At 39.6% G+C, this 248734-nt stretch overlaps 5 protein-coding genes and 1 long non-coding RNA gene across 24 annotated transcripts; 3 read left to right on the forward strand and 3 right to left on the reverse strand.

Annotated features, from left to right (window-relative positions):
* Nucleotides 1–2358: 2358 nt before the first annotated feature.
* Nucleotides 2359–20521, forward strand: LOC117664612 (uncharacterized). 4 transcript variants are annotated; one of them, XM_087892135.1, is made up of 8 exons: nt 5059–8621; nt 11662–12678; nt 14700–14863; nt 17126–17325; nt 17862–18090; nt 18797–19107; nt 20029–20078; nt 20352–20521. In XM_087892135.1, the coding sequence occupies exons 3-8, from the start codon at nt 14711–14713 to the stop codon at nt 20450–20452; spliced, it is 1044 nt and encodes a 347-aa protein (XP_087748261.1). In that variant the 5' UTR covers nt 5059–8621; nt 11662–12678; nt 14700–14710; the 3' UTR covers nt 20453–20521. The 4 variants fall into 4 exon arrangements, with proteins under 4 accessions (XP_034271606.1, XP_087748261.1, XP_034271603.1 ...); XM_034415715.3 differs by lacking the exons at nt 5059–8621; nt 11662–12678 and adding an exon at nt 2359–2525; XM_034415712.3 differs by lacking the exons at nt 5059–8621; nt 11662–12678 and adding an exon at nt 12788–12868.
* Nucleotides 20522–27235: 6714 nt separating this feature from the next.
* Nucleotides 27236–50616, forward strand: RDM1 (RAD52 motif containing 1). The gene is made up of 7 exons (XM_034415717.3): nt 27236–27463; nt 30137–30316; nt 35390–35512; nt 41250–41415; nt 41984–42073; nt 43303–43391; nt 49398–50616. The coding sequence occupies exons 1-7, from the start codon at nt 27374–27376 to the stop codon at nt 49476–49478; spliced, it is 819 nt and encodes a 272-aa protein (XP_034271608.2). The 5' UTR covers nt 27236–27373; the 3' UTR covers nt 49479–50616.
* Nucleotides 50617–51016: 400 nt separating this feature from the next.
* Nucleotides 51017–83499, forward strand: LOC117664614 (uncharacterized). Its single transcript, XM_034415718.3, has 12 exons — nt 51017–51450; nt 54690–54761; nt 54964–55035; nt 57924–57995; nt 58764–58844; nt 60702–60773; nt 63001–63075; nt 70468–70586; nt 72351–73546; nt 75594–75701; nt 79606–79652; nt 83357–83499. The coding sequence occupies exons 1-12, from the start codon at nt 51137–51139 to the stop codon at nt 83412–83414; spliced, it is 2286 nt and encodes a 761-aa protein (XP_034271609.2). The 5' UTR covers nt 51017–51136; the 3' UTR covers nt 83415–83499.
* A 5793-nt stretch (nt 83500–89292) lies between these two features.
* LOC117664615 (trafficking kinesin-binding protein 1-like) lies at nt 89293–171750 on the reverse strand. 7 transcript variants are annotated; one of them, XM_087892136.1, is made up of 18 exons: nt 171646–171738; nt 157098–157304; nt 135887–136081; nt 118698–118774; nt 118246–118362; nt 116986–117086; nt 115129–115237; nt 113915–113993; nt 112917–113047; nt 109038–109112; nt 108087–108221; nt 104238–104308; nt 103617–103838; nt 102050–102339; nt 95851–96069; nt 95034–95136; nt 91705–91746; nt 89293–90877 (listed from the first exon to the last, which is right to left on the reverse strand). In XM_087892136.1, exons 1-18 carry the CDS (start codon nt 171701–171703, stop codon nt 90382–90384), a joined length of 2727 nt encoding a protein of 908 aa, XP_087748262.1. In that variant the 5' UTR covers nt 171704–171738; the 3' UTR covers nt 89293–90381. The 7 variants fall into 7 exon arrangements, with proteins under 7 accessions (XP_087748262.1, XP_087748263.1, XP_034271611.2 ...); XM_087892137.1 differs by lacking the exon at nt 91705–91746 and having other exon boundaries at nt 171646–171750; XM_034415720.3 differs by lacking the exon at nt 157098–157304 and having other exon boundaries at nt 171646–171744.
* Nucleotides 171751–178560: 6810 nt separating this feature from the next.
* LOC148114088 (uncharacterized) lies at nt 178561–184029 on the reverse strand. The gene is made up of 2 exons (XR_015733817.1): nt 183912–184029; nt 178561–183033 (listed from the first exon to the last, which is right to left on the reverse strand). It is a non-coding gene; the product is annotated as an uncharacterized LOC148114088 (long non-coding RNA).
* Nucleotides 184030–189884: 5855 nt separating this feature from the next.
* JUP (junction plakoglobin) lies at nt 189885–243527 on the reverse strand. Of its 10 annotated transcripts, none has more exons than XM_087892146.1 (15): nt 243462–243527; nt 207581–207804; nt 205341–205594; nt 204042–204280; nt 199661–199862; nt 199172–199316; nt 198357–198460; nt 197686–198024; nt 196606–196761; nt 196028–196147; nt 195049–195199; nt 194141–194262; nt 192672–192711; nt 191921–192099; nt 189885–190915 (listed from the first exon to the last, which is right to left on the reverse strand). In XM_087892146.1, exons 2-14 carry the CDS (start codon nt 207795–207797, stop codon nt 191954–191956), a joined length of 2235 nt encoding a protein of 744 aa, XP_087748272.1. In that variant the 5' UTR covers nt 207798–207804; nt 243462–243527; the 3' UTR covers nt 189885–190915; nt 191921–191953. The 10 variants fall into 10 exon arrangements, with proteins under 10 accessions (XP_087748272.1, XP_087748274.1, XP_034271616.1 ...); XM_087892148.1 differs by having other exon boundaries at nt 189885–190918; XM_034415725.3 differs by lacking the exon at nt 243462–243527 and adding an exon at nt 243230–243302.
* Between the last annotated feature and the right edge of the window lie 5207 nt (nt 243528–248734).

The following is a 248734-nucleotide window of genomic DNA, read 5'->3' on the forward strand; positions in this document are numbered from 1 at the left end:
CACACAAACACAAGTGCACACAGTATGCTTCCCCCACCACAACCCACATGTAAATCATATTATAATCTTTAAAAATTGTGTGGGAGAGGAGTTCTGATCTTAAACAACATTTGCACCACTGTTCCTTGCTTACCACTATGAAAATTGTACTGTTAGAAACTTGTTTTCCTTGTTGTTAGGTCAGTTTTCCTGACTGTTTCCCTTTTTTTCATTCCCAGCCTGTTTCTCCTCCCCATTTCCTTACCCCCTACCTTACTCATTTCTCTAAATCTTTGCTTCAGCACAATTGATACGAGAAAAATGAACAAAATGGGACATTGAGTTACAACGACCTTTGTATCTGAACATTTCTATAGTGTTGATCATAATTTACATGCAAATGTATGAAAGGAAATGTTGATTCCTTTTAAATGAAAAGCAGATTAGGAATGCTGTGATTAGCCTTAGATGGATGCATAATTATTTTTTGCTATGTAGGGTAATTATTTCAACTCATAAGGCCAGGGTAAAAACTAGCACATTTCAGTTTGAGCATATCTATACAATGAATTATACACCTACCAGAGCAGCGTCCCCTCCTCTCTAAAACATATCAGAAATGCATCAATCCAACCTTTTCATAGCTCTGTCTTTTGATTAAGGTGGAGAAAAGAAAACTCAGAATGCTCTTACGCATTATACCCATTATTTATTGCCCATTAAATTCTGGTCCAGAAGCTTTCATTTTGCAACTATAATATTGTATTATTATCTAAAATGGAAAGAGAAAAGAAAAACTAAAGGAAAGAAACAAATTGTGACAGAGTTGCAGGCAATTAAAGATCCAGACAAGAAGAGGGCAATCTGCCCTATAAACATGATATCAAATATGTATCAACTGTAACCATTTGAATTATGCCAAGTAACCAAGCAATTACAATGAGGATGCTGAGATTTATCTTTCTTTCTGTCTGTCTGTCCATTGTTCATCCACCCACTTACCCACCCACCCATCATATTTCTTTCTCTCTCAAGAGCAAAGAAATGACTGTTATACCTTGGGTAAATATTGCCCAATAATAGACTTAAGCTAAAAGTGCCTTGGAAAAAACAATTTAAAAAGTCATATGATTGTGTTAAAAATCTTGTTACAGTTTTTAAAGACTGTGTTTCTGTTCACTACTAACTAGTTGCATGACAAGGAAAACTGGAAAAATGTGAGGTACAGCTTTTTCCAATAAAAATTACTGTCCCACTAATAAAAAATACAGATTATCAATCAAGAGAGTGTCAACCATTTAACTTAAACCTAAGCATAGCTATTTTTAAAATAATTGGAATTAAATCTCTTGAGAAGCTAGCCCTAGGATTTCTAGTATCAGATATCCATGTTCACAGAGATATTAGCCATGTAATCATGACAGACATTTTGCAAATAAATAGCCCCTCTGCTTATCAAAGCTTCAGGATATACAATACGCTTTCAACAGTATTCTTATGAGTGACCCCAATCCTTCAGGAGCTGCTGAGTCATCCATCTGCCAGCTTGTGCCTTGAGACGGGTCTTTCCCAGAACTTTCACATTATGGGTACATGCACATAGCACCCTGGGTCCTCATTTTACCTACCTTTGAAAGGATGGAAGGCTGAGTCAACCTTGAGCCTGATGAGATTTGAACTTGCAGTAATTGCAAGCAGCAGATGTTAATAACAGTGTTTTAGTCCACTGTACTACAGGCTCTTTTTTTCCCCACAGCATACCAATTTTAGTGTTCAGTTTGTTAAACTGAGTTAGCTGATACAAACACAACTTATTTGTTTAGCTTGTAGCTGTGTTTTTCAAACCTGACAACTTTTAAGATTTGTGAACTTCAGCTCCCAGCCAGCATTCTGGAAGCTGAAGTCCACACGTCTTAAAGTTGCCAAGTTTGAAAAACACTTCTTTATACCTTAATGCAGTGGTGGTCCCCAACCTTTCCAGCTCTGCGGACTGACAGTGGTAGTTGTGGTGGTGGGAGAGGGGATGGTTTCATGTGCATGCCCACTGCAGACTGGGGGTTGGGGACTCCTGGCTTAGTGCATTACAGAAAGCCAGAACACAGAGAAGTTAAGTAGCTGAGCATGTTGAGGCAAGGCAGGAAGGAGAATCAAGAGACTGGCTTCCTGACATGCCGTTCTTTTGTTCAAACCCCCATCTGAAAATCCTGTGTAGACAAATCAATCAGGCCTGTTGTATCTTAGGACCGCCCTATGCCTGAAACAACCAAAACCTTGAGCCCCGTGTTTTCTTCACTTCGGCACCATCATCATTAACATCCTCAGGAGGGTGCAGGGAACAGGAACATTCGACCGGCCTGATGGAGTTTTCCACTAAGCAGTGGACCTGCTAATTACTGTACCTGAGACAGGATGGAGACCAGGGCTTCTGAATGCTGGCAAGCTGCGACATCCTTTCTCTGAGGAGATTGCTCCTCTGAAACACTGGGAAAAGGGCCAGGCAGGTGTGGCAGAAAACAGGGGCTCGTTTTTTAGATACTGTGAGGCAGGTAAGCAATATCTGTCTGAATGGAATCGGCAAACGTAGCTGGAATTAAGGCTGGGGTATTGACGCTGTTACTGATGATTCCTAAGGTGGTTTGAGGTAGTCCTCGACTTATGACCATAATTGAGCCCAAAATTCCTGTGGTTAAGTGAAACATTTGTTAAGTGAATTTTGCCCCATTTTATGACTTTTCTTGCCTCAATTGTTGAAATGAATCACTGCAGTTGATAAATTAGTAATCCGGTTGTGAAGTGAATTTGGCTTCTCCATTGACTTTGCTTGTCAGAAGGTTGCAAAAGGGAATCACATGATGTTGGGACACAGTAACGGTAATAATTATGAACCAGTTGTCAAGCATATGAATTTTGATCACATGGCCATGGGGAAGCTGGAAAGGTCATAACTATGAAAAATGGTCATAAGTCACTTTTTTCAGTGCCATTGTAACTCTGAACAGTCACTAAATGAACTCTTGTAAGTTGAGGACTACCTGTACTTTCTTTTTAAATCAAACTTAGAGAAAAACATTATGCATGTGCCAGCCCTTCAAGGTAGATGAGGTCAAGAAGCAGGCACAACAGGGATTCCAGAAATATTCTTTATTGTCGTAAGGGAGAAACATTCCAGGTTTCTCTTGGTGTGCTCTTTTATTAAATAAATCAAGGTAGGGTTATTTTACTTGATTTTTATCCTGTTTTTTATTATTGTTTATTAAAAAAAAACACAATGCAGGGAACATAACTAATACTTCTTCCCCTTCCTATTTTCTCCACCACCACAACACTGTGAGGTGGATTGGGCTGAGAGTTAGAATCTGGCCCAAAGTCACCCAGCTGGCTTTCAGGTATGATTAGAACGCAAGTCTCCTGGCATATAAATTGGTGTCTTAATCACTAGACCACATAGGGTTTTTGAAAGTAATTTTAAGGTTTTCTTTCCTCATGCCATCTTCCTCTGTCTCAGGAGAGTGTCATCTTCCCTTAATGACTTACTCATTCTTTCCCTGAAGTCAGTTGTAAATGCCTCTACAATATGTAACCTCACTTTCAAGCAGTGAAAAGATTCAGGGATATCAGTCTTAAATTCAGCATCCTTGGGAAGTGGCTGATGGAGACCTCTTGATGAGGTATAATATAAGGCTTCTTAACAAGGGATTCCCTCTCTCATTCCAGCTGACTAAGCCCTTTCTTGGAGGAACATTTGAAGAAACGGTACATTATTATTAAAGTAAATCATCTCAGCCTATCAATAGCCCCTGAACACAACTCACGTTCTAGCTCCAATTCAACTGTCCTCACAGAATGATGATTAATCTTAGATGGGATCTCATCAGTGGTGAAATCCAAATTTTTTTACTACTGGTTCTGTGGGCATGGCTTAGTGGGCATGGCAGGGGAAGGATACTACAAGATCTCCATTCCCACCCTATTCCAGGGAACGGATACTGCAAAATCTCTATTCCCACCCCACTCCAGGGGAAGGATACTGCAAAATCTCCATTCCCACCCCACTCTGGGGCCAGCCAAATATGGTATTTGCCGGTTCTCCGAACTACTCAAAATTTCCACTACCGGTTCTCCGAACTATTAAAATTTCCACTACCGGTTCTCCGAACTGCTCAAAATTTCTGCTACCGGTTCTCTAGAACCTGTCAGAACCTGCTGGATTTCACCCCTGGATCTTATGATTTAAAGAATGCTTTGCCACACATGGCGGTGGGAAGATTCCACGTGAGACCCACATTTCAAATCCCATGTAGCTACCTTTAATGTAGTGATCTGATTAAGTTTGCAATGAAAATGAAAATGCACTTTAGGGACAGATTCCAGTGGACAAAAGTTATTCTCTGTGTGAACAAATATGCTACACACAGTGAGTCCCCTATGGCTAACTGGGATCCCTCACATAGAGAGTAATCAAAGGGAGGACTGTTAGTCATATTATGGAATACACAATTCCAAGTCAATTAAATCCAGAGAGATTGGAAGAAAAATCTTGATTAAAGATTTAGCAATGAATCTTTACAGCCCTCTGTTGGTTAGATCAAGCAATTGCATCTATTCAGTCTCCTTCCTCTTATCTATTCTACCAGTGGAGAGATAATGAAACTATATAGCCCTTATTGTCTAATCAACCTCCCCAGATGTGGCATTTTCTAGACAGGTTGGACTAAAATATCAAAATCACCTTGATCAGAATAAAAAATGTATATGGAAGAAGTCTGTGGAGACTCCCAGTCATCTAGGTCATAGTTGTCTCAAAGGTGTTTTTTTTTTTTCCCAAACAGCAGCTGGACAGATTTTTCCTTGTCGAAGAAGAAGAAAACATTTCGCTTCTCATCCAAGAAGCTTTATCTGTTCTGATGGCCTTGGGATGTAAGGATAGTACTGACAGTTGAGGTTGATGGTGAGAGAATGGAAGGATAGTTCTGATAGGATGGTGGGGGAGGGAAGGTGAAAAGATTGCAATTTTTTTGCAGTCATCTGGTCATTAGCATTCTCTAAGAAGCCATTTTGGGGGTGGGGGTTTGTGCCCTCAGGATCACCTGAGACAGAGTGCTACTGGTTGTGGAAAGTTCTTGGGACTACTGCAAGGGCTGCATTGTAAACTGGAGATAGGCAGTGCCTTATTCCTTTCCCTCTTTTGAGGGAGGGGTGTTCAGTTCTAACATAGGTGGATCAGAGAGTGCTAAAGACCAGATCACTGCAACGAAATACGATCCTTCCATCCCCCACTACCACCATCCAATCAGAACCTACCTTTCCATCCCCCCACACACACTATCCAGTCCCAACTGCCATTACCTATCCTTCCATTCCCCTCCCCCCATCATCAAAAGTGATGAAGCTTCTTGGATGAGAAGGGAAATGTTTTTCTTCCTCAAAGAAAAAAATGTCCAGTTGCCTTTTGAAGAGAAAGGCACCTTTGAGACATACATGGAAGAAGTTATATATTTTATCTCCATATTATGCTCTTTCCCACTACAGAAGGGGTTTCCAACATTCATTTGAATTCCCAAAGTCTGAAGTGTCCAGGATATGAGGCTGTGATCAACATATTTGCTTCTTATCTTATCTCTCTATGATCACTCCTCCTACCTGCAAATTTCAAAGCTACTTGTACCAAAATAGGACACCACAGTTTACTACTCATCTTATGCCATAATTCGTTTAACAATAATTTGTCAGCATGATTCAGAATGTAAGGGTTTTTTTTGATGTAGCTCAGAATCTGATAAATCCCAATGAGACTCTGAATACAAGGCCACTGATATTCAGCTTTATTTTCTTTTAATCTCCTGCCTTAAACAGAGCAGGCAGAGAGAGAAAAAGGAAAAGCCGCACAAGAAAACTTTTTCTCAAACTTCTTATAGTTTACACAGCTTGCACAGATCGTCATAGTGTTAAAAATATAATTTCATATCCATTAGTTTATGCAAACCTCACAATTTTCTCAGCACTCTGAAACAAAGGACCTCAGAAAGGGGAAAGGAATACATTTTCTGGCATATAGTCCAGAGCTTTGTTAGGAGGGGCTGTCTCACATTAGGTTGTTGAGAATACACATTTTAAGTTACAAGCAAGGCTATTTGGCAATTAGCCTGGAGGCTTTATCTTTGCAGTTGGTACATTAGGTTACAATGGAGCTCAGCTCAGCAGCAAGGAATATCAAAAGTTGAGGTAGGTGCACTCTGTACATGCTCTAATCCTTTCAAGAACAATATTGACCTGTAATAAACTGTATGTCAGGGTTCCAAGTAACACCCCCAATGAAAAAAGACTCCGAGGCTTGAAGTTCGTCAAAGCTCCATTTTATTAGAGATATCATATCAGCACATCTGGGAAAACCCAGATCTGAAAGTTTCCAGGTTTCCCCCACCCAAAGGAAAGTCCAAGTCCCTGTCCAGCATCCACATGTCCATCACATGGTCCAACCAAAGCACTGTCCCAACTAGAGATGCCTCCCATTTCCAGCCCTCCAGGTGCAGGGCAAGGTGTCCTTGACTCTCTGAGAAAGAAATGTTATTATGACTATATATCACCCTTGCTCCATACAATCTCCCTACTCCCAGTTTCCCATAGTAGTAAATGTGGCAGGCCTGAAGATTTAATACAAAAGATGGTGTCAGTTTTGGAAGACAATTTTCTTTTTTGCTTCTTAACTGCCATATATTTTAGCTGGGGAAGTTGGGAAGGGATTGTTGCTGGAGCGGTAGAAAGTTAGTCATAACAACATTCCGTTCATAACCGTTCATAACAACATTCAAGGACTTTTGCCTGCATCTGATGGAGACTGTCTGAAGATTGTATCCAGTTGAGTGTGAAGAATTGATTGGACAAGGTGATGAACTTGTGGGTGTGGGGCAGGGCTGTGAACTGTCAGCTGGGTGTGGAAAACCTGGAAGCTTTCAGATTTCGCTCTTCCCAGATGTGCCAACATGACATCTCTAATAAATTAGAACTTTGAGGAACCTCAAGCCTCAGAACTTTATTTCGTTGGGGGTTTTCCTTAGAACCCTGACAGATGGCTTCCAGGCCTGACCCTATAATTTATAAGTAACAATGAGTGGTTTTAGCACTAAGTTAAATTAAATAAACTAAGCTATATTAATGGGTGAGGTACATGATCTAGCTCAGCTTTCTCAACAGATGAAGTGTGTACATGTTTGAATGTGTATATGTAGGCAAAAACACAGAAGCCTGGTCAGGGAAACAGCATCATCATTTAATGTTGCCAAGTCACAGGAGGAGAACTGTAAATGTGGAAAAGTGCAAACTGGCCCTCGGAGAAGGAATGCAAATGACATTTTGTGAAGCACACATATACAAGCATGCAAGGAGTACAGAACTAGATAGGTCCAGGAGGGATGAGGTTGGCTTTTTAATCTAACATTCATAAATGGAAAAATGTAGGCATTCTTTTCAAGAGAAGAAAGAAAAGCATAACACATGTGGAAGCCATTCCAAACTTGGCTTAACTCTGAAAAGAATGAGAATAGTCATTCAGGAAGAATTGGGAGGAACAAGACCTATTCCTGTTTTGGTTTGGATAAAACATAAATATGGATCCAGCTTATACAGTAGATTGGAAGGAGAAACAAAGTGCTGGAATTTTTTTTAAGAAAAAAGGAAATTCTACATTCACAAATGAAATTCTCAGGCACCAAAGAGAAAGCAACAGCCGCTTCGTTTTGGAAGTATAATACAACCACAACCAAAGCCTGATGAACTTTCATTAATATTTTTTATAATAAAGTATGATTAGGTCTTTAAGAGGGAAAATCTCTGCAGGCTTCATCAAGACGAAGACCCAGACACCATGTTACCGTTAACAAAGGTCAAGGATACCAGCATTGGTAGTAAAAGAGGATGAAGGAATGTCTCAATCAACTCCTCACAATAAAATAAAACTTCCCACCAAAATTTCTATTTAGCCTGCCATCCCTGTAGAAACTGAGAAATAGAAAAAGGGCAGAGACAGGTGAAAACAAACCCAAATACAAAAACAATGAGCTAAGACGATGTAGAAAAGCTACTGCTAATCTTTGCTTCTCATCCCGGACAACAATCTACTGTAGCAGCTGCTTCCAATGCTTAGTCTGTCCATTGCCATTTCTAGCTGGGAAGTTCAAGAATTTTCTCCCTCCTTTTGCCCCAAGCCTCCTAACCCAGAAGGCTCTGTGACTTGTGCAATTCTAGTAGAAGCAGATTGACAACAAAAGGCAGAAGAAATGGGCTTGGGATCGGGGATACGACCAGATACCAGTCTGAAAATTGTAATTTGATAGAAATGTTCCATCAGCAGTGGGAGGAGAGAAGGAGGGAAAAAGAAATTGAAGAATGAAGATGCAATGTACCCCTGTAATAGACATGCCAACAACAGTGATTCACAAGTAGTGAAGAAAACAGTGCTTTAAGCAGAATTTAAGTGCTCCTCAACATCCAGTATTCTAGCTGTACAACCAAGTTTTGTCCAGCTTTCCTAAAGCAGCAGGACACATAAACACCCCCTTCGTTTTTATTGAGGCTCCACTGGATCTTGCTGGTTTCTAAATCCAGAGCTACATTTCTTTCCCTGGTGAAGTTCCTGCTGATGTAAGGTAGGTATGATGCTTCCCCTGTAGCCAACACCTTATCGAGGCCCAGTTGCTGCAGTTTCTCTACTAGGTTCAAGCTGAAGATGCTATTCATTTTATTTATTTTATTTGTCAAGCATATATAAGATAACAGGTAAAAGTATAAACATAATTTGAATACATGAAAAGAGTAAGAGTAAAAAGGAACATTAGGGACGGTAGGCACGTTGGTGCACTTATGCACGCCCCTTACAGACCTCTTAGGAATGGGGTGAGATCAATAGTAGACAGTTTAAGGTTAAAGTTTTTGGGAAGAAACCACAGAATCCGGTAGTGCACTCCAGGCATTGATCACTTTGTTACTGAAGTCATATTTTCTGCAATCGAATTTTACCTTGAGTTTGTATCTATTATTTGCTCGTGAATTGTTGTGGTTGAAGCAGTAGCAGTCATTGACAGGTAGGACATTCTCAGGCTCGGACTCTTGTCAGGCTTTTTGTGTTGCAGTGCTTGCAGTCCTGAAGTCCAATCAGCATAGCTATCCAAGTGCTAGTGACACAGTGAAACCAAAGAAGAAGAAAAGCAAGAGGAGGAGATTGGATCCCTAATAACAGAGGGCAGGGACACGAGCGTCAGTCCTTGGCTCTGTGCAGAAATGCCTTGTTTTGCCAGTAAAGTCACCAGTCCAAGCTCCTTCTCTTTCTTCTCCTGCCTGCATTGTTCCTTAAGGTTGGACTGAGGAGGGGAAGACAGGCTCAGCCCCGTGCAGGGCCCACAAGACGGCACAACTGTATTATAAAGACTAAGGAAGAGGAGAAAGGAAAAAAAAAAACACAAAGGCTTTAATATGTTTGGGTTAGGTGCTTAATTGCAAACATACATCCCAACCCACCTTGATTTGTTCTCCAATAGCCTCTCAATCTGTGCGGGCTGGGAATTCTGGCAACTGGGAAGTTTCTTTCACAGAAACTCTTTAGAACAATATCTAAATTACATGGTATTTTCTCCACTAGGTGCAGATTTTCTCCCATGATTAGCTGGGCCCTGAAAATACTAATTTTCTATATAAAATAAGAAAGGAGCACATAATGGAACAAACCGAATGGAGAAAAGGGCTTACTCCACCCTCTTCCGTTTAGTCTGCAATGTAAAGGAAAGCTTTGCAGGATGTGGGCTTGTGCTCCATTTCGACAAATTGCTCCTGCTTGTGAATAGGAAAAGTGAATTGCCCTAATATTTTGGGGGCTTGATTGAGTACCCTCTTTCCGAATTATAACAACATTTTATAAAAGGTACTTTTTGGTTCCCTTTGAGGTAATTGAGACAGGCTCCTGGCAATTCATATGGGCCTCTGGGTGTGCCCGAGGCTGGTTACAGACTCTGACCCTTTAAGGCCCAATTCACCACAATTATCTTTTTAATTGGGTTTTCTACAAAACAAAAGAAGGGTCGGAACTAGCACAGCATGTGAATTCTGTGTCAGCCGTAACACACTCTTTTTAGCACTCTCCTGAGCTACAGGAGGGCCACCTTCTCTAACTGCTCCCCTTCAAGTGTGGGGGGGGGACTATATTTCCCAAAATTCCTCAGCCATGTCATGAGTGCAGCAGCACCTGCTTTCTAATATCAAGTACCTGATCTTGGTGTCCAGGAGGAAGATATTTCCAAAAGATGGTGGAGACAGAAAAGCTCTGATCCATTTATTAATCCTATAGTGGCTCCTAACATTACTACCAATTACGGGGGGAGGAGGGTGTCACTGAGGCCACAGGTAGGCAACAATTGGTTTTTCAGCCCCTTTCTTTCCATTTTTTCAGTGACTAATATATATTTTTACAAACATATTCACACATATTTACATTTTAACATGTTTTAATTATTTTTCTATTTGTTTTATAGCCTATAAGCCACCCAGAGAGCCCTAATAGGACAGATGGTTGTCATAAAAATTTAATAAATAAATAATAAAACATATTGTGATTGGCCTATGAGGCTGGACTTCTGGTTCACCCTGTATATCTTAGCCATGAAAACCAGCTGCATTATTTTGGGCCACTCAATCTCTCTCCATCCGACCCACCTCAGAGGATTGTTGTTCTGGGAAGTAAAGGAGAAGGAAGGTCTGTTGGATATGCTCTCTGCCTTGAGTTATTTGTCAAAACAATAAAGGCAGGATGCAAGTAAATAAATAAATAAACTGTAAGTTCCAATTGTTTGATTTTTTTTCTTTTTGTTTTGCATAACAATAGCATAGGACTTAGACTTATATACTGCTTCACAGTGCTTTATAGCCCTCTCTAAGCAGTTTACAATGTCAGCATATTGCCCCCAACAACCTGGGTCTTCATTTTACCTCAGAAGGACAGAAAGTTCTGAAATATGCTTTGTGTACAGAAATACTTGAAGCTTAAAGATGTTCCAGGCTGAGATTTAACACCACCACTGACATCATTTTGCACAGTGGAATGGTTCCTTGCCACCCTTCTCCAAATATTAATGATTGTCCATTTCTGATTTAGAAAACTGTCTCAACAGCATTAGTTTTGTTAGCTTTCCATTTTCATCTTTCTGAGGACAGGATCATCTGAGGCCTCAGCATTGAAAATCAGCATCACATTTCAGTTAGTTTGCAGAAAAGCAAGAGAGGTTGGCAGTGAAGTCTGCAAAAAAATAGTGGGTTAAAATCTTACTTTCCTAGAGAGGCTGAATCTAGCTGCCCATATCAACCGCCAAGGATGGCTCCTGGGTTTGCAAACTGCTATAGATTAGGCTACAGTGAGTTTGAGTAGCATATGGCTCAGCAAACAATGGAAGCCCTATTGTTTATTAATTACATTATAATATGGTGATCTGAACACAGCAGTTGGATTTTGTTGACCTGGGTTGAAAGTTTAAGCTTGTCATATACAATCAGTCTCAATGTTGTGTATAAATTCATAAGTCTCCATCTAACCCAGAATCATAAGAGCTGTAGTCCAATGTTTCCTGGTGAATGACAGAAAAACTGACTTAAATAAACCCCTTCCTTCCTTCCTTTGTTCTTTTCTTACAATGAGATGTTTAGGAGAAAGAAAACCCATATGCTTTGCTTATCACCCAAATCTTCATCAATCCATTATCCTTCAGCAAAACCTTCTGAACATTAACCGAGCAAAGACAAAGGTCTCCAGAACAGGGGAAGACTGCTCATTTGATGCTTCTGAATTAAGAACCTTTGACTCCTTTAAATTGGCAACTGAATGGGAAGATAAAGGGAGAGAAGAGGCTCAGAGCAACTAAAAGCCTCTGAAGAAGTATTTGAGCAACTGCATCCAACATTAATGTTGACCGAGGGCAGGTGCCTGTGTTTTATTATCCCACAATGACTTTTTATGGGCTGCCCAGCAGGTGAGTTCTTAGCCAGGGCTTCATCTGGGCTGAGTCTCAGCTTTAACCATCTGACAGTTAAGTAAGATATCCCCAAGCATATGCAGTTTATCATGCCAGTTTTCTGGACAGGCTTGATCACCAGAAATCATTTTAAATCAACCCCAGCACTAAGGAGTTATAACTTCCTCCTCCCAGTTCTATGAACTTCCATTCTCTATTTCCTGCTCTATGAACTTCCATTCTCTATTTCCTGCTCCTCTCTGCAACCATTATCCAATGGGAGGAGATGAATCAAGAAGGGAAGATCTTCTGCTGGATGGAGAGGAAGGAAGCAGCAAGCAAGGATGTCTTACTTCAGGACTCCCATCCATGTACCCTGAAGTGGAGGGGAAAGCTTCTATGAACAATAGGCATTATATTTTATCCAATTTGTCAGCAATGATTCATATCCTCCAGCTGGAAAAGATGTGGGGAGCTTGTGGTTTCTAAGATTTTACTTAACTCCCAGCATCCCTACTATGGCTAAGATTGGCTGAAGCTGCTGGTAATGATTGTCTGCAAAAGTAGAGCAGTGTTTCTAGATCTCAGCAACTTTAAGATACATGGACGTCAATTCCCAGAATTAAAAAGCAAGCATCTTCTTCAGGAAAAACAAGGAAGCTTCTTAATGTGGGATGAAGAAACTTCATTATATCTTGAACTTAGCTGATAGGTGAGTAGAGACTTGCTCCCACCAACCCTTTCCTATTTACCCTCCCACACACCCTTGGGCTGAAAAGGTCATAGAGACAATGATGACATCACAAAATTGCCCCCAAGGCAAAAGAGAGGAAGTATAAATCCAGCAGCTCTGGGCAGTAAGCACTGAAGAACATACATTACAAGCTCCATAAAGACAATCAGTGAGTCCTAGATTTTGGGGTGGGGAATAGGGGTTCTGGCTAGCTGAAGTCATCTTAAATGATCATCTAAAACTGTATCTGGTAAAAGAACCAGTAATGGCAAGGAAACCTTAAAGAAAAAAGAGCAAAAGTTAAGCAGCTTTTCTCCCATGCCCCAAGTCTATCAACAGTCCTTCAAAATGTTCTCTTCTGCTCTTTTGACCTGGGCACCTAAAAGCTATTTTGAGGAAGCCCTTCCTTGTCAAACAGTCCTTCATACATATGCATAAACACCAATTAATTATTAAGCATCATATATGAATAAGATCTGATTATGAGAACTAATTCAGTTTAATAAATTTGAATCTGCTGTGATGCAAGCTAGTTAAAAAAAATAATATTAAATCATTCACTTCTATGGCTGACTTTCCTGTCAATACACGGTAATTGTGCACAGGGGAATCATTCATAGATATATCACTCCTTTCAGCCATCTAAATGGGAAATGCCTGATAATTGCAGTTACTTTTGTATTTAATCAGGGAAACTTTGCAATCAATATCCCTTATCTCTGGAACTTCCTGCCAAGAAATATAATTTGACTATTAATTGGGCATTGAATCACATTTATTATAAGCTGCTTTTAATTAAGATGCTGGGCTGAATTTTTTAAATATTGAATATGCTGCTGTTTTTAAAACTGTAGTTTTAAATTAAGAATATTAGAGTTTTGGGACAACCAAAATCTGAATTGTACATATGTTTTTCCCTCTTGATGATCTGCTAGACATTTTAGGAAAGCACAGATATGGAATATCCAGAATAAACCAATAGTTAGTTAGTTGGATAAATTAATTCAGTTACTAGTTTAAAGTACTTCCAAATAAGCCTGTGTGCCAGATTTCTCCTTCCTAGTCTTCTACAGAAATGTTGACATCTACAACTTCTATCACCTCAAACTAGTATTCTCTTTGGGAATAATGGATGTTACATTCTGAGACCTCCTCAAGTTTGACAAGGTCAAAAAATAACATCATGGTCAATATGTTCCACCTTCATGTACCATTTATTTATTGAATTGGTGCCCAGCACCAATCTTCAACTAAGAAATGACATTTTATGCAAAGTGTGATAAAACATATGCATAATTTATATGTGCGTGCATGTCTTGCACGCACATATAAATTATGCACATGTTTTATCACACTGACAGAGATAAAATGCATTTTACTTATTAAAGTTATACTTATTAAAGTTATACCTGCCTCACTACCCAAATTTAAAACCTCATTAAACATGCTTAAAAACAACTGAAGAGTTTGGCCAGGATAAAAATATTTTGTCTATTTCAGAAAAATAGAAAAAGAGGTAACCTTATTTCCTTATTTTCTTTGGCAATAAGTTTAAATACCTGGAGAGCAACTCTTAGGAAGGCTGCTTTTTCCATTCTTTCTAAACATCTTGAGAGTAGTAAGTTCAACAGAAGAGTCTTTTTTTGGAAAAAAATTATATTGGAGCAGGCTCAAAAGAAAGAACATTGCCTTTCAAAAATGTCATCTATAATAACAGAGCACTGTATAATTCTTAGCCAAGATTTTGAATTTTGCTTAAAAACAGGCAGTTAGACAATATGAGCTATTTTAACAAGGGAGTTTTATGAAGCTTTTAACAGTTTCCTGCAAGAGTCAAGCTGCAAATTTCTGGACAGCTGTTCCCAAATATTTAGGATTTTCTGATTAGCTATGGAAATTGAACTTGCTGTTATGTAGCCATCCAACCGTTCAACTCTGCAGGGCTATTAAGTCACAGAAAGTTCTGCTCTCACATTTTTCTATGTGCAATGCTGGTTTAGGATGAAGAAAGATGCTACGGTCCCGGCTGCCCAGTGTCTCAGCAGGAGGAATCTATGGCAAAGGACTTTTTGGCAGGGAAATGGGACCTTTGCAAGACCAGCTTCGCCATGGAGAATACGACTTACTCAAGTTTGCTCCCATGTTGGAAAGTGACTTTGTGCAGGTATGTCTAAAAATGATTTGTGATTGCCAGATGTTTGTTAGTTTTATCACTTGCCGCCAACCTTCCCTATAGAAAACATGCTTTTTAAAATTAAGTTTCTGATAGCAGAACAAAGAAACCTATAGCAAATTTGATATGTTCCAACAATGGAAGCAGAAAGAGCTTCTGAGTAGATGAGGAGCATTCCCCAGATGGGACCTTCCAAACTATCCATTCATTTCCAATTCCCCCCATTTACTCAGGTGTCTTTTCACTGGTTTTTGCAGTGGAAAAACCCTGGGATTACATTTCCAATCTATCATTTCATTTAAAAATGTATAAATTGCGGGAGTTTGCTCTAGGATACTCAGCAGAACTGGATCATAAAAACAAGCCACAGGGGAAACCAGATTCTTCTGTTACTGGTCTTTTTATTATAGATGTTCAACCTACATTAATAAGTATTTGCAAAAAAAATATAAGGGAAATAAGGAATGACAATTTTGCCATATAATACAGAGATTACGTTGATTATATTCCTGGGAGTTATCAAAATAGACCACTGGCCATGCACATGTTTGTGTTTTATTGGAAGGAAAAAAAGGGGAATCTAAACAGTAGTACAAGCAAAGGGGGGGAAAAACAGATAATTTTCTACTTTTTTCTCCTACCTGCGGAAGGAGGTAAATAAAACACTAATTTTTTTTTTTCCTAAGGAAAGAAGATTTTAGGTTGGTATTTTACAATATAGAACTCTTCTTGATAAAGGAACTATCCAAAATATGTAGGAAATAATCCAAGATATCCAGTACAACTGCTGTTTTTGTGTTTTATCAGTTCATTCATGGCACATAGAAATTTAGCAGATGAAAGTTGTCATTGTTGGCCCCAGAATACGGTGATAAGAGCTGGAACTGATTTATTTCCTGCTTGCCAGGCTGCAATTCAAGTGCAAAGAAAAGTAAGAGGAAAATAGATGGTGGCTGTAGGATCACCCTTTTCCCCACAGAAATGAAAATGAGAAATTTTGAGCCTTCATGGTGCCTTAAATGGATCCAATGGTCTTAATCAGCCAAGAGCAACCTTCACAGCTGAAATGTAATGATTTTTCTTGATCCTAGAATCAGTTTTCTCCAACCAGTTGGCAGCATTTAGGAAGTCTCCAGTCCTTTCTTAAATGATGCTCCAACCCTTACACCACAGCCCCTGGAGACGTGGACGTTCAACAAATCATGCCTATGTCTCTCTTTCCCCTTACTGCTTCACATTCCAGAAAAAACTGCATTTGTGGAATTTCTGCCATCATGGGAGCAAATAATGAACTCTGCCAAATGGCAGTAAAAACAGTGAAAGCAGCTTTTCCGCCTCTAAGAGCAGCCTTGATTTTAATAAATTAGCAAGTGAAGCTATAATGATTTGGCTATAATAAGTGTTACTATCTGATAATAACCGAGAAAACAAGTAGCTAATAAAGGATAAGTAAGAGGGCCTGCTTAAAATTGTAATCCTAATCATGAAGAGTCAAAGAGTCTTCCTGCTCGTTCTCAAATCAATTTGAAGAGAAAAGACCGAGTTAGATAAGGTGCTAGGTAACAAGGATTCAAATATTTAAAATTTGATTCAGTTTGTTTAATAGAATAGGGTGAAACTGAGTGATGGACTAGAAGAGGGTAAACTGTACCATAATCACAGAGGCTGCCCAGATGCTTGCTCTTCAAATACATTGGAACTAGAAATCCCATCCTCCATGTCAGCAAAGCCACTGGAGGCTGAAAGTGATTTGAGTTTGGTTCCCTGTGGAAGAGGCAGAGGTGGTATTCAGCCGGTTCGGACCAGTTCAGGCAAACTGGTAGTGGTAATCGCGGATGGGCCGGCCCATCCTCTATGCCGTCCTATTTAGGCACTGTTTTTTAGGCCGGGCACATGCAAGGAAGGTGCACGCAGGAGCAAAGCGCATGCACCCGCTCACATTTGCGAACTGGTAGGGAAAGTAAGTGAATACCACCCCTGGGAAGTCATTAGAGACTTTTGTCCTTTCACCTCATCTGTAAAGGAAGCTTGGATGGATGCACAGAGCTTAAACTTCTGCATAGGAAGTTCCATTGTTCCTATCTGATTCACCTGGAACCAAGAAATATTTACAAAATTAAAAGCCTCAGCAATGTTAAATCCTATTGAGGGTTATTTCGTCAGGGAACTTGAAATTCTGGAGGGAAGAATCACCTGCTTACTTGCCTTCACAAAAGGGCTGCCTCTGCATTAATCCTGATTTGTTCTCTGCAGATTAGCAAGCGAGGAGAAGTGATTGATGTGCACAATCAAATTCAGACGGTGACTGTTGCAGTAGCCTGCACAAGCCCCAGTCTGCTGGTCCCCAATGTATTACTTCTGGCTCGTCCCCTCTTTCCCCCTGAAGAGCCTCCTACAAAGCTTAAATCCTTCTTTCATCCACGCCACCCAGCTAAGAGATATGAGCTCACCAGGTGGGTTTAGTTTTTTTCTCTAAGACAGAGGCTGAAATATAGCCTCATCTTTCTCAGATCTTCTACTATAGATTGGCCCCTCTTTTTATGGACTGGGATTACCTACTTTCTGTAGAGGTAAGAATCAAATAGATCAAGACTGTATGATTAGTCACACAGCAAATGATGAGACCCTGGTCTAAGTCCAGCTTTATACCTAGACATGACTAAATAACTTTCGACCTGTCACTCTTTCTCCCATGGCATGCTAGTGCCATTTTATATGGTCTTAATAAACTTAGTGCCAATTGTACTTTTTGAACATTTTTTTTTCTCATTCAGTAGGAGATGATTTAATTATTTCATTGCATTAACTCAGACAGAGATTGCAGAATATTGTATTAAAAGATGGTTAAATTGCTTTAATTTAATGAAGCGTACCGAATGAAGCAACAGCTTTCAAATAGTAAAAATATTCACCGATGTTCTAATAGCTGTACATACGAAAGAGTTGTCAACTATATTCCATGCCCCTTGTCTTCCTCCCCGTCTTTTAGGCTTTTTCCTCTGTGTCTGGTTAGGATCTCAATCCACAATCCAGAGAAGAAGCAGCTACGATTCAAGCTGGCAAGTGGCCGTACCTTTTACCTGCAGCTCTGTCCCCAGCCTAGCACTCAGGAAGATATCTTTGGCCTGTGGATCAAGGTTGTCAATATGCTGCGACCACCTTCAGACTTGAGCATAAAATCTCACCGCAAGACCAAACATGAAACCTCCAAGTCAAAGGTGTACTGTCTTTCTTTTGCTAACTTCTATTTGTTTTTATATCATTAATGGAATTGCATGTTATGGAATAATGTATGCAAAGGGGATCATTCCAAGACATTTGCAGTTCAAGTATTGACAGTGGAAAGGGAAGGAACATAGGTACCTGCTTTATTCAAAGCCAGACTATTTGTCCAATTAGGCCAGTACTATTGACATTATCTAGGGAAGTGGTGGCTCAGTAGCTAAGATGCTGAGTTTGTAGATCGAAAGGTTGACAGTTCAGTGATTCAAATCCCTAGTGCCGCATAAAAGGATGAGCTCCCATTACTTGCCCCAGTTTTTGCCAACCTAGCAGTTCCAAAACACGTAAAAAATGCAAGTAGAAAAATATGGATCACCTTTGATGGGAAGGTAACAGCGTTCTGTGCACCTTTGGCGTTTAGTCATGCCACATGACCATGGAGACATCTTTGGACAGCGCTGGCTCTTTGCGTTTGAAACGGAGATGAGCACCGCACCCTAGAGTTGGGAATGACTAGCACATATGTGAGAGGGGAACCTTTACCTTTACCTATTGACATTGACTGGCAGACTTTCCTGGGGATTTCAGAGAGGAGTCTTTCCCACACCAACTTAGGGTTATTGTACGGCTTGGAAAGCATTCCAAAAATGATGAACAAGTAAGATTTATTGTTCAGACCTTTCTGGTTCTTGTTTGTTTTAGAGTCCAGCAGGATCCTTAAATGTAGAAGAAAAAGTGAGTGAACAGAGTGTATACTTAGCATCTGAAACTCCCAGCCTTATCCATGAAGAGGTTACAAGCAGACAAAGTCTGATAATGTCCATGGAGAGCCTGCCAAGCTCCCAAGGGCCCAGCTGGTCTCCCATTGCCAGTGAAGAAAAGATATTTGACTTTGACGGCTACCCACTGGCAGAGGGAAGGAGGTCACCACCACAGCCTTTTGAAAGACCTCCCAGTCGCAAGAGCCGAGGCAGTAGGAAGGAGAGGGCTGGAAGCACTGCTTCTTCAAACAGGTATCCAGTTTTTTTATGACCATATTTTTTTGCCACCTTAATCAGAAAAGGACTTGGATTTCAGATGGGGAGGTCAAGAGAACGTGCTGCTTTTTGGTAGGGTTTTAGCCCTAAGCCACTGAATAATCTATAGCTGAAGTAATAGGTGCATGGGGGCAGCTGCTGAAGCAAGTGAGATATCCCGATTAGTTGTGAAACCTAGGTCTTTCAGATGCTGCTCAGCGAGAGCTCCCAGCATTCAACCAGCATAGCCAAGACTGGGAGATGTTTCATGTTGATATTCAGCAGCATCTGGAAGGTTTGTAATTTTTCTCTCTTGATAACTAGAACTGGAAAGATTTCACTTCACATTTCTATTCAGCTATGAAGTCTTCCGGTGATATGATATCCTCTAGATGTGTTCATCCACAGCTTCCATCATTTCTAAAAAGCAATCAGAGATGTAACCTAATACTCTGGAGGGCAACAGCTGGGAAAGCTTACAGTAAAAAAAAGGAAATACACTATATTTGTGTATTTGTGTATAAATCTGATTTATCTGCAGTTTGAACCAAGTATAGACCCTGATCAGATATTTTTAAAATTCTATTTCCATCACAAAGACCAAGCATAGCCATCAGCCTTACAAAATTGTACATCTCTGGCCCAGATGATGCAAGACAGGCTTGAAGATTATTGGGTGGGACTTCTAGCACAATTATTTTGCGGTTCTGCTTTCTATGAGTAGCCACTTGGGGATTCAAATATCACAATCCAGCACACAACTGGAAAGCAAAGACTGGGCAGGTCTGCATGAAATAGGGGTTTGGGTTCTTCAGCCCAAAACAAGCATTTTAATGTAACTAAAGGAGCGAAGTTTCAAGGGTTTCCCTTGGAGAGTTTGAGGAGATTGAAAGAGTTTGTTGGGGATTGTTCTTTCAGGAAAACCAGTAAGAGCGGCAGAGCGAACAGGAAGAAATCAGCCCGGAAAGGTAAAACAGGCTGTCATCCAAACATCCCTGCCCCTATGGCAACTTATTCTTGAGATGTGCTCCAGATGATAGCCAGCATCATGCTTGCATCATTCATCCCCCTAACAGTTGGCATTCCCGGGGGTGGCTCTTTTATGTTATTCCCCTACCATGTGATCCTGGGAAAGCTAATTTTTTAAAAATAATCCAACTGCCAGCCACCGAAGGGGGGAGGCCCTTGCCCTCAACACCTCATGGGAAGATGAAGAAGCATTTTTTTTTGTTTCTCTGCAGACTCATCCCGGAAATCCAGCAAGATCCTCTCCCTTATCAGTTTCTGCTCCTGGGGGAACCGGCGGAGAAGCAAATCCCGAGGCAAAGGAAAGAAACGCTGATCAAAGGCAGACCTTCAGCGGAGGAGTCTCTTCTCCACTTCACTGTAATAAAAAAGAACTGATTTTCAATTGAGGTTGTTTTGCCAAGCAAAGGATAGTAGTGATATTGATTGTGGGAAGGGAATTAAGACAAAAAGAGGCATGTTTGATAAAAGAGGCATTTCTCTTAAATTAGTTCCCTATGATGAGATTTCACTTCATGTACTTGGAAATTTTACAGATCTCTAAGTTCAACATCTCGGGGTTTGTTTGTTTGTTTGTTTTTGGTTTTTTTTTTCTTATCTCATTAAGTCTGAATTCTGATAGCCATTGATGAACTTCGGACTTGTGAGGGATGAGGGAGGCCTACTCAGTGAGGAAAGTAATCCACTCAACTAGGGACAGGGTTGTAGTGAGAAAGCAACACTCATTTGCTCCTGTATCCCACCTACAATATCCTTATTCTTCTCATATCTACCCCTTCAACCCAATGTCTCTTCATGAATCCTAGTCTGCCCAATCAACATTTGGGAGTTTATGAAAAATAATCTGACTCCTGAAAAAGCTTTGTGTTTTAATTCTGTGTTTCATTTTTTGTTAGTCAAACATCCTTCTTTCTGCATCTCCTTAATTCCTGCATTTTCTTTCCATTTGTCTAAACACATATAAATTGGAAAGAAAAGCACACAAACATTCTCTCTCTCTGACACACAAACACAAATGCCCAGTGGTGGGATTCAAGTAATTTAACAACCAGTTCTCTGCCCTAATGATTTCTTCCAACAACCAGTTTGCAAAACTGCTCAGAAAGTTAACAACCGGTTCTCCTGAAGTGGTGCGAACTGGCTGAATCCCACCACTGCAAATGCCCACAGTATTCTTCCCCCACCGTAAGTCATATTATAATCCTTAAAAGTTGTGTGGGAGAGGAATTCTGAAGCTACATCTTAAAGAACATTGGCACCACTTTTGCCATTATTTTATTTTTTTGCACCTCAGATATGTTTGTTCTCAGTTGTATTGGTGTTTGTGTTTCCTCTTAATAGCATCCAATAGCCATAAGCAGTGTAAATCTGTGATGCTTCACTACCCATTCATCAGAAGTAGTCAACATGAATAACAGTGGGTACGATTCGAAAGATGCTTATTGACTTGTCCAGGATGATTCAGAAATGCCTCTCTCTCTAGCCCTGTCCAGTTCCTCTGCTGATATTCTGCCATTGTTCCCCCTTAACAAATTTGATCCAACAGCACTTGGCAGTGGTCTATCATGACCATGCCAAACTCCTTACCCAACGGTATATTGTAGCAGTGATGGGAGTGATGGGACCAACTCTTCCCATCATCCACCATTTCCAGGCAGAGCACAGAGGTATCTGGAAGTTTCTAATATAAAAAAAGGTGTGGTAAGGGAGAAGAATGCTAAGCAAAAGTTTTATTTACTCCCCTTTGTGACTCCAATCTTCTTTATTCAGCTTGGACAAGCAGCACAAAAAAGGAACCTAGTGATACAATAGTTCTGAAATAATATCTATCCTCATCTTGCTGCTATGATACGGGTACCTCATTGCTTCAGAGAAGCTGGGGGGGTCAGGCTGACATCACAGCCCCATACCTTTTCTATGTTCCTTGTGATGTCACACACATGTCCCAAAGGAGGAACTTGTAAGGCAATCCCTTGTTTCCCCAAAAATAAGACATCCCCCGATAATAAATCCAATCAGGCTTTTGAGCGCATGGCAATAAGGCCAAGTGCTTATTTCAGGGTTCAAAAAAGTATAAGACAGGGTCTTATTTTCAGGGAAACACAGTAGTATAAATCTGCTGCACAATTAGTACGTGTTTTTCCAATCAGTAGTGATATGAAGAAGAGAGGCACCAAAGCCGGAAGACTAAACTACCATCCTTTTGCTTTCATGAGCTAAATTCATAATCGGAATAAGACTATTAGGCAATGAATAAAAATGAGGATCAGCACTGAAGACAACAAATTTTCTTCAGACATACTTTTCTGTCAATGCAGAGATCCACAAACAGCATTTTAATTCACTGAGAAAGACCAAAAGCTAAGGTCACTTACTACACTAAATCGAAGTCATGCTTTAAAATCACAAGTCTGAATTCATACAGCACACTGTTAAAACCAAACAAAGATTATGGTTTTGTATAATGAACTCAGTCATATTATGCCAATCCACAACAGAGCATGCTACTCTCCAAATGGTATTTCTGCAAATTTTCTCCTTATTGCTTCTTTCATTTAACCAATTTCATATTAAGTTAAGCAATAATGTTCTTTGCTTTTGCCTTAATTAAATGCCACTGTGGCTTAAAAACAATTAGTACCTCTATTGAGAAACTTCTACATTAAGGCAAAAAGAAATCAGATCCTATTATGAATTAGTTTTATGTGCTCATGGGACAAGAGAGACATTTTACGGTAGCAATAGGTAGCTAAAAGCCATCCAGGAAGATACTTCTGCCCAGTGATGAAATCCTCTACGGGTTGCCACTGGTTTGCTGCCCATGCATGTGCGCTACGCACCAAACGCATGCGCAGTGCACACCAAATGCGTGCTTCATGTGGAAAAAGCAGCCGTTTGAAGGTAAATAGAACAGTGAGGGCGGGGGACAGCTCTGCCGTGTGATTTAGATTCGCTAGAAAGCAGGATTTCCTGCTTTCTAGCGAATATAAATCATGCAGCATAGCTGATTGTCAGAAATACCAGTTCAGATGAACTGGTAGCTTTTTTTTACTACCCATTCACCTGAACTGGTAGTTTTTATTACTACTGGTTCACCCAAACTGGTACAAACCAGTAGCATTTCACCCCTGCTTGTGCCCCAGATTCAATGTTCCAATGGTTGCTCCCTCCATGATCACATGATTTTGGGCTCTTGGCAAATAGCCCTCAAATGGCCTGGTGGCTCAGCAGAATGATAGCATTGTGATTAACACCTGCTGTCTGCAATTACTGTAAGTTCGAATCTCACCAGGCTCAAGGTTGACTCAGCCTTCCATCCTTTCTAAGGTAAGTAAATTGAGGACCCAGTTTGTGGGGGCAATTAGCTGACTTTGTATAAATATACAAAAGTATGAAGGCTATTGCTTAACGCATTGTAAGCCGCCCTGAGTCTCCGGAGAAGGGCGGCATATAAATCAAATTAAAAAAAAATATTAAATCTTGCAGCAATATTGCTACGTCACAGTAATTTATGATATTTCTTGCTGGAAATTGGCATTTACTTCCAGTTTCCAGCAAACAACAATATTCCCCCTCCCATTGTGTACAATGGCTTGCTTTTTGGTTTGGTTAAATAATATTTTTTTAAAAAGTAAAATCAGGTTGATCACATGATGACCCACTTAATAATCAGCATCTTAGAATCACAATAATAGGCTCAATTACAGTCATAAATTGAAGATTACCTGTATAAAATAGTAACATGAATGGGGCTATTGATAAAGGATAAAGAAAATTACCTAATATTGAGGTTGCAATGGATTCAAGGTATATTGTAAGATTAAAAAAAAAATAAACCCCAAAAAGAATTCACAAGCACTTGTGATGTCCCTCAATACTCCTTTACATTTGTGCAAAAAATAAGTGCAATTTTACCGTTGAAGAATTAGTGCTGCAAGCTCTCTGACTCCATTAGATCTGTCTCTTAAATGATAAAGGACACAACCTTAAAGCCATTGATCTTATTTTACACAGGATCACAAAGTTGCTGTCAAAATAGCCATTCTGCTCAAAACAAGATATCTCTACACCTATTTATAAATGTAATTTTCTTTCACTTAAAGTCCTATAAAATTAAGATAAACAAATCCAAAAGAAGACTACATGAAGAAGCCCCTAAACGACGCCCACTCAAATAAGCTTATGAACTTGCAGTTTAATTTTTTTTTCATACTAGTATGTTCTCCATAATATGAGGACAAAGCGTTTTAAAATCACCTTTTCCTTTTTTTCATTGAAAAAATTGTACAAAAACATCCAAATAATTTTGTCTTTCACTACAAAGCCTTTCTCATATTCTAGAATGCAACTTTCATCTTATTCAGGAATTTTTCCCCAAAACTATCAGAATTTAGGCTCTATCTTGGCTGTATAGCTGGCTTTTTCAGCCTTGTAAATATATTTTAACAGGAGAAAAGTGTTGACTCAATCCCAGTTTGTAATGAAGGCAATTTTCTTTCCACTTATGCTGATTTAACTTAAGGCAACAAAATTATTTTAGTGAGACTCAGTAAAAACTTAACATTTTTTCACATCGAAGTCTGCTTACTCCTATCACCTTATAACTTATTCTGCAAAGACTTTTTGTTCACTTAAATGCCATTGTGGTCAAGTGAAACTTCTAAATGCAGAAATAATATAAGGGGACAAGTAACAGGCTTGTGATAATACGTAAGATATTTGCTTGCAGTTAGGTCAGAGAATATGGACAAGGCCTAAATATTTCCATCATCAAATTTTATTTCATACTGCCCCTCATACTGCAAAATATTCCCCAGAACATATTTTTGCATGGTAAAAAGTGATCAGGTCCAATTTATATCTGTAATTGTAAGCTCAGGTGCATATTCATATATACCCCACCTTTATTATTTTTACAAATGACTCAAGGCAGTATCCAACATATCTCCCTCTCCCTATTTTCTCCACAACAAAAACCCTGAGAGTGGGTTGGGTTGAGAGAAAGTGAATGACCCAAAGTCACCCTGTTTGCTTTCATGGCTAAGGGAGGATTTGGACTCACTGTTTCCTGGTTTCTAGCTGGGTGTCTTAACCACTAGACCAAACTGGATCTGTTTGAAACAAAACAAAATTAAAACATTTAAAGCAAAATTAAATTAAAACATTTGAATTATTAAAACATTTAAAACAAAAATCCATAAGATGTACTGTGACAATGAAGCAAAACTATATTTATACCAGAAAAGTCACTTTAGCTATAGTACTTACTCAGTCAAATGTAAATTTCATTTCTTGAATAAATCACAACTAGGTAGCTTTAGACTGCATGTTGTGTGAATTCAGTCCTGTCATTTGTAATCCGCAGGACGGATGAAACCAGTCAATCATGGCTTATTCCATAAAAAGCTAAGCACAGTTCAGCATAGTGTAAGGTCCCAAAATATACTTGAGTCACCAGAATGTCAAAGAGAGAGCTCAAGAGAAGGCTTGCAAAAAGAAGCAGATTTTATTTATGGCCAAAAACAAAATACTGGGTGGGACTATATCCAAAACATATAGATACAATACATGTGAGGAGATAGCCACACCTTCGGGAAGATATGGCTTCCTTTTTATTTCCTCAGAGAAATTAGCTTAGTACCCAATTCTGGCCTCCTAGTTTAGGTTTGTGTATTCTTTGTTGCCCTGCAAAGGAATAGAAGCCTCCCAATTAGCATTATCTCTTCCTTGAGCATTCCTTTGTTCTCCCAATTGCTCATTTGGCCCCCTGGGCTGCAGGGAACAGATCAAAAGTGTAAATTAGGGCTGAAGTGTAAATTATCATCCGGATGATGTCTGCAGTTCCAACTGAGATAGTACCATGCTCTTCGATGGAACGAGAAAAATAAGGAAGATTGATATGGGTTCAGATCAAATGGCAGGGACATATGTTTGACAAACACCAGATACATTACAGAGGCCTAATAACAGAATATGTTTGTTACAGGAGATACAAATAAAGGCATAATATATGTGATACAAATACAAAGGCATATTTGTGTTACAGATATAAAGGTACAATATATATGTGTTATACAAATACAAAGGCTATATATGTATTACAGGAACCTAATGGTTAAAGAATAACAAGTTTCTACTAATTCTAGTATACCAGTTCATTATATTCTAGTATTATTATATTCTTATTACTGTTTCCCTTTAGTAGTGTAAACTCCTTGGGTCTTTTGATTAAATTCATGAGTTGCCCTAAACTGTGTTACTAAACTGATATTAATACAGTATTAGTTTGAGTAAAAGATCTACGACTTACAACCACAATGACTTGATTCAACCAACAGATGAATAGCTGAGCATTTTATAATAATTTCAGGGCTGATGTATAGTGTATAGGTAGTCCTTCTTTACTACCATTTGTCTAGTGATTGTTTGAAGTTATGAGGATACTGAAAAAAGTGACTTGTGAACAGTCTTTCACATTTATGACCATTGAAGTAACCCCACGATCACCAACATTCAGATGCTTGGCAACAGGTTCATATTTATGATTGTTGCAGTATCCTGGGATCATGTAATCATCTTTTGCAAACGTCTGACGAACAAAATTAAAAGGCAAGCTAGGTTCACTTAAGTATGTTAATTCATTTATTAACAGCAGTGATTCACTTGACTGTGGCAAAAAAGAACAAAAAAACAAGGCAAAACTCAGTCTCCCCTCAGCAACAGAAATTTAGGGCTCAATTGTGATTGAGGATTATTTTATAGAAAGTGAAGACAAATAAGAGAACAGCATCCGAGAAGAAAAACGGATCGCCTTTCTTACGCAAGAGTAAAACAAGCCCAGGGATTTCGTAGCGTTTGTATATGCGTTCCCGATTTCAACTCTAGGAAAGAAAAACCAGGGCCTTGGGAAATATCGTCCTTTACATGGGAGTTCTTTTCCTCCCTCGCCCTTGCTTTGCTTGCCTTCGCTTCCAAATTATTGGAGAAAACACATTCCAAAGCCAACTGTTAAGACCAAGTTTATTCGCTCTGACACTTAAAAGTCTCGCTTCTTTTAATGGGACGTCTCTTCCTGCATCACGTGGCTTCATTTTCTCCCACCAATCTCCGAGCTGAATCCGGACGAGCTGCAGAAGTGCTGAAGTTCGTGACATCCATTCCCCTCCTTTAGGCGGAAAGGGAAGGATTGTCTTCCCAACTCTGAGTTTACTCCTTTCCCCCCCGCCGACGGTCGTGCATGACAATGGCTGAGATTCTGGAGTTCCGCGTCCCCCCGGGGAACGGCCGGACTCTTCTAGTCTTGGGGTTGGAGTCGGAGGAGTCGGAGGCAAGTATCGAAAAAGCAAGGCTGGGTTTTGCTCCAACCATTTCTCACCCCGGGTGTTGACATCTTTTCAAAGTTTCCGGGACGCTTTTTTTCAATGCATTTGTGTAAGCCAGCAAAAGCAGTTGTTGCTACCTCTCCGTCCGCTGCTTCTTTGTTAGAATATTTATTGGCAAGGAAGTTCTTCGAGCTTGTGGGAACCGTGTTTGAAAAACGCCTTCTTCCCGCCTTAAGCGTTGGGGCTGTTACAGCAACCCCCGCCTTCTCAACGTGGGAACGCTGGGTCTAGCGGCATTTTGGTGCCGTTGCCCCTTCGAGGACGGCGGGAGTGAAGGCGAGTGTGTATATTCTCAGTAAAACTACACACTACGCTTTGCGCAAGCAATTCGTCCTTTTTTTCAGGCTTCAATTCATTGAATTTATGATACTCGCCTTATAGCATATTTAAGGTACCTAAAATTTGCCGAAGCTAGTTTTCAAATTGTGCCTCGGTCGAGTGAGCTTCCATCTAAAACTTCCTTTCTAAAAACCGGTCTATATAGGCCTGGCTGTTTATTTGGCACACGGCTGACCCATATTTTGTGCCTTAAGTTTCCAAATCATATTCTATTGAAAGATGAAAAATAAATTCATAAAGTAAAATGCAACAGAAGTTAGCTGTTGTCTAAAAACATGGACTTCCATTCTTTTACAAGGCTTGATTTTTGTTGCCTCAGACTGACTAATTTTACCTTATTTTTAAACAAAGTTTGTAATGAAGTATATTCTTGTTATAAACAAGAAAACTCTTGAAAAAACGTCCTTAAGGAAATAGATAGGGCTTGGAAAAAATTCTCGATGTCTGATTTATGGCAGGGATTTGCACATATAGGTAGTCCTCAACGTACAACCATGATTGACCCCAAAATTTCTGTTAAGTGAGACATTCGTTAAATGAGTTTTGCCCCATTTTACAATCTTTCTGCCACAGTTGTTAAGTGAGTCACTGCAGTTGATAAATTAATAATCCAGATGTTAAGTGAATCTGGCTTCCCCATTGACTTTGCTTGTAAGAAGGTCACAAAAGGTGATTACATGACCCTTGGGATACAGCAAAGGTCATAAATATGAGCCAGTTGCCAAACATCTGAATTTTGATCACATGATCATGGGAATACTGCAAAGGTCATAACTATGAAAAACTGTCATATTTTTAGTTCCATCATAACTTTGAACAGTCACTAAATGAACTGTAAGTCTACGACTATCTGTATAGTACACTAAGCACCCCTAGTTCCACCTTCTTTGAGAATTTGGTGGTGCAGTATATAGCTAAGTAGGGTCAATGACAGTTTTATCTGTTTCTATAAATGATATGGTTAAAAAAAATACATTTTCCCATGACAGCTTAAAACACAATTTTAATACACATTTAAAAGTTAAAATTAAAAGTGACAACCAACCAACAAACAATGTCTAATTACCCACTCCACATCAAAAAAGAAACAAGACCGAAACTAATTAAGATGTCCCACTAGCATAACTGAATTGTTGAAATATTAAAAAGTGAAACATAGTTTTTTTTAATTGCATAGGCCCGTGATGGCGAGCCTATGGCAAGTGTGCCACAGGTGGCATGCAGCGCCCTCTCTGGCCACACAAGCCATTGCCCCAGTTCAGTTCCACTGCGGATGCGTGCACGCCTCCCTCCAGCCAGCTGGTTGTCGGGTCTCTGGCGCACGCACGTTGCATTTTGGGAGTTTGGCTGCGCATGCATGCTTTGGGCACTCGGTCCAGAAAAGGTTACCCATCATTGGTATAGACACTATTGGGGAGGAATCTCTAAGCTAGGAAATTGAGAATTCACCATTGAAAAGGTTGTTCTGAGTTCATAGATAAGCAATTTCCATCCAATTTTTTAGATTTAGGCTTATTTTATCAATGCTATTGGTAGCTTCTTTACTACTTCTCTTTGCATCCAACAAAATCTTTCTTTTTGAAAAAGTTGATGGGCTCACAACTAAAAACATTAAACTTTACTGACCTACATACCTCTAAAGATACAGGTAGTCCTTGACTTACAATAGTTTGTTTAGTAACCATTCAAAGTTACAACAGCATTGAAAAAGGTGACTTATGACTGTTTTTCACTCTTATGAATGTTGCAGCATCCCTATGGTGACGTGATCAAAATGCTGTGCTTGGCAACTGGCTTCTGTTTGTGACAGGGTCATATAATCCCTTTCTGTGACTTTTTGACAAGCAGAGTCAATGGAGAAGCCAGATTCACTTAACAACCATGTTACTAATTTAATAATTATAGTGAATCGCTTAACAACTGTGGTAAGAAGGTTGTAAAATGGGGCAAAATTCACTTAACATCTGTCTCACTTAGCAACAAACATTTTGGGCTGGCTCAATTGTGGTTGTAAATTGAAGACTACCTGTACTCTATAGATTACAGGTATGCATATTGGAAGTCATCAACCAGCATGAAACTGAATCACTATTCAAGGTTTGCCCAACAAAGCATGAATGAGCAGTCTTCAATTTGCCTTCTGTCCAAGCCTAATCAACTTTCTGGAAAATTGTGACTCTTAGTTGCTCACAACCCGTGATCTGACCCTCTTTAGCTTTTTCACAAATACTGTCTTTTCTAATAGATTCCTTTATGTGTTTGCCTTTTTTCCCCTCCAGCATGCTCTCCATTTTATATTCTCTACCTTTGGACTGCTCTACTCTGTAAAACTCTGCAGAAATGCTTCAGTAGCTGGGCCTGGTTATCATGCCTTTATTAGGTTCTACTCTGCCCGAGATGCCAGCAAGGCACAACAGGCTTGCAATGGGAGGTCATTGTTTCAGAAAACTGCTCTGAAGGTATGTCACTGCATCATCTAAGATCATGGAGTCCACAGCTCATATTAGACTGTGATTTGCTTAATGGTGTTTTACGCAATGAAATATACCTGAACTTTACAGACCTCTGTGGTTATGTTCATTGTTGTTGTTGTTAGTTGCGAAGTCGTGTCCGACCCATCATGACCCCATGGACCAGTGGTCACATCCGGTGGTCCGGGAGAAAATTTTGGTGGTCCACGGCACACCCGGGTGGAGGAGCTGCTCCGGGATGAGCAATGGCCAGTCCTGTGACTAGAGCTCTGGAATATGGACTCTGGACTGGCCAGACAGCTCATGGTGGGCTGTAAATCTCTGCCATAGAGGGAGGTTCGTGCAACTTGCAGTTTTGCAGCGCAGCCCTCGCCAGCCGGAATGAGGTAATGGTGCAAGGGGGGAGGTGCAGGCGGGAGGAAGCAACAGGTGGCGGCAACCCCGGGCTGTTTCTTCCCCTGCTATAGTTTCCTGTTGGCTGAACCCACCAGTGGCTGTCCCCACCTCTCACCCTCCCTTCCCAGTCACTCCTCGCCTGGCCTGAGAAGGGAAGGGCAGGACATGGAGATTCGCTCCATATTCTAGAGCAGGAAAAAAGCTTAGTCTCTTGCTGGATCTCGTGGGCGTTTCTTCCCGCCCTTGTTGGTGCTCCGTGCACCTTGGTCTCTCGGAGAGATGCTTGACTTCCTCTCAGCCCTAAGACACTGGCTGGCCCATGAGATGGGAGAGAGAAAGAGAATGAGAATGAGAGAGAGAATGTGTCAGCTTTGGAAGCCATATTAGGCCGGAAGCTTCAATGCTGCCACCTCCTCATGTGTGGGAAAGTAGGAGGGGGGATTTAGGAGAGGGGGTTAGAAGATATAATAGCATTCTTCCTGTTGATCAAGGTCAGGGTGATCCAGCATCTGGAGAAGGAGTGGTCAGGGGGCTGGGTCAAGATGGAACAGACGTTGATTGGAGCATGTGATCGATTGGGGAGAAAGGGGATGGTTTTGGGAGCTTTGACTCACTGAAGTCAAAACCCGAGCTTTTCAGATTCGGGATTTCCCAGATGTGCCAGGTTACCTATTCTAGTAAAGAGAACTTTGGAAAATGCTTGCTTCCGTGTCTTTATTTGGAGTTGGGGTTTCCCTGGAATGCTGACAGAATGAAAGAGAGAATGAGAGACAGAGAGAAAAAGAAAGAAATAGAGAGAGAGAGAATGAATGAATGAAAGAGAGAGAATGAGAAAGTGGGAGAGAGGGGAGAGAGATAGAAAATGAAAGAGAATGAGAGAAAGTGGGAGAGAACCAGAATCAGAGAGAATGAGAGAGAGACAGAATGAAAGAGAGAGAGAAAGAAAGAGACAGAGAATGAGAATGAGAAAGAGAGAATGAGAGAGAATCAGAATCAGAGAGAGGGGGGGGGAGAGAAAAAGAGATGAGAGAGAATGTGTGGGGGAGAGAAAGAGAGGAGGGAGAGTTCCTGAACAGATTAACAGAGTTGGAAGGGACCTTGTAGATCATCAAGTCCAACCCCCCGCTCAAGCAGGAGACCCTATACAATTTCTGACAAATGGTAGTCCAATCTTTTCTTGAAAGTGTCAAGTGATGAAGCTCCCACAACTTCCGAAGGCAACTTCTGTTCCATTGGTTGATTGTTCTCACTGTCAGAAAGTTCTTCCTCATTTCTAGGTTGAATCTCTCCCTGGTCAGTTTCCATTATTCCCCGTCCAGCCTTCTGGTGCCCCGGAAAATAACTTGACCCCCTCCTCTCTGTGGCAGCCCCTCAAATATTGGAAGACTGCTATCATGTCTCCCCTGGTCCTTCTCTTCACTAGACTAGCCATGCCCAGTTCCTGCAACCGTTCTTCATATGTTTTAGTCTCCAGTCCCCTAATCATCCTGGTTGCTCTTCTCCGCACTTTTTCTAGAGTCTCAACATCTTTTTTATAGCGTGGTGACCAAACTGGATGCACTACTCTAGGTGTGGTCTTACTAGGACTTTATAGAGTGGTATTAGTATCTCACTTTCTCTTGATTGTATCCCTCTGTTAATGCAGTTTAGGATTGCATTGGCTTTTTTGGCTGCCGCTGCACACTTCTGGCTCATATTTAGCTGTTTGTCCACTAAGACTCTAAGACCCCTCTCACAGCCACTGCTATTAAGCCTGGTTTCACCCAGTTTATATGTGTACTTTTAGTAGAGCTTAGCATGAGATGCAAAAAAAACCCCTCTTTTTTAGAACTCTGTTTTAATTTCCTGGAAGAAGCTAGGAAAGGCAGCCATAGTTTGACCCTACTTTCTTAGCAGCTTAATCCTCTTCTAACTCTTAACAGTAGCTGCTGAAGTAATAGATCATTGTTGGCCTCCCTGCTAAGGATGGGACAGGAAGGATGGAGTTGGTACTAGAGGGCTAGGTTATGATAGCAGCCAAAGAAGAGAGAATACAGCAGAGGCTCAGAGGAAAACTGGACTAGACTATAGGTAGTCCTTGATTTACGACCACAACTTGAAGGAGCCCATCCCGTCACTGGGAGTCCAGGCGCTTCAGCAAGAGCGCGCTGGATTCGTATTAGTGGTCCGCGGGATTTAAAATTATGAACTTGGTGGTTCCTGAGGTCCAAAAGTTTGGGGACCCAAGCCATGGACAGCGTTCCGCCAGGCCTTCCTGGAGTGTATGTATGTGGGAAGATATTGGAAGATGTTAAAAAAGTTGCTGAACACCAAAAACAGTATGCAGGTGATATAATATATCCATGCTGACTCTCCTTGCTCTCTTAGAGGGTCAGTCTCCTCAAAGTTTCTGAATATCCCAGAATGCTGAATTGTGGACTGTTGACTATATACAAGTGGTCCATTTGCAAACTTTGGGAACAGGTACAGCTTTGGGATTGAAATGGTGAGCTATCTTAGAATATGAAATGCTACAGTATCAAGATGTGTTGGCTAAACCTTCCGGTTGATGTGGCAAAAAGGGGCGCCCTGTGAGGTCGAGGAGAGTCGCAACTCTCCTGTCTGACCCGGGGTTCTTTTTCCCTCTCAGCCACAGCAAGGAGAAGAGGCAGCCTAAAGATGGCTGCCACAAAGCTGGGATAACTGAAGAACAACTGAGACTGGTGCTGCAGCGAAGTAGTGAACTGTGACTGGAACTAGGGGAGAGGATTCCTTTTTGCCTAAACTTAACCCCAAGGAATAATTTAGAACTGTTGGCTCAGAATTATTTGTTAAAGCAGCGTCTAAGCATTCTGAGAAAATACCAGACTGGAAGGGGAAAACGCAAGAGAGAAAAATAATAAATTTTGAAATATACAGAAAAATGCACTCTTAAACTGGGAAAATGTGCTACTGGGGAGGCATTTTAAAATGCTGGAATCATTTATTTATAAACTTATTCTGCTTTTATAATTGATTTACAACTAAAATGACGATTGATTAGTGGCAATACTGAAATCTAAGTTGAGAGTGCCACCTGCTGACAAAAGAAAAAATTTCAAGTCTGGAAATATTTATATGAAGGACTGTGGAAATATATACTGGATTATTCCCAACTACCCCATAACTACTGGAGACTCAAATACGAAAATAAGGAAGCTATTTAATTAAAGGGACTCCTGAATGTTATGCTAGAAGATTGAACCCATAAAGCAAAGAGGCTTTTGATAACTTCTGGAACTATTTAAATGGAACTGATTAGTGCACTCCTTGAAGGGCAATATAAGGACTGAATAAATAGTTCTTGGACTGCTGGACAAAAGTTGATTTTTTTAAAAAAAACAAAATAAGATGCTTTATAAGGAAGAAATGAGTGGAACTTTGAAGGAGGTGGCGTTACTTTTTCAAAACAAAGGACATCATGGAGAAAGGATTTAGGGAGGTTATGGAAAAAATGGAAAATACTATACAAGGGATGATGAGTAAAGACCAAGACACCCAGGAAAGGGAGGAGCCAACAGAAGAGATGGAGGAAAAGATTGAGCCAAAGAACCAGAGAATAAAAGAAGAAGACAAGGAGGACAATGAAAATAATAGTGACTGATGAATTAAATCAGAGGGGGGAAATACATTAAGAGAGTTGAAAAGAGAATTGGAGATACAGGAAGATATTTTTGAAAGGGAGATAGGGGCCTGGGTGGAAATTTTGGAAACTAGGCAGTGGAAGAGGGGAGAGGTGGGAGAAACATTTGGTTTTAACAGCCAAGAAATAGATACAAACAGAGATAAAGATCCAAGAAAGGAATATAGAAGGCAAGTGAAAAAAAGCATAGCGATTAAAGTATTGAAGCCGGCAAGAGACTGGATAGACAATTTCTCTTTTTTGTTGTTGTTCTGCTTTGCTTTGCTTTGCTTTTTTTCTTTTTTTAGGTAGGTGACACGACTAGAAGTTAGGTAGAACAGAAAAAAAAAGTTTTTTAAATAAACGGTGATATGATTAAAAGTTAGAATAAGAGATAGAAATAAGAGGGGAATATTAGTGTATACACTATTATATAGTAAAATAAAAGCAATAACAGGAAAATATGGAATAATTGAATAACTATAACTTAATATAAATGTGTATTATTAGAAATATATAAGTTGATTGTAATAATTATGATTAGTTTTACTAGTTCTATTTGTATTAGAATGCAAGATACCCAGGTGCCACACTGTTCGTGCATTGATATGTTTGTAAAAAAAAATAAAAAACTTGGCAAAAAAGATGTGTTGGCTAAAAATTATATGGGTTAAAATTCAGCATATCTGAAGGCAACCATTTCAAGTTAGTCATGGAATGAAGTTTTATTTTATCAGTTCTTATATTGATAACAAACAGTTTTCTTTCCAATTTCTACATGTTTTATTGAAAAATATTAAATATTTATGAAGAACAAAGAAAATGGTATTAAAATATGTCCATCTTTTTTATCTATTTGTAAAAGACAGGAAAATACGTGGATGGATTGTTGGTAGTATCTTTCCTGTTAGGTTCTTAGCAAGAATGAAATTCAGTTTTTGATGGCTTCATTTCCTTTGGGAAAAAATGGGGTGGGTGGGTGTCTGTACTCCCCTCTAATGAGACATCGAATTCTTGTTTTTCAGGTTTGCATTTGTACCAGACAGAGGGCCCTTGCAAAGCAAACATTACCTTTGAACAGTTACAAAAGCCAAGAATTAGCGAATTACTACCTTGGTTTCAATGGTTGGTCCAGTCGAATCATCACTGTAAGAATGACTTCATTTTGTTTCTTATTTTTCTATTTTCATAAGGGTGCTAAGACTAAATATAGCAATAGCAAAACAATTGGCTCATATGCCATTTCATAGTGCTTTACAGCAGTTTACAGTGTCAGCATATTGCTCCCAACAATCTGAGTCCTCATTTTATTGACCTCAGAAGAATGGAGGTCTGAGTAAACCTTGAGCCTCTTAGTGTCAAACTTCTGGCAGTGGGCAGAGTTTGCCTGCAATACTGCATTCTAATTGTTGCACCACCAGGACAAGAGAAAACATTGTTTAGTAGTTGACCACATGTGATCAAAGTGACCTAAACTTGCCACATGTTGACACGTGTAAATTAAATTACCACAGTCCAGTAATCTCCAGATGCAATTCCCATTTTCCCTATCCATGCTGGCATAGAGTGGGAAAATATTCTACTCCAATGTGTCTAGAAAACAGGTAAGGTGTCAGGTTCCGGTTTATAAAGAAAACACACACAAATGATGGTTTGAATCCTTTATCGGCACGAACTAACATCCATAAACCAATACAGGAAGATTTTGTTGGAGTGAATGCTTTGTGCTCCCCACCACCTTATAAAGCTTTATCACCCAGGTGACCCTTAACCCAGCTCCTCCCCACTCATCAATCATTGTTCCCTTAGATACTGCAATTAGGCATTACTCCCACACGGTCCTAGCTTGCTGGCTACTCCTCCAGATTAGCCATCATTACAGCCGTTTACAAACCTCCCTGTGACACTCGGCCTCTCAGCCTCCCCCAACAGCTGCTCAATCAGCAGCTTCCAGCTGCACTCACTGTCCAGCCCATTCAGAAAGATTGCTGCCAGGCCAGGAGATGATGAAAAGGCAGGTAAGGAGGGATCTTCACATTGCTTGGTGGCCAGGAGGTAAACTGAGGAGCCAGGGTGCCATGGGAGCTGCCGCTCTGCCAGAACCTCCACACCCACTGGAATGACAGCCCCGACACGCAACTGCGCGTTGGGGCTGACATGCTGCCCCCCCACCACAACCACCAGGAATTTGGGACCTGGAACACAAACGGCAGAGTGAGCTCAAGCCCAGGCTATTTTCCACTCTGGTTTCTCTGGATTTCGTCGATGAATGCTACAGTTAGTCTGGGGGCGTTCATGTCATCACTGGGTACCCAGGAGGCCTCTGAGAGTGGATACCCTTTCCATACTACCATATATTGGAGTCTTCCTCTGTGCCATCTCGTATCTAGGATATCTTCCACCTCAAATTGCGGTGTGTCTTCGCCCCCCCCCCTCCGCCCCCAATAACAGGCTGTGGTGGTAGTACATCAGGTCCCCTTAATGCAGAGATGAGGACTGGCTTGAGTAGGCTGCTGTGGAACACCGGATGGGTCTTCCCCAGCAGCTGGGGATTTATCCGGATTTATCCCCCGGATGATGGTCAAGGTTCCTATGTATTTAGGTCCGAGTTTCTTATCACCCCCAATCCTGTGGCAACCTCCTGTTCATTAAGCCCCTGGTGCAGCCAGTGTCAACCAAGGCTGTACAATCTCTTCGTACCCGTGCTTCTAACGCTAATGGAATAATGAACGGTTTAACGGGCAAGCTTATCATTGGGTCCAGCTCAGCCTCCTCCTCGCTGCTGCTCGTGGTTGACTCCTCACCGGGGCTAACCGTCACCACACTCGGGGTCATAGGCATTGTCTGTTGTGTCCCCCTTCTCCGGGGTGCCCTTTATGTTCTTTCTCGCCGTCATTGTTTGTGTACAGCGGGTACCGATGGACTTCCTCTGGTCCCCATCTGTGCACTTGGCTGCTCTATGCCCCAGCTTCCCGCAACGGAAGCATGTCAAAGGGGGTTTGATGGGTATCGGTGTGTTGGGCTCCACCACCCTTTGAGGTGGCACTGTTGTCCACTGACTTCGAACATTGAGGTTGGGGGACGAAACGGGCTTTTTGAACCCAAACAGACCCTTTCGCCCTTTCCTCACGAAATTCAGGTCCCATTTCGGTAGTCACCTGATACCAGGCCGTCAGGCAGTGAGGCAAACCCCTACACAGACAAGCATGCCGTAGAGTACGGTCGAGACCTTTTCGAAAACGATGGATTAATAGGCATTCTATTAACCTTGGACTTTACCTGCCAGACTCTTGAAGTCCCGAATGTACTCCTTAGCAGGCCCTCCTCTTTGTCTGACACTTACAAGTCCGCCTCCACCTGCTGGGCCCTGGTAGTATCCTCGAAGCGATCCCGGAGAGCAGCCAGGAAAAGGCCAAGGTCACCTAATTCCTTGGCGTGCTCTCCATACAGGTCAGCCACCCAAACAGCAGCCTCCCCCTCCATCTCCGCCATAACGGCCATTACTCAGTCCCACTGGGAGTTATAGAGGTGGCCGTACCTATCCATGTGGTTTAGTACTTGCCCTATAAAAAGTGCCACCTTTTCCTCACTCCTGTCGAATGCTGATCTAATGGCTGGTGGATCCCAACACCCCACTGCAGGCTGGCCTTGGGGGGTATGTGTCACTTGGCCTGCAACTGTACGTGCCATTGGGCCTGGGCCCCGATAGCCCCAAGGGTCGTCCGTGTCCTCCTGCAAGGCATACAACACTTGGCTTGCCTGTGCCATATCTGTTCGGGGCCTATGGTCCTGCACTCTCATGGGGCTTTGCCCCTCCCTGGGCTCCCGGAGACGGCTAGGCACAGCACCTAGAGGAGGGTGTTGTTCCTGCGGAGGATGAGCCGCTGCCATGGATGTCTGCCAGTCCCTGGTCTGGCCTGCACCCCTAAACCCCACAGCCCCAAACATCTCTTGTAAAAGGTCCAACATCTGGCTGCCCACCACTGTGGAGTAACTCCAGTCAACAACCGAGATACCTCTTCTCCCTCCATTGAGAGAAAGGGACCCCAGAAGGGGTGACCAACAGACTGTTGGGCCTGATAATCCCCTGGCCCCAGAGCCCTCAGCCACCAATCATATGTTCCATGCTGCCCAGACTCCAAACCCTCCTGGTCTTTCAATATTCATTGCCCCAAGACCGGGCAGTTGCTTTGGCCAGCAATTCCTCTGCTGGCTCCACAGCCTCCAGCACAGTAACCTCTGTGGCTGCCACGGATTCCTCCAAGTCTGCAGTCTCCAACCCTGACACCCACCTTCAGCCATGGTAGTTGTTGTGAGCTCCAACAAACTGTCAGGTGTATAAAGAAAACTCCACACACACAAATGATGGTTTGAATCCTTTACCGGCACAAACTAACATCCATAAATCAATACAGGAAGATTTTGTTGGAGTGAATGCTTTGTGCTCCCCACCACCTTATAAAGCTTTATCACCCAGGTGACCCTTAACCCGTCTCCTCCCCACTTATTAATCATTGTTCCCTTAGATACTGCAATTAGGCATTACTCCCCCACGCTCCCAGCTTGTTGGCTACTCCTCCAGATTAGCCATCATTACAGCTGTTTCCAAACCTTTCAATGTCTCAGCCTCCCCCAACAGCTGCTCAATCAGCAGCTTCCAGCTGCACTCGCTGTCCAGTCCATTCTGAAAGATTGCTGCCAGGCCTGGAGATGACGAAGAGGCAGACAAGGAGGGATCTTCACATTGCTTGGTGGCCAGGAGGTAAGCTGAGGAGCCAGGGTGCCATGGGAGCTGCCGCTCTGCCAGAACCCCCATACCCACCGGAATGGCAGCGCTGACACACAGCTGCGCGTTGGGGCTAACATAAGGAAGATGTAATTAAATTATAGGTGATACTATGCTAACATGGAGAGATGTTTTAAACTAATTCTTTTTGATACATAATTTAAATGTTCATTTTCTACTTACAGGACTGATGTTCTAAGAAGTGTTTGGAGAAAAATATTAATTCAGGCAAATCTATATTGGTAGTTGTACTTCTTCATCTCTGGATGTTGATTTGTTTTCTTATTATTTATTTATTTATTTATTTAAATTTTAATACCGCCCTTCTCCCAAAGGACTCAGGGCGGTGCACAGCCAAAACTAAAACACATATATACAAAAATTTTTAAAACAATTAAAAAATATATTAAATAATTTGGCCCCAGTCTTATTAAAAACTAAAACAACCATTAAAATTCATGTTTAGGCCAGCCCAGCTTGTTGAAATAATAAGGTCTTGAGGGCACAGCGAAAGGCGCGTAGGTCAGGGATCATCCGTAACTCCAGGGGCAATTCATTCCAGAGGGCAGGTGCCCCCACAGAAAAGTCTCTCCCCCTGGGGATCGCCAGTCGACATTGTATGGCCGACGGCACCCTGAGGAGTCCCTCTCTGTGGGAATGTATTGGCTGGTGGGCGGCTATCAGTAGCAAAAGGCGATCTTGTAATACCCAGGTCCTAAGCCATGGAGTGCTTTAAAGATGGTAACCAACACCTTGAATCGCACCCGGAAGACCACCGGGAGCCAGTGCAGCTCGCGCAGGAGAGGTGTTACATGGGTGCGCCGTATTGCTCCCATAATCACCCGCGCGACCGCATTCTGGACCAGTTGGAGCCTCCGAGTGCTCTTCAAGGGGAGCCCCATGTAGAGAGCATTACAGTACAGACGGGAGGTGACGAGGGCCTGTTCGTTTACTTATCCATTTAGATATTTATTTATTTAGATTTGTTTGCTGCCCATCTTATCACAGGGTGACTCTGGGCAGCTTACAATGTTAAGAAGGATAAATATGCCTATAATATGAATAAAATACTATAAAGGTACAAATTATCAACTAAGAGATGTGGAGGGAGCAGGATGAGCATGGAGGTTGGTGGGATTTGTTATTAAGCACCACTAGTGTGACACCCCTACTATTGAAGCCCCAGGATAACTGACAGAGCCAGGTTCCGGGTCCTTACAGAACGTCAGGAGGGTGGGAGTTGACGTTACTGTCAGGGGCAAGATGTTCCAAAGGGCAGGAGCAACAGCAGAGAAGGCTCTTCTGGACCCCAGCAGCCAGGCCGATGGGGCCCACAGCATGCCTCCTCTGCTAGCATGGGTGGGGCAGACCAATCCCATTGTGATAGACAATTCCTCAAGTAACCTGGACCTATGTCATGAAGGGCTTTAAAGGTGATTACTGACATCTTGAATTGCATCCGGAAACAAACTGGCAGTCAGTGCAGTTCACAGAGCAATGATGTAACAAGGACCACTCTGTGGGCCCCAAAAGTTTTATCCTCCCTTGTAAGCTTTGATTGAGTTTTGCCCAGCCATCCATTTTTTTTCTTCCACTTTGGTCACTGCTTCTATATGGTGTGGCCCTGAAGTCCTTTTCTCTCCTGAGGAAAGGGATAAGGTCTTCTTAGAAGCTAGTCCAAGATGTTTTTTTTTAAATACCTTCAAGGCCAGTGAAAGAGATGAATGAGTCCTTCCTTCCTTCCTTCCTTCCTTCCTTCCTTCCTTCCTTCCTTCCTTCCTTCCTTCCTTCCTTCCTTCCTTCCTTCCTTGAATTTCAGAAGACAGGGGAGCAGTCTTCTATTTGTTCTCACTCCTGACTTGTTCTAGACTCTGTCTCTATGTGAGAGGCCAGGTGCTTCTTGTTCCATGAGTATAGGGAGCTGCCAAGGATGCAAGCAAAATATGAACTGCGCTCATGGTGCAGAACACTTTCCTACATAATGCAAATGTTCTGCAATGGAATTACGGGAAGGGGAATGAAAAAGAATCCAGCGTAGGATGGATAAAGGTATGGACTCTTTTTTTTCTCTTCTATATATTACTCGCATAATGGAACAGCTGCAGAATGTACCTGGCTCTGAAGATGATGAGAAAGAAGAAGGAGGAACTTTGCCCAGGGACCATCATTCAAAATACCTTTGTGTGCAAGAATTAAGTATCCCAAATTATGGGATTTATACCAGAGGGATGGGTGTGGCTGAACTTCGTGTGAACCCCAGTCAAGGTAACATGGGAATGGAGAGAGTAGAGAAGGCTAGAGTGAAGTACCCAAAGCAGTATTAAAGTAATACTATCATAGTGCAGTCAGAAATAGGATTTTTCCTTTCTTGGATGGGATTTTGCCCACTGAAAGAATCACATTTGGGGATGATTCTTGATGAAGGGCTGTTATGGATTTCAATGACATTTCCATTACAATAAAAAGCACAGCAGCCTTTGGTTTATGTTAAGTTATGGTTTAGCGTTTAGAGTTTCATAGCCAGATAGTGGTCAAATTCACTATGCTCCAGGTTTAAATCTACTACACTGGTAAAAGGCTGTTAAACCAGTGTTTGTCACATAAAAAGACTAGTGTAAATAACATATAAGTAGAGCAATTTGTATTAACTTTATTTATTTTCATGTCAACATTTTTTATATACTGAATCTGAATTAAATTTGAACTGGCTATTGCATCAGAACTGCCATTTTTTGCCGGGGCAGGGCTCACATTGATTAAAAAATGTTCAGCAGTGCTTGAGCTATCAAGAAAATTTGAATCAATTATCTTATTTTGGATTTATGTCTTTCAGGGTTTCTCACAGCCTCCCGCAATGCTCAGAGGTTTGCAGTGCAGCAGGCACTTTCGGATGCATTTCGGAAAATACTCTTCATAGTCTTAGGCAAGGCCATCCAACTTCCTTATCCTTCTGTACTTCCCTCCATCTCCCATCTAAGGATACGTTTGAATATTTTTATAATTAAATATACATTCCAAGGATATCAAGCTATTTGCTTGCTCTAAGTCACACCTTCAATTTCTTTTTTCAGAGTGGCTTGTTTCAAATCTTAACCAGATTTCCTGAATTTATACTTTGTTCTAAACCTGTATGTGGTTTGTTTGCAGCTTAACATAATACAGAAACTCAATTTGGCTTGTTCAATAGACAGTGGTGATATGGATCACAGCTTAGTGTAATTTATGTTCCTTTTGTCAGTATGAACAGCAAAAAAATTGCAAATAAAAATGGAAGTGTTTTCCCATTAAGGGTTCTTGAAAGCCTAGCTTAATAAGAAAGAGAAGCAAAGAATGTGCGAAGCCAAGGCTCATTGTAATCTTATTCATCATGCTAAATTGAGGCGAAGCATTTTTTTATTTATTCTGTACACACTTTCTCTAAAACTTCTTCAATTTGGCTCAAATTGTTCATGTCATTTAATGTAGCAATTTCAAACTCCAGATGAGTTGAATAAGAGCTTCCGTTATTCCAATGAGCTGTTGGCGAATACAAGTTGAATGGCTTCTTAACATACTCTTCTCATTGTTGTGAATACATTTAACTGCTCTGTACTTTGGCTTTTTCTTCTCAATGTATTTAGCTTCATGTGTCCATGTATCCCTTCTCTGTGCCTTGTCGTTTTTCTATTTGCCTTCAAGTTGTTTTAGGCACGTCAATAATCATAAAATAACTTCATCCTCTGACTCTTCATTTCTCTCATGTTTCTTGCATCATGGGAACTCCTGATTCATTTTGTTGGTATATTTACATTGCAGATATTCATGCTCAAACCAATATTTTCCAGTTGATCTTTCCTTTCACTGTCATATTTCAGGGGCGCATTACTGTTGATTGTTATTGAGAAACAACTTTAGTCATTGCTCAGGAGATTCTCCCCACAAATCTCTCCTATCGCATCAAAATTAATCTTAAATCTTACTTTCAAACAGATTATAAACAGATTATAGTCATTGATTATAAACACTTTAGAAATAATAAGAAAGTATTATTAATTTTAGTTCTTAATTTTAGAATCTATAAAATCCTAAATTTCAGAAATGTTTCAAAATTTGTGTTCGTTTGTTTATGGTTTATTTGTTCAAGTTGGCCTTATTTTTTATTGTTTCTTTCAGAAAATGGGAAGTTGGCAGTAGAGTACAGCTGCCCTGAGAAGGACCCCATTGACTGTTTATCAGAAGAGGAACTCAGGGGTCACATTCAGGTAAACAGAAGCCCTTTTTTAATGCATTTGTATACCCTCAAGTTGCTTTCTTTTTTTTCTTTTATCAACAAGAATAAAATACAAAACAGAAAAATGAACACCCAGCACTAACGAGGTAAAAAAATCTTGTTTACAACTACCACCAATCCAATGTTAAATAGATCTAACCTTGTACATTAAAAAAATCCACTTGAAAAGTAAATTTAAAAAAAACACCTGTTAAGTTCTCCCCTTACATAACAGGACTACAAATAGTATAAGCTTTTCCATCCTTATTTAACAAAAATACTATATTAAATAAACAAATATTCCAGATGAGTTAGTCTCTGTCTAATAATCAAATTGACCCAACATCTAACCATAACATATATGTAAAAAAGGAAATAAAAGTCAACAGGTTAGCTCAAACATTACACTCATCTTCAAATCCTTCGGTTAATTTTCTTTTGATTGTGTTAACATGTAAAAAGTCCATAAACAGCTTCCAATCCCTTATAAAATTGTCTAGTCCCTTGTCTCTAATCAAGGCAGTTAATTTTGCCATCCCTGCAGTTTTAACTTTAATTCAGTCACTTTTAAAATCCTTTAAATTCTTCAACAATTGGCATCTCTTTTCCTTTCTCATGCTTAGCTGTTTTTTTAATTGATTTATGCCTAATAGCTACAAGAAAAGCTTCAGGTTTCATTAGTATTTGTATCTTAAATATTTTCTGCATTATCATAATTATGTTTATCCAGTATAGTTTACCATGTTTACAAGACCACCACATATGATAAAATGTACTTGGATTTTGTTTACATTTCCAACACGAGTCTGTCTGGGCTCAAACACCAACGATATACCATGTTTCGCCGAAAATAAGACCCTGTCTTATATTTTTTTGAACCCTGAAATAAGCGCTTGGCTTTATTGCCATGTGCTCAAAAGACCGATTGGATTTATTATCAGGGGATGTCTTATTTTGGGGGAAACAGGGTATCATTTTATAAAAATTTCCTTTCAAAGTAATTCAAAGTAAATTTTGGACCATTAGTCCATACATTCTCTCATTTATCCAGCTCTATGTTATACCCCAAATTTTTCACCCACTTTACCATACAGTCTTTGACATATTCATCTTTCAGATTCATCTTTTTAAGTAACCATTGTATATACTTTTATTAATCAGGGGGTCAACACTAGAACATAAATTGATCTGCAGTTCAACAAAACAAAAAACAACTAGTTTTATGAAGTTTAAATCTTTTCAAAAATTCTATAATAATTAAACCAATCACAACAAATCTTCCACTTACTAATTGTTCTCTTGTTTTTATCTTAAGTTCCTCTTCTTTAAATGTCAATAAATCCCAATATGTCATCCATTTGCATTCCAATAACATCTCTTTCCTATGTAGTACTCCATGGGGCGATAGCCAAAGTGGCATTTTGTTAGCCAGTCTTTCTACCATACACGCCCAATTGATTGCCTAATGATACAATTCTTAAAACCAGAGTTATCTTTTACTTTGTCATACCACAAATAAGCATGCCACCCAAATCTCAAATCACCTTCAAGGTCTAACAACCTTAGATTTTTCAAAGTTATCCAATCCTTTAATCATTCCAAATAACAAGCATCATCATCATCTTTCAACTTGCTTTCAATTAGCAACCTCATCTCTTGGTATCATAAGTGTGTGGAAACTGAAAGGAACTAATAGAAATAATTATCTCTTACAAGCATTTTAGAATGCAATTATTGCTGGAACATTTATCAGTTTATCAGACTTGGACCAAATAGATATTGATGGGAGACAAGTGGGCTGGAAACCAGAGATGCTACAGTGTATAACAAGTCACTCATCAGCTCTTAGCAATACAGGTTGGCACTGCTGACTTCCCAGGCTTGAAGGATTGTGAGTGGTGAATTCTTTGGTTTGGTTTTTATATTTTTATATTTTTTCTTTTAAATATGCATCCATATTGTATGTGGACAGTGTTGATTCTGGGCATCATTCATATTAATCCAAATGACAATAACAATATTAGTAATCTTATCACATTTATCAAACTTAGGTGATCCTCATAATATTATTTAAACAGCAGGAAAAAAAATGCCTAGCATCTATAAACCTCTAATCTTTCTATTATTTTTGTTTATTCTATTAAAATATACGTTCTAATATTTCCCCTATCTAATTTTATTTCTGCCTCTATCAGCTGACAACAAGCTCCCTTAATTTTTAAAAGGCAGCTCTTTTTATCCAACATCTCTTCTCCTCTTTAGTTTTTCAATTTTTATCCATTTTTTTACTTGCCTCCCACACTCCTCGTCTTTATCTTTATCTCTGTCTTTCTTGTTCAGTCTAAGCATTTCTCCCAGTACAAACTTAAGCTGGCAATTGTCCCAAATGCCTGCCCATGTCTCAGTCTCCTTATCAAAGATGTCTTCCTGTCTGTCCAATTGTTGATTTATCTGTTTTATTTCTTTCGATCTTTCTTCCTTTATTGACTGATTTGTCAGTCCTATTTTTTGCTCCAGTCCTTGATTTATTTGTTGATATTGCCACTTCATCTGTTTTTTCATCAGCTCCTTTTGCTTGCCATTTGTCTGGTCTTCCTCATCATCGAGCTCTTGCTTCATTTGCTGGTTTTTCTGATCCCTGTTTTTTCCCTGTTCATAGTCAATTTCATCCAATCTTTCTATTGTTTCCACCAGTTCCTGGGCATTTGATCTTTATTTATTGTTCTTTGCAGAATATTTTCCATTTTCTCGTCTATACCATCCATTGATATTTTTATACTTTGTAACAACAAAGTCATCTCATTAAAAAGTCCTCTCATTTCCACAGCTGTTCCTTCAGTTCCAGTCATGATAGTAATATAAGTACATTAAACAGTAAAAATCTCATTTTATTTCAAGATTTCAAAATTATATGTTTCCGATCACTAGTAGATGGCACATTCCTCTCAGATTTCCATGGTGCCTCTTTTTCCAGCAGATATTAATTTCAGTCAAAAGCCATTTATTTCCAAGCAAAGTCATTTATTTAGACGAGCCAATTCCAACATTTACTCCATATTCTAATAATCCAAGCTATTTTCCGAATTCTTTGAATCTGCTCTGTGATTTTGGTCTTTTATTCTAGTTACCCAGAGTTTCTTTTATAAAATGTCTCACTTATTTCCACCTCTGGTAAATGTAAGACAATAAACAGTTAAAGGTCACAGCCCTCCATTCGATATCAGATATCCCTTTCCTCCTCTGTAAATTTCCAGGAGTCTAGGAGTCACTTTTCTTTTGATCTGTAGATGGCGCTCTCGACTCATCATAGATCTCAGAAGTGCTTATTTTTGCAGCTTAAACAATTATCCTTTTGAACTCTGTTATCATGGATTTTTTATTTTCTTTGGGGTCAATTTTTAAGTAGAAGAAGAATCATCTCACCCAGAAACAATCATTGTTCAATCTGTTCGCTCCTGCACTTTCTTAGGTGCTTCGGTTATCCCCAGCTTCATGGCAGCCATGTTGACTGCTGCTGCTCTTCAGATGAACGGCATTTTCCAAGTCAGGGAGGAGAGATGTGCCTCTCCTCAACCTGCAAGGCACCCCCCTTTACTTCACCACCCCTCCAAGGTGGCTATGGCTCCTTTTGGAGCTCTCCGATGGGGAGAGCTCGGAGCAGGGCCGCAGAGCTTGCAGTCCTCGCCTATGATGACAGTGGAAACACAACCAGATATCCGAGTGGTGAATTCTGGAGAAAGATTGTTTCCAGTTTAATAAGCATCCCTAGAAGCAAAGGGTGCAAGTGTCACATCTTTAGGCTTCTCTACAACCCCTATTACAATATATTGGACATGATAGAAAGAAGCATTTCTTGGTGAAATGACTAAACTTTTGCAATTCATTTTCCAAGAATGCCAAGAAATATATCAACCTGTGCAGTCTTTCAAATGTTGTCTACCTCATTTGCCCAGAGGCTCTATATTCATTTCAAATTGTGTGGGTATGGAAAAGCTCGAGAATTTATGCTTCTTTGACAAGCTTTGACCACTCTAAAATGACGTTGACAGTCCTCTTAGAAAAAAATACAGAGCTAAAGATTGGAAATTCTGGAAACTGCAACCCATCTTTGCTAAAAGCTGTGTATTAGGCAAAAGTCACTTTAAGCAAAATTATAGAGCCATGGTAGCTAAATATGGATCTTGTGTATTTAGAAGAAAAAAGTCACTAAGCAACATATGTTGGAGACCAATGGATAAATGGGAACAATTGTCACCATTAGCACTCCTCAACCTGAAATCCTCCAGATACAATTCTGATAATCCTGATAAAACAAGAATCGAAGCTCAACAAAAGCATAGAAGAATATCAAATCTTCTGAGTTTGTTAGAAGCATCTGTCCAGCCTCTCATGAAACTGTCTATAATTAGCTGCATCTCTGATCTGACACATAAGGTTATTCTTCCTTTTCAAAGATGAAACTGCCCTCTTAATCTGATCTAACCATTTTTTCAACTGGCTGTGGAATAGGCCAGGGGTCTCCAACCGCTAGGCTGCAGCCTACTATCAGGCCATGAACTGTTTGGATTCGGGCGCAGAAGTAGCAGCCATGTGTGCGCACACATCCCCACCTGCACAAGCAGCAGGCTAGTGTGTGTCATTTGCACGTGTGACAAGCACACATGCCCGCCACTCACACAAATAGAGCTGCACATGTGTGCTTGCCCACCACTTGCATGGAACTATACCCAGTGGTGGGTTCCTCCCGGTTCGGTCCGGTTCGGCCGAGCCGGTAGCGGTGACGATATGACATCATCGAATCGGTTCTTCCCACCCACCCACCCATGTTATTCTTACCTTTTATTTGGTCCCAGCCCCAATCTATTGCTGCCTCCTGAGTCCCAGCTGATGACTAGAGGGAAAAAAACTGTTTAAACTCTTGCCGCGGGGCTTCAAAGGGCCGTCCTACAGCTGATCAGTGTTAAAAGCAAATAGATGAGTCGGGTCGTAAGTGCGAGGACTGGTGGTAAGTGCGAGGACCTTCCAGAAATGACTCTGACCAGCTAGCCACGCCCACCTAGTCACATGACCTCCAAGCCACACCCACAAAATAAGCCACGCCCACAGAACCAGTAGTAAAAAAATTTAGAACCCACCCCTGACTATACCCTTCTCTCCCCACCCTTCCCCGGCAATCCACAAAGCCAGAAAGGTTGGGGAATTCTGAAATAGGGCATAGCAAGAAAGACAGCAAAAGAAATAGTCAATGCATACCTGTATACACAAAAATATATCAAGTGTCCTAGTTGCTATGCCAGCATGTAAGCATGACTAAAAATGACCAATACAGAACAGAACAAAGCATATCATAAAATGTACCCGGGGGATCAGCTTACGCTGCACTCCTATTTCCCAAAGTGGAGAAATATAAGATAGTTTCATCATGTACTTATTGTCCAAATACTGTGGGATTTTTTTTTGGAGCTAAATCTGCAGAGCTAGAGTAGAACATTAAAACAAGCAGTCGGTCTTTTAGAATGTGTTTGCATAGTTAAACCATGTTTTTAAAATAGTATTTGCAGAGTGCAATAAGTCATGGTTTGTTTAGTTGTAGTTACTGAGTTATTAGGTATAGTTGGTTGGGTTCAGTAGTCGCATCTGCTGTCATTTTTAAACTAGGGTGGCTTGATTCACATACTAAAACAACTATAGAAAGCTTTGTATGATATCTTAACAAGACTTTATCAGAAAGATGGAGAACTTTGGATCGATGTAAGTAACATCCTATGTCAATCCAAGAGTTCATTGTGAAAAGAGGGAAAGACGGAAAAAGAATGAAACTGTATATAAAAGGAGCCCATTCTTGCTGTTTGGGCCTTCTGTTAAACTATACAGAAAGCATCCAAGAGATTGGATTTTTTCAAGATGTACTGTATTAAAAAATCTGTGACAATTGAAGAATTCAGCCTTTGCAAATTATCCTGTAAATTATCAAAGCTTTTCTTCCCTCTCTTCCCAGGTTACTGAATTGTCATTTTCACAGCTAAACCGTCTAGGAGAAGAGGAGAGCTTGTGCAATTTCAACACGGATGGAGAATAGCAGATTATTGACACAGATTCTGTCTTCTTCTTGCTGATTTGGAAGGGCATCCTGTTCTCTCCTAAGTACATTATGCATTACCCTGGAACTGGGTTCTCCTTGTTTTTGGAGCATTTGGGTGATGAAGCTACCAAATGCAAGCTACCAATCAGAAGGCAGGGCTCTGACTAATTGCCTATTTATAATTAGTGATGATTGGAAAGGCAGTAGTATTTTTTCTGGTTTTTATATTTTTCTAATAAGTGGCTTACTGATAGAAAATATGATTTGACGATATATTTTTTTATAGGCAGCAAAAAAATGGATACTAGCTTTCTATCATAAATGTCCAATAGGGTGATTATTCTCTCCCACCCCCAAATCATTGGGAACTGAGGGAGTGGGCCAATAAAAATAGAACAAACAATTGAAAAAGGAAGAAGCAAGAGACATATTTTCTCCCTTTACGGTTAATTTTTATTTTCCTCCTTTATTTTACCTCGACTTTCTCTCTAGTATAGCTCCCATTCATCCTCATGCCATCCCAGAAATAAAATATCTGGGGGATGCTATGGTCAATATGCTTTTGTTTGTGTGTGTGAGAGAGGTTCCTGTATATAATAATAGTCAGTGGATAGAGAGTGAGATCACACAATATTATAAATGGGAGCATACTATTGTACAGGCAAGTAATTTAAATCGATTATTAAATGAAATAATTATTTTTGTGCTGCCTTGTCCATTTCTTCAAAATTGGGTTTTGGGATGTATGTATGTAACAACACAGCCATAGCAAATCACTGTTGCAAGATGATGTGTTAATTTAATGACCACAAAGCTCCAGCAATCATTTACTGATTTTCACTTTAATGTTCTTTGGAAAAAACTTCCTATGGAAATCAGGCTGATGTCCCTGATTAAGATCAAGTTGTTCTGGAAAGTATTTTAATTTATTTGGGATGGTTTTTTGTTGTTATTGCTATTTTTTCCATAGTTGTCATTTTTAATATTCTCAAGGTTGATTTTATATTTTTCGATTTTATATTTACCATAGGTATTGTAAATTGTCCCACTGATAGTACTCATGTAAGCCTCCAAGAATTGGGCTGCTTGCAATGTGATACAAATGCAATAAATTAATTAGGTTCAAAGAAAGAAAGCTGGCTGTTGTACGTGAAGTTTCTGTTTCTAATTTATCTGCTGTTTCTTCTCAGGATGATTCTGTAGTATTGCAAGCTAACTCTGCCCGTAGTCTGGAGTTCAATCCTGATGGGTTCAAGGTTGACTCAGCCTTCCATACTTCCAAGGCTGGTAAAATGAGGACCCAGATTGTTAGGGGTAATATGCTGACATTATAAAATCAAAGAATGCTATGTAGCACTGTGAGGGGGTATACAAGTCTTATGTGCTACTACCCTTCTTCCGCTACTATTTATCCCTTTTTTCGAGCCTTGGGTAATTTACACTGATGTCTTTGAGTAGCTGGAGAATGATAGCCAAGCCTTACAATCTGATTTTCCAGTTGAAATATACAGTATTCTCCACTATGGCTCTGACCCAAAAAAATAATCACAAATATTTGTGATCTCATGAAATCAGCTCATTAGCTATAAAAGAGACCATTGCCTATATTGTTGCCATGGTTCTGGCAATTTTATGATGTCAGGAATCATGGTAAAATGATGTCACAACTAAATGGAACCCTTGGAATACCTTCTCCATTACCAGCCTCACTAGTGCAGCCTCCATATGGAATGATGTGGATGTGGCATATGGAAAAGATGGGATGGGTTGCGGCCTCGGCTACCCTTCTTTTCTTCTTTGGAATTTTACTGGAGCCTCTTAGGTGGCTGGATGCAGCGATACAGCCGTGTCCAGACTCATGCCATTGTACATTGAAAATCCTCAACTGCAGCAGGATTACCAATTTTCCTGGTCTCAGCCATGTGCCTGTTCCAGAGCCATTTGGTCATCCCTATATTTTTGTCATGCTGTGAGTATTTAAGTCTTGGAGGTAACTACCACACCTATAATTGAGAAGGGAAGTCCACTTTAAGGGAAAAATTTTTTTGTTACAAGTGAGAGGCATAATATTCTCAGGTACAATAAGCATAAAGGTGAAAAGTTGTATATCCTGAAATGTATACCGTGTTTCCCCGAAAATAAGACAGGGTCTTATTTTCTTTTGGGCTTCAAAATAAGCGCTTGGGCTTATTTTCAGGGAGATCTTACTTTTTTAAAGTGCTACCGCTGGCCCTGCTCTCTCAGTCATGCTGTCTGCTCCTCAGAAGTAGGAATGGAAGGGAAAGATATTTGGGGGGGGGGAAGGGAAAGAAGCAGCAATGGAAGGGAAAGAAGTGATCCCAGCTGCCTTGCAGGAGGCTTGCGTGGTCACACCGGCAACAGATCGAGGCAGAGGCATGGGAGAGGCAGGTGATCTTCGGCGCGGTTGCAGGAACACCGAGAGACAGGGATGGAGTGGGCAGCGGGTTGGGATTGCTTCTGCCTCCACCTGCTGCCAGTGCCTCCTGCGAGTGCCCCATGGGGAAAAAGCTAAATGGCTGGCTGCAGAGCTTACCAGTTTCAGGAAGCGGCCCAGACGAGCAAAAGTCTGCTCCATCGCCCCTCAGCTGTGGAGCCCGGCCAGGAAGACAGAGGGCAGGCATCAAGATCTTGGCTGCCCCATAACATGTTTTCAAAAAGCAGCTGGACTTTCTTTGTGGGAGGTTTTTTTTGGGGGGGGAGATATTGGTACTTTTTTTTCTTGTTAAATAATTGTTTTGCTATGCTCCTCCCTTATCATCTAGCCAAAGGTGATATGGAGAGGGTAGGTTTTTTCCCCCCCGTTATTTATATATCTTAACAGTTGCCCTACTCTAAATGGTGGTGTGACTTCGGGCCAGTCACACCCTTTCAGCCCTAGGAAGAATGTTATGGCAAACCACTTTCTAAATCCTGCCAAGAAAAATTGCAAGTAGTAGTACAGGCAGTTACCTGGAGTTACCTGACTCAAAGACACACAAAAACAGAAGAGATAGCAATCAGCAAAAAAAAAAAAAAAAAAGGTTACTAAGGGCAGTGGCAATATTACAATTTGTTGTTGCATTATACTCTCAATCATCCCCATTTAACATGGGTGTGCTAACTGCAGGTATGGAAAATGTGATCCAATAGCTCTGGAGGCCTAATACCTATTGTAGTTCAAAACATTTGGAGAGGACCTAATTAAAAAATTAATCTGAAACTAAAGTTATTTATTCTGAACACTGTAGGCAGGTAGACATAAAATACACCTTTGAATGCATTATTAACATACTCAAAGGTTATATTACAGATTAGACAAAGAAGTTTGTGAGAAAAGCCAAAAGTGTTTTTTTTTTAAAAGTTACCATATTTTTCAGAGTATAAGATGCTCCAGAATATAAAACGCACCTAAGTTTTTGGGGAGGAAAATAGGGAAAAAAAATTCTGCCTCTGCCTACCAGATATTCATCTGGCTAGCGTCCTTAGCCTGGTCAGCTTCAGCACATTAGTTCACTGGTTATGAGCGCCTCCGTGAAATCGCCAAAGCACATTGCCACCCGAAAACGCGATGCACAGAGGCCAAAAACGGGATGTGCAGAGCCCTAAAATCAGTGGGATTCAAGTAATTTAACAACCTGTTCTCTGCCTAATGATTTCTTCCAACAACCAGTTTGCCAAACTGATCAGAAAGTTAACAACCGGTTCTCCCGAAGTGCGAACTGGCTGAATCCCACCACTGCCTAAAATGCAATGCGCAGAAGCCTAAAATGCAATGCCCGGAGGCAGCGATCAGTGGCAATATGTTTTGGCAACCCCCGCAGCCTTGAACTACACTCAAACAGCATTTGGAGGCTGAAAAAGAGGCGCAGAGCCCAAAAACATAAGCCATTGTCTGTGGCAATCTCTGCAGTCAGGAAGAGGACACACTGATGCCGAAGGGTGGGCGCCGGCGGGTGGATGGGGCTACATTTGGAGTATAAGACGCACCCAATTTTTCAGCCACTTTAAGGGGGGGGAAGTGTGTGTTATACTCCAAAAAATATGGTACAGCTTATCAATTAACAAAAAATAATTATCAGATTTCAAGAAATCTGTTTATATTACTTAGAAACATCTATATTTATATAAAAAGTATATATATATAAAATTTATATTTTGCTGATAAAGAAATAACTAGTCTCCCTTTATTTCTTTATCAGCAAAATATAAATTTGGTATAAAATGGTTTGTCATGAATGTGACTGCTTGAGGGCTCCTGGATTGGAGCTGAAAGGCGAAAGGGAGCAGAATGCCCCCTCCCACATGTTGGGGTAGACCAGGTATATATATATACAGGTATACATTCATTCATTCATTCATTCATTCATTCATTCATTCATTCATTCATTCATTCATTCCAAATAGACTCAGTAGGGAATATCAATACATATTAGAAGGAGGTGACAAAATAACAAAACAATTTCTTCTATTTTTATTATATAAAATAGCCAGTTTAATATAATTGTTATAGATTTGGCCTTGAAATCATTAAACTCTGAGTTCTAGGTCTCCCTTACACACAAAAACCAACTGTCTTCCAATTCTACTGATATATTTAGAAATTGTGAAATTCATGTGATGCTAAAGAAGGGGAAGCCTTAGTCCCAACATATTTTGACTAAGCCTGCTGTATTTTTATAAGAATATAGACAAATCAACAAGCATAATATAATAGGGTTTCAGAAGAGTTGTTATGTTCTCATTTTCAGTTTAGTTTAATGTTTGGTTTGTTTTTTTAGCAGAAATGTCAAGGCAGCTGTTTGCCCCAGAGCCAACTCAAAAAATATTGTAAGATCAGTTTCTTCCCAATATTTCATTTTAAGGTCTACTTATAGGCAACTTGTGACTTTCCAGAGGTGACTCAAGTGCAACTGTCAGCGTCCCTCACTGTTGTTTGTGAAGGTTAGAGCTGCCAGACCACAGGTTCACCAATCTGTGAATAACAAAAATGAAAGTGTGTGTAAGGGGAAACACATCTGAACACCTGTGGCTGATCTTGAGAAGATTCTGTGGTGGCTTGAGTTGTATCATTTTTTTTCCAGATGTATCTCCGTTTAGTGTGTAAGATTAATGTGATGTACAAATCAGAGGTAGAACATAATGCTCATTTCAAGACATTCTGTACATTTGAATTGTATGTATTCTCTTATATTCATTTTTTCCCTCCAGGGATTTTACTGGAAACACAGTTTCTTCCATTAACAAACGGGTGTGGTGGGCCTATCCTTGGACTGAATACTTGTGAGTATACTCTCATGTTCATCCTATATAACTAACTTGGAAGGAATATCCATTTCCATTGTTAATGCTTGGAGGTTATGCATCACAAGTGTCTCACCACTGCACATAGACTAGTGAAATGGAGAGTATGGTATCCATCTTCCACCACAGCGAAAGGCTGTGATTTTGCCTGTATGTTCTAAATTTTCTTCCATCTCTTTAGGATCTTCAAGAACAATCGCTTGAGCCGACTGGATAATGCATCTCTAGATGGCTTGCTTTCACTCATACATCTGTAAGTTTCTATCCCTAGTCATGTCTTACTTGCTATTTCCCAAAGGACTGTTCCACTTTTGAACTGAGTGAAACTCCTAATGATCAAGTTCCTAACAAGTAGAGCATGCAATTATAAAGCTTACACTTTATTCCTATGTTTTCTCTGCGCTTGGGTCTTCCCTTTTGAAGGAATGATTTGCTTCCTTGATTTGAAGTTATATTCCTGGCTTTCCTTTGAAATGATTGCCTCATCTGGTTTCCTGACACTGAAATTGCTCAGTAGAAGGCTGGCATTCCTAGATAAAGAAGCCAAAAGGCCGAAGTTTTGGGATGTCCTCCCCAATGAGTACAGAAACATGGAGGGAAATTAGACTTATTAAAATTATTATTTTTGTGCGGAGGGTGAATCAATGTGAATTTATGGATTGATCAAAGAAGGCAGGATGAGAAAAAACACCAAGTTGATCAGTGAATGGATGTTGTTTGGCTGAGAAGTCTGGCTGAGAAGTCTGTGTTCAGTTCAACCACTAATCAAACCAGGCCAACACCGATTAGCTCTTATTTAAAATTTGTATAATTTTATATGTTTATAATTATGATGTCCTGGTGTTGAAAATAGTCAAAACAGTGCAAATCAGCCTTAGACTAACAGAATCAGGAAGGCTGAGAGTTAAAAGATTTGTTTATTGTAGAATTATCCTCAGCCTTCTAGCAAAGTTAATTTGAACTGGGTCAGCATCTGCCAGCACCGGACATCCTTTGAAGTGCTGATTATTCAGTCAAGCTCTCTTTTAGGAAATGTAATATTGAGAGTGCTTTGCAATAGCTTCATTCCTTGCTGCAAAGACCACATACAAATTTGTGGGAAATAACATTCCATTAGCATTAGCTCTCTTGGGATTTGCTCCTCTCAAAAAAAAGCATTTTTTTTAGAAGTGGGGGGGCTTGTGGACTATACCATGGTAGAGAGATTAAAAGGAGAGTAGCCATCTTGCTTTGTTTGTGACACAATGCCCGGAAGGGGAAGGCAGCCATTTCATCTACTTCACATCATGAAGGGAACTGAGGATACTAAGAGCAGCCAAAATAGACATATGTCTCATGGTCTTCTTAAGATTCTGATACTCTGCTCCCTGAAGTTTCATCAAAGGCTAAAGGAACTTTTAGTTAGAAAGTCTTGGCTATAGTTGAGTTGCTTGAATTTAACAGTGGTTTAAGGATAACAGAAGCTTTGACTACCTAATCCATTGCATGTTGGATTGGAGGGGGTAGCAGTTTGACCTTGTTTTGATGGATGGCGGTTGTTTTACCTTCAATTCCTCAATAAGAACGGGGCACCTGGGACTGCAGTGGATGATTAGAGGTTGGATAGAAAGGTGGTGTGGTTTGTGTCTGTCAAAAGCATCCTAGGCAATAGCACGTAGACTTACATACCATTTGACAGTGCTTTTACAGGCTTCTCTAAGAGGTTTACAGAGTCAGCCTATTGACCCCAACAATCTGGGTCCTCAATTTACCCACCTCGGAAGGATGGAAGGCTGAGTCAACTTTGAGTCTGGTGAGATTTGATCTGCCAAATTGTAGGCCAACGGGCAGTCAGCAGAAGTAGCCTGCAGTACTGCATTCTAACCACTGCGCCACCACAACTCATAATACCAATCAGAAGGGGCAAGGGCAAGGGATGGGCTGATCTTGGGGGCAAGTAGAAATATGGTAGTGGTAATGGGCATTGAAAGATAAGAGTTGGAGGTAGAGAGTGGGCTGTTCACAGTCTCAATGTATTGTTTTGGTTCTGGGTCCTGATTCCTTGTGCTGATCCTCAATTTCCTTAGGCTTTGAACTCTGGCTGGTGCTTTTGAATAATATTGGTTTTTAATAAAGTTCTAACCCTAATTTTAGGTTTAATCCTTGGGCAGCCATCTTCCTGTGCATTACCGAGACCTGGCTGACCATGAAGAAGGAGTATGGCACCAAAGCTATGTTAGCAGAATTGCTATGTTTGGGTGGGAGTTGAGATTGGGTACTGCCTTTAGATAGCTGGATATGAGGCCTTACTTGTGAGATTGGGGATTAGATGAGATTTCTAGTTGGCACTGGAGTCCCCCAATCTTATAGTTCTGGGGGATTTCATCATGCTTATTTGCTTAGGCAACAAAGTTGTATGTCACCACAATTACAAGGTTCTTGGTGACCTATAAGATACCATAAAGAATAAAAAAAAAGTAGATAAAATGAAAACAAATATATGCCATAAATCCTCAAAAGCCCTCCAGAAATGTGCTTATCTTCAACCTACTAAAAGCAGCAGTGTGGGAGACAGACAAATCTGCAAAGTTTTAGGACAGCCTTCTCCAAGCTGATGCCCTTCAGATAGGTTGTTTATACTCCACCTTTATTATTTTTTATTACTAACTCGAGACAGTAAATACACAATATACTCCTTCCTCCTCCTATTTTCCTTAAAACAACAACCCTATGAGGTGAATTTGGCTGAGAGAGAGAGAGAGAGAGACTGGTCCAAAGTCACCCAGACAGCTTTCATGCCTAAGGTGGAACTGGAACTCACAGTCTCCTGCTGCTAGCATCGTGCCTTAACCGCTACACCAAACTGACTGTATGCGGGGCTATAATTCCCCGTTCTGCTTGCTACCATGGACAATAGTGCTGCAAACAGTAATTAAACAATAAGGGGGTAGATGGAAAAACAATGGCACAAGGAGCCTTGTTGTGTGTGAAGTGCTGTGCTGATCTCACCCACACACCACATATTGGCTTGCTATATTTTATTAAAGCTATATATTACAGACTAGCAAATAAATGAAAAACACATAAAGCAACTGTGAGAGGTGAAGATGGAGCTGGCATTTTGTTCCAGGTGTAATATAATATGTGTGCTCTTTTAAACAGGGATGTCTCATATAATCGAATACAGACCATTGAGAAAAATGCATTTGAACCTGTTCCACTTCTGCAATCTATGTAAGTCTTTAAGCAAAAAATAAAAATAAAAATACACACACACACACAGAGTTTAAACCATGGTGGAAATTGGGGAAGGAGGCAAACTGAAATCAAATGGCAATAAATCTTCCAGCTGTTAAGTGTATCAATGACTTATTACTGAATGGTTGACCTGCCGTCAACAATATTTAAAATGGGGAGGGGAGCATGGACTCAAGGATAAAGGAGGCAGATCTCTCTCTAGAGGGCTTGACTCAGGGAAGACAATACGAATTTTGCATTTTCTAAGAACTACCCTATGAGTTCAGACTGAACTCTGAGTGGATCAAGATTCAACTCTAGGTTTGATTGGCAGGGCATACCTAAGTCTTCATAAGTGGGAAGAGCCTAAAGTGTTTTTATGGAGCTGTAGGGCTTACTATGAACTTGGAATCTCTAGAGGCAAAATTATATGGCTTGCAGAGGATTTAATTAGCCCCCATGAGCTCTGCCATCCTATTAAATAATGACACCTTAACCCTAAACATGCATTGACGCTTCTAACTGAAGAACTAGCATGGTAATTGGAGGAAGCCTGGAGTGATTGTTCAAAAGGTCAGAATGGGAGTATACAGCTAGTTCATTGGAAAAGGAAGAAATCACCCTCACCCTGCATGTAATTCTCACATCCCCAGTCAACGAAGAAGAAGAAAAAAGTTATTTTGGGTCTGCTTTATTTTATCTGTTGTTTATTTAATACAGTGGAAGACGTTCTACATAGCTCTCTTGCTTTCCTTTCCTTTCCAGCAATCTCAGTGGCAATCGTATTGTGCGGATAACACAGGGGGCTTTTCAGGCCTGGCACGGAATGCAGTTGCTATACAAGTTGTAAGTGAAAGTCATATAGTAGGTGAGATAGATGGCTTCTAACAATGGGGCATAAACTCTCCCCTAATGCTTGCAGGAGATCAACAGGCTTGTATGATGGCTTTCAATCCCAAACACTTCTCTTTTGAAGGAGAAGGAAACGATATAGCCTCTGAGTAGGGACAGCCAACAGTCTCTAAGTTGGTCTCCAAGGCAGATGTCTTGATCTCCCACCATGACATCTCTGGGATATTTTCTTATATTGTTATGACTTTACATCCCATTGTTCCCATAACATTGGTTATTCCACACTGCTTCCTTGGAGTAACAATAACTAGCATTTTGTGATGAATTCTTACTGAGCTATATAAATACATAATAGATAAGTGAGATTCGAGGCACTATTAGTATAGCAATGGTCCTTAAATTCATTGTTGCTACAATATATTTAAGGCAAGTCATCCAAAATATAATGGCAGAGCTTTAACCCTTTGAGATACTAAGCATTTTCTCACAAACCCTCTTTTTTCATGTTCAAACAATTTAGAGAGGGAAGGGAAAATATCATATATTTTTTACTTTAGTTTTTAACAAAAAGGTAAGCGCTGTAGTGGAAATATTTGCAAATTTAAACAGGAGAGCTGGTAAACTACACAAATCCGAACCTCATTCTCAAAACTCTTGTGAGTAAAGAATCACTAAATTGGAAAGTATTCCTTGAGTACATTAATCTCTCGAATTTAGGTAGCATTAATGTTATTGTTTAGTCTGTAAAATGTGAGAAAAAGCCTTTGATGGAATAGGATCATTTTGGGAGAAATGATCCCAAAAAATAAGAATTTAGGTATGCCTTTAATCTAGCACAAGATCTTAGAGAACAAGTAGAGAACTTGGCTTTGCTACATTTAATATACATGCAATCACACTGACCTCAAAGGAGATGCTCAGAAATGAGGGATTGATTAAAAAAGAGGCAAAGTTCCTATTAGGAGCTTTTGAATGAATTTGGTGGTAAGAGGAACCTGTTCCTTAATTGAACGGAAAAAATGAAAGGGAAGAATAGGACAATCAGAAATAGTTTAGTGCACTTGAAATATAACATTTTATCTGGTGCAAAATAAGCCAGATAAATTCTTTACCATAAGATGTAGCAAATATTACCTTGGGTAGTTCTAAAGGAAAAAGGAGAAAAGATCCATCAAAGGCTACTAGTCTTGAATACTTGGGGAATTCTGCTAAGGATAAGAGCATGCTCCTGCCACTTTTTTGACTGGAAGTGAGAACTAAGTATGCCAGATAAATATAACAAAGTTGAATGCAGTGAAAATGAGTTACTTAAAAAGTTTGTTACTTCTTAAAAAGAAATCATAGGGTCCATAAGAATATTGATGATGAACAAATGTGGTTTAAACACAAAAATAATTAGCCAGTATGGAAGAGATGCAGTTTGTTGAGATGGTTTAAACTGAGTGGGAAATGCAAAACAATACATGAAGAAAGACGACTGAGAGAAAAGGAAAATGTGACTGAATGGAATTGACAAAGATCTCAAAAGACAGAAGGGAAAAATGAAAAGACAAAATATGGGATGGGCATGGAAACAAGGATACTTGCTTGTAGGTAGGAAAATGCGGAGAAATAAAGTAAAAATGCTGATATAAACTGAATTTATATTTCTTTTTTCAGATCTGCTGCCTTTAATTTCTTTTGCTTATTATTTCTTACTAGTAGGATTAGTAGTTAATAATAAAGTTATTTAAGTCAAAGACCAATAGAAAACTTGAATAACGTGTTGCTTATACACTACCTGAATTCTTCCTGTTTTATTCTGCTACCCTCAATTGTGCCAAACTTATAACCAGCTCTTTTGTCCCTCAGGATTCTCAACCATAACCCACTGAGAAAGATTGAGGATTCCCATTTCTACAAATTGCCCTCACTGAAATACCTGTATGTGTGAAGTTGCTCTTGGCTTTATTAAGGGTTTGTTTACTCTGGAATGCATTCAGCTTTTTTTCTTCCCTGATTAATTTGGCTTGGGCTACTATATCTGAAGATCAATATGGTCCTTGGTCAGAGTCAGAATTACCTGGGTCCAGATTTTCTTACAGCTATAGAATAGCATAACCATGGATAGTTGTTAGCTGTCAGTGCTTTAATATTGTCTAGATCAGGAAAAAAGATCTCACTAGAAGACTAGAACTAGGCTTCATTGAGATGGTTAGGTAGTTGGCCTTGGGGTCTGAAGGAAAAGTTGGTAATTGTAAATAAATTACAGGGTTATTTTTGTGAGGAGAAAACAAAATAGGCATGAATTATATGTGTATGTAAAAAAGAGCAAAAGGAGTAGGAAAGCATTGTATATTTTATATTTGCAGTTGTCAGCATTTCATTATGTTAATTTTTAATCCTGGGTCCTGGATCTCATACCTAGGCTGGAATTTATGAATGAATCCATGGAACTACATGAAGTTGCTTTAATTCTACATTTGTTTTTTGTCAGCACATAGCAAAGGAAACCATCCCAATATATTTTGTACCCACTGGAAGACTTTAGGCAAATCGATCTATAAAGCTAATTTTTAGAATAAGCATTGAAGCTCAAGCCTTGTTCAAAATCAACTGTTAGTATTTTTATTTGGTGTGAACTTATCACAATGTATGTATTCCCCTACAACAGAGGTGGACAACTATGGCCCTTTTATGACTTGTGGACTTCAATTCCCAGAATTCCTGAGGTAACATGGCTGGCTCAGGAATTCTGGGAGTTGAAGTCCACAAGTCATAAAAGGGCCATAGTTGCCCACCCCTGCCCTACAACAAAAGCCTTGTGGGTTAGGATGGCTGAGAATGAGTGGCTGATCCAAAATCACTGAGGGAGTTCAGACAATTAAGTGGAGACTGGAACTTGGGTCTTCCCATGCCCAGACTTAATCACTCTGACAACTCCTATGGAAACCAGTGCCAACTATCTCAGTGATGGGCTGTGATTATTTAATAGGAAGGAACATTTTTATATGTATTTCTTTTCTTCCTTTAAGCATTGATTCCAATGTGGCAGGATTTACATCCTGGCATTTGAAACTCAGCTTGAGGGATAAGTCATGGCAACTTTCCAACCCAGCTCTGCATGATGAAGTGTTGTGTATAGTATTGTTCAGCAGAAGCAATCCCTTTCCTACCTCCCTACAGCAGCTGGTCAAATCATTTGATTACTTTTAAATTACCACATTGTTGTTTGTGTCCTTTTCCTCAAGGAGCTCAGAGCAGTGAAACAGTAATATTTATTCATTTTATATTTGAGCAATCCAATCAGATAAACTGAGCTCTCAACACTTACATTGGTTATTGAATATGAAAGTGGGCTACTAAACGGGTATTGTGTTTGCTCGGTGTACTGAACTATAAACATATCATGCTAATCCAAAAAAAGAGCACAAAATAAGATTTAAAATAGTCTAATTTTGCCTATTATGTGACTGTAGATGCTAGGTCTTAACTTGGTTAACTGTGTTGTAAGCCCAGTCATAAACTAGGTCCGTGATGGCGAACCTATGGCACAAGTGCCATAGGTGGTATGTGGAGCCATATTGGTGGGCACAGGAGTGCTGCTTTAGCTCAGTTCTGGCATGTGCACGCGCCGGCCAGCTATTTTTCAGGCCTTCCAGGCCCACTGAAAGTCAGAAAACACACTGTTTCTGGCCTCCAGAGAGATTCCGGAGGGATAGGGAAGGCCGTTTTTGCCCTCCCCAGGCTCCTAGAAAGCTTCTGGAGCCTGACGAGAGCAAAAAATGGGCCTTCTGGTTCCACCAGAAGTCAGCAAATGGGCCATTTCTGGCCTCTGGGGGGAGCCCTTCCCAGGCTCCAAGAAAGCCTCTGGAGCCTGGGGAGGGCGAAAAATGAGCCTACCGGGCCCACCGGGCCAAAAGCAGGGGGATCCCGCATGCATGTGTGGGGTAGCAAGGCGCACTGAATTATGGGTGTGGGCATGTGCGCCCCCCCCCCATGCTCCTTCTTTTTTGGCATAAAGGTTATCCACTACTGAACCAAGTCAAAGGATAGCCAATGAGACAAAATCTCCCACTCAACGTCATGAATTTATTTTCACTGGCTGTGTTGTGCAAATTGTCTATCTCTCCCTATCTCTGGAAAAGTCAGCATGTCCTTTTTTTTGCAGGGACCTTGGCTCTACAGAAATAACCATAGACATACTAGAGAATTTGCTCAAAATGTCCTTCAAGTTGAAAACTCTGTAAGTACCTCTGATCTTACTCTGTAACTTCCAAGACAAAGTTAGGGGAAGGGGGCCATATTATCCCTTTCCCCCTTCTCTTCTTTTTTCCCTCCTCTCATACTTTTGAAAATGCTACTGCAGATGTTGTCATTTCCTCATGGGGAGCATTTTACTAATATTAAAAGTAATAGTAGCTCAAGCCACTATTAAAACACATTTCCCAACAAGAATGCTCAGTTATCATGGATGTTGCCTGTGGATATGGTGGTTGTCCCAAAACATTTTTTGTCCACAGTACATCTCAAAACAACAAGAGTTTCTTAGAACCTATCAACTAAAATTTATTAACGAAAACATCAAAACTGGCAGATGAAAATCTCTTACAGATAGTTTGTACATTGCTATCGGTCTTGCTCTTTCGCATACATACAATACAGTGGTGAAATCTAAATTTTTTTACTACTGGTTCTGTGGGCGTAGTCTGATGGACGTGGTGTGGCTTGGTGGGCGTGGCAGGGGAAGAATACTGCAAAATCTCCATTCCCACCCCACTCCAGGGGAAGGATACTGCAAAATCCCCATTCCCACCCCACTCCTGGGGGAAAGATACTGCAAAATCTATATTCCCACCCCACTCGGGGGCCAGCCAGAGGTGATATTGTCGGTTCTCCAGACTACTCAAAATTTCTGCTACCAGTTCTCTGAACTGCTCAAAATTTCCACTACCGGTTCTCCAGAATGTCAGAACCTGCTGAATTTTACCCCTGATACAATATGAACTGCAGGTAAGAGGGAGAGCAGGGACCAGTGGTGGGTTCTCCTGGTTCAGCCTGGTTCCGCTAAGCCGGTAGCAGTGATGATATGAACCAGTTCTGCCCCCCCGCCCCCCCACCCTCCGTGTTATTCTTACCTTTTATTTGGCCCCGCCCCAATCTATTGCTGCCTCCTGAGTCCCAGCTGATGGCTAGAGGGAAAAAAACTTTAAACTCTTGCCGCGGGGCTTCAAAGGGCCGCCCTACAGCTGATCAGTGTTAAAAGAAAACAAATTAGAGAGCGTTACTATTGTAACGCTCTCTACATGGGGCTCCCTTTGGGGTGCACCCGGAGGCTCCAACTGGTGCAAAATGCGGCCGCGCGGGGGATTATGGGAGCGACGGGGCACTCCCACGTGACACCTCTCCTGCGCGAGCTGCATTGGCTTCCAGTGGACTTCCGGGTACGTTTCAAGGTGTTGGTGACCATCTTTAAAGCGCTCCATGGCTTAAGGCCAGGGTACTTACGGGACCGCCTTCTGCCACCAATTGCCTCCCACCGGCCAGTTTGCTCCCACAGAGAGGGCCTCCTCAGGGTGCCATCAGCCAGACAATGTCGGCTGGCAACCCCCAGGGGGAGAGCCTTCTCTGTGGTGGCATCTACCCTCTGGAACCATCTACCTCCAGAGATACGAGTGATCTCAGACCTCCAGACTTTTCGTCGGGCCCTAAAAACTTACTTTTTTCAGCTAGCCAGGCTGGCCTGATTCCATGTTGGTTTTAACGTTTGATATTGATTTTAATTGATATGTTTTAAATTATGGGCAAAATTCTATTTAATTTGTTTTAAATAATTATTTTAACTTTTGTGTACAAATGTTTTTATTTTGGCTGTTCACCGCCCTGAGTCCGAAAGGAGAAGGGTGGTATACAAATTTAATAAATAAATAAATAAATAAATAAATAAATAAATAAATAAATAAATAAATAAGTAAGTAAGTAAGTAAGTAAGTAAGTAAGTAAGTAAGTAAGTAAGTAGACCGGTGCCTGCAAAAATAAATGGGTAGACCAGTGCCTGCAAAAATACATGAGTAGATCAGTGCCTGCAAAAATAAATGGGTAGACCAGTGCCTGCAAAAATACATGAGTAGATCAGTGCCTGCAAAAATAAATGGGTAGACCAGTGCCTGCAAAAATACATGAGTAGATCAGTGCCTGCAAAAATAAATGGTAGACCAGTGCCTGCAAAAGTAAATGGGTAGACCGGTACAGCTCTGCAAGTAGTTAAAACCTGGTAGACCACTACCTCTGCTAAATCCTAAATAATTGTCACATGACCATCAAGCCACACCCACAAAATAAGCCACGACCACAGAACCAGTAGTAAAAGAATTTAGAACCCCATCCCTGGCAGGGACATCCAAGGAATGTTCCATTAATGTTCAGCAGTGAATAATGATAGGGAGTTTAGGATTAAAGGTGCTAAAATACTTTTAGTACATGCTAACTTTGTGGAAGTCAGATGTGTCTGGAAGTCTGGAAAAGGCTAGTTAATATAGAAAGTAATCCCTGAGATCAAACCATAGTATAAGTCATAAATTTATAAAAATAGAGGAAGCATAACAATCTGTTTTAGCCAAATAGCCTACATACTCGCTGTTTGAGAGCAATTGCTTGCCCCGGTCCCCACGGCTCCTCTTGGAGACTAGGTGGCTTAGATACTCAGGATCTGGGCCTTCGGCTGATGTTATGCAATGCCAGGTCCGTGGTTAATAAGGCCCCCCTCATTCACGATCTTATACAGGAGGGAGGAGCGGACCTGGCGGGTATTACGGAGACCTGGTTGGGCCCGGAGGGTGGCGTCCCTCTGGTTGAAATGTGCCCACCAGGCTTCAGAGCATTCCATCAGCCGAGGGCCCAGGGGAGGGGCGGGGGGGTGGCGGTTATTATTAACGAGGATCTGGATCCGAGGGAGACCACTGTGCCTCAGATAGCCGGATGTGAGTCCCTCCTTGTGAGGTGGGGCCGTGGGGTTCAGATGGGCTTGTTGCTTACGTACCTGGCTCCCTGCCGCGTGGCAACAGCCCTTCCTGAGCTACTCGACGTGATAGCCACGGTGGCAGTAGATACACCCAGGCTTTTAGTCATGGGTGATTTCAACTTGCCATCTGTCGGTGAAACGTCTGAGGTGGCTCGGGAGTTCATGGCTTCCATGACGGCCATGGACCTGACCCAGTTAGTTCATGGCCCTACTCACAGGGGAGGTCACACTCTGGATCTGATTTTTGTCTCTGGCCAGTGGTTGAGTGGTCTTGTTATAGGGGATATAGACATGGAACCCTTGTCATGGACTGACCACTCACTCCTTCGCCTAGATCTTCGAACCGCGACCCCTCGCCGCAGGGAGGCGGATCCAATTAGATGGATCCGCCCCAGGCGCCTGATGGATCCTGATAGGTTCCAGACGGAGCTTGGGCCATTTCCTGAGGATCTAGCACATGACTCGGCCGAGGACCTGGTAGCCGCCTGGGATCGGGCGGCTGGTGGGGCCTTGGACCGAGTTGTGCCTTTGCGGCCTCTGACCCGATGCCGATCCCGGGTGGCTCCTTGGTTTACTGAGGAGCTGAGGGAAATGAAGCGCCGGAAAAGACGCCTGGAGAGCGGTTGGAGGGCCAGTCTCGCTGAATCTGATCGAACACTGGTAAGGTCGCATATTAAGACCTACCTAGTGGCGATAAAGACGGCAAAGTCTAACTACTTTTCCGCCTCTATTGCGTCATCAGGGAATCGTCCGGCCGCCCTGTTTAGGGTGACCCGCGCCCTGCTCCATCTGGGAGTGCGGGAGGATCCCTTAGAAGGCAGGGCGGAGGATTTCGGACAATACCTGTATGACAAAATCGCTCAGATCCGGGGGGATTTGGACTCTGACTGGGTAGATCAGGGCAGGGTGACGAGGAACAGTCTTGAGAATGTTATCTGGGAGGAGTTTGATGCTGTGACTCCCGATGATGTGGACAGGATTTTGGGGAGACTTAGTGCGGCCACATGTTTACTGGACCCGTGTCCCTCCTGGTTGGTACTGGCTTCCCGGGAGGTTACACGAGGCTGGCTCCAGGGCGTTATTAATGCTTCCTTGAGTGAGGGTCACTTCCCCGCTGCCCTGAAAGAGGCGGTGGTGAGGCCTCTCCTCAAGAAGCCGTCCCTGGACCCAGCAATATTGGCTAACTATCGTCCTGTCTCCAACCTTCGCTTCATTGCGAAGGTTGTTGAGAGTGTGGTCGCGCAACAGTTTCCACAATTCCTGGAGGAAACATCCTATCTGGATCCGTTCCAGTCAGGTTTCAGGTCTGGGCACAGCACGGAAACGGCATTGGTCGCGCTGGTTGATGATCTCTGGAGGGCTCGGGACAGGGGTTATTCCTCTGTTCTGGTCCTATTAGATCTCTCAGCGGCTTTTGATACCATCGACCATGGTATCATGCTGCACCGGCTGGAAGAGTTGGGGGTGGGAGGCACCGTGTTACGGTGGTTCTCCTCCTTTCTCTCCGACCGGTCGCAGTTTGTGTTGGCAGGGGGGCAGAGGTCGACCTCGAGGCCTCTCATTTGTGGAGTGCCGCAGGGATCGGTCCTCTCGCCCCTTCTGTTCAACATTTATGTGAAGCCGCTGGGCGAGATCATCCGTGGCTTTGGGGTGAGATACCACCAGTACGCTGATGACACCCAGCTGTACATCTCCACCCCAGGCCACCCCAACGATGCCCTTGAAGTGATGTCCCAGTGCCTGGAGGCTGTGCGGATCTGGATGGGGAGGAACAGGCTCAGGCTCAACCCTTCCAAGACTGAGTGGCTGTGGCTCCCGGCATCCCGATATAGTCAGTTGACTCCATCACTGACTATTGGGGGCGAGTCTTTGGCCCCCACTGAAAGGGCTCGCAATCTGGGAGTCCTCCTGGATAGGCAGCTGTCTTTGGAGGAACATCTGACGGCTGTTACCAGGGGGACCTTTTATCAGGTTCGCCTGATTCGCCAGTTGCGGCCCTTTCTTGATCGGGATTCCCTGTGCACAGTCACTCATGCCCTCGTCACCTCTCGCCTTGACTACTGTAACGCTCTCTACATGGGGCTCCCCTTGAAGAGCACCCGGAGGCTCCAGCTGGTCCAGAATGCAGCAGCGCGGGTAGTGATGGGAGCAACATGGCGCTCCCATGTAACACCACTCCTGCGCGAGCTGCACTGGCTCCCGGTGGTCTTCCGGGTGCGCTTCAAGGTGTTGGTTATCACCTTTAAAGCGCTCCATGGCATAGGGCCTAGCTATCTCCGAGACCGCCTACTGCTACCGATGACCTCCCATCGACCCGTGCGCTCCCACAGAGAGGGCCTCCTCAGGGTGCCATCAGCCAAACAATGCAGGCTGGTGGCCCCCAGGGGGAGGGCTTTCTCTGTGGGGGCTCCCACCCTCTGGAATCAGCTGCCCCCAGAGATAAGGAGAATCCAGGACCTCAATGCCTTCCGTCGTTCCCTGAAAACCTATCTTTTCCAGCAAGCCGGGTTGGCTTAAGAAGAAATTTTAAAACTTTTAAATCCTTTTAATTAGTCTGTGATTTTTAATTTTTTGGGCCAAATTTTATATATATTTTTAAATGTTTTAATATTTGTATTCTATGTTTTTTATCTTGGCTGTACACCGCCCTGAGTCCTCAGGGAGAAGGGCGGTATATAAATTCGAAATTAAATTAAATAAATTAAAAATTAATATTATCTATGCTAGCTTTCCCTAACTGGGAGCCTCCCAGGTATTTGAATTTCATTCATTCACTAGTTTATCAAGCAATTTTGAAGCTCACCAGGAGGGAGAAAGTTGTTTTACTTTGGTTGTGCATTGAATTACAAACAAGCCAGTCATACTTTACCCTGGTATGTTACACTTCAGAACTGACTATGGAGATTTTGAAGTGATAAATAGCTTGTGCATTTTAGGATTAATTATCAACAGTAAAGAAATTAGCCATCAAGAAATATGCCATAGACCAGGGGTCTCCAATCTTGGCAACTTTAAGCCTGGAGGACTTCAACTCCCAGAATTCCCCAGCTAGCCAAAGAGTCAAAGTCCACCAGGCTTAAAGTTGCCAAAGTTGGAGACCCCTGCCATAGACTAGCACCTGGTAAGGAAGCAATGAAGAACTTAGAAAAGATGTTCAGATCCTGTGATCTGTCCACATCTACAAAGATCAAGTGAAAGCTGGACTTTATAGAAATAATGTAGATATTTTTGAACTTTGATGTTGGAGAACACCCCTGAGAATATCATAGATAACCAAGAAAAGAAATAGATCATAAAACAAATCAATCCAGAATTTTCACTCAAGGTATGTCCAAGTCCAGATTATTATATTTTGGACTTTATTATGTGAGGACCCAGCTCTCTTAAATGCTAGAAATATGGAACAAAAGAGAAAGGGATGTTTAGCAGAAATATGGATAGACTAGATTACAGCAGTGATTGATAGATTACCGGAAGACCTGAGAAGCCATATGGGAACAGATCGTCCTGGAGAAAGTCTGTCTATGTGGTTGGTAAGATTTGACACCAACGACAGCATATAATTAATGTTGTGCAAACCCAATCTCTGTAATTCTTTATGAGTCACAGTATCATGTGAGCCCATAAATTTGATTTAACTAAATTAACTCTGATTGAGTTACTATGAAGAATATGTTCTGAGCATAGCTGCTGATTGATAGTAGCTTTAAATTTTTAATGTTTTCCCAATCCCATCTGAAATTATCAGGGATTGAATTGATGTATATATATATTTTTACCCACATCGCAATTTCATCCTTTTCTCCTTACCAGTTCTGAACTTTACAAAAAGTTTTATTTCTCTGTGGAATTTCTATTTTCTGGCATGAAAACTTCAGCATACAAAGCATATACTTTAGCTAGATGCAAAGGTTCTTTCTAGTTAAAAAGACCTTGAGAAGTAGGGCTAAGACCTATTATATTTAGATAGAACTGATGCGTTAAATGTACCAAGAATGAATGTAAAGGTTTCCCTGTCCAGTCGAGTCTGACTGTAAGAGAGATGCTCATCTCAGTTTCTTATGGAGGGAGTTTCCAGCTGACGATCTCAGCGTATTAACTCCTGAGCAATTGTACCGCTTAAATGTACAAGGATCTGATAAAGCCAGATTCCAGCAAGATTCTACTACTGTACCTTAATACTGAATTCAAGAAGAGGCTCTAAGTTGTAGTACTAGCCTGCAATAAATATCTGGAGAATTCTAGATACACAAGGCCTAAGAAACTTCCCCCTCAAAACTTGTTTCCCTGCCTGCACCACTTAAATCTAGTAACGAGGCCCTTTTCCTGATGGCTCTCTGCTTCATCCACTTGACTGTGTAATGCTGTATAGAAATATAATATCTGACTAGTAGTCAGATATTCTTAGACTCCCATGCTGGGGAGCAATTATCACCGTTGTTTACTATCTGTATCTTAACTCCTTATTACCTCAACCCAGTTCTGTGCCACATGGACAGAGAGAGCTTTCCTTGTGATTGTTCTAAACTGGCACCGGACTGAAAGGGCTAGATTGAACTGTAACTTGTAGAAGTAATAATAAAAGTTTGTGAAGCCCTTGTCTTTTTTCATCCACAGTATTTTGCCTAGGAAAATGTCCTGCTGCCTTTGCCAAAATCAGGATGCCATTGAAACCTTTTCTAATACCATCAAGTTGGATTGCTCCAAACAATGTGTCTCAAACATCTTTGACTATGGTAGGACAAAATCACTTTTCCAAAATACTTTGTAGTTTACTTACAGTTGTAAGTAAATTAGGTTTTGGGGAGAAAAAAACCCCAGGGATAGAAAAATACATGAGTGTGGCAGATGTGAACGATTTATTTACAAATTACTGATTGTGTATTAAATGAATGTATAGCCAAGCATTGGCATGCACCATAATTTTTTAAATTTTTTTTATAAAAATGTCAGATCAATGCATAAGCAGTGTGGCATCTGGGTGCCATATATTCCAATACAAACAAAACTGATCAGTTTAAATATTATTATTACATTCAATCAACTTAATTCCCATAACAATACACATTTATATTAGATTACAGTCTATCATTATTCAATTATTCCCCCTATTTCTCGTTATTACTTTTATCAAATAAAAATGAAATACATTAATATTCCCTTTATTTCTGTCACTTATTCTAGCTTTTAATCATAACATCCTATATTTAAAAAAAAAATTTCTTTCTTTCCTGTCTAATTTCTAATCATGGCACCTGCCTAGAAAAGGAGGAGAGAAAAAAAAGAATAGAGAGGGAGGGAGGGAAAGACAATTCAAAACAACAACCAAGTGAAGGAATCATCCATCCATAATCTCTTGCCTGTTTTGTACTTTAATTGCTATGCTTTAAAAGAAAGAGGGGAAGAGGAAAAGCAAGTCAAAGACGACAATAAAAAATCATCTACCCAACATCTCTTGTCCGCTTCGATACTTCAGTTGCTATGCTTTTTTCTCTTTAGACCTGTCTTCCCCCTTCCTCTTTTAAGTCTCCATCTATATCTATTTCTTGGATGTCTAATCTGAGGGTTCCACCTCTACCCTCTTCCACTGCCTATTTTTACCGAGGCCCCTGCCTCCATTTCAAACAAAAGACTTGCCTTCTTGGAACCATTGGTCACCCAGTCCATCATTCTTAATTGCTCACTCTAAGCAAAGTAGATGAAGGGGTGTCATTAACTATGAGGGAGCTTAAGGTCTGGAATTCAGGGTTGTTCTTCCTTCTCCATTTTGTGACTTGTGATAATGAGATATTATCTCTTGTTCTCAGATTATTTTTCCTTGAGTTAGCAGAAATAGTAGAAACATTTATGATTTAAAGGACTTAATTTTTTTAATTTTAATCCAAAAATTATGTTAAATGGTCCAATCTGATACCTTCTAGATACCCTTTAGCTAGGATTTCTATGATCTGTGCTTTCAATCTTATATGGAAAGCACCATGTTGGAGAAGGCTGGTACAGTCCATACATCAAGCCTGATCTATATAATGATCAGATATTATCTGTGGCAAATTCTACTTTCTCAGTTAGAACTCTACTGTGAGTAGCTATATATTTCTAGTTTTCAAACAGAGTGTCATCACAAACTCTTGTGTTAGGCCAAGCAAGCCAGTTTTTTAGCATCTTCCTTTGGAGTATAATATCACCTAATCATCCAAGCGTTAAGATGTTCTCCTGCACTGATTATTTAACATCAATTGTATAATCTGAAACATGTCTTCATAAGAGTAATTGGAACTAATCCTGGGTTAAATGGGTACCAGATTGAACTGTAAACCACATCTAATGCTAATTGAATAAACTGATTTATATCTAAACTGATTTATGTCTAAACTGATATTTATATAAACTAATTTATTTATAACAAACTCAGTTATCTGTTCCATCTATAGCATTTGCTACCAATGAAAGAAAAATCCTGATTCTGTTTTTTCCTTCTCCCTTTTCTTCTTTCTGAGCAGAGAAAGAGGAACTTTGGGAAACTATGCAAGATGATGTAAAGAAAGTACTGGAATCCAGAAAATTAAATGCCACCAACATACTAAATATTATCCCTGAAAAACCTGAACTTCATAATGTCACTCTGTCAGTCTTGGTGACCCACGGACGTACACATTTAGGTATCCATTTTCATAAACACACACCAGATATTCTTAAATCAGTCAGTGGATTAAGTAAACTTGCTCCTGATGAATATGTGGATGTGAAGTGGTCTGATAAAAATGAGCTGGATAAGCTGTACAAGTTAACAAATTTGCTACAGGTGGCTCTCAAAGCAAAATTAGCAGAAAACGGAGAGGAGACTCAAGAGTTGGAGATCCAAAAGGAATTGCCTGTAGAAATTTCAGATTATGGCAACATCATCCTGAGCAATAAAAGCCATCGGAAAAGATTAAAGAACCATCGGAAAAGGGTAAAGAGAGATCACTGGCTTGGAAAAAATGCAAGGGAAAAAGAGTTATTTTTTAGGTTGTTCAGAAAAAACATAGAATTTGCAAAAGCCACTGGAAAACCCGCAGGAGAACAAGGAAAACTTGTTTTGTATGCCATGGCAGAAAAATGGGAGAAGCTAGCAAGGGAACTAGAGCTTCAGAAGGCTGCTTCCCTTAACAGGGTTCTTCGAGCAGCACTTCATTCCTTACAGAATCACTCCATTTCGAATGTTCCAACTAAAATGCCTCTCTTGACTGCTTCTGTTGTAGTTAAGGATGGTGCTGAAGACTCAGAAACTTTGAACAAACACTTGCCTGATATAACATTATCTCATGAGACACATTGGGAGCATCATGAACAAACCATCTCTGCTCCCCCTTTGCTTCATCTTTTGAGAGACATTGTTGACAAGTTGCTTCAGAAGGAATTCTATGAATTTGAGTTAAACACAGAGTTGGCATCTATCTTCCCAAGTGAGTCTGAAGCTCTTTTCAGGAAACTCTTTTCCCTCCTGGTCCATATTGTGAACATGAACTGCAGAAAGCCCAATATGCAGATGGCTTGTGCTAAATTAATCTCTACAATAGATCTTCTCTTGAGGGACTTCAGTGTGAAAACCAACCAGGACACACCTATTCTATGGAACTCCTACTTTTGGTCCGCTAAAAATGTAAATGATATGATTACAGCAAGCTCCAGAAAAATGGAGAAACCTTCTAATGAGGTAAAGGATAGATAAGTAGTCCTTAGGATAGATAAGTAGTCCTAACAAGTCACTATTAGGAGTTTTAACAATCTCTGATTGCCTAGATGTGTCTCTTTTTTTTCCCCAGGAGACCAAATTGGTATAAATTAATTGCACATGCATTTCTGTAAAGGCAATTACTCTTTTTGGGTAAAAGCCTTGTTAGATTGTTTAAAATAATGTGTATGGATGAAGACCACTTCTCTGCCTGATTCCCATGTCTGTACTCAAGGGAAAGCAACATGTGTATATAACAAATGGTGATCAGCATCTTGAGAGAGTGGTGTGTAGCACAAAGCTAAAGTGAAAGTGAAAAGTGAAAATAAAGAAAAGCAAAATGAGGTTCATCAAAATTAAAACAGATTTCAGATATGATGATACGGTTTTAAGAAAACTAGATTTGTAAGAACTGTTATTACTTTTAAAAGGGAGATGGATCCAAATGTACTCCTTTTCTAGGGAAGGGAGCTTTTATATGGATTAAAAAAACTGCAAGTATTTCTTTCATAAAGATGAGAACTGGCCATTAAATGAATGCACTGAACAATGGCATAGTCAAATGTTCCCGGTGCTAAGAAAACAGTGATGATAGTGGTAATAATATCTCATTGTCTCTGTCCTGATTTATCAACTGCTTTTGAAATTTGACATGCTATTTCAAAGGAACAGAATGAATATTGTCAAAAATATCTAAATATATTTAATGCTAAATTTTGCAAAAAGTTTTCTAAATAGTAAACCTGGACAATAATAAGCATAATATCTATATTAAATAAGATTTGCTTTAATCATGATTTTCCCAAGAAAATCACGATTACACATAAAGAAAGTAATAAAGAAAGTAATCATCACTTGTTTTATATATTTCCTGGCTACTTTTAAAAAATATTTTTACCCTTGCACACATGGTATCTTCCATGTCCTAGCAGCAAAAAATACTTTTCCCATCTATATTTATAGGACTACATTTTGTCAATGATTTATGAAGAGTTTGGTTAATATTTTGTAAACTTATCTTTTATAAAATGTATGTCTTGCATGTTCATTGTAATTTAATAAGTCCAAAGTGGATTTATTATGAACATGCATTTATAAGACTCTGCCTATGGGGGTTTACCCCCCCCCCCCGAATATAATTACATATTTTAAAATGAAATTAGTGTTTTGTGGGGCTAATAGATGATTTAGCATACAGACTCCAGATTCTTCCATCTGTCCGGTATTTAAGATGTCGAAAAAATTGCCAGGAAAAATTACAAGTCACTGTGGAGGGGAAGCAAGAGTTCTGAAACATGCCTTTGTCTTGCCTTGAGTTTACTGTGAATTGATAAGGGTCTTGGGTATGGCAAAGTATAAACCACTAATTAACCAAGATTCTATGTTCAAGATAATAAGCCATGATTAAAACATGTTATGGATTAGTAAATTAACGTTAAGTTATGTGTCCGAATATTCATGGTCAGCCAATGAATAAGCATAGCAACTAAATCAGCCAATTGGGAGCTGAGACAGACTGGAGCCAGGATGTGTCTTAGTCTGCAGCTTCTGAGTGCTGTGCTGAGAAAGAGAAACTGAAACCAGTGTCTGTGCATGCTGTCTGCTCTGCTAAAAATGAAACTACAGTAACGGTTCTCTCCTGCTTTGTGTTGTAACTGCTACTATGTTGAACAAGAACTCTGATATTGGTATTTTAAATACATCATCTATTATTATGTATATAAAGAAGTTAATGAATCCTGCTGAATCAGTTTATCTGTGTGTGCTTCTGGATTTGATTTTTGCAAGAAACTCTGACATGTGTTTAGATTATAGTTGTTGCTAAAATTGTACAGGTGGGATGATATGGGCTAAGATATTCAAATTAAGCCAATACTAGCTTAGCATTATCTGAGAACCAATATGTTATAGGGCAGCCGGATACATATCAATGAGTACATGTTGCTCTCTATATCATTAGTCAGGATGGAGATGTTGAAATATATGAAGACCCATCTTCCATTTTCTTTCTCTTTGTTTAACTTTGCAGATAGCAAGGCAGCGAATTCCACAATCTGGGCATTACCAAAAGTTGCTGTTGGGTATTTCAGTGGCAATGGTGATGATGGTTATGGTTGCAATAATTATTTTGATTATGGTAAGCTATAATATTTTTCTAGAGATCTTTATACTAATTTATTTACTTACTATCTCTGAGTCCAGTAATGAAAAGATAAACTTCTCCAAACTTTCAATATATTGCTTTAGTGAAGAGCTAATATTTCCTTGAACACTGTAATTCAAGACTGCCACATTGCTTCAGCCAGGATGTAATATAATACCATGTTTCCCAGAAAATAGAACATGTCCCGAAAATAAGGCCAAGCCTGATTTTTGGGGTGGGCATAAATATATGCCCTCTCCTGAAAATAAGCCCTAGTGATGGGGTGGGCGTGGCCAGAACAGGAGGCAGCCCTTCCCTTCCCCAGTCACCTCAGGGCTTCTTGGCCCCGTAATTGGATCAGTTGAGCCGCTCAGGCTGACATTCACAGCTGATTTATGAGTGCCGCTCAGGCCGCTGCCTCCAGCAAGCACGGTTGCTTTTGCAGCCAATTGCAGCTGCAAAAGAAGCCGGAGGCCAAGCGACACACCCCACACGTCTCGCACCCTCCTTACTAATGATGACAGTCACAGCAGGCAATTCCATCCACGGAACAGCTGCCTCATGGGTGCTGCACTGGCTGGTGCCTCCAGCAAGCACAGTCATTTTTGCTATGGATTGCAGTCACTTCTGCAGCAGGAGGCCAAGTGATGCACCCCATGTGCCTTGCGGCGGCCTTCCAAAGGATACTGTAGCAGCAGCTATCCACAATTTTTTTACCCTTATTTCATCCTCACCATATTGGACCACGTGTGTCGGGATGAAATAAGGGTTAAAAAATAGTGGATAGCTGCTGCTACAGTACCCTTCAGAAGGCCTGCACAAGGCACGAGTTTCCTGCTGCAGAAGTGGCTGTGACCGAGGAGCGCTTTTGGGAGAGAAGGCAAAGGGGAAGCGATCGCTTGCAAACTCCTGCCCCGCTCCCACCTCTCTGTCAGGCGACTCCCGGCAGCCCCAGACGCCCAAAACTTGCGCCCACCTGGCTCCCTTTTCAACAGTGCCTGGCTCTTTATTGAGGCAGATGGGGTGGGAGAAAAGCAAGGCACATGGAGTGAGACAGGGCTTGCTCCTCTTGCTGCCTCTTCTCCCCTCTTGCCAGGTATGGCAGGGCTTCCTGCCCCTGCCCAAATTGGATGCAATTTGGGGATAGCAGGTAGGGAGGGGTGGGGCTGGGGAGACGTGAGATTTGTAGCTCCGTTGCGTGTCTCACCGTAGTCTGCAGGCAAACATGTTGCACGGTAAAAAAAACCTTGCGAATTCAATCAAACTTCTCGAACTCACAAGAAGTTTGGTTTTACCTTACAACGTGTTTGCCTGCAGACAATGGCGAGACACGCAACGGAGCTACAAGGCAGGTAAGACATTTGTCTCGTGTCTCCCCAACCCCTGGCGAGGAGAGGAAAAGAAACGCCAAGAGGAGCGAGCCCCATCTCACTCCATGTGTCTTGCTTCTCCCCCGCCCCATATGTCACCCCCCTCGATAAAGAGCTGGGTGCTATGGAAAAGAAAGCTGGGTGGGCGCAGGCTTTGGGCATCTGGGCTGCCAGGGGTTGCTCGGCGGAGAGGCAGGAGCGGGACGGGAGTTTGCAAGTGAGGGGGATGGATGGATGGTTAGATGCCAGAGCAGCACAATACAGCAGCAGCCATGAGGTGGCTACGCTCACCACCTCCTGCACCCCCATAATATTAAGACCCCCTCGATAATAAGGCCAAGTCCTTATTTCGGGGTTCAAAAAAATATAAGACAGGGTCTTATTTTTGGGGGAACACAGTATGTTCAACCTCAAAAAGCTACAACAAATGTGGCAATGATATAGTAACATCATAAGAAAGAATAGAATGTATGTTTGTACAATTATTGGTGAGGAGGGCAAATAGGGTTAACTAAATGGGTGTATTGAGCTTGGATTCATTCCACCTCCAATTCTGTTAGGGGACCTGGTGGGCTTGATTTGGTCAATGACCTTCTTTTTAGGCTTACCAAGACCATGTTGGAATCCATTTTACAAACAGAAGACAGAGAAAAGGGAGAGTTTCTTATTGAGAAACAGAGAAAAAGATATTGTTTCCTGTGCCAGTCATTGATTCTTTTTTCTCACTGTGAAAAATCTTTACATTAATCTCTCACAATCACACCTTTCTTTTTGGATTTAAACTTCAGGTCTGGGGAAGCAGAAAGTCAGTCAGAGGATGCAGGGGTGGGATTGAAAAATTTTAGCAACTGGTTCTCTGCCTGGTTGCTGGGTGGGCGTGGCCTACTCAGCCTCCTGCACCACGGTGGGGAGAAGGGTGTTTTTGTCCTCCCCAGGCTTTAGAGGCTTTTCTAGAGCCTCCAGAAGGGCGAAAAAGGCCTCTCCATGGCTCCAAAGGCCATCCAGAGGCCAGAAACAGGCATTTCCGGACTTCTGGTACTTCCGGGAAGCCTGTTTTTCACATTCCCAGAACCCCCATGCAGGCCCTGTACTTACCTCTCATCCAAAATGGGCCATGTGGAGACTCCTGGGAGTAGAGGGGAGGGCCAGCCAGTCCTTGCAAACTACGGTTTGGCTGACCAGATGTAAAATTAGCATCCAATCTGAACCAGCTGAATCCCACCGCTGAGAGGATGTCTCCAAGTTCTAGCACTTTGCTAACCTGGTTGAAACTACAAGGGAAAAATCAGCATTCTTTTCAGACTGCCCTCCCCCAAACCCAAATGACAGTTTCTAGTTGAGTGCAGGAAACTACCCAAAATAATTTGCTGCCCAAATTTGAGCAGCAGAGAGTTAATTTATTTTGGCACCTATGAAAGAAGATTATGTGAAAGCCTCTCACTCTTTCTAGCTGGAATTTAATTGAGTTAATGATGCTACAAAGTTTATTTGTGTCCTGGCATAATAGGAATGGAGAAGTGCCTTGCACAATGCTTTTGATGCTCGTCTCTTCTGCCACAAATTCATTTACCTAGAAAGTGTATTCCAATTGATTGGGACTTGGATAAGAAGGCCTAGATATGGGGTTGACTTTTCTCCAACCCTAATAGAAGAAACCACAATATGAGGTGAAAGAGCACCTTCTTGCTTATGTCACATTCATAAAAACCTCATGACTGCAGCTGGAGGACAAAGAAAACAAAACAAAAGACTGAAATTATATATCCAATGCATGTAGAAGCCATACAAGAAGCAATCTTACATACAAGCGTCAACTAGTGCAGAGTTGCGATGGCAGTTCTTGTGGGGGCCCTAGAGTGGATTATGTTACACCACTGCTCTGCAAGCTGCACTGTTGTTGGTTTGCTTCTGGGTGCAATTCAAAGTGTTGGTTATTATCCTTAAAGGCCTGCATGGCATAGGTCCAAGATACCTGAGGAACCATCCCATCCCTATGGGACTGGTCCACCCCATTCACATCAGCAGAGGAGACATGCTGCAGGCCTTATCACTCAAGGAATTTTGGCTGGTGAGGTCCAGGAGAAGGACCTTCTCTGCTGTAGCTCCTGCCCTTTGGAATGTCTTACCTCCTGAGGTGAGATCCCAGCCATCTGACCTTCCATAAGGGCCTGAAGACTCTGCCAGATGATTTGGGGCCCCAATGGGAGAGCATCACATGGAGGTGGTTGATCCCACCTTCCACCCAGTGCACATCCTGCTTCCTCTCTCCCTGCCTGTTTTACCTTTTAGTTATTTTTTTATTTGTTAATTTTATCTTTGATTATAACTTTATTTTTTATCATCTTAGAAATAATTATCTTTTATGGTTTTAATACTTTTAATGCAATGAATCACCTAGGATCGCCTTGAAACAAGATGGGTGGCAATTAAATCTAATAAATCAACAAATGACTAGGTCAAGCTGGGCAGGTAATGATAAAATATTCAAACTGCTGCCAGAGCAATACTCAATTTTAATATTTTACCAGTACCTCAGGAACAGAAGAAGAGGAACCAAAGGCACGTCAAAGAAAGTGTAAGTAGCCTCAGTGTGCAAGTCAGGATTATTTCTCTTTAAGAATTTTTGAAGTAGTTCAGAATCAGTGGTGGGTTGTCCCCATTTCAGACTGGTTCACAAGAACCGGTAGTAAAGGCCCTGCCCACCACCCCGGATGTTGTTATCGGCGATCTGTGCATGCACAGAAGCGATCCCGTTGCAAACCAGTAGTAAAGGTAAGTAGAACCCACCCCTGTTCAGAATGCATCTGCAGATCTACATTTACAGGATACCTAATGTGTAAAAAGTCTCATAACTTGCTTATTTCATTGTTCAACAGTAGAAAGACATTCTCGTAGGAAACAGGAAAAGGAAAGAGAAAAACTAGAAAACCGTCACATTCAGAAAGAGCAGTGAATATTGTTGACTACATCAAATGGATTTTTAAAAAAAATCATGCCAGAGATTAAGGGACTAAAACAATATTTCTGTTTTCTTAAAGTTAGACTTTAGCTTTTATGATCCTTGGTTAAGGATCAGAATGATGGAAACTGTAATCGAGTGCATTTAGGTGTTGTGGATTGGAGAAAGTTCCATACATCCTTCATAATATCTGTATTCATCCTAGCTAAAGGTGATTCTTTTTATGCTTCACAGCAGCAGTTTTTACAAAAGATTTTCAGATTTTCTCCTATTTATACTTTATACAAAGCAAAGATACAGTTCAAGCTTCAAGCTTCAATTATTTTTAGGTGGTTTTCTTATGTTTGTCAGATCTAGATCTCAGAGAAAATATAAGTCCTTTCTGAAAAATTTAGCCTAGCAATATTGCATTCAGGGAAGGAATATAAGAATTTGCATATGTACATCTGACTTTCCAGGTTTTCTTAATATATTCAGTTGGGGGGGGGGTTCATATTTTCCAATGTATGCTAAAATATATAATGATGTTTTCATATTAGCTTGGTTTAATAGTATCTGTAAATGCAGATTTAGAAGTCAATCTTTGCTTTCTGGCAAAAAAAAAAGGTGGTATCTTGCAACAGAATTAGCTATACTACTCAAGGCAGAAAGTACCACAAAGTGCGGGATGAGACTGAGTTGGTAAACTGAAGAAAAAAATGCCAGGCTGTTAAGAAAGAGTAGAAAGTGGAAAACAAACAGAAACTCAAAGGACTGGTTAAAGTAGCTTAGTAGGCAAGATAGTATTTTATTCTGCCTGTTACAATTCTGGAGTTTTCATACAAAAATATGCATCCTGAGTCTATATAACCAATTCACAGATATACCCCCGAAATTATATTGTGTTTTACTCCTAAGTAAACTTACATTTGGATGCCACAGTAAGAATCCTTCCAAACACTGGCTTACTAGGAATAAACAGAACTCTGTTTTTAGTTGAATCCATTTTATTCCTCCTACCTGTAGAAATAATTTTATTTAGCACATAAAATTTGTTTGTTTGCTAGAACAGAGAAACAGTCAGGCATTTCATTTTTTAATTTATTAAACACATAAGTGACTCCAGGTAGCTTACAACATTTATTAATATTGTAAGTGATTACTTTCATTCAAGCAGGTCAAAAAAGAGAAGCTTCAGCATAGAAAGAAACTTTTCCTCAGCCCCGTTGGAAGGCCAATATGAAGCCTCTGTTTTACTGCTCCCCTTAGAGCAGTGGTTCTCAACCTGTGGGTCTGGACCCCTTTGGGGGTCAAATGACCCTTTCACAGGGGTCACCTAAGACCATCGGAAAACACACATTTTCAATGATTTTAGGAATAAATTTATTGTTGGGGGTCACCACAACATGAGGAACGGTATTAAAGGGTCGCAGCATTAGGAAGGTTGAGAACCACTGCCTTAGAGCTTCACTTCTCTCTTTCCCTCTCTCTACCACAGATAGAAAATGATGCTGTCGTGAGGAGATTCCTTGGGTGGATACTGAGCCCTCTTCTCTTAGAGTGGCTGGCTACCAAAGTTGACATTGCTTCTCATCCTGCGTTCTGTATTAGCAACTTCTAGAACAGTTAACATTCTCAAGACCTGTCCTCTTAGCAACCATATTTAGGCTGGGTTCACATGAGATGCTAGGCCAAAATGCAGTTGGCTATTTTATGGTTTCATGTGTTGTGCTAATGCAGGCAACTGAGCTAATTCAGTAAATGAGTTCACTTCCCACGAGGCAGTTTGTGGTACCAATAAAGCTCTTAGCAAAATAGGCATCAGTAGGAAAAGTTGATAGGAAAGTAAAGTGGCAACGTCGTTGATGTTCTGGTTTTTAGCAGCAACATGTCCATTCTACTTTCTGTTGGAAATATGGGTAAAAGTATCACTTAGCATCAGTCTTGCCGTCCTGCCCAGTTATTCATAATCCCTCAATTTTTTTCAAGCTCTTTTTGTCAGTGTCATTGGCTGCTACATGAAATAATAATAATAAAAAAAAAGGTGGTAATTTTTTATTGAGGGGGTGTGATGGTTCAGTTGTTAAAGACATTGAGCTTGTCAGCTGGAAACCTGAAAGCCTGGGTTCAAGACCCAAGCGCCGTCTAATATGATGAGCTTCCATAGCTTGTCCCAGTTCCTGCCCACAAAGCAGTTCGAAAGCATGTGAACACAAGTACTGTGTTTTTCGGAGTATAAGATGCACCTTTGTTTTTGGGGAGGAAAATAAGAAAAAAGCTGATTGGCAGGTGGATTGGCCTCCCGGAATACCCCCAATCAGCTGTTCCCAGAGGTGAATTTTAGCAAGAGGTTCCTTGGTTGTGAGCTCTGTGCCTTGCTTTTTTATGCTTTTTTTTCTGCCTCTGAAACTTCTGAAACTCTGTTTCAGAAAAAACTTTCTTTTCTGCTTCTGAAAGCCTCTGAAACAGAGCTTCAGAAAAAAAATTTCTGAAGCTCTGTTTGGGGGCTTCTTTTCTGAAGCTCTGTTTGGAGGCTTTTTTCCTGAAGCTCTCTTTGGAGGCTTTTTTTCTGAAGCTCTGTTTGGAGGCTTCTTTTCTGAAGCTTTGTTTCTGATACTTTTTTCAGCCTCTGAAACCTCCGTTTGAGAAGCTGGGCAGGGTTACATTCGGAGTCTTAGATGCACCCAGATTTTCACCCCCTTTTTTGGAGGAAAAAGGTGTGTCTTATATTCTGAAAAATATGGTAGATAAATAGGTACCACACCAGTGGGTAGGTAATAGTGTTCTGTGTGCCTTTGGTGTATAGTCATGGCAGCCACATGACCACAGAAGTGCCTTCAGACTGCACTGGCTCTCTTGATTTAAGAAACAGAGATGAGCGGACAAAGGAGCCAGACATGACTGGACAGGGGAAACTTTTATCTTTTTGATTTTCTATTATCTTCCTACCTTTAGCTGCTTGAACAATTGGAAAAACCAAACAGGAGTAATCAAAAAGCAGAATGAATTGTGACAGGCCTGTCTTAGAACTCCTTTGATCTTCTCTATGAGCAGTTGCTCTCATCTGCATTGTAGCTATTCAGCATGGCAGAAATTCAATAGCTATGAAATGCCAAAATTCTTTCTCTTCTCAGAAAAATAATGGCAGCATATATAAATATATGATATAAAGTTCACAGTATTATATATATAATGATTTTGGAAGCATCTGAGAATAAAGATACTGAATTTACTACAGTGATAATACTTGACAAAAGTTGAATAGACTGATTGGAAGAATATCTACCAGTAGTTTAATAAGCATATTGTAATGTCCTTTTTTATTCTTTTTATATCTACAGAAGTTCAGGAGAGGAAGAGGGAGGTGAAGAAAACTTTTCATACTATGATCATATATAGCTGGAATAAAGCTGTATATCATCTAAACCACTGTAAAATTTATTTTTTGTGGTTTATATTGAATATTATTAAATATATTATCTGATATGTACCTTTTTTATTGCTATCTTTATCCTAATGCTTAAAAACATTTCAGAATAGCCATTATCCCATCGGGAACAACTGTATTTCTATTAGGCTAAGGTTCTTACTACTCATGGAGATAGTGACTATCATTGATAAAATCTATAGGTTTCCTGGTGCCAGAAAGATGCTTTACAAATGTGTAGAACCTTCACATGATGTTTGTATGGAGCCAAGTTTACCTTCACATATATGTATTCATTTAGTTATTATATCTTCATAAAATGTCCAATAATATTTTCAGGTTCCCAAATAACACAATATAGTATCTGTGTATATCTGTAACTATAAGTATGACTATAAATTATAACATAAAAAATAGCAGGGAGTGAAATAAAACTCATAGTGAGAGTAAGAATTCACAACAATTTACAGCACAAAATGAAAATGTAGTGGATATTAAAAAGGCTGGAGAATAAAACAATATTCACTTGATATCAAAATAACAGAATTAGCATTACTATTCTCCTTTTTTAGTGAAAACATTCTGCTATATTTTCCTCACTTCATTTGTCAGGAGCACTTGAAACGATCTCTGAGAAGGCTTTCAGGGTGCAAATTGAGATGTGAGTTTTCTAAAATGTTGGTCCCAATTCAAAAGAGCAATGGATGTAGAGCCCAGAAACAGTCTGTGCAGCTAATAAAGCACTGGAGTGGCATGGCAAATTGCTCAGTCTCTTAAAAAAATCTTGTAGCATTATTTTGGCCAACTAAAATTTCAAGACCCTTAAAAACAATACACAGATATTGTGTATACACAGCAGGATGAAGAGTAGGCCAGTTGTCACCTGTGGGAAAAATCAGAACCAGTTTATCAGCCGAAACTGATAGAATGTTTATTTCTTGTCACAGAGGCTGCTCAGATTCTTAGGGGCAACATTGGATCAGGAAATTCTATGCTAACCCCACTCAGAACTGAATGAAACCAGCAGTCCCCAACCTTTCTGGCTCTGTAGACTGGGGGTGGGGGAGGGGGAGACGGGGTGGTTTTGTGCATGTGTATGCCACTTGGGCAAATGCAGATTTGTGCCCTTGCGTTCTTGTCTACCGCTTGTGCGGCCCACTTCCCAAAAGGTTTAGGGATCTCTGCTTTAAACATAGATACACCCACACACATTAGAAATTTTGAGAATATTCGTAGCTCGGGTTTAGGTTTTGGCAGTAGTCTGTTCTCAAAGCTTGCTGTTTATCTCCCAAACTAGGTAACATCTTCAGTGGGGTTTTGGATAAAATGTCTCGTTCAATTTCTTGTCTGCTTATATAGATGCTGTTTGGTGTTGTGGTCAGTTGGTCGCGTGACTGGTTGTTTGTGTGGTCAGTTGGTCATGTGACTGGTTGTTTATGGGCCATGAAATTCAACTGGTGAGGAGATGGTCGATTCTGTCGCTGATTGGTGGTTCAGATGGTCTGTTTCCTTACTGGTTAATATGCTGGTTCAAACTCGATGTGTTTGTATGGATTCATTATTACAGTGCCAGGCTTCAGTGAATTTCTGTGCATGATGCGTTTTGGGGGGGCTGATGACTTCAGCTTTGTCCTAGTTGAAAAGGAGTTGTTTGTTGTCAGTATGGTTGGGTCTAGGACCATGATGGCGAACCTATGCATACTACATATGACACATGGAGCCATTTCTGTGGGCATGCAAGCCGTTGCCCTAGATTAGTTCCACTGTGCATGCGCATGTGCCTCTGGCCAGCCAGCTGATTTCGGGTCTCTGCGTGCATGCAGGATGGGCATGCACTCCCATCTCAGGATGGGTCTCCATGAGACCAGTTTTGAATACCAGGTAAGTATAGGCTTGTGTGGAGGCTCTGAGAAGGTGAAAAACGGGGCTACCGGAAGTCTAGAAATGGGCCATTTCTGGCCTCCGGAAGGCCAGGGAAGGCCGTTTTTGCCCTCCTGGAGGCTCCAGGAAAGCCTCTGGAGCCTGTAGAAGGCGAAAAATGGACCTATCGGAAGTCCAGAATATGGCCATTTCCAGCTTCCGGAGGGCTGGGGGAGGCCATTTTCACCCTCCTGGAGGCTCCAAGAAAGCCTCAGGATCCTCCGAAACCTGTGCAGGGTGAAAAACAGGACTACTGGAAGTCCAGAAACTGGAGGCTTCAGGTAGGCCTGGTAGGCCCAAAATGGGATGTGGGGGGGTCCTGTGTGCGTGTGGGGGGGCGCACAAGGGAGGTCGTGCCTGCGCATGGAGCAAGGTAGTGTGGGAGGATTGCGCACGCATGCACAGGGGGCGAGGCGTGTGGGGGGTGGGCATTATGGGTGTGGGCATGCGCGTGCTATCATGTGCGCACACAAACTTTTGGCACTGGAGGAAGAATAGGTTAGCCATCACTGATCTAGGACTTTGGGTCATGCTGCTCATGAATTCTGGTTTTTAATTGTCATCCTGTTTCTCCAACATAGAACTGGTTACAATTTTTCTGTTCACTGTATATTACGTTGTACTGTCTTCCTTCCATGTTCTGCCTAATATTCCTGTTATTCCTAGGGGCTGCAATAGTCTGAAAGCTATTCCTGATGTTCCTTTGATGTATGGCAGGACCTGTTTCCGTGTTGCCTCTCGCTGTGTGGTTTTCTGGGGTTTCGGTGCCATGTACCACAATGTAAAATTCTTGGGATAGCCATTGGGGAGGAAAACATTGAAAAGATGTTTCTCCTCTGCTTTTCTTAGGGATCTGATGCTGCCGTGTTTTTTGGCTCTCTTAAAGTGGGTCTGGACGCAGCTTCTTTTATGTGCTGTAGATGGTTGTGAAATTCAGAATTTGATTAGTGTGCTTGGATTTCTGGTCAGAAGTTGTCAATTTACTGTTTTTCTGTCTCCTCATATCCATATCGAAGGAGACATAAAATCCATAAAACAAGCATACGTACATATATTGGGCTCCCTTGATCCTACCTCTAATGCTTGAGGAAAAACTCAAGTTTCAACAGCCTTCTGTAATTTATAGCTCAATGTCCTATGAGCAAACCTTTACAGTATCTAAATCATAGAAGGGTTGGCTGGATTACAGAAAAGCTTTCCAGTTTTGGTCGTGATTCAGTCCTGCAGATAAAAATCCAACTATAGGGGGAGGGCCAATTTAAATCTTGAGGAATCTAAATTGATTTTTACAATGTTGTTAAGATTAACCAGCTGTAATCAGGTGCAAAAATGATTCTAAAAATGTTATTTCAACTGAACTTTGTAAGTCATGCCCTAGACTCAACATTACTATAGCTCAATAATGCCAAACACTTAAACATAGCTATTGTTAAAATAATTGGAATTAAATCTTGCGAGAAGCTAGCCCTAGGATTTCTAGCATCAGATATCCATATTCACACAGAAGTTAGCCACGCAACCATAACAGAAATTTTGCAAATAAGTACGACAGGCTTTCAAACAGTGTTCTTATGAGCTAAATCTCTTTGGTGATCCCAATCCATCAGGAGCTCCTAAGCCATCCATCCCTGATCAACAACTGCCAGCTTGTGCCTTGAGATGGGTTACTTACTTTGACATTATGGGTATATGCATATAGCAACCTTAGTGGTAAAATTTGTGCAGCATGCTAATCTTAGCGTTCACTTTATAATGGGTCAGCTGGTACAAACACAGCTTGTTTAGGTAGTAGCAGTGTTTTTCAAACTTGACAGCTTTTTAATATTTGTAGTCTTCAGCTCCCAGAATTCTCCCAGCCAGCATTTGGGGAGTTTCAATCTACAGATCTTAAATTGCCAAAGTTTGAAATTTTACAGTTTAGTGCATTACAGAAAGCCAGAACACAGAGAAGTTAAGTAGCTGAGCATGTTGAGGCAAGGCAGGAAGGAGAATCAAGAGACTGGCTTCCTGACATGCCGTTCTTTTGTTCAAACCCCCATCTGAAAATCCTGTGTAGACAAATCAATCAGGCCTGTTGTATCTTAGGACCGCCCTATGCCTGAAAGAACCAAAACCTTGAGCCCCGTGTTTTCTTCACTTCGGCACCATCATCATTAACATCCTCAGGAGGGTGCAGGGAACAGGAACATTCGACCGGCCTGATGGAGTTTTCCACTAAGCAGTGGACCTGCTAATTACTGTACCTGAGACAGGATGGAGACCAGGGCTTCTGAATGCTGGCAAGCTGCGACATCCTTTCTCTGAGGAGATTGCTCCTCTGAAACATTGGGAAAAGGGCCAGGCAGGTGTGGCAGAAAACAGGGGCTCGTTTTTTAGACACTGTGAGGCAGATAAGAAATATCTGTCTGAATGGAATCAGCAAACCCAGCTGGAATTAAGGCTGGGGTATTGACACTGTTACTGATGATTCCTAAGGTGGTTTGAGGTAGTCCTCGACTTATGACCACAATTGAGCCCAAAATTCCTGTGGTTAAGTGAAACATTTGTTAAGTGAATTTTGCCCCATTTTATGACTTTTCTTGCCTCAATTGTTAAATGAATCACTGCAGTTGATAAATTAGTAATCCGGTTGTGAAGTGAATTTGGCTTCTCCATTGACTTTGCTTGTCAGAAGGTTGCAAAAGAGGATCACGTGATCTTGGGACACAGTAACGGTAATAATTATGAACCAGTTGTCAAGCATATGAATTTTGATCACATGGCCATGGGGAAGCTGGAAAGGTCATAACTATGAAAAATGGTCATAAGTCACTTTTTTCAGTGCCATTGTAACTCTGAACAGTCACTAAATGAACTCTTGTAAGTCGAGGACTACCTGTACTTTCTTTTTAAATCAAACTTAGAGAAAAACATTATGCATGTGCCAGCCCTTCAAGGTAGATGAGGTCAAGAAGCAGGCACAACAGGGATTTCAGAAATATTCTTTCTGGGATCCCTCACATAGAGAGAAATCAAAGGGAGGACTGTTAGTCATATTATAGAGTATACAATTCCAAATCAGTTAAATCCAGACAGATTGGAGTGAAGGATCTTGCTTTTCAGCAATGAATCTTTACAGCCCTCTGTTGGCTAGATCAAGCAATTGCATTTACTCTGTCTCCTTCTTATCTAGTCTGCCAGTGGAGCGATAATGCAATTTATTGTCCAACCAACCACCCCCGATATGGCATTTTCTAGACAGGTTGGACTAAAATATTAGAATCACCTTGATCAGAATCAAAAAATGGAAGAAGTCACACATTTTATTCCCACATTACCCGCCTACCCTTCCCCATACCAGGTCTTTCTGACATTCATCTAAATGCCCAAAGCCTGAAAAATGACCAGGATATGATTGAAAAGTCTCTCTGGACTTAGCTTCTTATCTATCTTTTCTACAATCACTCTTCTTATCTTCAAATTTCAAAGGCACTTGTACCAAAGTAGGACACCTCAATTTACTAATCATGTTGTGCCATAATTTATTTAACCATAATTTGTGAGCATGATTCAGGAATAACACAAGTATAATAAATGATGATTTATAAGTGCTCAATGGGTGATGTTAAATTAAATGAGCTATGTGGCGCAGTGGTTAGAATGCACTATTGCAGACTAACTCTGCCCAGTCTGTAGGTCAATCCTGACAGTCTCAAGATCCTTCCATCCTGCCAAAGTCAGTAAAATGAGGGCCCAGATTTTTTGGGACAATATGCTGTCATTCCAAACTGCCCTGTAAAGTACTATAGGATGGCATTCAAGGCTAAATGCCATTGCTATTAAATCACTTAAGCCATATGAATTGGTGAAGCAAATGATCTAGCTCAGTTTTCCCAACAGGTGAAGTGTGTACATGAATGTGTGTATGTAGACAAAAGCACAGAAGCCTGGTCAGGGAAACAGCATCATCATTTAATTTTGCTAAGTCACAGGAGGAGAACTGTAAATGTGGAAGAGTTCAAACTGGCCCTTGGAGAAGGAGTGCAAATGGCATTTTGTGAAGCACACGTATACAAGCATGCAAGGAGTACAGAACTAGATAGGTTCAGGAGGGATGAGGTTGGCTTTTTAATCTAACATTCATAAATGGAAAAATGCAGGCATTCTTTTCAAGAGAAGAAAGAAAAGCACAACACATGTGGAAGCCATTCCAAACTTAACTCTGAAAAGAATGAGAATAGTCATTCAGGAGGAATTGGGAGGAACAACAGCTATTCCTGGTTTAAGGTTTTAAGAGGGAAAATCTCTGCAGGCTTCATCAAGATGAAGACCCAGACACCATGTCACCGTTAATAAAGGTCAAGGATACCAGGATTGGTAGTAAAAGACGATGAAGAAATGTCTCAATCAACTCCTCACAATTAAATAAAACTTCCCACCAAAATTTCTATTTAGCCTGCCATCCCTGTAGAAACTGAGAAATAGAAAGAGGGCAGAGACGGGTGAAAACAAATCCAAATATGAAAACAATGAGCTAAGACGATGTAGAAAAGCTACTGCTAATCTTTGCTTCTTGTCCCGGACAACAATCTATTCCAGCAGCAGCTTCCAATGCTCAGTCTGTCCATTGCCATTTCCAGCTGGGAAGTTCAAGAATTTTCTCCCTCCTTTTGCCCCAAGCCTCCTAACCCAGAAGGCTCTGTGACTTGTGCAATTCTAGTAGAAGTAGATTGACAACAAAAGGCAGAAGAAATGGGCTTGGGATCGGGGATACGACCAGATACCAGTCTGAAAATTGTAATTTGACAGAAATGTTCCAGCAGCAATGGGGAGGAGAGAAGGAGGGAAAAAGAAATTGAAGAATGAAGATGCAATGTACCCCTGTAATAGACATGCCAACAACAGTGATTCACAAGTAGTGAAAAAAACAGTGCTCTAAGTAGAACTTAAGTGCTCCTCAACACCCAGTGTTCTAGCTGTACAAACGAGTTTTGGCCAGCTTTCCTAAAGCAGCAGGACACATAAACACCCCCTTCGTTTTTATTGAGGCTCCACTGGATCTTGCTGGTTTCTAAATCCAGAGCTACATTTCTTTTCTTGGTGAAGTTCCTGCTGATGTAAGGTTAGGTATGATGCTTCCCCTCTAGCCAGCACCTTATCGAGGCCCAGTTGCTGCAGTTTCTCTACCAGGTTCAAGCTGAAGATGCTATTCAAACTCTTCTCAGGCTTTTTGTGTTGCAGTGCTTGCAGTCCTGAAGTCCAATCAGCATAGCTATCCAAGTGGTAGTGACACAGTGAAACCAAAGAAGAAGAAAAGCAAGAGGAGGAGATTGGATCCCTAATAACGCAGGGCAGGGACACGCGCGTCAGTCCTTGGCTCTGTGCAGAAATGCCTTGCTTTGCCAGTAGAGTCACCAGTCCAAGCTCCTTCTCTTTCTTCTCCTGCCTGCATTGTTCCTTAAGGTGGGACTGAGGAGGGGAAGACAGGCTCAGCCCCGTGCAGGGCCCACAAGACGGCACAACTGTATTATAAAGACTAAGGAAGAGGAGGAAGGGAAAAAAAACACAAAGGCTTTAATATGTTTGGGTTAGGTGCTTAATTGCAAACATACATCCCAACCCACCTTGATTTGTTTTCCAATAGCCTCTCAATCTGTGCGGGCTGGGAATTCTGGCAACTGGGAAGTTTCTTTCACAGAAACCCTTTAGAACAATATCTAAATTACATGGTATTTTCTCCACTAGGTGCAGATTTTCTCCCATGATTAGCTGGGCCCTGAAAATACTAATTTTCTATATAAAATAAGAAAGGAGCACATAATGGAACAACCGAATGGAGAAAAGGGCTTACTCCACCCTCTTCCGTTTAGTCTGCAAAGTAAAGGAAAGCTTTGCAGGATGTGGGCTTGTGCTCCATTTCGACAAATTGCTCCTGCTTGTGAATAGGAAAAGAGAGTTGCCCTAATATTTTGGGGAATTGATTGAGGACCCTCTTTCCGAATTATAACAACATTTTATAAAAGGTACTTTTTGGTTCCCTTTGAGGTAATTGAGCCAGGCTCCTGGCAATTCATATGGGCCTCTGGGTGTGCCCGAGGCTGGCTACAGACTCTGACCCTTTAAGGCCCAATTCACCACAATTTTCTTTTTAATTGGGTCTTCTGCAAAACAAAAGAAGGGTCAGAACTAGCACAGCATGTGAATTCTGTGTCAGCAGTAACACACTCTTTTTAGCACTCTCCTGAGCTACAGGAGGGCCACCTTCTCTAACTGCTCCCCTTCAAGTGTGGGGGGGACTATATTTCCCAAAATTCCTCAGCCATGTCATGAGTGCAGCAGCACCTGCTTTCTAATATCAAGTACCTGATCTTGGTGTCCAGGAGGAAGATATTTCCATCTTGGTACCTGATAGAAAAAGATGGTGGAGACAGAAAAGCTCTGACCCATTTATTAATCCTATAGTGCAGTGATGGCTAAAATTTTTGCCATTGCATGCCAGGAGGGGGTGGTGTCACATGCACGTGCCCACACCCATAATTCTATGTGCCCCGCCCCCGTGCATGTGCACACGACACCCCCTTGCTCCCCTGGGTCCTGGCATGCAATGGCCCGGTAGGCCCGTTTTTCTCTCTCATCTGGCTCCAGAGCCTCTCTAGGAGTCTGGGGAGGGCGAAAACGGCCTTCCCCACCCCTCTGGAGGCCATCCAGAGTCCAGAAACGGCCCTTTTGCCAAGTTCTGGTGGGACCGGAAGTTGGCAAACGGGACGTTTTCGGCCTCTGGAGGGCCTTCAGGATTGTGTTTGGAGAAGGGCATTTTTGCCCTCCCCAGACTTCTAGAAAGGCTCTGGAGCCAGGTGAGAGAGAAAAACTTGCCTTCCCCACCACCACCCCCGAGGCCCTCCGGAGGCAGGTAACAACCTGTTTCCCTACTTCTGGTGGGCTCAGAAGGCCCAAAAATCAGCTGGCTGGTGTGCGCATGTGCACCAGAGCTGAGCTTGTGTGCCCACTGATATGGCTACACGTGTCACTTGTGGCACACATTTCATAGGTTCACTATCACGGCTATAATGGCTCCTAACATTACTACCAATTGCGGGGATGGGGGGTGTCACCGAGGCCACAGGTAGCCAACGATTGGTTATTCAGCCCCTTTTTTTCTGTGTAAAAATATATATTAGTCACTGAAGACAAACATATTCACACATATATTCAAAGGGCACACTAAAAAACTAGGCCACATTGACTAAATTACATTAAATATAATGTACATTTTCTTCTAAGAACTTCCTTACTTCTTTGACATAGGATGTTTGAAAATTCCTAAGACTGAAATGTTTTCCCTTTAAAAATATCAATGGGTACATGATAAGGTAAGACCTTATCCCTGTGCCATCTGTCTCTTAATTTTGAGTTTTCTATAGTTTTAAAAAAATTAATCTGTGTGGTTTTAACATTTTAACATATTTTAATTATTTTTCTATTTGTTTTATAGCCTATATGCGACCTAGAGGCCCCTAATAAAACAGATGGTTGTCATAAAAATTTAATAAATAAATAATAAAACATATTGTGATTGGCCTATGAGGCTGGACTTCTGGTTCACCCTGTATATCTTAGCCATGAAAACCAGCTGCATTATTTTGGGCCACTCAATCTCTCTCCATCCAACCCACCTCAGAGGATTGTTGTTCTGGGGAGTAAAGGAGAAGGAAAGTCTGTTGGATATGCTCTCTGCCTTGAGTTATTTGTCAAAACAATAAAGGCAGGATGCAAGTAAATAAATAAATAAACTGTAAGTTCCAATTGTTTGATTTTTTTTCTTTTTGTTTTGCATAACAATAGCATAGGACTTAGACTTATATACTGCTTCACAGTGCTTTATAGCCCTCTCTAAGCAGTTTACAATGTCAGCATATTGCCCCCAACAACCTGGGTCCTCATTTTACCTCAGAAGGACAGAAAGTTCTGAAATATGCTTTGTGTACAGAAATACTTGAAGCTTAAAGATGTTCCAGGTTGAGATTTAACACCACCACTGACATCATTTTGCACAGTGGAATGGTTCCTTGCCACCCTTCTCCAAATATTAATGATTGTCCATTTCTGATTTAGAAAACTGTCTCAACAGCATTAGTTTTGTTAGCTTTCCATTTTCATCTTTCTGAGGACAGGATCATCTGAGGCCTCAGCATTGAAAGTCAGCATCACATTTCAGTTAGTTTGCAGAAAAGCAAGAGAGGTTGGCAGTGAAGTCTGCAAAAAATTAGTGGGTTAAAATCTTACTTTCCTAGAGAGGCTGAATCTAGCTGCCCATATCAACCGCCAAGGATGGCTCCTGGATTTGCAAACTGCTATAGATTAGGCTATTTATTTATTTATTATTTATTAATTTATTTATTTTATTTCTATACCACCCTTCTCCCGAAAAACTCAGGGCAGTGTACAGCCTAATTAAAAACACAAAGATAGACAAAATTTAAAAATAATTAAAATTATTTTAGGCTAATAATAATAGGCTACAGTGAGTTTGAGTAGCATATGGCTCAGCAAACAGTGGAAGCCCTATTGTTTATTAATTACATTATAATCTGGAGATCTGGACACAGCAGTTGGATTTTGTTGACCTGGGTTGAAAGTTTAAGCTTGTCATATACAATCAGTCTCAATGTTGTGTATAAATTCATAAGTCTCCATGTAACCCAGGATCATAAGAGCTGTAGTCCAATGTTTTCTGCTGAATGACAGTAAAACTGACTTAAATAAACCCCTTCCTTCCTTCCTTTCCTTACAATGAGCTGTTTAGGAGAAAGGAGACCCATATGCTTTGCTTATCACCCAAATCTTCATCAATCCATTATCCTTCAGCAAAACCTTCTGAACATTAACCGAGCAAAGACAAAGGTCTCCAGAACAGGGAAGACTGCTCATTCGATGCTTCTGAATTAAGAATTTTTGACTCCTTTAAATTGGCAACTGAATGGGAAGATAAAGGGAGAGAAGAGGCTCAGAGCAACTAAAAGCCTCTGAAGAAGTATTTGAGCAACTGCATCCAACATTAATGTTGACCGAGGGCAGGTGCCTGTGTTTTATTATCCCACGAGTTTTTATGGGCTGCCCAGCAGGTGAGTTCTTAGCCAGGGCTTCATCTGGACTGAGTCTCGGCTTTAACTATCCAACAGTTAAGTAAGATATCCCCAAGCATATGCAGTTTATCATGCCAGTTTTCTGGACAGGCTTGATCACCAGAAATCATTTTAAATCAACCCCAGCACTAAGGAGTTATAACTTCCTCCTCCCAGTTCTATGAACTTCCATTCTCTATTTCCTGCAAGGCCTTGCTCCTCCCTGCAGCCATTATCCAAAGGGCTTGGGTCCCCTTTTCTCCAACCGGGGTCACTTGGGAGGAGATGAATCAAGGAGGGAAGTTCTGCTCCTGGATGGAGAGGAAGGAAGCAGCAAGCAAGGATGTCTTACTTCAGAACTCCCATCCATATGCCCAGAAATCGTGCATATCAGGAGACATGCCTGAAGTCAGGATTTGACAATGAGGAAGGAGGAGAATGCAAGACAAGAGGTAGAAAACAAAAATCCCAGATGTGCCCATACACATCCTTTAGGTAGGAAATGGCCTTCCCACGTAGAAGAAGGACAGGTGGCAGGAAAGCTTAAGGGAAGGACAATAGGATGCTTACCTGGGTGTCACCATGGTAACCTCTTTGCTAGAGTGCATGATGCAACAGGTGGTGATGGTGAAAGTAGGCGGGGTCTGGGGCAGATAGTTAACGGAGTGAAAAACTAAATGGGATAGGAAAACAAAGGGTTAATGAGTGAGTAGAATGGGGAGGGGGGTCATGGAGGTGGATAAACATCAAGGGAAAAGGGGAAAGGGGAAGCTTCTATGAACAATAGGGCATTAAATTTCATCCAATATGTTAGCAATGATTCATAGCCTCCAGCTGGAAAAGGAGTGGAGAACCTGTGGCTCCCAAGATTTTACTGAACTACAACTCCCACCATCTCTCACTGTGGCTAAGATTGGCTTAGTTAGACAGGTAATAACTGTCTGAAAAAGTAGACCAGTGTTTCTATACCTCAGCACTTTAAGATGCATGAACTTCAATTCCAGAATTACACAACAAGCATTGTTGTCTGGAGAATTCTGAGAATTAAAATTCATGTATCATATATTTGTTGAGGTTGAGAAACACTGAACTAGAAGAAAACAGGTTTTCCAGTAGAAAGTTACTACTTTCACATTCTCATGACCCCACCTGATTCACTGCTACAGGAACACTGCCAAAACACCCATAGTATATATACTAGTAATGCTGAGTTTGGACCTCACCAATAGGCGCATATACTAACTATCACAGCTTCCAATAAATTATGACTGCTTTCCTGCAAGAAAGATGAGGTGATGTTTACTAACTTTCAAATCAGGATTTCCTCAAGTCTTACCAAGACAAGCTAATGTATACCATTAGGAGTGACCCTGCTTAGCCCACTCACCAGTTGGCCTTTCTTTGGCTTTAATTGATGTTGAGGTAGCAAGGGAAGACAAGGCGCTGGCATCCATGTCATCTTCTTCTAAGTCATTTAGATTGTGGACCTCTCCAAGATCAGTGTCAAGTTGGCGGAAATCTTTGGTAAGGACACCTGGTCGAGGGTCCAAGATTCCTGCCAGGTGAGGCCGGGCCAGCTGCTGCCAGTGGTGCAGAGTCATAGAACCTAAGAGAAGGCACAGAGGTCTACTTGAGTTTGCTGGACCCAGTGACAAATCCCAGCAAAAATCATTTGTAGCATGCCTAAACAGAAATATGGGGAATTGCAAACCAACATTATAACAAGAAATAGAAATTTCCAAACTACATGGACAACACATGAAAGGCCGGAGGGAATCTTGAAAGATTTAAGACCCAATTGGAGAACACCAGTCACTTACAGATAGTCCTACAATGTCATCTGGGGTATCTGTTTATTTCAACTCTTCAGGAATCCGATAGGAACGTTGTCTAATTGGTTGGGTTTCACCCATTTTTATTCTGTGCTCTACTAAAGCAGTTAAAACTGGTTGCATGGAAAACATACTGTATGTTTTACAATCCCATAACAACTTTTCTAAATCTTTTGATTGTGCCTTGGTTCAGACCCATTGTGGCATTTCCTCAGGAGGTTGGCATGGTAGATTTTCTTTTTTCTATCTTCCAGTTCAATTTCATAATTCACTGACTCAATTCTTCCCTTTACTATGTAGGGACCTTGCCTCTTAGCCTGTAATTTGCTTTCTTTATTAGGCAACAACAACAAATACTTGCTTTCCTTTAAACCTTTAAATTGTTTTGCCTTTAAACCTTTATCACAGACTCTCTTTTGTCGTTCTCTGCTTTTCTCTAAATGCTCCTGGGCAATGTGTCCTAGGCAGGGGTGAAATGCTCCCAGTTCGGACCGGATCGCCTGATCTGGTAGCGATGGTGGCAGGTGGTTCGGAGAACTGGTAGCAAAAATCCCTGCACCCCCCCCCATGCCCAGCTGAGCCACACGATCATCAGAGGCTTTTTTTTTTTTAACTTTTAAAAGCCTCTGATGATCGCGTGGCTCAACTGGGATCATCCGAGATTTTTCAAAGCATTTTTCTCTGCAACCTCTTGGCCGAAGAAGTGGTTTAAAAAATGCTTTGAAAAGTCTCTGACGATCCCAGCTGAGTTCCCTGATTGGCAGAGAGGCATTTTTTTAAAAAGCCTCTCTGACGATCCCAGCTGAGTTCCTGATCGGCAGAGAGGCTTTTCAAAGCATTAGAAAAAATGCTTTGAAAAGTTTTTTTTAAAAAAAGTTGGCCACGCCCACCCAATCACATTACTCACCACCACCACGCCATGCCCACAGAACCGGTAGTAACAGATTTTACATTTCACCCTTAGTCCTAGGGCTTTTAATTTATTCCTCTGAGTTATAATGTATACTGTATATTAAGTTCTTAGGGTCTTCTATATTTTCACACCAGCATTTCTTAATACTGTCTAAAGCCCTCAACCCTTTTCTTTCATTAAAAGAAGGAGGGGGTTAAAATTCCATGGATGTCTGGGGAATTTTCTTAAATGCAAACAATAGAATAGACAGCCATGTAATCCAAAATATTGGGTCTTGGCCTGCATATTTCTTAAATATAATTTCCAGGGTCTAGTTCATCCTTTCAGTAAAATAATCTGCCTGAAAATGATAAGGACTTTTTATTCTTAAATCTTCACAAAGCTACATGTGAGGATCTTGATTGGTGTGCTTATCCCACTAAAGATTTTGACCAGTTCCTTAGCTATTTGTTTAGCTCACACATTCCTCAGTGGAACTGCTTCTGGATACCAAGTTTCTTAATCACAGACAACTAGGATATATTCACTGAATTTACTAGATCATGGCAGAAAAACTACAATGTCCAGGGCTATTTTAGAAAAAGGAATGGGAATTAAGTGTATTATCTCTATTGGAACTTTATTGTATTCCACTTTTGATTTCACTAATTGATAAACAGGGCAGGATCCACAGTAATGGGCCACATCTTTACAAATCCCTGGCCAATAAAATCCAAACTTCTCTATGTGGTCCCATTTCTATGCATATGTCCAGGCTGTAGATTTTCATGGCTAGTTCCAATATAGCCTTGTGATATTCCTGAGGAAGTACTATTCGTTCAATTGTTTCCCTATATATGGATGAAAACTAATTTGAAACAGCAGCCCTGATTTTTCTCGGAATCTGGATATAATCTCTTCGTTTCTCTCCTTTTCTGCTGCTAACCAACAATGTTTTAATATTGGGTCTTTCTTTGCAAGGGTCCTTGGTGAATTTCACATTTTGGAGTCTCTATTGCTATGAATCTCTATCGCTAGCTTTGTTGGCCTTTCTTAAAGCTTTCTCCTTTCTAGGATATCTCACTTTTCCTTTTAAATCAGAATGGCTAGGAACAATCCTAGATGTCTTTCCTTATTTCTGCTCCATCCTTGTCCTTGCCTTAGACTGGGCTCCTGTGATTACTCTCGGTATCTGAGCCCCCTCCTTGAATCCTTTCCTGCTCAATCCTCAGTAAGTCGAAAATCTGTTCCAATCATTAGGCTACATGGTAAACCGGGGATTATTCCTACCACCGTTTCATGAAGTACATGTAAGTCTTACCAGGAATATAGCTTAAAATAAACAAGAAACAACCCCTCCCCCAAAGTTTGTATTTTTCTCCACATTAAAATGGGAGGAGCTGTCCTATAATGGCAGTTATTATAAAGGAGGGTCTTGATCCTAGGGAGGCCACTGTTCCTCAGACAGCCGGATGTGAGTCCCTCCTCGTGAAGTGGGGTCATGGGTTACAGATGGGCCTGCTGATTACATACCTGGCTCCCTGCCACGTGGCAGCAGCCCTGCCTGAACTCCTCAACGTAATAGCCGGGGTGGCAGTTGAGACTCCTAGGCTTCTGGTCATGGGAGATTTCAAACTGCCATCCATCAGTGAAATGTCTGAGGTAGCTTGGGAGTTCATGGCTTCCATGATGGCCATGGACCTGACCCAGTTAGTTCATGGCCCTACTCACACGGGGGGACACACTCTGGACTTAGTTTTTGTATCTGACCAGTGGTTGAATGGTCTAGATATAGGAGATATAGTCATCAAACCATTGTCATGGTCAGACCATTCTCTCCTTAGGCTTGACTTTCTGTCCGCTACACCCCACTGCAGGGAGGCGGAACCGATTAAATGGTTCCGCCCCAGGCGCCTGATGGATCCTGATAGATTCCAGATGGAGATTGGGTCATTTCCTGAGTCTCTAGCTCACAACTCGAGTGAAGACCTGGTGGCAGCCTGGGATAGGATGGCCGCTGGTGCTTTGGATCAGGTTGTGCCTTTGCGGCCTCTGACCCGGCGTCGAAGTCGCCCGGCTCCTTGGTTTTCCAAGGAGCTGAGGGAAATGAAGTGCCGGAAAAGATGCCTGGAGAGTAGTTGGAGAGCCAGTTGTTCCGAATCTGACCGAACACTGGTGAGGTCCTATATTAAGACCTACTTAGTAGCGATAGCAGCGGCAAAATATAACTATTTTTCCGCTATTATTGCATCGGCAGATAATCGCCCAGCTGCCTTGTTTAGGGTGACCCGCTCCCTCCTCCACCTGGGAGCACGGGAAGACCCCTTGCAAGGTCGAGCTGAGGATTTTGCACAATATCTGCACTATAAAATCGCTCAAATTCGGGAAGGCTTGGACTCTGACTGGGTAGGTACAGACGGGGTGATGGAGGCAGGTCTTGAGAATATTATTTGGGATGAGTTTGACCCTGTGACCCCTGAAGACATGGACAGGTTACTGGGGAAGTTGAATGCGACCACATGTTTATTGAACCCGTGTCCCTCCTAGTTGCTACTGGCTTCCCGAGAGGTTACACGAGGCTGGCTCCAGAGGATTATAAATGCTTCTCTGAGTGAGGGTTTCTTGCCTTCCGCCTTGAAAGAGGCGGTGGTGAGGCCTCTCCTCAAGAAGCCCTCTCTGGACCCCGCTGTTCTAGCAAACTACCATCCTGTCTCCAACCTTCGCTTTGTGGCAAAGGTTGTTGAGAGTGTGGTGGCACAGCAACTCCTGCAGTACCTGGATGAAACTTGTCTACCTAGATCCGTTCCAGTCCGGCTTCAGGCCTGGTTACAGCACTGAAACAGCATTGGTCGCATTGGTTGATGATCTCTGGAGAGCTCAAGATAGGGGCTGCTCCTCTATCCTGGTTCTATTAGATCTCTCAGCGGCTTGTGACACCATCAACCATGGTATCTTGCTGTGCCGACTGGAGGGGCTGGCAGTGGGAGGCACTGTTCTACGGTGGTTCTCCTCCTATCTCTCCGACCGGTCACAGTCTGTGTTGGCAGGAGGGCAGAGGTCGACTTCAAGACACCTTATTTGTGGGGTGCCGCAGGGATCGGTCCTTTCACCTCTTCTGTTCAACATTTATGTGAAGCCACTGGGTGAGCTCATCCATGGTTTTGGGGTGCAGTGCCATTTTTACGCTGATGATACTCAGCTGTCCATCTCCACCCCAGACCACCCCAATGATGCCCTTGCAGTGATGTCCCGGTGCCTCGAAGCCATGCGGATTTGGATGGGGAGAAGCAGGCTCCGACTCAACCCTTCCAAGACCGAATGGCTGTGGCTGCCGGCATCCCGATATAATCAGCTGATACCATCGTTGACTATTGGGGGCAGTCAGTGGCCCCCACGGAGAGGGCTCACAACTTGGGTGTCCTCCTGGACACGCGACTGTCTTTAGAAGAGCATATGATGGCCGTGGCCAGGGGAGCTTTCTATCAGGTTCGCCTGATTCGCCAGTTGCGACCCTTTCTGGATCGGGACTCCTTATGCACAGTCACTCATGCCCTCGTCACTTCCCGACTGGACTACTGTAATGCTCTCTACATGGGGCTCCCCTTGAGGTGCACACGGAGGTTCCAACTGATCCAGAATGCGGCCGCGTGGGTGATATTGGGAGCGACATGGCACTCACATATAACACCTCTCCTACGCGAGCTGCACTGGCTCCCGGTGGTCTTCCGGGTGCACTTCAAGGTGTTGGTTCTTACCTTTAAAGTGCTCCATGGCTTAGGACCTGGGTACCTACGAGACCACCTTCTGCAACCGATAACCTCCCACCAACCAGTATGCTCCCACAGAGTGGGCCTTCTCAGGGTGCCGTCACTAAAGCAATGTCGACTGGTGGTTCCCAGGGGGAGAGCCTTCTCTGTGGGGGCACCTACCCTTTGGAACAGGATACCCCCAGGGATACAAATGATCCCAGATCTCCGTACTTTCTGTCAGGCACTTAAGACCTTTCTGTTTCACCAAGCAGGGCTGGCAAAAAATTTTCTAATTGTCTAAATTTTATGCTGAAGATCTTAACTGATGAGCCAAATTGGTTTAATTATTTTAAATTGTTTTTATTTCACGTTTTTATATTTATGTTATTTTAACTGTTCACCGTCCTGAGTCCTTCGGGAGAAGAGCAGTATAATTAATTAATAAATAAATAAATAAATAAATAAATAAATAAATAAATAAATAAATAAATAAATATTTTCACACAACCCTCCCCGCATCTAGATCTTGGAACTGCCAGGAATTCACCCTTCCAGTTCAGGTTTGCCCATAGAAATTCCCTTCCCTTTTGGAATTTCAATAAGATTACTTTTGGAAGTGTAGCACAGATACTCCTTGACTTATAACCACAAGTGAGCCCAACATTTCTTAAGTGAGTTTTGCCCCCCTTTACGACTTTTCTTGCCATAGTTGTTAAGTGAATCACAGCAGTCATTAAGTTAGTAACATGGTTGTTAAGTGAATCTGGCTTCCCCATTGACTTTGCTTGTCAGAAGGTCGCAAAAGAGGATCACATGACCCCAGGACACTGCAAACGTCATAAATATGAGTTTATGAGCCAGGTATCCAAATTGTGATTACGTGACCATGGGGATGTTGCAACAGTCGTAAAGGGTGAAAATGGTCATAAGTCATTTTTTTCAGTGCGGTTGTAACTTCAAACGGTCCCTAAATGAACAGTTGTAAGTCAAGGACTACCTGTACTATTCAGAAATGGCACTCTGAAAATAATGAGCTTGGAAAGCCAAAGGACACGCATTAAATGAATAACTCAAAGTAAGCTGAAGAGGCCTGGGCTCCCCCTTTGCACTAACCTTCCATAGGCTTAACAATTTGAAGCTTATCAGGGAAGCAACAGTAGGAGCTCAAGGAGGTGCCAGAACTGCCTGAATAGTTGGTGCCTATGGATGCGATGCTTCCATTGGGGGTCAGACACCCACTGAAATCCTCCGCCTCTCGAGCCAGACGCTTCAGTTTGCATTCACGTTCCATCTCAAAAAATGAATACTCAGTGCTGTGGTTCTTCTGGCGAGCAGACAAACTCTGGATAGCAGCTTCCAAGACATGGCGCCCAGGTGTACCTGATGTAGCATCCACACCGCGGCTAAAATAAAGAGAGTTGTGAAGGGGATCTGATTCTGAAAGCACCACCATTAGCCTGTTGCCAGAGGGGGAAATCCTGGTTCTCCAGATGTTGCTGAATGATAGCTCCTCAAAGCTCCAATGTGCATAGTGACAATGGGGGATTCCAGAAACTGTCATTCAACATCTTTCGGAGAAGCTCAGACTGACCATGATCCATCAATAAGTCAACAAAAAGATAAACATCTGTCCCAGAAACAGATCCCTGACTCAAAAAAATGTACTATTGAAACTGGATGGGAGACACAAACATGGTGATAAGAAATTAGAAAAAAAACAACATCTTGTCTTGATTTCAGTAAGAGCAAGGACTGGACTTTTGGCAACTGCACTTTTATAAGATTTGAACCAAGACATTTTTCACTAGAGGTAGAAGGTACCATGAATGGATAGTAAGTTCCCTGGGATTGACAGGACATATTTTTGGATACATCTGCAATTTGATGGGTTGTGCCCAACAATGCAAGGTGTCAAGAGGACACCATTTTGGTTTGCAAATCAAAGTTCAAAAAAGCAGTGCCAAAGGAGACTAGCTGAAAGCTTTTGCCAGGGTAGGCATAGCAATTAGAGAAATAGGGTAGTAAGAGTTGCTCTCCTTGTTTTGTTAGAGAAATCCAAGGTAACGTGAGGAAGGAATGAGATTTGTCTTTCTTTAGCTACCCATTTGTTATGGCTTTTTCATCTCAAAGCCCATGCCCCGAATTGCTTCCTAGAGATAGAAACATAGTTATTTGACAGCTTATTCTTCATCAAAGGCCCAGCAGGGCAAAATATTGATGAATCTTTTGATGTCTCTTAAGGCAGTCCTCAAATCTTTCTCATTTTTTTCTTTCAATGGGACTACCTCCAACTATAGATGGTCTGGAAAGTTTAGGATCCATCAAGGTAAACAGTCTTCCTTGAAATATATGGTCCCCATAAATTATTTGAATAGGTTCATAACCCACCAATAACTATGGGCAAGGAATGAAGATGGAATACGTTGTTAAACTCCTGGGAAATAGCCACAATCCAAGGCTGGTGAGCCAGAAATTATGTAGGTTTGGCCTTTTAAGATCTAATCCAAGCTTCCTAAGAACATGGTCTGGATATTTGAGGATGACAATTTCCAGAACTCTAGTCCTAATTCATCTGAAGATTGCCAGATGGGAAACTGGACTAACTCAACCATGAGATATCTCCTACAGGATTTGCAAGGCTGTATTCCCACAGAGGAGTCCAGATCTTAGTAATACTCACTGGGTATCATTGAGAACTTCAGGAGCAAGGTGACTCTTTTCTTCTGGCATAATGGGGCTATCTGAACCATAGTGTTTGTTACGTGGAGTGCTAAAGTGACTGCAGACCACTGAAGCTGCTTTTGGGGAACGTGGAGGAAGACTCAAAGGGGTTGCCCTTCCCGATTTAGCTTTTGTTGCTCGTTTCACAGCCTTCACTGTCTCAAACACACGCCGGAAGCTTCTGAAAATAAGCAGACAGATGGAAATATTGTGATCAGTGATAGAAATCAAAGGGAAGGTTGGTCACTCTCTTTGTCAAAAGACTCAAAAGTCACATCCTTGAGATACTTGTAGGTGCCAATTTTTTCCCAGTGTTGTTTTTAATAAAATCATAGCCTTTACTGTCCATAATGCCATGAAGCATTCTAAGCTCCACTTATCTGCAGTCTAAGTCAGTTCAACTCCAGAAGTTTGGTGCCTCCTCCAGCACCTCCTTCACAATATCACCTCCTGGTAGTGAGCATCCCTTACTTCTTCCTTCGTCACCATAGTATCCCTAGAGCTATAAACTGGTTTTGTTTTTTGTTTTTAAATTCAGGTGTCTTGCCAATCTGTGAATGCTACTGTACTCTCCACTCACTTGTACTCAGATGACCCAGAGCTGTCCATCCCTTTTCTCATTGTGCTCTTGATCTCTGCAGCCAGGGAATCCTGTAACAAAAAGTAACCATGGGCAGACTATTCTTCTGGCAGCAAAAAGTAATAGTACTTAGGAAGTTCCTAAAGATATTTCTCCTTTTCTGTTCCTACTGGACTAGAACTTCCCAAGTGAGAACACAAGAACTGAACAGTGTTCTCCTAAATTCTAACCAGAAAGATACATTAGCACCAGCTATAATATGTATGTTTATTTAAATTTAGCATGTATTAATCCAGTTCTGCAAACTGAGGTTTGTGGCATAGTATTCTGTCTCCAATCAAGAAATATGTATTCATTAAATCATTATTGAAGAAATCATGACTCAGCGTGATATGGAAACTGAGTCACTGACTGTTCTCTTAGCCATTACTCAGAGATACTATTTCTCTAACACCTGCATCCAAAGTCCATTACAAAACAGTTCTGGCAATTGAGTCTTGGACAAATTAAAACGATCACACTCTTGGATGTGCTCTCTCCCCTCCCCAGTGGTGGGATTCAGCCAGTTCGCACCACTTCGGGAGAACCAGTTGTTAACTTTCTGAACAGTTTGGTGAACTGGTTGTTAGAAGAAATCATTAGGACAGAGAACCGGTTGTTAAATTATTTGAATCCCACCACTGCCCCTCCCCCCATGTTCCCCGCTCTGTAAAGTCTAGAGGTTATTCTTCCCTAAAAATAGAGCAGAGCAGAAGAGAACAGAACAGTTGGAAGGTACCTTGGAGGTCATCTAGTCCAACCCCCTGCTCAAGCAGGGACTCTATACCATTTCAGACAAATGGCTGTCCAGTCTCTTCTTGAAAGCCTCCATGTTGGGGCACCCGCAACTTCTGAAGGCAAGCCATTCCACTGGTTATTGTTCTTACCATTAGGAGATTTCTCCTTAATTCTAGGTTGCTTCTCTTCCTGATTAGTTTCCATCCATTGTTTCTTGTTTGCCTTCAGGTGTTTTGGAAAATAGTTTGACCACTTCATCTCTATGGCAGCCCATCAAATATTGGAACACTGCTATCATGTCTCCCCTAATCCTTTTCTTTTTCATTAGACTAGACATACCCAATTCCTGTAACTGTTCTTCATATGTTTTAGCCTCCAGCCCCCTAATCATTTTTGTTGCTCTTCTCTGCACTCTTTCCAGTCTTAACTTTTTTCACATACTATGTGACCAAAACTGGATGCAGTATTCCAAGTGTGATTGTACCAAGGCTTTGTAAAGCGGTGCTAATACTTCACGTGATCTTGATTTTATGAGTCTATTAATGCAGCTAGGATTGCATTTGCTTTTCTGGCTGCTGCTGCACACTGTTGGCTTATATTTAAGTGATTATCCATTTGGATTCCAAGATCCCTCACATAATTATTGGCATTAAGCCAAATTTCACCTAATTTGTATCTGTGCAATTGTTTTTTCTTGCCTAAGTGTAAAATCTTACTTTTATCTATATTGAGTTTCATCTTGTTAGGTAAGGACCAGTGTTCAAGTCTGTTGAGATTCTTTTGGATCTTGAGCCTATCTTCTGGGGAGTTGGCTATTTCTACCAGCTTAGTATCATCCGCATATTTGATGAGTTCCCCTTCTATTCCCTCATCTAGATCGTTTATGAAGAATACCTGGCCTAAAACAGAACATTCGGATACCCCTCTACTTACTTCTCTCCAAGTGGATGTAGTTCCATTGAAGCTACATGTTGAATACGGTTTGTCAAACAGTTACAAACCTGGTGGTGATGCTATCTATCCCATAATTTTCTAGTTTACCGAGGTTGTACTCTATTTTGTCAAATGCCTTATTGAAATCTAAGTGTATTATGTCCACAGCATTTTGCTGATCAACTAAGATAGTCACTTTGTCAAAGAATGAAATAAAATTTCTTTTTGGCATGATCTATTTTTGATGAACCCATGTTGACTATTGGTTAATGCTTCTAGATGTTTGCAAATTTGTTCCTTGGCTATCTTTTCCAAGATCTTCTCAGGTATTGGTGTCAGGCTGATTGGTCTGTAATTTCCTGGATCTGTTTTTTCTTCTTTTTTGAAGATGGGAACCACATCATCTCTTTTCCAGTCCTCAGGTAGTTCCGTGATGCTCTAAGAACTTTGAAAGATGTGGTTCAATGGTTCAGAGATCACATCTGCCAGTTCCTTCAGAACTCTGGGATGTAGTCTGTCAGGACCTGGTGAATTGAATCCATCTAGAGCTGACAGGTGTTATCTTACCTTATGTTTGCTTATTTTCTTATTCTAATTTGCATTCCTAGCCTGTCTTTTGCAGTTCTGCTTTTGATAAATTGGGTTGTATTTTCTGAAGACAGATGCAAAGAATAAATTAAGCAGTTCTGTTTTCTCTCTACTGCCTGTTACTTCCTTGCCATCTTCTCCCATTGATGAACTGATTGCTTCTGTGACTTGTTCCTTGTTTTGTGTGTGTTGAAAGAAACCCTTTTTATTATTTTTGACATTTGTTGCAAGTCTTACCTCATTCTGAGCCTGAGCTTTCCTATCTTCATCTTTGCAGGTCCAGGCTATTTGTTGATAATCTGTCTTAGTTATGTGACCCTTTTTCCATTTTTTTTTAAATTATCTTTTTCTTCTTCTTTCAGTTAGTCAGAAAGTTCTTTATGCAACCGCAATGATTTTTTTCTTGGATTTCTTGTTTTTCTTTTCCAATGGTATTGAGCTGGACTGGGCTTTTATGATCATATTTTTCAAAGTTTCCTCAGCTTCTTAAGTTGATTTCCCCTTTAACATTTTCATCCATGGAATCCTTCCCAAGCTCTGAGTTTGTTTCAGGTTCTTTAAAATCTAACACTCTGATTTGATTATGTTCTGTTGCTTGTGTCTGTTTTATTTTGAACTCTAATATGGCATGGTCACTCTCTCCAAAATTTCCTTCAATTTCTATTCCCTCTATCATTTCTTCTCTGATAGAAAAAATAAGGTCTTGTGTGACTGTCCCTCTAGTTGCCTCCTCTACTTTTGAATAACAAAGTTATTCAAAAGGTTGGCCAGGAACCTGTTCAATTTCCCATTTATTGCTGAGTTTGTCTCCCAGTTAATGTCTGCATAATTAAAATCCCTCATTACTCCTGTGATGTATTTCCTACATACATTTGTTAGCAAAAAGTTCATCTATTTTTTCTGCTTGGTTGGGTGGCCTATAATATATGCTTATGATAATGTCATTCTTTTTTCCTTTTATGTTGACCCATAAGCATTCTAGCAGGTTTTCATCCTTGGTTTTGTGCATCTCTGTAGAGAGGAAGAGATTTATAACATAAAATGCAATTCCGCCTCCTTTTTTGTTAGGTTTGTTTCTTTTGAATAGTTTATATCCTTCTATCAGTACATTCCTGTCATGAGTTTCATCCTACCAAGTTTATATGTTGATATTTATATATATATATATATATATACTGAGCATTTTTATTTTGTTTTGATGGTTTGACTTCTGGCAGCTGCCAGGACAAGTCTCTGCATTTTTTTTGGCAAAATTTCAGAAGTGGCTCGCCATTGCCTCCATCTTAAAGTTGAGAGAGAGGGGGGGACTGGGTCAAGCTGGTTTCATGCCTAAGGCAGAACTAGAAATCACAGTATCTCAGTTTCTAGCCTGCTGTCTGACACTGTACAGCAATCTGGCTCTAGATTACATATGTATCTTATTTATAAATGTGTGTATATGCATGTGTTATTGTATCCTCCTACTATATATGTATTATATATTCTACATTTATACACACACAGGTATACATATATGCTCTTATCCTCTATATATGCATTATCTATCCTTACCAAGGGTAAGAAGGTGGGGGAACTGTGATGGATGGTGCTGTTGGGCAAACTGCGGTTGCGAAGGTTTTTAATGTCTTCCTGAGCCTCATGCAACATTGCTTCACATTCTGTGTATTTCTCCTGTGTGTCCTGGAGCTGAAATGATACCACAGAATAGAACAAAAAGTCAGGAACATCATATTGAATGGGGCCAAGCCAAGTGAGCAAAGGGAGACACTAACTAAAAAGAAGGGGTTCCCACACAGAGCTATTTTAAACCATTTTGTGAGCCAAAATCATGTAGCAGTGGAGCACTGCTTGCCTGCTGAGATTGATGTAATGCGGGTAATTGAAGCTGAGTCATCATTTCCAGATGTGACCTGAGTAATCAATGATTTCTTGATGTTTTAGCTATGGGAGGGGGTCTAAACTGGAGTCAGCATCAATGATGTTTTTTTCCCCTTTTTGTTCCGCAATGGCTGAAACCAGGTGATTACAGAAATGAGATATCTAACCAAGGCATCTTAGCATATCGTATACATGATTACTACAAGAATAATTTCTTTTGTGCCTGTATACTTCTATGGCATTTGGATGTACGTTTCTTCTTTCAGAAGTTTCTGCCAATTTGAGCAAAATAGATATAACTTCTAGGATGGGCAGAAGTGGGAAAAATGATGAAATTAAGTATTAATATAATTTTAAATCATACTTCTGTTCTGCCCCAACTACCTGCTTTGTCTTGGCACTGCTTATTTTTTAAAAAAATGTGCCCCCCCTCAATCATCCAATACTCAACTCTACTGTGACACCCCCCCCTCTCTCACACACACATCCATCAAAGGCTTTGCACAGAAAACTATAACATGTTGTCATAAAGCCATTTGGGTTCATCTGTGGAAAGCTCAGAGCTCCTTGCCATCCTTTCCATGCAGCCACCTCTCTCCGCACTTTGCTGCTCAAGGGACCCACCTCTCTGCGAAGCTGCGATTGGATTTCTTTGCTTGCAGCAAGTTGCTGTTGCAATTGCTCAACTTCAGAAGAATACTGGAGGAGAAAGGGAAAAGAGAAAAATATCAGTCACCAGGTTTACACTGCTAAGGATATGTATTTTTTTTCAGATGAGTAACTTGGGTGCTATAATAAATTATTTAAGACAACCCCCCTGCAAAAAACACCCCACCATTACATGTGTACACAACAGAGTTAACAATATAAACACTTCAAAATGCATGTTTATTCCCATAAACTGACATAAGCTGTTTCAACCCTTTGCCTCAGGACAGCCACAGTACATTTGCTTGCCAAAATAACCAGACACAGAGACAGTTTCTTCCTTCATGCCATCACTCTGCTCCCACACCTAATCTTCACAGTACAGTCTTGTGTCTAAGTATATTTATCTTTAAAGTACAACTGATTTACTATTATCCTCCTCATCTTTTCTACTATCTTCTCCTATTGGTATCTTACGATTATATTACCTTGTTGTTTGTATGTATACTAAGGCCTTATGTAGTGATGAAAAATTCCTTGTGTGTCCAATCACTCTTGTCCAATAAAGTATCCTATTCCTATTTCTAATTCTATTCCATTCAATTTGTCTATGGAGATTCTCAGTCATTCAGGACACGATTGTCCCAAAAGTGCTTTTTCAAGAGGCAATTGGGCTTTCTGGTTTTTCTTTGAAGACATTTCACTTCTCATCCAAGAAGCTTCTAGAGCTGAAGAAGCTTCTTGGATGAGAAGCAAAACATCTTCAAAGAAAAACCAGAAAGCCATTGTATTCTAATCACAAGCGGGCCAAGCAGAATACATGCCTCCCTAAGAACAATGGGTCTCCAATTTTATAAACAATCCTATTAGCCCAAAGCCACTAAGAAATTAGTCTAGTTGAAAATTGTACATCAGATATTATAAAAACAACTCAAGCTGGAAGACATGTTTTATTTGTCTGGGGACAGATGGATGATGCTCCAGATGTTCTTTGACTACATGTTCCACAGGCTTTTGCCATTAGCCAAACTGGTTGGGCTGATGGCAACTGAAACCCAACATCTGGTATCAGCTGGCCTACCAATGCTACAGAAATTCATTAGGGTAAATTAATTGGAGTAATCAAAATAACACTATTTTACTAGCTCAGTTACTATCTGAATGTGCTGAACAGCTTTATTGTGAAAGAAGAAACACCAGCACTAGGATTGCAGAAGGAAATGTGTGAATCTGAAGCTTACCTTGTGCAGACACACACAGAGGGGCTTTTGCCTTCTTGCTATAGATTTTTGAAGTAGAAAAAACGGTAAAAAGAACACTCCTCTTTCTTTCTAAGGAATTTACAGACTTCTCAGGGCAAACTTGCTTCCTCGTCTATCTTGAGCCTCGATGTTTTCTCTGTGCTGATGCTACTAGATCATTAGCATGAATGTAGGCTTAAGGACTATACAGAGTAACATATGCTATTAAATGTTCTACTACTACGCAGAAAATCTGATCAGTCTCTTCCTGAATTATTATTCTTATTAATTAAATGTATACCTCGCTCTGACTGAACTGTTACTGACAAACTCAGTAAGAGTGGAGTCGTCTAATGCAAGGGTGAAATCTAAATTTTTTTGCTACTGGTTCTGTGGGCGTGGCTTAATTAGTAGGTGGGGCTTGGTGGTAAGGTGACTGGGTGGGCATGGCCAAGTCAATGTCACTTCTTTGCCCTTTTTTAACCTACAAAACACAACACAACACGACTGGGTCACCCACAATGTAAAAGCAGCTGTGCTAGACCCAAAATGGCCCGCAACAAGCAGGAACCTCACACAGCCACAAAAAGCCCAAAAAAACAACTTTCACACTTTACACACACAAAACAACACAACTGACTCACCCACAATGTAAAAGCAGCTGTGCTAGACCCAAAATGGCCCCTGCAACAAGCAGGAACCTCACAGCCACAAAAAGCCCAAAAAAACCAACTTTCACACTTTACACACACAAAATTCCACATACAGCTTTGTGAGATTTTGTGTGTCTGTGTAGTTAGAGTAAAACACTACAGAAACACACTAAATCTCAGAAAGCTGCACAAATATTATTTTATTTTAATTTATTTTTATTTTTATATAAAAGTAGCTAAATTCAAAACTTCCTAAACTTTAAATGCCTAGGTCTAAAAAAAGAACAACTAAAAAACCCCCCACAATTAACTATTTTTTTTAAAGCTCCCAAAGGGGAAAAAAACTTACCCAATAGAACAGGGGTGTCCAACCTTGGCAACTTTAAGACTTGTGGACTTCAACTCCCAGAATTCCTCAGCCAGCTTTGCTGGGAGTTGAAGTCCACAAGTCTTAAAGCTGCAGATAGAGCTGCTCACCGATGAGCTTGATTGCAGGCAGGGAGATTCAGTTGGTTGCTGATGCAATGGATTGCAGGTATTACAGCGTTGCGACCAGCAGCTAAGGTAAGCAAGCTGGAGGCTGGGGGGGAGGGGGGGAGAAAAAAGAAACTTTTTTTCTTTTACATGACTCTGGCGATCCAAGCTGAGTTGCCTGATTAGCAGGCAACTCAGCTGGGATCGTCAGAGCTTGGCTCATCAGAGCCATTTAAAAGGAAAAAAAGGATGATCGCGCGGCTCAGCTGGGCATGGGGGGCGGGGGCAGGGATTTTTGCTACCGGTTCTCCGAACTGCCCGCCGCCATTGCTACCTACTCGCCCGAGCCGGTCCGAACAGGAGCATTTCACCCCTGGTCTAATGACTCTGGCATATACCCTGGGTCTGCTAGAGTGTGGCAGGACTTAGATGGAAAGCCTTTTCTGAATGGCACCTGATTTTTGGAATGTCATCTCCTGGAGACTGGATTGATCCCATTCATACCAGCTGTCATAAGGCCTTTAAGACATGGCTATGTCACTGGGCTTAGGATCCGGATGTACAGTAGAGCCTGTGCAATAACTATGTGGAATGTTGCTGACTGTTTTTATACCTTCATTACTGTTATACAGGTAGTCCTCAGCTTACAACCACAACTGAGCCTGGAATTTATGTTGCTGAGAAATTTGAGAAGCTTTGCCCCATTTTAAGACTTTTCTTGCTATATTAGTTAAGTGAATCACTGAAGTTATTAAATCAGTAACTCAGTGATTTTAATTAGGCTTAATAAATTAAGTAATTAAATTAGTTTAATAACTAATTTAATTAGTTATTAAATTAGTAACATGGTTGTTAAGTGAATAAAGTTTCCCCATTGACTTTGCTTGTCAGAGAGTCGCAATGACCCCGGGGCACTGCAACCGTCATAAATATGAGACAGTTGCTAAGTGCCTGAATTTCTATCACATGACTATGGGGATGCTGCAACAGTCATAAGTGAGAAAAATGGTCATTAGTCACTTTTTTCAGTGCCATTGTAACTTCAAATGGTTAATAAGTGAACTGCTGTAAGTCGAGGACCACTTATATAGGGTTAATATGGTTTTATATGTTTTTAAAACTGCATTATTTTTTTATCTTTATTTATAATAGCAATAGCATTTATATACTGCTACATAGTGCTTTTACAGTCCTCTCTAAGTGGTTTACAGAGTCAGTATATTGCCCCCAACAATATGGGTCCTCATTTTACTGACCTCGGAAGGATGGAAGACTGAGTCAACCTTGAGCCTGGTACAATTTGAACTGCTGACAGTCGGCAGAAGTAGCCTGCAGTACTGCATTCTAACTAACATGGCTCTTAATAATTATTATAAACCCTTCAGAGTCTTGTATGCGAGATGGAAGGTTATAAAAATCAAATCAATCAATCAAATAAAGAAATAAAGAACAAAAGCTAGCCAAATTTGTTCAGTTCCTCTGCTTACCGCACGGCACTTCTGCTGTTGCTCTACAATCTGTGCTAGAAGTTGGCTAATCTCCTCCTGTTGCCGGATTGAATCCTCTGTCTTGAGAGCCAGCTCCTCGGAAATCAGGATAACTTGCTGGCTGCTGTCAGCTAAAGGAGAGCAGATAAGACTATTATTATTTGGAATATAGAGTAGCTTCTGAAATACTCAACAAAAATCTGCATTGCATAGCAATGGGTGACATTTATTTTCTTCTGCCCTACTGTTTATGTCCTATCTCCATCATCTTTCAAGCATCCAGACTACTATAAAAGTACACAGATTGAGCTCATTTTCACTTGTTAATTCTATGCTGTAGGTGCATGTGATTATAATGTATTATTACACTGGGAAGAATGCTTCAAATACACAGGAGGCAATTGGCATTCATGCTGAAACTGAAACCCTTTTACTAAGCATGTAAAGTTGGCTCCAATATAGCCACAGTTAAACTTAGACAATGGGATTATTTTAACAATTATATAGCATAGGTTCGCTTAATTTCTAAGTCCAAGATCAACTAGGTACAATCATCTACTGAGGCATATATGTATTTGTGCTGGCACACACATCTCAGTAGGGAGATATAGTAGTAGATAATTTTACTTTTACTGACATCAGGCATAGCCAAAACTGTTCATGGATTGGCTTGTGTCAACTTTCTCCAACCTAACTCCTATCAAACATATTGGATTAATGCTACAAATATCCCTTGGCAGGGCAGCCAACTGAAAACAAGACGGGAATGTGTAGAAGAATTAATTAATTGGGAGCATTTGAAAGATAAATGAAATAATTCTTTCACTTCAAAGCACTGCTGAGCCTCAGGAGATCGGTAGATTATAAAGTCAATTATAATTCATTTCATTTTCATTGTATCTTTTATACCAGAAAATGAAGAACTTTAAAGCTACTGTGAGATTGTTCCTATCCCCCACTCCACATCAAAATTTCTCTCTTCAGAAAAAAAAACTTACAAAATTGTTCCACACAATCAAGCATGAGCTTCTGTTCCTGCTCCTCATATTCATATGTTTCTGTGGCAATGTTTGCAGCCTGAGATGGAAAGATAGAGAGTTATAATTTGAGACTATTGGCACAATATTTGGAGAAAATAAAATCCAATCCAATCCCTTTATTACAGCCATAAAGCCAGAAAACAGTGATGTAAAAATCTAAGAAATAAGTATAAATATGCATATATGTCAATTAACATGTAGTAAATATAAGATCTGTAACAAGGAATAAGAATGGACTATAAAAGTAGAGGGAAAAAATACAATAATGAATAAAACAACATAAAATACATGTAAAGAAATGCGAATGAGAATCTTTTATTACAATAAATAGCACATATAGAGGCGAACACAAGACAATCTGGGATGAAATACATGGGTTTTTAATCAGATAAGAGGAGCAACAAATAGAAAATCTGTTCTTTGTCTAGAAATGTCTTCAGGATGGGATAAATGAGACTCATCCTAGAGTCCCCGTACAGGGAATTAAGGGACCATATGGCTCAAAGACTCTATTGACCTATCCCCTATATGGCCATAAGGCTGGTTTACTAGAATATTCTTATAGTTCCAATAGAAAAGAACTGATGGAATTATTAGTTGAGCGAGAAAACATCTTCCAGCAAACAAAAGCTCAGAGAGTATCACATATCCTTACAGTGTTTGAAGAGTATTGTTGGCATCTAGCCAAAGATAAAAACCCTGCAAAACTGGATATTGTAATAAATAGGAGGCTGGGTCAAATTCTTTTTGAAGAATCCCCCAAATTATAGAACAAAACACTTAGTTTAGATTTAATTGCCGGATTTGGGGAAAATGTGAAGACTTGTGACACTCTATATGTAATTAGAATGTGCAAGATTGAATTTTCCAGAAATCTGCATCTAGTGAGAGAATTCTAGTGATGTGGAAACTTGCATCCTTTGGTTGGTTTTAATAAAAGTATTTGTGGATTCCAAACCATCAAAAACTTTGCAATTCAGTTTTGTGCTGCTGCTGGGATCCAGCCATTTGAAACCAAATCTAATTTATTATAAAGTTCATACAAGTCATCTTTTTAAATGTATGAGAATAGCTATTTAAAAACATACAATAGAAATAAAACAGTTCATCTTACAGTACATTGCTAGGCGTGATGACCTTACACACATACACAATAGGCAGCTGAATCTTACTTCAGCACGCAGTTTCTGGTTCTCCTCTTCCAACCCTTTAAGTTTCTGCTGAAGAAGATCATATTGCAATCCCTGCTCCAAAGAGAGGGAAGAATCATTCCTTCGTAACCTATTGGAGAAAAAGTGGGACAATGAGCAGAGGAGAAAGGAAATGGAGCCATTAGTATAATTACAGAACTTTGCACAGGGAAAGTTTAAGGTTTTGTCATTTCACAGGACTAGAGAACCACCTGCCCAAAAAGTTAGAGAGCCATTGCCAGTCAGGGATGGTTCATACAGGGTTTGTATTAAAGATGATTATTAAACAAACCAATGTAGCTTAATTCACATATGAATCTTGGATTTATAGCATTTTGGGGTCCATACATCATGACAAGTTAGTGATCATCACAAGAGCCATGGTGGCATAGTGGTTAGAATGCAGTACTGCAGGCTACTTCTGCTGACTGCCGGCTACTGGCAGTTCAAATCTCACCAGCTCAAGGTTGACTCAGCCTTCCATCCTTCTGAGATTGGTAAAATGAGGACCCAGATTATTGGGGCAATATGCTGACTACAGCTGTAAAGCTGTATTTAAGTCTAAGTATTATTGTTATAACAATTTTTTTGTTAAATGATGCGGTTATGAAACATAACATGAGGGGAATCCAATTTTACAGTCATTTTTACTGTAGTCATTAACCCATTGACTTTGCTTGTCGGAAACCGACTGTGAATGTCACAAATTGTGAACATGTGACTACAAGTCACTGTAACTGTCAAAGTAAAAACCGACTGCCAAGCACCCAAATTGCAAGATGGCCCAACAGTCCTAATTTTGACAGGTTGTAATTTTTTTCTGAGGCCATTGTAACTTCAAACCATCATTAAATGGGCATAAGTGAGAGATTACCTATAATCACATTACAGCTGAGTGAGAAATTGACATTGTTGACAATTTCTGTCTCAGATACCAGTTGCTTAATCCATTGCAGCAGCCTGCTTAATCCCCAGACAGGACGAGAGAAAAGTGGGGGGAGGGGGGAAGAGATGCTTGGACAACTCTTTTCCACCTTCTTTCCTCCAGCTGAAATTGCCGTGTAAAATGCATATTTACATTCTGACACTAATACTGCCATTGTGCAATGTATAATTTCAGTTGATCCATAGAACTCAATTTTGTGTGTGTGTGTGTGTGTGTGTGTGTGTGTGTGTGTGTGTGTAGAGGTGGGGATGAGAAGCATTTGATAGAACAACTATCTTTATTTGCAGCCAGCTAGAGGGAAATGATTGTTGAAGTCAACATACACCTGAAGGAAACATGTGGATGAAAGCTGCCTTGTGCATTGTGAAACACACAAAGAGTTCCAGTAATACAGGTTTCCATTCAAAGCATTCCAATACTACAGCAGACATGTCCGAAACTGTGAGCAATTAAGTTGCTACTTTCGCTCTGCTGTTATTTATGTTTAGAAATATTTAATTCTTAATTGTAGTTTTGCTTTATATTGCTGTAACCCTTTTACTTACTTTACACTTTTACAATTATCTTATTCTGTTTTGTAGTAGATTATATATTATGATCTATGGTTACAACAATAAATTTAATATTAAGACAAATATTTTTATTATTTTGTGCTTGATGCGGCATCTCTCTCCACCCTTTTGTTGGCTACATACAGAAAAAAAATCACTCACTTCATTTCAAATATCACATTTAATTCAAATCTGATTATTTTATACAAGTTGTGGTATCCTAAATGAACTGAGAATTGCTTTATGTCCCACCCCCTTCCTGCCAACATTTCCCACTGATGTTTCTCTGCAAGAGATATATCGGAGAGAGGTGACACCCTACACGGTTGCTTAAATACTCACGGGGTAGAAATAATGGAAGTTGGCTCACTCTCTTCAGTGCTGTTGGTAAACATGCGGAGAAGATCATCCCGCATCGATATTTCATGTCTCAACTGAGCTATCTGGGTTTTAAAAGACACAAAAAGTTCAGATAAATATTTTTTATTTGCTCAGCCGCAGGAAAGTATACATAAAAAGTCCTTGACCAAAATTGGGACCAGAATTTCTGTTGCTAAGTAAAATGGTTGTTAAGTGAATTGTCCCCAGTTTTACAATCCTTTTTACCAAGGTTAAGCAAATCACTGCAATTAAATGAATTCATATGCAGCTGTTAAATGAATGCAGCTTTGCCTGTGGACTTTGCTTGTTGGGAAGATTGCAAAGAGTGACCCATGACCACAGGATGCTACAGCTGTTGTAAATACAGGCCGGTTGCCCAAATTTTTATTGTGTGACCGTGGGGATGATGCGATGGTCTAAGTGCCAGGACTGTTCATGAGTCACTTTTTTTCAGTGCTATTGAAACTTTGAATGGTCAGTAAATGAATGGTTGTAAGTCAAGGATTACTTGTACTATGGCACACTCAGGAATGCATACTCCTAAACATGGCATACATTTATTTGTTAAATTTATATGCCACCTTTTGTTCAGGAATACAAACTGATACAGCTCTGCTACCCTCTTTCCATTTTCCCCACAATGCCACCTCTGCAAATCAAGCTGGACTAAGAGAAGCTTCCATGGATGAGGATGGATTGGGTCTTCCCAGTGCCAGCCTAACACCTATAATCCTGTCTTTCCCTAAGTGGAGCACCTCAAATGTGCTGGAACTCCCAATTTCAAGAATTTCTAGCCAGTACATTGGGTGAGCAGCAGCTTGGAAATTGCTAGTTTTGAAGACTGGACTAGGGGCTTGGAAGACCCAAACTCAAACCCTTATTGATTGTGAATGATACTTTAGCCAACTGCTTTCTCACCTTAAACCATATACAAGCTATTGTAAAGGTTATTGGAGATAGGGAAAAATAGAGTGAGAAGTCAACAGGCTGCCCAGATTCTAGGAGAAACAATGGAATGAGATATAAACAAGAACATAGGGAGCTATAAAACCTTAAACCATCATTCAGCTACTATGGATATCTCAGAATCTGAGTCAGCCTCAAATAATTCCCGACTTGACTCTCCAAATGTCTTTTTAAAAAACAAACTCAAGATCTACCATTCCCTAATATTTATTTTTTTGTTCTCTTTTTAACATGCAGAATAGACTTTTTCCTTACCTCTTCTTTTGCATATTCTAGCTGCTCTTCCAAGAACTCATTGCGTTCAGACAAACTCCGATTTTGTTTGAGCAATGTTTGTCCAATGCGGGCTGCTAACTCCAAATCATGTTCCTTCTGTGAAAACAGGGAAGACAGGAGAGCATAGTTTCACTTAATAGGCTTCCATCTCATCACACATGCTACCTGGTTTCTACCATCATCACTTTCTCAACAACTTTAGGTCTTTCAACACTCGCCACTCCTCAATCAATTTCTTCTCCTCTTTGTGCCTTCCACATCCACCCCAAACCAAGACCTTTCTTATGGAATTTTTCCTGCCCATGCCATAATTAACAGTCATAAGGATCAGGTGTTAGGAAAGACCAGAACCACTTTGAACTTTGTACCACTCTACCAGGCTGCACAATGTTTTGACTTAAGATTCTGAAAGAACAATTGGTGAAGGGTACCTCTTCCAGCAAGGTGGTGACCGCATCTATATCATGATATGTCTTGGTGATCTTCTCAACTCGCTCGGAACATATTACTATGGAAAAAACAAAGAGCAAGAGAATTGAACTTAGTACATGCGAGAGGCATAAGCACTTTGGAATATAGACTGAGAGCCAGTTATGCGTGTTTCACATCATGGCTTGAGCATTTAGAAATGGATGCCAATGTGAGCATGGGCAGCCAGAGAAGCCCCATTTATTGAGAAAGAAACCAGTGAGCTTGCTTCGTAGACCTCTCTCAGTAGCCCATGATGCTACTGAAGTTATTTTTGCTTGGTAAAGGAGGTTGATGGGAAGTGGCAACTTCTGAACAAACGACTGGATTACAACCACATACCATTTTTATTTCCTAAGTAAATTTAAATTAGCTTTAAAACGTGTTGGACAGTAGTACTCAGTGTCACACTATGCAAGCTTTCTATTTTATTTTTAAAATTTTAAAAAAATCAGTTGGGGCAGGAAGCCTGGCAGAGATCCAAGGAGATGCCCACAGAACCCAATGTGCAAAATTCAATAATTTTTGAAAACGGTAATAAATATTCCATTGATGGGAAGATGTGGTGGAATGGATTTTCAGGAAGGAGGGGCTGCATTCCAGAGAACCAAGAGACAGCAAAGTTTAGATAGTTTGATTGGGAGAAAGAGGATCAAGAAAGTTCCTTCCTAGAACTTATATCTTTAAAGAGTATATCTTTAATGATAACAAGTAGTTGCTTTAGTTTGGGAACTATAAGGAGCAATAAAGGAAATTGCTTAAAATAACTCTGCATATAGTACATATAATATGAACATTTGAGTCCATCTGCATTCTATATAGTAAATTAATCAATTGGAATGCCAATAGGCATATGTATATCATAATAGGTAAATATTTGTTTAAAAAAACTAAAGAAAACAACAACAAAAAAGAACTTCTTAGAATGCTAAGTTTAATTCTCACTGCAGTTCAATATTTTTTCCCCCTAAACTGTGGTCCACAAAGCATAGGGTTCCACAAGAAACTAAGGAGAAAAAAGAATCTATGGCAATTTTCTATCACTAGAGCTTTGCCCCTTGATCATATTAACTAACAGGTTCCAAGGTCTGAAAAAGTATTTTAAAAATTGTTTTAGCTCTGTGATTGCATGGAACAATTGTACATTGGTCAATTAACGCATTAAGTTCTAATGGTTCACTATACTACATAAGCCTAGCCACTGTAATTTGTAAACCATAGGCTATGGCTTAGTGTACTATGTTAACATAGACAATTATATTTCATTGGAAAAAATACAATGGATGCAATGCTAAACTCAGAATGATCCACACCAAATGGTCTTGAACCAGATTTTGCAGATGAGAAATTCTGAAGGCCTTTTACATTACCTTGCAATATTTGTGTGTCATCCACATAGAACGTTAATTCAGTTCAACCATTAGTACTTGGCATTCAGCACTATATTTATATTCTAAATACTATAAAATTGATATCCAGTATTACAATTATATTTCCAGTTAAAATACAATATTTTAACAGCTTAAGAAAATGTTCCAAGGTATTTCTAGTCCCAGATTTTAAAAATGTCGGATTTTAAAAATACATCAGAATAACAGAATAATAAATGTATTAAAGATATTTCTGGCAAAGATAAATTTTGCTTTATCCTGCTCAACAAGCATATCTACCTAGGCAAAAGGCACCTTGCCTGAAGCTGCAAAAGGAATGGAAAACCACATTTGGGGGAAGGTACAGACAGCTATGCCATGCCATCTTTGTCCCATTTATCCTCCAAGGACAATTGTCAGACTCAATTAAATGTTCATAAATTATCTTCCTCACCCCCAAGCAGAGCGATCAAAGCTCCTTAACTCAGGAGCAGATTTGATTCTTTGTAGGAGAAAGCAAGATAATTTAATCAGGTGTAGGCACAATTCAACTAATATTTCAGCATTATCAAAGGCAATAGATACCCCGTGGTGGTTTCTAAAATGCTGAAGGAGCCTTTTATTACAAATTTTCAAAATCAAACCAATTTTTAATATTCAGTTGATGGTTGAAATCTCAACACAAATTCTCAAAAAATAGACCCTTTGAAAGATCTTATACATTGAAATGTATAGATACATACACACACAGACACATTTTATTTGCTTTTAGTAGTTTCGTATATAAACTTTATTTAGAAGTTAGAAATATTAGGAAGCTTTTATGTATTTACACTAAGCTATAGTGACAATTTGATGTATGAATCCATCCCAAGAAAGCAATTTTTGGAGCTACAATCTATAATTTGAAAACATGATTTGCAAATCCTGACTCCCGTAAAACGGCTTATTACTATAGTCCAGAGTAAAAATGTTGATAGGATTTTGCATTCTCCATATTTCTTACAAATATTGGCAGAAGAAAGAGAAAACAAACTAAGGATTGTCTGAATAACTGAACATAAACAATAATCTAAAAATCTCTACTTTTCAATTTATTTTAGCTTTTTAAAAAAATAATCAACAACCATGCCAGTAGGTCGAGCTTAAAAAAATTGTCTAATTCTTCAACATGTTGAAGCAGAATTTTCTAAGACTATCATATGGCCCTTTCAAATGTTCAATTCTGACACTGAGATTCGGGTGGGGGGCGGCAGAGAATGACCTGAAACTTCAGTTTTCACATCGAACACTCTACAAATCAAGAAATATCAGAGTCAAGGCTCATGGGATTTACCTATTTAGCTATAACCTAAATAAGATCTCTCCTCCCCATGACCAAACCCAGGGCTGGTTAATAGATTAGAAAGGATAGCTTATTACCTGTAGACATAAATCTGCTTCTTAAAGGTAAATAAGCCCATTAGGGTAGAGCACTGGATTACATAAGACATGACCTACTAGAATTTAAATTCCCTCTATTGTATAGTTTAAACTGCTAGACACATCCTGTGGAGACCCCTTCCCCATGAGAACTGCATTGAGGATGGGTCGAGCATCAATCCTTACTCACTGTAGCTCCTGTACTCTGACCCACTCCCTCCACTTTGCTCCTTTCGTTTTGCAAGGCCATTAAAACTATAGTATTCCAATGTTCATTCAACTCAATTGTAGCCATTTATCCTGGATAGTATTGTGCTGATGTTCTTATTATTATTTCCAATTTGCTTTGCTGTTCACTACCCAGATGCTGGCAGTAATTGATAGGAGCGGTTTATTAATATGACAAAATGAAAATGTTCCTTATTTGATGAGCAATAAGTGGATTAATAGATCAATGATGACATTCAATCTTATTATGCTGTTCCCGGAGGTAGATGTTATGCAATACAGAGCCAAGTCACAGTAAAGTGGTTATGATTCCCAATCCTAGAGAACATCCTGTCCTATCTGTCCCCTTGCTATTCTAACAAGTCAGCTAATCCTTCTTCCCTTTCTGCTTGCATGCTGATTGGCACAATCTGGCTATACAGAGACACCGTGATACTCCTCCAGCTTGCTTGTGTATGTACCTCCCCCTCACTCCATAGGGGATCTATATGGCATGCTAGCATCCAACTGAACCATAATTGGAAATAATTAGAGCATGAATGTTTTCCAGCAAAGCATGGATAAAGAAAGCAGCTATGCAAGTTTTAAGAGGCTTTCTTTGCCTGCCTATTCCATGCATAGCATCTGTCTAACATAGGAGTTCTCCTATTGTTCTCTTTGTCTCTGCCCCAGAAGTTCACATCAAGGGAGGCAGTTCAATCTTTTATAATTCAGACAAGGCCAACAAGTTCAGTCTGGAAATAAAAATGGGGGGGGGGCAGAATTGCTGAATTACTTAAATTAATGTTTCTGTCTCGATGTCTTGCAAGTTAATAACTACTAGGGAATGTCATTTTTTTTATAGCATTCAGTAATTGAGGCTAAGGATAAATAAATAATATTGGCAGGAATTACACTAAATTCAGTGAAAATGCTGCAGCAGAAGTCTATAGAAACAGGTTATAAATACGCTTTGAATTCCTTACTTTCCTGCTCCATCTTCATGGAAGGAGATAGTTTGCATGCTGCAAATATATGCTGCTTGTTTTGCATAATTTGAGATTATGCTGTTTCAATAACAAAGCAAGCAGATAATTTACTATAGCCTTCCTTTATCTGGCCAAAGTGTATGGGCCAACCTCCCAGAATTCCTCAGCCAGCTTAAATATTGCTCTGAACTCTGACAGGAAACTCCTGCTATTGGAAGGCTGATATACTATATACCAACTTTCCCCAACCAAGTGTCCCTCCTGTTGGAGACTCTTAGAATTCAAGACAGCATGATAAATCTCATCGCATCCCAAGAACACCAGGTTGGGGAAGGGTGCTTTAAATCATCCTTGGGATTCCTTTTATATGGCAATAAAAGAGGCATGATCTCACAAGGCTCTTTGAAAGAAGTAGTTATGTAAAAGTCATCAAAACCTTTGACATTCTTTAAAATACAACTTACAGAAGTGATTATCAAGGAACACTATTTTATTAAAGGTTCCATCAATACCTGGGAGAAATGGATATATATATATTTATTTATTATTTATTTATTTATTTATTTATTTATTTATTTATTTATTTATTATTTATTTATTTATTTATTTATTTATTATATTTATTATATTTCTATACCGCCTTTCTCCCGTAGGACTCAAGGCGGTGTACAGTCAAGAAAAATATAGACACACAAACATCATAAAATTGCTAATTAATTTAATTGAAACCTTAAATCTGTAAAATGAAATCATGCCCCAGGACAGAATTAGCATTTAGCATTCCTTCTCAAAACTTCACCAAAGAGGCAATACCCAAAAGTTGACAATTCAGGTAGTCCTCAACTTACAACAGGTCATTTAGTGACTGTTCAAAATTACAACAAAGTGATTTATGACCGTTTTTCACACTTATGACTGTTACAAGCATCCCTGTGGTCATGTAGTCAAAATTCAGACACTTGTCAACTGACTCATATTTATGACGGTTGCAGTATCTTGGAGTCATGTGATCACCTTTTGCAACCTTCTGACAAGGCAAGTTAATGGGGAAGCCAGGGTCACTTTATAGTCATGTCACTAACTTAACGATGGCACTGATTCACTTAATAACTTTGGCAAGAAAGGTCATAAAATGGGGCAAAACTCACTTAACAACTATCTGGCTTAGCAATAAAAAAATTGGGCTCAATTGTGGTCGTAAGTTGAGGTCTATCTATATTTCACCCAAACCTTGTAACATTCAATAGGATGTAATGGTATGTGGGAATGGCCTTGGGAAACAGAAGACTAGACAAAGGTCAGACAAGAGGCAGCTGAGCCCACAAAAGGAATGAGCATGTGGGAAACATTTCAGAGGTTTCTTAGTTTCTAGGACTATAAAGTTGAGGGGGGAAATGTAATTTCACATTTGCAAGATTTTGTTAATGTAACCTTACAATGAAGAGTGAGTTGGTACACTTCTGTGTTTGCTTCTTGACTGGACTAGAAGGCCCCCAAGATGGCAGGTCAAACCAAACCAAAGCATTTTTAGTTCAAATTCACAGTGACCTGCGAGAAAATGACCCTGTATTTGATAGCAGTAAAGCTACTGAATTTTTCTCAAATAAGTTTATCACAACAATTCATGAACAGTTCATGGATACTTCAGAAGGATGAACTTTTAAAATTATTTACTCTTAGATTACATTCACTGCAAATGAGATAAGGTCATCTGTCAGAAAGTACAATTGCCAATCACTTTTTATAGTCAGTTAATCCAAATCTTAGTCTATTAAACCACATCAGATTTCTCAGACACAAAAGTCTGAACTAAGGGGGGGGGAGCTACAGAAGATGTTACTGATGGGATGCTGACTTAAGGTTTGGTGGATGTTTCTAATTAGCCTTTCAAATGCATTGTTCTCCAGATTTGCTGATTTAAATTTCCTATCACCTTCAACCAGTACGGCCATATGCCATGTTACCAAAAATTATCTATGGGCATTATTGGGCCTTATAAATACCTTATTAGGCATCCCCATGAAAAATAAAATATTAAATCTATAGTATTTTTGCATTCTTCTGTACTACAGAAATAGCTAAAACAGCTCCACAAAAACAAAATCAGTTTTAAAGCCATTCCAGTATCCTATAATTAAACCCAGATAAACAGAAGCATTCAATTATAAACCCTGAGATAATAGTTTAACAAAATTAAGATGGTTGTACAGGATTTATGCCTTGATGATAAAAGAATATTGCAGTAACCTGCTTAACAAGAAAGAATCTTGAGGGAAAGAAGCAGGTGAGCAGTTATGTTTTCAACAACCCATTTCTCTCTTTTACTCCAGAGGTGATTACTGATAAGTAAATGGAAGAACAAGCTTGCTAGGAGATAGTATCATCTCTGGGGTTTATTTGTAAGACAGTCCCAGTTTCTCAGTAAACCATAACCTACCATATTATTCTCAAACCCCATTGCAGAATCAATGGAGCTCTGTTCCACATATGACAGCAGTTAGAAAGTCAACCTCCTTGCAGAATATTTTTTAAAATGGAAAGGTTATATTGTACTTTCATAACGGATCATAGAACATACAGTACACTCTGCAGGAGGATGCTCAGCATTCAAAGATATCACCATGTAATATATTAATGAACCATTTCAATTGGAAGGTCACGAGAGCTTTTATTTGTATTGTCTGTTATCATAAAGAAGCAGAGAAACATTCTAGGAGCAACTAATACTATGGCAAATAACCAAAAGTTTAACATGTGGATTCATTCCTATGAATTAAAAGCTTCATACTGCACAGCAAAAGCAAAACACACACATTGAATTAGAAAAAACTGCAGCAGCCAATTCATATAATACACATTTTTAGATTCATTGCAAATATCATTGGGGTCACACATAAATCTCAACCTTTAAAATGGTCCAGATTGGAAGAAAATCCATTCAAATTTAAAGGAAAATGAAAAATGTGCTTCAACCTTGATTGCACTTAAGTTAAAGAGGGAATTCTTGTACAAGACTAGCCTTTGCACATTTTAATGATTTCTGTGTTTTCATCCTCTCTCAAGTTAGGATGAGCACATATAAAAAAAAATGACATTAGATCCCCTCACCCTTTCTAAAAGCAAGGTTATTTTCTTAAGAGAATTCCTCCATGAATTGCCAAGAAAGTTTAAGATTTTGCATTTACTCATCTCTTTCTCTAAAATCTTTGATCAGAACTTGCGCTATTACTCTGTGTAGTACTTGCTATCAGTAACATAAAATGATGCCCTTATTAGACACATGCCTATTAACCTAATTTTTAACAACTTGAGCTATTTCCAAAATCATCGTTTCCCATTTTATTTTGATAGGTAAAAAACAAACAAAGCCTGAAGACAGGAGGTTCACAGAATTTGAATGCAACATTCAAGAGATGGGAATCTGAGATTGTTTCTTCCTTGCACCTGTCTAAATAGGACCCAGAAGATTCTGATAAGGTAGCTTCAGAACAGATGGAAGGAAATAATAACAAACAGGTCTTCTCAAGTTTTTTTTTTAAAACTACAATTCCCATTATCTCTAACCAATCTTATGCAGGTTTGGTTAAAACAACTGAGTTGGGAGTCAGATTTTCCAACTAAACAGATTGAATTTTTTAACCATATCTATGACAAACAGAAATAAAATATTACTGCCTTGAAAGTAAACTGATGGGGAAAGTAGCAATCTGTAGATCTATACACATTGGACAATCGTCAAAACTATAAGGGCAAGGCCACAGAGAAACAAGCTGGCAATGACCTATAAAGGAAGGAAGGAAGGAAGGAAGGCTCACCTAGGTTTTGTTCTGCAACCAGGAACAAATAAGGGTTTTGTTCTGTAAGGGTAGACACACACCTATCTTTCTTTCTGGACCATTCATAGCATTTCACAGATCTGGATTGGCACCTGCAGGATTGCAGGTTGGGGATGATGGAAGTTATAATCTGATACACCTGGATAACTGCTGAAAAGAAACTCTCTGAAACAGTTTTTCAGACTGCAGCAATTTTAGGATGTATGGACATCAATTCCCAGAATCCCCCAGACAGCATACTAGCTAGAAAATTGTGGAAGCTGCCATCTATCTACACATCTTAAACTTGCTTGCTGGGAACTGAATTCCACACACCTTAAAAGTTATTGAAATTGAAAAACACCTGTCTAAACCCTAAACCCACCTTCCAAGCACTGCACTTCTGTCAAAAGAAAAAGCAGTTGAGAAAAACAAAAAGGTCTAGACAGGCAGCAGATTTCCCATCCACAGGGAAAGGGCGTGAGAAGGCTGTAGGTCCAGGCCAACAGAACCCCTCGCTCCGGTGGCCCCTTTCTCCTCCTTACCCTCCTCCAATTCCTGGGGTAGGAGATCCTCGCTACTGTCCAGGTTACTGTTCCCGTTGCCTTCGTCGCAAGCGGCGGGGCTGATCCAGAACTCCATTCCGGGAGAACCCAGAAAAGCCTCTACCTCGGTGGGCAACATTAACTTCGCAGGTACAAGGATCCGGTCCCTTGGATCGTTCACCTTGCGAGAGGTGAAACGGGCGAAGCCAAGCAGACGCCTGTCAGCTGCGTCAGAGCTCTGCTTGCCTTGCACGGCTCAGAAATCCTCACTTTCCTCCAGCGCGCTAATTTGCATTGCAGGCTTTCCTTGCCCTACCAGCATACTAATACGTTTATAGAATCTGAGGTCCACCTGTTTGGGAAGAATCCATTTTCCAGGGTAAGACGGGGGGAGGGAGAGGAAAGTTGCTGAATATCTTGACCCCGCAATGGTCAATTAAAAGAGAGGAAGAGTTGAAGATAGAAATATCTTATAGGAGGATCGAAGGCTAGGATTGGATAGTAGAGCTGAAATGGAAATAGCAAAGGTGCTGTGGGTGAGGAAATAAAGCTTAGCCTCCTCCTATTGTTATGTAGCACAATGGTCCATCTCAGCTCCGGCATTCTGCAGTATTTTTGAATGGGAGGGTGGGCTGACATGACTTCAGCCATTTCTTAAACGTGCTCTTCTTTCTTAAGGTTAACTCTGACGAATTAGCATTTCTTTAAAAACAACAACAACAACAGACTAGCATGGATGATTCGCAGAGGAGTTTGGAGGAAAATTGGGAAGTATGCTATTAAAAGCCTTATAGACGAATGAAACGCGTGTAAAAATTTCTCTTGAGGGGTAAATGTGGGTTTGTTTGTTTTTTAAACCAAAACCAAGGAAATGCAACAACCTCATAATGTTTCTGCAATCCCATAACTTCTGGCAATTAAGGCTTCACGCAATGTGAGAAATGTTTAAAGACAAACTGCAAATAAGTGGACTTTAATAATGGAATTGAGTTTGATGAAAAGAGAGCTTTTATTAACAAAAGGCAATGTTTCCCATTTACAAGACATGCCAGGTTTCGAGAGAGCTTTAAATCATTGGGAGAAGCTGGTAAGATCTTTTGCACCTAGTGGCAAAGTACAATGTAAGGTGGCAGAGACTGAAAAACCTTATCCTTGTGGTAGTCTAATGTCTAAAATCCAATCCATTATGAACTTCAGATCAATTTAATCAAACTTACTCATTTTAGGAATTTGCACAGGTAAACTTTTTATGAATTTTATGATTTATTGTAGATTTCTGGTATAGTAACTTTAATAATACAGACAAATAACCAGAGATTTGCTTCTCATCCTCCTGCCTTGAATATCCCATCCAAAGCCCACTCTGTCCAGCTTTGGGTTCTTGTTCCACAACTAAACTGCTTTTGGGTTAGAGACTCTCAGCAAAAGACTCTGAAAAATACGAGACTGATTACAATCCTGACATATATTGTTGTTGCTTTAGAAGTAATAGTTCTGTATAGCTGTCAACCCTACGAAGTAGACCAGACTAAGAAACAAATGCCATGTAGGTCAGGATTACTTTTGTTGTAAACAGCTATAGCAATGGTGAAATCCAAATTTTTTTACAACCGGTTCTGTGGGCGTGGCTTGGTGGGTGTGGCATGGCTTGGTGGGCATGGCTTGGGCATGACAGGGGAAGGATACTGCATTCCCACCACTCCAGGGGAATGATGCTGCAAAATCTCCATTCCCACCCCACTCCAGGGGAAGGATACTGCAAGACAATCATCCTCACCTAAAAGTAAGCCATTCCCACCCCACTCCTGGACTTGGTGTTATTTTGAGTTGCCAAACTGCAAAAGTACCCCAACCAAATTGCTGCTGATCTCAAAACCCGATAGAACCTATAACCAGCAAGGCAGTGGTGAAGGTAGACAAATTTCAAACCAGTGTGATTTTTTTGACACTGAAGGAATTTTGGATAACATCAGTCCCATTCAAAGAATGGGAAAACCCATGTCCTTCAATTCAAAATTCCAATTCCTTCCCAATCATGCCCACTAATATTACATTACTTAGTTCTAACCAGTTACTGATTTGAAATATTGCTGACTGGAAGGACAGAGTAATGGATGGGGACCGAGTGGAATTCTTCCCTAATTTTGACTTCATAGCACTCCAAGAGACACAGCTGATTACAAATAAGGGATAAAAATTCAATTGTCGTGCTTTAGATCCTGTTCTATTCCTTCAAGAAAATATAAGACTAAAGGGCAAGGAGAACAGACTATACTTGCCAAGGCACAGCGAATCTTTCAAGAACAGGGATTGATCTTTGGAGATGACTTTCCCCATTATTTAGCTGTAAAATTTTGTATAAATTCTCTGAAATAGTTCTACTGAACATATATCTATCATTACACATGTCTTCCCACTTTCTCCTAATATCACCCAAAGCTACTGCCAAGATTGGTACTTCTGTAGAAGATTTTGTATACCTGGGTGTTGTCTCTAAAGTTCATCTTATAAATGATCCATCCTGGCTCTCTAGAGATCCTAAAAGAAATACTTCAGGCTCAGAATTGGTTTCCTTGATTTATAAATGTAATCTTCCATACTGTAGAAGGAGAAGAACCTAGTTTTATGTATCGATTTAAATACTATTAAGGAAACTATGTTGCATGAAACAAGACTTGTTCAGACATCCAAGCTCACATGAGGGCGGATAACGATGTTGACCAATCATAGTCCATTTATAAGGCAGATCTGATCCTAGTTACGCTTCACAAGAGGCTTCTAGCTAATCTTGAAGTAAAATGGAATAGAAAGCTCAATTAGGCTTGGGTTGATGCTAAAGTTATATCCATCTTGCAATTTGCACCCCTTGTAATTTGCATATCGAGCAAATAGATCAACAGATGATGCTGTTAATATGGCTTTGCACTACATCCTACAACATCTTGAATCTCCAAAGACCTACGCAAGGGTCCTCTTTGTAGACTTTAGTTCAGCATTCAATACCATCATTCCGGACACTCTTCTAACTAAGCTAAACCAGCTACAGGTACCTGAACACACTTGCAAGTGGATCATAAGCTTCCTAAAAAACAGAAAGCAGCAGGTGAAGCTAAGCAGAATCACATCAGAATCACTGTACAATTGGCACAGGGGCTCCCCAAGGCTGTGGGCTCTCCCACACTTCTCTTTCTATACCAATGACTGCATCTCTAACGATCCATCTGTTAAACTACTGAAGTTCGCAGATGACACAACAGTGATCAGTCTCATTCAAGACAATGATGAATCCGCATACAGACGGGAGGTTGAACAACTAGCCTCATAGTGTGACCGGAACAATCTGGAACTGAACACACTCAAAACCGTAGAAATGGTGGTAGACTTTAGGAGAAATCCTTCCATACTTCCACTTCTTACAATACTAGACAACACAGTATCAACAGTAGAGACCTTCAAATTTCTAGGTTCTACTATATTGCAAGATCTAAAATGGACACCTAACATCAAAAACATCATCAAAAAAGCACAACAAATAATGTTCTTTCTGCGCCAACTCACAAAGCTCAAACTGTCCAAGGAGCTGCTGATACAGTTCTACAGAGGAATTATTGAGTCTGTCATCTGCACCTCTATAACTGTCTGGTTTGGTTCTGCAACCCAAAAAGATAGACACAGACTTCAGAGGATAATTAGAACTGGGGAAAAAACAATTGCTACCAACCTGCCTTCCATTGAGGATCTGTATACTGCACAAATCAAAAAGACGGTTGTGAAAATATTTACAGACCCTTCACATCCTGGACATAAACTGTTTCAACTCTACCCTCAAAACGATGCTATAGAGCACTGCACCCTAGAACAACTAGACACAAGAACAGTTTTTTCCCAAACGCCATAACTCTGCTAAACAAATAATTCCCTCAACACTGTCAAACTATTTACTAAGTCTGCACTATTAATTCTCTCATCATTCCCATCACTCATCTCCTTCAACTTATGACTGTATGACTGTAACTTTGTTGCTTGTATCCTTACGATTTATATTAACTGTTTCCTAATATGATTTGATTGCTTATTTGTTCCCTATGACTATCATTAAGTGTTGTATCTTATGATTCTTGATGAACATATCTTTTCTTTTATATACACTGAGAACATATGCACCAAGACAAATTCTTTGTGTGTCCAATAACACTTGGCCAATAAAAAATTCTGCTCTATTCTATTCTATCTTTTTGAATTCAGAACACACCCAAACTTGGACAAACTCAATTTCCTCCTCTATCCAAGGTGCAGATAGAAGCCTGAGCTTTCATTACATTAATTTGTATTTTTCACTGAAACTTTTAAATCATAAACTTCAAGCCAGAAACTAACAGCAAGTACATTCAAATTGGTTTGATTCTGTTTACATACCAGAAAGTTCCTGATGGTAGCAATGTGCCAGGCCCACCTTAAGATTAAAAAAAAAAAAAAACACGCTAAAATTTTAAAAATAATGTGTGATTACAAGAAACTGATAGCTTGAAATTGTGGCTAAAATGTATGCAAAACACCTTTTGAACAAAGAACAGAACAGAACAGAACAGGGAGAGAAGGGGATAGGAGAGGAGAGGCCTCTGTGGGGCAAGCCTGAGGGAGAGAAGGGGATAGGATAGGATACGTTTCTGTGGGGCAAGGCTGAGAGAGAGAGAGGGAGAGGAGAGGCCAATTGTAACTACTCATTAACTTTCAAGTTTTAAGTGTCGATTTATCAAGCCCAGTCACATTGTTTCGTAGCGGAGCACGGATATTCAGTTAGTAGAAATAGGAATAGAATAGAAATGAAATAGAATGGAATAGAATTGAATTGAATCGAATCGAATTCTTTATTGGCCAAGTATGATTGGACACACATGGAATTTGTCTTTGGTGTATATGCTCTCACTGTACATAAGGAGAATAAAATATATTCATCAAGAATAAAAAGATACAACACTTAGTGATAGTCAAGGTTACTAATAGGCTATCAAATCATACTAGGAAACAAATAAAAACAATATAAATTGAAGATATAAGCAACATGGTTATAGTGCTGAGTGAGAAGAGATAAATACTGGTAAGGAAGAGAAGAATAATAGTAATACAATCTTAGTAAATTATTTGACAGTGTTGTGAGAATTAGTTGTTAAGCAGAGTGATGACATTCGGGGAAAAACAAAGAAATCTCTTAACAGAGGAACAAACTGGATTTAGATTGGAATATTGGAAAAGCTCACCAGGATTTTCAACAAACGTAAGTGTATACTTTAAATCCAGGAACTTATTAAGACAGAAACTTGTCCGCCCCAAGGGCAAAGCACCCATGAACAGAACAATGAGAGCCATACAGTGCTGTGCAGCAAGGCATGTACAGATTTGTACATTGGGGAAACAAAACAATCATTCCACAAATGTATGGCACAACACAGGAGAACCAACTCATCAGGGCAGGATTCGGCAATCGATCTACACCTGAAAGACAAAAGCCACTCCCTTAAAGACAACAAGGCTCACATTCTGGACAAAGAAGATCACTGGTTTGAAAGAAGAGTCAAATAGGTTACCTATGTTAAAATTGAACAGCCATCTCTCAACAAATAGGGAATGATACAACTTCACCTATCTCCTATTTACAATGCAGTCCTTTCAGCAATTCCAAAATGGTTCCACACTCATTTGCACTCTGATGCAAGTGACTCTGAGTACACAGATTAGCCCCCAGATGGTTTCAAGACACTCAGACTGTTAATGGCTGGCTGACTGAGAAGAGTATAAATCCTATCCACTCCCCACCAGTTAGTTAGAAATGAAGAAGCTTCTTGGATGAGAAATGTCTTCAAGGAAAACCAAGAAATCCAGCTGCTGTTTGGAGAAAACCATCTTTGGACAACCATGACCTGAATGACTGAGAATCTCCATAGACATTTAAACCAGAGCATTCCACAATAGACAATTGTTTTATTTTACACCATCTCATAACAAAACAATTAACTAATGACAAGAAACTTTTTTACCACTTTTATAGATCTTAGTGCACTCTTTAAACAAAACCTTTTTGTGGAAGAAATTAGACAACATAAATATGGAATCCAGATTCTTTTGTTGTGATTGTTGTTAGTTGCAAAGTCGTGTCCAACCCATCACGACCCCATGGACAACATTCCTCCAGGACTTCCTGTCCTCTACTATCCTCTGGAGTCCACTTAAGCTCATGCCTCCTGCTTCAGTGACTCCATCCAGCCACCTCATTCTCTATCTTATGGTTAAGGCCAGGGGTCTGCAACCGTATACACTCAAAAACCCATTTGGACCCATTTTCCACAGAAAAGAAATCACCAGGAGCCACAAAGCCTGGGTGGGCATGGCCAATTCGACATCACTTACTCCCAGGCACGTGACACCCCCCCCCCCAGCATGCTTACCCGGGTTTTGTGGCTCTTGGTGTTTTGGTATTTCTCTGTGTGTATCTCTCTCTCTCTCTCTCTCTCTCTCTCTCTCTCTCTCTCTCCCTCCCTCCCCCCCTCTCTCTCCCCCTCTGTCTCGTGTGTGTGTGTGTGTGTGTGTGTGTGTGTGTGTGTGTGTGTCCCTCTTGAACCATTTCCAAAAACAGACGAGGGTTGGTGGTTTTTTTTTTTTCTTTTTGCTGATGTTGTTATTTCTTATTCTTTGGGTGCTTTTTACCATATTTAAATCAAGAGTCATTTCAGGTTCCCGGATAAATGAAGTTCTTTTGTCCCCCTGCTGTGGCTCCCTGTCGGCTGAACCCATCACTGGCAGGCGCTTCTTCCAGCCCTTATTGGTGCTGCGCATACCTTGATTGCTAGGGGAGGCGTGTGACTTGCTCTCTACCCTGAGACACTGGCTCGGCCTGGCTGCAGCTGACGCCATTGCTATTGCTACCTCCATAGCCTGCTCGCTGCTCTCACGGCGCCTTGTGCAGCACGGTTAAATTTAGCACGCTTCACAATGGGGGAGATGGTGTCCCCTCCCCCTCCTGGAGCCCACTGGCTCAGCCAGTGTCTCGGGGCGGAGAGCAAGTCACATATTCCCCCTTGGAATAGGAGTTGGGGGGGCAACGAATCGACAGGACTGGGAGACCTGCAACCACGGTTGGGGCGGAAAAGACCTGGAGTGACTTTTTCCAGGCCTTGGGAGGCCTCAATTTGTGGTTGTGCGGGGGCTGGGGGCTCGAGACAACTGCCCCATTCTGCCCCATTTCTCTCTCCTCCAGCGTTCCCCTTTAGGACTGAGTTTAGAAAAAAATGGAATGGAAGAAAACTTAGTTATTCTTTATAGATGAATAGACAAGAGAGCAGTAGTGCTAGGCTTATGGACAGCAGCACAGATGCTAGCTGTATGTAGGGGATTTGGGGGGTGGGATAGTAACCCAGGGTTCAGTTTCCAGATGTACTGTCATTACATGACAGAAAAGTTAAAGGAAATCTTATACACAAACACACACACAGTATATATCTGTAGACATTATAAAATATAAGGGAGAAAGAAAATATATAGATACATACACAAGCACATATAATTAAATACAAAATAAATTTAAAACATGATAAAATTAATTCACAACATAATACGGTCATCTCTGGAGAAGCTGGAAAATTTCAAATAATGCAAGTTAGAAACAGCCCCAGCCTCTTCATTTGGCACCAAGATTAGTCTGGACAATACAACAGCTCAAAGGCTTAATTAACTAGAAAGCATATTCCTAGATTTACTAAGCACTGAGGAGGTAAAATCAAAGCAAAACCAGGTAAAAAGTTCACAAAACAGCAGGACAGAGGTAGCTGTGTTGGTTTTCTGACCACATCAAAAATGATTAGTTTTTTGTGCAATTCAAACCTAGTGATTATGATTCCATGTACTGCATTTATGCAGGCTCAGCAGATGGGCAATCCAGAATCACGCAAAGGAGATTAATAAGCTCTCATGGCAGTATTTGCCCCATAAAAGGTACAGCAAAAGCTGCCTGAAGTTTAGGAAGCTCATTGTTGATGAGTCTGTCCAACCTGACTATGTTGGTTGATATTTGTAAGTATGCTTTGAAGAATAGCATAATGGATACACTGAGTCCTAAGAAAGATTTAGGAACTAAGACAACTTCCTAAAACTTCTTGAACACAGTGGGATTTATTTCCACAGAAATGTATATAATGCAGTGGTATCACCTTGTGAAATATCAAGCCTTTCTTTTGTTCTTTTTACAGATTCTCACAACAACGATCCTGAGAAACATTTCTTGTTCCTTTATCACAATGGCTACTTTTTTAAAAAGTAGCTTAATTAAATAAAAAAAAAAAGGATTGGTAAGGAGCTAGCCCTTCTGAGTACTGAAAAACACTTAAATGTTCATGAGTAAGAAACATATACCGTTGTGATCCACAAAGTCAAAAGCCCAACAATTGAGTTCTGCAGTGATAATAGAGATATATTACTATGAGTAAGATAACAGGATATCTGTTTAGGAAGTGGGGATTATTTTACTGAAGCCTCATCTCAGTTCTTTCAGAATTTCCTGGAAACAACTGCAATCAGATCACCGCCTCACGGCTGACACCCAGCTTCTCCTCCTTTTGCACCGCACCGATAATAACAGTTTACCTCATAAAATTATTGTAATTTTTTCAAAACAGCATCTATATCCTGGTCTAAGGAGTCAAAAAGAAATGTAAAAACTAAGAATTATTGTTCTTAGTTTGTTAGTCTTTTTATTGATTAATTAGAATTATTGACTCATAGATCAATTTGACTTCTCTCCAGAGGTAACTTACAGAAGTATTCCAGGGTCTCTTCGATCTGCTTGAATGTGAGGGCATCAGCAGCATTAGAGGAGACCTGAGGTGTCTGGATCCAATCTTTGTGGTCATATCCGAATACTGTGTCTGCCCGGAGTTTATATAAGGGCAGTTGTTCCCCCAAAAGGCTGATTATTTCCACTTCGGGCAGATTGCTGCTATTGCAAAAATCTGTTCAGAACATATGAGGAGAGACAAAGAGAGATGGTTTGATTAGCAAAGGGGGAAGTGAGGCAAGGCCTTTGGTCTCAAGAAACTGAATCATCTCTAAGATACGCCTGGCTGTATAATATCACAAGTTTTTCTTGATTGCAGTTTACCATATTATGCCCTTTCAGCCAGTGAGCTATTTATAATATGATTTGAATGTTGTGGAAACTAAGCCGATTTCCTATTTTGCAATACACCAAAGGCAATAAAACTAGAGATTGACAGTAGATGTCAATCTACTCTAGTAATAAAAAGTACCCCTCCCGACATGAGCTGTATTTCCTACAAAACCTATGAGATTCCCCCATGTGGGTATGGATCAATGGTGGGGTTCAAATTTTTTTACTACCGGTTCTGTGGGTATGGCTTGGTGGGTGTGGTGTGGCTTCGTGGGTGCAGCATGGTGGGAGTGGCAGGGGAAGGATACTGTAAAATCTCCATTCCCTCCCCAATCCAGGGGAAGGTTACTGCAAAATCGCTATTTCCTCCCAATCAGCTGGGACTTGAGAGGCAGAGAATATATGGGAGCGGGACCAGTCAGAATTTTTACTACCAGTTCTCCGAACTACTCAAAATTTCCGCTACTAGTTCTCCAGAACTGATCAGAACCTGCTGAAACCCACCTCTGGTGTGGATCAGTGGTGGGTTGCCCCTGGTTCGGACCAGTTCGCAAGAACCAGTAAAACCTGCAGGAGGCCCCGCCCACCGCCCTGGATGTCATTAACGATCTGCGCATGCGCAGAAGCTTCTGTGCATGTTCAGAAGCAAGGCATGCGATCCCATTGCGAACCGGTGAGAAAGGTAAGTAGAATCCACCCCTGGTGTGGATGTCTTAAAGAGCCATTATAATTAAACATTTAAAGCACGCTGAATGGACCCTGAATAGTGATAGAAGGAAGAATCAGTCAAAAGTCTGTGGCCCAGGAAATCAAATTGTTTATATTCACTGGTCATAGCTCAGATATAATATAGCTAGCATACTGACCTGTCAAAGAGGAATAAATAAGATCACACAGATGAGCTTATCAAAAATATTCCAACACCAAGTTGTAATTTACACTACTCTGTACTCTACTATATATCTCTACCTTTTTCTTTGAAATGTAGTAGACCAAAGGTATATAGATTGGTTCTGCTTTTGATCATGTCTTCCCAGGAAGCTGACAATGCTTTGCTGGGAGCCAGTTTATATTATATTGCTTGCAGGCTTAATAAAATTACTGTATATTGTATCTTCAAAGTGATTTGATCACATTAAGTGAACCAGTTTGGCCACAATGTTACGCAACTCTAATTTATTTTAAAGTACAATATAAGACATTTTGCCAAACAATATAATGGGATATCAAAAACACGATCTCTTAAAATTAGTGGTTTGCTCTCTTAAGCTTTTGAATCATTTATAACTTTTTAAAAATAATAATAAACGAACAACAAAAAGGGATTTGAACTGCAAGTATTCTTTGATTTATAGCCACAATTAGACCTCCATTTCCATAGTTAATCTAGGCAGTTGTTAAATGAATCTTGTCTGATCTTATACGACCTTTTTGTCATGGTTGTTAAGCAAATTACTGAGTTGTTAAGTGAATCATGTAATCGTTAAGCAAATCTGCCTTGCCCCATTGACTTTGTTTATTGGGAAGCTGGTTGAAAATAGTGACCACATGACTCCAGAACACTGCTATTGGTTGCCAAAGTATGCAAATTTAGATTTCTGTAACTCTATCATAAGGGATGCGTTGGCTCAGTGGCTAAGACGCTGAGTTTGTCAATTGGAAGATCGGCAGTTCAGCGGTTCGAATCCTTAGTGCCGCGTAACAGGATGAGCTCCCGTTTAGTTGTCCCAGCTTTTACCAACCTAGCAATTCGAAAGCCCGTAAAAAATGCAAGTAGAAAAATAGGGATCACCTTTGGTGGGAAGGTAACAGCGCTCCATGCGCCTTTGGCGTTTAGTTATGCCGGCTACATGACCACAGAGACGTCTTCGGACAGTGCTGGCTCTTTGGCTTTGACCACCGCCCTTAGAATCAGGAACGACTAGCACATATGTGTGAGGGGAACCTTTACCTTTTAACTATATCATAAATCACTTTATCCAGTGCTGTTGTAACTCTGAATGGTTGCTAAATGAATGGTTGTACATCATGCTGTTGCCATGAAAAATATATAGATATGGATATGAAACTACAATTGGAAGTAAAGCTCAGATCAGTGGAAATTTTATTTAAAACCAGAGAGCTGTCTTATGGGCAAATAGCTCTTTTAAAATAAGTTAAGTTTAAGTTTAACTTAACTCTCTTTCTCTCTCTACATGGAAAATGTACTTTTGTTTTTCTGCTTATTGCATAACTGTCATCCAACAAACTAGTCCAGCGTTTCTCAACCTTGGCAACACTAAGATGTGTAGACTTCAACTCGCATGCTCACTGGGGAGTTCTGGGAGTTGAAGTCCACATATCTTAGCATTACCAAGGTTAAGGTGACCAGACGTCCCGCTTTTGGCGGGACAGTCCCGCTTTTGAGCAATTTGTCCCGCGTCCCGCGGCGTTTTAAAAAAGTCCCGATTTTTCATTCTGCCTCCTGAGTCCCCGCTGCTGGCTAGAGGGAAAAAACCTGTTTAAACTCTTGCCGCGGGGCTTCAAAGGGCCGCCCTACGTTGATTAGCTCGGCTTCCCCCTCTCAGCTGATTTGCGCAGGGCTCTGCTCTTCCTAAATTGCTCCAGCAGTTTTTTTTTCTCTTTGTGCAAACCAAGCTCAAAACGAAAATGAAACTGGCTGTTGGCTTTGCTGTTTGCTTGCAACGTTGGAAAATTAGGCAGCAGATTTATTTTCCTTTTCCTCACCAAAAAAGGTAGGTGTAAACAATGGGAAATTATTTAGGGCAAAAGAGGAGAGTTCAAGATTTTAAAACACAAAAAAAAAAAAAGCTCTTTTTAACTAGGGAATTGTAATAATTGAGATACTATTAATTGTATACTGTGTTGAAAGCAGAAATGGTTAAGTTGTGGTTTGGAGGAATATATGGGGGAAATTATTTGGTTTATTATTATTGGTAAGTATAATTAATTGATTTGTAAGAAATTGGATTGCATGGAAATAATTGGAACATTCATGTTCATATTGATTAATATACAAAAAAGATAGTTATATAACTAATTGATTTATATTAAAATGTTGAATTTGTATTAAACAACTGTATTACATAATTACATAATTAAACAATGTGAGGATGGATATAAAAATAGATGACAATGGGAAGGGGTATAAAATAGAATAGAAGGGAAAAATTGAATTTGATTAAGATTAGAGATGAGGATGAAGGGTAATATTGTTTTTTTAAAAAAATAGATGAGGAATAAATATGGCAAAAAGGAAATATAGAAATTGTAAATTTAATTGAAATGACTAAACACTGTTTAAATTTGTGAACCAGCCAAATATTCTGTTCAAAGAAAATACATTGTATGTATGTGTGTTTCTAATTATTGCTATTTATTCATATTTGTTCTCTTTTATTCTTTAAAGTTTAACAATTCATTCTTTATCTTAATATCTTTATATTTGTTTGGGGTTGGCTTTCTTCCCTTTCATCTTTTTTATTGTACAGCAATCTTTCTCCTCAAACCTACCACCTCTCTTTTCTTTCCTTCTTACTTTCTCTTCCCCCCACACTCTTTTTCTCCTCCCTACTTCCTCTTCCTTTCTCCTTCTCCTCCTCTCTTCCTCCCTCTCTTAACCGTCACTCCTACTCTAATTTCCCTTCCCTTCCTTCATCCCTCTCTATTACTGTATCCTTTTATGCATATGGACTACTCAGAGGGCTGAAAAAGTTATTTTTGACTGGTCCTCGCACTTTTGACCAGTCCTCGAACTTACGACTGTCCTCACATTTTACATTTTTGCCCTATCTTGTCATCATGGTGAAGAGAAGCAGTTGTGAAATGAGTGACATGGTTGTAAAGAATGCTGCACGGGCATAAATGTGAGGATGGTCATAAGTGTGAGGACCAGTCAAAAGTGTGAGGACCTGTCAGAAATGACTTTTTTCAGCCCTCTGGTTAGTCCTTTTGTGCATATGGACTACTCAGAGGGCTGAAAAAGTTATTTTTGACTGGTCCTCGCACTTTTGACCAGTCCTCGAACTTACGACTGTCCTCACATTTTACGTTTTTTGCCCTATCTTGTCACCATGGTGAAGAGAAGCAGTTGTGAAATGAGTGACATGGTTGTTAAGAATGCTGCACGGGCATAAATGTGAGGATGGTCATAAGTGTGAGGACCAGTCAAAAGTGCGAGGACCTGTCAGAAATGACTTTTTTCAGCCCTCTGGTTAGTCCTTTTGTGCATATGGACTACTCAGAGGGCTGAAAAAGTTATTTTTGACTGGTCCTCACACTTTTGACCAGTCCTCGAACTTACGACTGTCCTCACATTTTACGTTTTTGTCCTATCTTGTCACCTTGTTGAAGAGAAGCAGTTGTGAAATGAGTGACATGGTTGTTAAGAATGCTGCACGGGCATAAATGTGAGGATGGTCATAAGTGTGAGGACCAGTCAAAAGTGTGAGGACCTGTCAGAAATGACTTTCCAGCCCTCTGAGTAGTCCCTATACACATAGCCATGGCCACCCGGTCACATGACCAGCTAGCCACGCCCACCCAGTCACATGGCCTCCAAGCCACGCCCACACAATAAGCCACGCCCACAATGGTGTCCCTCTTACCAATGTTAAAATCTGTTCACCTTACCCTATACACATAGCCATGGCCACCCGGTCACATGACCAGCTAGCAATGCCCACCCAGTCACATGACCAGCTAGCCACGCCCACAAAATAAGCCACGCCCACAATGTCCCTCTTTACCAATGTTAAAATCTGGTCACCTTAACCAAGGTTGAAAAAATTAGTCTAAGCAATGCTCTTGCAAAGAAAGAATTCTACTGCCCTCTTGTGGGCTTTCATGGGCAAATAAACATAGAAAGAACAGAGGTTTTCTCAATTTTCTCAGTTCCTCTATTGCAAATGTGCTTTTTCAAGAGGCAACTGGATTTTTTTTTCCTGAGGGAAAAACTTGGGGAAAAAACAGTCCAGTTGCCTTTTGAAAAAGCACCTTTGAGACAACTATGACCTGGATGACTAAGAATCTCCACAGACATCCCAAAAGTGCTTTTTCAAGAGGCAACTGAAGACGTTTCGCTGAAGAAGCTTCTTGGATGAGAAGCGAAACGTCCTCAAAAACAAAACAAAACAAAACGAAGAGTCAGTTGCCTCTTGAAAAAGCACCTTTGGGACAACCATGACCTGGATGACTGAGAATCTCCATAAACATTTTATCTCCACAGACATCCCTATATTGCATGTATATACATAATTTCCAGTAAACTGGATTTGGAGAATTTGGTGGAGCAAGAAACAATAGCAGGATAAAAGATACACCAAGCATCTTTTAAATGATTTCTTAAGGGCTATTTAGCTCCTAAGAAAGTAAATTGCCTCACATTTTAACTTCAAGACAGCCTTCCCTGCCTGGCAACTGCCAGTTATGTTAACCAACTTTCCAGTCACTATTGGCAGATCAATAAGCTGTGGAAGTCTTACAAAGCATTTAGTTTAGTTAGTGAGCAGTTCTATCTTGTAAGATTTCTGTTCCTGGTGGTGAATATATGAAGCACTTCTTATTCTACAGAGCATTTGACACAAAGAATAAGAGGCTATTATTAAGAGCTCTCTATATTCTTTGAAATCTGAAGAAAGGAAGAAAATGATCAAAGGATATGAAAAACAAATCCTATGGGGGAAAAATCAGAAGAAATTTGAGTCAGTCTGGAGAAGAGAATGTACCCAGCAGAGGCGAGATCTTCCCCTACCAGAATGCTTCAAGCAGAGCTGAGACAGCTTCTGCATTTCTTGCTGTGTTGCGGGATTATTTTTATTTATTTATTTGATTTGATTTGATTTTTATACCGCCCTTCTCCAGCAGGACTCAGGGCGGTGAACAGCCAAGGTAAAACATAGCATACAAAATTTAAAACAATTTAAAAAAGATATTAAATAATTTCGGCCCACAATTTAAAAACACCCCAATAAAATCAATTACAAATTAAAACCGAAAGATGGGATCAAGCCAGCCCGGCTAGATGAAATAAGTGAGTTTTAAGGGCCCGACGAAAAGTCCGGAGATCCGGGATCATACATATCTCTGGGGGTAGGTCATTCCAGAGGGCGGGTGCCACCACAGAGAAGGCTCTCCCTCTGGGGGTCGCCAGCCGACATTGTCTGGCCGACGGCACCCTGAGGAGCCCCTGTCTGTGCGAGCGTACTGGCCGGTGGGAGGCTATTGGCGGCAGAATGCGGTCTCGTAGATACCCAGGCCCTAAGCCATGGAGCGCTTTAAAGGTAGTCACCAACACCTTGAAGTGCACCCGGAAGACCACCGGAAGCAAGTGCAGCTCGGGCAGGAGGGGTGTCACATGGGAGCGCCCTGTCGCTCCCATAATCCCCTGTGCGGCCACATTCTGGACCAGTTGGAGCCTCCGAGTGCAGCTCAAGGGGAGCCCCATGTAGAGAGCATTGCAGTAGTCCAAGCAGGATTGGAGTCAATAGCTTCAAAATCCCATTCTATTCTTTGTTACCATTGGGGTTAATATTGTAACTGCAGGAGATGAGGACAAAAATGAAGAACAAGTAGTTGCTAGGCCATTAGCAACTAAGCATGCCTACCCCTTGCTAGAAGCTTAAATGCAAGGTCAGCTCAATCTCATCCAGCACTAACTGTTATGTATTGATACTTTTCAGCGGGAAATTCAAACCTGCTTAAATTTCTGATTGGCTGACAGTCCCTCCAGGATTGTATATAAGGAGGCTGCAGCCTCTGAGTTTTTGCTGAAGTCTCACTGTATATTAAAGAGCTGTTGTCACTTGCCTGCTTGTGCCTCTCATTATTCCCGAACCACTTCACTAACCACAAGGCAATTAAAAAATTTTTGCAATCGGCTCCAGTCAGGTACAAGTTGTTTCATTTAAACACAAAATTGGCTAGCAAACCGCTTCCTGGGAGTGGCATCATGCAATCTTGTGGAGAACTGCAGGCCTGTACTTGTTGCACTCAAAGATTGCACTCAAAATCTGTGTTCCCAACCTTGGCAGCTTTAAAACATGTGAACTTCAAGTCCCCAGAATGCTGTCAATTCTGAGAGTTGAAGTCCATCCATCTTAAAGTAGTCAGGGTTGAAAACACTAATCTAGAGCAGGGCTGTCAAACTCCCGGCCCGTAGGCCACACTGGCCACACCCATACCCATTTTAGCGAAGGGGGGAAAAACTCCTGATATGTCACATGACACTGCCATGATGACATGAGTTTGACACCCCTGATCTAGAGTAACTTCTTCGTGAAAGAGAATGGTCCATGTTGACTTGTCATACAAGTCTTATTAGAACTTAATTTTTGAAATACCTTTGGAATAATTCCAGGACTAACTTGACCCCGCTTTTTTCCTTTCTTTTTTCAGAAAACTTATTATTTGCCAATGAGACAGAAATGTGATAGATTACCATAGATAGATAGTAATAGATTGTAGATTACTGAGTTTCTCTATAAAGGGTGTAGAGTCTGTGAAATTTATTCTTTACGGGGAGCTAGTAAGGATGCTAACAAGAACGACTGTTCCCACACAAAAATACAAACCACATTGTAGGAGAATGAAATTATAAAGTTGCTAGGACACTTTGTTTGTTGCACCTAAGTAACAATGAAATAAAAAAGAATATTCAAGGCGGAGATGATTTTGCATCTGGCAGTCTTTTTTGGGGTTGCCAGAGCTAGCTATATTTATTGAAATAATAATAAAGAATTTTATAGCACCCTAAATACAACTTCACTGTGGTATAAGCTTTTACAGATTACAATCGATAAAACGCCCAGACTGCTGTCCAGAAAATTTTATCAATAAATAATTGTTTTTGATTTGCCACAAGACTCTGTGTGGTTTCAATTTATTTTGACCAACAAATTTACTGGTTAGTAAGCTGTAATTATTCCTTTCCATGCTTTTAGACTTCATGTCAGTTTGTACCCACAAAGAAAAGGAACTCAACCAAGCCGTGAAGTGCCAGAACTTTTATTTAGAATGCTTTGGTTTTGGAGATCCCACAGGCATTGCCCAAGCTTGTAAAATTTGTTTCTCTTCCAAATGGACTAAACATTTCCTCTATTTACCCAACATGAGCAAAACAAATAGCAAAAATCTCAAAAATTATATATTAACCCCAAGAAAATGTTTCCTGTATATAAATTTCCCCAAACTCTTATTATATATATATCCCCCTTTTGCAGAACTAGGAGTGAGCTTGATTAATACATTTTGAAATTCCACCCATTATCCTTTCCCAAATTCAATAAAAAAACCCAACTGTATGGATGAACCACATTTACAGTGCAATCCTGTGCATTATTATTCAAAAATAAATAAAAATGCATTAGTTGTGTATGCGTATGCTCCTGGGGCTTAGCTGTTTTTTAAATTAATATCACAAGTCCTTAGATTGGCTGAACTCATGGCTTTTTTGTAAGATAGATAGATAGATAGATAGATAGATAGATAGATAGATAGATAGATAGATAGATATAAGTAAGGAAAAAGAAAGAAAGAAAGAAAGAGAAAGAAAGAGAAAAAGAAAGAAGGAAAGAAAGAAAGAAAGAAAGAAAGAAAGAAAGAAAGAAAGAAAGAAAGAAAGAAAGAAAAAGATGAAAATATTTAACTCATTGCTTGGCTATTTTCCATTCCACAGTGGGCTTGGCAACTTTTCAACTAATTCCTTCCTCCAAATATATTCTATATATATTGTAAAGGCTTAGATTGAAATGTAGGGAAAGGGGAATAATTCTTTTTGTTGCAACAACCCATCTTTGCAGGTGAATGCAAATTACTTTCAAGTGTATTTATTTATTAAAAGATTTATACTCTAGCTGGAGTAACAAGCAATAAACAGGAAAAAGAATATGGTTACACAACACTTCAAAAGCAACCCAATATATTAAATAAGAACTGGCATCCAAACATGGTAATTAATTTTGATAATTAACCAGAAGGGGACTCCTATCAAGCTCAGCATAAGAACGTCATAGAACAATCCAGCAAAGATAAATTCTTTATATGCTCACACCAAATAGACATCTTGCCAAACCAACCTATACTATTCTCATCTTAATTCTAATTCTAACTCTGGGATATTCTAAAAGTGATATCCTAACTTCTGTGACCTCTGTCTCAGATCCAGCTCCGGACTGTGTTGCCTCTTGTCTTACCTCCCACGTTAAATTGTCTCCCTCCTTCCTGGGAAACTGCCGGTTTACTGAAGTTTATCATACCACCTCCCCATCCTTAGGCACAATCATCACAATTCCTCTCAATATGACTCAAATGCCTCTTATTGGTTTTTCTAAACATAAGCAGAGTTGGGTCCATTGTATATTAGAGAGCTCTTTCTAGAGACATGGGCTGCCACTGAAAAGGCAATATTAAAATGAGGAGATATGGAGCATGCCTTCCCTATGGGAGTATCTGGGGGCAGGTTTTTCTTAGGAGACAGATTCTGATGCCATCCCATGTAGGATGATAACCAGCACTTTGAATCATACCCAGAAGTTTACTGGAAACCGGTACAGCTTATACAGTAGAGTTGCCACAAGTTGCATATTATCATAACTATCCATATCACTACTTTGTAGAACCACTGAAGCTTCTGAATGGTCTTCAAGGGAAGTTTTATGTTGTAACAATCCACTCAGAAAGTAACCAAGGTGTGAGTGACTATGAGCAAGGCCTCTGATCCAAGAATGGGTACAACTGGAGGACAAGATGCAGTGGTGATATTGCAGGACGTGGGGAAGATTTTATGAATGGTTAGAAAAGAAATATGAATAAAAAATGATAGATAAATGAGGGAGATAATAGAAAGGTAAATGATGGAGAGATCAAAAAAGAAATAGAAACCTAGATGATACCAGAGAAAATTGAAAAGGGGGGGGAGAAAGAAGAGTATAAGAATAATGTACAACTATAATGATAATATTGATAGATAGAATAAACCTGAAAAGAAATTGAAAGAAAGTATATATGATTAGAATATAGGAGTTGCTCGGATACCAAATAAGAATATTATATAGCAAAGAAGATAGAAAGGAGAGGGGAGTAGAGAGTAGGAAGAGGAGGGACTGAGAGGAAAGGAGGAAAGGAAAAAGGAGAGGAAGGAAGGGCAGGGGACAGGAGTAGAAGAGAAGGTGAGAAAGGGAAAAGAAGAGAGGAGTGGGGAAAAGGAAGAGGGAGTAGGATGAGGTAGGAGAGGAGGAAGGAGAAAGTAGGAGAGGAAAGGAGGCTGGGAAGGAAAAAAGAATAAGGTTTGTTGCGAAAAGAGTGAAGAAAGGGTAGAAGAGCAACCGAATGTAATTAAAATGTCTTATTTTTGTTTTCTTTAAGGAATATATATATATGTATGATTAATTATGTATAAGAAAATGTACATTTTATGTGTATAAAAAATAAAACTGAAAAAACTTTTCAAAAAAAAAAAGATGCAGTGGTGTAACGAGCCACCTTGCCACAAACTCTAATCCAGGAAGACCTTCGGATTGCACACCAAGCCAGGATAACAGTGTCATACTATCCAGAACCAATTGAGTTTCCAAATCAAATAGAATAGAATACATAGTCATTCAGTGGGTTAACCTGTAACTTGCTTTTTTTTTTTCATCTAATCTCTCCAAACCCAGACCATTGTCATGCTCATCCATGCTCAGCCTTCTAGGCATCCAAAGACCAGCTGAGAGCAACCAGCTTGTTCAGCCGTCAAATAACATGGGAATAATTCCCTCAACCTGGGTAGCAGGGTACATACATGGAGGATAATTTTATTTTGAGGCCCACCATGAAAGGTGTACCACCAAGCAGACAAGAAGAGAGTTTCCTAGTAATCAGCCAGCAGCTCCATACATCATTGTTGCTATGTGCTGGGATGTGAGAATGACTTTGAGGAAGAGAAGGAAGAGCCACAACCAAGACAATGGTCAGATGAGAAAAATCTGTGTCCAAAGCAGAAATGCAATTGAGAAAGTATCCCAGACTTGACCCTCTCTAATTCTTTCATAGAAAAAAGTAGGGAGACGGAATCTTTCAGATTTGCAAGATTACATTACTGTAACAGAATAATAGTAGTTTTAGTATTCATAATATTACTTGGTCTATCTCAAAGGGTTGACATCATGCCACCATTGTTGCTGCTGCTCCAAAGCAAATCTATGGAGATATTGCCATAGCACTACAATATAACACTCTACCAAACAGCTTGACTCCTCAGCTGAATGGCGGCTCTCCTTGCACAGAATGGGACAACTGAGCATTGTCAGTTCAGCCCAGTCAGCTCACTGCCACCAGCTCGCCACTCCTGAGTTGTCTCTGCTAACTCAACACCAAGTCATCACAAGACAAGTCAACATGGCCAGTTCGCAGCAGGGAGCCAGAGGGAGAGCCAAGCGGGCAGGCGAGTGAGCAGCTGGGCAAAGTGCAGAGCAGCAGCAGTGGCCAAAGACTTCCCACCAGAGGGAGAACCAGGCGGGCAAGCAAGCGATTGGGTGGACCGAGTGCAGAACAGGGACTTCCCATTTTCACACACTCTGCCAATGTCAACGCGCCAAGCTCCAAACCATTTGTAATTTGGGCTATTCAGCAGGGGCAGCATTGTACAGTGCTGGCAGAGGGTGGGGGAAGTAGTAGAGGATGGGCACATCTAATTGCTGCCACCATCACCATGCCAAGCTCTGGGAGTGTTCCATGAGCTTGGCGTGGAGGCAGCAGTGGTGACGGGGTGTGTGAGAGAATGGGAAGCTCCTGGCCACCATTGCCACTATTCTATGCTCTGCTCACCTGCTCACTCATCCACCCTCCCACCAGGTCTCCTTCCAGCTGTCTACAATAAGTTGTCCCCAAGAAGAATTAGCCATGTTGAGTTGTCCTACAATGACTTGGCAGTAGCGAGCTTGCAGTGGTGACCCAGCCATGCCAAGCTGTCCTAGACCCCTTCAAAAGAAGACTAAACAATTTCCAGACACCCTAAACCAACTCTAACCTCCACACCATTCTCAAAAACTATTGGAACTCCTGGGTAACGAAACCCTACCATTTGCACACACTCCCTTTCTTTATACAAATATGACGCATATTAAGTTTGTGCCCAGGAGAAAAAGAATCTAGGCTAAAGATGGCAGAGAGTTAGACTTACGATTGCATTTACTGTGACATTACTGTGACAGAAAGGTTGTATAGTATGTTCATAAAATAATATACTATTTCATTTCCTTATTAGTAGTTAACCCAGAATCCTCAAAGAATGATGTAACTAAAGGCTAAATAAACTCTGAACCAGGAAATGCCTGACCAAGATTGCAGTGCTGACACAAATGATAAGCAAAATATTCTTATCTCTGACCCTAATTTGCAAGATAAATAGGTCTTGTCTATTTTGATAAATGTTAATATATATTATTGAGGTACTAGCAGGAAATATGTGTTTTTGAAAAGGATTGCTGCCATTGGTTTGGCATCAAATTGTCCTTCCTTCTTTTAAGCTCCCTCTCTTATTTTTTTACCTTTCAGCCCCTCAATAGAGGGATCCTTGGCCTATAAGTATGCTTCAAAATATAGGCTTTGACCTCTAACTACTCCAAGGACTTTGGCAACAGGTGGTGTAGGAATAGCATAAATCAGTCAAAGGTATTATTTAGAGTCAAAGATCAGCAATAGAAATAACCAGATAACATCAACTGAATTGAATGAAGATGAGTGGGAAGTTACATTTGGTGTTAATCATTGCTTATTTTAGCTGCTACAAAAATAACTTTGGCCATACTGTATACAGCTAGTCCTCGATTTACAACCATAATTGAGCTGAACATTTCTGTTGCTAAGCGAGAACTTAGAAAGTGAGTTTTGCTCCATCTTATGACCTTTCTTGTCACAGCTGTTAAGTGAATCACTGCAGTTGTTAAGTGAACCTGGCTTCCCGTTGACTTTGGTTATCAGAAGTTTGCAAAAGGTGATCACAAGACCCTGGGACACTGCAACAGTCATAAATACATGCCAGTTGCCAAGTGTCTGAATTTTGATCACATGACTATGGGGATGTTGCAATTGTATGAAAAGCAATCATAAGTCCCTTTTTCTAGTGCCGTTGTAACTTTGATTGGTCACTATACAAATGGGTGTAAGTTGAGGACTATCTGTAGCAAAAGAAAAGCTTTGAAACTCCACTTGTATCACTTCTAGGATGTTTTTCTTCTTCTATGGGCCAACTAGAGCTACATAAAATATTTGATCTAGTGTTTTTTGTAACCTTCATAAACTATTAATGCTGAAAAGGTACCTATCTTTTGAAGTAAAAAAAAAAACAATCTTTTGATAAGCTGCCAATGTCCTTTGTTAGATCTACCATGTTTTCCCGAAAATAAGACCCTGTCTTATATTTTTTTGAACCCTGAAATAAGCGCTTGGCCTTATTGCCATGTGCTCAAAAGCCCAATTGGGCTTATTATCAGGGGAGGTCTTATTTTGGGGGAAACAGGGTATTCATTATAAGATTTCCAGGATCCCCTGTCATGAAAAACTATTTTTAGATATTTAAAGGAGTGTACCTGTTCTGGTCCATTACTTATGTAGGTTAATTTTGCTTTTTGGCAAAAACCATGCAATAGGATTTATGATAATGTATTTCTAGCCTGTTTTGAATATGGTAATGTGTAATAAAGTTAGTCCTTGACTTACAACCAGAATTGAGCCCAAAATTTCTATTGCTAAGCAAGTCAGTTGTTAAACGAGTTGTGTCCCATTTTATGACCTTTCTGCCATGGTTTTTAAGCAAATGACTACAGCTGTTAAGTGAGTCATGTAGTCATTAAACAAATCCGGCCTCTCCCATTATCTTTGCTTGTCAGAAGCTCCCTAGGAAAGTTGCAAATAACAATCCCAGGACCCCAGGCAGCTGCAATGATCATAAATACACCGACTGCCAAGCACCCGAAGTTTGATCACGTCACTATGGAGATGCTGTTACGGACATAAGTGTGAGAACTGGTCATAAGTCACTTTTTTCAGTGCTGTTGTAACTTTGAATGATTATTAAACGAATGATTATAAGTCGAGGGTTACCTGTAGTTCTCGTGGCACATTTAAGGCCAACCAGCATATAAGAAATAACTTTAGCATTGTCTGCATAAAGCAATATGGGGACTTTGCAACCCGCAATGTTAGGCACATGAAAATATGGGGTGACCAGGAGTTCAATCATAGTTTCATAAAAGGTGAGTGAATGAATGAAGTGAGGGCCAAATGCACCCCTCTCACACAGAAATCTAATTAACAGTATCTCCAATAGGTCACTACCCTGCTTAGTATGGTCTCCCACTCTCTCTGAATAATTGGGTTTCATTTTCAACTACTGAATTCATATTATTAGAAAGAATGCTTCCTAATGTTCAACTAGAATCTATCTTCTTGTGATTTGGATTCATTATTCTATATCCTGCAAAGTTGAACAAGAGGCCCTTTTTCTGTTTGACATTTTTTGAAACATCTGAAAGATTATATCATAGCCCCCACCCCCCACCCCATTTTCTTTTTAAGGCTCAATATTCCAATTACTTTAATTTCTTTTAGGGCTTTGTTCAAGTCATACACACTGTTTTCCACTGGACTTGCTTCTGTTTGTCTGAACCCTAAAATGTGGCGCCTAGAATTAAGCACAATTTGTAGAGTCTGAGCAAAGCAGAATAAAGTGGATCAACTGTGTCTCATAATGTCTGCCTTACCAGGTACATTAGCCAGGCAACAGGACCAGATTAGCTAATCTATTTTATGATAAAGACTACAATAATAGTTTCTTGCAAGTCTGAAAGTCCAATTGACTTGCTGTCTCCTTTACAGACTGAGAAACTAGGGAGAGTCCCTTCTGAACCTCTTGCCTTGACTGTTATGCAGCTGCAGGCTGTGCCGTCTCTTGTTGGCATAGCTCCGTGATGGCGATCCTATGGCACGCATGCCAGAGGTGGCATGCAGAGCCCTCTCTGTGGGCATGCAGGCCATTGCCAGCTGGGTTTCCGGTTTCCGGCATGCACATCCTCACCATCCAGCTGGTCTTCATGCATGCCTGAGCGCCAGAAATCTGAAGACCAGCTGGCTGTCATACATGTGCGCACCGGAAACTGGAAGACCAGCATGTGCATGCGCACCAGCCAGCTGGACTTTGGGTTTCTGGGCTCCGGTACAAGCATTCCAGTTTCGGCACTCAGTGGCAAAAAGGTTTGCCGTCACTGGCATACGTTGTTTGACGTTCCCTAGGCAGCATCTTTGGGCCCTTTCTCCCCTATCATTCCCACATATCATTACACGTACTTAATAAATTATATTTATATTGAGGCAATCTACTCAACTTTTTGAAGATGTTTTTCAATGCTGGCTAATATTCCATTTCCAATCAATTAGTATGCTAAATTGTCTTTCAAATGTACAATTATCAAGCCACTCCATACTTCTATATTTCATTTCTATGCCTTAAGTGAATAACCATGCCTCTGTTAAATTTTATTTGTTCCTACTTCCAGACCATTTCTTTCACCTACCAGGATTTTTTCCCAATTTTATATCTATTAATTTTTCATTCTGCTCTATACTAAGTATATAGTTCATAAACATTCCTTTCAAGCTGTATAATTAAAAATATGAAATTATAAAAGGCCTAGGACTGAACCTTAAATAAGGTTATTTGAAATGTCACTCTAGTTTGAAGAATAATAGGTAATAAATACTTTGGACTAAGATTATCTAGTTTACTATATATCTACTATGCATTGTCATGATATTTAGCCCATAAAATTAGCTTACAAATCAAAATCTCATGGAATACTTTGTTAAGTGTGTTGCTGAAATTGAGATATATAGCAATTATAACTTTCCCATAAACCGACAAAAAGCTAAATACTTAATTGAGCAAATTAGTTGATACTTTCATGTTTGATAACCACTGTACTAACTTTAAAGTGCTTACGGATTGTTTTCTTTGTTATCACTTTTTAGGCTGACCTTAGGTACTGGGGTCAAACTGAGTGGTTTGTAGTTTCTTGAGTCCTTCTTTTCACTGTTTTTATTGAACCAATTGATACTGAGACAGTTCTCTGGGATTTCTCAGAGATGGTACATAAACATTCTACCAGACTATTGCCTATTCTTTTCTCAGTATCCTCAAATGATAATCAACTGCCAAGTTAAAACTCCCGTTTTAAGTTCATTCAAATACAATAGGCATTCCAGGGGATTAATCTGTTAGCCTCAATCATGTTTTTTTACCTGATGGAACATATTTCTTTTGGTTGAAGAAGACCAAAATCAAAAAGAACTCAAGTACATCTGCAATTTTTTTGCTACCAAACAGTCAGTCCCATAAACAAACTAAAAAGCAGTAAAATAATTATTTGTTATTCAACCATTATAATCCAAACTAGAATAGAATAGAATAACAGAGTTGGAAGGGACCTTGGAGGTCTTCTAGTCCAACCCCCTGCCCAGGCAGGAAACCCTACACCACTTCAAATAAATGGTTATCCAACATTTTCTTAAAAATTTCCAGTATTGGGACATTCACAACTTCTGCAGGCAAGTTGTTCCACTTATTAATTGTTCTAACTGTCAGGAAATTTCTCCTTAATTCTAAATTGCTTCTCTCCTTGATTAATTTCCACCCATTGCTTCTTTTCCTACCCTCAGGTGCTTTGGAGAATAGCTTGACTCCCTCTTCTTTATGGCAACCCATGAGATATTGGAACACTGCTCATCCCTAGTCCTTCTTTTCATCAAATTAGACATACCCAGTTCCTGCAACCATTCTTCATATGTTTTAGCCTCCAGTCCCCTAATCATCTTTGTTGCTCTTCTCTGCACTCTTTCTAGAGTCTCAACAACTTTTTTACATCGTGGCGACCAAAACCGAATGCAGTATTCCAAGTGTGGCCTTACCAAGTCATTATAAAGTGGTAGTAATACTTCACGTGATCTTAATTCTATCCCTCTGTTTATGCAGCCCAGAACTGTTTACACGAGATGAGCCATCTCATCCTGGAAGTAATATGATCACGTTTTTGAACCTTTTTGATGCAGATGCAATTTTTTCTTTAGAATGCCATCTTCACTGACATTCTACTTCATTGGCCAACCTACTTCTTGGAAACCAGAAAAATGTGGGATACACATTACCACCACCAGATGGATTTGTAACTGGCTAACAAACCCTATTCATAGTCCTCAACAGAACTATGGTATATCCACTTGGAGAGAGCTGGGCAGTGGGGTATCACATGATTCCACTTTAGGCCCAGTACTCTTTAATATTTATTTGTTTGTTTGTTTGTTTGTCAACAAGTACAAGGAAACAAGTAACAGTATTGACACAGACATGGACACATGGAAAAAAGTTGGCACAAATAAAAGGATATAAATAGGCAAAACATAGCCATAAACAGACAGAATGATTACATATAAATGGGGACAGTAGGACAGGGACGGTAGACACGCTGGTGTGCTTATGCACGCCACCTTAGGGACCTCTTAAGAAATATGAAAGGTTCACGGTAGACAGTTTAAGGTAAAAAGTATGGGGATTAGCAAGACTAAAAACAGGATCAGGTAGAGAGTTCCAGACATTTACTACTCTATTGCAGAAGTCATATTTCCTACAATCAAGATTAGAGCGAATTACATTGAGTTTAAACCTATTGATAGCCCTTGTATTATTACGCTGAAATGAAAGTACTCATTTACAGATAGGACTTTTTGGTAAATAATCTTGTGAATTAAACATAGGTCGGAATGTAGACAATGTCGTTTGAGGCTATCCAGACCTAAAATTTCAAGCCTAGTGGTATAGGGAATTTTATTTCAAGCAGAAGATTTGAGTACTTTTCTAGTAAAATATCTCTGGACCCTCTCTAATGTATTGATGTCTGAAATACAGTGAGGATTCCAGGCAGGTGAACAGTATTCAAATATAGGTCTGGCAAAGGTTTTATATGCCCTACTTTGAAGTACAGCATTATCAGAGAGAAAACTTCGTAAAATGAGATTGACAACTCTTAATGCCTTTTTTGCAATGGTGTTATAGTGAGCTCTGGGACTTAGATCTTTTGAAGTGACTACTCCTAGGTCCTTGACAGAGTGTGGGTCAACTTTTAGATTGAGACCCTCCCCAAGCGAGCGCCAAAGCACAGCAAAGGCGCAGGCAGGATGGACAGCCGCTCACTTAGGAGGGTCTTAACAGGACGCAGTTTCTCTCCTGCATTAATGCTCCAGCCATCACCTTGCTGTTTCATCCCCCACCCTCGGCAGCTCTTGTTCTGCCCCAGCTCCGGATTTCCGAGGATATTGACACACACCAACGGTCCTTATCAAATTTATTAAGTAGCAAGAATAAACAAGACTGACAAAGGTTGGCAACCAGCCCAGAAAGCAAGATATGATAAACCAAAATACTCTGATAATAAAATATGAGTTGTTTCCAGCAAGAAAGCACTAGCTGCGTGCGACTTAAATAGACTAAGGGAGTGGCCAATTATCCTCAAGCCCTACTCTCGGGTAGACCTCCTCTTCCTGAGTAGCCACTCCTGCCTTTTGGCAGCCCTGCGTGCTCGAGCATTGAGGAGAGGCTCCTCCACTTTGCTCTCTCCACTTGAAGGAACTTCTGGAGGTTTTGAAGGCCCTGGCTGAGTCTCTGCCTCTGGCACCATATCCTCTTCAGCCACCTTGCTGTCCGACGCGAGCGCTGGCTGCGCAGGCTGCTGGCGCGACACCACACCAGCCTCCTCTTCGTCGGGATCAGCCACGATCCGCGCAGGCCACTGGTGGGCCACAACAGCTCTTCAGCTGAGTGCGGAGAGTGTGAACTCCAGTCCGAAGCGGCAGGAAGCGAAGGCTGCCTTACGTGTAAATGTGGCACGGAGGCAGGTACGGGGAAGCTTCACTCCTGCACTCTTCTCCTCCTCCCACTCTCGTGACACCCTGGCCAGCTATGGCTGAGCCGGGAGCATACACGTGTGGGGAGACCCTCCTTAAGCGAGCCGCTGCGCACCCCACGCGCACTTTTCCTGAGCTTTGGCACTTGCTTGAGGAGGGTCTCCCTGCGCGTCTGCATGCTCCTGGCTCAGCCACAGCCAGGACGTCACGAGAGTGGGTGGAGGAGATCCGGCGATGGCGGGATCATTAGTGCAGGAGAGAAGCCATGTCCTGTTAAGACCCTCCTAAGCGAGTGGCCGCACACCCCACATGCACCTTTGCTGCACCTTGGTGCTCGCTTGAGGAGGATCTCCCCACACATGTGCACACTCCCGGCTTGGGGGGAAGAGAGTGCAGGAGTGCAGGGAAGAGAGTGTACCTGCCTTTGCACCACATTGGCGCGTAAGGCAGCCTTCGCTTACTGCTGCTTCGGGCTGGAGTCAAAAAAAGAAATAAGAGGGGCGAAGCCAACCAGTGATGGGACAGGGAGCCGTGGCAGAGGGCCCAAAGAGCCACATGTGGCTCCGGAGTCGCTGGTTGCTGACCCCTGCTCTAGTCTACTGAAAAGAAGGCCGAAGGAAGACATGATAGCAATAGATTCCAATATTTGAGGAGCTACCACAAAGATGAGGGGCTTAATTTATTTTCCAAAGAACCAGAAGGGCAAGACAAGAAGTAATGGATGGAAACTAACCAAGGAGAGAAACAACCTAGAACTAAGGAGAAATTTCTTAACATTGAGAACAATTAACCAGTGGAATGCCTTCAGAAATTATGGGTGCTTCATCGCTGAAGGATTTTAAGAAGAGATTGGACAGCCACTTACTTGTAATGGTATAGGGTGTCCTGTTTGAGCAGGGAGTTGAACTAGAAGACCTCTAAGGTTGTTATTCTATGTTCTATTTTTTATTTTAATAGTAGGGTTTTTTAAAATTTATTTTACTAGATTGCAAATACTCCACAACTTTCAACATCTGTAGCTTGTCCATCAGAGAATGGGTTGGGATATATTTGTGGATTTTTTTGTTGTTGTTAATTTGCTTTTTTTTTTTTTTTGCTATTTTTATACTTAATAAATATAGTTTTAATTGTATGCATTTTTGTTTCTAACTGCTGATTTGTGGCTTGTCTATGGATATTCTATGTAAAACTCAACAAGTCATAACTGGATGAATATTTGAAAGTTCCCAACAGTATTAACAGAAGCCCCCTGTTGATAAATAATTCCTGTATATTATTTTTCCCAAAACATCTAGTCAATGTCATCATAAGAAAGGCTAATACATTCTCTTACCTACCTCATTATAGAACTATGGAATCAAATATGAACCCACAAAGAGTCAAATCTGGTTTCACACAATTCAGATATAAATATTAACCTCTATAAAAATAGGAAATTGGGAGGTCTTTGTTTGTTTTGTTTTGTTTTGTTTTGTTTTTTTAATATTTCTAATTATCACGAGCAGTCTTCATGCTGGTTAGGGCTCCTAAGAATTGTTCTGCAACATATGACGGTCTACAGATTCTTCATTTTTAGGGCACTTCAACCCACAGGTGTCAAACTCGCCACATCACATTGCTGTCACATGACGTTTCGCGACATTTTTCCCATTTGTGGAGCTGGGGTGGGTGTGGCCTGCGCATGACTCTTCCAGCCCATGGGCAGCCAGTTTGACACCCCTGCTAGAGCTTCTTCTTGGGAAGAAGAATCTTGGGAATTCTTGGGAGTTTAAGGAAAGTCACATCCCCTTTTGCTGGATTACAGCTCCCAGCATTTCCTAAGAAGAAGAAATCACTACCAAACTCCATTGTTCTAAGGTGCAGACAGATATTCATTATTCAGGAGATATAAGCTGAACTTAGCCTTCAGGTAGTAGAATAATACTCACCAGTGAGAGTGGAGGCATCACACCAATTCTGGAACTGGCTGGAGGTTGAGTTAGATGTAACTGGCTCTTTATTGAGAAGAAGGTGGGGATGGCTGCCGTTAGAGAGGCTCCTGCCTTCTTCAGCCTCTTCTGGCCCTGTTTCATCCAGTTTGGCAGGTGTCACACGGACAATGCAGCTATCGTGCAGAAAATATAGCACTGCAGCACCTTGAATGGAGCAGGACTCAAACTATCAGAAGGCAGAATAAGAACTAGAGAATTCTGCTTTAAACAAAAAAGCTCCAAAACTTAAAAGTGTTGAGCTCTAGTTGGTTCTATGCTACTTGTCCTACTTCATGAACAAAACCAGCCCTACCGTGAGTATTTCATATTGAATGAAGCAGCTTCTGAGACGGCAGAGCTTAAATGAAAAAGCATTGAGGAATTATTTGACATTAGCATATTTTTCATGCTGGAGATGGAGGAAAAAAAACCTTGTGGGATTCTCTCTACAAACTCCAAGGTTAATCACTGGTTTTATTCAAGGCGATTTTGTAACCACAATTGAGCCCGAAATTTCTGTTGTTAAGCAAGATAGTTGTTACGTGAATTTTGCCCCATTTTACAATCTTTCTTGCTACAGTTATTAGTAACCCAGTTGTTAAGTGAATCTGACTTCCCTATTGACTTTCCTTGCCAGAAAGTAACATAAGGTGATCACATGACCCCAAGACACTGCAACCATTGAAAATACGAGCCAGTTGCCAAGAATCTTAAAATCATAATTCATATTTTTAAGAAGTTATGTTACATATGTATTATAAACTACATTTTGCTTATATCCCAGGTTGGAAAAAAAAAATCAGGGGAAGATTTCTTTCAAAGGCAATTAAAGTTCATGACCACAGAATTTAACAGGACAAAATGGCTTCTGCTCTTTGGAATATCTTGCTCCTCCCTGGGTGAGATCTCCTCTCACCCTCCTGATCTTCTATAAGGTCCTGAAGACCTAGTTCTGCCAGTTGGTTTGGTACCCTAATGAGGAAGTGCCATGCTGGAGGTGATTGATGGACCAGTTGCAAATCCCACCTCCTCCCCTTGCACACCTTGTTCTCTCCCTCCCCATCTTTTTACTATAACTTACAATTTCATTGCTATATATGTGTGTATCATTTTATTGCTTTTAACTCTGTAAGCAGAGTTGTGGTGAGATGGACAGCAAATAAATTTAATAAATAATAATAATCAATTTTGATGGGAGTCAGATAGAATTTGCTGTTCTGTGCCAGACAAACAAAATGTCCTGGACAAGTAGTATCTCTCAAACCCCATTTCCGATCCACAGCTGGATCCAGATGTTCTAAACATCAAACCCCTCACCATTTATTTGGAGCTCACTCTCTCAACCCTGATGTCATTTATATCATTTGAAACATGAAACTGAAAGTGTGGACTCCTCACTCTAGCATCACATGCAACTGAAGATTGATTCAATGTGTAAAACAACACGTACCAGCTTACTTGCACCAGCTGGCCACGCAGAAGAGAGATGAACTTTGTTCCCTTGGTCACCAGGTTTCAAGGGTGTGGTGTCGTAATCTGAATCAAAAGACAGAAAATGTTGCCTTCTTTGAAGAACTGCAGCCTTATCCAGCCTGGTACTCTCCATGAAAATGGCCTCCCTAAGTTTTTGACTCCCTCAATTCCATGCAAATCTTTGATTGCACAGCTTACCTTAAGTGGTATGGGAGTCATACAGCAGATTTCTCAGCCAGCTGAGATTTATCTGAATTCAACTACCACAGGAGAGCTGGTTAGAATTAGGGACCAATAAGTGAGAAAAAGGTTTTTAACCCATTTCTCCCTGCCACAAATGACCATTTTTCTCCCTCTCTTAAACTTAGCAACTGCTGTTGCAATGCTGATGCCAATGTAAAAGATCCTTTTGTGCCTTTTTAACAGTGAGTTATTGAAAGAGCTGGGACTCTAATGTAAAACCAAAATGCCTATATCCCCTTACAGTATTTGTTTCAGCAACTTCTGATGGAAGCAGTAAACTCCAGCTAGTGAGTAAGCTTAAGCATGATAGGGCTGTGGATATTTTGGGATGATGTGTTCTAGCTAGCTGTCTTGACTTTTCAGGAACATTTTTTTCCCATCTATGGTAAACCACTGCCCTTCTTTTTGTCTTTTGAAAAGAAAGACAAAAAGCTTTGGTGGTGCAGCAGACTAAAGTGCTGTTAAGTAGCACTTAGCTGTCAGTGCCTGCAATTACTGCAAGTTCAAATCTCACCAGGCTCAAGGTTGACTCAGCCTTTCATCCTTCCGAGGTAGGTAAAATGAGGACCCGGATTGTGGGGGCAATAAGCTGACTTTGTATAAAAAAGAACACCACTTGGGGGTGGGGGGAAAGCCCTACTAAGGTATATACAAAAGTATGAAGGCTATTGCTTAATGCATTGTAAGATGCCCTGAGTCTCCGGAGAAGGGCGGCATATAAATCGAGCCAATAAATAAATAAATAAATTACGGCTACCAAAGCCTATGGGCAAACAGTAGAATAGCTATTAAGGAAGTGGAATTCCTCCATTGTGTAGTTCAGAGGTCTTCAAACTTGGCAGCTTTAAGACTTGTGGACTTCTGGCTGGAGAATTCTGGGAGTTGAAGTCCACAAGTCTTAAAGCTGCCAAGTTTGGGGATCCCTGGTGTAGTTTCTAGATTTTAAACAGTTCTTCTATCTTGCTTCTAAATCACTTAATGGAGAGTTCCTTAGTAAAGGAATTTTGCAGAAGAAGCATAGCTACTGCAGAACCACTGCAGAATCCTTGGCTTCTCTGATTAAATCAACCTTTGAAACTCCTCATTTTGTTTTGTCTTGTGATTCTTTTCTAGAAATGCCACCCTCATCACCACATTCCCCTCTAGCCTTTGAAGTCCAAACTTTGTTTTTAAAAGAAATGTGTTCTCCAAGATGCAAAAATACTGATTGTCCCTAGTTAAATAATCAGGCAAAAACAGTGGGGAAAAGGGGGATGGGTTTTGGAGAACTCCTGCCAGTCAAAGCAAATGACACTTGGTTGATCCTAACCAGCTTTCTTGTCTTTATCCAAACCAAATCAGAACTTTTGCTTGCCATTTCTAACGTTGTGTTGCTGCTAATATCTCTTCTTCAGCTCAACCTACGCGCAAGGGATTCTTTACATACAGATAGTACTCAATGTATAACCACAAATGCATCCAACATTTCTGTTATTAAGCAAGAGAGTTGTTAAGTGAATTTTGCACCATTTTTCAACCTTTCCTGCCACAATTGTTAAGTGAATCGCTGCAGCTGATAATAGGGTTGCTAAGTGAATCTGGCTTCCCCATTGACTTTGCTTGTCAGACGGTCTCAAAAGTTGACCACATGACCCTAAGACACTGCAGCTGTCATAAAAGAGTTGATTGCCAAGTTTCTGAATTTTGATTACGTGACCATAGGGATACTGCAATGGCTATAAGTGTAAAAAATGGTCATAAATAGTTTTTTTTCAGTGCTGTTATAACTTCAAACTGTCACTAAATCAACTATTGTAAGTTGAGGACCACCTCTATAATTAAAGCAGGAGCATTTATTCCATAACATGGTTACCAAAAAGAGTTTTCTGAAAGCACTTTAGGTTCCAGAAAAACCTAAGATGGAATGCAGTGCAGAAATTCTGACAAAGTACTATATATACCTGGCATCAGCTTCTCTAAGACTCCATGGTTGAGATCCTGAAAACCTCAACGCTCTATAAAAGGAGACCATCAGACTTTACCTTTGCTTTGGGGCTGTTTTGGAACCGCTTCTTTCATATATGTAATTACTGTTCCTTTTATTCCCAATGTTCAGGCTTACAGAGATCTGGATCTACAGATCCACTAGCCCACTAACGATTTCTTTTCCACCCTACAAAGCAAAACCTCTATCCAAATGTGTATTGGGTTCCTTTCTGAACCATGGTGTGCTTCCTTCAATGCACATACAAGTTTATATCTGAAAAAGTGCAATAAAATATTCCATTTATATCTCAGAAAGTGTAAATGGGCAACTCCCTGGTAGATACTTTCTACTTTGGCTGAAGCACATGATAGAGAAGTGTACACAAATGAAATAGGCCACTTATTTACTTATAAACCCTGTTGCTATCTCTGTAATTTATATTACCCTCCATCCTATTTTCCTGCTTCCTGCCTTCCGTTCAGAATCATTATATATAGTATGTGGTATTATCTAATAACCAAGGAGGACCATCTCCCACTTGAATTTCTGGTAGTTTCCACATACAGATAGTCCTCGACCACAATTGAGCCCAAAATTTCTGTTATTGAGACATTTCTTAAGTGAGTTTTGCTCCATTTTACGACCATTCAGTAGTTAAGTTGGAAACTCAGTTGTTAAGTGAATCTGGCTTCCCCACTGAAGTTCACAAAAGGTGATCACATGACCTTGGGACACAGCAACGGTCATAAATATGAGCCAGTTGCCAAGCATCTGAATTTTGATCACATGATCATGGGGATGCTGCAAAGGTCATAAATGAAAAACGGCCATAAGTCACATTTTTTCAGTGCCATTGTAACTTTGAATGGTCATTAAGCAAATGGTTGTAAGTCGAGGACTACCTGTATTTTACCATTTTTCACTCATTGTTGCAGAATCTGGCTTTGTGTTCTATAAATGGCATTTGGATACTATAAAATCCACAGTTCCAACGGAACTTCTAGAAGGGTAGCTCTTAAATTCATTTAATAATTGTTCTTCCCTGCAAGTAGAAATGCAATTAAGAAGGCATTGTGCTCTTTCTATACATAAACCTGCTTTGCTCCATCCACATTAGCAGATTTAACAGGAAAGATAAAATTTATGTTTACAGCCACATAAAAATGCCTATCAATTATTTTTACTTTATTTTTATTTTTTATTTATCTATACCCTGCCCTTATTATTTTTTATAAATAATTCTTTCCTCCTCCTGTTTTCCTACAACAACAAGCCTGTAAGGTAGGTTGGGCTGAGAGAGAGGGTAACTGGCCCAAGGTCACCCAGCCAGCTTTCATATTTAAGACAAGACTGGAATCACCAAATTTAGCCCAATTTCTAGCACAGCGCTAATTAAATTAATTAAAATACATTATACATTTAATTTACACTACAGCACTTGTTTAAAAATACATTTCCCCCTGATGCCTATTGTGCACCTGTTTAATATTTATTTTAGAACTGTATAATTAAAACAAACATAACTTCATTACTAAAATTGTAGGGACTAGAAAAGGTACTGAGCTTTTCTATTTATGTTTCAACCAACTATTATACATTGTTTAATTTACAATCTAAGGCATACATTTATTCAGAAGTAAATGTCATTGGTTTCATAAGGGCTTGTTTTACAGGTTATATGGACGCCTTATAGAAAGGAATCAACAACTGTTGCAATTCCACACCAAATGCCCAGTGTGGATACAACATACAACTATAATTGAGCCCTAAGTTGTAAAGCAAACATGGTGGTTGTAAAGTGAGTGCCATGGTCATTAAGTGAATCCATTGTCCACAACGGACAATTTTTGCCAGAAACTAGAAGTAAATGTGGGTTTCAAGCAACAAATGTTGTAAATTGCAGTCATACGCAATGGGATGCAGCAAATGGCCATAAATGCAGGCCGGGTGTGCTGAGCACCCAAAATGTGATCACCTGACTGCAGGGGAGGAGCAGCTATTGGAGCCTTGAATCTGGGTCATAAGTAGCCCCGGGGAGGTCCATTATAACTTCAAATGGGCTCTAAGCCCAATGTAAATCAAGGACTGTCTGTGTCCTTTCCTGTACTTCACTAAAGTCAGAAGAACATATTTGCTTGCAAGCAAGCATGAAGGCAAATAGGACACATCAAGGACAGAAAGGAGAACAGGATGAAAGTAATGCATGACAGTAGGCAGAGAAGTTTTCATATTTTCCATGTCAAAATGGAGATAACTATGCTGCTATTTTTCAGAAATCATGCGGGAGTTTGATAGCATAGCGATCTGGAATTCTGAAGCCTGCAAAAGGGGATTGCCTGCTTAAAACTCATACCTTAACCCACATTTCTCAATCTTGGCAACTTTATGGTATGTAGACTAGTCGGAGAATTCTGGAAGTTGAAGTTTACACATCTTAAAATTGCCAAGATTGTAGAAGCGCAGTTTTAACCAAACCAACCAACCACACACAAATAGAATACTTCACAGAAGGAGGTAAAGCTTATGGACTGTACATTCATAACATTTGAGGACTAGAGCAAAGAGATCTAAGTAAAAGGTAAAAGAAAATGAATCTCCCATGCTTATAATTATTTTTCAATAACACTTTTTCTTCAAGCCAGACACGTTTCTAAGATTGGAACCCAAAGTGGTTTCAAGAAATGAAAATTGAGGGAGATGAATTCTGCAAGATCCAATCTGGGTCGGTCACCGGGACCAGAGTTTGAGTCTTCTGAGCTTTTGGACTCGTGCTGGAGCCCATCCTTAGGGAAATTCTCTCTAGCAGAAACATTCTGCTAGAGAGACATTCTGGTGAGAGAGAAATTCCTTGAGGATGGGCTCCAGCACAAGTTCGAAACCTCAGAAGACTCAGCCACTGGTCCTGATGTCTGACCCAGATTGGATCCTGCAACATTATCCTGGGACACGTATATTTGCCTCCGTTCATGAGATGAATTCTGGGCAGCAAGAAGATTTTGCTCTTTAAGCTCTTCTCACTCCCTTTCCAACAATTGGGGCAGGTGCCCAGATAAATCTAATATTCTTGTCACTTTCACATCATGGTTATGATTCAACCAAGAAGTCGCCCCTCATACACAACCATATTGTAGTCATAAAGTGGGACATCATGTAATGGAGATTCTTAATCATCCAAGTCATGGTTGACTCAAAGGTGCTTTTTCCAAAAGGCAACTGGACGTTCTTAGTTTTTTTTTTCTTTGAAAAGAATTGAAGAAGCTTCTTGGATGAGAAGTGAAATATTTTCAAAGGGGGGGGGGGAAACAACCCTAGACAGCCCAGTTGCTTTTGGGAAAAGCACCTTTGGGGCATCCTGCAACCACAACACTTAGCAACAGCAGCCCCCTCACTCCTCATTGCCATCATCAAGCAAATTCCACCAGTCATTAACTGTGGATCTACCCCAAACCAACCTATTCTGGTTGTTGATCCCTTCCAGTCCTGAGCTTCAGTAACGGGGGTGAAATACTACCAGTTCGGACCAGTTCTCCCGAACCAATAGTAATAAAAAAATGCTACCAGTTTGGATGAACCGGTATTTCCGATGATCAGCTGTGCCATGCGATTTATATTCGCAGGAAATCCTGCTTTCTAGCGAATCTAAGTTGTACAGCACAGCTGTTCCCCCCTCACTGTTCTACTTACCTTAGAAAAGGCGTCTTAATCCTCCTTTTTCAGTGCTGCACAGTAGCGGCTGTGATGCGACTGCATGCGAAGCGTACATTTGGCACACACGCGCACAGCAAACAGATAGCGAAACGAACCTGTAGCAGACTTCAGAGCATTTCACCCCTGTTCAGTAAGGTAAGGGTCTGCCTTCCCTTCCACTGCCCCAACTGCCTGTTTTCTCCCAATTCTGCCTTTGTTCAGCACCCTATCTTATGGGGCAGCATACCGCCCAAAACCATGCAGTCTCGTTGCTGCTTGCCATGCTTCAGTCCAGCGGCTTCTGGCATTGCATGGCTTTAGGGCTGCAAGAAGCCCCTGAGCTGCTATGCGGTTAGAAGCCCTTCACAACATGAAGCCCAACCCCAAGATGGCCCAGCAGCACAGCACAAAGCCACAGCTCCCCTAGGGAGCCACAGTTATGCCCTTCACAGGGCACCCTTTAAGGGTGCTGTATTTTTACATCAAACTAGAATTGTTAAAAGTATTGAGAGTGAAAGAAAAATGGATACACAAAGGAGAATCATGGAAAGTATGGAGTAAAACAAAGCATACAAAGTTCAGAAACTCTTGACCTCACTGAACACACACTCAAAAACCATTAAGAAGAAGCCCCAGCTCTGCATTGGAACTGCATCACCATATTTAGAGGGCGGAGAGCATGGAAAACACTTAACAGTACCAATGTTCTAGCAGATAACATCATAACACTATAAAGCTCTTTTCAATGCTTCATTGAAAAGAACAATATCCACGGTTACGAAAACAATATTACAATAAAAGGACTCTGCGGATGAATGATGGCCACTAGCGATGCTTTTCATTTCTGAATTTCCTTTAAACTATTTAAAAGACTGGCACAAAACCTGTGCACAATTGGCTTGCTCATAGGACTGCACAAGGGTTAGTGAGGAAAAACTGAAACAAGTGGAAATAATTCTCTTGACCACCCCATGGTTGTGGATGGTATTTGGGAGATTTATTTGCAATAAATCACAATGACTTGTGAAGTAGCAAAACATACCCCTGTGCGAGCCCAGAGACAAAACCTATATAGAGATACAGGCATTCTGCACCTGCTTTAGATGACATAATCATTGTCAGGCCGGGGAATGCAACCCCTTTTGTCTCTAATCTGCTCTGGGTGATGGGAGAGGAAACCCAGGAACATAGGGGAGGCCATAGGGCCCCTGCTTCTGCATCCCAAGATTGCACATGCTCGAAGCTTCTATTTCAATCCTTGGAAGAATCTAGATCTTACCAGCCATATCTTTCCAAGGGTGAGAAACCTCCAAGAAGAACAGGGAACACGAGAAAGGGGTCCGTAAAGCAACAAGCAGATCAGCATTCTTTTGAATTCCCAAACATGGCCACATGGTAAAAAGAAAGCTGTTTTTGAAGCCCGTCCCAAATAATCTCTGACCAGAATGCTTGGCAACTAACCTCTCTTTTGATGCAGGATATTTAGGATATTGAGCCGGATAGGTAATACAAGAAGCCAGCAATCCGTATGAATATCCAAATCTTTGCTAACTGCTGGCAACTCATATCACAATTCTTTGCCTGAATGGCAGTTATGTACTAGTTTGGCTGCTATCCAAAACTGGAGGAGCAGGGAGCCATCACTCTCCACACTGTGACTGCTTCTATCATTCCTATACAGCCACCCCAATCCGTAGTAATAATTATTTATTACATATATTTAGTACCGTGCATATCCAAAACCCATTTCCTAACCACAGAAGGAAATATAGCCTGTGGCTTTTTCCCAAGGAGCTTCAGTGAGTCAATTCTGAAAGCTCAACGATTGGTGCTACGTAGCTTTGCAGCTTTTCTTGATCTGGCCTCATGGCATAGTAACTGTCTGGGAAAAGGGCCAGCCCTATGATAAATGCAGGCAAGGCAAGGTAGCCAATATTTAGCACGGTTAAGACAAGCAACAGCAGGAAAGACTTACCTCTTTAGCTTACCCTAGAAAGTCTTTTCTATACAGATCGTACTGAAGTGGAGTCGTCTTCTACGATTCTTAATTATCAGAATATTACTGGTGAAAACTTTCCACAGGTTTATATCCCTGTTATCTAGCAGGTATTGTCAAAAGCCGCACCTCCTCCCCTCCCTCCCCCCCAAAAAAAGACTTTGGCCAGATTATTTTTCATTGATAGTGAGAAGCAAAGAGAATAGCTTCAACCAGAGATATTTCTTATGGATAGTTCAAAAGAATTATCAGCTTCACCTCCATCACCATCTCCCTAAGAAAGAGAGAGGGGGGAAAGAAGGGAGAAAGAGATAAAGGGAGGGAGGGAGGAAGGGAGGGAGGGAGGGAGGGAGGGAGGGAGGGAAGGAAGGAAGGAAGGAAGGAAGGAAGGAAGGAAGGAAGGAAGGAAGGAAGGAAGGAAGGAAAAAAGAAAGAAAGAAAGAAAGAAATCCTAGCAAAGCTTACTTCAACAGCCATTTACCTTGAACAAATTTGTTAAAATGGATTATTTCAGCCACCTTCTCATTCTGATGCTCTTCAGGTATTTGAAATAGAGTCTCACCATCTTGGTTATCATGACTGTGTTGCTGCAGATTATGTCAATTAAATTATGGAAACTTATACTAGGCAGACTTCTTCATAAACACCGTTCTAATCATAAGATGTAAGAGTTTGACCAAGACTTGCCTATTTGACGACTAGATTAGGGTTTTGTGAACAAGATTTGGCAACAGCTAACTTGAAGTTAAAATTGGACAGTTTCAAGGGTTTGCTGTTGATAGGATTTTGCCTGTAGACCAGCACTGGGCTAACTATTGTAAAGTTCCTAATCAAGAAGCTGAGAGAAAGTAGGCCAGCGAATGAGCCAGAAGTCAAACTGGGCCAATGGTTTTCTGGGGTGGGGGGGAAATCAAAGAAGCAGAAATTATTAATTACAAAGAGAGTAAGAGAAAAAATGTACTAAGTTAATTGAATCCAAATTTAGAAACAATTAATTTGAAAACAAATATTTTATGTATTTAAAAAACAAAGGCCACACTTTTGTTGGCAGCAAAGTCCACATTTTTGGACAGAGAGAACCGCTGATTTGAAAGAGGGGTCAAAGAGGCCAACTATGTCAAAATTGAACAGCCCTCTCTCAACAGAGGGGGAAGAATACAACATCATCTATCTCCAGTCTACAACACAGTCCTTCCAACAGTTCCAAGAAGGCTCCACACCCATTTGCACCACTCAAATGACCCTGATGACATGGATTCACCTCCAGATGGCCTTAACGACTTGCTGAAAGAATGCAAAAAACAAGTTGTCCGCAAGGAGTATAAATCCTTCCATTTCCACCATCCAGCCAGAGTTGAAGAAGCTTCTTGGGTGAGAAGCGAAAGGTCTTCAAAGAAAAAAACCAAGAAGTCCAGTTGCCTCTTTAAAAAAGCACCTTTGGGACACACTCCTCCTTGATTTCACTTGCCACTGCTGTCTATCACTGTCACTGTCTCGATCTTTGTCTCACTGATTAGTCATTAACTGTCTGTTCAGTTAGGTCTGGTAGTCCCAATGGATCCCAGCCCTGTTATTCCTCCTCATGACCTTCCGTGAAATCTTTCATCTGGTTTTGGAAAGCTCCCGTTCATGCACTGTGCAGATATTCCAGTACACATTGCCATTCAGTACATGCTATTCCTGCCTGCATCCTACACCTTGCCACTATGTTGGACTGTTTGTGAGGTCTCTGCAAAATCTGCACCTCAGGTCCTGTCTGTGGTAAACCTCTGCTTCTGTGGATCTGGTGCTTAGTGCCCATTCTTGTGCTGCTATGTTCAGTGCCTCAGTGATGTTTTAGTCCAGCTCTGCCAGCCACTGATAGGATTTCCCAATGTCAGCCACCCCCACTATCTGTTGATGGTATATCCCATTCAAGATCCTGTCCTGCATTTACTCCACTTGATTTTCCTCCCATGTCTGCTGCTGCCTCTCAGCAGCTCGTCTTTGAATGCCATCTTACCTATGTACTCCAGGAAACTATGAGTTTTGTCCAGGACAAGAGTTTTGGCACTCGTCATATCCACCTACAGGTGCTTTTGCGAAAGGCAACTGGACTTTCTTGCCTTTTCTTTGAAAGCATTTTGCTTCTCATCCAAGAAGCTTCTTCAATTCTTCAGAGAGTTGAAGAAAGAAAAGAAAAGTCCAGTTGTTTTTTAGAAAATCATCTTTGGGACAACCAGGACCTCTATGATTCCACAGAATCTTCATAGACATCTATCCACCCACCCATCCTCTTTCCATCTGCTATACAGTCTCTGGGTGTTGGGCTTGGGGTGGAAACCTCCATCCATTTTGAGGAGCTTCTAAGTCTTCACATCAGCACCCTCCAAGTAATAGTATGTATTATAGACTTTATGCTATATAACATATTATATGTCACATAACATGTAATATACATATTAGAAGGCTTGGGGATCCAATGAAAATAGGAAGCCCATCAAATGGCTATATTTGCATGCAAGACCTTAAAGGTGCTCTTCTGTGGTTTTAGTTTACATTTATATTTTTAATTTCAGCAAGTACTGCGGGCCCAATTGGCAAAAGAAAGCTCAGGACCGAATTGGTTGGAAACATGCAGAGTAGGTCTTCATCCTGCAGTGGATAGACAATGGCTAAAATGATGAAGATTATGATATTTTTAACTATTTAATTGAACTTTTTTTTCCAATTCACCTGGTCATTCTAACACAAAAGGTTACCAGAATTGTGAAGGAATTTTTAATCAATCAGTATTCCATACTCTGAGGGACGTGCTAATATAAGATTTCAGATCATAATTCTATTGAAGCAACTGAAATAGCTGTTATGGCTTTTCAACTCTTGCAGACTTACAGGCATATATTTCTGACTCCATTTCCCACAGTCCATTCCCATTAGCCATGAAGGCCTGGGGGTTGAAAGGAGTTGAGGGTTCAACACTGGGTTCCATGGAGGAACCCAGATTGATGACTTTTCTCCTGCAATCAAAATTTAACTTTTGCTGAAGAAAATACTAAGTCTAAGGATGTCTCAGTAAGTGCCTGGCTTGTTAATCTTAACCAAAATTTACTGTGTCTCAGTGCCAACTTCAGTAATCTATTGCTCATTAGCAAATTGACCACACCCAGAGCAAAACTCAGGACAAAAAAAATGGGGTAAGGGATGGGTGAGAAAATAAGTTTATCCAGTTACTAACAAAGATGAAAAATAGGGCAATGGGTTGTATAGTGAACTGAAAACCCATCATGTCTGTTGAAGATCTATGATTCTGAGTTTGTACAAACAAGATTACTACTGTACCTTTCTATCTATCTGATAAAGTGGACAAAATGTATCCCCTAATAGTTTTATTAAGCCTGAAAACACAACACAAATTTATGTTGGTTTTCCTATAGGAAACTTCAGTAATGCAATTCTCTCCCATTCCCAGTGGCTAGAAACAAAGCAGAAAGTCTCAGGACTCCAAATATGTTTCAGCAACATCACACATGTCCGGCAGAATCCAGACTATTCTGGATGAACTGCATGTGCTAAATATATAAGATATTTATATAACTAGCCATCTTGAACAACTCTGGGCAGCTCACAGTAATGATTTGGGATTTACTACAGGTAGGTCACAATTGGTCCAACTTCGAATAATACAATATTTGATTTAATGCATACTGAAAATTGATTCCAGGTTGCGATTAATGCAATCCAAATTCCAACTAACGCAGCAAGTAGCACATGTGCAACTGAGACTAGTGGCTGCAAAGGTACAGCTAGCATTTAAAATGCTGCTAATCTTTGTGCTTGCAAAGTGGAGAAAAGGGAAGATTTAATCAGAGGAAAACAGTACAGACTTTAAAACATCAGAGAAAATTGATGTAATAGAATTAAATGAACCTGGTCCTAGCCGTGCTAAAACAGAATGGGAAATTGGAATATTATAATCTATGGAATTTTTTTTTACATTTTGCTTTTTATAACCACTTTGTGATTTTTATTAACGATACATTTACATTATGAGGGGTTTTTTTTTATCCTTTAGTGTAAAAATCTATTAAGATACATATAAAAATGTATGTTTAAAATTTTTCATTCCTTATTTGTTGAATTGGAAATAATTTTCCTTAGAAAAATCACTTTGAATACAGCTTGGCAAATTCAAATGATATGACCATTTTGTGGGATTCATTAAATGCTACTCGATGCATGCTTTCCCAGTTTGACTCAAATAGCACAGATTCAGGTGGTGGGAACAGCTGTTGCTGGCTAAGGCAGAGAGAGACCACCAAAATCCTCCAAATGTTGACTTACCCTTCCTGTACCACCATTGGAGAAACATCCCATGGCACGCAAGCCTGCCTATATTTCTCAGAGGATTTGATTATGAATGTCGCTAATGAACCATGAAAAGCTATTAACTATGCCCTGGCTAATTTAACTTTTAGCTAAACAGTGAACAAAGCAGGGCTAGCACTTTCTTGAACTTCTTGCAAAAGTAGAATCAGACAGATGAAAACCAAAGCAGCATTTTAGTTTGCAGGGAAGGGGGGGGACTCATCCATTCCTGTTTTTATTGGCGCCCCTTTCTCCGCGGGACAAGTACATAGGCTAATCCGAGGCGCTGGGAGACGGGGAAGAGAAGGATGAATCTCATCTTTAGGCTTGGTAACCAAACCGCTGCTGAACCTTTCAAGTTTATATATTCCGTCTCCCACCCAGCCTTCTCATCTTCTGCAAAGAAAAACTGGTGGAAGTTGAAGGAATATCCATTACCGAGTCCTAAAGCCATACCAAATAAAAAAAGCCGCCACACTTTCCCCCTCGAAAATAATTTCCCGTGTCTTTGGCAGCTTTAAAAGCAGAAATCTTTTGGTTTGCGACAGAGTTGCAATAAAAAAAGCTTTCACCATTTCTGTCCCCCTTGAAAGCTACCTAAAGGAGAGAGTCTTACCTAAAATGCAAAAGACGATATGAAAGGGACTCCAGATCGCACGAATTCCACAAAATGTGAATGTGCAATGGACCCTCTTCCCCGCTTTTAAAAAGCATCCCGCCCCGATCCCCCCTCCCAGCAGAATTCTCAAGTTACTTAGTTTGCCATTTATACAACTGCAGCCAAATCTGTTTACCTGAACTTTTCTTGTTCTCTGTTTTTTTCCCCCGTCCTTCTAAGACCGATCGGCACATGCAGCCACTGAGAAACTTTTCCTCCTCTTTTCTTCCTTATGTTTCCCTAGACAAAGCCTCTCCTCCAGCAGGTGCAAAGGCGGAGCCTGGCCGCACTGCCAGCTGGGAACTGTAGTCCCATTTCCCTCCAGCTTTTTCGCTGGTATTTTCTCACTACTTTTTTTCCTTACATCTGAATCAGGACAGATACATTTAGCACTACAAAGTTCCCGAAGTTTGTAGCTCTTCTTTTGTTGTATTATTTTAAAATATTTTCTGCTGTGCCTCTTTTTCAGTCTCCACACATTTTAAATTTAAGGAATATTCTGTGAAATCTTGAGATCATTGTAAGTCACTATATATTTTGAGTGCATATGGATTGGATAGTCTCTTTATTATTGTTATTAGTATTGTTATACTTGAGCTTGAAATTTGCTTTCTATATTTTGAATATTATCCAATCTATATATGGTATATGAGCCACGGTGGCGCAGTGGTGAGAGTGCAGTACTGCATTCTACTTCTGCTGAGTGCTAGCTGCCTGAAATTTGGCAGTTCAAATCTCACCAGGCCCAAGGTTGACTCAGCCGTCCATCCTTCTGGGGTCAATAAAATGAGGACCCAAATTGTTGGGGGCAATATGCTGACTCTTTAGGGAGGGCTGTAAAGCACTGTAAAGCAGTATATAAATATAAGTGCTATTGCTATATATGTATTATATGTATTGATAACTCATGTATGCAGCTTTATAAATTACAACAGGAGTTCATCAGAAATTAGAAGGCAGACTAGGCTGAGCCAGATATTCTGCACCCAGTCCCACAAACTGAAAAGCTTAAGTATCAAGTGGTTTATCCTTAACTTTACATGGGATTATTCTGAAATATTCTTCCATGTCTCTTTATTTAGACATGATTTCTACCATTCTATGTCTTAACTAAAGGGAATCTTCCCATTTAAGAGTACACACATTGGTATGCTAGATTTATTGAAGATTAGTGAACTCTTAAAGCATCTTCCAAGTGTTTGTCATAATAGCCAATGGTTGCAGATCAGGGTGGGTTTCAAAAATTTTTACTACTGGTTCTGTGGGTGTGGCTTGGTGGGCGGGACATGGCTTGGTGGGCATGGCAGGGAAAGGATATTGTAAAATCTCCATTCCCTGCCTACTCCAGGGAAAGGTTACGGCAAAATCCCCATTTCCTCTTGATGAACTGGGACTCGGGAGGCAGAGAATAGATGGGGGTGGGGCCAGTCAGAATTTTTACTACCGGTTCTCTGAACTACTCAAAATTTCCACTACTAGTTCTCCATAACTGGTCAGAACCTGCTGAAACCCACCTCTGTTGCAGATGGATTGAGAGATACACTTCTGGAAATCTTTGATTCTTGAAGAGCATTCAGAAGCTACAGCTGGTGCAGAGTGCAGTGGAGTGGGCAGTTTTGGGAGTGGGCAGTATGGCCCATGTAACCCCACTGCTCCACGAACTGCTCTGGCTATCAGTTTAATTCTGGGTGCAATTCAAGCTGCTAGTAATCGCCTTTAAGGCCCTTCATGGCATGGGTCCAAGCTATTTGAGAGACCATCTCATCCCACTGGAATTGACCTGCCCCAGCTGTGCCAGCAGAGGAGGCATGCCATGGTCTCCGTCGGACAGAATATTCAGGCTAGTAAGGTCCAGGAGAAAACCCTTCTCTGCAGTTGAAGCTGTCTTTGGAACACCCTACCCAAGCGAAGATGGCTCCAACCTGTGGTGGGTTGCCCCCGGTTCACACCAGTTCTATAGAACCAGTAGTAAAACCGGCAGGAGGCTCCGCCCACTGACCCCGACGTCATCAAAATGCTTCTGCGCATAATAATAATAATAATAATAATTTTATTTCTATACCGCCCTTCTCCCGAAGGACTCAGGGCGGTGTACAGCCTATTTAAAAACACAGACAAAACAATGATATAAAATTTAAAATAATTAAATAAGTGGCTCAAATTTAAAACCCCAATAAATTTAAATACCCCAATTTAAAACTATTGTGTTGATAGTCCGGCCTGGCGGAACAACAGGGTCTTCAATGCGCAGCGAAACACCCGGAGGTCGGAGATCTTACGAATTTCCGGGGGCAGTTCATTCCACAGGGCTGGGGCTCCCACAGAGAAGGCCCTCCCCCTGGGCGTCGCCAGCCGACATAACTTGGCTGATGGCACCCTGAGGAGGCCCTCTCTGTGGGAACGAACTGGTCGGTGGGAGGCTATTGGTGGCAGAAGACAGTCTCGGAGGTACCCGGGTCCTATGCCATGGAGCGCTTTAAAGGTGGTAACCAACACCTTGAATCGCACCCGGAAGACCACCGGGAGCCAGTGCAGCTCGCGCAGGAGGGGTGTCACATGGGCATAACGGGTTGCGCCCATAACCACCCGCGCGGCTGCATTCTGGACCAGCTGGAGCCTCCGAGTGCTCTTCAAGGGGAGCCCCATGTAGAGAGCATTACAATAGTCCAACCGGGAGGTGACAAGGGCATGAGTGACCGTGCGCAAGGCGTCCCAGTCCAGAAAGGGCTGCAACTGGCGAATCAGGCGAACCTGATAAAAGGCCCCCCTGGCCACGGCCGTCATGTGCTCTTCTAAAGACAGCCGTGCGTCCAGGAGGACACCCAGATTGCGAGCCCTCTCTGTGGGGGGCAAAGATTCACCCCCAATAGTCAGCGATGGCACCTGCTGACTATATCGGGGCGCCGGAAGCCACAGCCACTCAGTCTTGGAGGGGTTGAGACTGAGCCTGTTCCTCCCCATCCAGACCCGCACGGCCTGCAGGCAGCGGGACATCACATCAAGGGCATCGTTGGGGTGGTCTGGGGTGGAGATGTACAGCTGAGTATCGTCAGCGTACAGATGACACTTCACCCCAAAACCACGGATGATCTCACCCAGCGGCTTCACATAAATGTTGAACAGGAGGGGCGAGAGGACCGACCCTTGCGGCACTCCCCATGCGAGACGCCTCGAGGTCGACCTCTGCCCCCCTGCCAACACGAACTGCGAGCGGTCGGAGAGGAAGGAGGAGAACCACCGCAAAACGGTGCCCCCTATTCCTAACCCCCTCAACCGCTGCAGCATGATACCATGGTCGATGGTATCAAAAGCCGCTGAGAGGTCTAACAGGACCAGGACAGAGGAACAACCCCTGTCCTGAGCCCTCCAGAGATCATCCACCAACGGGACCAATGCCGTTTCTGTGCTGTACCCCCGCCTGAAGCCCGACTGGTACGGGTCTAGATAGATAGCTTCATCCAGGTGCCGGGGAAGTTGTCGTGCCACCACGCTCTCAACAACCTTCGCCACAAAACGAAGGTTGGAGACTGGACGATAGTTGGCTAATTCAGCCAGGTCCAGGGAAGGCTTCTTGAGGAGGGGCCTCACTACTGCCTCTTTCAAGGCAGCAGGAAAGGCACCCTCACCCAGAGAAGCACCTATAATCCCCTGGAGCCAGCCTCGTGTAACCTCCCGGGAGGCCAGTACCAACCAGGAGGGACACGGGTCCAAAAAACACGTGGCGGCACTAATCCTACCCAGAACCCTGTCCACATCCTCGGGAGTCACAGGATCAAACTCCTCCCAGATAACATTCTCAAGACCTGCCCCGGTCTCCTCCCGTGGACTCATCCAATCGGAGTCCAAGCCATCCCGAATCCGAGCGACTTTATCGTGCAGGAATTGCACAAAATCCTCAGCACGACCCTGCAAGGGATCTTCCCGCACTCCCCCCCAAAGAAGGGAGTGGGTCACCCTAAACAGGGCGGCTGGGCGGTTCTCTGCAGATGCGATAAGAGCGGAAAAATGGTTAGATTTTGCCGCTTTTATCGCCACTAGGTAGGTCTTGATATAAGACCTCACCTGTGTCCGGTCGGAATCGGATTGACTAGTCCTCCAAATGCTCTCTAGGCATCTTTTCCGACGCTTCATCTTTCTCAGCTCCTCAGAGAACCAAGGAGCTAATTGAGATCAGCATCGGGTCAGAGGCCGCAAAGGCACGACGCGGTCCAAAGCTCCAGCGGCCGCCCTTTCCCAGGCGGCCACCAGCTCTTCAGTCGAGTCATGTGTTAGAGTCTCAGGAAACGGCCCAAGCTCCGTCAGGAACCTTTCAGGATCCATCAGGCGCCTGGGACGGAACCATCTGGTCGGTTCCGTCTCCCTGCGGTAGGGGGAGGCGGTAGGAAAGTCTAGTTGAAGGAGTGAATGATCTGTCCATGACAAGGGTTTAATATCTAGGTCCCCTCTACCAAGATCATTCAACCACTGACCAGAGATAAAAATCAGGTCCAGAGTGTGTCCCCCTATGTGAGTGGGGCCTTGAACTAACTGGGTCAGGTCCAAGGCCGTCATGGAAGCCATGAACTCCCGAGCCACCTCTGACGCCTCACCTGCGGATGGGAGGTTGAAATCCCCCATGACAATAAGTCTGGGGGTATCGACCGCCACCCCGGCAATGACGTCGAGTAGCTCGGGCAGGGTCGCTGCCACGTGGCAGGGAGCCAGGTACGTAGTCAGCAAACCCATCTGCACCGCACGGCCCCACTTCACACAAAGGGACTCACATCCGGCTATCTGAGGAACAGTGTTCTCCCTCGGACAAAGACTCTCCCTAATGATCACCGCCACTCCCCCACCCCTCCCCTGGGCCCTTGGCTGATGAAATGCATGGAAACCTGGCGGGCACATCTCTACGAGGGGGACCCCCCCCTCTTGGCCCAACCAGGTCTCCGTAATACCTGCCAGGTCTGCACCCCCCTCCAAAATAAGATCACAGATGAGGGGGGCCTTATTAACCACCGACCTGGCATTACATAACATCAGCCGCGGACCCTGGGCCTGAGGCTCTACACAACCCAGGACACGAGTCACACATTGGGGGCCGGAGTGCGCAATCGCTCGGAGACAGCGCGTGCGCACCCCCGACACTTGATATGACCCCCTGCGCCCGTCATACCTGCCCCTCCCACTCATGATTTCAATTACACAGCCCTTTCTATCGTCCCCCTGCCCCCCAGTTAAATTTCCTTTCGCGACCCCTCTGCTGCAGCTAACCAACCCATCATCCCGCACAGTCGCTATCTGGACCCCCCCAGGTCCACTTTTACAACCCCCACCCGTCCTCCCGGGTCCCCTTAAAATTTTCCTTAAAAATTTAGCTAAAAAACCCCTCAGCCCCCTCTTTGCTGCATGCCATCTCTCGGGGTCCCAAAGCCCGTCATCAAGATAGGCCCTCGATAATGTGGAGGGCCAGGCCTGCGAGAGGGGGGAGTCTCGCAGCGCAAGAAGGTTGGTTTTTTGGAGCATCAACCGAGCCAAAGATGGGAAAAGAAAAGCCAGTCCGGGAATCTGTCATAGTCCAAGGGATAACTGAGCATAAAGGTCACAAAATATCCATTTATAGGGCTGGACTCCACTGTCCTCTCACGACAGGGAGAGGGCCCAATGTTCTTTTTCTCCAACAGAGGTTAATGGCCAACCATCCTCTCACGACGGCCGGTCCCGTTACAAAGTTGACGGGAGCAATGTTCTATCCTCTCCGTTGGGATGTGGAAAATCCCTCAGCTCTCTCAAATGGTGCACAGTTTCTCCTACCAGAGAGGGCGTGAGTGGAGCATAATAAGGGTCCAAAGTGTCCAAAGTGTAGATGTTAATAACGATGGTAATAATAAAGATGTAATAAAGATGGTAATAGACCCACGGGCTCAAGATCTTCCTTGTGGTGAGAGTAGGAGTAGCGAGACAGGAAAGCCCAATCCAGGGGTGGATGGCCATTAAGGCCAACACCCACCCTTACCTGGGGGGGAAAGGGGGGGAGGAGAGGCCACCCGAGGCGACCAACCAACCAAACCATGGTCAGCCTCCCGCCTCTCCAGCCCCAATTTCCACAACCCCCCAGTCACAGCTTTGTTCTAAAAAAAAAAAAAAAAAAGCTTCTGCTTCTTGCGCATCTGTGGCCCCGCTGCGAACTAGTAGTAAAGGTAAGTAGAACCCACCCCTGGCTCCAACTCCCCCTTACCTTCCATAAGAGCTTAAAGATCTGGCTCAGCCAGTTGACTTGGAGCTCCAATGGTTTTCAATGGGGCTGGGTGGTTGATCGATTAACAACCGATTGCACCACCTCCCCTTCTCATCATATTCCCTCCCTCCCCATCATTTTAGTTAGGTTGATTTTTATAGCATTGCATTTATATAATTAGATTTTGTACAGTTTTATTGTAAGCCGCCCAGAGTTACCATATGGTAAGATGGGCAGCTAATAAATTTTACAAATAGATAAAGTAAAATTGTACTGCAAATGTCCAGGCAAGTAGAGATAGTCTGGATTTCCAAGTCAACTAAGCTTTACATATGTTTGAAAACTGCATTAATTTATATATGGAGGTATATGACTTTGATATTATAGATATCTGGTCAATATAGTTTGTTCAGCACACGATGATTACAAACTATGGTATAACTTTTAAAGAAATCCCTTTTGTCATTTACAAGATTTATCAATCTTACAAACTAATCCTGAAGGACTTTGGACAAAATGCAGACACAGTAACGAAGTGTGATATAAACAATACGATAATGATACAAAGTCATCATAGGACTGGATCATTCTACTCTTGGTTGTTGCATAGAGTAACCTGCAGAAAAACCTTTTAAGGGAGCCAGGTTTCGCTATCCTTTGGAATACGGCTACCTTTGTTTCTAGATGGGAAACTGTTTCAAAGCAGGGGAATCTCCCACAGATATTCTCTGGGAACTCTACTCAGGCAGATAATGTACCAAGCGTAAGTTATATAGAGCTTAACAAGCATCAAGTATTCCATCAGAAAAACACCAGCAGCCAGCACACTTCTTATAGCAATGATTTAATATTTATTTATTATTTCTTTTAAAATAACAAAAAAGAAAATGTTAAAATTATAATGGAGATAACATAGATTCTCAAAAAAGAAACCCTGCATAAAAAGCACCTTTTTAGAAGTGAAAAAGAAAAATACCAACAGAAAAAAAAAAGTATATCATTGCATTATAAGTTACAATTCTATAGATACTTATCTAATGTAAATATTCAAGCGTACATATATTGATTTCCAATACATTTATATAACTATCATTCATCTTTAACCTACTCCAGTTTGTAAAACTGAGTTCCATCTTTCATTACACTTGGCTATGCAAAGTTCTACATCTACAGACAAACTACTCATAGATTGCAAATGTAACCAGGTCTTCAATCCATTGAATACAAAGAATCATTACATTTATCTTTCCAATGTTGCAATATCAGTGTTTTGGTCACAGGAAGGGCACAAATAAATACATTTATATTCTAATGTCCATATTGTAGGCATGTAATTAAGAGAATAATCTCTGAAAATTCAAGAAGGGTAATATAACATGACAGTGGTGAGACAGTCCATCAAACACATAAGCTGTTGCAGATGAAGTTTTAATGCTATTAAGTGCAGCTGAAATTTGCAAGAATTACAACAATCCTATTGCAAGATGACAAAGGAGAATAATGTGAGCACACAACAAGTCAGTGACAATGCTGAATCAACACAACTATTTGTGGACAAACAGCCTTAAATTGACTTCCAGCGCATTTCAATTTGGATCTGTATTGTTTTTTGTAATAAATATCTTAGCCCTGGACATCATAAAGGGAGATCTGAAATTAGATTCCACCTGTTACAAAGTTTGGGATTTAGCGAGTACTCAGATCTGCTTGTTTTTCTTTCCTAACTTTCTATTTTGGTTTTGAATCAGTAAGAAATTTTGTTTTATTTTGTTTTTAATTTGGTGTTTAAGTTTGCTAACTGGTTCACAGAAAAGTATAATGGCTTCTGTGAAAATGTATATTGCCCTCTTTTCCTTCTTTGCAAAATATTGACACTGAATATTTTACTGTAAGAGTTTCATGTGGATCCTAGTGAACACTGAAGAAATGAGGGAGATCCTTTTATTAAAAAAAAAAAAAAGCAAAGACAATGGATTTATCTTTTAGAAAAATAGTCCATTTATTTCCTCTGAACAAACTGAACCTTACCTCAAAAGGTAGAGACTTAAGTGGTCAATCTTTCTCCCCTAACTTTAGAAAAAGGAACAGTGAAGATAGAAAATCCATTAACTATCACCACCAAAGTAGCTGCCTTCCCTGGTTCCCATAGCCAACCATTTTTTACCAGCTGCCCCAAGAGAAGGATCCTAGATACCTGTTATTTTAAAGTAACGTTTGTTGTGCTTTTACTTACAATTGCTCATATAACTGTAAGTGACTTTGTGCAGGCTATTAACTTTGAAAGGTGGTACACAGCCTGCAATTAGTTAAAATAAAGAAGACGGACAACCTTTAACTGGCTGGCCATAACATTTGGTTTTCTGTTTGGTGGTTTGAATGTAGCAGGTGGGGGTCTGGAAGAAAAAATAGCACAACTCATCCCAAACTGAGGGGGATACTCCAAAATAAATATTAAATCAAGAACTAGAACAGTTAAGGCTTGGCTCTATTATCCTGTCAAGTTTTTGCAGTAAGTTCTGGAGAGCCAATGTGGTGTCTTGGCACTCTTAGAAAAGGGATAAAAACATTATAAACCAAAATCAAACTGGCCAGTGGCATAATTGAAGCACCTCTTTTTTTGCATGATTTCTGTGTTAGGAATTATTTATATTACACATTTTTTTAACAAACAACTCAAGATGGTGAACAAAAAGTGATCGGAAATGTTTGCAGGTTGTAGTCAAAAATTTCAAGGTGGCAACAGTAATGATGCAAACGGATCTCTCTTTTTATGCGAATCACATTTATAAATATGTAAAATGGACAGAGCTTCAATTTCACCATTCCAGTTACCAGCTTAACTTTTTTGAATTATAACCTAACACTAATTCTACTTGTCTCCATTCTCTTAACCTCAAGATCAAATTTCATATATACCAGGGGTGTCAACTCATAGTGTCACGGCATCATCACGTGACGTATCGGGACTTTTCTCCCTTTTGCTAAACCGGGCGTGGGCATGGCCAGTGCGTGACGCATCAAGCCCATGGGCCGGGAGTTTGACAGCCCTGATATATACCATCTTCTAAGTAGGAACCATCCATTAAACTGCCAGGTCATTTGACCTATTTACGTGTAGTGCAGCCACTTACACATGACTGAGAAAAAGGAAAAAAGAAAGTGCAAATTTGCAGGGGATTTCAAATTTCCATATGCAAATTTAAAATAATGATGGTTGTTGTCATTAGAAAATGATGTTCTGCACTGAAAGGCAGATCCCTCTGCTTTCTCTCTTCATTTTCTCATCTTTAGAATTAGCTAGGCAGCTTTTAAGTAGACAGTTATTAAGAAGGGCTCATGCATCCTACCTATCCTACCCTCCTATTCAATTATTTTTAAATTGGAAGAAAGTTTCATTGATAAAAGAATTGTCAATTTCTAAATTGATGCCATTTCAATTTGCCTTTGAATTAGATGCATTTTTTGTGAAGGGTAATCAGAAATGAAGAGTATCCTAAATGTAGCAGCACTAATTATAATTATTCATTTTTCAGAAGACCAAAAAACAATAAACAAGGACTCCCACATTTTTTGTTTACAAAAATACAATGACTATTCTTATAATATTCAGTACCAAAATAATTCAAAACTTAGAAAATTCCATAGGAGCTAATATTTTTTTTAAACAGAACTAGATATAGAACATAGAATAATAGGGTTGGAAGAGACCTTAGAGGTCCTTTAGCCCAACCCCTTCCTCAATAGGAGATCCTATGCCATTCCAGACAAATTTCTGTCCAGCCTCTTCTTGAAAACCTCCAGTAATGGAGCACCCATAACATTTGGAGATAAGCCATTATACTGATTAATTGTCCTCACTATCAAGAAATTTATCCTTAGTTCTAGACTGGATCTCTGTTTAATGATCTTCCACCTGTTTCTTCTTGTCCTGCAGTAAGGTGCTTTGGAAAACAGGTTGAGCCCTTCTTCTGTGTCAGCCCCACAAATACTGAACACTGGTTTTGTTTCACCTTAGTCCTTCTCTTTATTAGACTACACATACCTAGTTCCCTCAATCATTCATCATGTGGTTTAACCTCTAGATCATTTTTCTGCTCTTCTCTGCACTCTTTCTAGATTCTTAACATCTTTTCATATCTTGGTGACCCAAATTGGATGAAGTATTTAAAGTGTGGTCTTACCAGTGCAGTATAAAGTGGTCGTATCACTTCATATGATCCTGAAACTATTCCTCTATGCAAACCTGGACTGCATTAGCTTTTTTGGCAGCTATAGCTAGCTCATACTTAAGATATGTTTCTGCCTAAGCTAGTATCCAAGTTAAAACAAAATGTGTTGCTGAATCAGAACCAAAATAGAAAATTAGTAAAGATGAACATTGCTGAGTATTCAGCTGAATCCCACACTTTCTCACTATTCCATTCTGACTGGAATCAAATTTCAGACTTTTTGCTTATTGCTAGTGCATTAATTACAAAAAACAACATAGGTCAAAATTAAAATGGGTTGGAGGCCACCTTAGGACCTTCTATTCATACATTTCTGCTAATCCAGCACTGTTACTGAACTGCTGCACTCCCACATTGTTCCCCCTTGGCATTTAAGGAGGGTTCTTTTGGTTCAGTAATAGCACAGCTTTTGGCATTGACAAGCCATACTTTTAAATCCATGATGCTGCTGGGTTTTGCTGAGTGATATGCACTGTTTTCTCATTTTGGAGTGCTCCTGCTTCTTCCATGGAGTTCTTCAGTTGGTTTTATAAACGCCTTAGCAACAAATTCAGTCATATTCTTGTAGCAAATTTCACGATTTGGTAAGAAATTGGCTTGATTTTCCTTGCTTATATAAGCAGTCTATGCAAAATTTTGCTTCATCCCATCTCCCGTCCTTTGGTCTCTGCATCTTTCCAAGCACAGATAATGGTGGTATGCTGAAGCTGCTGAAAAAGTTTCCAGTTGCAACACTGCAGTGTCCTGCCATCATCACAGCTTTCAATGAGAATTTATTGGCAAGAAATGTAAAGTCTTGATGACCAGAGAGTTCAGAAATTTGCAAAGTGAATGTCACATTTATCAGAAGCAAGAAGTAGTTATTTTTATTTCTTTCTGGGTGGCGACATGGGCAAGGAGGATGTTTTTCCAGAAGCTGCTAAGACATAAGGAGAAGGCAGTAACTGAATGCCAATTTCTGCCTTCTCTTATTGGACAGTTGAATGAGTTTATGGTACTCTCTGCCTCTTCTCATCTTCCGTAGGTCACCAGGAAAGACAATAACTGATTGATCATCATCATTTCTGGCTTGAAAATCCTTTGGAGAGATTGGTTATGGAAAGAGTTTTGTGTAGGACTCTTACTCATTAATTAATTACATTCTTTGTGATTTAAGTCATTTAGATCCCAAATGGGTCCGAATAAGCTGTGCTCCTATACACTTTCCTCCAATTTATCTTACAATGGCTAAATGGGCTGGAACTCAGTTGCTCACCCGATACAATGCTGCTTAGATCCTTTTCAAAATCTTCCAAGCTCAGACTCCAGAATTTGATATATTTTAACTGTTATGTTTCAAAACAGCCACTATGTGGCAACAGCATGCTATGCATGAACCAATATTTCAGAGAAAATCTGTCCTTTTTTTGCCTTTCTCAAGGAATTTGTTAAAAGCATTCCATTACAAGATTATATCTCAAAAACCAATTTACAGATAGTCCTCAATTTACAACCATAATTAGCACTGGAACCTCTGTTGCTAAGCAGTGTCAAGTGAGTCACACCCAATTTTACAACTTTTTTGCTGTGATTATTATGCAAATCTGACCATTGACTTTGCTTTTCAGAAGTCTCCCTGGAAGGTCACAAATGGTGACCACATGATCCTGGGACACTGCATCTGTCATAAATGCATGTGGGTTGCTAAGCAACCAAATTTTGATCATATGACCATACGGATGCTGCAACAGCCGTATGCAAGGACAATTGTAAGGTCACTTTTTTCAACATCATTGTAACTTCAAGTTACAATGGTTGTTAAATGAATGGTCATAACTTGAGGATTCTCTGTACATCTACACTATCAGTGACAACTAGTGGTGAATCCAATACTAAGACTTCTCAAGTAAAAAAAATACCCATAACAATAATTTCATGTGTCAGGACTTACAGAAGCCTTCCCATCTTGGTACTCACCAGAGGGGTTGGACTGCAATTCCCATCATTCCCAAACACCAAGGATGGGGCCTGTGTTAATGATTATGAGATTTGACATCCCACATATACCAAGGGCACCAGGTTGAGAAAGGCTCACCTACCAGATAGTAAAAATATCAAACTTATTGGAACATATCTCAGATCAAATGAGTACATTGAATCAAATATCTATTCTGTTAGTAAAGCAAACATAACTGGAACATTATAGAACATCATTGAAAAAATAAGTTGCAGCGTAAGTAAGAAGTTATCTGTATATCTATTACAATTCATACCACAGTCAGATAAAATTCTGAAATAATGGAGCTGTTTCAACTGTTTCCTAATACAAAGATGGAAACTCAGGTTACCCCATGAGGTGACTATATTACCTCAACAAGTTTAAACAATGCTTTGAAAAGTGATGGATAGTTATGCTTCACATGCCAAATTTTACATAATAGCTGAATCAGTTTTAAATATACAGTGACCAATCCTGTTTTATATTCCAGTGACAGTTAATTAAAAAGGGGTAAAAAACTAAAACAAAAGATATGCTTATAAAAAGGTAAAATGGAAGTTATATTTCAGTTTCACCTAAGGAGGAAAAATAATGCAAATAGTTAGGTTATAGATGGTATTTGCAAACAGAGAGATTCATAAATTATAGGAACAACACACGTGAATAAGCAGAAAATGATTACATAGCTCAAAGGGTTTTTCCATTTAATTTCCAGTCTGTCCATAGGAGCAGAAATAGAAACAGCAAGATGGCTGAGCCAGATCCAGGAATGTTAGAATTGCCCTTTTCAACATATTTTGCACAGAAACTGGAAGCATCTTGATTCAGCCAAGATAACATATTGCTGATGGCGTCAGAAATAATTCTTTTTCTTGCTGTCACCTGATTAAATGAAACTGACAAGACCTGTTGCTCAGGTGAGAACATGAAGGTAATAACTGGCAAGTCAAGTTAGAACAAGAGGCAGAGAAACATATTGATGCATGCCCATTACAGTTCTGGATAAAGCTATAAATTACTGGTGCCAGGACAGCAGTGGGAAAGTCAACAAATAGGTCTGTGCATTCTTGCTGATCTGTCGTGTTGATGCAATACATTATGTCACAGGAATATTACAATTTGTAAAAAATATGTTATGTTCCAATTGTTTCATGCAGCTGCTGATGAAACCAGGACTAATCTGAGGCTTATGGGGGAACTTGGCATAATGCCCTCTTGTTCCTCAACACAACCCTTTGGTTTTGCGATGCAGACGTCTCAGTAATCAAGTTATAGGCAGCCAATTTCAGCAAAGCTATGCCACAATGGGGACTTCAGACAATGGTGAAGAATTATTAGATGAGGCCATATCTCCACAATGGGGAACAGGATGTACAGGGTAGATTATCAGATCCCATGGACGTCAGTGGCAATGTTTCTCAACCTTAGCCTCTCTATGATGAGTGGTCTTCAATTCCAATATTTCAACAATCAGCACACTGATTGAGGATTTCTGGGAGTTGAAATCCAAATATTTTAGAATGACCAAGGCTGAGAAATTTTTTTGGAGTATTGCGAAGAACTGACAGAGATACCCTCTCTTGATGAGACAAAGCTTTTAACAAAATTGCTGTAGCATGTTCTTTCACAAATTATAGTGCTAGCACACAGTTCATTTGCATTTGCACCTTCTTCAGCTGATGGCAATGATGCATGAACATGAATTTCACTAATAGATACTTCACCAAGAGATGGTCACAATAAATAAAACTTTCCAACAATTATAGACACAATGCTGTTCAGTAGTCAGTTCATATATTCAACCTGGGTTATTGATCAACTTCATGTATGTAGGAACTTTTTTGCCTGCACTTGTAAAAAAAACTGGATTGTCAAATAAGACTGTACAGGCAAAATATTTCCTTTAAAGTGTAAGTAATCTCTAGATTTAATGAACAAAAGTTTTCAATTGTATTACCTTTAATATCTTCTAACCAGTTAACCCAAAGGCTTTGAAAGGACAATTTACCCCAGCTAGCCATATCTAAAATAAACTCACTACTATTACAGAATTATAGGATATGTCATTAACACATCTGAAAAAAATGAAATAAAATAGGTGTTGAACTATAAAAAAGTTCCATTACATAAAAACAACTTCATAGTGTTGAATTACCCACTATACACTGAAGATGGAATACTATGATATTCAAATCAACACAATTAAAATTATATTCCCAAACCATTTTTACCATTGCAAGAATCTTAATTCATATATCCCACCTTTCCTGTTCATATTAAATGTAACATAATAGTAAAACTAACATTTGCAATTTCCCAGTTTTACAGATTTGTGGGTTATTTCCATAAGTAAGAATGTTCTAGATTGTTCAAATTTCTTATATTAGCTTCTGTTATTGGTGGTATGGAAGAGGGAGATTTAATTATTTGTTTTTTGTTTTTGTATGCAGATATTGGGATACAAAACGTTGCCTATCAGTAACAGAAGCATACCCTAACATAAACTGAAATCTACACTAAAGATAAATTCAGGTGAATACAGACATCTTCAGGTCTTATCATTTGTATATGAGTTTACCTTGGGCAGAGAAAACCACTGACTCTAAAAAACAAACAAAACTCTATACCCCTGCTACATTGAGGGACCACCAAATTGCTGACATCGTCACAACTTTGAGATCTGTCATTTTTGACTGAGGGTTAGTTATAACCAAACAAATTGTAAATAAATGAAGTCTTCCATTTGCTATCAAATATGTCAATAGTGAGTTTTCGGTGGTTAAGTTAGTCACAAACCAGTTAACTTTAATGTAATAATACTGTCATGTAATTAAGATTTAGGGTTATTATTTTGTAACTGTCTCTGTGTACAATCACTGGGTGGATTTTATATATTCAAAGAGAAGCCAAGAATAACACAAAAGTATTCCCTTCTCCAAAATCTTATCTAGCAATCTGACAATTATAATTTGCTCATTTATCTTTCCAGGCAGTCATAAAAGTAGAAAAGAAGCTAACTATTACATCAAAACTAAAATTGATTTTAATAATTCTGCAGCCAGAATGTCAGCATTATTCTTTGGTAGACAAAATAACTTGAGGAAAATATTGCTTTCAGATCTACTATGTTGCTTCTTCTTGTTTTCTTTAAAGTTGCAACTTGTTGAGCATGATGGATAGAAATTAAGAAAAGACCCCAGACAGCATTATGATCTCTTTTAAGTAGCTTTTCCGTAGCTGGAAAGGAAAACCCTGAAGTTCTTCTTCTTCCCTTTACTCTGTTATCCATCTTGCCATTCTCCTCCTACTCTTTGATTATACCATATCTAATTCTGGAAAATCAAATTTAATTCACACCAGTAAGCTGGCAGGAGAGAGTAAGTGGCTTGACATTGGATGGCAATGATTATACAGAAGCAACTTTGCTTCCTAGATCCCTTTGATCCTGATTCCTTTCATTTGTCATTCTAGAAAGATTAGTGGCTCACGGGATGGTATTAAAAATACAATTTGCTCCAGTAAACCCAAAGAATGAATCTCAGGGGGAAAAAAACCTGGAGAAAAGTATAGAGGTCTACTTCCCTATACTTTATTCTGAGAGAACCAGGTCATTTAGAAGTACAGTATCAACACTGAAACTCTGCTTATGTTGATGTTTGATACTTTCTCTTTCATAGAAAACAATTACAGAACCTTTTGGCCTATGTAACACTGAGAGTTGAGCTAAATGTAGAGAAAGGCAAAGAATCTGGAGGGGAAAAATAGAGGTTGCTTTCTCATCACATCAGAGAAAGTTATAAGTATCATTAGGTGAAAATAGCTGTTTCATCATAGAAATTCCATAATTTACATAGTTCGTATAGGAGGGAGGGCTAGAAAAAAAAATCAGAATTTTCAGCCACCATGTTTGATAATGGAGGTTATGAATTTCAGTCCCAAATATCTGGAAATGTTGGGAAAGTTTGCTCTAAATAATCACATGTGCTGTAGGAAACTGATATTGCAGTGCTTCTGCAACAAACACAATTAACCCAGGAAAAGATTGTTTTTATATACTATGACTCCTATCCAATCTACATTCACTGGGATTTTTAACATACAAATCTAGCACTTGTCACAAACTTGCTAATATTTTCTCTACTCTCAATGTTTTCATTGTCATTGGGAGAAAGATGTCTGCTCAACAGGGAATGTTAAGAATAACTTGCTTAGTGTCAGGAACCAAAGTAGAAGTCACGAAACAGATTTTAGAAGTATAGGACAGGACAGGTTGTTTATGGAGAAGAGATAAATTGCAAAAGAAGCTACACAAAAGAACTTTATCCACATAATTTCATTTTCATCTCTGATATATATTTTGTAGCGTTTACATGTAAGTGACACACCTGAATCAATGCAGGATTCTGGTGTATAGATGTGTACAGATTACAGTCACATGCTCCTGCAGCATAGAACAGGCAGAAACCACTTGATAACAAGAGTGTCTCTTAAATGGGGGTGGGGTGGGGGGGATAAAAGTTACGGAATGGCTAAGGCCTATGACATGACATTAGACTGGGCTTTCAGAGAAGTTTTATCTGTAATATATCCCTACTGCAGTTTTTGTTTCCCACTTAAATAACAGGAAATTATGCTGTTGTTTTATGATCAGGAGGTCTAAGGGCTGCAAAAAGAATACATGTGGGCTTGGAGGTATAGCTACCCTCCCAGTACTTTAGGGATCAAAACAGTGGAAAATGTTGGACACATCCCATAAGAGTTGTCTTCGTAGTAGTAGTCCTCGATTTATGACTGCAATTTAATGTTAATTTAATTTAGTTATAAATCATTACAGTCATAAGTCAAGGTATCCATGTGATCAAACCTGATTTTATATTTTTGCAGTGGTTGTTAAGTGAATCACTATGGTTATTGAATCTGCGGCCATGAAGCAAACAGTGCAGTTTTAAGTGCAAATCCATTTTTCCGAATGGGTATCTTTTGCCCATTGTAAAGGCGAGTCTGTTGCCAAGCAACTGATGCAGTCACATGACCCTGAGAGATGGGGGGGGGAGAGAGACATTTTATGATGGCCAGAAGTGCTTTACAAGCCATATAATACCTGTTGTGAACTTGTCGTAATTTCAAATAGTTAAGCAACCTGCCGTAAATCAAGGACTGTCTTTTCCCAATGGTCATCCTCATGGTACTTATTGATGGGAATCGAAGTTGAAAGATTATGATAGTGTAAAGCTAGGTCTCTCCTGCTGTAGGATTAGCTAATCACATGGCAGCTTCCATACCTGACTTCAAAGGTAAATGGTGATTTCACATGTTGGCAACATATCAGTATACCAGTTAATGTTCAACAAACATTAACTGCAGCAACATATAGCCAGGTATAGCCTTTCCACTATGCGGATGTATATCCGCATGACGGAAGGATTTCCAAGCTCTTGAACTTTGTCTTCAGTACAAAAGGTTCAGTCAAATACGTGTTGGATGCCTTCAATGCATTATTGAAAGCTGCTTAGTACCACAACTTCAATAAAAGCTGTTTTTGAAAGATCAAAGTACAGAATTCAAAGAAATCTGAACAGTGTGACACAGGAATATATAGTTTCTTTTTTATTCTCTTCTTCCTTCTCCCATCTGCAATCCAGATCAGCCTTAGGAAATTGTGTACTCTCACTTTTCAGCCTCTCTAATTAAAATTGAACACACCAATTCAAATATTTAATCATTTGGTCTTAAACCTCGCCAAACCACACAATGTTTTCTCTCAAAGCCCACCACTTCCAATAAAACTGGGTCAAGGAAAAATATTCACCTTTCCCTTAGTTTAAATATGTATAACCTAATTTGAACATACATTTTTCACAACCTTTCCCTCTATGCATCTTCCTTTTCCCCTCCCATTCAACAGAATTTTACTAAGTAAACGCAAAAAAGTAGTTCATTTGCATTGCAAGTTTAGGTTTAAAATTTTATTTGTTTTTGTTGGTTTTTCTTTAGCTTTGGTCTATACAAAAAAAAAAAAAATATCCCTCAGAGAAATAATAATAAAATGTTCTAAAGTACAATTGCAGCTACATCGATCCCTTTTCCAGTGGAAGCCTCAAGCCATCACATTGAGAGCTGCTTTTAAAAAATGCATTAGAAGGAGCAAGGGAATAGGAGGAAGAAGAGAGCACGCCAATCACCAGGAAGATTGCGAGAAAGGGAGGGAACAAAAAGGGGGACTGGATTAAAAATATGAAAAAGGTGGTCTGGTGAGCAGGAAGAGTGTTTACCTAATTTTTTTTAGTTATTCCAGTTTATACAGCAAATTAAAAACCTGTTTGGATTATGGTCTCAAATCCACAGATGTACCTGTTGGGTTAAAAAAAAAAAAAAAAAGGAAAAAACTGGACAAATGCAAAGCTGTTTATTTCTTGGTGAATTTACACCCAATGGCTGATTCTGTTTTATTTTTAAAAAGTTAAATAAAAAATGAGAGGGGCAGAATAGAAATATTCTCATTTTCTCTTCCTTTGATTTAGTTCTGATTTGTGTTAAAAATACAAAGAAGCAAATACAATCCTATTAAAAGAAAAACTCTACACCAAACACACAATCTATGTATGCATTTCTCTCTCTCTTACATTGTACTATCAGTGTGTGTTAGTTTTAGTGTATAGGTTTAAAAGTACTTATCAGGATTCCATGGCAGTTTAAGGATAATGCTCCAATTTGCAAGAAAAAAATATAGTGAATGTTAACAAAGAATATTGCGGGAAAGAGCAGAAAAAATAGCTGACTGCTAATATTACAATGTTGTTAGCTGCAGCACAGATTATGGACTGGGAATCACTCCCATAAGCCCACAGGAGGGAAACATGAAAATAAAAACCGCCTCAAAGGGAAAGGAAGAAATTTGTCATCATCTTTCTCAGGCACTTCTGTCTCCTGAACGCCCAGAACTTGAGCACTGGGGCTGCCCTCTTCTGTGTTAAGGAAACATCTGCTGATTAAGAAAAACAAAGGAAGGGAAAATTAGATTTACACCATATACAGGAAAGCAAGATTTCCCTTTAGGATGGAGGAAGCTGCTTTGAATGGTCAGACCATTGTCCATCTATCAAGCCCTGTCTACTTTTATGGTCCCCATCTGGGGAACTGGCTGGTCCCTGCAGAGAAACAGCCACTTCTGACTTCTCGAATCTCAGACTACCAAAATATAATGGGCCATATTTGTTATGTTGGCAGAGAATGATGAAAATTGTAATCATATATAATGTAAAAGACAGGACTGGCAATGCTCCAATCTCCACTTTTTTTGAATAGAAATTATATATTTATTTTAGCATGAGTTTAACAATGCAGCCAGTCTGTATGCTCAGTAAGAAAAAATACCCTCTACCCCGGTTTTTAAAACACTGGTTGGTTTCGACACTTCATGCATTTGTTTATACGTTTTCTTTTTTCATTCTATCCAGAAGTGAAAACCAGCCACAAGGATTCACAGCTACTAGAAGCAACTCATTAATAACAAAAAAGAGAAGTAATATTTAGTAGAACACACAAAGGGCATTTTATAAGCATTGAAAATTGAGGTTCCATTTCAAAATGTCGTATTTTTCCCATCAATGTTACCAGGTTGTTTCAGAAAATCATGAGCAATATGGTTGGAAACTGTCAGATGCAGAAAGCTGGAAAGAAGCTATATTTGGTCTAACCAAACACAAAAATGGAGTTCTGTTGTTAATAAACCTGCATGACTTTTATTTTGCTTACCAGTTGTCATTCATTTCTGAGTAATCACTATCAAGATTTAATTTTTTACTAAAGAAAGGCAAGACAGAAATCTATTTTCCCTTGGAATGGGAAGCAGTGATACGTTCTGCCGGTCAATGAAAGTGTGAAGGATGTTTAGTTATAAAGAACAAAAGTATCCATTTTATCTTCTTTTAGGTTTCATTTCCATTAACTGGCCAATTCCCAAATGCACTAAACTAGATGCTTTTACCTTGAGTCCTGCCCAACATGTCCAAGGGACATATTAGGCGAGCATGTGGTCTGGGTAAGGTGCTCGCACACCATCGCTGTATGTATCCATGGGGTAGTCTCCATCCATGTCCATGTGCATGTCCATGGGGTCCATAGGGATTTCCCCAGAATACATGCCACGGTATCCTCCATCCAATTCTATTGAAGCGTAAAAAAAAAGAAAAGGATATATCGCTCATATTTGGCAAGACAAGCAGTAAGCTGAAAATAAAATGGTTTTCTAAATCAGAATCACTCCAGAATTTCCCAAAATGAGCCCTTTCAGATTTGTTCAGGCGGTATCATTATATCATTCAGAATGCCCCTGTCATACTGACAATTAGAGTTCCAATTTATAAGAATTACAAGTTGGTGAAGCCTGCTCCAGAGCATGGCATTCCATTGCATGCTGTCTGTCCCCAAGTAATTAAAACAGTCTGGAATGTTCAGAATATAACTTCAAATGATTTAAGCCTGCTTGGTCTGAGAAAGAGGAATTTGAAAAATCCTTACAACATAATTGGAATATGTGGGAACCAAGGCTTCAGACTTTTAATTTAACTATCATACATGTTCCCACAAAGAGCCTGTTCAACTACCATACATAGTTCCATGAACAGTTTCAGAGAACAAACAACAGCTGAGCCTAAGAATGGGAATTTTAGCCAAGCCATCTGGTTATATATCATTATTCTCCCTCTCACCTGAAATGACAAGCCCTCTATACTCACCATCTGCATATGGTTCATGAATGGGTATCATACTCTGGGCCTGTGGAAAGAAACCCAACTGTTCTCAGAACAAAGACAGAAACTTACAACGGCTGCAAGTTAAACCAAACCTGCCATAAGAGGTGACTACTGAAGGATGCTGCCTATGCAACTGAGCTCTGGTTTCCCATGGCAACTTAATTATCTAATTAACTCTGATTGCTCGTAAGCAGGATAGCAAAAATTTCAGAACTCAGCCAAGCAATCCCAAATGTTGACCAAGAGAGCCTAGAGACATCCAGTTTGCTAATTTCTGGAATGATGCTTCCATGGGGAATGGTTAAACCTACCCTCAAAGCCAATGGTTTAGATACTAAGCTTACTTAGGGCAAGGATACACAACAGAAGGCTTAAATCTTCTTTTATGCATAATTAACTCATCCCAATAGGCTACTCCTTTGGTATCTTTCCCAGGAATGATACTGCCACAGGAACAAATAAATGAGGGCAGGACATTTTTTAAAAATCAAGTTCTCCCTTAGTTATCATCCATTCATTGTCAAAATTTGTATAAGTGTTACCACATTAGCAGTAGTACTGCATTTAATGAAAAACAGATGTCGGATTGTAATCTCTGTGTGATATGTATTTGCTCCAAGCATGAGATAAAGATTTAAAATGGTTTTCGTCAAAACTTTGTTAAAGAGTCACTACTTTAAAGAAAGTTGGCCTATCAGTCAGCAGTGATTCAGGTAGACTTTAAGATAAATTTGAAATCATGTCCACAAATTTTGTTTTATATTGGCAGATTTCCACATGACTTCAAATATGCCAAGACTGCAATTTTCTGTCAGGGGATTATAACAGATAGAATTCCAGATATCTGCAGTTCTCCTAAGGACACACGTCCCCCTTCTAATTATGGTCAGTTCCCTTATAATCAAGGAATAAACTGCTTTGACAGAGAACTGAGAAACTGGGGAGAAAGAATTACGATCCTTCTTTCTACCTTTTTAGTAGGTGTAGGCATGAGGCTGGTAACAGACAAAATCGGAAAGTTATTACTCTCAGAACTAAAAAGAACTCTCTTAGGCATGTTTGAAGTTATCTGGAAATGTCTAACTTCCCAAATATTTCCAAAGTTCTGCCTTTGAAGTGAAATGGATGGTGACAGTGGCAAGGGGGTAGATTTTCAGGAGGGAGGGGCTGCATTCCAGAGGAGTAAGAGGCCAACTCAGCCTCTTACTGCTCTATGATGTGTGAGAGAAAAGAGGATGAAGACAATTCCTCCCTAGAAACTCACAGAGTATACCGTAGATGCAGATAGTCCTCAGTCTGGCAGTCTACAGATGTGAAAAAATAAAGAACTCAGATTGGAAGAATTGCCATGTGTCATTCTTGGTTTTGGGACTTATATGGATTCAGATTAAGTTCAGAGGCTTAGAACATGTACACTAATCCCTTGACATCTAAATAATAGAAAAACTCACAGCTTCCCAAGCAGCAGGGTCATGTTTAAAGAGTGAGTTGGTGAGTTCCACAGAGACACGTTTCCGATAGTCTGGGTTCTTGTCTTCTGAGATGCGGAACAGCACAGCAGCTGCATATGTAGCTGGAGAAGTAAGAAAGAGACCTTTAGCCCACTGGCTAAAAAAAGCTTGCCTTTGATCAGCTGTTGCATTGACTACCTTGAGAAGTATGTGAATGGCATTGATTTTTCATTTTTCTTTTCCACACTATAACAAAATCCACCAATTTCTGATAATAAAACAAGCTTTTTGTTTTTGCAAGCATTTTAGAGGCCAGTTTTACACTACAATTACTTTTGGCCTATATCACATTCTAGGTTTTTAAGAGAAGAGTTGTATGTTAGAATACCCTTGCATTGGAGGACGCGCATCAGTGAATCTCTGGTAATGGAAATTATCCAGAGCTTTAATATTACTATGACCGTGAGCTTTTGGAGTCAATTCTTATATAATTAACTCCTTTGCTGTAATAAGAATAACTATCTCTGGGCTCCAACATTAACAAAAGAATATATAAAGGACTACATTTGATTTCTAAATTATTTAGAACTAAATTACAATTTTACTCCTAGATGGTGATATTCCGTTACTAACAAATGATTCAACTACAATATAGGCAATCTGCTTCCTTTAAAACAGATTAAATAGGCGAATGCTATATTATTCCTCCACCTCATTTTTCACCTAATTTTACTGTTTTAACATTTGTTCTAAGACTTTTCTCAATCCTGGAAACATATGAAAATATATGAAGTTTCACTGGGGTACTGTGGGAAGGTACATACTATAAACCCAATGGTTAAATTAAGGTGGTGATGATAATGTGATCATAAAAGAATTATACATGGACATGTGTCTACAATCTTTACCTGTGCCCTCATTTCTGGAATGCAGAAGCTCCATCAATGGTGCTGAGGCACCTTCTGCATCAATGGCATCAGCCGCCTCTTTATCCTGAGCCAACTCACACAGTACGCCGGCTGCCACACGCTGGATGTTTTCCACTGGAGAATATAGGAGCTGTTCCCCCAAAAGAACAGGAAGAATAAGAATAAGCAAAGGTATAATCCCTTCTTGATAAATTTACCTACCCTCAAGTTGTCTTCTATTGGCAGTGCTTTGTCTCCTTCAGGAGGTCACTATTAATCATGATATACCAAAATTATTAAGAACGAAAGCAAACTGAGAGAAGGGTAAGCAATACCTTGATAATTTTAACTAAGCTATTTTAAAAAATAAACTTGCCAATCATGATTACATTTATTACAAAGGTATTGCAACTTTTCTATATTTTATCATCCCATGTGACAAATGTTAAGCCACAATGCAAAGAATATCCACTCACTGCATTGTCATGGGTTGGAAAAGCAAATAAATGAAATGTACTCTTTGGGAATTATCCACCTACTTAGTAGTGGTGGGTTGCTACCGGTTAGCCCCGGTTCGAGTGAACAGGTAGCAGCGGCGGTAGGAGGCTCTGCCCACCCGCCTGGGATCAAATGTGCTCTGTGCATGTGCAGAAGTGGCGCACACGCGAGTGAAGTGAGCGTGTGTGCGAGCTAACCAGTAGCAAAGGTAAGTGAAACCCACCACTGCTACTTAGGTATTACATTATTAATAATAATACATTATTAGGTATTCAGAGAATCACATGGAACCCATGGGCTTCCCACCTCTGTCACAAGCCTTGGTTTTTTAAAAAAACAATGGTTGAATTCTCATGTTCTGATAGCAATCATTATATCTATTCACTATTTTACTTCTGCAGAAATCAAACTCTCGGTTTCTACCCACAATTAACCGTGAATACTCCTCCCTTACAACTTCCATCCATTTAGAAATTCTGACCTGCACAAAGAGAGGAATGGTATTTAGACGGAAGATTTCCATTCTGTTCATGGGGTCTCGGGCTAAAATGTGTAGTGCACCTGTGCAGCCTTCCACAATTTCTTCCATCTTTACCCCATCCTGAAGAAATAAGGTAACCATTAAAGAATGGGAAAAAAGTACTGCTCATTCCTAGGCTAGCATCCAACACCCAAGAAAACATCAAGTTCCTTTTTATAATGATTTTAATAAAAGAATTTAATATTAAAATAGATGATAAAAATAACAATTGGGGAAACAAATAAAACATAAGAAAAAAAATAAAAAATACAAAGAAAAAAAGAGAAAATAAAAAATATAATGAAAAAAAGAGAAAAAGATATATAAAAATAGCTTTCCCCTTCATCAAGATATACATAAACAATTTCTTATCACTTTTTCTAACATTTCAACCAAAGGTCTCCTCTTCAGACAGAGGAGGCATCTCAGAAGGCATCAAGTTCAAATTATAGTTGAGTAACTAACCCTCCAGGAATCCTAAATAAATAACTTCTAAAACCAATTAAGATCATAAATAGAAGTTGCTTATCTCCTCTTACTGTGTATGGTTGCTGTGTGCCTGCAGCTGCATGACGTTGAGCATCTTGGTGAGCTTTTACCAGTAGCTGAACAAGGCGAGGGATGACAGCAGCTTCTTGTAGGGGGGCATGATTGGCTGGACATAAAGCCAGGTTACGGATGAGGCCAATTGTAGCCTGTGAGCAGGAAGGAGAAGGCATGTCTTCAAAACACTGGTAGATGCAAAACTAGACAAGCTTTCAAATAGTTTAATCAGTTTTGGTGTGTGATTTTTGAAATTTGGGTCTAACAAGGAAAGAGAGGGATCAATTCAGTCCAGGATATTTTACACTAAATTAAATCTAAAATACAAGAGCATCACTGTAAAATTCCATTTCTGTCTAGCAAACAGAATTATCCTCCCCCCACCTTCCATCCTGGTTCATTCACACACTGGCTTTGTCTTTTCCTCCACAAAAGAAGCTTGATTCTCAAACTTCTATCATCATTTTGGCACTCCATGCCTCTCAGATTACTATTCTCATTAATAGTATCTCCTAAACATTTATGGGGGGAAATGTAATTATATACTTAGAGTACTTTACGTAAATTGTGTAAGCAATTTTTATTACACGCATGCAATTGTGGCTGATATTATCATAAAACCCTATTAAAGATAAGTGCTGGGTGAAAGCAAAAGGAAACTTACTTAACCTAACTAATCTACACCTCTGAACTGTGATTTGAAAGTAATGCTATCTTGGCTTGCAGTTTAGGGACTTAGCCACTATATCTCATAATTATTCAATGTGGTAAGAAGTCTTCTACAATCAATACTAGTAAGATTCTTTTCTCACAGAGAGGTCTATGTGGAAAAAATTAACCATAACCATGATCTGGAGTTTTATCAGAGAAGTTTCACTATGATCCTCACTCCCCAATAAGCATTCTGATGGATAGAGATTCTAAAATTATGATATACTTCCCTGAACATAGTGATCACCCCTGAAATGTACCCAAATCAGAAATATGAGCCTGTTTCAGGGGGAAAGAAAGAAAAAAGAATAGACATGCATATGTCTGCCCATAAATACTTAGCTATTATCTCCCTGTTACTTTACCTTGATGAGTGGCCATTGGTTGGGCTGATTAAGCAGCTTAACAATGGCAGGAATTCCATAGTTAAGCCGCACAGAGTTCTGTGCCATTTCAGCCTCTGGATGCCGACTGGTGAGGTGCCTCAGAGCACACACAGCTGGCTCAGTGATGTCTTCTTTGTCTCCAGCTCGGAGAATAGTGTGTATGAGGGCTTCAACTCCATTTGACTGAGTCACCAGGGTTTTGTTCTTGCTGTTGTTGCAAGTCAAATTGGAGAGGGTACCAGTGGCACAGGTCAGCACATTGATATCATCTGAACTTAATTGGTTGACCAGAATCTTCAGGACACCATCAAGACCCTCCTTTAAAGACAATAAATAGCACAGAGAATTATTGCCTCAATCAGAAGCTAGGTCAATATAAGGAAGTCACCAGACAGGCCCACTAGGGTAGTACCACTACAGAGTTATTGGAGCAACCAGTCCTTAATTTTGGTTCAATAGCACAGTCAGGGAAGGCTCAATAGCAAGATGTGCCAGAACATATTTGGCGGATAAATCCTTTTACAACCTTTCATAAAGTAGTTATCCAAAGAAAAGTTATTGAGTAGAAATCTCAAATAACTAGATAAAAAAGGGCTGGGTGGGGCTTAAGTTTAAATAAAAGAGACTGTGGGGGAAAAAGCATTGTTCACCTGCTTTGTGGCCACATCTGAGAGGTTTCTTAGAGTCCACAGACAGTTCTGCACAAGTCTTGGACTGGAGCTAGTCAGGTGCTTTCCCAAAGCTTGCATACCACCTTTTGGGGAGAAAAAGAGTACAAAAAATTAACAAAAACAAAAGAAAGAAAATGGGAAAGATGGAATTTAAATGGTTTGAAAAATTTCTTCAGAATATTATGACCCCATTATAATAACACATTATAACAACACATTATGTATTATCTGTTTTTAGGGCAAGACAAAGTATAACTAGGGACCTGTTCTGTAATCAGCAAGACTTATATGGCTACTCATTGGTCTGCTTCTACAATAATGTAGCTAAAGAAGTAGAAAAACATGTATTTTTAAAGAAACAACATAATGTAATGAATTATTTTTTGATTGTAATGAAAATCCTCTTTTAATCCTCTTTTAAAATATACATTGAATCCAATTTATGCATATTGTTTTCTATTTATTTATTCAACGTCCAGTTTTATTATGAGGCAGATTAATTTATTTAAATAAATACATAAGTAACAGTAATGTTAGGAAAAATATGTTTTACATATGTCACTGAAAGAATATTTAGCACCTAATACTGATAAATTATTGTAAATGATTCTTTAAAGCAACAGAATCTTAATTTTCCCCTACCTAGTTATTTGCTTATCCTGCACTCCCAGAATTGTCATCAAGAGCTCTATTGTTTAGGGAATTCTGGGAATTGACCTATATAAGATTACATAATAATCTAATCATACATGTCCTCATCAGTTTGCAGTTCTGTCTCAATTGTCACCACTCACCAGCTTCCACAATGGCTGGCTTGTTGCTGGGGCAGACAGACAGGACTTTGAGGACACGGCTAGTAGTCCACAGAAGTTTCTCATAGGTGTAACTTCGCATAATTTGAACAAGAGCTTGGGGACCTCCATTGGCCAAAATTATGAGCTGCAGATACAAACATAGAGAATAGCATTCTTTCATTTCTCTGGGCAAAGGCAAGTTAATTGCAATTCATTGTCTTAATCATGTTACTTTTCCTTACTCCTGACTTTAGCTGATGACCCTGAAAATAAAGTTCTTCCTCAGCAGAATAAATAAACCTGCTCCTCAGAAATATGTACACAGGTGTGCCTAAACTAACACATAAGCTATCATCTGTCTCACAGGGGTGATTACCTATACTAGGATGATTGCCTTATTCTATGAACAAGGGTAAATTTAAATTACTGAACCAGAGTCCATCCCCCACCCACACCAAAGTATTTCAAGGTTAGAATACAAGTCCGTACTTTGCTTTCTTGGTTCCCATAGGCAAGCAGCTGCAAGCAATCAGTGGTGATAGCCAAGAATTTAGGATTATTCTTTGTCAGCAAGGGGACCATCTTCTGAAGACCATCAGCAAGGCGAACAGCCATCTTGGCACCTTCCTGGTACAGCAGTAGGTTGTGAAGAGTAGTGATGGCATAAAACAAGACTGACTCCACTGGAGAGCTATGGGTTGAGAAGTGGGAAGACAACAAAGAAGATTTTTGTTACTTAAGACACATACCAAATTGTATGGATATATGTGTTGCAGCCAAAATTACAACTGAAGATAGCTGACACCACAGAGTTTAAAATAAAATTATTTTGGTTAGATACTTATGCACCCTAATGCAAATCAGCCTTGGTAAAGAGGCTAAAGAAAATGGCATTTTGTACAGATAAAACAACAAAAAAAAAGAACACACGTAGTCATGGACTTAAAACTGGTCACTTAAAAACATTCAAAGTTACAGAAGATTCAAAATAACCTGTTTCCCTAAAAATAAGACGTCCCCCCGATAATAAGCCCAATCGGGCTTTTAAGCACATGTGCTAAAATAAATCCTCCCCAAAAATATTTAATTGCATTCGCAGCCGGTCCCCCCATTACCTGGTTAGGGTTAGGGAGACAGAGCTGAAAATCAGATAAGACGGCAAGAGGAGCCCCGTCTTGCTCCATGTGCCCCAAAAGAATAAACCTCCCCGAAAATAAGGCCAAGCGCTTATTTTGTGGTTCAAAAAATATAAGAGGGGGTCTTATTTTTGGGGAAACACAATAGTTGCTTACAACCCTGCCTCAAAATTCTGGCTGCTGTCTTATCCCTGATACGATCACGTTTTGTGTGCATAGCAATTGGCTTGCATTTACAATCTGTGATTGTGCTTTACAACCTTTTTTCCCCATCTTTTGGCAAAATAAACCACCCACTGAATAAATTGGATTTGCGTTTATGACATTATTTGCTTAACAACCATGTAATTTATTCACAACTGCAGTGACTCACTGTAAAAATGTAGTAAAATTGAGTTTGGCCACATGGTGATTCAACTTACAACTGCAATGACTTATGACCAAAATTCCAGGCTCAGTTGTGTTTGTAAACTGAGGACTACCTATAATTCTTTTAATCTAATAATGTCTATATCAGAAAGTAACATGGTACTCCCACAAAAAAAGCCCAGCCAATATGTTTAAGGATCATGGACATTATTCTCTAAAATTAACTACTCTAATTTATACTGAGAGTAGGAGCCTGGTAATGCTTTTTTTTCCTTGCCATTGATCAGATCTGGGATTTAGTATGTATAAAACTGTTGTTTCATTAAAATTGAGAAAAAGTTATCTCCAAGTTGAACATTTATACTATAAAAGAGTATGGAGCTAACTGTTCTTGCATTCCTTCATCAAGTTAAGAGAAAGAAAATGAAAATTTAGTAATGGAAAAGGTGAAGGCATGAGAAAGAACCCAAAGTAACTGCACTTTGAATTTATTTGATATAAGAAGGGAAAGAAAGATACTCAAGTAGACTTTCAATATTTTGTTATTATATTCTAAATCGGTCAAGTTCTGAAAACTTTGCTGTTTTTCTTCCACAAGAATACTTCTAAATTTCCCACTTAATTTTTTCTTGGCCCTGAAGCAGGATAGCAAGCCACTAAGCAAGAGATGCGTTTTTTTGCAATCATAACATTTCTACATATTTAATTTTGCCTTCCCTCACATCTAATATATTTTTCTTTCCATTTGTCAAGGTAAACTGAGGCTGAAATCAGTGATAGTGAACTGTGAAAATGTTGATCCAATTACGAGTCAGCCACTAAGAATTTATTTTTGTTTTCTGGGGGTTCTAATATGGTGGTGCCAGAGGTAGTACTCTGGAATTTGTAAGACTTTTTCTACTGCAAGGAAAAAGCAAGAATAAGCATGACTCAGCCATAGCTTGCTGAGACTTGTCTTTCCACAACAAAGCCAACTCCTCCATGTCAAAGCAGCTGCTCATCAGCTCCATTTTGTGCCAACTGGGTGTGGACTTGCAGCAAGATCTGCCTGGCAAAGGAACAGGAGAGACAGAAGAGTTGTGGGAACAACTGGAAGAAATATTGCACAGATTAAGTTCCTGTTGGGCCTGCGATGAATAGCTAGTGTCAGCATATCTTAAACGAATGCCCTTGGGGTGTATTAAATATTAAATTTAGTCAATATTCCTAAAGTAAGAGGTGCTCTTCACACATAATAGCAGTTTAACAGGTTCTGAACTGGTTATCACTAGGTACATTTGAAAGTGTTGTTTTTGACTTACAGAGCCCTATTTAGCTTGCCACTTGCAATATTCTCTATATTAGGTATAACATAACCATCCAGCCTGTAAAAAATGCTAAATATCCCCTACTCCTGCATAATGAGTATGAGATATAAAGGAGAGTTAAAAACCATGTTTTTCAGTTTTGGCACCAACTCTCTGGAAGAGTTTTCCTCCGGAAACCTGTATGGTGCCCATCTTCTGATATTCGGGTGACCATGTTAAGATCATGGTCACTTGGATACCATATTATAAGCATAACAACAGCGAGAGTAAATATTTTAATTATTTGAATAGTTCCACAATCATCTTTTATTTATTATATTGTTTACTCAATGCATTTGTTGTGCTATTTTTAAGCTGCAAACTGCTATGGGTTCTCCAGAAGTATGGCACTATAGAAATATAGTAAATAAATAAATGCGAAAGTGCCATGATTAGCTGTTAATTATATTAACTATTGTAATTATGGTAACTAGTTTCCTCTTTTTTTGGTCCCCAAATCCCAAGATAAAAAGGCTTTGAGAAGCTTTACATCAAAGACAAAATGAACATTTCAGATGATAGTTCTCAATGAAACCAAAAGAATTAGTAGAAAAGAAAGGGTTAAATAAATTAGTAATAGAAGCAGTTATAGTGTTTCTGAAAAATCAGTCACGTGAGTGTAGCAAATCAAAGCGCAGTTGAAAAATCTGATTTTAAGGCATGTACTTTTAATATTGTAATCAATGAAGTAATAGTTAGGAGTGTTCTGAATAGATTTTAAGATAGACAGAAGCTCTTTGTAGCGCCCAGAGACTGACTGTGGAGAATGATTGTAGAGGACTGAAAGTGATGCATTTTCAAGATAGGGATATTTCCTTTCTTAATACTTTCAAAGCAGTAGTCACATGCAAAGACAGCATGGGACAATGCAAAACACACCATGTTCAGGAAAATTTAGGAGTTTGGCACTTATTTAATCCAAAGCACTAGGCAGGAGGGATGGAACTTGCAAAAATGACAAAACTGACCAGTTTGATCAGAGAGAAAAATGACAAACACTTTTTTTAAAAGACTGGAAGACTTATATGGGTTTGTATTGAAAGAAGAAAAGACTGAATTGATGATTTATTGATTCAGGTATTAAAAAGGATCAAAGAGGAAGGGGAAAAATAAGATGGCAATTACCTTATTTTTTGGAATATAAGACGCACCTTTTTCCCCCCAAAAAGAGGGTGAAAATCTGGGTGTGTCTTATACTCTGAATGCAGCCCTGCCCAACTTCTCAAACAGAGGTTTCAGACGCTGAAAAAAGCATCAGAAAAGAAGCCATCAGAGCTTCAGAAAAGAAGCTCACAAACAGAGCTTCAGAGGCTTCTTTTCTGAAGCTCTCTGTTTTGGAGGCTTTCAGAGGCAAGAAAAAAAGTTTTTTTCTGAAACAGAGTTTCAGAAGTTTCAGAGGGAGAAAAAAAAGCAAAAAAAAAAAAAAAAAAGCAAGGCACAGAGCTCACAACCAAGGAACCTGTTGCTAAAATTCACCTCTGGGAACAGCTGATTGGGGGTATTTGAATCGCCACCAATCAGCTTTTTTCTTATTTTCCTCCCCAAAAACTAAGGTGTGTCTTATACTTCGGTGCGTCTTATACTCTGAAAAATACGGTACTCAACAGAAAGAAGTGCATATGTAATTCTACATTTTCTTTTCTTCTTTTCTGAATTTTTCCCTTAATCTTCCTTTAATTATATATGATTTTACTTTTTTCTTTTTCTTCTTTTTTTCTTTTGTGTTATATTGTCTTGTGTTTTGTGTGTTATTTTTATGATGTGTTGTTTTCTCTTTTTAATGGAAAATGTAAATAAAGACTATTTTTTTTTTAAAAGCAAAATTCTAATAAACACAGCCTAAAAAGATAAACCTAAAAGAGAAGGGCAAATTACACCAAGCCCCATGTGGACTATAATATTGAATAAAATAGATAGGAATAGTGCATAGATAAAGCTATCGCAATAGTTCCAGTGATAAAGAAAACTGTTCTTAAAACCATGTATCTTCTCTTTGTAACATAACTCCTGGGACATTACCTAAGCATACGCACAAGGGCTGGGATACCCCCAGACTTAAAGATGGACAGCAGCCCTTCACGATGGTGAGACAGGTTGTGGAGAATGCTGGTAGTGCAGCGGGCTGTATCCAGGTCACTGGTGTTTTGCATGGTGCGCACCACAGCAGCAACAATTTGAGCAGACTGCATAAGAGCCCGGCGTGAGGCTTCTTTCTTAGATAGCTGGTTCACAATCATGGCTGCTTTGCTGACTACCACCTGGAGAGAGAAGAAAAAGAATGGAAGTTGTAGAGTGGAACAATTATTACAGCACTCTTCAGAGCATCAAGTTCTACAAAACTCCAGATTTCATGTTTCAGTGTTATTAATAATATTAATTTACTACTTCAGAGCCAAGAAATACTATCTGGTATCAAGTTGCCATCTGGTGTACAAGGTGGTTAATATTATCATCATCATAAAACAGTAACAGACATTTTGGTACCAATGATTCCATACACTCTCTGAAACTTTCACAAAGAGCTGAGATTTTACGAGCCTTTGGAAAGTCATGAGAGTCACCTTTATCTTGGGGATGAAACGGGAGGGGGGGGAGATGTTCCAGAGAAGGGGAAACCCATATAGGGATGGCAGCTGTTAAGTTCTCTCCATTGTATCTAACTTCAGAAAGCACTCCCTTTTGCAACAGGTTGCAACATGAAGAATCTCTCCAGAAAATGTATCATGTTAGATATCCATGGCAGGAATCATGTAGGATTTAATAGGGAAAGATCAGCATTTTGAATTTGCTAATTCAAATGCACCCTAATAAACTAATGCAAATGCACTTTTGTGAGCATTAAAAAGTCCATGTTATTGTGTCAACCAAGTTCTGGGTCCTGAATGAATAGATAATTAATGTTAATGTATCAAGGCTCCCTGAATAGCTGAACATTTTTTGTAAGCTGGTAACATTTTCTGAGTCCTATGGAAGAAATTATAAAGTTTGAAAAATATTCAAAATTCCATCTCTGATGACAATGTTACTCATTAAAAGCAAAAATCGTTTAAGCCCCTCCAAACCATACCTCTATAAGATAAAAGCCAGAGCTTTCCTTTGAGTGACATAATAAATATGAAAAAAAAACAATGTTTTTTTGGGCTGATAACAACGCATTCAGCAGCTTCTTTGCTTTTCCATGGAAAGTATCACTTTATGCATAGTATAGGATTACTGAAGTATTAGTAATGCTTCAAATCATAGCCAATCAAGCAATTAGCTCTATTAAATCCCCCAGAAACCTTTTGAGACCCCAAAGGTCTAATTGCATTTCCATACCGGATCTTCATCATTCAGCAGTTTGGTGAGTTCAGGGATAGCACGAGTGGCTAGTTCAGCATCATCTTGGTAGTTGATGAGGTGCACAATGGCTGACTTGAGCATTTGAGAGGGTTCAGCCAATCGTTGTACATTTGTCTGCTGCCCCTCAACTTGGGTAGTCAGTAGAAGAGTGTGGTCTTCAGTTGTTTCTGGATACATGGCCGCCCGGATGCGCTGGGCACGGGTCATTGCAAGCTGGGACTCCAATTCCGCTGAAAGGATGATTGACAAGATAGGATTAACAAAGACAAACTCTAATCAGAATTTTTAACAGTCATATTAGGAAGTTCCTGGGACTGCTTCAGCTCTATGAAGTGTAGGAGACTTCACATCTGAGCAAAGAGATAAGGCTGGAGTTAATTAACTAGCATGATTAAGCAGCTGTAATACAAAGCTGTTTAATTAAAAACATGAAAGTGAGATGGGAAATGGTAACTAGCATTCATAAGGACCTGAAAATTTTTATGTGTGCACGCATGCACACAGAGACATACTGGCACACACAGACACAAAGGGAAGGAGGGAGGGATTAGGTTGAAGAATCTTAGGTTTTTGCAGCAACCTAGATTTCTCTGCAGTTCTGAGACGTTATTAAAAAGTTGGTGCTGAATTTTTGGTGCCTGAATTTTTTTTTTTTTTTTACTGTTTTTCATTAAATGGTTTCTCTACCCCATTCCCTGCTCTTTCAATATGTAATATTAAATATCAATATATAATATGAAATGTTTGTAAATTTTTACTCATCTCTGTGCTATCTGGGGTCCTTGGCAATAGGGGTTTCTTACAGTGAATCAGGGGTGAAATCCAATTTTTTTTACTACCGGTTCTGTGGGCGTGGCAGGGGAAGAATACTGCAAAATCTCCATTCTCACGGGAAGGATACTGCAAAATCCACATTCCCTCCCCACTCCTGGGGGAAGGATATTGCAAAATCTCCATTCCCAACCCATTCTGGGGGCAGCCAGAGGTGGTATTTGCCAGTTCTCTGAACTACTCAAAATTTCCGCTACTGGTTCTCCGAACTGCTCAAAATTTCCACTACCGGTTGTCCAGAACCTGTCAGAACCTGCTGGATTTCACCCCTTCAGTGAATCACATCATTTTACTCAATCACAAAAACATAATCCTTTTTGTTCTTTCAACAGCCAAGATATTCTGCTTACACCTGAATGTATTGATTCACACGAAAGTTAAGAAGCAGTAGTTAAAAAAAAAAATCCCTGAACTTTTCTGATTACTTTTGTACTGCTTAGAAGACCTTTATGTTTCGTTACTTTATTTTGAAATAAGCTGTTTGTGTGGGCTTTTTTCATTTTACAAAGAGTAAGCTAAGTCTTAGGAAAAGTGTCATGACCACATGACCCAATTCATAAAATACAGGATCATTTCTAAAAGCTGACTGATATTGACAAATGACAAAAAGGGGAAGATTATTATTCCTTTCTAAGATAATAGTTTGTATTGTAACCACCCACATCAATGGCTTCTAGCATATATGATGTGGTTCTAAATCTTTTACTTAAAATTAAAAACTGACCAAGGCAGATTGTTATCTTCTAAGCGTGTGTTGCTAATTTCAAAGACACAGATTTAACAAGATCTACACAGTCAGGATTCAGGAATTATTAGGACAATTATCTTTACCCATCTGACTAAAAATTACTATTAAAGTATAGACCAACAATTCAACATTATAGTCAGAATCTATGTTAAAAAAAAAATACACTAATGGATATAAGCCTGTAAAGCAAAAATAAGCAAAAGATAGGCCTGCGAACCAGATAGCTTTCAGTCTATAATATCTGTGTCTGTTTTAATGCAGATAAAATACTGTTTCTTACATTCACATTGATAACCATTTTAGAGTATCCAATTGAATATAATGTAAAATTGTTATCTCACATAAATTTAAGTTCACAGTGAACTAAACTAAATGATACAGAATTTGCAGGATAGCAATTTTACTGCAGCAATCTCGGCATACTGTGATTTGATTAAAGACTACATTACTTTAAGATGGATATTTTCCCAGACTAATACTATTATGATAGAGGAATGCATGATCTAGGGAACTGGGAATTCTGGACTTTATATTTCCAGCGCATTAGAAAATACAAGGTTGAGGGTAGGCATTGCTTTCAATTTCTTTATGGAATAAAAGCAAATTGTGCATTTAAATAAATAAAAGCAAATATTACCTTGAGTCTGGGCCTGCCCTGATCCAGGTTGGCTGTAAGTAGTAGTTTTCTTAATGGTGTACTGCTTGCCATAAAGGTCATCTTCATCCATCAAGCCCTTGCTGCTCACTGATGGCACCTGGGTGTTCATTCCAGAATGGATACCTGAATCGTAGGTGTATGTTTGCTGCCATTCTGTCACCTTGATGGGTTGATCTATTATGTTCATCATATCCATGGCTATTCTGTAAAAACACCCATCCGGATTAGACCCTCAAATATAATGCATGCCATTAATAGTCAATCTTCCCAATGTCCAATTCTCAATAAATCTGCATTTGTTCTAGGCAGATTTTCAGAATGCAGTTTGCTGCTTTCTATCATTTGCTTCTAATAATCTGAATGACAAATTCCCTACATCAAAACTAAAGCTGTTCATCTTAAGATGTTTTTCGTGTCTCACACATGAACTCTCACCAAGTTTTTGCACTGCTATTTGCACTACTATTAATCTTCTCATTGTTCCCATCACCCATCTCCTTCCACTTATCACTGTATGACTGTAACTTTGTTGCTTGTATCCTTATGATTTATATTAATAGTTTCCTGATTGCTTATTTGTACCCTATGACTATCATTAAGTGTTGTACCTTATGATTCTTGACGAACATCTCTTTTCTTTTATGTACCAAGACAAATTCCTTGTGTGTCCAATCACACTTGGCCAATCAAATTCTATTCTATTCTATTCTATTCTATTCTATTCTATTCTATTCTATTCTATTCTATTCTATTCTATTCTATTCTATTCTATTCTTTAGGTTAACTAGTCTTTATAAAGTATAAAGGCTGTTGTTGCTCTACAGTTAAAACTCTTTCTTGATTTAGTCCAATGAAATGATTATGGTACTTCTACACAACTACCAGTTTCAGCTCCCAAAAGGTCAAAAAAAATGTATGATCCTCGCACTGTTACCATCCTCATAAAACACAGTGCCCCCAGTGAACCAATAGTGCTCCCTTCAGCTGACTGAATTCAAAGGTTGATTGATTCAACATTCAATGATTGAATGTTACATTCAGTGTCCAATTTGCATCCAGCAAAAGGGAGGAAAAACTTGGTCACTTACTTAAAAAGCATAATGGAATCAAAGCAAGACATTGTGACACTTTGCATTCAGCAGTGGTGATGAATTTCCTTCTAAACTGCAGCTAAACTGGAGGTTAAGCTAAACCACACCAGAACTGCAACATTGTGAGAACATGGCCATGAAACAATAGACTTTCTTCCCTTTTACTTTTCTCTTCCCTTTGTTACTTTTCCACTTACACCTGCACTTTATGAGAGAACAGTCAGTGGCCCCAGTAGCAGGAAGTCACCATTGCACCTAGTCCAAGCATGTATCTTTCTAAAGTTTGTGATTAGCTATGGGTGCCCTTTTGGAGATGGCAGCAGGATTCTCTCACAGGTGCAGAGGTAGCAGAAGGGATAGCAAAGGTGAGAGGAATAGGAAAGGGAAAGGAATTGTGCTTCGTTGGAGGTGGGATCTGGAGAAGACAGGTAAGTAGGAGAGGAATGAGGGAACGGTTGGTCACTGATTTGGCTCAAGTTCTTGCTCCATGCATCATAGAACATTTACATAAAGGCTTTTACCTTTGGAACAAATTATTTTTCTGTCAAACTGCTTCAGCAGCATGCTGGCCCTGATATAAAGGCTCCAATATGAAGATATATCCTCAGCGATAGTTAGCAAGCTTCCTTATTACACAGCAGCTCGTAGATGACCTGAGTTCAGAGCCTTGGTCCCGCTTCTATTTTAAACCCCATGATAATGATATACTATATATACAAACATATTTATCTCTTGTCAAATTTATTTCATATGTATATGGAAGCCAGCTTTTTTTTTTTTTACTTTTCTCTGCCAGGGCAGCAAGATAAATATCTCTGCTTGTTAGGAATAGCTGTTTTACAGAACAGGCAGAGAACAGCTACCATGAATATTGGGAAATAACCTTTTAATATTATTTCTCATTAAGTTAGAAAATGGTGACAGATAAGGAAGGAACTGCCAGTATTTGAAAGGCAGAACAACAAGTGACTTTTTTAAACGGCTTAATTTTTCTAGGGCGTTCTCAGGAAACCTAAAAGAAATGCTGCCAGTTGTATTCCATGTGTATCATGAAATGTGCTTTTAGTATTTTATTTGCTTTGGAAAGTGAGAGGAGAGGATAGAAGAAACAGTGCCTACCGAAATGGCATTAGTTCTTCCTAAATAAAAGGTAGAAATGGAAATCTAGTATAAGAATTGCTTGATAAGCAACCTCCTGTCCCAGATAAATTTGCTAGCTTGTTTTCTGATGGGTAGAGACTAATAACAGGCACAATTAAGTGCTGCTCCTTCCCTAAAAACATGTTGCCCTTCTCCTCTGAGCAATCCATTGCCTCCTATTAAATCTGCAGAGTATAACTTGGGAAGGAGAAGGTATGCCTGATGCCATCAAGATAATCAACTTACAGGGCGTGATGTGCAAGAAGGGTAGGGAAAGCTTAATGGCAGCAATTTCAACAGCTGCCATTAACAATATATGTTTGAAAAAACTCTCCCCCCACCCAAGTAGATTAAGTTGTTCAAAATGCCACTGTAGTCAAACTGGAGATTTATTCCCTCATCTCATCCCATCTGGGGACATCACAGAAACCTTACTCATAAAACCTTGACCAGCTGTCTGCAGTCAAGCAACTAAAAAACGTGTAGCTCTAAATAGCAGCTGACTAAACTAACATGTTGAAAAGCTATGCTTCATTCTATATGCTCTTTGATGATCATTTTTGCAACTATTTCTACAGAACAACCTCTCCCTAACCTGACTGCCTCTAGACATTTTGTGGGTATTACTCCCAGATTTCCCCGATAAATTTACTAGTTTATGTGGTACAAATATTTTTTTTAAAATTTTTAAAAAAACGTTAATAGTATGATAGGAATATAATTACTGGCATGTCAGAGTTCATTTTATTTTGGAATACTATAACATGGCGGAAGAGAACTTAATTTACCACATGTCCTCTCATAGGATAGAATTTACCATACATCACCAATCCCAGTTTTTTCTGTCTATAGTATTTTTTTTTCTGTCATTGAAACCAAATCAATTCTCGTCACAACATTTGTGTGGCTGTCTTCCTTCAAGGCATTTGGTGCAATGTATACAGGCTTATCCTAGTTTATAGTCACCACAACCTTGTGATTTTGACAAGGTAGCTTAAGTCATAGCTCAGGTATGCTTTAATTTAAAATAGAGCTGTCTGCTTAGAGTCATACAATACTTTCAAAACAGCACTTTAACACTGCTAAGAGTCAGCTTATATAATTAGCAAAACACAATGGAAAAGTTTTGATGGACATGCATCTGGTTCGTACATTTTAGTTCTTACATAAAGCTAAAAAAATAGTTTGCTTAAATATGATTTGTTGATTTGTTACCAATAAGTCACAAATATATTTTAGCGCCATATGTTAAAAGCCAAGTCAAAGAGGTGGAAACAGATTTTGAAAAAATAATCCTATTCAAATGATGAAGAAAATTCAGTTATGACTAGTTCTCATTCAACATCATTAAGTTTGGAGAAGAATTCTAGGCAAACTGATTATACATATTTAAATATTCTTCTACAAAAAACTACTTTAACTTTTGAAAATTAGCATGCTTACCCATATATCTTTTATGTTCAATGTTTTTATCTACCATCTGCTTTCTATACAGTGTAATGGCTGAAAAATGTATAATTTAAAGAGAAACCTTGAGTATATAAAGTGACCTAGATAAAAGCATATTATTAATTGATGGTATTGGAAATTCTTGAGCCAAATGTATCATTACACTGAAAAATCCTTATCACCTTCTGCTTTATTCCCAAACACCTTGGAAATTCCTAGTTTGCATTGCATTCCTAGCAATGATGTTGTGAGTGTAACAATCATAGTAGTCAGTCATTAAACTACAACTTCCTTCTGTCTCATCTAGCCAGATGCCATTTTTTCCACTAGGTTGAGAGCATAACCCTTTGACTGGAACCCATAATTTCTACAAATTCAAAGGTATCACATCAGAAAGGTTGTACCTAATTTCATGATGTTGGCCTGTCCAGACAGTACTGACTGACAGACAAATCCAGTCAAATACTAAGCAGATTATACCATGAACACTGTGTTAAAGCAAAGTGGTTCTCTAATGTCAGGGGAAGGGGAACTGGGCCAAGCGCTAACAAAAGATGCATCAGCTATGTTGATGATTAGGAAGAGAGTCCCTTGAGCAAACAGAGAACAACCGCCACACCCAAGCTAGGAATGGCAGTTAAGTTGCTTCTCATTTCTGTTCCCCAAGGAAGAGAGTTAGACAGGTTCCTTCTGCCAGATGGAAATAAATTGAAATTTATGAAGGAAGATGTATTCCTCCAGAAAATGGCTTCCTAGCTTGGCATTCCAGTTACTAGTATATCATGCAAACCGATCCAAAGTAATTATTGATGTGTTTGCTTTATATAAATAACTGCCCAGTGCAGATTTAATTATTTGCTTGAACCAGGTGGTCTTTTGCCATGTACTTCTGGAATGCTTCCAGAAGTGGTATCACAGAGCTTTTTAAATGAGTGTATAGCTATCACACTTTCCTCCCAATTCCGCATATAAAGAGTCTCAGAAGTTGTACTTTGAAATATCTCATCAAATGTGGATGGAAGAGGTAAGCTTTCCGAATACACTTAGAAGATGGGAGATTAATTATCTGGTAAATTGAGTAAGGGAACATGCAAAAGAAAAGAGAAAGGTAGCCTAAAGAAGTTCTGCTTTCCAAATTTCTGAATCTTTAGAACATTTCAATCAGTCCTGAAAGAAGACTCTGATCTCCAGATGCCACTGTGCTCAAAGCAGATACTTATTACTCTCACAAAATCTACAATGGCAAAATCTATAATGGCTGTATTGTTAATTAGTTGACATTGTCGATTAGTTGGGTATCAGCAGTTGGTTAATCTTAGATGATCTCAAAAAGTTAAGCAAGGTCATGTTTCAATACTGGAATGTGAAACTGTCAAATCAGTAGGTTTGACTGAGAAAATGAAAATTATTCTAGAAAAAGGCAGTGATAAACTCAGTTCTGTACTACTACCCACATATGGTAAGAAGATGGGCATGAATGTGTCTATAAAATCACGAGGAATTGAATTTAGTTCAAAAGCGTTTGTTTTAATTTTATATTAGAAACTAGTTTGACTGTCCAGTGGACAAATGTTTCTGTCCCCAATCAAAAATGGGAAGAACAAATCCTGACTTTTTCTAAGAGATGACATGACACTCATTAAAAGAGGGAGGGTGGAGAGGAGAAAAGACAATTTTTAAAATTCAGTTTCTTTTCAGGTTCCAAAGGACCATTACTTCTGTGGCAGAGCTGTTGTTTCCAGAATGAATGTCCCAAAATATGTGGTGAGTTGGGAGCATACATAAATTGCTGCACAATGGCAGGGCAGGAAATTCATTTAATTCCTTTTCAAGCAATTGTGCTGACACATTTAAAATCACTGCATAAAGAAGGTCCTTCCTGCATTGTTAAGCATGATGGCTGCAGTAGTTAACATAACACAAAAGTAACAAGAAAATTGAGCCAAATGCTGTTAATTAAATCAGCCAAGCTTTCCGATTTACAGTTTAATAAAACTAGAACTGCATAAAGAATTATGGTCTCTTACTGCAGGTAATTCTTTTCTTGCTGTGCACTGAAACCATATGGCTCCTAGTTAACCAACTGGATCTCCTGCATAATGAGTGAACCCCAGCAACGAAATATGTAAAAATCATTAATTTATTCTTCAAAATATACACTGAACATAAAGTAAGAATTTCAAGTTTCCATAAAATTTATTTTTAAAACCTGTATAGTTCACAAAAGAAAATAAAGTAAAATCAATTATGGATAAAGTCTTAAAAAATCAATTGATCATATGAATTTTACACCAACTTGTTTCAAGCAGCAGCGAAAGTTTAGTTTTTTTCTTTTAAAATATTAGGGAATATTGCATGGAATTTGTATTTTTCTTCTAGCCTTGCCTTTCAAACAATGTTTCAGATGTCACAATTTACTGTCTTACATTGACCGTTTGATATTTCTACTCCTTTGTAACATTACATGTAGTTATTCTCTTCTCTATCAGATAGTTCAGAATCAATTCTGATTGGTCATTGGGCTATTAATTATTGTGACTTTTCCTGAGGATGCAATAGTTTAAATAAGAGCTAATTATTTACTGTTGGAAGCAAGGATAACCTTTCATAATGACGTAAATACTTTTTTTAAAAAACCAAGGCAGGAAATCCCAAAGTTTTTTTTTAAAGTTAATTAAATCAAGAAAATCAAGGCAGAATATTAGAATGAGTTAATTTTGCTCCGATTCAAAAGAATACAGTAGTCTTAACAGTTACCTATTGGGAACGGGCACACAATGGTACAGAATTGCCTGATCTAGTTATTGCCTGATCTAGTGATCTGCAGTAGATCAGCAGGTTACCAATTTTTAATTCCCGTATTTGCACAGGCTAATTTATATGAAAAGGAAGAAAGTATCTAAAAAGATTCTGAATTCAGATTTGTTTGTCTATCAAAAAAAGTAAGGGGTAGAGATACCAGAGGTTCAATTCTTTAAATGTACAACTGGATTCACACATTTATGCGGAAATTATATATGTAAACCAAGCCATCGTTGTTAATAGCATGCCACCATTATTTGTGTACCTAAATTGACCTGGTGTGAATTGGATATAATATGAAACAAAAGTAGATCTGCCCATCCCTGGCCTAGATCAGCTCAAGCAGAGCAAGAGTGTGCTTTGAATTACAGTACATTTGACTTCATCCTGCGCTTTATTGCTGCATAAATACAAGTTTGTCTAAGTTTGCTGATTCTGCAATCTTCTTCAAGCAACTATAGCTGAGGAAAAGGGCTTGTTTCTAATCCAAGTCAGAGCTATAAGATAATGAGATTCCTTTTGGTGGTTAGGGTGGGTAGTACGAGGAGAACAAGTTTCAGAACCCCACCCCCCCAGGAATCTGTGTTCTGTCTCTCTGAATTCCACTGGGGGTCCTGATTAACCAGTTCAATGATGGGAGCTGGCATTTGTGAGAGGTGAGAGAAGGAAACTCCCACAACCGAATAAAGCCAGAGAGTTTCCTTTTATGGACACACTGAGACAACTGAACACATAATTTGCTCCTACTTAATAGAAAGAAGCACATTCCAGATGCCTTCCCTCTTCCTCCTCCCACTCATTTCTAACAAAGGAGGCTAAATCAGAAACCCAGACCTTGCAGAGAGAAAATACTAAGAGGTGAAAATATTTAGTTCCAGACAGATATGGATATCTTAAATCCTCACAGGATTATTAAACCCACACAGAATCTTAAATCCTCACAGGATTATTAACCCCACACAGATTATTAAACTAGCTAGCAGAATTTCTGCAATAGCTAGGTTATGGATTCAAGGTTCAGTCCCAACATGGTCCAATTTAAAGGACTACCAATGGTTCTTTATCCCATTTCCTTAATGGACAGGAATTTACAAATCGAAATCTACTGCCACCCTTGGCTCAATAATTACATTCTTCGCTTCATGACTATGCTGCAAAAGTTGGTTGGAAGTTAAAACCCAACCCTCTCCTAGAAAAATGAAATATTTTAGGATATACTAAAAAGGCAGAATATTTCCCCTAAAGGAGAAGTAGAAACTCAGAGAAGCAAAAACTCATTCCCCCCACCTTTGTCAATGGGCCATTAAAGCCTCAGCATCCCATCTGCAACACAAAGGACCCATATAGCAACAGAAACTCACCACATGGCACCTGGGAAGATTATATCAGCCAGCAAGGCTAAGACCTCCACCCCCTGGGAGTCTGACAACCAATCAGGATAGTCTTCCTGTGCCCTAGGAAGTTCAAAGCCCAGAGAGGGCATAAAACCCAGGCCCCTTTTCTGCTCAGAAACTCAAACCATGTGATCCTCTCCACCATTAAACCATCTTTCCAAGCAGTCTCCATGTTTCCAGTGTCTTTTTTCCCCACTTGGAACTTAACCCAGAAGGATATTTCTTCCAATAAGTTAACATGGCAACTCTTCTCCAAAATATAATTGATTGTAATGTAATTAATTTACAGTCCTCTGTACAACAGTTGTAATCTTATCTTTATTTTGTTTTTTTTTTAGTAGAAGACTGGTATTTTGCACCATAATTATACTTTGTTCATGTTCTATTGCATGTTAAGCATGTGATGGAGCACCACAAACTACAGCATTGGAAGCAGAGTTGTACTAAGGAAAATGTTGACTTTTATTTAAAATGAGAGCAGATGTCAACCCTCATGATATAATATTATGCAAAAATATACCACATAACAGACAAAAAATTAGTAACATCAAGTACTTTTCAAAAGAGCTCCAGTGCTGAATGAGTTATTTTTGGCACTCTTTGTGAACATAAAACTAAAATATGTCATATAAAAGAGTGGAATTATTAATGAAAAAGTATAACAACTAACAAATAAAAAGCCCACTAAGCAATATGCAGATTTTATATAAAAATTAGTGTGCCCCATTTAGCTTGGTTTTCAACTCAGATCAGTTTCAACCAGGGTGAACCATGGCAAAGGAATGTAATGGTAGTAGTGATGGCGAATGATCAAAGGAGGACACAGAATTGCCTACTTCTAATTTACAACATTATTAATATCAAGTTTTTTTGTACTTAAAAGTTGTGAACTGTATGCAATTCTGCACATAAACTCATCTAATAACTACCCCATTCTTTCTCCATTTGCATTTGAATTCTTTCTGCTATATTATTACTGCCTAAAATAGTTCAACTGTATTCCAAGCATTTCAAGACCTACTATTACCCATTCTGTAATATTTGCTTCCTTTCAATCCATTGGTTCTAATGAGGCCTGGAGCTGCCATTGATAATTCTGAAATGTGTGCAGGGAGGTTTTTAAAAAGGCAGTAAATGGGGACAATATTTTTTTTAAAATTGGTACATGGGGGAAATAAATCCTGGACACCTGATCAGCCAGCCACAAGGTTAAATGTCTACATTAAAAATATATAGAACTTTCCCTTCCTTATTCATGCAGAGAGATAATAAATAAAATACTAACATTAATATTTGCAGGAAGATGTAGAGTCCATATTAACCAGATGGCAAATTATCAAAAGAAGGCAACAGCTGTATGTCAGTAAATATTTTTAAAAGGTTCAAGTTTTTTGACACCCAATGCCTGCACAAATGCTGGCTACACACACAGGAGGAAGCATCTGCTGACAGGAGATACTACCAAAGAAAATGAGTTCCTTGCTCAGAGGGATTTATTTACATCTGACTGGAATTACAGTATTTATTTATTGGTTAAAACAATCAGTTTAAAGAAAACAAAAGACTATTGCAGAGAAGATCTGAGGAACAACTCTGTTCCCCTAATTCATGAAATTAAAAATGGATCAATAATTTTAGAGTTCTAAAATTAAAAATAAAGGTAACCTTTCCTTCCAATTGGTGATGACTGCAAGTGACATATTGCTTTTGAAATAATAAATAATTTTCCATTGCTTTCATCCAAGATACTTTTACTTCCTAGTTTAGCCTAGGAATCCCCTGCCAAAATATTAACCAATTCCAACAAGGCTCAGGTTTTAAAATCAGCCAAGGTATATATATATAATGTAATATTTACGAATATTAGACAATATTATTGTCTACATAATGTCTACAAATGGCTTGTCTAGACATATCACAAATCATTTGTAGCTAAAAAAAACAATTATGCATTATGAAGGAAGAAAGAATAAAAATGAAAGTCTCTTTTGGGATGAGTTTGATACATCCATGCAGTTTTCTTGGGCAAATCAAAGTCTAGTCTAGCAAGCGTTTAGTTTTCATATTCTTCCTCTGGAAGATACATTGCAAGTTGAAAGGACAATGATTTATTGGGCTGGAAAAGGATTGCATAGATCAGAACACTAATCTATTTTTATATTATCTGTTTTTCACTTTAAGCATGTTTCATCTACTGAGAAGTTATTCAATGAGACAACTACCTTACAATGTGCAACAAAGCACCTGCATTTTTCCCATTTGTTAGAAAAGGTAGGGGCTGGAAATTGAAGGGGGCGGGGCAAAATACATAGTTTCATACAAACAATAAAGTCATTGTAATAGCTAAAAAGGTTTAAAAGCCTGCAGGGCTTCTTTACTCTCGTTTCAGGTACCATACTGAGTTAGGCAACATACTAATATGTTGACTGAGGACTGCAAGTAAGCTATTGTTTGTTTTCATACACTGTACACACGCACACATATATGTTCACAATAAATATTTCAAGCTGGCCAAACCAAAGTAGCACAAAATGCAGCTTTGTGGAAAGATATCAGCATTTCCATCACCTCCTTGATGGAAGCATAAATTGAGGGGATGTATATGCATAATTGTACCACAAAACTTGGAATAACAGGAAAATAACTTCAGTAGATTCAGCAAACTGCATTTCATATATAAATGGAGATGTACTTAATCCTCATATATTGTAGCAAATTACTTTTACTAGTCAACAGAAAGTCAAGCTATATATTGATGGTATTGTTTTGGAAGATGTTCCCACCCACTGTATTTTTTAAAGTTTGTTGGGCTTTCTTATTTTTATCTTTTCTTTCTCCAGCTCCTTCCTTGTTCTAGCTCACTATCTAATTCTTACCAACATCTGATTGGCACCTATTCCTTTCCTAACTGCAGGTCTAGATTTCCCTGATGCATACTATTTTCCTAAACTGATTTGAATTTCTTTTCAAATTCTCTGCCTTGAAAGGACTACCATATGATTCATTTTAATGATATAGATATAAATCTAATCTATAGTCTTAACTATAAAAGAACAAAGAGTTCTATGAAGCACTTCTATGAAGATATTTTTAACAAAAATAGTCTCCTTTATTTGTTTGGGTGTTTGTTTGCTAAATGTATATGCTACCCTGCTCACTATCTGAAGCAACTCTGTGGTTTTTGACTCAAATCCTGCAATTCAGACTTAAGGGATCCTCAATGCTCTCTGAACTTTGTTTTCTTGCAGATGTTTCATTACCCCAATTAAATAACATCATCAGTGCTAGTAAGGAGTGCAGTTTATATTCTGATGTCTTGACATCTATAGAGGTTGTTAATGCCTAAATATCTATTGATGGCTGGTTTGTCAAAGTGCCAGGCTTCTAGAAATTCCCTGGTGTTTTTGGACCTGGCTTGGTGTAGGATGATCACATTTTCCCAATTGAAACTATGGTTATAACCGTGTATATGTTGGGAAATTAAAGAATTTTCCTCATGTCTTCTGACTGCTAGTTGGTGTTCTTGGATGCATTCCGCCAGTCTTCTGCTTGTCAGTCCTACATAGTGGTTATTACAGTCCTTACATTGAATGTTGTAGATGACTCTAGTTTTTTCTTCTGGGGTTATTGGGAATTTTGATCTAGTTAGGATGTTTTGAAGGGCTTGTATGCTATTACCTAATTGGGGAATGAAACGTCACAGGACCCCTCATGTCAAACCTGAGTTACAAATATTTTACTTTATTAATTCAGACTTAGTTACAAACATCCATTTCTTTGTTTTAATTAAAATGCAAATAGGTTAGTAGATTATGCATTGTATTAATTTATCAGTTCAGATGGAAGACATGCAATTTGAATATCCCTGATAAATTCAAGAAATAGTGGCTCTGTACATATCCTGTCTTTAATGTACATTCTATTTCTTCTGTAGAAAACAGTTCTTTTGACTGAATCATAAAAACACAAAGCTGGAAGACACCTTGGAGATCTTCTAATTCAACCCTGTGCCCAAGGCAGGAATCCTTATACCATCCCAGAAAAATGGTTGTCCAATGTTTTCTTGGAAATTTCCAGTGATGAAGTACCCACAATTCAAGGGAGCAAGCCATTCCTCTGATTAATCATTCTCACTGTCAGGAAATTTTGCTTATTTCCAGGTTGGATTTCCTTCTGATAAGCCTCTACTCATTGTTTCTTTTCTTTCCTTCAGGTGCTATGGAGAATAAATGAACGAACACCTTTTTCCCTGTAACAGCCCTTCAAGTATTGGAATACTGATATAATAATGCACCTTTCCTCATTTGAGGAGTTCTGTGAAATTTAAAGCTAATGATCTGAAAAAGAGATAGCTCCTAACACAAAATCTACAGGTCAGAAGGGATCATTTACAATTCTCAGGACAAAAAATGGGGACATTCAAAAATATCTTTTCAAGACACCAAGCCATGAATTATAATATAAGCCAGTTACTATGTACCACCTTATGTCATTTTATAGAAAGAACAGTTGAGAAGAAAAATTCAGATTCTCAGAAAGGCAGTCTGAAGTTCACAAATGAACTATGCATACAGATCCATGTTCTTTATACACCAGAAAAAAAACTGGTAGACTTCAAAAATTTCAATACAAAATTTGTGCTATTCATATAGAAATGAATTCCAAAATGAATGTTTATAACTTCATATGTTTGATCATTCAAACCCATTGTTACCAGTTTTATTTGTTCAATACAATTTTTATATATAATCATTTTAAGAAGACATTTACAATTTTTGGATGTATAAAAATATCATATTGCATCAGGTTAGTTGGTTGAGCTTCTTTACACTGCCAGGGTTATCGCCACTGTGTTGAAATCTCTCATTCAGTCTATCCTTTTTCCATTAGATTAAACGTGTATGCATATTACATTTATGCTGGTTTAAAATATTTTCCTTCTTTGTACAATGATCCTGCTATTCTCAGGATTCCATCCTCAATGCTAGAGGTTTTCAAACTGCCTTGGCATGTAGAATCTATTAGTTTTAAAAAAATAATTTCCAGAATCCCTGTTCAGGAGATAAAACTCCAGTGATAGAAAACTGAATACAATTCCTCTCCTCTCCTCACAGTTTCTCAGAGTTTGAAAAATCCTGCTCTAAGAAATCATCTTAGTATAACATAAATGGTACATAAAACTAGACCCTTTTCCTATAATAGATGTACTTAATATAATTAATATGAGCAGTTTATTGAAAAGAGGCATGTATCCATTGCAAAAATTGGATTTGAAAATGTCTGCCTAGTGCCATGGATATTATATTAACATTTCACATAATTGTGAAATTAAATAGCAGTGTTTCTCAACCTCAGCAACATTAAAATGTATGGACTTCATCTCCCACAGGACTCCACCCAGCATGTTGGGGAATTCTAGGAGTTAAATTCATAGAACTTAAATTTGCTAAGGTTAAAAAACTGATTTACAAGATTTTTAAAAATTTTAAACGTTCAGAGAGACACAAAATTCAAATATACACGATGAGATTTCTATTAAAAGGAGATATATAAAATAAGAATCAAGATGTTTCAAGTTTGGATAAGTGAATAGATTAAAAGGTTGCAAATTGAAAAGATAATTAAAAGGATTTTTGAACACTCCTTCCCTCAATGTTTAAATAAACTATGCATCACTAGATTTTTTAGAAAAGTGGATAATAGCATAATCAAGTTTTAATCCATATCCTACTTTGGCCTTGAAATCCATCCAAACAAAAAGCAGGTAAAGTCTTTGGCTTGTTTGCCTGATGTTTGATGTTACATTACTGAAATACTGTAGTTCTTGCAAAGAGGCTCTTAAATATTATTCAGTAGACTGAAGTGATTTTCAAATTTAGACGTACATATCAAATAAGTAGGGATAATGAATACAAAATGGATAGCTACAACTAAATCCATTTATTTGTATTTTTTGTCTTAAATAGGCAGGGCTTAATTATATTTGTTAAGAGTAGTAATAACAATCAAACTTATTTGTATATTACATTTCAAGCTGTAGTTCAGGCCTATCTCCAGATATGAAAACCTATGATTCAGAGAAAGTTACTATGACCTTCACAAAAGCTTTTTCTCTTACCAACGTCTATATATTTCAGGGTTGGTATGGTCTTAGTAGACCAGATTGGAGGAAAGGCACAAAGCAAAAAATAAAACAAAACAAGGAGTTTCTTTGGCAGGTAAGAAAAGAAAATAAGTAACATGCAATAATGAAACTCACAATGCAATTTATGCTTTTCAAATATTACATACATATTTTAATTAATATTTATATCCACCCCTTCAAAGATGAGCTGGTAATCTTATTATCCTACTGTAGATGGGAGGAGCAGGTAAAAAAAAATAACATATCTAATGCCACTCTGCAAATCAATGGCAAAAATGGTTTAGTCATTGCCATGTAACTAATGCACAGTACCTATGAGAGACTTGTAATGAAGGACTTGGGATGAGATAAGTAAACCTAATGTCATGTATGGGTGACATTAGGTTACCTAATGTCTTTTAATGATTTTGTTAATCTGTGACTTAAAATGAGTAATGGACTTATGTGGACCATCTAGATCTAAAGCCATCCTGAAAGGAATGAGATTCCTCCATCTTTTACACCACTTGTTCCATTGTTAAATTACTATTATTATTACAAGCTGTGTTTCTTCTTTAATCAAAATACATCCTCCTATGCAAGCAAAATATTAAGCTCATTACATCTTGTTCCATTTTCTGAGATCAGAAGAAGAGCTTCCTAATAATGTTTGTCCCAAAATAAGCCTTGACAAACCCTCAAAATTTGTGTAATTCTGCATGGTGCCCAAATACTGTGAAATAATTATTATACAGTAAAGTAGTTACTTTAGTTATAAGTTCCTTTTTAGAAAGCAAGGAATTAAACTTGTTAACCTGGTCCATTAGATATCAAGACCTTTTTGTCTTGATAGAATTCACATTAAATATATCCATAAACCTTGCTGATATGCAAGGCTGAAATCAGACCCAAAGACTAGCTTTCCCAATCTTTCCCTGTTCTCTTTCCACCCTTCTAGAAGACAAGATACTTCTAACAGCAGTCTTTTGCTCAATTTGCAGCTCTCTCAAGAGCTTATCAATGAAATTCTAAACACAAACAGTCTCTGCATAACCTCATTAAGTATTTTCTCTATTCAGAACTGGACCATTCTGGTTTACAGAATAATTTATTTTGTTCTTTTCACTGCCATTCTCCTTTTTACCACAGACATGCCAAACTGCTTTCTTGAAGCTTTATCCTAAGAGTTATTATGTGGAAAATTCGGGGATAGGGGAAGAGAGTAGAATTCAGAGTAGGTGGAAAAAGAAGCGTGAAATTAGTTTGCATAGGATTTCACTCAAATCAGGTCAGAATCAGAAGGGTTTTACAAAGCCCCAACCTTCTTCCCACTCAGAAGCCAAGGAAATCCAGTTAAGTCAGCATCTCTGACAGTAGAAAGAAACATTAATTTTTCTCCTAGCAGAAAAACTCAAAAGTACTCTGTATTAATTTCACAATTAACAGCCATATTCTTTTAAAAAGTCAAAGAAAGCAAGACAAAATTTTAGAGGTTCTTTATGGCCAAATGCTCACCATTTTCAAGTTCAGTCTGTTTGATGCTTGAGCCACCAGAACAGATATAGTGGTATTGGTATGCCAAGTCATCATTCTTCACACTAACCATTTAGAAAAACAAACCCTTCGAAATATTTGGAACTAAATGCCAAAATGTTATTAAAAGATGATAAAATCAATTTATTAAAACAATTTATTTCTATAAGGAAATAATACTGTTGAGTGATTATTGCACAGACTGGGACAGTACCTGTTTTGCTGGAGTGCTCATTTTTGAAAGGCAACTGGCTAGTTCTGTGGACATAAATGGCATTATACTTTTCATCATTTCTGGATCGGTAACAGTGGGTAGATATGCAATGGAATTCTCTCCGTTCCATTGAATTCTATTACACTGAGCATTTGTGGCTTTACAGCTTCCTATCTTCTGCAAGTCTTTCCAATTCTTCTGTGCAACTCAGAATATCCCCTCCCCCTTGCTTCTAGAGTCTACACATCTCATTTTGGAATATATAGATTTTCAAACAATACAATGTACTAGGAAGAACTAGAAAGGCTCTTATTTTCCACTTCTTTGTAGTCAGCAATGTCTAAAGAAAGATAGTAAAATTAAAAAGTAAAATGGCATGATAACACATTGTTCAGGTATGAAAGATGCGATACCATCTATAACACTCCACCATTGTAAACTGTTAAAAATACATTTTTATTCTGATATTGATGTTTTCTAGAGCTAGTTATGGAGCCAGAGGAGGAAAAAGGAATGTTTATGAATACAAGAGGACAATATAAAGATTTTTGTTTCCTCCTCCAATTTTATACATGATTCCAGATAACATCAGATAGAATAAAAATACAAAAATTACAAGAATAGACGAAAACTATCAGAAAAGTGCCCTGTTTCTTCAACAGTAAAGGGACAAGTAAATACACTGCAGACTAGCACTTTTGGAGCAGTCATAAAATCCAACTTTCATTTCCACAAACTGTCACAGGTAATACTATTGTCTGCACTATTCTGATGCATCAATGGAAGTAAAAGTTGGATGCTGAAGAAGAATACTGACATTTTTGAATTTTGGCCAGAGTGCAGAAATACTGTCATGGAGAAAATCTTTCTATGTAACTGCTAAGAATTGATACCAACAATACATAATCAATCAAACAATCAATCAAATCATGTTTTTTCTGGTTTATTTCTCTATTATGCCACAAAAATTCCCAATGCCACCTAAAGATCTCCATTATGCATTTATAAACATCTCTATCCAGAAGTAGCAAAATATGAGAAAAGCATCACCAAGAGAGTCTGCTGTTGTATAGAAAGAATAATGTTTGTTAAGTGAAATGTTTCCAAATATGTAAGGGTAATATATAAGGGTAAGCAATAGCCTCTAATTTTTAATCCAGTGTTATTTTGGTAAACATTTTCTGGCAGAGGACGCAACCTAAGGAATTGGATATTTACTAAATTAAATTCAGATATAAAATTATGAATGTAAATATGCCTAGAGTATCTGCCTAGCTTCTGATTTGGTTTCCTTTATTATAGTCAGAATTTATGACGAAAAGAATGGTTTGGTTTTACATAAGTAAAATTGCATTTACATAAGTACAGCAGCCACTTATGTAGCTATAACTTGGCAGGCACCTCTTACATATCCCTATCCAGTTTGCTGAAAAGAATATATGCAGTTATGCAGAGATGTTTATAAATGCATTATGGAAATCTTTAGGTGGCATTGGGAATTTTAATGATTTTTTCTCTCTTAAAGAAAAAACAATGAGCTAGCAAAATGCATTAGTAAACTATTATGCATTTATCAAAATATAATATGGAAAAATTGGATTATACTTCAGGCAAAATGTTTATTACTATTATTCCATGAACACTTCATTAGAGAATTAATAGGGATTTCTTGTGATTTTGCTTACATAATAACAGAATTGGGTTTTAGATTTTTGACTTGCTAGAGATACTCCTGATATAAGATTTACTTGTACTTCAAGCCAAGACCAGAAAATGAATTTTGTTTGCAAAAACAGACTAGCTCTGACAGGATGTACCATACTAAGAGAGCTAGCTGGGTGGAAAAAAAATAAAACAAACCGACAAATCACATGCATGCATAATTTCCACAGTTTCCTATCAGTATCCTGCTATTCATAATTGTCTCAAAACTGTAAAAAGATTACATTTTGAGCTCCAAAGTTGGAACAAATATTTCAGTACCTTTTGCAGACTATGTACATACTCGGTCTTCTTCACCCGATGTTCTTCTGATGTGCCAATTGTATACACCTATGTTAGAACTTAACCCAGCCATTGGCCACTATCTCACAAGTCCCAGTCTGTCATATGGTTATCTTTTCCAATATTGAACTCACCTTTATTAACTTCTGGAACTGAGCAAACTATGTAGATTAAACAGTTTAGTTCAAATTAAATTCAAGCTTAAATTTCAGTTCACATGTTGGGAACTCCTTGACAAAAGAATGGGATCATTCTAGCATAGCATATTAGCATAGCACAGCAACCATACAACTTTATGTCAAATTGTAGGGAAATATTAGATATATTTTTCAATGTGTACATTCAAGGCACAAAACACATATTTTTGACTGGACTGACTTTGCAAATGAAGGGAGCTTTTATCTTATCACCCTGTAAGAAAAGCCAGATAAACATAACAGAGAACTTATCAACTCTATTCTTTTTGTACTAAGGCATGAGTGTCCAACCTTTGGCCTTGCCAGTGCTCCATTGAGTGAAGAGGAATTGTCTTAGGCTGCATATAAAATATATGATACAGTTAATGCATGTAAATAACATAAAGTAATGTTAAAAGTTTATAGTCTTGTAAGACCTTATTACTAGTTTTCAGGGCCTCATGCAGGCCAGGACTGTGGGTTGGACACCCCAGTGTTAAGGTGTCACCAATAATTAAACCACCACCTGTGAACAAGCTAGAAAAAATGTTTAAGGTGGTTGCTTTTAATTAATTGTTTTAATTAACAGCATGCCTTTCAAAAGCAGATTCTTTTGGTAAAGAATATCAGATCTTTTCAAAGAAAAAGAGTTATTTTGGGACACGATAGCATCACTTCCATAATAGTGCAGGACTTGCCATTTCCCTGCACTATTCTGTGCTTCTTGTAGAAATTAGCAAAACTGTTTTTAACTACTGCATGACCGTTTTAATTTAAAATATACAAGCTATAGCATTTGACTCAATCTTGAAATGTAGGCCGAGAAATAGATACAGCCATGTGAAAAAGAAAATACACCCTCTCTGTGTTATATGGTTTTATGTATTAGAACATGGTAAAAATCATCTGGTCCTTAGCAATTCTTAAAAGTAGGTAAATACCTTACCTTTCTTTTTGTAATTAAATGATGGCCGGTGTAATATGTCAGGTGTTGTTGTTCATCTGAGGTTGTATTTTTAAGAACCAGATGACTTTTTCTATGTCCTGATATATAAAGCAATAGAACTAAAAAAGGATATACTTTGTCATATGACTGTATATGAGCAAAAGAAAAAAGTATTAGCGTGCATGCATCTAGGCTGAGAAATGAGAAAAATATAATTCATTAAAATTTAAGAAGTAGGTTGCCCTATCCTATACCTATCCTACACCTCCTATACCTTGTAGATATATCCTGTATGTAATACCTTATATAAATGTCAGCCAAACTACTGTTTTTTGCTAATGTCAGATGGCTGCTTTAGTATATAAACCTAAAATGAAATTTCTTTAGCCTGTACTTTTCAGCAATTGAGTAGTTGCTTTACAATGTTCTTGTTCTATATAATATTATTTGCCCAATTCCTAAAAGCTCACACCAAATTTATTTTTAGATTTCTCAAAGAACTCTAGGCTCTTCATAAAATATTATTTGGTGATGTCTTAAAAGATATTATAGAGTTAGACTCTGTTGATGGATTCTGGCCACTTAAAAATCCTACCCTAGAGATTTATGTTTAAATACACGAGATCAGTCTCCAAAATTAGTGGCTTTTGCTTCAATTACAAACACTTCATTTCAATCACTAGCTGGAATACCATTTTGTGCAGAAAGCCAATAGTTCTTTTACCCTTTTTTTCATCAGGAAACAATGGATATAAATATTGAGGGAAGGTAGTTCCTTACCATGTAGACTTATGGCAGGATGAAATAACAAGAAAGAGAGAAAATAGATTTTAAAAAACTGGCATAGGAATGGAACTCCGCAAATGTAGACATATTAAATAAACTGTAATATGTTAGTCAAAATGAAATATCCATATAGTTTATTTCAGCTACAACCTTTTCTTGAAAGATTTTCCCCCACAAGCATATACAATATTTTACAATTAACTGAAGGTAGAATATTTTAAGAATTCAAGATTAGAATGTCGAGCACTTATTAAAATGTTCCAGGGAAAAAAAGTGGGGGTGGAGATGGATGGAAGAAAATGAAATTGAAAAGAATCCAGGTATCTTATCCAACTCAAAACAATATTCTAAACGGGGGGCTTTCTGCTATCATTTGTAAAAAATAAAACATATTTATAGCCCCTATAAGTGATGGGGGAAAAGCAACAGAATCTCAATTAATTATTTACAGAAGCAAGCTATGCACATATAACTACAACCAAAAGCTATGTCAGTCAAAGTTCCTATTGATAGTACCAATCAATTTATTTCAGTCAATCAAAAATTAGATCATGCAAACATTATTAACAACCAAAAGTAATTCAGCCTTGTTAGTCACTTTTTGTTCAAGTAATCAGAAAGTTCAAATGACCTGAGAGAATTATTTTCTTACCAGAATAATTTTTCAAAAAATCCGATTTTTATATGGTTAGGGATATAAAATTGTATACTAGGCTCACATACAGTTGTGCTTTTATAAAATGGTAAATAGAAAGGGGTGGTTTTCATTAGAGAAGACGTAATTAGTTTTATCCCTGCCAGCTACATTCTCACTGCAATTCCTGTCTGAATTTTAAAAAACATATTCACTTTCTTTCATATATTTATTAGAACAAATAGGAAAAAACAATCACATTATGTTAAGAATTAAGAGTTGGGGGGGGTTGCGGTGTGTATGCGCACACTCAAGTAAGTGTTGGTTCCTGACAAGTCTCCGTAATTTTCTTGTTAGATTTTCAGAAGTGATTTGCCATTGCCTTCTTCTCGTGGTTAAGTGTGTGTGACTGGCCAAAGTTACCCAAATGGCTTTGTAACTAAAACTTACAGTGGAACTAGAACTCACAATCTTCGGTTTTATAGCCTGTTTTATAGCTTCTGTTTTATAGATTATCACTACATCAAGTAAGAATTAAACATTAAAGATTTTTGCTTTGAAAGCTTGTTTTCCAAAATATAGCATCAAAATAATAGTCAATTACATGTGATTGTAGGTGATATAAGTTCTGCTTAAGAAGACTTTAATACCACATCACAGTCAAGGTGATTCCATTTCAATACGACTGCACAATTTAATGCCAAACCATGAAATTCATTTCCTGCACCTAAAGGGCTGGTAGGCCCTGGGGATAGATTTGAGCAAAGCTGCTTCAGATACTTTCCTCACAATTGCCATATAGGATGGGCTTGGGATGATATAAATAAGAAACACATGTGTAGGCTTCATCAACACAAGGAATGAATATCCCACTCCCATGAAAAATGTCTCGAGAGTGTCAGTGTTTGAAAACAGCACTGCATCTCTTGAAGCAACTGCAATTTCAGGAATGCATGAGTCAATTCTGCATTTCAATACTATACAGTAAAGCATTTTTTTTTACAAACTAGTAAAAGAAAAGTCCTTTTGTCCTTTTACACAACCTCATAGTAATCAGCAAGACATGTGGGTTAGACTCTAATGATAAATTATTAACTTGCTGTGACAGGCCAGCCACTGATGGGTGTTGCTTTTAATTCCTTGTGAAGGACTTGAACTTTCCAGATGTAATTTGGCTGGAAGTAGAAATTAAGTTAGGACACAAAGCCATGCAAATGAATCAGCTTGCATTCATTTCTCTTGCTTTCATTAGGAGCCCTATATTGTACTCTATTGAAAATGTTTAAGTCCAACACACAAATTTTCAAAATTCAAATATATGCATAAAGAATAAATTTACTAAATAAATGATATTCTACCTTCAACTTTGTACAAGGAAATACTGTAAGAGAAACAAAGGGAAGGGAAAGGGAGGCAAGCTGTAAAAGGCATTAAACTAAAGTTCTCTATTATACTGCAATATTAAAATGTACTGCAAATATGCATTTTTTTCACTTTTAAGCACACAAAAGTATTTTGCACACACTGATAACCACTCTTGCATGCTGCACAGAAGATCGATATTATTGTCGTTTTGCAGGCAAGAAGGGAATTGAAAGATTTTGCTTTGCTCAGGATCACCCCATGGGAACATTATTCAAATCTCACCTCTCCTGTGAACCTTAGTTATTACTATGGCAGCTGTTACACATCTTAAGGTTTTTTAGCATCACACAAACTTATCACCTCAGTAAGCCTATAAAATATGGATGTAGCTGCTGTTAGTGCTGTTCTCCACATCATTAAAAATTATTGGAAGGAGAAAGAATATTATGGCCACCCTGGAATCCTTGATCAAAGATGGAAACAGACCAGTAGAACCCCGGGTTTACAGGGAACCTTTCAGAAACAGAGATCCTGTTGATTCAGAGTTGTAAAAAGTAGACACTTATAATGTCTGGCTGCAAGAAAAGGAACTTTTTAAAAAACTGGAAGATATGGAAGAAAAATGTCTAAATCAACTGCATCCTGGTTGTCCATTTCCTGTTACATGGCTGAACTTTGGGCTTCCTGGATTATATTTCTTGCTCATACCCCAATGCTGCTGTTTACATTATTGGCCTTTGTTGTTGAACTTTTGACTATCTTTGTTCTTTATCCTTTGGACTGATTTGCTATTGTTCCTGTGAACTGACTTTAGTCTTCTGATGCATGACTCTGCTTTTGTGTTTTCTGACCTCAAGCATTGCAGAACAGTAAGAAAGACAAGATTATCAACTTTATAGTTGGATTTTTATAGAGGAGAGTACATTGTGGTGCAGCATACAATTTTTGTGCTTTGAAGAGATTGTTTATTTAACAAAACTATTCAGATTAAATCCAGATAAGAGTTTTGTGATTGACTACAGTACTCTTAGCCTAACATTAAGTCTATTTACAAATGAAAAAGGAGAATTCTGTAATCTGCCTAATACCATCATCCAATATGGTTTGAAAGGAACAATGGCCATGAGCAGAGGAGCATTTGCCCGCTTCTATTGGTGCCATATATTGTATGGGCTACAATAGAACAATTAAGTCATTATCATAAGAATCCTTATTATTCAGGCAATTTGGCAACTGACAGAAAAACTAAATATATGAAAATTGCAGATGAATTGGACATCTCTTCTAATCATCTGCAAGTATCATGTAGACAAAATGAGCCATATCATAAATGAATTAAGAATTTGGGTGGTTGTTTATCACACTGGTACTTTGTTTAGAGATGATGAATCTACTGATTCAATTTAGCATCTACAAAAATCCTAGTTGTTATATTCAAAAGGCATGCTTTCTCATTAAGAAAGCTTGGTGACTACCTCCTCAGCAGCAATTTTTGGGAATCTAAAAAAATGGAGTTTCACAAAGATATGTAGACTGGACCAATGTTACTTAATTTATAATTGAGCCAAAAAAATGTATTACATCTAATGGTTTTCAATCCAATACTCTGCATTCAATGGACTAGGGCACAGAGATGCGATTTTGGAGGGTTAAGGCTTCATATGGCCTTTCAGTGCTATACTAAGAGCCCAAGTAAGAGACGGGCCAAGTTATTTCAAACGTGTTCAATTAAAGGGGACATGAGTTTTCTAGTTAAAATCAGTGGTGGGTTGCTACCGGTTCGCCCTTAATTTGGGGCGGGGGGAGTAATGGTGAAGTCTATGAAGTCTACCTAGGTTTCTAACATGTGTACAAACAAAAAAACTGCAGTCTTAATTTAATAGAATTCTCAATCCAGGTTATTAGTATCTAGCACCGTGATGGCGAACCTATGGCACGCGTGCCACAGGTGGCATGCGGAGCCATATCCGTGGGCACACGAGCATTGCCCTAACTCAGCTCCAGTGTGCATGCGCGTGCCAGCCAGCTAATTTTCGAGCCTTCCGGGCCCACTGGAAATCGGGAAACAGGCTGTTTCCGGCCTCTGGAGGGCTTCCGGTGGGGGTGGGGAAGGCTGTTTTTGCCCTCCCCAGGCTCCTAGAAAGCCTCTGGACCTGAGGGAGAGTGAAAAACGGGCCTTCCGGTCCCACTGGAAGTCAGGAAATGAGCCATTTCTGGCCTCTGGACAGCCTTCAGAGGGGTGGGGAAAACCGTTCCAAGAAAGCCTCTGGAGCCTGGGGAGGGCAAAAAACAGGCCTACCATGCCATCGCATGCCAAAAGCATGGGGAGCATGGGGGTGGGGGGTCGTGTGCACATGCACGGGGGGGCAGGGCACATTGAATTATGGGTGTGGGCACACGCATGTGCGACCTCCCTCCTGCTCCCCATGCTTTTGGCACGCGACGGCAAAAAGGTTAGCCATCACTGATCTAGCAGATCTATGGATGAGCGAAGATTTGTATTTGTGTATTTATCCTATCCCAGAAGAATACAGTGTATAGCCCACTCTTCCTTCGGGTCTTCTAAGAGATATCAGAAGCTTACCCCCTGCAAACCAGCTGGAGATTTCAGCTATTTCTCACTGCAAATATTTCAGATGCTAAAATTATACCAAAAGATGTATTAGAACATGTATGAAAAAGCAGTTTATTTATAAAATGCTTTCACAAGAAGCAAATCAACGTGTTTTGAAGTTATGCTGAATGTCTACACTTCACAAAATCTAATTCACAACTGGGGAGGGGGAGGAATTGCTAGAACAACACACCCAAGTTAATTACTAATAATACAAATGGTTGAACAAGTTATTCTTGAAATGATTAGCTTAGTAACATCTAAACAAAATCCAAATCCAAATTAAAGGACTGGTTAGATAGTAGGAGACAGTGGCTCTCCAATTCTAAGTGTTGACACTAAATAAAAAGCACTGCAGTTTACTTTCAAAAATTATACTGTCTGAGTCTGAGTCAACACTCATTAAGAATTTTGGAAGACCTCTTAGAGAGAAGGACAAATAATACTTCTATGTGCACAGCAAAAGGTAATCTCTTGTTGTTCCTGCAGGGATTATTACACTGATAGCTGCCCTACTTCTCTTGAGAGAAGCATCATGTTCTCTTTGTATATTTTGTAAGAGAGAAAAAAGTCACGACCAACAAAAGAAATTTTTTTTCGATAATGTTCCTGTGAACAAAGAGCTGCATTCAAAGCCCAAGTTTAAAAACAAATTTATTTCTTCTGTGATATCTTAAAATTCTTCACTAAGAGAAAAATATAGAACATGAATTAAAAGCAGTATGAATCTGAAACCTTTAGTTCATCTTCCTGTCCTGGGCAGGGGTTAAATCCAATGATTTTCAGCACCCCTTCCAACTCTGTGATTCTATCATCATGGCCAAGGTTAATTCCTCAACTTAATTTGGACTTTTGCAAATGAAACCTGCCATGTCGTAACTGAAGGGAGGTCAAAGAGGTGATCTAGCTGTTCAAGTAAACACAGTAAAGTCTCAAACATTTCTGCATTCTGCATGCTTTAAATGTTTCAACAAAGAGACAGCATGACAATTCACAAAATGCTACTTATTGCATAAAACCACTGAAGCAGCAGCGAGAACTGTTTAGAGGACTGATACATATCACCTCAACCATGAATGTGAACTGAAGGGCTACAAAAGTATGTGTTCCCTACTATAAGTTACAAACATCCTGTGGCACAATGCAGCACACACAGCAAGAAGCCCAGGCATGGCCTTTCAAACAATTTACAGAATCTCCAGATTCTGATATTGCCTTCTGAAACGGTTCATTTTAAACAACAACAACTACAAAAATCTAGATTTCAAACCCAAGAGTGATTTTGTGTTTAAATACATGAAACTTATTATTATATACTTTATTCATTAAACATGAAACTTAAGTCAACTGAACATTCAAAAATGCATCACAAATACCACTGACTGATGCTAATGGTTGATACCAGGAGTCAAATTCACTTACCTTCCCTACCGGTTCCCAAAGCTGCGGCACCGCAAAGCCTTCTGCCCATGCGCAGAGGCTTAAAATCGTCACAAAAAAATGACATGACTTCCGTGCGGGTGGGCAGAGCCTCCCGCAGCCGCCGCTACCAGTTCGCCCGAGCCGGATAGAACCAGCTGAATTTCACCCCTGGTTGATACGGGTTGCCACCAGCATCCTAAGTATCAACCAAGTACCTTCTTAAGATGTACCATGCTCCAAGTACCGCAGTATTTTGCAGTTCCACTGGTGTTATTGCAGGAAGCTGCAATTTCTTGATGTATTTTATAAAATTCTTGGACATGGTACCAAGTACCCCAATGACAATGGGTATCACTGTTACATGTTTCATCCATAATCGCGTAGTTTCAATGGCCAGATTGCAATATTTCATGATTTTTTCTAGTTCGTATTATTATTGTTGTTGTCGTATTATTATTGGTGGTGGTGTTAATAATCATCGCCCAGTCAGCCAGATGTTCAGACTGGGTTTGGCATTTTTGTCTACCTATTGAATCCTTACCAAGGGCCTGGGATAGGCAAATCTGGATATTTGACTGTGTTGTTGTTGTTATTAGATTAGATTTTTATAGGATGGTAAATAGTTTAAGAAAGTGATGGAAGAGAACCAAAATACTATTATTACTTATCTCAAATAAGCTTATCTGAACAACAAGTACAAAGCCACTATAAACCTTCTTATACACCGAATATGCCATAAGCAAAATGCACTTAATTTTCAAACAACCATTTCACACACACTGCTAAACCACAGTTTGAGTTGTTTTGGCTTAACACAGGAGTAACCTGTGGATCCTCAACTCCTGTTTTATGGTCCTCACACCATTCTCAAATTATGCCACTGAAAATGTTTTGTCATTTAAAACTCTTACATTTAAATCTCCCCACAATTTACAATGAGGGGAAAACCAGTAAAAAAATTATTGCCTCGCCACATCATCACACAAACCACCTGTAACTCTTGGAGACTAAAATAATTTTAAAATATATATTGCTGCCTTGAAGCCAAAAAAAGCTTGCTTACCATGTTGCCTACTGTGGTTAAAAATTCAATTTGGTACTATGTCTGAACACAGCCAAATCAAATGACACAAGGAGGATGTCAACTAGTCTAGCCTTAGGGTAAATCTAAATATGTCACCCACTCTCCAGTTAATGGCATATTGAAGAGATACAGTAGCATTAAGTGGTGCTAGGAGACAGTGTACAAGCAAGGGTGTGATATGAAAAGAATTGGCTCCATAAATTAATCCTTAGCTGCTTCTAGTCACATAGTCAGTAAAAAAGGAATAGCAAACATTCCAGTAAACTACAATATTAAGCATCCATGGCCAGCCTCATTAGTTGAAAAAGATGTTGAGAGTCTGAATTCATTGGCATCTGAAACAGATTCCCCATCCCTCCTGCTTTAAAAAACTATTAAGTGGGGTTTTTTTAGAGTTATAAGGCCATGCTTTTTAGAATTAATTAAATACAGAAGAAAAAGCAAAACAAAGTACTACATTCTGTTTTTAATTATATGTTTTTCTCCTCCATATGTAATACAATACAAACTAGCTTGATGGAAACACTGATGTTTCCAAAACTAGTTATATAACAGGAAATCAATCCTACATTTAAAGAACTATAGCACATATGTAAATAAAACTATCAGCACATGTATTTCTGGAGATACCCCTGAGACTTCTGCTAGAGTGCTTATTTGGCTTTTCAAAACCTTGCAGCTGATAATAGCAGTTTGTACTGAGCATCATGAATGGCTAAAGATGGGAAGCCTTGTAAGAAAAATAGAAAAAAGGAATCAAGAAAAAATATGTTTGTTCTGTCCTATCCTCTGGAAAACAACTGGGAAAGAGTAAAAGAATTCATATAATCAGGTATTTTTTTTTAGCAAACAGAACCTAAGCTCAATAAAGTGTGGTGTAAGAACACTGCATATATTTCAGACCCAAATTCTTTTTTCTCAAGGAAAACTACAGAAAAACTTCCAATTCAAGTCCCTTATGGTTTCAAAACTTCCAAAAATATTATGGCTAGTTGTTGAGGGAACTAGTCTCTATATTTAAAGTTGGAAGTATCACCTGTTCCTTTACTTTTTTTTTTTATTAGCCAAACAAGATCTATCTCTGGAATCTGATCTACGCAAGTTTCTATTCAATTAAAACAAGAACTGTCCAAATATTACAGTGAAATTGTAAAGGCAGGCGAAAAGAGACTTTATCTGGAAGAAATCTCCCAAAATTCAGATGATCTAGCTCCAAGATCATGACAAACATTTTAGTTCACCTGTTGTAAACTAAAAGATATTTATAAAGATATCATTGTTTCAATTAAATGAGAAAGCACAGAAATATTTTTTTTAAATGGTCCAAAAATGTTAAAAATTAAATTAAAAGACCCTCCCATATTTGACATATTACACAGTCCTGTCACAATACAGGCAGTCATTGACTTATGGCCATTCATTTTAGCAATCATTCAAGTTATGATGGCACTGAAAAAAGTGACTTACAACCAGTTATTACACTTAACAACCATTCCCATGGCCTCATGATCATGATTTAGGTGCCTGGCAACTAACACTTATTTACGAGGATTGCAGCAACATGTAAAAAAAACTGTCCACTATTTATAATGTCTATCACAGTTTACCAAAACCTAGTGTGTTCTCTAGCTGTAAAATATACTCAATATATTTGGAAGGAATCAGCCGAAGAAAGGTTAATCTAATGTATGGTTGTTTGGTTAAACTTACTGTAACGGTATGTCAAATTAGATTATTAATTAAACTCAAAAGTAAGATTATCTTGAAGATATGAATCTTGAAAAGCCAGAAATTCCAACTCCAAAATTTTAGGATTTCAACAAATTAATTTCAATCTTCAGATTCTATTTTAAGATAATGTACTATATATCATTACTGCTTTTAATAAACAAATTCTTAGCTGTGGTTTATAACTATGGACATGGAAGGATGAACTATAAGGATGAACTTCATGGAAAGATGAATTATAAAAATTATTTAGAAATATGTATTGTGCAATATTGGCACAAAGCTTTAGGGCTTCCAAATATTATATTTGTAATAATAGATAAAGCCTTTGCCATATGCTTAACAAACCCACACTTATGCTTCCTACTTAATAAAAAATCTCAAGCAAGCAAACAACCAAGCTCAATTAGTATCAAGAATTCCACAATACAAATGTTGTTATAAATGTTCTCTTCTAAAGTTAACTTTTACTATAATGTCCCAATATTTTTAAACTCCTTGCTTGATAGGAAACCTGCCAGTCTTACACCCAACCAAGAAATCCTTAGATTAAAAAGTGTTACTATATTCTCTAGAAAAGCATCCAAATTCATTTAAGCCAAATTTGTAGAGAAATTGATTTTTATGACATTGTCTGGAAGCTTTCCAAACTGAGGTATTTACAGGGTCCAGGGACAGCCTAATTGAGTCATTAGAGTTTTTATGACTGATAAATGTTACTAAAGAATATGACTGGCTGAAAGCTTTCATTTCATTCATTGTTAAATCTATCTATTTACACATAAACCATACTCATTAAAGCATCTGAGATTCTCTTCATTTTGTTTTCCTGAACAGAATGTTGAGCATCAAGGCTATAGCTCTAGATATACTATGTATATCAATTCAGCCAATGTGTTCAGGTTTGCTAAACAAAATGACTTCTGTGGCTATTGAGGGAAAGGGTTTAATTTTATTCTCTATCCTCTGTATAGATACCAGTAATAATTAAATACATCAGAAAAGTTAAATACATGAGATTAAGAAAAGGTTTAACCTTTAAAACTGAATATCAAAGGGATGTTTTTGTCTTTCCCCATCTCTGAATATTGCTCAGGCAGCTTTTGATGCCAAATGTCATTAAGGACAACACCTGTAAGGGTTAGGTCTAGTTCCTATCATACAGCTTTTGCGTATTTGCCTCACGGCTGCTTTTTAACCTACCTACTGAAATCCAGTGAAACAGGAAAACTTGGGACCTTTTGTCTAAGACAAGTACATATTTGAATCTTCTTGAGGGAACTTGCTACTCAGGGACATAAAAAAAGAACACACAAAAGACATAGGCAGGGACACATCTTTTAATACTGAATAATAGAATTGGAAATTACCATAGTACTAGCTCTTCAGAAAGTTACATGCAAACATATGGTATTAATTTAGAAACTGATATCAAGTTTGGTCTTATAAAAGCGAACCAATTTATTGTTTTGCTATATCTTTCAAGAATTTGCTGACAAATCTGTATATTCCTACTGAAAATTTATGTCCAATTTTAACACATTCAGATAGATTACAAGATGTTTGCGAGTACTTATCATCTTCTTATAAACCAATAATATATCCCTGAGGCTTGAGAACTGAATACTAATGTATGTCACTAAAATGTTAGGAAACAAATTTTAATGATATGATTTCAGCACCGATAGCATAAATGGGGAAATCAGCTAATACCAGACCTTTTAACAGTATCATTGTTCATCCCAGGCAATGAAAGTTGTGGTATTATTTCAAACTACCTCTGTTACCAACATCTTTCTTGCCACAATAAACCTATCCCACCATATGGTATAGCTATATGACGTTTCAGTCCAAAATGTAACTAACATGAACTTGGAGAAATGCATTCTAATACATTCAGCTAGATTGTCCAGAAATACTTCAGATACATAACTTACCATCTATCAATCAGTTTTCCCCAAGTAAGGTCCCATATGATTCATAATAATCAGTAATGCCTATGCTACCTGGAGAATTCTGAGAATCAAACTCCCGATGTCAGAATGCCACTCACACCGGGGAAGGCCATTATAGACTATTCCTTCAGAATCAATTCAATATATTTCCACAACTTAAAGAAAGAATTGCTTCCATCATTATTACTTCAAGAGAAATATAGAGGTAATATGCATTATGAAATCCACACCTTGGGAAACAAAGCTTTTATAGTTATACCTACAGAACTGCACCTTCTCTATTTTATTCCAAACAATTTCAATAATTAAATTTATTTTAAGGACTAATCTAGTTCTATTTCAAAGACTTCCCAAGAAAACTAAAAATAAGCCCATCAAACAGAAAGTATAACTTATTTTAAGTGTATCTTCCTATATACACTTATATGTGAACGATCTGGGAATTTCTAGTATGAATGGAATCAGTAGGAATGAAGTGAAATTAAAGATTTCTTATATACATACAAATAATTATGGTTATCATACCACTTCTAATTTCTGTAGTTTTTTGTTATAGCAAAAAACTGAGTTTGATAATAAGTGAATCATTCCTAAATTGAGGAAATGTGTATTTAAGCAAATCCTGTCGGAATGATGTAATCTATGTAATCTTTCTCTGCAAAAAATTATACTGAAATAGAGACTATTATAAATGAGAATTCTAGAATTTAATTTATAAAACATTCACAAGATACAAAAACTCTCTGTGACCAAAACCACATGGTGGTGGATATGGACAACAACAAAGGGAGAAAGATCTTAGCAGGACTCATGCACACAATCTAATTAGTGATACTAAATGGAATATTTAAGGAAGAAGGAAAGGAACAGTAAGAAGACCAATTCAAGTTTCTCTGAGTTCTGAACTAAATATAATTCTAGCATTTTAGGCAGAATTTAAATATAAACAGATATTTTTTACATACTCTGCTGGGCCTGATCTTGGAGTCACATTTAAAATATACAGTACTTAGTTTATAGAAGAAGATACAATGTAATGCTTGCATATACATGTCCACACACATTTTATTGTACTGAATTTCCATCAGGACTGGATCTCTCACTTGTTCTTTTTTTTTCAGCAACTTATTAGAAGCAAGCAACTTCTTTCCCAAGCCAACTCCCCACACTTATCCTTTCATCTATGCTGCAAGGCTGATTAATTAAGCAAATCATTTGGCTAATGTAACTAGAACACCCCTTGCCTCACCCTCTGCTAAGATTAAAAGGCAACTGAAAAAGAAAAGAATCTTCAACTCAAATTCACCAGCTTCTGCCAAGCAATGAATGACTAAACATGCATATCAAATATAAACATAATATCTTTCAAGAAAATGTTTAGGAGAAGCCACTATTTTCTTATGAAAGAAGTTTTTATTTCAAAAAAACAATGAGCAAACTAAAACAACAAGCTTCAAGTTGATTTATACATCTATGCATTCACACAGAAATCAGAATCTTTACAGATTTCTCCACTCAAGCTTCTTGAGACAGGAATTCAGACAGTGCAGTTTACCAACTCTCTTTTTTCAGCCTCCAGAATGGAGAAAACAACTTGCAGTCCCTTAAAAATATGTAGCTTTTCAGTTGCATGTAATAAAAACCTTCCTGCATAAAATCAGGACATTAGACAAATAAAAATTAGATTTTAACTTTTGAATATTTGGTCCATACAATTTGATGTCACTAACGGAACACTTCAAAAACAGAAAAAATATACTATTTGTTGACCACAGTTACTGGTTAAAAGTGAGGCTAGTTTCCATATTTTTCAGTCCAACATTCTTAATTTTAGATTTCCAAACTTGATTTTAGCAAGGATTGGCAACTGGCAATAAAAATTCAAACATATAAAAAGAAAGTTCACATAACTCTGTATTGGCATATTTTTTAAAAAAATAATTCATTTTTGCACCTGTAAAATATAATTTCTCTTTAATGTTTAGTGTTATTGAACATTTATAAGCTAAAGGTAACCATCCTAGCTCAATAGATTGGCTTCTTCCAACGTTATTCATACGTTCTACTGCAGAACCAGCAAGAGAAAATGTTATCTTCAAGTGCTCCATTTACTTTTTTTCTAAACATAAAGTTGTGCTTCCTATTTCCACAGAAATATTACTCTTCATTTAAAAACAGAAAAGTTGTTATTATACTGGAAATAGCTGGGAAGCAGGGAGATGGAAGAGACATGACAAAATGCATACATGAGAATCAGTTTTCCTTCCTACCACCCCCTCTTGTGAAACTCACCAAGATTCCCATATGACTCACTCAGTACACAGACAAAGCAGTAAAATGTCTGGCATTCTGGATCTTTTATGAAGCAATAATAGAGCTGCTTCAGAAGCCAAACATATTCTGAGTTTAAGTATGAGCAATGAACACAAAGTTGAATGTCCAATGATTCACAATTCCATCAACTATAAAATCCTTTTTAGACTATCTATAAATGGGCTATTTATATGGTAAGAAATGGGTTCATATTTTATATATGTATCTCTTCCTATAACACCCCAGTTATTGAACAGCTACAGTTCTTTCTTTATAAACTTGTAGGACCTAGAAACAACAGAAATAATCAAACTCAACCTCAAGAAACAGAGAAATTTTCAAGAACTAATTATACTTCTTTTGTGGTGATTCAGTGTAAATCAAGTTGCAATCACTAATTCAGTAAGACTATTCTTTTGTAACTTCCCTTGCGTTTTAATTGGCAATACAGATTTTCACAGCAATAAGAACTCTTTGACCTCCACTCCGCAGCCCATAAGGGACATCTTCAGGCTTGTTCCAAGTGATAGAACCCAGTTAACTTATAGGGAGAGTCTATATATTGGCTGCTGCATTGTCACAAATATGCGTACTGAGTGCAAAAAAAGTACTCTGCAATTACCTATTCTAACGAGTGTGTATTATACTCAACAATGCACTTGTAAGCAATCCTGTAAATCAATTAAAAGCTTTTACAGAGAGGCCAGCAAAACCTTTCGTTTTTAATCACATTTATTTTATTTTTGATGAACTGGTTAGATTCTTTAAAAGGCAACTTTTAAAGGAACAGAGACTTCTTACAATTCTATACACGTTAGCCAAAATTAAGAATTATATCAGTTTTATATCTATTTTGTTTATACGGTACTAAATTAGCAACAACAACAACCAAAATAGCTAAACATCTAACAACATATCTGTGGATTAAAAAGAAATTCTGTCCATACAAATATGCTTGAAATCTCATTTGCCATTATCTCCATTCTACTTATTATAGTATTTATACTTCAGGACATTACAATCTTTTTTAATACAGTAGACAACTATTAAAATGGCTGAAGGGTAATGAACAATTCGTTTTGGGACAACATAAAGGGTGTGTCTGGGAGAGACAAACTGGATTATGAGACTTCTAAATGCAATAGCTCAAGTTGAGCAAACAAGAGCCAAATTTAATTAGCACACTTCGGAAATCAAAGTATGAAAGAGTCAAGGAGTATGCACCCTTTGTTCACAAATCAGTCACATAAATGAGCACACAGCATACTTTTCTCTGAACCAGCATTCATGCACAATGCTTTTTTCCTATCACTGCTCCAGAGGGGCGAGTGCTATTCATCCATAATTAACACACATTAATTATTAACGGGTAATTATTTTATCTATTTTCTAATATGTACACAAAGATTCACTTTTTAATGAATTGCAAATTCATTCTTAGACATTCAAAACTAAACAAAAGAGCAGTCATATTTTATCCCTCAGCAATAAACATATACTTACCATCGTTAGGTAAACTGAATCCATAAACTAGTAAGCCAACTTAATGGGATTTCAGTTCCTAAACCCAATAACTGAAATTATTCTTGGGCCAAAATGTAAAGTACATTTTAAAACACTGACCTTGAAACAGAAGCAGAGCAGCTGACAACTAGAAATCTTTCCAGCTCAATGCCAAATTCCCCCCAAGTATTCTTCCACCTCCATTAATCAGAATGGTCTCTTTTACTGTCTTCAACTCTCCATTTCCCTTAACCTCACTCTGTAATGTCTTGCCCTGCCCAACTTTTTCTCAACAATTCCTGGAATGTGTATCACCATCACAAAGATCACTGGGGGGGGGGGGGGAGGGACCACCTCATTCTCCAAGGGTTTCTCTGCCCACCTCATTCTCCAAGGGTTTCTCTGCAGAGCCAAAACCAATGCCCCAACTCAAGCTTATCTCACACCTACCACTCCAAAATGGTCTTTGTGCTCCTATTCCCATGGTGGGATTACAGCTCATTTCCAGCACCTTCCCCCTATTCCCTTGGGCCAAAAGTCTTGTTTCTTTTCAGCTTCGATGAGCGCATCCGAAAACTACCTCAACTGGCATGAGCTTCCCACGCCACGCCACCCCGCCACCATTTCAAAACCATCGTGGACCCAAGAACAGGCTCCCCGTATCTTGGAGGCACAAACCACCAATCGGCGAGATCTTCCGAACGATTCGCAGACCCTTCCCTATCAAGTTGCCCTCCGTTTATCCAGAGGCCCTTCTTCCTTACCACGTCCCTTCTTCACAAGTTCCCGCATTTCCCCTTCAGACTCCAGAGGGGGAAAAAACCCCACCGGATTTCATTCAGGCACTGGCGTTTTTTTGTTTTTTTTTTACCCACGCCCCCCCGGCGTTCGCTTCCTTTTAACCCACCTCTCCGTTTCTTGCAACCCTCCCCACGGAGCTCCACTTTCCCCCCCCCCCAAGACCCTCCAGCACCACCCCGGGAGAGCAAGGAAAGACCAACCCCTCGACATATGGCAGAAAGCGTGGAGGTAAGTTTGGGGTGTGGAGCCCAAACTCGCCCCTTATTCCCTTTTCCCCCGCACGAATCCCCTCCTGCATGTCACTTCATTGCCGCGGGGCAGCGCCCAAAGGCTTCCTTCGGCGGGAGGGGTCTCCCCTCGCCATTCCCCTTAAGCATACTTCTTTTACACGGGACTGTCTTCCCAGCCAGCTTCCCCGGAGAAAACCCATCCCTTGCCGCCCCCCCCCCATACGCCCCCCTTTCCGAAGCGACCTCTCGCCCGGGGGTCCCTTCTCTGGCCCTTCCTTCCTTCCTCCCCCACCCTATTCCGCCCCCCCCCCACGACCCACCTGCTGGCCCCGTCGCCACCGCCTTGACTGCCTCTCTCCACTCCGCCCCGCTCCAAGTGACTCGACCCAGCGAACAATGGGGGTGAACAGCGAGCTTGGCAGAGCCCATCCCTGGTCCCCATGGACACAGGCCACGCCCCCAGATCTCTGAATGGCCTATTCCGCCTAGAGGAGGCGCAGTCACCTCTACGCTGCCACGCCCAGTTTCGCCCTGCCCTGGAATGGTGTTTACCGGCCAAGTCTCCTGATTAGACGCGAAGAGCAGGTGGCAGTAGGAGGCCGGAAGGAACTTTCGCGCAAACTAGAAGGGCGAGTCGAGGACTGAGGGAACGGCAGGTGTGGGAGGGGCCGGATGCAAAGTGGGCGGGGCTAGCCACAGTCCGCTGGAGTGTAGGTGGGGGGCAGGGAAGGCTGGTTTTGAAGAAGGCAAAACATGTGCTTGGAGGACGGAAAGTCCCCAATTCAGTCTTAGGTAGCCTCTGCTTGAAATCCTGTGGCACACCAAATGACACCACCTAATGTCATTTGGTGTCGTGTGGCACACCAAATGACATTAGGACCTCATAAGTGATAGTTGACCCAGTGGGAAAAAAAGGTAAAACTTGACGTTTTCAAATAAAAATGATAAACTTGTCAATAGCAAAAATGATAAATTTATCACCCTTGCCTCTTCACAAATTTGTGGAGTCCTCCTTTCTTTACGAATTCCTTTTTAATAAAAAAAATGCTTTCAGTAATTAGTCCCCTAGAATTCTGTTGGGTTCTCAATCCAACGCCATAAATATTGCCCTTCACTATTTCTTCTGGAAACTCGCTGGATCAGACAAAAGCAAATCCAATTCAGAATGTTGTTCCTGCAGTGGTCAACCAAGGGTTTCTGGAAACACCCGGGCTGGAGTGAAAGCTATTGCACCTCCTCTTTCTGTTTCTCAACTATCCGCATTCAGAATCTGTAGCCTTTTTGATTTATCCTTCATTTTTATGTTCTCTCTTTCTTTGAATAACTCCTGCTGACTGCAACTCTTTCCTTGGTTTTCATCTTAGTTCCCTTTTTTCTTATACATAAGCCCCCCCCCCCACACACACACGTTGTTTCCCATTTTTCTTTCATCTGAATTCAGCTCTAAAACTATTGTCTTTATCCTTCAGTTTGTTGACTCCTGGTAACTGTCTGAACAAGTCCCTGCAATTTTCTTGGCAAGATTTTGGAAATGGTTTACCAACACCTTTCTGACTCAGAGTGATCTGCCCAAGCTTACCCATTTGGCTTTGTATGTAAGGCAGGACTAGAATCTGTGATTGCCCAGTTTCTAGTCTAATGCCTTAACCACTCCATCAAATTGGCTCTTAATTGTTCAGTAACTTTCACAGTATGTCATCCACCACCTCCTAGCCTTTTCTCATTTAAATATTTATACCCTGATTTATTTCCCGAAAGAACTCAAAAGAACAAACAAACCGTTTAATATATAAGAATACAGACAGATATAAGTCATAAAAGTACCATTTTAATGTAATAAAATCCCAAATTTTCCCTTCCCCTTTAAATTATCTCTACTATTTGCTCCCCAAACATCTAATGATATATATCTCACTAGGTTTTTTCTTGTAAAATTCCTCATCTCTTTCTATATTTTATTTTGTTCTATCTCGTTCTCCCCATAAAACCTCTCCTTGATGTTCCCCTCTTTAAAGTAGGTGATTATTATTTCCCTTAAGGAAAACCAAATATGTTTTCCACTAGAAAGAGAATAGAATCCTTGCAACTATAAACACATACAACACCAATTCATTGCTTCACTTTCCCAATTCGTTGCATTAAGACTGGAACTGCCTTGGTTAATAACCAGCACTTAAATTGGAGAGGAAAAATGAAACTTCAAAGATTTCATGGGACACACAGTGGCAGCTAAAGCTTATTTACCATAACACCTGGGCCACTTTGAGGAATTGAAGCTGGATGATAAGAAACCATATTGTATTATTTAGATCTAGTGTGGAAGGTAAGTTAAGGTTAAAATGGAAGGTTAGTGTTTGATTAATATCTTTCCTGCTGCCCATAATATTTACAACTTCATTTAAATACTGCTACTCTGCTTCATTAGCAATCTCATATTTCTCAGATTTGGGATCTGCCTGTAGCCCAAATATACTTTTAGAGAGTGATTAAAAAAAACAACTTCATGCTATATACATGTCTTCTGGAACAAGATGCTGATTAAGTGAACTAGCTCCTGAAAGCCTTCACTTTAGTAATATGTGTTAATCTGAAAATATGCTACCAGAGTTCTTCTGAAATTTAGCTTCTTTGGAAAAATCAGATAGACAGTTTGGGAGTCTCCCTTTACCCTGAACATGACAATGACAACAGTAGGTTGTAACATAACATAACTGAGAGGGGCTTCAAGCGTAGCCTCTCCTGCAGATAGTGGACTTGGCCACGTTTTACAAATTAGTATACACTAACAACAGGGTTGTCTTTAAAAATCTTTGGAAACTGCATCTGGTACAAAATGCTGCTGCCAAAATACCATCAGAAGTCAATAATTCGAAACATATTACTGCTCTCCTTATACTGTTGCTATTGTGAAATTAACAGCTTGATTTAGAATACCAAAGTGTGTGTTTTTTTTAAATATGATGCCTCCTGTTAGAACCTTGTTCTCATTAAGGTTCTTCCAGTTTTTCCTACAACAACCTAGGTGGGGCTAAGACAAAGTTAGTGACATAAAATCTGGATTTGCACATTTCGCTCTGCCACATCATTTGTTTGTCTTGGCAGATGTGTTGTGTGAATCTAATTGTTTTTTCTACAAATCATGGTTTAAACCAACCACAGTTTAGCATAATGTGCAAATCTAGCTGCAGAGTTCCTCTGAAAAAGTAAACGAGAAGATTTATGTTCCAGCTGGTCAATGCAGCACAGTAACCATCTGAGGAGGTTGTGAACACTTATTAACCCTTGAAGAGTTAATTCATGCCTGTGGTATTATACCTGCCCCTTTGTTCATAATCACAATAGCCAATCAAACACAACAATAGTTAGAACTAGCCAAAACTACTATTTTATTTGATCACAAGTATGCCTTAAAAATCTGTATTAGTAGTGTAACATATCCTAAGCCTTTTGCTGACTTTCGCTTACTATTACAGAACATGATTTGAAAGAACAAAGTGTGCAATGATGAGTGACAAAAACAAAATTGAAAATAAGATTGGCTTTTTTCACTTCAGATTCAAAAGCAAACAGCAGAGAAATGGACAAAGGCAGTTCTTCCAAACCAGGCATAAAAAGATTTCCCATTAAATGGCAATGAGATAAAATGAAACCTGATCTGGAGGAAGAGAGGATTGCAAGCTTGTATGAACACTTTGAAGTGCTAGAACCTGCAGCCAGCTTCTTGGAGAAACTGATTATATAATCCAGATTGCTATATTGGAGACTTTATTGAGGATAAATATTATCTCTTTCCATCAGGTCTTTTCCCTGAATACAGTTTATCTGGATGTCTTCCCTTAAGATTCTGTAAATTTCAGATGTCCAGATATTGAGGGATGGAATAGATTTTCTTTACAAAGTCAGCTTTGAAATAAAACAATAGATTTTCTGCAGGGGTGAAATGTTCCCGGTTCAGACTGGATCGCCCCATCTGGTAGCGATGGCGGTGGGTGGTTCGGAGAATCGGTAGCAAAAATCCCTGCTCCCCACTCCCATGCCCAGCTGAGCTGCGCGATCATCAGAGGATTTTTTTTTTAATTTTAAAAGCATTTTTTCTACCACCTCTTCAGCCAGAAAAATGCTTTTAAAAGTTAAAAAAAAAAGCCTTTGATGATCGCGCGGCTCAGCTGGGATTGTCAGGGGCTTCTAAAAGCATTTTTTTCTGCAACCTCTTCTGACGAAGAGGTTGTAGAAAAAAAAATGCCTATAAAAGCCTCTAGCGATCTCAGCTGAATTGCCAGATCGGCAGAGGCTTTTAAAAGCATTTTTTTCTGCAACCTCTTAAGGTTGTAGAAAAAATGCTTTTAAAAGTAAAAAAAAAAAAGTTGGCCACGCCCACCCAATCACATTATCCACCCCCCAAGCCATGCCCACAGAACTGGTAGTAACAAATTTTACATTTCACCACTGGTTTTCTGACACATGAAAAAAAGCATCCTTGGGATTAGTCACAGAACAAGGAGAGAATTCAGATACAGTGGGCAGCATAACATAGTAAGAAATATACAGTTGGCTAATACGTTGCCATTAGAATTTCCCTTGTTAACATCCTTATTGTTACAAAAATGGTCCTTTCTCGTAAGTAGATTAATCCAATATTTAATTCCAACTGCATCTACATTGTAGAATTATCATGTTCCTTTTTGTTCTAAGGTTGTAATACAACATGCAGAGTTTATAGTGAGAATCCAGTCAAATAATAAAAATAATTGGAGCAACATAATCTGGTATACTACATTTCGATTAGGTTTGAAGAAAAAAAACCTGTGTGAGAGATTTATCTTTTCTCCAGCAAATCATTACTGAGGTTTGGATAGTTATTTAAAGGATGGAGTTCAAGTAAGGCTTTACTGTTCTTCATCAGGATACCCTTTGTATTTATAGAACATCTGTTTAAATAAGTATACAGTTTTAATACCCAGCAATTTTCCTTGATGGTTCATCAACCACAGTATTTTCTGGAAAGGTATTCAAGCTTACAGAGGCGTCTTTGCTTCGAAATCAATACAAAGGTTACTACTTTATATTAAATAGTTTTGGCTCCCATTCTTACAGGTTTCTCTTCCTTCAATAGCTTAACAGAGAAACAAGGTCTACATTTTTGAAAGGGAAACATTACAATACAGCAATGTTGGTATTTGTTCTAGACACCTGGGATTTATTTCCCTGTCAGCTATGGAAGCTTACTGGAAAATCTCAACCTACCTTACCTTCCAGGTTCGTTGTGGGGGAAAATAAGAGGAAGAAGTAAGTATGCCATCTTGAGCTCTTAAATGAAAGGCGATATATAAATCAAATAAGCAAGTATGTGTTTCCCCGAAAATAAGACCCTGTCTTATATTTTTTTGAACCCTGAAATAAGTGCTTGGCCTTATTGCCATGCGCTCAAAAGCCCAATTGGGCTTATTATCAGGGGATGTCTTATTTTGGGGAGACAGGGTAGAAGAGAGTGCCTTCTTTTTCCTGGGATTTAACTTTGCAATGATCATTTTGCTTTCCTTTTAGTACAGCACCAAATCAAAATGATCCTTTTTTTAAAAAAAAAAGGCAATATTTATTGCTAAAATATGATGAACTGCTTATTTTTTGGTTGAATTGCTGTGCCTCTTATTTTGAAATGTTGGGACTATTTCATTGATGTTCCATTACTTAACAGGCATTACCCTGTGATCCCTTGGAGCTGAAGAATAGTTTATATATTTGAGAAACAAAATTATAAGAAATAAAAATAAATAAATTCAGCGTAGAGTGGTGGCTGTTTAGGCAGGATACATGGACATACAATT

This window comes from Pantherophis guttatus, chromosome 4 (assembly GCF_059756535.1).
Source record: "Pantherophis guttatus breed Tessera chromosome 4, ASM5975653v1, whole genome shotgun sequence".
Lineage (NCBI taxonomy): Eukaryota > Metazoa > Chordata > Lepidosauria > Squamata > Colubridae > Pantherophis > Pantherophis guttatus.

Coding starts and splice junctions, on each gene's coding strand:
- LOC117664612 (XM_034415715.3), top strand. CDS start 14,711: ATGCTACGGTCCCGGCTGCCCAGTGTCTCAGCAGGAGGAATCTATGGC. Junction 14,864..17,125: donor TGGAAAGTGACTTTGTGCAG/GTATGTCTAAAA, acceptor TGTTCTCTGCAG/ATTAGCAAGCGAGGAGAAGT. Junction 18,091..18,796: donor ATGAAACCTCCAAGTCAAAG/GTGTACTGTCTT, acceptor TGTTTGTTTTAG/AGTCCAGCAGGATCCTTAAA.
- RDM1 (XM_034415717.3), top strand. CDS start 27,374: ATGACAATGGCTGAGATTCTGGAGTTCCGCGTCCCCCCGGGGAACGGC. Junction 35,513..41,249: donor GGTCCAGTCGAATCATCACT/GTAAGAATGACT, acceptor ATAATGGAACAG/CTGCAGAATGTACCTGGCTC. Junction 41,416..41,983: donor TCGTGTGAACCCCAGTCAAG/GTAACATGGGAA, acceptor TATGTCTTTCAG/GGTTTCTCACAGCCTCCCGC.
- LOC117664614 (XM_034415718.3), top strand. CDS start 51,137: ATGATGTCACAACTAAATGGAACCCTTGGAATACCTTCTCCATTACCA. Junction 54,762..54,963: donor TATCCTTGGACTGAATACTT/GTGAGTATACTC, acceptor CCATCTCTTTAG/GATCTTCAAGAACAATCGCT. Junction 58,845..60,701: donor ATGCAGTTGCTATACAAGTT/GTAAGTGAAAGT, acceptor TTTGTCCCTCAG/GATTCTCAACCATAACCCAC.
- LOC117664615 (XM_087892136.1), bottom strand. CDS start 171,703: ATGTGCCGATCGGTCTTAGAAGGACGGGGGAAAAAAACAGAGAACAAG. Junction 157,305..171,645: donor AGAGAACAAGAAAAGTTCAG/GTAAACAGATTT, acceptor GCTCCATTCAAG/GTGCTGCAGTGCTATATTTT. Junction 108,222..109,037: donor AATCGCAGCTTCGCAGAGAG/GTGGGTCCCTTG, acceptor GTATCATTTCAG/CTCCAGGACACACAGGAGAA.
- JUP (XM_087892142.1), bottom strand. CDS start 242,977: ATGCAGGAGGGGATTCGTGCGGGGGAAAAGGGAATAAGGGGCGAGTTT. Junction 199,317..199,660: donor ATGGGAACCAAGAAAGCAAA/GTACGGACTTGT, acceptor TTGTATCTGCAG/CTCATAATTTTGGCCAATGG. Junction 195,200..196,027: donor CCATTCCTCTCTTTGTGCAG/GTCAGAATTTCT, acceptor TTGGGGGAACAG/CTCCTATATTCTCCAGTGGA.